Source organism: Lepus europaeus, chromosome 21 (assembly GCF_033115175.1).
Source record: "Lepus europaeus isolate LE1 chromosome 21, mLepTim1.pri, whole genome shotgun sequence".
Taxonomy (NCBI): Eukaryota; Metazoa; Chordata; class Mammalia; order Lagomorpha; family Leporidae; genus Lepus; species Lepus europaeus.
This window is the reverse complement of record NC_084847.1, coordinates 55401433-55627562: the sequence shown is the minus strand read 5'-3', so window position 1 is coordinate 55627562 and position 226130 is coordinate 55401433. Positions and strand designations below refer to the sequence as shown.

The following is a 226130-nucleotide window of genomic DNA, read 5'->3' as shown; positions in this document are numbered from 1 at the left end:
CAGCCCTCCACCTCCTCAAGGTTCTGCCACTCCAACCCCATTACGCCAGGGACCAAACTAACAGCACACGCACCTGTGGGCAACAAACCATATCAGACACCTACAGCATTTCTTTTTCTAAAAAAAAAAAAAAAAAAAGAACTTTTTAATTGTGAGGGAGAGAACACACTCTCATCCATTGGTTCATTCCCCAAAATAAACCAATTTCATTCCCTCAACAGTTGGGACGGGGTCAGGACTGAAGCCACGAGCCAGGAACACCATCCAGGTCTCTCCTGTTGGGGGGCAGGAAACCAAGTATCCAAGCCTCTCCAGGTCTGCATTAGCTGGAAGGGGGAGTCGGGAGCCAGAGCCAGGAGGCCAAACCCTGGACCTCCAACGTGGCATTTTAATCACTACACCATCCACCCCACCTGGAGCATTTCATGAATCACCAAACCCGAGGCCAGCCTGTGTGTGTCTTGCCTAGCTCAGGCCTGGATGGTAGTTAGGTGTTCTGTAGTTACTTGACGAATGAATACATAAAAACAGCAAGAATAACTTGCAAACACTGTCACCAACCAGCATCAACTTGTCCAGTCCTTGAACAGTCCCGGAAAATAAGCCTCAAGAATTCTGAATTTGGGGCCAGCATTGTGGCACAGCAGGTTAAGCTGCCACCTGCAATGCTGCCATCCTATATGGGCACCGGTTCGAGTCTCAGTTGCCCCACTTCCGATCCAGCTCCCTGCTGATGTGCCTGGGAAAGCAGGTGGAAGATGGCCCAAGAAGCTCCTGGCTTTGGCCTGGCCCAGTCCTGGTCAGTGTGGCCTTTTGGGGACTAAAACAGCAGATGGAAGATCACTCTGTGCCTCTCCTTCTCTGTAATTCTGCCTTTCAAATTAAGAAATAAATCTTTTTTTAAAAAAAAAGGAGAATTCTGAATTAGGTTTCTGACATTAAGTTGCCATAGAAACTAGCCGAGCCCTTTCTTTTCATGGATGTGTTTACAACAATCTGTAGAGATTCAAAAAACATTTTTAATTTGCCCAACTAAATAAAAATGGCATATGGGTTAATCCAAGATACTGTCAATGGGCATGCTGTTTTTCTGATAGAAAATAAAGATAACAGAGATCCAGGAAATATGTTTGGATCAACGAGGCACCCAAAATTATACCTTGGAGTCTGCAATGCACAAACTGGGGGTCAAAATGTTGATTCACACAAAAGGACAGATGCTGTGTGATCCACTGATGTGATGGACATAGAATATTGAAATCAACAGAAACAGGAAGGAGGAGGATGGGTAGCAGGGGCTGGAGGAGGCAGTCTGTGTGCAGAGCCATGGTTTAGCAGAGACAGAGTTTCAGTCTGGGAAGACCACATGTCCTGGAGTTGGAGGTGGTGATGGCTGTAAATGTGTTTAATGCCACCGAGCTGTCCCCTTCAGAGTGGCGAAGTCTGGGGCCAGCGTTGTGGTCTAGCGGATTAACCCATCACCCGTGACACTTGCATCTTGTATGCAGCACCAGTTCAAGTCCCGGTTGCATTGCTCCCCACCCAGCTCCCTGCTAATGCACCTGGGAAGGCAGCGGAAGATGGCCCTGGTACCGTAGCTCCTGCCACATGTGTAGGAGAACTGGATGGAGCTCCTGCCTCCTAGCTTTGCCATTGCAGCTGTTTGGGTAGTAAAGCAGCAGATGGGAGCTCTCTCTCTCTCTCTTCCAAATAAATAAATCTTTAAAAAGATGGTTAAGTTCACCTAAAAATGGTACAGTTTGTGTTATGTAATAGACATACACATTGCGTACGTGTTATAGACACAAAATGCTGATTTAATCATCAGGCTTCATTCTTTTGGCCTCTGATGCAGGACTGTTCCCAGCAAAGAGGCGGAGGAAGAGGAGGAAGTAGAAGGTCGAAATCTGAAGCTCAACTACGTCCATCTGTAGCTGTGTGCCACCAGGTCTCATTTCCTCTTTCAGGGGACGGCAAGCGACTGGATTGCAAGCGACTGCTCATTCACCTTCCCAGGGTTCCCAGAGCCAAGGGATCACCTGCAGATCTGCAAACATTCCAAGGTGTCCCAGAGGCCCTGTGGCATCTCAGCCCTGGCCTGAGATGGGAGAGGTCTTCACCTGGGGCATCCACCCCACACTGCAGATACAGGCTCCCTGGGGTAGGAACAGTAGATGCTGGGATCGACTAGCAATGTCTGCAGGGTGGGAGAGTGGCAGCCAGGGTGCGGGGACCCTGGCTGAGCTGTGTATTTGGGTTTTGCTTTCTGCCAATGGTCCCGGACCCTCCAGTGTCTGAGTGTGTTTGCTTTATGAAAATAGAACAAGCACATTTCTGTGTATTTTACATCTATGCAAACTTGACTTTAATTAAAAAAAAAAAAAAAAAGTAGTTTCCTCCAAAGATTGAGCAGTCCCACCCTGTGACTTAGGCCCTGAGGATGGAGGTGGAGGCTCGGGCACCGGCCAGCCACAGCCTCTCTCTGTCCCCTGGCTTCCTTAGGCAGGGCCCGGCCTGTGCTGACAGCAGGGCTGCAAGCTCTTAGGCGGCCATGCTCTGTGGCAGGAAGGCCGTGGGCTGGGAGTCCAGACAGAGGATGTCCCTGGCGCCTCGTCCCCACCACCATCTGCAGCCACCTGGTTCAACTCCTTGTTTGTGGGCCATCTCCTCTCCCGAATAGAAGCTCCCAGAAGGTGGGACAGTGTGTGCCATTCACCCCCAGCCCTCCAGCACCCCGGGTTGCATAGCTCCAGGGGCTCCAGCAGTGGGCACGAGAGAGCCTGGCCCCACAAGGGGCATCTGACAGCTCCTTTAAATGACAGCCTGTATGATGAGGACATCCCCTGTGCTTTGAGTCCCTTCCAATCAGCTCCAAATCGGGCAACTCCTAACACTGACCACAAGTGTAGGTGGTTCCGGAACACTGGCCGTGAGTGGGGGCGGTTCCTCAAAGTGCAACTGGAACAGCAAGGGGGGGCTGATCTGTGTCCTGGTCTCCCTCGTGGGCAGCAGGGGTGTGGCAGGGGCCCAGGCACACAGACCGTCTTTTGCTGCTTTCCCAGGCACGTTAGCAGGGAGCTGGATTGGAAGCTGAGCAGCCGGGACTTGAACCGGCAGTCATATGGGATGCAGGCGTCACAGGCCATAGCTTAACCTGCTGTGCCACAATGCCAAAGGCAGCTTCCAGGAGGATGTTAAGAGCTGAGGTTTTTAAATGCTGGCGACGAGATGGTCAGGCCCACAGGACAACAACTCCTGCCTAAAAAGCAAACAAAATCCAAATTTCAGCCTCTGTCCAGCGTCGTGAGGAGGCGGGGGCTAGAGTCGTGGGAGCAGCTGGTTCACAAACGAGACTCTAACAGGGATTTCCTTTCCCACTCAGACTCAGTGACGATTGGCTGAACACGTCTACACGTCGGGGCTCAGACGAGCCCCTTGGCCAGGTGAAGTGACCGCTGTTTGCCAAAAAGATCGTGAAGGGGCCGGCATTGTGGTGTAGCAGGTTAAGCCACCTCCTGTGATGCCAGCATCCCACATGGGCACGGGTTTGAGTCCTGGCTGCTCCACTTCCAACCAGCTCCCTGCTAATGCACCTGAGAAAGCAGTGGAGGATGGCCCAAGTGTTTGGGTCCCCGTCACTCACACAGGAGATCAGGATAGAACTCCTGACTCCTGGCTTTGGCCTGGCCCAGCTCTGGCCATTGCAGCCATTCGGGGAGCGAACCAGCAGATGGAAGATCTGCCTCTCTTTCTCTGTTGTCACTCTACCTTTCAAATAAATAAATAAATCTTTCAAAGATAATAGTCATAAAAATGCAAAGATGGTACAATGTCTCGGGGCTGATTGACAAGGACAGCTGTGTGCTTGGTGCTGAGTGGGAACAAAGGGAAGGTAGATGTGGAAAGCACAGAGCCCCGTCTCTGGGGGCCGACTCCCTCTGTGCTGTGGTTGGATGCGGTAGGTGCATGTTTATCCCCCAAGGGTTCCTGTGTTGAAGTTTAACCCCAGTGGGAGGGAGTCAGAGGGTGGAACCCCACTGGGAGGGAGTCAGAGGGTGGAGACTTACTCCAATTGTGATGGGCAGAGATGGGGCCTTAGGTCGTGTGGATCCTGGGGGCTCTGTAAGAAGAGGGAAAGATGAAAACAGACACCTACACGGGTACCTGGCTCCTGCTCTGCGACTTCCTCACTGCCGTGGGGCTCCAAGAGTGGCTTCCTCCACCAGATGTGGAGCCAACATCCAGCCTCAGAGGCAGAGAGAGATTTCCATCCACTGGTTCACTCTGCAAATGGCTGCGACAGCTGGGGCTGGGCCAGGTCAAATCCAGGAGTCAGAATCTCCAGCCGGGTCTCCCACGGGGGGTGGCAGGGACCCAAGGACTTGGGCCATCTTCTGCTGCTTTTCCAGGTGCGTGAGCAGGGAGCTGGATTGGAAGTGGAGCATCCGGGACTCGAACCGGCGGCACTCGTGTGGGATGCTGGCATCGCAGGCAGTGGCTTAACCTGCTGTCCCACAGCACTGGCTCCATTCTTAATTTATTCATGTCTGCAGCTCCATATATCCCAAGGGGAGCATGAAATGAGTGGTTTCCCTGGGTACAAAGCCTCCATGCTTATTACATAGTTACAACATGTGTTCATCACCAGCATCATAGCACACACGTCACACAAAACATCTCGCAGCTCAGAGCATTCCAGAAAGACAGGCAGTTCTTGGTGCTCCCGATTCACAGATGAGGATCGGCTAGATGTCAAAGACTGCATGGCCAGAGTCCCCAGCCCCTAGATCCGTACAGAAATATTTCTGGCTCCTTGCTCTTCCTACCCTGCCTGGGCTAACTGCTTATTTTGCAAGACACAGAGTGCAGGGTCCCTGCCCATCTACACAGGCTGTTCCGAGACTGCAGAAGGACTTCTGCAAATGTCAGCTACCCCTCTGCCCCAAATAGAAAAGCCAAAGAAAAGAAAGCAAGAGACACAGTGATGGTTTGCTTGCTAGGAGAATCCTCTCGTCCAGGCGGGAGGCTAGCACGGATGCGCTCCACTTACAATTCATGCGTCCAGCACCCGGACCTCTGTGCCGTCCCCCGGGCACAGCCGATGACGGAGGCAGGAGGGGGGACAACAGTGCTTTGAGAAGACAGGTTGGATGGAGCATGCTCCCAAGAGGCTAGGATGAGGCCTGAGGCTGCCCACGAGGTTTAACATGTGCTGGTGGGGGGTGAACCAGCAGTCTCCAGCTGGAGCAGCAGAAGCTGTTTTGGGGCAGTGCAGGTGGGAGTAGGTATGGACAGTGCAGGTGGTACAGTTGGGAGTTGGTGTGGCCAAGGCAGGTGGTGTAGGTGGGAGTAGGTGTGGGCAGTGCAGGTGGGATTAGGTGTGGTACAAGTGAGAGTAGGTGTGGGCAGTGCAGGTGGTACAGGTGGGATTAGGTATGGGCAATGCAGGTGGTGCAGGGGGGAGTAGGTGTGGCCAAGGCAGGTGGTACAGGTGGGAGTAGGTGTGGTACAGGTAGGAGTAGGTGTGGGCAGTGCAGGCGGTACAGGTGGGAATAGGTGTGGGGCAGGGGAGATTAGGTGTGGTACAGGTGGGAGTAGGTGTGGCCAAGGCAGGTGTTATAAGTGGGAGTAGTGTGGGCAGTGCAGGTAGTACAGGGGGAGTAGGTGTGGGGCAGGTGGGCGGGAAGTCCCCGTGAGTAGCGGGAGGAGCCGCAGAGCTGCAGGAAGACGTCTTCAATGCAAGCCGTCAAGGCCTAGCAGGAAGCGTGGGTTCACAGCAGGGTCTACAGGGCCTCACACCCCACTAGGGAACACTAATGACTCCCGAGTTTTCATTTCTTTTCTTTCTCTGTTCCCCCTCCAGTTTCTGTCAGGATCATATTTAGAGGTCAGCCCCACTGCTTAGAACTTGGGACTCGGCAGCTGTTGGCTTGAGCAAAGGCCCAGTCAAGTCTGGTGACCCCAGGAGCCTTCTGAGTGGCACTCCACGGGAGGTGCGGCCACTTCGTGTCTCACACGAACACCACAGGAGGGGAGCGCTCCTCTCCACCCTCCACCGTAATCCCTGAATCCATCCACGACAGTATGGGATTTACATAGCTTTCTTGTTTCTTAAAGAGGTGCTCTATGGCCGGCACTGTGGCTCAATAGGCTAATCCTCCACTTTGCTGCGCTGGCACACCGGGTTCTAGTCCCAGTCGGGGCGCTGGATTCTGTCCCGGTTGCCCCTCTTCCAGGCCAGCTCTCTGCTGTGGCCAGGGAGTGCAGTGGAAGAGGGCCCAGGTCCTTGGGCCCTGCACCCCATGGGAGACCAGGATAAGCACCTGGCTCCTGCCATCGGATCAGCGTGGTGCGCCGGCCGCAGCGCGCCAACCGCGGCGGCCATTGGAGGGTGAACCAACGGCAAAAGGAAGACCTTTCTCTCTGTCTCTCTCTCTCACTGTCCACTCTGCCTGTCAAAAAAAAAAAAAAAAAAAAAAAAAAAAAAAAAAAAAAAAAAGGTGCTCTAAATTAGCAGATTAGGCCACGCCTGAGACACCAGCATCCCATAAGAGCACAGGTTCAAGTCCCACCTGCTCCATTTCTTTCTTTTTTTCTTTTAAATATTTATGTATTTATTTGAAAGGCAGAGTTACAAAGAGGCAGAGGCAGGGGCGGCGGGGGGAGAGATCTTCCATCTGCTGGTTCACTCCCCAAATGGCTGCAACAGCTGGAGCTGTGCTGATCCGAAGCCAGAATCCAGGACATTCTTCCTGGTCTCCCACGTGGGTGCGGGGGCCCAAGCACGTGGGCCATCTTCTACTGCTTTCCCAGGCCATAGCAGAGAGCTGGATTGGAAGTGGAGCAGCTGGGACTTGAACTGCTGCCCAGTTGGGATGCCGGCGCCGCAGGCAGAGACTTTACCCACTACTCCACAGCTCCAGAAGCCCAGCTGCTCCACTGTGAAGATGGTTGCCGTTAAATCAGTTTCCCAGCCTTGGCATGGCTAATGTTTGGGGCTGAATACCTCTTCGGTACGGGGAGCTGTCCTTTGCGTGGTGGCATGTTGAGGAATATCCACCTGTCAGGTGCAAGTAGACCCCTCCCTCCCAAGCTGAGAACCACACTTCTGGTCCAGCACACATCACACTGTGTCATGACTCTGAGCCTTTGTTTATGCTGTGCCAAGACGCTTGTACTAGAAAGATGATGACCTTGGACAGACCTGTCCTAAGAGATGGTGTCCAGACAGCTAACACTCACGGGTACTCCACCTCGTTAGTCATTAGGAAAATGCAGACCTAAGTCACAGTGAGGTATGAATCCACACATACCCCACAGCAGAACGGCTAAAATTCGACATGCTGAGAATTCCAGGAGCTGGGAAGAATGTAAAGCAAACGGGACTCTCAGATTCTGCCAGAGACGGTGCGGATCAGTACAACCACTTTGGAAAACCACCTGATGCTGCCCACTGAGGCTGAACATATAATCCCATTCCTACATGTATGCCTAACCGAAACATACAGGCAGATGCAACAATAGGCAGGTGTGGGATCTGCACAGAGCTTTATTGGCAATAGCCCTGTCCTAGTACAGTTTGTGTTGCCATCACAGAATACCAGAAACTGGGTTATTTATGTTTTTTTTTTAAATTTGTCATGCAGATTTAGGCAGTGAGAGAGAGAGACAGAGAGAAAGGTCTTCCTTCTGTTGGTTCACCCCTCAAGTGGCCGCTGTGCTGATCCGAAGCCAGGAGCCAGGTGCTTCCTCCTGGTCTCCCAAGCGGGTGTAGGGGCCTAAGCACCTGGGCCATCCTCCACTGCCTTCCCCGGGCTACAGCAGAGAGCTGGACTGGAACAAGAACAATTGGGACTAGAACCCAGCGCCCATATGGGATGCTGGTGCTGCAGGCGAAGGATTAACCAAGTGAGCCACAGTGCTGGCCCGAAACTGGGTTGTTTATGAAGAACAGACTTATTCTTTGTGGTTCTGCGGGCAGGGGCACCCAAGGCCTTGGGGCCCGTACACGGTAAGGGTTTTCTCATCCATGTCATTGTTACAAGGGGTCGAATTCACAGCCACAGCCCATTTATAATTGCATCAAATCACTCATGACCTAAACACCTCCCATCAGGGCCCATCCCCCAACATGGCTGCTGCATTGGGGATTGTGGCTCCAACACAGGCCTTTTGGAGAACACGTTCAAACCACAGCAAGCCTCAGGTAGAAACAACTCAAACAACCAGGAACGATAGAGTGAATAAACGTGTTGTAGAATATTAAGATTGCATGGAAAATAAAGGAGCGGCTGCCACATGTGACAACACGTGTGACTCTCACATGCATACGGCTGAGTGACAGAAACCACACATGTGAACGTACCTGTGCACACAAACACATCCTAGAGTCTCTGTTTACATGAAGCCTGAAAAGTCAGCTAGGACATCAGATCCCGGGACAGGCACTATCTTTGGGATGAGGGAGGCAGCAGTGACCAGGAGAGGGGTGGGAAGCGTTTGGTCATGTCATATAGAAGCGAGTGCTCTGTGCTATTTCTCTTGTTTTTTTTTTTTTTTTAAAGATTTATTTATTTATTTGAAAGTCAGAGTTACACAGAGAGAAGGAGAGGCAGAGAGAGAGAGAGAGAGAGAGAGAGAGAGAGAGAGAGAGAGAGGTCTTTCATCCGCCGGCTCATTCCCCAATTGGCTGCAACGGTCGGAGCTGCACCAATTCAAAGCCAGGAGCCAGGAGCTTCTTCTGGGTCTCCCATGCGGATGCAGGGACCCAAGGACTTGGGCCATCTTCCACTGCTTTCCCAGGCCACATCAGAGAGCTGGATCGGAAGTGGAGCTGCCAGGACTTGCCAGCGCCCATATGGGATGCCAGCACTGCGGGTGGTGGCTTTACCCACCATGCCACAGCGCTGGCCCGTCTGTGCTATTTCATTAAAGTGTACATACGATCTGTGCATTTTATGTATGGATCCATGTGATATCTGAATTTGAAAGCAGCACAGAAAAATAACATAAACAAAGCCCCTGAAAGTTAAATATTTTGAACAAGAGCCTATATTTCAAAAACAGGAAGTTGTCATTCACTCTGCTAATCAAATAAATTAACTTGATTTTGTCTTGACCTTGGTTTTGCTTTGTCGGGAGTTATGAAAACCTGGGGTCAGAGAAACAGGAAAGTTATAAAATGTTAATTTCAGTTCAGAAAGCATTTTATACTCAGTTTCATTGGGGATTGTAATTCTAATCTCAGTGTGGAGGGACAGGCATTTGGCGAAGGCTTGAGTCACCACTTGGGACATCTTCACCCCCATATTGGAGCACCTTTAGTTCTGGCTACTCCACTTCTGACTCAGCCCCCTGCTAATGCGCACCCTGGGAGGCAGCAGGCAATGGCCCAAGAACTCGGGTGCCTGCCACCCATGTGGGAGACCTGGGTGGAGTTCCTGGCTCCTGGCTTCAGCCTGGCCCAGACTCAGCTCTTACAAGCATTTGGTAGAGTGAACCAGAGGATGGAAGATGAAAATAAATAAAAATTTATTAGAAGAGGATCTTATGATATGTTTTAAAACCTTATTTTGCAAAACTGCAAAATTCCAGACATATACAAAAATAGAGAGAATAAAAGACTTCCCTTGGGGTGCCAGTGCTGTGGCGTAGCGGGTAAAGCCGCTGCCTGCAGTGTCGTCATCCCATATGGGCACTGGCTCTAGTCCTGGCTGCTCCACTTCTGATCCAGCTCTCTGCTTCATGCGCCTGGGAAAGCAGTAGAAGATGGCCCAGGTCCTTGGGCTCCTGCACCCACGTGGCAGACCTGGAGGAGGCTCTTGGCTCCCGGCTTTGGATCAGCCCAGCTCCGGCTGCTGTGGCCATTTGGGGAGTGAACCAGTGAATGGAAGACCTTCCTGTCTCTGCCTCTTTGGCACTCTACCTTTCAAATAAATAAAATAACTTAAAAAAAAAAAAAGGCATCCCTTAGTATCCATAGGCGATTGGTACTGGACCCCACCTCCCCCCAGGGATACCAAAATTCATGGATGCTCGAGTCCCTTCTATAAAATGGCATGGCATCTTCACCTGACCTGTGCACAGGAAACCATTCTCAATGACTTAGAACACCTAATACAATGTAACTGTGATGCAAAGTTGTTATCTTGTGTTGTTTTTTGTGTTATTTCTTAGTTACTTAATTTTTAAAAAATTCACCTTCCAGCTAATTGAGACCACAGACGTGGGGCCCACGGGTACGGAGCGCTGACCACATAACCAACCCTGTTTTTCTGGGGCTGGCACTGTGGTGTGGCAGGTTAAGCCACCACCTACAACGCCAGGGCATCCCATGGGGTGCAAAATTGAGTTCCGTCCGGTCCACTTCCAATCCAACTCCCTGCTAAAATGCCTGGGAAAAGCAGCAGAAGATGGCCCAAGTGCTTGGGTCCCTACCACCCACGTGGGAGACCCGGAAGAAGCTCCTGGCTCCTGACTTTGACTTGGTCCAGCTCTAGGCATTGCAACCGTGTGGGAAGTGAACCAACAGACGGAAGCTCTCTCTGTCTCTCCATTCCTTTCTCTCTCTCTCCTCTGCCCTCTCTGTAACTCTGTCTTTTAAATAAAACAAAATATTTAAAAAATGTTTTTCTGGTAAAGTTTCATCTGTTCTTAGCACTCCTGCTTTTTGCTGGATAATGAGGCAAACCCTCGCAGAAGATTATGGCACCTGGCCATGCCGGAGTGTGACTACAATGCACTCTTTCAATAACGCCCAACATCTTTAGAAATTCTTGAATGCGAATTAGGAAAGCCTAGCATTGTGTATACAAAAAAATTTTAGCTCTGGACTTACAGGCAACCACGTCTTCATAAATAGCCTCTACACTGCCCTGCAAATGTGATTAAAATCCGTACCCAGCTGGAGAGAACAGACAGACAATTCCATCTTTGTTAAGAAGACTGGCATGTGGACTTCCCATAGGGCCTTGCATTTTCATCTTGTTTTCTAAGAATGATTAAAAGGACTAGACATTCTAACATCATTTCCACCCATTTGTTAGACACATAAACTCATTTTTCCTGGACACACAGGACGTGTGTTGGATGAGAGCAGACTTCTCTCGGGGCGTCTACACCACTGTTGAGCATATTTCGTGTCCTGGATTTAATTTTCTTCCATTGCTACCAGTGACTAATGTTTAGTTTGCCTGATCAGCCAAGGGAATGGTGAGGCCACCATCAACCTTCAAAGTTCAGTAGGCTCCAGCGTAGGTTGATGGTTTCTCTCTCCCTCTCTCCCTCTCTCCCTCTCTCCCTCCCTCTACCTCTCCCTCCCTCTACTTCTCCCCCTCCCTCCCTCTCTCTCCCTCTCCCTCTCTCCCTCCCTCTCTCTCCCTCTCCTTCCCTCTACCTCTCCCCCTCTCTCTCCCTCTCCCTCTTTCTTCCTATCCCTCTCCTTCTCTCCCTCTCTCCCTCTCCCTCTCCCTCTCTCCCTCTCCTCTCCCTCTCCTTCTCTCTCACTAGTCAGAGTCTCACTTCTCTGTGGTCCACAGCCCACTTGGCATCATCACCTCTCCTCTGAGCAGTTCGGGATCATTACCTTGAAGAGGCAGAACCAGCAAGAAAATTCACAGTGTCCTGGTTTTCTAAAAAAGCATCCTCGAGAGATCACACCCGGGTGCTTAATAATTCAGCTTCTGGGCCGAGTTCTCGCTAGAATGGGTCAAAACTGTGAATAATTCAGGCGTGGACGAATCCTGCTACTCAGCTGAGCTGACCCAGGCCAAGAAACACCTTAAGTGCTTCACAGAGGAGCTCGGGGGGGACTGGATCGGGTGCCGCCAAATTTGGTTAATGGGAACCCCAGGTCATGTTCAGTGGTGTCGGTGCACAGCCACTACCGGTTACATTCTGCAGAACTTCTGAAGCCTGAAAAGCCCCACACAGGTCAAACAGTGCCCTGCCAGGAAGTCAAACCCTTTTCTCTTCTGTCGTCTCTAGGTCACTTTCACTCCTGTCCTCTGTCCTCCAGCCCCAACACATTGCCAGCCTTGCAGGACGAGGACCTTGCTCCCCCTCAACCAAGACAGCAGATGCCATCCCCATGAGAGCCTCGCCATCTCCTGCCACCCCACGTGTCCACCCCCAACCCCTGCGCCCACCTGCACTCCTTCCGGCCTCCTCTAGAGAATGGACAACTACATCCCTACCTCGGTGCCCTGAAAGCCAGCTCCACCTCGTCTCTTCCTCCTCACCCACAAAACTGCACGACTCTCCCCTCTCTCTCTCTCCCATATCATCAATTTTTTTTTTTTTTACTACAAATCTTTTTCATTGGTCTACAAACATGCTGATGCTGGTCATGTCTTTACATTTTTAAAAAGATTTATTCGAACGAGTTACAGAGAGAGGGGGAGAGACAGAGAGAGACAATAGTGGTTAAGCCATTGCCTGCAGTGCCAGCATCCCATGTGGGTGCTGATTCGAATCCTGGCTGCTCTACTTCCAATCGCAATTCCTGCTTATGCACCCAGGAAAGCAGAAGATGATGGCCCAAGAGCTCGGGCCTCTGCCACTCACATCTCCAGGGTTCTGGCTTCAGCCTGGACCAGCCTTGGCCACTGCAGCCCTTTGGGGAGTGAAGCAGCAAATGGAAGATTCTCTCTCTCTCTCTGTAACTCTGTTTTTTGAGATTTAGTTATTTATTTGAAAGGCAAACAAACAAACAAAAAAAGCAGGAAGTGGGTGTGTGTGCTTACATGTTTCTATTTTTCTCTTTCTAAAGCCACAAAATTTCAGTCACAGGGCCTCCCGCCTGATGACTTCATCCAGCCTAATCCGTCCATAAACACCCTCTCTCTAAACACCATAATTGGATTAAGCCTCCACCTTCTTAGTACATAAGACTTTGGGATTTAGATTCCTGAGCTGGGGAGGCGGGGAGGAGAAGGATCGATACATATTCAAACCACAGCCCTTCCTGAATAAAAATGTTCTTTGACAAATAGGTTGGCTGGATCTTCAGATCCATTCCACTCCCAAAGAACAGGGATCTCCAAGGTGTGTCATCCCCGCCACCCCGCTCAACCACTACACCACCGTCACCACCTGCTACGTGCGCATGTGGGGTCTGCAGTGTTCCCAGCACAATCCCCTGGAGTAGTTTTTGTGGGATTTGCTATAGGACTGATTCTGCAGCCTCCAGCCTGTGTTATCCATTTTTGATCAAAGGTAATAATAATAATAATAATAATAATAATAATAATAGGAGAGCTCTAAAGTGCTCCAGCAGGTATGAAGTGTTACAGGAGTACAGAAACAAAATGTTGGTGCTGGCACTGTGGCATAGCGGGTAAAGCCGCCGCCTGCAGTGCCGGCATCCCATATGGGCGCCAGTTCAAATCCCCGCCGCTTGACTTCCAATCCAGCTCTCTGCTATGGCCTGGGAAAGCAGTGGAAGATGGCCCAAGAGTTTGGGCTCCTGCACCCATGTGGGAAAACCCAGAGGACGCTCCTTGCTTCTGGCTTCAGATCGGCCAATTGAGGAGTGAGCCAGCGGATGGAAGACCTCGTGCGCGCACTCTCTCTCTCTCTGCCTCTCCTCTCTCTTGTGTAACTCTGACTTTCAAATAAATAAATAAATCTTAAAAAAAAAAAAAAAGAAACAAAATGCTTCAGGAGGCTGATTTTTTCATGAACGAGAAACGTGAGCATCTCCGGCTCCACTTACAGCTGGGCTGGAGGCAGCACCACGGCCTCGCTGAGCCTTCCGTGAGCTAATTAAGGAGAAATCGCAACTGAACCCAACACGAGGAGAGAGGCTGCCTCTCCCGCTCCAGGCCCCTGTTCTTATCTGTCTGTACGGCACACACGGACGGAGCAGCTATGCCCTTGAGAATCAACCCCTGGAAAAAACAGCCGTTTAGACGAAGTTCAAGGAAGTGGTGATGCCACTGCAAAGTTCCAGGGACCAGGGATGAAGTCTTAGGAAGCTGGTGCATTCTTATCTACGCACGGCCTTGAAGGGCCAGAGGCTGGGGGCCAGAGGATCCCATCTTTGCTCTGACTTTCCCGCTGTCTGGGCTTGGGAATCTCATTTAATTTCTTAGACTATCAGTTTTTTCTTCATGTACTGAATCACTTTTTTTAAAAGATTTATTTATTTGAAAGTCACAGTGAGAGAGAGAGAGAGAGAGAGAGAGAGAGAGAGAGAGAGAGATTGAGTGTCAGAGTTTTCCCATCCACAGCTTTACTCCCCACATGGCTGTAAGGGCCAGGGCTGGGCCAACTCAAAACCAGGAGCCAGCAGCTTCCTCCAGGTCTCCCATGTGGGTGCAGGGGCCCAAGCACTTGAGCCATCTTCCCCTGCTTTCCCAGGCTATTAGCAGGAAGCTGTATCGGAAGTGGGGCATCCAGTACTTGAACTGGAGCCCATTTGGAATGCTAGCTTTGCAGGTGGCGGTTTTACCCACTATGCCACAACACTGGCCCTGTATTCAATCATTTTTTAATAGAGCACTTATTATGTAGTTAACACTAGAAATTGCGTTATTAATTAGTTGGTGACTAATTCACTAAGCAAATATTATTTGCTGGAGCGTGAGCAGAAGTGGTGCTGTCTTAGAGCCACACGGGTATCTCAGGAGTTCAGCCGTTAGCTCAGGCTCTCCTAACCATCTCAGGAGTTCAGCAGAGGCCAGTGTCGTGGTGCAGCAGGTAAAGCTGCCACCTGCGATGCCGGCATCCCGTGTGGGCACCGGTTTGAGTCCCTGCTGTTCCACTTCCCATCCAGCTCCCTGCCAACATACCTGGGAGAGAAGATGACCCAAATGCTTGGACCACTGCCATCCACATGGAAGACCCGGAAGAAGCTCCTGGCTCCAGCCTGGCCCAGCCCCAGCCATTGTGACTATTTGGGGAGTGAACCAGAGGATGGAAGCTCTCTCTCTCTCTTCTCTGTCTCTCCCTCTCTTTCTCTGTAACTCTGCCTCTCAAATACATAAATAAGTCTTTTAGAAAAGGGCTCAGCCGTTAGCCCTTGCTATATAAGCCCTGTTTCTGTAGGAGAACATGCTCTGACCATGCACGTTGTATCCTCCCCGTCGTGCAGCCCTCTCTGGTTTGTCCTGAATAAGCCTGTTCTGGCTGGGGAATTCTGGGTCTCTGTCTTGTCCTTCTACTCTGACCTTATTAGCATAAATGATAAACATGTCCATAAAGGGAGGGTGCGCCACATAGTCCCTGGAGACCCACTGTTGAAGTAGAAAGCGCGGCCTCAGGAATTCAGAAGGGGCTGAAAAGTTTGAGGCAGGTCTTTTGCAAATCTTTCATGCTTCCTCTCGACACGCACCCACTTTCCTCTATCTTTGTGAACAAATGAAATACAGTCGGAGTCCCTGTTCTAATGTCCTGATCGACCTGGGCCATCTTCTACTGCTTTCCCAGGTCATTAGAAGAGAGCTGGATCAGAAGTGGAGCAGCTGGGAATCGAACCAGTGCCCTTGTGGGATGCCGGCTCCACAGGCAGAGGCTTAACCTATTACACCACAGCGCCAGCCCCATGAGCCTCAATTTTGCTGCTGCCTCCTGAGGTGGACAAGTCAGAGGGGACAAAATTCCTAGGGTCAACCCACTGCAGAGCAGCCGAGACCAGGAGAAGGGATCGGAAGCCCAGGGCAGACACAGAAGAACGTTTCGTTCCCGATCAAGACATTCAGCAGAGAACCAAACACTGCAACAAGGGGCGAGCTGAACCCTTGTTAAAGCAAACGCAATCCTAGTGACCAAATCTAGAGTTGCCCAAGGCGGGAGGGAGGGAGGAAAGACCCGGATGTGTTCAGGGAGTCCGGCCAGCTGAACTGAGGTCAAAAATTTTTATCAAATTCTTCTCAAAAGCTGGGTTGTTAGCTGGAGCTCACAAACGGTCTTGTGTGTTTCTGCATTGGTGGGTGGAAATCATGTTTCTCTTTTCGTGGTTGTCACAGAATTTTAACACTGTACAAAGTAACTACATATTTCAGGGGTGCAGTGGGAGGTGTACAATGTGTAATGATCAGATCACTGTAATTAGCGTCTCCCTCACCTCAGTCGCCATTTCTCTCAGGGAAAACATTAATTGAACACAACTGGGGCTGGTGGTGTGGCACAGCTGGTGAAGCCACTGCCCATGATGCCAACATCCCATATGGACGCTGGTTCGAGTCCCGGCTGCTCCACTTCCGATTCAGCTCTCTGCTTTGACCTGGGAAAGCAGAAGATGGCCCAAGTGCTTGGGACCCTGCACCCACATGGGAGACCCAGAAGAAGCTCCTGGCTTCTTTCTGGTCCAGCCTTGGCTATTGTGGTCATTTGGGGAGTGAACTGATGGGTGGCAGGTCTCTCTCTTTCCCTCTCTTCCTCTGTAACTCTGCCTTTCAAATAAAGAAACAAGCAAGCCACAGGCCCCTCTCGGAGCTGACCTTGGACTTTGGAGAGGAGAGCAACAGTTGAGCAGGTAACCACGACACCAGGTGGCGGTGCCAGGAGGACACCTGGTGGTGGGAGGGAGGGAGGCCCCTGCGGCTCTGTTCGCAGCCCACCCCTTGCTGGGAGAGCCCTGTGAAGATTTCCCGTGTCTCAGTCTTCCCCTCCCCTCCCCTCCCCTCCCTTCCCCCTTTTTTTTTTTTTTTTTTGACAGGCAGAGTGGACAGTGAGAGGGAGACAGAGAGAAAGGTCTTCCTTTTTGCCGTTGGTTCACCCTCCAATGGCCACTGCGGTAGGCGCGCCGGCTCCCTTCCCTTCCCTTCCCTCCCCTTCCCTCCCCTCCCCTCCCCTCCCCTCCCCTCCCCTCCCCTCCCCTTCCCTTCCCTTGTTTCAGAGAATGACTTTATTCTCGGCCCCTAATCAACCAACGTTCCATGGGGCAATGGCTGCATCTGAGCGTCTGTGCATCCTGAAAGCAGCCCTGGGGGGGGGGTGGAGTTTGCCTGTGCTCCCACCATGGGAGTCCTTGGGTTGGACTCCCAGCTCTGGCTCCGCCTCCAGCTGCCTGTGAATGCAGTCTGGAGGCAGCAGAGGATGGCTCCAACAATTGGGTTCCCACCACCCACAGGGGGAGACCTGGATGGATTTCCTGGCTCCTGGCTTCACGCTGCTCCCTTCTCCCATTGCAGGCATTTGGGGAGCCAGAGGGTAGATGGAACTCCCTCTCTCTCTCTCTCTCTCTCTCTCTCCTTCCTCCCTCTCCAAGTAGAATAAAATAAACAAAAAGCAAGAAACAACAGCTCTGCACCTAAGGACTGTGGCTCCAGCCTCTCGCTCTGTAATTTAGTCTGGAGCAGGCGCACCTGCCCTGCACAGCCACAAGAGACCTGGGCTCTCGCCCCTGCTCACCTGTGCAACCTCAAAGGAGCCCCAGTGTCCCTCTGACCCCAGGTGGCTTCAGTTATCATGGTCACAACACAGGCTGAGTATTCCTAGCTTGACAATCCAAAATCTGAAATGCTGCAAGGTCTGAAGCACCAGAGAGAAACACAACCAGTGGTGTCTGCCTGTGTGTGCAGCCCCCAGACCCTCCTGGTCCCCAGCGGAGACCCCTCCTCTCACCTGGCCTTGGCAGGAAGACTGTGGATCCCACGACCACTCCCTGCCGCCCCCACCCCCTGCCCCAGTGGCTCCTGCTGTTTGAAGTCATGGCCTCCTTTGCAAATTAACTACAAAGAGAGGAAGGCATTTGCTTCCCTTATCCACTTTCTAAAAATTAATTCTTTAGGGGTGGCGCTGTGGAGTAGTGGGTTAAAGCCCCGGTCTTCAGCGCCGGCATCCCATATGGGTACCAGTTCAAGTCCTAGCTGCTCCTCTTCTGATCCAGCTCCCTACTAATGCACCTGAGAAAGCAGAGCAGGATGGCCCAAGTCTATGAGCTCCTGCACCCACGTGGGAGACCTGGAAGAAGCTCCTGGCTCCTGGCTTCGGATCGACCCAGCTCTGGCTGTTGTAGCCATTTTTGGAGTTAATCAGCAAATTGAAGACCCCCCCTCTTCCTGTAACTGTCTTTCAAATAAATAAATAAATCTTTTTAAAAAATTAATTATTGGCCGGCGCTGTGGCTTAACAGGCTAATCCTCTGCCTTGCGGCGCTGGCACACCGGGTTCTAGTCCTGGTTGGGGCACCGGATTCTATCCTGGTTGCCCCTCTTCCAGGCCAGCTCTCTGCTATGGCCCGGGAAGGCAGTGGAGGATGGCCCAAGTGCTTGGGCCCTGCACCCGCATGGGAGACCAGGAGAAGCACCTGGCTCTTAGCTTCGGATCAGCGAGATGCGCCGGCCGCAGTGGCCATTGGAGAGTGAACCAACGGCAAAAAGGAAGACCTTTCTCTCTGTCTCTCTCTCTCACTATCTACTCTGCCTGTCAAAAAATAAATAAAAAATAAAAATAAAAAATTATTTAATTAAATTTATTTGAAAGAGAGAGAGAGAGACAGACAGACAGACAGAATGAGCAGTATCACCCATCTACTGGTTCATTCTCCAAGTCTCCATGACAGCCAGGGCTGGTGGAGACTGAAGCCGGCAGCCAGGAACTCCACCTGGGTCTGTCATGTGGGTGGCAAGAACCCAACTAGCTGAGCCGTCACCTGCTGCCTCCAGGGTGCGCCCTAGCAGGAAGCTTGAATCAAAGCACAGCCAGGCTGGAACCCAGGCACTCCGATGGGGCGGGCATTCCAAGCGGCGGGAGGCTTAACCATGGCGCCAAGTGCCCGTCTCCCTTATTCATGTTCGTATGCACTGAACGAATGTTCGAACATCTTAGAATCATTCAAAATACCTCGAAATCAGTCGTTTCGGAGATCAGGAAAGACAGCCAACTCTCTCTCTCTTTTTTTTTTAAAGGCAAAATTACAGAGAGGCAGAGGGAGAAAGAGAGAGAGGTCTTCCATCCCCTGGTTCACTCCCTAGAAGGCCGCAACAGCTGGAGCTGTGCCAATATGAAGGCAGGAGCCAGAAGCTTCTTCCAGGTCTCCCATGTGGGTGTAGGGGCCCAAGGACTTGGGCCATCTTCTACTGCTTTCCTAGGCCACAGCCGGGACTCAAACCTGTGCCCATATGAGATGCTGGCACTGGAGGCAGCGGCTTTAACCGCTATACCACAGTGCCAGCCCCAAGACAGCCAACTGCTGCACAGGATGTTTGGCGAGGGCGTGTCTACACTGCTTATTTAAAATTACACGCAGTGTAGGCAGTAAGCACTGCAGGGGTGCGCACCATCTGTGAGTTGTAAAACATTCGTACAGTGCTACGTCCGGTTGCAAATGCGAGTAAGTCACGGACGTGGGTGGGGACGCTTTACCACGCACGCTGGACTCAGGTGATTCCAACAAGAGAACCCTCGTCACAGTCCCCCTGCATCTCACGGCTGCCCCCAGAAGGGCTCCAGGGGAGCTGGATGACGTGAGGGGGGCTTCAGGACTTGCTGTGTGCCATGGAGGGTCCCACGTGTCACTTCTGTCATGGGAACCCGAAGGCCTAGAAGATATGGCTCCTGCTTTAGACACGATGAAAGGGTTTCATGAGAAAGAAAGGAAAACTGTGTACAAAGAAAGTGTGGGGCCAGGGTTGCAGTGTGGCAGGTGACGTTGGCATCCCATAATGCAGTTCCTGGGTTTGAGTCCCAGCTCTGCTTCCAACCCAGCTCCCTGCTAAGGCACACCCTGGGAGGAAGTGGTGATGGCTCAAGTATTTGGATTCCAGCCTCTCATGTGGGACACCCTGGATCCTGGCTTCAGGCTGAACAAGACCTGGCTGTTGTGGGCATTTAGGGAATGAACCAGTGGATGAAAGATCGGTCTCTCTCAAATATATAAATAAATCTTTCTTATAAAAAGGTAACTCACCAATTCTTGCAGACTAGCTCCGTGATGTCTGTGGAGGCTGAGAAAGGTGTTCATAGCTTGTTCTGTTCATGCATGTGTAAAAATAAATTTAAAGATTTATTTGAAAGTTAGAGTTACACACAGAGGAAGTCAGAGAGAGAGAGAGCGAGAGAGAGAGATCTTCCATCTGCTGGTTCACTCCCAAAATGGCTGCAATGGCCAGGGCCGGGCCAGGCCAAAGCCAGGAGCCTGGAGCTTCTTCTGGGTCTCCCACATGGGTGCAGGGGCCCAGAACTCCGTCCCCCTTTCTGTAAGGACGTCTGCCATGTTGGATTCCTGCCCAACCCTGATGACCTCTTAGTGGGAATCTTGATCTACGGGGCCGGCACTGTGGCGTAGCGGGTAGAGCTGCCACCTGCCATGCTGACAGCCCATACGGGGGCCGATTCACGTCCCTGCTGCTCTACTTCTGATCCAGCTCCCTGTAAAGCAGAAGACAGCCCCAAGTGTTTGGGCCCCTGTCCACCCATGTGGGAGAACAAGATGAAGTTCCTGGCTCCTGACTTTGGCTTGGCTCAGAACTGGGCATTGTGGCCATCTGGGGAGTGAACTAGCAGGAGAAAGATCTCTCTCTCTCTCTCTCTCTCTCTCTCTCTCTCTCTCTCCTCTCTCTCTCTCTCCTCTCTCTCTCTCTCTCCCTCTTTCTCTCTTAGACTTTCTAAATAAATAAATATTCAAAGCAAAGGAAGAGAGAAAGAAAGCAAAGTCAATCTCCAAAGGAGCACACGAGGACCGGGGGTTGGAACCAAAGCATACTCGTCTCAACCTGTAAAATCCTGGTGAGGACTCTGCATGGTTGCTGGGGTGGGGGTGGAAGCAGAGGGAAACTAAATGTGAACCGCAGGAGCCAGAGCTGCGGATCGGTGGGTAGAGCTGCCATGTAGGACGTCAGCATCCCTGCATCACCGGTTCTAATCCTGGCTGCTCTGCCTCCAATCCAGCCCCCCGCTCATGTGCCCAGGAAAGCAGCAGACAATGGCCCGAGTGCTTGGGTCCCTCCACTCACGTGGGAGACCCGGGTGGAGCTTCCAGGCTCTTGGCTTCAGCCTGGCCCTGCCCCAGCTGTGGTGGGCATTTGGGGAGTGAACCAGGGGATGGAAGACCTCTGGGTGTGTCTCTCTGAATTCAATAATAAGAATGTGGTCACCCCTTAGTACACCAGGGAGCCAAAATCCATGGTGGCCGAAAGCTTTTCTATGAAATGATACAGTATTTGCACACACCCTGCACATGAGGCACTATTTGCATGTACCCTACACATGAGGCACTATTTGCATGTACCCTACACATGAGACACTATTTGCACACACCCTACACATGAGGCACTATTTGCATACACCCTGCATGCAACGCCCGTATTTTGCATGTACCCTGTCCACAATGCAGCCTCTGCGTGTACCCTGCATAGACCTGTTTGTGTACACTTTAAATGCCCTCCAGGTGACTTACAACACCTGATACAATCTGATACCCTGCAGACAGTTCTGACGCTGTCCTGTTTAGGAGATGAGGACAAGAAGCAAAAAGTCTGGCTGCTCAGGGCTCAGCTCAGATCCAACCTTGCTTTCCTATTTTCATCTGTGATTCGCTGACCCCACAGACATAGAGCCCAGGGGTACTGAGCACCCACCATGTGGATTAACCCTGATTATCAGAGAGCATCCTCCTAAGGAACTCCATGCTGGTGGTCTACACTAATACGTGACGTCTACACTGACTAATCCATGGTTGTACTCATAACCTCCCTTGAGAGATTTACTCCATGTTAGTAAACGGTACAGCTGGGAACTGAGGCTGGTTTGGGAACTGTGATGTTTCACCCTGGGGCCGAGGAAGCACAGAACACAAGACCCTAGGGCCGGGCTCTGGGTGCCGTGGGCTAAGCCGAGCCTTGCGACGCCGGCATCCCCGTGTTGGATGCAGCTTAAGTCCTGGCCGCTCTGCTTCTGCTCCAGTTCCCTGCCCAGGAAGGCAGCAGCTGATGGCCCAAGTACAGGAGACCTTACTACCCAGGTGGGAGACCCAGTTGGAGTCCCTGGCTCCTGACTTCAGGGTGGCCCAGCTCCAGCCATTCGGGGAGTGAACCAGCAGATGGAAGATCTCTCTCTCTCTCTCTCTCTCTCCCTCCCTCCCTCCCTCCCTCCCTCTCTCTCTCTCTCTCTGTAACTCTGCCTTCCAAAGAAATCATTAAAAGAAAATTATTGGAGGTGAGGCCGTGATAGGGTGTGGGTAAACAATGAAGATTTGAGAAATAGAAGTGGGTGCGGCTCTTCCCCACCGCCCAGCCCCCCACCCACACCCTGGCACGCCCTAGCACAGAGCTGATCCTTCTCTCAGCTTCTAGGGTGATTAAGTAGAAGTAACATCAAACTACCTAGTCTGCATTTTTTTTTATTTTTGACAGGCAGAGTGGACAGTAAGAGAGAGAGACAGAGAGAAAGGTCTTCCTTTGCCATTGGTTCACTCTCCAATGGCCGCCGCGGCTGGCGCGCTGCGGCCGGCGCACCGCGCTGATCCGATGGCAGGAGCCAGGTGTTTCTCCTGGTCTCCCATGGGGTGCAGGGCCCAAGCACTTGGACCATCCTCCACTGCACTCCCTGGCCACAGCAGAGAGCTGGCCTGGAAGAGGGGCAACCGGGACAGAATCCAGTGCCCCGACCGGGACTAGAACCCGGTGTGCCGGCGCTGCAAGGCAGAGGATTAGCCTGTTGAGCCACGGCGCCGGCTACCTAGTCTGCATTTTTACGTGTCCACTTCTGCGCCTCCCACACACGGCTGTGCACCTGTCACCTCCCTCCATCCCCAGAGCTCCTTCCCCTTGCCAGATGGAAACTCTGGTCCCCAGGCAAATACTCACTCCTGTTCCCCCGGCCGGGCCCCTGGCACCCCTATTCTGCTGTCTCCATCACTGTGACTGCCGGGGACCTCGTGTGAGTGCAATCATACAGTCCTGCTCCTTTACCAAGACACTCATTTCACTGAGCATAAAATGTCTCGGACTCCATCCACGTTGCAAAATGCATCCCCATTTCTTGCCTTTAAAAAAAATTGTTCATTTATTTATTTGAAAGGCAGAAGGGAGAGGGAGAGAGGAGAGAGGAGAGGGAGAGGGAGGGAGAGAGAGAGGTCTTCTATCTGCTGAGTCAGTCCCTACATGGCAGCAACAGCTAGGTCTGGTCCAGACTGAAGCCAGAAGCCCGGAGCTCCGTGGTAGAGACCCAAGCACTTGGGCCATCCTCTGCTGTTTCCCAGGTGCATCAGCAAGGGGCTGGATCAGAAGCGGAGCAGCTGGGACTTGAACCAGCACTCTGAGTTGGGACGCTGGAGTCTCAGGCGGCTGCTTAACCCGCTGTGCTACAGCTTGGGTCCCTGTCCTTATTTTTCCTTAAATAAGCGGGTGACATTTGTCCTGCAGTCTGCAGGTTGTTCATCCTGCCACAGTGTATTTTTTAAACATATCCGTAGTAACAGTACACATTTATGGTGTTCAGTGTCATGTTTCAAAGCAGGTGCACAATGTGTGAAGCTCACATCAAAGTCATTGGCACGTCAATCACCTAAGACATTTATCCTTTCTCTGTTGGGCACATTCAAAATCCTCTCTCCTACATATTTTGGAATACTCAATTTTCTTTTATTTTTTAAAAAAGATTTATTTGAAAGGCAGAGTTACAGAGAAAGGGGCAGAGACGAAGAGATCCATCTTCCATCCACTGGTTCACTCCCCAAATGGCCACAAGGGCCAGAGCTGGGCTGCTCTGAAGCCAGGAGCCAGGAGCTTCTTCCTGGTCCCCCACGTAGGTGCAGGAGCCCAAGCACTTGGGCCATCTTCCCCTGCTTTCCCAGGCGCATTAGTAAGGAGCTGGATTAGAAGTGGAGCAGCTGGGCCAGTGCCGTGGCTCACTTGGTTAATCCTCCGCCTGCAGCGCCAGCATCCCATATGGGTGCCAGGTTCTAGTCCCAGTTGCTCCTCTTCCACTCCAGCTCTCTGGTGTGGCCCGGGGAAGGCAGTGGAGCATGGCCCAAGTGCTTGGGCCCCTGCACCCGCATGGGAGACCAGGAAGAAGCACCTGGTTCCTGGCTTCGGATTGGCACAGTGCCTGCATAGTCCATATGGGATGCTGGTGTCTCGGGGGAGACCTAGCCTAATACAACAGAGTACTGGCCTCTCAATTAATTTTCGTCTGCCACAGTTACCCTATGTGCCACAGAAGAGCAGCCATTACTCCTCCCGGCGTGGGCATTTGGCCTAGCACTTCTGCCGTCAGTGGGGACTCCCACATCCCGTATCAGAGTGCCTGGGTTTGAGTCCCGGCTCTGCTCCTCATCCCAGCTTCTTGCTAACGTGCACCCTGGGAGGCAGCCGGTGACAGCCGAAGGAGCTGGGGCCCTGCCACCCATGCGGGAGACCCGGGTTGAGTTCCCAGCTCCCGGGTCAGGCCTGTGTCAGCCCTGGCCATTAGGAGCATTTGGGGAGTGAGCCAGCAGATGGCTGCTCTCTCTTTTGGTCTCCCAAATAAAACAAGACACAAACTACTTCTCCCTCCCAGCCGCACCCCTGCACATCTCCTTCTCCGGCTCTCCTCGTGCAGGCTAGGCAACGCTCCCCGGGGTGCCCCCCCAGCTCCTTCACCCACCATTTGTCAGCAGACACGGGGCAGCTCCCAGCTTCCGGCTGCCACGAGCTGCCATGAACGGGGGCGCGCGCGCATCTGTGTCAGTCCCCGCTTTCTGCTCTTCGCAGGACGTTTCTGGATCTACTCATGCCTTAGAAGTGGATCCGGGATGGTCTGGAAGTGGGGGCCGCCTCAGCCCCCATCCCAGCGCAGCACTGGGACGCCGTGGAATCACTTTAATTCCCAGGACCTGGGCCTCCTGCGCGGTGGAAACGGATGGGATCACAGCGATTAACCACGATCATTGCTGCCTGGGGTCCTTGCCTAACCCAGCTCGGAATCATTTTACCTTGATGGCTCAGCGGGGCGCAGGCTTCCTCGTGTCCACCAGGGGTCGCCACAGCCCACGGCTCTGACACCTCCCTCAGGAGCCGCCCTCCAGCTCGATCCTTGAACCCAACAGTCCATCCTTCCTGCCGGGGGTTCGCTGCATTTGCACGGAAGCAAAAAGCCCTCCCTCGACGATCCTGCCTGGGTCTGCTCGTCTGATTCCCTGGGCCTGCCTCCCTCCCAGGGGGTTCAGCCTGCAGGACTTTCAGCGCATGGGATTGGCATGGTTACCCCACCCCAGTGATCTGCTGCAGGTGATGAACTGGTCCTGCGGCCCAAAAGCGAGGTCAGGTGTGGATAGATGTAAGCACCGCCCCCGCTCGGAGGGCCTGGGACTGGGGGCCACGGTCATGGAGTCCTTCCTGCTCCGGGCAATGCTTTGGGCACAGTGGGTTTCCAGCAGTCGTGGCTTCGGGGAGAGAGGTCCGTGGCCGGGGAGAGAGGCCCGTGGCCACCCTTCAGCTCAGCCCACATCCTGGCCAGCTGGGCTGGGTGTGGCCAGAGATTGTGATTTTTCCAGGAGAATCTGAAATATGTATGTATATATATATATATAATTTTTTTTTTTTTTTGCATGAAATCTCCACATGGTTCAATACCGTTAGAACTTTGCAAACCCGTCACGGGCTCGTCCTGTGAGCGCCATTGTGCAGCTCACAGGTGAAGGCTCAGATAAGCTGCTGATGGTGAGCCCCATGGGATGCTGACCATGGCCATGACTTGTGCTTCAAGCCGGCCAGGCTCTCGGGAAAGAGCCAGGACCCACCCCTGACTCCTGCTTCTCCCTCTTGGGCAGCTCCCCTGGGACCTGGCAGATCCAGGCACCTAGAGCTGGGGGGTAGCCCAGCCTGGGCTGGGGCCTGTTTACCTGAGCTGCCCAGCTTCACTCCGTCTTCTGGGAGACCCTGGATGGCCCCCATGCCCGGCCTCAGCGCTCAGCTCTAGGGACAGGAACATCACCTTGTCTGCTCTCTGTCCCCAGGGTGGTGTTTCCAACTGCTCATGGGACACGGGTGGCCGGCATCAGGGTCCTCCCGCGGGGTGGGGAGGAGGGAGGCAGTGACTACATCTGGGGTGGGATGGAAAGTCCCAGATGCTCAGCTCTCCACACCCACGCGGAGAACGCGATGGTGGCTGCGGGATCTAAAATAGCCGTGCTTGGCACGGGGCCACCGAGGGTGTGGAAATGGGCTTTGCACACCCGGCTGAGATCCGAATGCCCACAAGAGGCCAGCCGTCGCCCCTGCCCCTCCTGCCGGCCGCCGTGGGCATGCAGGGAGGGAGGTGGGGGCTTCTTTGGAGGCCCCGGTTGGCTCTGCTGCTGACCCCCAAGCAGGTGTGTGTGACACAGCCCCAGCAAAGCGGGAAAAGCCGCATACGGTAGCTCTTCTGGCTTTGCGTCCACAGAATGAACAAGAGTGACCACAGTCAAGGGGAATAAGATTCTTTGCAGCTGCCTGAGAGCTGACCCCCACCCCCCATGCACACCCACGTGTGCCCACGCACACAGACATCCCAGCCCGGTGCCCGCGACCATGCGCCTTGGTCAGTCACCGCTGGTGAGTTTTGGAAATGGAAATTGCTGAAGTGATGAGACTCATCGTGGGACTATTCCTCACCGTTTGGAAGTTCGACATCCCAGTGTGGATGGGCTACTCCTCTGGCCCATTCCCGGCCTTGGGCGACAAGAAGCAGGTTGCCGGCTGCCTGGGCGGCCACGGCTGACCTCTGGAGGGCCAGCAGCCCCTGTCTCTGGTGCAGGAAAAGACAGCACTTGCCGCTCACGTCTCTTCCTGCTGTTCCGGTGGGAGGCCGACATTGTGGCGTCTCCACTGTCGTGTTCTCATCACAAAATACCCCAGTGTCGTCTTAACTGGCTCAGCAGTTAGGATGCGTCTGGGGCTGCTTGCATCCCATACCAGAGCCTGGCTTTGAGTTCCCAGCTCTGTTTCTGATTCCCTGTTATTATGGAGGTAGCAAGTGAAGGCTCAAATGCTTGGGTCCTGTGACCCACGTGGGAGACCCAGACGGAGTTCTGGGCTCCTTGGCTTTAGCGTAGCCCAGCCATGGTCATTGCGGGTAGTTGAGGAGTGAACCAGCAGGTGGAAGCTCTCTCTTTCTGTCAAATAAGTAATTCTCTGAGAGGCGGACATTCAGAGACAGAGGGAGAGAGCGCGAGCTTTGATCCGTCTTCTGATTTATTCCCCAAATTTATTCTGCAATGGCTGAGGGCTGGGCAGGGCCAAAGCTGGGAGCCAGGAACTCGACCCAGATCTCCCATGTGGGTAGTGGGGACCCGATTACTTGAGCCACTGCTTTTGTAGGGTCTGCATTAGCAGGTGGCTGGAGACAGGAGCCAGAGACAGGGACTGAACCAAGGTACTCCAGTACGGGACATGCGGCACTAACTGGTGTCTCAGCTGCCAGGCTAAACGCTACCCCATAACAATACGTTTATCTGGTTGTTGAGGAAGTGCAGGTGCATTGGGGGCAATGCTGGGGAAGTGTGCAAAGGAGAATCGTCACCCACAATCCCTTTGGTGAGATGCAGCCTCTCCTAAGGTTCGCCTCTCCCCCTCCTGTGTTTCTCTGTGCGCACACCTGCACTCACAGACATGGAAAAAGGAAAGAAAATGCACCTGTTATTTAGAGCCCAGCTCAGAAAACTGCACTGATTTGCACTCTGTGTGTGAGCATTTTCTTCCTGCACTTTTCATCCTTTTTTGCTAAATTAGTCCTCTTGTCTCCCTAGTGCAGGTTCTGTGGCAGCCCCCTGCCGTCTCGTCTCAGCATTGAGTCCAGGCAGTGTCGAAATCGCTGCTGGAGCCCGCGGGTGGTCACGAGGGTCCCCTCGGACACAGACCACGGGAGAGACCGAGAGAGCGCTCTTTGTAACTGCTCCTTGTGAGTTGCCATCGTCACTCGCCTTTAGGCTCTGGCCCTGTTGGAGACCCCAAATTGCCTACTTCTCAAACAGTACTGATCGCGCAGTTGGCCATGCAGGGTCAATTGACAGGTGTCATATGACCAGGAGACAGGGCACAGGGACGGGCCCAGCTCTCCATCGACATCGGAGATGAAACATGGACATCCACACTCACGTACGCTTGGGGCTGCCCCCTCACCCTTCACTAGGGACTGCAAAGCTGGGGAGAAAAGAGACAGGGAAGGAAGCTGACCCAGCCCAGCCAACTGCGGGTGGTGTCACGAGACTCTAGGGGACATCTGGGGACCAGGAAGGGAGGGCCGTGGTCTGGTCACATCATGCCATCGTGTTGATGACAAAGTGTGCCGTGCCTGGAGGGAGGGCCGTGCTCTGGTCAGGACCGGGGCATGCCGCCTCCAGCAGAGCCGAGCTGCCACGTGGTGGTCCTCGCTCCTGGTCCCCGAGGCCGGTGGGCGCTTCCTGCCTCCTTAGCAGGCTGTTCTCTCTGCAGTGTCTGGGGACATCCCAGGTGGACACACGGGCAGCTGGAGGGTCTTTTTTTTTTTTTTTTTTTTTTTTTTTTCGGACAGGCAGAGTGGATAGTGAGAGAGAGAGAGACAGAGAGGAAGGTCTTCCTTTTTTTTTTGCCATTGGTTCACCCTCCAATGGCCGCTGCGGCCGGCGCATCGTGCTGATCCGAAGCCAGGAGCCAGGTGCTTCTCCTGGTCTCCCATGCGGGTGCAGGGCCCAAGCACTTGGGCCATCCTCCACTGCACTCCCGGGCCACAGCAGAGAGCTGGCCTGGAAGAGGGGCAACCGGGATAGAATCCGGCACCCCAAGCGGGACTAGTACCCGGTGTGCCGGCGCCGCAAGGTGGAGGATTAGCCTGTTAAGCCACGGCGCCGGCCTGGAGGGTCTTTTTTATGATGTCAAAATCATGGTACCTCCAAATGGGGAGAGAGTTCATTCCAGAAGGTTCTTCTTTAACGGAAGGCCATGTACATGGGGAAAATCCCGAGTTGCTTTGTCTCTGCCACTCTGCCTTTCAAATAAATATATAAATAACTGCTTTTTTAAAAAAGTGCTTATTCTGGTGGTTTCCCTCTCTGTTCTCCCAATTTCATTATTTTTTCTTTTATTTTTTAGCCAAGAGGCACATGTTGTGATGAGTTTTTTCCTTACAGGGTTTCTCCAGACCAAGGTATACAACGTTTCCATCATCTCCTCTGGCTACCTTCCAGCCTTGCATACAATCATTTCAGCAGCTCAGGCACTCAGCTTTTATTCTAAGGATACTTTGCAATGGATGGCTCATCTCTGAATAGGAGTTTAGGTTCTGAGTGATGGCTTCTCAACCAGGGTTCCTCCTAAAAGTCCATGGGAAAAAAGGATAAAAATGCAAGCTCATTTTGGTGCAAAAAATTTGGGGGACATAGTAGGTTAAGCCTCCACCTGTAGTACTGGCATCCCATTTGGGTGCTGGTTCGAGTCCCAGCTACTCCGCTTCTGATCCAGTCCCTGCTAACGTGCCTGGGAAAGCAGTAGAAGATGACCCAAGTGCTTGGGCCCCTGTACCTGCATGGGAGACCTGGAGGAAGCTCCTGGCTCCTGGCTTCAGAGCTGCCAAACCCAGGCAATTGTGGCTATTTTGGGAATGAACCAGTGGATGAAAGACCTCTCTCTGTCTCTCTCTCTTTCTCCCTCCCTCCGTAACTCTTTCAAATAAATAAAAAATAATTTTTCACTACCCCGAAAGGAAACCCCACACCTCCCACTCCATACCTGCTGACTGTGTCTCCTTGCCTGGCCACCACTAACCTACTGCCCCGGGGTTTGCCTATTCTGTACGCTCCCTACCAATATTTGTCCTTTGGTGTCCGGCTTCTTCCCCTCGGCACGATGTTTCCAAAGTTCATCCACGTTGCAGCCTGTGTCAGTACTTCATCCTTTTGTGGCTTCACGTCATCCACCGCACACACAGACCACATTTTGCCTGTCCATCCACAGTGGACAACTGTGTGGAGTTATTGTGAGTCAGGCTGCCAGGGACATGGGTGGACCAGTATTTGTTTCAATCCTTGCTTTCCGTTCATTGGGGCATAGGTAGGATTGGAATTGCTAAGTTCTGTAGTCATTCTACCTTTAGTTTTAGTTTTTGTTTTTTAAGATTTTACTTATTTATTTGAGAGGTAGTGTTACAGACAGAGGAGAGACAGAGTGAAAGGATACTGGCTCACTCCCCAAATGGCTGCAAAGGCCAGAGCTGGGCTGATCTGAAGCTGGGAGCCAGGAGCTTTTTCTGGGTCTCTCATGTGATAGAGAGGGAAGGAAGGAGAGAGACAGAATCTTTCAGCCCCTGACTCACTCCCTAAATGGTCAAAATAGCCAGGGCTGGGCCAGGCAGAAGGCAGGAGCCAGGAACTCCACCCTGATCTCCCAGTGGGTGGCAGGGGCCCCGAGGACTCGGGCCATCATCTATTTCTTTCCCAGGCTCATTAGCAGGGAGCTGGAGAGGAAACAGAGCAGCCAGGACTTGAACCAGCGCTCCAACATGGGAGGCAGGTGCTGCAAGTGTGGCTTAGCCCTCTGGGCCCCCACGCCAGTCCCCACCCTAACCTTTCTGAAAAATCACCAAGTGGCTTCCCATAGCAGGTGCACTGCTTTACGTCCCAGGGGTCCAATTTCTCTACATCCTCACCAACACTTGTTATTTTCTTTTAAAAAAAATTTTAAAAAGCATAGCTGGAGCCAGGCACAAAGTGTTAAGTCACTACCTACAACTCCAGCGTCCCATATGGGCACCAGTTCAAGTCCCAGCTGCTCCATTTCCAATCCAGCTCTCTGCTATGGCCTGGGAAAGCAGTGGAGGATGGCTCAGGTGCTTGGGCCCCTGCACCCATGTGGGAGACCCAGATGGAGCTCCTGGCTTTGGCCTGGGCCAACCCCGGGCCGTGTAATCGGCATAGATTCATGAAGGAGGAAGTGGTATGAAATACCCCCCTCCAGAGACATCAAATGGCCTGTGTCTAGAAGCAGTGTTCGCACGGACACCTTAGGTCTGTGCAGGATTAGATGCTGATGCGAACGAAGCAACCCTCAGGTCTGCAGACCTGGCCACGGAGAGTAGACACTCTCACTTCCTTCCCCAGTATATCGACTCGCTGCGACTCACAAGCAGAGCCCAGGGAAAGATGTCAAGGTTAATAAAAATAATCTCTGGAATTTATGGAGTGTTTAACCGCATGTCAGATACTGGGCACACACTGTATGAAACAGCTTCGATTCTTATCTCTGCTGTACAAATGGACTCCACGCGGCTAAACAGCTACTAAATAGGAATCAAACGGCTGTTGGAAGTCCTAGGGCTGGTGAGCCGCCAAGCCCAGGACTTGTGCTATCTCCTGGGGCAATCCCCTCTCTTACACCCTGGACGCTGCAGGCTAAGACCAGGACCTGGGAATTTCAAAGTGCACCTGCTGGGAGCCCAGCCCTGCTCCGAGCCTCAGTTTCCTCGCGGGAAAGCACAAGAGCTGGGCTGAGGGATCTTGGGAAGGGAGGGGACCCCCTCCCCTTTGCAGCTGGCCAGATGCAACACCCTTGAGTGAAGACAGTGTGAGTCAGGGCTGTGATTCGGCTCAACAGTCCCGGGCGAGAGGGGGCCTCCTTGCCGGATGGCACCCAGTCTGCTCTGCTGAAATGTAACCCCCAAGCCAAGCTGGAGGGTCTGGGGATCTAGGATGAGGAGTGGGGCAGCTCAGAAACAGGCAAGGGGCCGGGGGGAAGGAGAGCCCCCTCACTACAATTGGGTGGGTTCCTGGGCTGGCCCATCTGTCCCCCCCCCCGGACAGTCTGGGGCCAGGACGTGCCTGCAGGTGCTGACTCCCACAGTCCCTGCCAAGGCTCCCTTCCCCCTCACCCCCGACTCTCAATCCAGCCCAACATCTAATGTGGTATCTGGAACTTCCGGAAGGCAAATACATCCCGTGTCTAATCAAGGAAAGTGGATTCCTGGACCTCGTCACAGCTGCCGCCATTACCGCCACAGCGCGGAGCCAGGGCTTTGGAACTAGGGCTTCGATTCACAGCCCAGCGTGCAGGGGTGTGGGGACAAAGCCCTCCTGTCTCGTCACCATGGTGCTCCAAAGAAGCCAGAGCTGTCCACACTGCAAAGGGGGTCCCGCCTGGGAACGGCAGGGCTGGTCTCGGGGTCAGCACACCTTTGTGTAAGAGCTTAGAAGAAGGCATCTAATGAACAAGTTGGAGAACTTGGAAACCTCCTTGTGCTTCCCACCACGGACGGACTAACCCCCCAGGTCTGGAAGGCGGGCAGCTTGAGGAAAGTGGAGCTGGGGTCCTGGCTCCACGTGCCGGGGAGGCTGCACCCAGGGGAGGCTCACCCCCTCCCTGGGGCTGCTTCGGAGACCCCCACCTGTGGGTTTTCAAACTTTGAGATGGAAGAGGGATCAGGAGTAACACAGGTGTTACCTGCACAAGCACACTTCTTAAAAGGCCACCCAGCCGGGGAACACGGGTTTCCCTCCTAGAATCTTGAGAGATCTGGTATTCTGCGTCTGCTCCATGCTGGAATCTTCCGTTTTGTTTTCTTCTCTGAAATTACCCTACGTATCGGTTTATTTCTGGCAGACGGCGAGACATCGGTGTTCTTCTGTGAGAAGTGTGGCAGTGGACGGAGCGAACGTGGGGCCACCAACCAGTGTAAGAGCTTGGTCTGTTCATTAATTCACAGGTGCGTCCCAGTGAGCCGCTGACCTGAATCTGCGGAGAGAGGGGCTTTGTTACAGAAGCAAGGTCTCTTAGCCTGGGGTTTAGGGTGCCTGTTCCCGTGTCAGGGTGCTGAGTTTGATTCCTGCCACCAGCTCTTGACTCCAGCTTCCTCCTAACGCGTGATGGCTCTAGTACTTGGCTCCCTTCTCTGCACTGAGTTCCTGGTTCTCAGCTTCGGGCCCCGTCCCAGCTGCAACTCCTCACCTTTCACCTTCCCGGGAATCAACTTTCCTTTACATCACCAGCTTTGCAGCATGCAGCTCCGGCAACAAGAAATGGATCTCATTAATATTTCCAACAAACAGACAAGGACGCTGTGGTGATTTGCCTGCGGTTCCGTGGCCAGGAGTTAAACTTGGCCAGATTCTGGAACTGGGCTCTCAGCCTCATGTGGTGCTGTCCCTGGGACCAGCTGCTCACCGTGAGGCAGCACCTGGTGTTGGCGATGCCGCTGGGTTGTTTGTTGGCAGTCCCGAGGTGGGTGCTACAAAGGAGAGACGGGAGCGGCTTCAGCTGAGCATTCGCGTGTTTGTTCTCAGTCATCACTAGGAGCTGGCCTGAAAGAGGGTCTTGAGTCCCCCAAGAAAGGTCCCCATGCAGGTGCCAGGGCCACCCCGGCCTCCTGTCCTTGGATGGAGTCCCAACTCCCTCAAAAACTTCACATCAGAAATCATCGACTCCCTCACCCCCATCTCATTTCAACACACACTTGGGCCCCATGAGTCCCCTTGAGATAAGCTGTGGGCTCCCAGGCTGAGCTCTGGGGTCTGGGTGGGCCCCTGGGTGTGGCCAGGAAGCAGGGGCTGCCTCAGCGGGACCCGCCCACCTTCGTACCCTCTGCAGACCCCAGGCTCAGCAGCTGGATGGGGCTGGCATCAGGGGAACCCATCAAATAATTGTCTCGTGCTATCTTTTGTCTTGAAAGGCTACACCCGGCTCTTTGCAAACGAACCGAGATAAGCGGTTACACCTGGTAAAAGTGCTCAGCCTGATGAAATTTCTTACGATTTAAGCAGAAATCGTCAGCTTCTTCCTCAGCCCAGAGCCACGGCCAGGGGCAAGGCTGGGGCTGAGCTCCAGGACCCAGGAGGAGCCAAACTGACAGGTGGCGACAGTGCAGAGGCATCCCCGTGCCTGCCCAGTGCCTGCCCAGTGCCGCCAGCATCCTGAAGGTTGCTGGCCCGTGCCCCGAGCAGGCTCACGTTGTGTTTGTTGGAATAAAAGGGAAGACGGTGGGAGACAGCTTCAGAGAGACAGACAAGAGGAGGCAGGCACGTAGGCCATTAAAAAATTCTTTTGAAACTTCTCTGGAAGGTGGACAGAGATCTTTCACACACTGGTTCACTCCCTAAATGCCTGCATCAGCAGAGCTGGGCCAAGCCCCAGCCGGCAGCCTGGAGCTCAATCCCGGACTGTCAGGTGGGTGGCGGGGGACCCAACTCTTTGAACTGTCACCTGCTGCCACGCAGGGTGGCCATTAGCAGGAAGCTGGAAGAGAGTAGAGGCAGGACTTGAACCCTGGTACTGTGATGGAGGGGACGCAGGTGGCCCAAGTGGTGTCTTCATTGTTGTGCCCAACGCCTGCTGCTGATGGACAATTTCTTCTTCTTCTTCTTTTTTTTTTTTTTTTTTGACAGAGTGGACAGTAAGAGAGAGAGACAGAGAGAAAGGTCTTCCTTTTTGCCGTTGGTTCACCCTCCAATGGCCGCCGCGGTAGGCGCGCTGCGGCCGGCGCACCGCGCTGATCCGATGGCAGGAGCCAGGGGCTTATCCTGGTCTCCCATGGGGTGCAGGGCCCAAGCACTTGGGCCATCCTCCACTGCACTCCCTGGCCACAGCAGAGAGCTGGCCTGGAAGAGGGGCAACCGGGACAGGATTGGTGCCCCGACTGGGACTAGAACCCGGTGTGCCGGCGCCGCAAGGCGGAGGGTTAGCCTAGTGAGCCGCGGCGCCGGCAGCACTGAGGGTTTTCATTTCACTGCAGGCCAGTGTATTTTTTCTCCTTGTTGTCTATGGCAATGCTTACTTTTGTGAAAAACTGTTTGCATATGAAAGGTAGAGAGGAACAGAGAGACAGACACCCCAGACGCCTGCAATAGCTGAGGCTGGATTGAGGCCAGAGCTGGGATCTCCATCCAGGTCTCCCGTGCAGGTGGCAGAGACCCAAGTCCTCGAGCCGTCACCACTGCTGCCTCCCAGGGTGCGCACCTGCAGGAGGTCGGAGCAGGAGCCTGGTACTAACCCAGCGACTCTGATGTGGGGTGCAGGTGTCTTAGCTGTAGGCTCCACACCTGCCCTGGCGCTTAGTCTTTAAAAAACCTTTACTTGAGGGCCGACACTGTGGCTTTTCTTATGCAGTCCTTAAAAATGCTCTGATAGATACCGGCATGGCGGCACAGTGGATGAACTTGCCACCTGCGACCCACATGAGCGCGAGTTCAAGTCCCAGCTGCTGCACTTCCAATCCAACTTCCTGCTAATGCACCTGGGAAAGCAGTAGAAGATGGCTCGTGTGCTTGGGCTCCTGCGCTCACATGGGAGACCCAGATGGAATTCTTGGCACCAGGCCCAGGCCTAGCCATTGCGGCCGATTGAGGGTGAACCGCTGGCTAGATCTCTCTCCCTCTGTCTGTCTCTCTGTAATTTTGCCTTTCAAATAAATCGAAAGAAAGAAACGCCCTCATGTGCATATCATCTTATTCTGATAAGATCTCTTCCAAATGATCACCAAAGATTCAGGAGCCAGCACTGTGGCATAATGGGTAAAGCTGCTGCCGTCAGTGCTGGCATCCCTCGTGGGTGCTGGTTCGAGTCCTGGCTGCTCCACTTCCAATCCAACTCTGCTGTGGCCTGGGGAAGCAGTGGAAGATGGCCCAAGCCCTTGGGCTCCTGCACCCGCATGGGAGACCTGGAAGAAGTTTCTGGCTCCTGGCTTCGGATCAGCTCAGCTCTGGCTGCTGCAGTCATTTGGGGAGTGAACCAGTGGAATGGAAGACCTCTCTCTCTCTCTTTCTCTCTGCTTCTACCTCTGCCTCTCTGTAACTCTACGTTTCAAATAAATAAATGAATCATTAAAAAAAAATATCCTGCCTGCCTTCAGTTCCCCTCCAGACAAGCATTTCTAGAAAGCTAGGCCATAGAGGTCAGCTTCTCCATCAGGCCAGCTTCTCCATGAAGGCAGCAGTTCCCCCTGCGTACCAGGTGGGCCCCCTGGGACTGGAAATTCCCCCGGTCCCCGCTGCTGTGGACTTAACCTTTGTGTGTTCCCCGGAGGGCTTGAAAATGGCCCACGCGGGCACCGAGTCACTCCCTGCTACAGACACAGCTATTTTGAGCCGCCTTTTTTTGTCTCCTGCTTCATACGCGTGGGTCTCCCGTGGGCATCACATCTGAGAGCTTCCCTCCCCTTGCCGGAGCTCAGAAACAGAGCCAGCCAAGTGGGGAGAGCTGTGCTGAGCCGCAGATGGTCCCTGCGGGGTGGGGGAGATGGGACCGGCAGACTGGGAAGCCAGTTTCTCTGCCATCCTTTGAAAGACAAAGAGCCGACCACCGAGTTCCTCTGAGAGCCGGGCCCTGGGCCTCGTAATGACGTCACACGTTTGCCCTCTGCTCCCTGGGCTGAGATTCTGGATGATTCTTTTTTTTTTTTTTTTTTTTTGACAGGCAGAGTGGATAGTGAGAGAGAGAGAGAAAGGTCTTCCTTTGCCGTTGGTTCACCCTCCAATGGCCACTGTGGCCGGCGCATCTCGCTGATCCAAAGCCAGGAGCCAGGTGCTTCTCCTGGTCTCCCATGCGGGTGCAGGGCCCAAGCACTTGGGCCATCCTCCACTGCACTCCCGGGCCATAGCAGAGAGCTGGCCTGGAAGAGGGGCAACCGGGATAGAATCCGGCACCCCAACCGGGACTAGAACCCGGTGTGCAGGCGCCGCAAGGCGGAGAATTAGCCTGTTGAGCCACGGCGCCGGCCTCTGGCTGACTCTTTGTATTCCGATTTCTGCCTGCGCATGTGCAGTAGCGGGCACTACCACACAGTCTGCTCTGTGCTGTTGTAACCAAGTCCCCGAGTCCACGGCTGGCAGGTCTGAGTAGCCGGGCACTGGCTTCCTGGCGTGGGCCCCCTTGGCTGCCACTGGGAAGGGAACTGGCCACGCGTGGAAGGGGCCAGGCCAGGCACGCTAGTGACCAGTTATTTTGTCACAACCCACGTAGGAGCACTCACGCCAAGAGACCAGCCTGAGGATGGACTCCCCCTGCCCCCCGTGGCCAATCCCCTCCCTCCAGGCCCTGCCTCTTGAAGCCGCTGTCCCCTCCACATGTCACCCTGGGGACCTCGCTTCCAGCACAGGGGTCTTTAGGGGACAAGTCGTGGTCCGTGGATTTGGGGGTGTGGTTTCAGGAGCAAATGTCATTGGCTGTCAGGGGCAGAGTGGGGGAGGGAGGGAGCCACCTCCAACACTGGCATCCCATGTGGGTGCTAGTTCGTGTCCTGGCTGCTCGGCTTCCAATCTAGCTCCTTGCTAATGCACCTGGGAAAACAGCAGAGGCTGGCCCAAGTGCTTGGGCCCCTCCACTCACATGGGAGACCCGGATGAAGCTCCTGGCTTTGGATCAGCCCAGCTCTAGCTGTTGCGACCATCTGAGGCGTGAACCAGTGGATAGAAGACTCTCTCTCTCTTTGCCTTTCAACTAAATACATACATTCATACATCTTTTTTTTTTTTTTTTTTTTGACAGGGAGAGTGGACAGTGAGAGAGAGACAGAGAGAAAGGTCTTCCTTTTGCCGTTGATTCACCCTCCAATGGCCGCCGCGGTAGCGCGCTGCGGCCAGCGCACCGCGCTGTTCCGTTGGCAGGAGCCAGGTGCTTATCCTGGTCTCCCATGGGGTGCAGAGCCCAAACACTTGGGCCATCCTCCACTGCACTCCCTGGCCACAGCAGAGAGCTGGCCTGGAAGAGGGGCAACCGGGACAGGATCGGTGCCCTGACCGGGACTAGAACCCAGTGTGCCGGCGCCGCAAGGCGGAGGATTAGCCTGTTGAGCCACGGCGCCGGCCTTCATACATCTTTTTAAAAGAAGGATTTATTTACTTGAGAAGGCATGAGGACCTAGTGTGCCAGGCCCCGGGTTCTAAGCACAGATTGGCCGAACACAGACCTGCATCCGGTCCTGGGTGGTGAAGGAAAGGGAGTCGCAGGAGAGGCAGGGCTCCTGCCATGCAGGGGCAGGGGAGCTGCGCCAGGCTGGCCTCCCGTTGTCGCTGTGACACTGCTTGTCGGGCAACACTGTCAGCCCCTCCACTAGAAGACGACCAAGACTTCTTTAATAACTCTGCTCTCTCACTCTGCACCCAATCCTGCCTGCTCCACCTGCAAAACCCACCCAGCATCCTCCACTGCTCCCCCACCCCCTCTGCAGCCGGGCGAGGGCATGAACCCTCGCTTCCTCCCTCTGCCAACGCCTACTCACATGCTCTGTCCCCCGCAGCCAGGTGACATTTTAAACGACCGAAGGCTCCCAGTGAGGTCCCAATTCTGGCTGCTCGGCGCATGACCCCAGAAAGGTCACGCTGAGTGAGAACAGCCCGAGACAGAAGCACAAACCTCCTGAGGTTCTGCTTACAGGAACTAGAACAGGCCAACTCACAGAGACGGAGGGGGACAGGAATGGGGTGTTATTGCTTAATGGTACGGAGGTTCTGTTTGGAGTGATTTTTAAAAATGCAGAAATAAATAGTGGTGCTGGTGTGCTGTGTGATCTATGCAATGGATGCTCTGATCTTGTGGGGGCTGGTGTTGTGGCACAGCGGCTCAAGTCACTGCCTGTGACACTGGCATTCCGTATTTGAATGCCAGCTCCAGTCCTGGTGCTCCACTTCAATCCAGCTTGTTGCTGCTGTGCCTGGGAAAGCAGCAGAAGATGGTCCAAGTGCTTGGGCCCCTGCACCCACATGGGAGACCCGGATGGAGCACTGGGCTCCTGGCTTCAGACTGGCCCAGCCCGGCTGTTGTGAAACAGTGGATGGAAGATTTTTGTCTCCCTCTCTTTCTGTCTCTTCTTCTTCCTTTTGGTCACTCTACCTTTCCAATAAATAAAAATCTTTTTTTTAAAGGCATTATATGTTTCTTGCTGGCATACATTTTTTAAAAAAGATTTATTTTATTTGAAAGACAGAGTTACAGAGAGAGATAGAGACAGAGAGAGAGGTCTTCCATCCGCTGGTTCACTTCCTAATTGGCCACAATGGCTTGAGCTACGCTGGTCCGAAGCCAGGAGCCAGGAGCTTCCTCTGTGTCTCCCACGCAGGTGCAGGGGCCCAAGGACTTGGGCCATCTTCTGCTGCTTTCCCAGGACACAGCAGGGAGCTGGATTGGAAGTGGAGCAGCCGGGACTCAACTCAAGCTGGCACCCAAATGCAAGTAGTGGTTCCCAATAAAAATCTTTTTAAAAAGTGGCAAAGTGGAAAATTTTGTTATGTCTATTTTATGACCATTTTTAAAAATGACTAACGTGGTATACCAAAACCCATGCTGGTTGCATTTTATCAGTAAAGTCAATCTTTAAAAAAAAATGGGAGATTTGCCTCAGTGACTCCCAAAGGTGAAACTCGAGTCTGACCAGTACCTTGGTGGTCTGCTGCCATCCTCCAGCCTCCAACACCTGTGCGATCTCCCTCCCCTGTGCCTCACTCACTCCTCAGACCCCTTGGGTCACTGTGCTCTCCCTCACTGTATGGCGAACACCCAGCCTCAGGGCCTTTGTGCAAGCAGTTCCCACTGCCCGGAGGCTTCCCCAGACAAGTGCGTCACTTGTCACTCACTCAGCCGAGACCCCACCCTCGGCCACTGCCCCAGCACCTGTTGAACCCCCACACTTTCTCCTCCTTACCTTGTTTGACTTTTCCTCTAAGCACTTTTTTTTTTTTTTTTTTTGGACAGGCAGAGTGGACAGTAGAGGGAGACAGAGAGAAAGGTCTTCCTTTTTGCCATTGGTTCACCCTCCAATGGCTGCCGCGGTAGGCGCGCTGCGGTTAGCGCACTGCGCTGTTCCGATGGCAGGAGCCAGGTGCTTCTCCTGGTCTCCCATGGGGTGCAGGACCCAAGCACTTGGGCCATCCTCCACTGCACTCCCTGGCCACAGCAGAGAGCTGGCCTGGAAGAGGGGCAACCGGGATAGAATCCGGTGCCCCGACCGGGACTAGAACCCGTGTGCCGGTGCCGCAGACGGAGGATTAGCCTACTGAGCCGTGGCGCCGGCCTCCTCTAAGTACTTTTCAACATTTGACTGTTAAAAACTTTCAGAATAATGTTCTTGTCTCCTGTTAGAATGTTAGCATTCGGCTGGCGCCGCGGCTCACTAGGCTAATCCTCTACCTATGGCGCCAGCACACCAGGTTCTAGTCCTGATCGGGCCGCCGGATTCTGTCCCGGTTGCCCCTCTTCCAGGCCAGCTCTCTGCCGTGGCCCGGGAGTGCAGTGGAGGATGGCCCAAGTCCTTGGGCCCTGCACCCGCATGGGAGACCAGGAGGAAGCACCTGACTCCTGGCTTTGGACTGGCACAGCTCCGGCCGTAGCGGCCATTGGGGGGTGAACCAATGGAAAAAGGAAGACATTTCTCTGTGTCTCTCTCTCACTGTCCACTCTGCCTGTCCCCCAAAAAAAAAAAATGTTAGCATTGGGAGAGCAAAGAATTTCTCTGAGTCCCCTGGAATGTCCTTGGTGATGAGCCTTGAGTCACGTTTGTTGTGAGGAAGAGCTACGAAGTATTCCACCTGCAGTGTCAGATGGGGGATCTAACCACGAACACACGATATCCAGCCAGCCTTTGTCACCTGATGGATTTAACCACGGACACACTGTGTCCAGCCAGCCTTCATCACCTGCTGGATCTAACCACGGACACACTGTGTCCAGCCAGCCTTTGTCACCTGATGGATTTATCCACGGACACACTGTATTCAGCCAGCCTCCACCACTACTGACAATGCTGCAACGAATACCCTTGGATTTGGGCCCCAGAGTTTATGGTAGAGCAGGCCTGTGGCATGAATTCCTTGAGACCACCAGGTCAAAGGTCATATTTAGGCAGATGCTTAGCAGTTAAAAGATCACATTCCACTTCAGAACACCTGAGTTTGATACCTATCTCTGGCTTTGGCTCCTGACTCCAGCTTTTTTTTTTTTTTTTTAAAACATTTGACAGGCAGAGTTACAGCAAGAGAGGGAGAGGGAGAAATATCTTCCATCCACTGGTTCACTCCCCAAATGGCTGTAATGCCCGGGGCTGGGCTGAGTTGAATCCGGGGACCTGGAATATTCCATCCGGAACTCCCACTTGGGTTGCCGTGGCCCAGATATTTGGGCCATCTTCTGCTGCCTCCCCAGGTGCAACAGCAGGGAGCTGGATTGGAAGCAGGACAGCCAGACCACAAACCCATGTTTATATGGGATGCTGGGGTCCCGGGTGGTGGGCTCCCTGACCCCAGCTTCTTGCTAATGCCCACCCTGGGAGACAGCAGCAATGGCTTCAGCAGCTGGGTTCCTGCTACCCACGCGGGAGTCCTGTATTGACTTCCTGGCTCTGGCCGTGACCCAGCCCTGGCTGTTGTGGGCATTTGGGGAGTGAGCTAACAAACAGGAGTTCTCTACCTCTCTGTCTAAAATGAATAAGAATAAAACTTCAAAAACAGAGCGCATATGCACTTCTTGGTTTGATAAATGTTGCCAAGTCGTTCTCCAAACATGGCATCAATCACTTCATGGTTGACCATCCTGTCAATCACACAGACTCCCCCACACCCTAAGCAATAAGGTACCACCTGGAAGATGAAAAACATCTCGACACAAGACAGTGGCAAAATAAATTATGGCCCATCTCCCAGATGGAAAGTTACACAGCTCTTAAAAATAACAACCACGAAGACTCCAGCAACACAGAAAAAATGTCCATGACACAGCTCTAAGTAAAAACAAGCAGAATCCAAAACTGTGTTGGTGCTGACTGGCAGGCATGTAAAAATACACCTGCAGGCAGACAGCGACTGGACAGAGTGTGCACAAATGCAGGGTGCGGTTGCATGGGTTTTCTTGGTTTTGCTGTTTGTCGGCAGTGGTGCGATAACTATAGATAGAGAGAGGGGAGAGCCTAGAGTCCCCCAAGGAGAGTCGTGGGCTGGATAACTCGTGCATCTGTGTTGAAGGTTGTTGGGAGAAATGCAGCCTTCTGCAGGCCAGGGGTGCTGGGCCCTTTGGAGGGGGCATTACCGAGGTGCTCACGGCCACCATCTGGACCTGCACATCCTGCTGTGAGAGGGGGTCCATGGATCCCCAGTCCACTGGGCTTTTTGTGTTTCTTGTTGTATTGATTTTTGGACTTCTAGCCGGCAGTGCTGTGTGCCAACACAGCTCTGTTCTGAGCTGCCGGGTTTGTGGTCGTTTGTTGGCGCATTCGCCTTGTCAGGAGCTAACTGTGTTTTCCCCACAATTCCTATGTGCGAGCCCAGTACCCCAGGGTGTGGCTGTGTTCAGAGATAGGGCTTCTTCTTCTTCTTCTTCTTTTTTTTTTTTTTGACAGGCAGAGTGGACAGTGAGAGAGAGAAGAGAGAAAGGTCTTCCTTTTGCCGTTGGTTCACCCTCCAATGGCCGCTGCGGCCGGTGCACCACGCTGATCCGAAGGCAGGAGTCAGGTGCTTCTCCTGGTCTCCCATGGGGTGCAGGGCCCAAGCACTTGGGCCATCCTCCACTGCACTCCGGGGCCACAGAAGAGAGCTGGCCTGGAAGAGGGGCAACTGTGACAGAATCCGGCGCCCCGACCGGGACTAGAACCCGGTGTGCCGGCGCCTCTAGGCGGAGGATTAGCTTGTTGAACCACGGCGCTGGCCCAGAGATAGGGCTTTTAAAGGGATCCTTAGGAGCTGGCTTTGTGGCACAGTGGGTTAAGCTGCTGCCTGTGACACTAGCATCCTATACGAGTGCCATTTCGAGTTCCAGCTGCTACACTTCTGATCCAGCTCTCTGCTGACTGATGCACCTGGGAAACCAGCGGAAGATGGCCCAAGTGCTTGGGCCCTGCCACCCACGTAGGAGACCTGAATGAAGCTCCTGGCTCTTGGCTTCAGCCTGGCCCAGCCCTGGCTATTGCTGGCATTTGGAGAGAGAACCAGCAAAAGGAAGATCTCGCTCTGTCTCTGCTTTTTCTCTCTGTGTAACTCTGACTTTCAAACAAATAAATAAATATTTTTTAAAAAAGAAAACAACGATCGTATCCGTGAAATCTCTGAACACAGGAGTTGTCTTGGCTCCGGGGGACGCTGGATCAAGCCTCCCCACAGCTTCAACCGGATCCACGTCTCAGCTCTGCATCTTGGGGTTGAGGCCAGAAAGGATTTCACTTTGTGATCACCGGGTGCCATCCAGCTCACTCTTTGGGGCTTCCTGCTAGCAGGAGGGAGGTCACTTTTGCCCACCAAAAGAATCCCGGGCTTTTCTCTGATTGGACCATCACTGCTGGCAGGTCCAATGAGCTTAGGCCGCTGTCACAGGCTCCTCCTCTGAGCTCAGGTCTCCGTCACATGGGCTTTGCTCTGATTGGACCGCCTGAGGATACTGGCCCATCTCTGAACCAATCACTGTCACCAGGGGATGTGGCTGTCCCAATGAGCTTAGGCCTGTGTCTCATGCTCCTCCTATGATTCGAGGGGGCGTGGGAATAAGATTGAAGTTGCTCTCTGGACTGTGTTAAATCCCTGGGCCTGATACCTGCTCGGGGAGTCTCAGCCCATCTGCTGCTGCTGTAACCAAATAGCTGAGACTGGGTCATTTACGCGTGCATCCCCCCATGATAAAGGACAGCCCATGGAGAAGACAGAGCAGGGCTGCCAGCCAGAGTCCAAGTGTGTAACAGAGCCACTGCTGGGGTAACCTGTGAACCCATGGACACACGGGTGGATGAACCCCGCGACCCGATCACCCACCTGCATAAAGTCCACCTCCAAACCCCATCGAGACATGAACTTGGACTCACACTGCCAACACATGAATTTTTTTTTTTTTTAATCTTTGTTTATTGGATGGAGACAGACAAGTCTCCCACTCACTGGTGCGTTTCCCCAATGCCTGCAACAGCCAGTGCTGGGCCAAAGCTGAAGCTGGGAGCCAGGAACTCCCTCTAGATCTTGGATCTGAGAGGCAGGAACTCAAACACTTGAGCTGTCGCCACTGCCCCCCTGGGTCTGCGTTGGCAGCAAGCTGGAGTCAGGAGCTGGAACTGGGACTCGAACCCAGATGCTCTGATGTCCTAAGCTGCATTTTCACAGCCTCACTTCCTCCGCTGGTGGCTGTCTTAAAGAATGTTGGGGTGCAAACTGATCACTGCCCCAGGTTCTACCCTCACAGTGGCCCAACCACACAGGAGCTGTGTCTGTCCCTGAGGAGAGTCTGGGTGTGAACATCTATCTCTTGTTCTTTCCTCAAAGGCTTCTCCCACCACACTTGCCCTCTTCCCTACAGCTGCTGACAGCCCCTCTGCCTCCACTTGCAACTGTTGCTTTTTATACCATGGAAGTTGGCAAATGCTACAAAGCAGAGGGCATCCCCCCAGACAACCCGAGAGCCTCAATAAAGGCTGGCTGTCTGGCCAGCGCCGTGGCTCACTAGGCTAATCCTCCGCCTGTGGCGCCAGTACACCAGGTTCTAGTCCCGGTCGGGGCGCCGGATTCTGTCCCGGTTGCCCCTCTTCCAGGCCAGCTCTCTGCTGTGGCCCGGGAGAGCAGTGGAGGATGGCCCAAGTGCTTGGGCCCTGCACCCGCATGGGAGACCAGGAGAAGCACCTGACTCCTGCCTTCAGATCAGCGCGGTGCCCCGGCCACAGTGCGCCAGCCGCAGCAGCCATTGGAGGGTGAACCAACAGCAAAAGGAAGACCTTTCTCTCTGTCTCTTTCTCTCTCACTGTCCACTCTGTCTGTTAAAAAAAAAAGGGGGGGGGGCTGGCTGTCCTTAGTTCTCCAGCTGGTGTCCACTGCTTGGAGCGCCGGCCTCTGACCTCACAAATGGATCCCTGTGGTTTTAATTTGGTCTTAAGGGAGAGAAACGTAGTGCGAGGTCGGGGACAGCACGTGAGGGTCGGACAGCCGAAGACAGTGTGGAAACAACAGCGATTCCTGGGAGCGAGAGGGCTTCGGGCACCTCTCAGCCGCTGAGCACCAAGGAGACCTGCATTCCCCGCCAGTTCATCACTCGTGGGCCTGGGCAGGCGCTAACAGGGCTCTGCCCCTCCCAGCCAGGCAGGGGCTGCCCTGGCCTGTTGGTTCCCACCCTTGGCAAGTCATCTGTTTGGTAGGTTTTCCTGGGGTTCTTCCACAAGCATCCTGAGCCACACCTGGGTTTGGGCAGGAGCTGAGGGTTAAACCTACTGCTTACAGACACACCCTGGCCCTGGGGGGGGGGGGTCCCTGCAGTCATGGAATGTTCTAGACTTATACTGCTGCACGGTTAATGCTGGCTGGCTGTGGCTATGGCGCACCAGAAATGTGGTAGTGAAACTGAGGAAGTGAATGTTTAATCTTATTTAAATGCACTTCGAGTGAATGGTCCCATGTGGCTCTGGCTGCAGTCTTGGGCCGTGCAGGGCTAGAGACACTGCTGGACACGCTGTCACCCCCAGGGTCCTCGGGGATGGGTTCCAGAGGCTCCCGGCCAAGACCCACACAAGGGATGTTCAAGACCCATATAGAAAAGGCCAGAAAAGGGGCGGGAGTTTGGCCTTGCAGTTAAGATGTCCGTATCCTATACCGGGCACCTGGATTGGATGCCCAGCTCTGGCTCCTGACCGCACTTCTTGTTCATGTAGATTCTGGAAGACAGGGTGGGAGACCTGGGCTGAGTTCCCAGTCAGGGGCCACTGCAGGCATTTGGGGAGTGAACCAGTAGATGGAACCTTGCTCTCTTTGGCTCTCTCTCTCTCTTTCTCTGCCTCTCAATTAAAAAGAAAAAGCATTTAAGAAAATGGTGTAATATTTGCATAGAGCCTACGTACAACCTCCCATATACTTTTTTTAATTATTATTATTTTTTTTATTTTTGACAGGCAGAGTGGACAGTGAGAGAGAGAGAGACAGAGAGAAAGGTCTTCCTTTTGCCGTTGGTTCACCCTCCAATGGCTGCCGCGGTAGCGCGCTGCGGCCAGTGCACCGCGCTGTTCCGATGGCAGGAGCCAGGTGCTTCTCCTGGTCTCCCATGGGGTGTAGAGCCCAAACACTTGGGCTATCCTCCACTGCACTCCCTGGCCACAGCAGAGAGCTGGCCTGGAAGAGGGGCAACCGGGACAGGATCGGTGCCCCGACCGGGACTAGAACCCGGTGTGCCGGCGCTGCAAGGCGGAGGATTAGCCTGTTGAGCCATGGCGCTGGCCCCCATATACTTTTCAATATCTGGATTACTTACAAGAGCTGACACAATATAAATGCTATCTCAGTAGTGGTTTCCTGTTTAGGAGCAATGACAGGAAAGCCCTTCTGTGTGTGTTTGGCACAGTCTCAACTGCTCTTCCAAATAGTTCTGTTAGGTAGGAAGTCACATATGAGCTTATGTGTGTGTGACAAAGGCTTAGTTTATGTCCAGCATATTCATCTGCATCTCAAAGTCATCCCGCTAACGTTTCAGGGGCATCCTGCCCTGCCCCCTCCTACCCCATAACCTGCCAGGTGGGGGTCCCCGCCCCTTCTGTCTGATAACCTTCCAGGTGCAGCCCTCTCTGCCTTTCCTTTAACGGGCCTGGCGCCAGCCAGACTCCCCCCACCAAAAAAAAAAAAAAAAAAAAAAAAAAAAAAACAACCTCAGATTGAACAGCCAGCTCTCTGCTATGGCCCGGGAAGGCAGTGGAGGATGGCCCAAGTCCTTGGGCCCTGCACCCATATGGGAGACCAGGAGAAGCACCTGGCTCCTGGCTTCGGATCAGCGAGATGCGCTGGCCGCAGCGGCCATTGGAGGGTGAACCAACGGCAAAGGAAGAAATTTCTCTCTGTCTCTCTCTCTCACTATCCACTCCGCCTGTCAAAAAAAAAAAAAAGAGTAAGTCTCAAAAGCATGATAGTGGCGAAAAGCACGTTGGAGACAGAACACACACAAAAAAGGAATGCCCCGGAGCAGCTGCTGGGGACGGGAGAATGTGGTCCGAGACGGATGCAAGGGGCTTTCTTAGGACGAGATCGGAGACAGGTAAAGCAGAATAAATGGACTTAGACTCATTCCAGGTGGAGGGTACACCAGCCCCTCCGGCTTTCCATTTGGATGATTTTACCAAAAGCTCTCTTTGTTTTCCAACTCACTCCCCTCACCCCAGTCTCTTGCTTTTTTTAAAGATGAGGCAAGCAGAAGCCCTTGGGGTGTGGGGGTGGGGCGACAGCGTTGGCGTGCACAGGGATGCTGGGATGAGACCAGGCAGGTGCAGGGAGCTGGGGTGTCAGACACCCACCTCCGGGATCCGGCTCGGCCCCGCCCCCCGCCCGGCTGTATCCATGGCAACCAAGTCCCATGGGGTTCGGATAAAGCACTGTCCCAGTATGTGTGGCAGGTCCCCGGGTGTGAGACTGAGACATGCTCCCTAAATATAAGAGACAGCGTTTCGTTCTGCCAGTACTATGTCCTTCTTCCAGAAGCTGTTTGTGTTAAACCTCAGCCATGGCCTTGACCACAACCAGCGAGGTGGCACCTCCTGTGGTCCCAGGACTGCCCTGGGTGTGTGTGACAGGTGTGTGTCTTCATGGGAACCCTGGGAGCTGAGGAGGGCTTTGTCACCTGCCAGTTTGTGTTGCCAGATGCCTGCTCTTTTATAAAATGTTTCTCCAGTTCGTTTTCCTCTATGGCCTGGGAAAGCAGCGGAAGATGTGCTTGGGCCCCTGCACCCACATGGCAGACCTGGAAGAAGCTCCTGGCTGTCGGACCCTCACCAGCGAGGGTCCAACGTAGTCACGACATGGTCACTGTTCATCGATTCTCAAGGAACTTTTACTTGTGGGGGCAGAAGGAAAGCGGGGAGAGGAGGAAAGAGGCGGGGCCGCGGCGGCCGCGCCCCCCGCCCAGATCCCAATGTCCCTTTATGCTGATATCGTCCAATCAGATGAAAGGGCGCGTACAGCCTCAGGTCAAAAGTTCATCTGTTTCACCTGGTTCTTCCTAGTTGTTTATGCAGAGTCCATTCTGTTTCATCTGTTTCACCTGGTTGTTTTCGTAGGAAAACAAAGCTTCAGATCGGCGCAGCGCACCGGCCGAAATGCACCGGGTGTAGCGGTCACTTGGGGGGTGAACCAACAGCAAAAGGAAGACCTTTCTGTCTTCTCTCTCTCACTGTCCACTCTGCCTGTCAAAAAGTAAAAAAAAAAAAAAAAAGAATGTGAAGCCGAGATGGGGGAGGTGCCACCTTACAGGGGGTGCTCAGGGAGGGTGCCTGAGGGAGGCGAGAAGACCCCAAAACCGAAGAGAAAGATCTAGAATTGCAGCTCCTCGGGTGTCTGGGGCAGGATAGCTCTGTGTGTGGCTGTGATGGTCGGGGGGGGCATCCCATGCACTGTGGGACAACAGTCGGCACCCCTGGCCTCAGGCAGCCTCTCTCCCTGCTCCCTGAACCCCAGTGCCCCCCAGACGTTGCCGCATGCCCACCCCCCTGCCAGGGGGCTACACTTGGGACCCGGTGACCCAGAGAAAGAGCATCCAGGGAGAGGGAGCAATTACTCTGGAGCGAGGCTAGAACAAGCTTGGCAGGTGCTCCTGGAACAGAAGTTTCTGGAAACAAAAGCTTCAAAGAGATGATGGTGGATGGAGTTCAGCGTGAGAGGGGAAGGAGAGGTGGGTGGGGGCTGGGCCCCAGGGAGCAGATTTTGTGGAGGGGAGTTTGGGGGGGACAGTGTGGGCTTCCTGTGGCTGCCATGGTCACAAGGCAGTGTGCAGAACACCAGCAAGGCGCCCTGTCATTCTGCAGGCCTCCAGGGTCCTGCTCCCTCCCAAAGCTCCAGGGGAGGAGCCCTCCAGCCTCTTGCAGCCCCCCCGGGGGCTCCCAGCATCGCTGCCATCTCTGTGTGGACTTGCCCCTGGGTCTCTGTGTCCTCTCTTCTTTTGCAAGGACCCCAGCTATTGGCTGTAGGGTGACAACCATGGAGGACTCCAGGCAAGGACTGAGGGGCCCAGGAGACGAAGGAGGGCTGTGGCCAGGCCCAGGCTCAGAACTGGGACTCAGGTTATCTACCACGGGGTGTTGGGGAGCCTCTCAGAATTGACTAGGACTTGGTCCTCGGCTCCTGCCCCTCAGCCAAGATCTCACCTGAGCTTTCTTCAAGACCTGAGTCCAGGGGCCGTTATCTCCGTGCCAAGGGCAAAAGAGGAGAATGTTCCCGGCATTCCGCTCCCCTAAGTGAGGGGCTCAGCCTGTCTGATGGGTTTCGCTTCCACGGAGGACTTTTGGGCTCGGCAGGAACCAAATCAAGGTCCCTGGGTTTCTGGTCCTGTTAGGGGACATCGGCATCGGCATCGCTTACCTGGCAGACACAGGGTCAGCCCATCTTGCAGCCCTCCCTGGGGGGACACAGGTATTCTTAGAGCCCCCTTCCCCCGCCCCCCCACACAGAGCCTCAGAGTCCCTTGGAATGTGGAAACCCCCCTCTCCCCCCGCCAGAACTCCCAGGCAAGCGCCTCCCAAGCAATGTTCCTGATACAGGAAGCCAAGCACCAGCCCCAGGCCACCTAGCGGGGACAATTATGGTGACCCAGGGACCTGCTGCAGGCTGGTGCTAGGGGAGGGGGGTGGAGGGAGGGAAGATGTAGAAAAGGCACTGGGAGTAAAGGGAGCGGGGAAGAAGGACGGGGGAGGCACAGAGCCGCAGGCACTCAGGAAGGGCCGTGCTGTGCTGTGCTGTGCAGTGCCGCCGGCTATAGGTCACGGGCGTCTGCCGGGACTGGCAGGTGCTAAGCAGAGGGCTGTGGGGTTGGCGCTTGGAACCCACGCCCCCGGGCACAGGGGAGCCGCTCCTGTGTGCCACCTGCCCTCGTGGCGCACACAGCACTGGCTGGGGACAGGTGTGTTTACTGCTCCACCCTCCCTTTGTGACACTGTGCAGACAAAGGGACAGTGGCCAGAGCGTTCCCCGGGACTACAAAGAGTTCACGGAAGCATGGGATGAAAGGTGCAAAGCATTTGAAATCCGTGCTATTCTACTTCCATGATACATATTTTCCATGACAAATTTCTGCCCCACAGGACAGTAGGATCCTGGCCTACACCTGCAGCAACCAGCTAGGGCGCCTGACACCAACCTCCACAGCCACTGGCCCCACGTGGCCAGGGTGCGGTCAGTGACGGCCAGCTTCTCTCCTTCGGCCGCCTGCTTCCAACTGGCTTCCAAGAGGGAAAAGTCAGTTAGGCTCCCCCAACCAATCACGTGGGAGCCCCAGCTCCCAGTGAGCTGCCTCAGTTTCCCCAAGCCACAGAGTGCAATCAGGACACGTCTGGCCTTGCCACGGTCGAGCACCGGAGGTGTGTCTCTCTCTGCTCTCCCTCACAGCAGCCCAGGTGGGTTTGTTCTTGTTGGTCACTGAGGTGAACTCCACAAGCCAGGAAACCAGCCATTTGAAAGTGAACAGTTGGCCGGCGCCGCGGCTCACTAGGCTAATCCTCCGCCTTGCAGCGCCGGCACACCGGGTTCTAGTCCCGGTCGGGGTGCTGGATTCTGTCCCGGTTGTCCCTCTTCCAGGCCAGCTCTCTGCTGTGGCCCGGGAGTGCAGTGGAGGATGGCCCAAGTCCTTGAGCCCTGCACCCCCATGGGAGACCAGGATAAGCACCTGGCTCCTGCCATCGGATCAGCGCGGTGTGCCGGCCGCAGCTGAAGGAAGGCAAAAGGAAGACCTTTCTCTTTGTCTCTCTCTCTCACTGTCCACTCTGCCTGTCAAAAAAAAAAAAAAAGTGAACAGTTCCTTGCTGTGCAACCACTACCTCCATCTAGCTTCAAAATATTTTTGTCACTCCAAAATGTCTCTGGGTTCCCTCTCCCCATACCCCCTCCCTTCTCCCCAGTGTGCACCCATCAGCTCATGGTTTTCTTCCCTAGTGGCTTGCACGAACAGCATGGTCCCAGCCCAAAATAAATTTTTCTTAATTCCATTTTCCCATCAACTTTTTTTTTTTTTAAAGAGAGAGACAGGAAGGGCAGAGACAGGGTAGGGGACTCCTAACCACTGGTTCACTCCTCAAATGCCCACAACAGCCAGGGCTGGACCTGGGCTGGAGCTGGGAGCCAGGAACACAATCTGGGACCCCCACATGAGTGGCAGGAACTCATCCACTTGCGCCATCATCGCTGCCTTCCAGGGGCTGCATTAGTAGGAGTGGGGAGTGGGGATCAAGCAAACTCAGGCACTCTGATACACCGGGGCCCTAACTGCTAGGCTAAACACCCACTCTCCACCACCATTTTTTTTTAAAGATTTATTCAGTTATTTGAAAGTCAGAGTTACACAGAGAAGGAGAGGCAGAGAGAGAGAGAGAGAGAGAGAGAGAGAGAGGTCTTCCATCTGCTTGTTCACTCCCCAATTGGCTGCAACAGCCGAAGCTGTACCGATCCGAAGCCAGGAGCCAGGAGCCAGGAGCCAGGAGCTTCCTCCAGGTCTCCCACGTGGGTGCAGGAGCCCAAGGACTTGGGCCATCTTCTTCTGCTTTCCCAGGCCACAGCAGAGAGCTGGATCGGAAGTGGAGCAGCCAGGACTTGAACTGGCGCCCATATGGGATGCCAGCACTGCAGGCAGTGGCTTTACCTGCTACACCACAGCGCCAGCCCCCCCCCCCCCCGGCTTTTTCAAGTACCCTCATATGACGCCAGATGGATTTTTTTTTTCCAGACCTCTTCTCTGTAAGACAAAACAGTTTCCAGTAATACTGATGTCAACATTAGGTGTGTCCTTCGATTTCAAAATACTAATTCAACAGACAATAATGCGTCTCTATCATTAAAACATCTCTACCAGCAAAACATTTCACATACGAGCTGAAAATGACACTGGACCGGAACTCTGAGGATGGTTAGCATCAAGCTATCCTTGGAGACCCTAAGGAGAAGGGGAACTGGAAACACGCGAGGGTCGACACCAAGTGCCCCAGAAACATCTGAGGGTCTGGTGGCAGCCTCACGCAGGGTGTTCCCATTGTCCTGGCATCCATGGGCTCACGGGGCGTCTTAGCCAGGGGAGCTTCCCAGAAGGGAGTCCGTGTGTGGTAATTAGAGAACCAAAGGAAGACAGTTGGGGGAGAGGAGGGAAAACCATCTTTATCCCCAGGAGCTGGACAGAATGACGGAGGCAGACTCGCTGGCACCCTCTCTGGTTCACTCCCGTTTTTCTTTTTTCTTTTTTTTTTTTTTTTTGACAGGCAGAGTGGACAGTGAGAGACAGAGACAGAGAGAAAGGTCTTCCTTTGCTGTTGGTTCACCCTCCAATGGCCGCCGTGGCCAGCGCGCTGTGGCCGGCGCACCGTGCTGATCCAAAGGCAGGAGCCAGGGGCTTCTCCTGGTCTCCCATGGGGTGCAGGGCCCAAGGACTTGGGCCATCCTCCACTGCACTCCCTGGCCACAGCAGAGAGCTGGCCTGGAAGAGGGGCAACCGGGACAGGATCGGTGCCCCAACCGGGACTAGAACCCGGTGTGCCGGCGCCACAAGGCGGAGGATTAGCCTAGTGAGCCGTGGCGCCGGCCTCCTGTTTTTCTTTTAAAGATTTTATTTATTTATTTGAGAAGTAGAGTTTCAGACAGTGAGAGGGAGAAACAGAGAGAAAGGTCTTCCATCCGCTGGTTCACTCCCCAAATGGCCGCAACAACCGGAGCTGGGCCAATCTGAAACCAGGAGCCAGGAGCTTCTTCCTGGTCTCCCACGTGGGTGCAGGGGTCCAAGTGCTTGGGCCATCTTCACTGCTTTCCCGGGCCACAGCAGAGAGCTGTATTGGAAGAGGAGCAACCGGGACTAGAACCGGCACCCATATGGAATGTCGGCGCCACAGGTGGAGGATTAACCTACTGCCCCACGGCGCTGGCCCCTTACTCCGTTTTTGGTTCCAGCTTATCTTTGCTGTAAGTAGGGGTCCTTGGCGGCAACCGTGTTAGTGAGAGCTCTGCTCACCCTAAAAGGCAGAGCTGGGTGGCCAGCCCCGGGGAACTCAAGCTGGTGACACCACCAGCTTCCCCAGCCGGGAAGCCATGGTCTTCTCCAAGCTCAGGCCCTGGGGCTCAGGCTCGTGTCTCTAAGAGACTGACCACACCTGGGTGTTGAAACGTGAGCAACAGAGATCCTGCACCTGTGGTTTCTCCACTTACTGAACGCGAACCGGTGGAAGCATTCACTCATGATCACATTCAGCCCCCTCTGTGATCTGAAGAGATGGTTCCCAACCATCCCTGACCACTGGTGAGGAAGTGGAGTCCTGGAGAAGTCAAGGGACCTACCCAAGTTGCCCAGGGACCTGCCCAAGTGCCCGGCGTGAGGGGGCGGAGCTGGGGTCCACACGGGAAGAAGGCGGTGGTCATTGCAACCCTACGTCTGAAAAGCCAGCATTTCTCTCTTGTGGGTACAGAATGGCCTCTCTCCCGCCCACTTCCAGGCAAGGCGCTGCACCTGCGCGGAGGAGGGTTTTGCCAGCCGGCCCAAAACGAGTTCCAAAACCAGGTGAACTACCAGCGTGCAGCACACGCTCCAGCTCAAAGGCCGTGTGCTGGCGAACACAGCGGTGTCGCAGCGGGTGTGAGATGTGGGAGGCCAGCCGAGCAGGAGAGGCGGCCCCCCAAAACACAGCTGAGGAAAACAGGTGAGGCGGGCTAGGCAGGTGTGGCTTGGCTCTGGGCGCTGTCTCTATTGTCTGGTACCCGGCTCGGGGCTGTGTAGGGCAGGTGGCCAGTGGCCAGCATGTGACAGCTACATCCGGAACATGGCTGGGGTGTGGGCTCTGGACTGGGGCGTTTGCTCCAATGGGCAGGCTGTTTAGGACCCCCTAGGAATCGGCCACACCTGGGAGGAGCTGTCCCTCGGAGAGCCCCCAGAAGTCAGAGCCTCAGAGAACAGAAAAGATCCTGGTAATATGCTGCTTACGGGTTTTCCCAGCCCTTCATCACAATTAAACCCTGGACCAGGAGAGAGGAGGGGGCTTCCCCCGGGTGGAGGAGGGGAGTAGGTAGGCATTGCCAAGCAGAGGAACTCTGAGCCAGGGTTGGGGGCAGGGGGGTGCAGGTGCACCAGCCTTGGCACGCTGGAAAAGTCTGGAACTTCAGAGAAGCCCGGGCATCCTGGGGTTTCTAGTTCACTGTGAGTGTTCTGGGGCCGACTTCATGGCACAGCAGGTTTAGCCACACTGTAGGATGCTGGCATCCCATGTGGGCATGTGTTCGAGTCCCGGCAGCTCCACTTCCGATGCAGCTCCCTGCTAATGAGCCTTTCTGTGCCGAGGCCTCTGCCATCCTGTCTGTTTCCACTGCCTGGGACGGGACTGGGCCTCTCACTGCCCCTCGCACCGCGCCCTCTGGAGGGACACCCCCGCCTCCTCCCCCTGGCCTCCTCCGCTCCCCCTCTGCTGCCGGCTCCAGGAGCAGGCTTCGTCCAGCTGTGTAGCTCTTTTGTGCACCATCCTTAGCAGACCTGGGTGTTGGAAAACAGGAAGGAGCTGTTGATTAATTTGCTGTTGGCAGTATTGGGGCTACTTTAAACATTTTAAGATATTTTCCATTTTTCAGTTCTCTGTCATCGTGGCCTGTCTCGGTTTCTCGCCACTGCAGCTTGAACACCTGGAAGGAGCTGTTTGTGTGTGGTGATGGGTGGGGTGGGTTCTTGTCTTTGTGCAAGAAAGAATTCAGATGTGAGAGAGCAGTGGCCAGCAAGGTAGCAAGACTCATTGGGGTGGGGCATCCGTCAGAATGGATGGGACAGAATCTGAGAGAGAGAGAGCCCGGTCCCTCAGAGCAAGTTCTGTGGTTAAATGGAGAGAGTGCACCTGCAGGCCAGGCGGGCGGCTCAGCAGAGAGCCGAGGGCTGACCTCAGGCTGGGGCTCATAGGGAATGAGGTCCAGTTCCTCCCCGACCCCCTCCAGGACAAAGGGTTTCTGAGTGTGCACTGGTACTGAGCTCCCCAGGGCTCACTACTCAGGGCTGTCAGACTGGGGGCCACCTGGGCCGGACAGAGGAGCCTCCCCTAGGGCGCCCGCCTTGGAGGAAGGAGGCAAAGGTTTTACTGCTCCGCGTTCTCAGGCCAGGTAACCCATTGGGGCTGAGCGGAGAGGGTTGTCGGGGGAGCGTTCCTTGTGGGGAGGCTGAGACCACCTGGAAGGTTATCAGGATATGGGCAGGACGTTGCAGTGTGAAATCGCGGGTTGCTTCTGAGGCTGTTAGAAAACTTGTGTTTTCCTGAGGCCCCTCTCACACGCACAGGCTGATCTCTAACTTCCTACCTAACAGATCGACTTGGGAAGGAGGAAGGTCGGTTTCATCCTGTAGCCTGGGAGGTCCACAGTCCAAGACGGAGTGGCCCCAGTGGGGTGGGAGTCTGACTAGGGCGGTGGATGGCAGAGGGGGGATGGTGTGTGAGCCAGGAAGCAGAGGGAGAGAGGGAGAGAGAGGGGGAGAGGGAGAGGGAGGCAGGGAGAGAGGCAGGGAGAGAGGCAGGGAGAGAGGCAGGGACGGGGGGGAGGGGGAGGGGGGTAATGGGGGGAGAGGGAGAGGGAGGGAGAGAGGGAGGGAGAGGAGGGGGGAGAGAGGGAGGGAGGGAGAGAGAGAGGCTGATTCTGCTAATACAACCACCCTCTCAGGAGAACGCCCTCCCGAGGTCATGCCCCCAGTGGCTCTCGCACCTCCGAAACACCGTGATTGGATGAAATCTCTACCCTTAATCTACTAACCGTTGACAGAAGACTCTGGGGACCGAGCCCCCTACACGTGGGCCTTTGCAGGATCTGCTCTCTGCTGGTTTGCTTCCCCAGTGTTCACAATGGCTGGGCCTGAGCCAAACAAGGTGGCCAGGAGCCTGGAACCCCAGGCAAGCACTTGGGCCACCTTTTTGATGCTTTCCCAGGGGCATCAGCAGGGAACTGGATCAGAAGTGGAGCAGCCGGGACTCAAACCTGCGCCCATATGGGATGCTGGTGTCACAGGTGGTGGCTTTACTGGCTGCGCCATGACACTGGCGGCAGATGGTCCTTTGATCTTTCTGGAAGGCTGTGGGTTTCTACAATCAGTACACACGGATATTCTGGGTGTTTCTCTTTGTCGTAGGTGGATGTTTACTGCACAGAACCAGCATGGTGTGGTTCGTTTGCTGCCAGACCACCTGGGGGTGAATCCCAGCCACTGGTTTGCTGTGTGATGCTGGACAAGACGCTTAATCTCTGTGCCTCGGGCTCCTCCTCTATAGAATCCATTTGTACAGTCCTTTGGTGGCAGGTGCCGGCTCGTGGGATTGATGTGGTGGCTACGTGAGTTCCCACCTGGGTGTCACCTGCGCGGGGTGTGGCAGCGCCTGGGGCAGCCCTCCGTGAGTGCAGGAAGAAACTCACAGGGCCCCTTGGGGTCCCTGCTTGCCCCTGCTCCACGCCCAGCTGATGGCCATGTCCTGTGAGCTCCTTGCTCCTCGTGTCTTGTCCTCGCCACCCTCGCTCCCCCTAGCCTGTCGCTGCCCACGGAAACGACCCCTGTGATCCCTCTCCCGGGGGCCACTGTCACTGGGGGCTGCGGGCTCAGAGCAGCAGAGTCCGTCGTCCCCAGCTCTGCAGGCTTTATTCTGAAAGCCGAGAGCCGGCAGGGTTGCACCTGCCCCGGGAGCTCTCGGGGAACCCATTGCTGCCCTGTCTCCCAGTGTCGGGGGACTGCTAGCCATCCTGGTCCTCCTCCTCTCTGTGTCTCTGTGTCTTCTCCTTTTCTGCCTCTCCTGAGACCTGAGGTCACCTGTCAGCGGATGGAGGGCTCAGCCTGGGCTGGGATGAGCTCATCGTCAGGTCCTCGCCTTAATTCATGCCCAATCAGTGTCTTTGCAGGTGTAATTAGGGCTCTGGGTGGACCTATCCTTAGCAGGTGCAGCACAGTTCAACCCACACCACCGCCAGTCTGTTCTCCAACCCACCACACCCTGTCTAGCCCACAGCACTCCAATGCTCTCTGTGATAAAAGTCTCAGTACCTGCTGTTGCCCCCAGCTCCCCCTCCCACTGGCTGGCTGTGCTCCCACCTCCTCTCGCACCAGCCCTTCCCCAACCCCAGGCTCTGTGCACCTGTCTCACCAGGCATTGGATGTATCAGGGTCCCTTCCCCCAAGAGGCCTCCATTTAAAGCTGCTTGGGCCAGCTCTGCCCTTCTCCTGTCCCTGTAGGGCTTGTCACCGTAGGCGATGTCGCTTTGGTTGGTGTTAGTATTTTATCAGCATCTGTCACCTGCTATTTTGGCGACAGAAAGCTCAAAAGGAGCTAACGTAAGCTAAAAGTGTGGGTCTCGTGGCCAGGCCTGGTGCACAGGCGGTAGTGTCTGGGGACTGCACCTCTCCCAGCTCTGAGTTCCGTCACGTGGGCCTTGGTGACGGCATCTAGGCCGCGGGGTGTGGGGGAGGCAGGGGCTGCTCACCTCGGAGCCGTGTGCACCGCTCTCACCAGCACCCACTGGGCTTGGATCTCAGGATGGCTGGATCTGTCCAGGGCTCAGATGATGTCATCAGCGTTGGACCACACCTGGCCTCTCCGCTCAGCTTCCTGCTGCACGGGCCACGCTCGGACCGGCTGGCCCTGTGGAGTACGAGGCGGAGGGGCCAGTCAGTCTGCAGCTCTCCAGGGCGAACCAAGGGCAAGAGGCAGGTCCTGTGCCATCTATCCAAGCTTCGTGTGTCTGACTCTGCACGGATCGCATGTGTTTTGAAACCGATCACTGTAGCTCCCTATCCATTCATCCATCCATTCATTCATTCAGAAACTATTTGCTGTGAGTGTGCAAGAGTGTGAGTGTGCAAGGCTCCGGTGTTTCCGTGTACAGTGGGTTCCAGAGCGCATGTTCTCACGTAGAGGGAGACAGACCCAAGGGAAGCGAGAAATAAGCTTGTCAGGAGAGCCAAGTGCTACAGAGAAATGCAAAGCCGGAGAATCGGGGAGGTGGTGCGTTGGTGGGGAGGGGCCTCACCGAAACAGGTGGCATTTGAGCAGAGACTTCAAACAAAAGGGGCCTCGCAGGTGTCAGCCGCACGGGCTCCTGGACAGCGAGAACAGCAAGTGCAAAGGCCCTGCGGTGAGATGGGAGAAAGCTCCAAGGAAGAGAGCGAGTGAGGGAGCAAGAGGAGGGGAGGCCTGGATGGGCAGTGGGAGCAGAAGGCAGGAGAGGCCATGCTTAGGCCTTGGCTTTTTTTTTTTTTTTTTTTTTTTTGGACAAGCAGAGTGGATAGTGAGAGAGAGAGAGACAGAGAGAAAGGTCTTCCTTTTTGCCGTTGGTTCACCCTCCAATGGCCGCTGTGGCCAGCGCATCTCACTGATCCGAAGCCAGGAGCCAGGTGCTTCTCCTGGTCTCCCATGCAGGTGCAGGGCCCAAGCACTTGGGCCATCCTCCACTGCCTTCCCGGGCCACAGCAGAGAGCTGGCCTGGAAGAGGGGCAACCAGGACAGAATCCGGCGCCCCAACCAGGACTAGAACCCGGTGTGCCAGCGCCGCAAGGCGGAGGATTAGCCTGTTAAGCCACGGCGCCGGCCAGGCCTTGGCTTTTTTTAAAATAAGATTTATTTATTTCTTTGATAGAGTGAGAGAGGGAGAGAGAGAAAGAGAGAGGCCTTCCATCTGCCGGTTCACTTCCCAAATGGCCACAATGGCCAGAGCTGGGCTAATCCAGAGCCAGAAACCAGGAGCTTCCTCGGGGTCTCCCACGCGGGTGCAGGGGACCCAAGGACTTGGGCCATCCTCCACTGCTTTCCCAGGCCACAGCAGAGAGCTGGGTTGGAAGTGGAGCAGCCAGGACTTGAACCAGTGCCCATATGGGATGCCAGCACGGCAGGTGGCGGCTTTACCTGTATGCCACAGTGCCGCCCCAGATCTTGGCTTGTGCCCTCGGTGAGACCTTGGGGGCTCCTGAGCACAGGCGTAAAGCACGTGCCTTGTGCTGTAACAGGACCCCTCGGGCTGCTGAGTGTGCAATGACAGGGACAAGGGGACAAGCAGGGACCCGGGCGGGGGGGGCTGAGGCAGTGACTCTGGTGTCAGGGGCTGGTGAGCCCTAGCCAGGGGCTGCAGTTGGCGTAGGAGGCGGGGAGCCCCAGCCAGGACTGATGGGAGCTGCCCTGGGCCTGAGCTTCGAGGACAGCCTCCGGGTTGCCTTGGGGGTGCCAGGCCAAGTGCACAGATGGGTGGAGGAGCCACCAGCCAAGGTGCAGCTTTGGGTGTGGAACCCTGAAAGTAGTGGTCTTGTAGGCATTGAGTGTGCAACACTGTTAGGTGCCCAGGTGAGGACGGTACAAAGTAGTCATTACAGGAGCCCGAGGGTCAGGTCGAGGTTGCCAGTGAGGGGTGGAGATGGAAATGTCGGGAGTGCTTCCTGGGTAAATATTTTAAAACTTACAGTTGGGTGAGATCAACTAGATCAGCGGATAGACAAGAGTTCCCGGGACCAAGGCTGCGGGGGTCCTCCTTGGCCAGAATGGGGTGCCTGAGATACTTTCCCCACTGGAGGTGAAGTTAATTTCTTGAACTTGAGCTCGCCTGGGGGATGAGCAGGGAACTTGGGGCTGCCACCCAGAGGAAAAGGGGTGCTAGGAAGTGACAACCAGAGACAGAGGAACTCAGGGGCTGACACACTTGCTCTGGGGAACTCTTACTTGGCTCAGAGCTTCCTGGCAGGCAAAGCGGAAAGGGAAAGACTCTCACAGATGCCAGATAGCTCCCCTTTGCTACTTCAGGTCTCCTCTCCACCTTCCCTCAGGCTGTGGTCCATCCCGGGAAGCTGTGTTGCATGGACTGTATCTACAGGTCCTCTGCCCTCCCTCTGCTGGCTGGGTTGAGCCCTAGGATGAGATCAGAGGCAGAGAGAACTTATCTGCTCCCTATCCTCAGCTTCGTATCCCTTCAAGGTCAAGTTTCCAGAGGCTGTGTGTCTGGACCGAAGGTCGCCCCTCTGTACACCCCTCTGTAAGGGCTTCCTTCCCTCCCAGGCTCTAGTGACCCCTCCCTCCCCCACCGCCCCCAGCCACGGGTGAGAACAGCTTGGCTGCTGTTGGCCACAGCTCTGTAAGCAGCTCCCCGGGGAAGCGAGCCCCCTCCCCCACCTTGCACTTGCCATCAGATCCCTGTGGGACCCCAGCTATCTTCATTCATGGAGGGGAATGTTGGGGACAGGGACACATTGGGGTGGGGCGGGAGACAGGGTGATGAGCAAGGTCCCCACAGGAATGGCAAAAGCACAAATGGATCCTAAGGGCTTTTCTTTTCTTTCTTTTTTTTAAGATTTGTTTACTTATTTGATAGGAAGTTACAGATAGAGAGAGAGAGAGACAGAGAGAGGTCTTCCATCCACTGGTTCACTCCCTACATGGCTGCAATGGGCCCGAATGGAGCCAGGAGCCAGGAGCTTCTTCCTGGTCTCCCACATGGGTGCAGGGGCCCAAGCACTCGGGCCATCCTCCACTGCTTTCCCAGGTGCATTGGCAGGGGGCTGGATTGGAAGTGGAGCAGCCAGACTTGAACCGGTGCCCGCATGAGATGCCAGTGCTGAGCTCTGAGGAGAAATACGAAGAAGAGCACCTGGATCTCATTTACAACATTAATCCAACACTGAACAGTAAAATGGGAAACATCTCTTTGAGGGATCCTGCTTCTTGTTCCACATTCTCACAAAGATTTATGCAACTAAAAAAAAAAAAAAAAATAAAAGGAGGCTTAACCTGCTGCGGCATGGTGCCGGCCCTGGCCTGTTTCTTTGAACGAGAGCCCAGAGCATCTCATTCTTTCCCTGAACAAACAATTGTTGAGAATCTGCTGTGTGCTCGGCCTGTTCTAGTAGTGAACCAAACACTACCTGGCAGAGAGTTCTACCTGCTGCTTCATCCCCTCAAGTGGCTGCAGCAGCCAGGTCTGGACCAGGCTAAAGCCAGGAGCCAGGAACTCTACTGGGTCTCCCACATGGGCAGCAGGGACCCAAGTACTGGAGCCATCACCACTGCCTCCCATGGTGCATTAGCCGGAAGCAGAGTTGGTTTCTGCTGGCCGTGCCGGGCAGCCAGGAAGGGTGGAGCGGCACCTGCCCCAGCCTTGCCCACTGCTGCCGCCTAAGCAGGATCTCAGACAGCTGCGTGTGGAGGGAGCCCCTGTTACGCCTCAGGGCACACGTCCAGCAGCTGGACCCTGGGACCAGGATGGAGCAGTGACTCGCAGGCCACACAGAATCTTCACCCACAAAGCAAGGGCTTTGGGCTCGGTGGATCTGAAGCCGCTCCCAGCTGGGACCCGTGTTCTCCGGGGGTTCGACGCTGCTGTGTTCTCTGCGTTTCCTGGAGCGTAGGCTGCCCACCCTGCAGGCAGGGGCAAACATCAAGCAACAGGAGCCAGAGGACTTTTTCCAATGGCCTAGTTTCTACTTCTATTAAAATGTCTGTGTGCTCAGCAGTTCCACTTCTGGGTAAATACACCCACAGGGAGTGAACGCAGCGGCGCCGGGCTGTGGTGCAACGGGTTCAGCCGCCACCTGGGACACCGGCATCCTATACGGGCACCGGTTTGAGTCCCGGCTGCTCCACTTCCCATCCAGCTCCCTGCTAATGGCCTGGGAAAAGTACTGGGAGATGGTCCAAGTGCTTGAGCTCCTGTACCCGCTGTGGGAGACCTGAGTGGAGTTCCAGGCTCCTGGCTTCTACCTGGCCCACACCTGGCTATTGTTGTTTGAGGAATGAACCAGTGGATAGAAGATGCTGTGTGTGTGTGTGTGTGTGTCTGTAGCTCTGCTTCTCAAATAAATATGTTATAAAAAGGGAATAGTATTGAGCCCTGAAAAGAAGGGAATCCTGGTACCCGTGACAGTGTCCCCACGGGATAAAGGATGCACTTGACGATGGTATGTGCAGTGAAGTCAGCCAGCGTGGTGCCCCTCCGCTGCGGTCCCTGGAGCAGTCAGACTCCCACAGACGGGAAGCAGAGGGGCGGGTGCCCGGGGCTGGGAAAGTGGGGGGAGGGGGCCGCTGTGTCAGGCGTGCAGAGGTTTGTTTGGAATGACGACAGGTACTTTGGGATGGATGCTGGGCAGGATTGCACAACGAGGTGTCTGTGCCGACTGCCCTTGAACTGTGTGCCTTGAAAACCAGGGATGACAGCACATGTTATGTTGTGCATGATTAACCATCTTCGTGACAACAACAAAAAAATTTCTCTGCCGGCTCACAGCCCCGTGTGTTCAAAGCTGCTCTCAGCTGGATCGTGGAGTGAGAGGACAGCCAGGTGCCAGAACCTCCCATCAATGCGCTGGCTTCATTCATAATGGCAATCAATACGGAGGAAAAGACCATCCAGCCCTTTCTCCTCTGTGCTTTTTTTTTTAAATATTTTATATATTTATTTGAAAGGCAGAGTTACAAAGAGAGAGAAGGAGAGGCAGAGAGGGGAGACCTTCCGTCTGCTTGTTCACTCTCCAAATGCTGCAGTGGCTGGGGCTGGGGCAGGGGCTGAGCCAGGCTGAAGCCAGGAGCTCCTTCCGGGTCTCCCGCATGGATACAGGGGCCTAAGTGCTTGGGCCTTCTTCTGCTGCTTTCCCAGGTGCATCAGCAGGGGGCTGGATGGGAAGTGGAGTGGCTGGGACTTGAACCAGTGCCCGTATGGGATGCTGGCACTGCAGGCGGTGGCTTTACCTATTAAGCCACAGTGCTGCCCGCTCCCCTCCCTACCCCGTTCCTCTATGAAAATGACTCACTAACCTGCACCTGCTGATGGCCTGGGGACCCGGACCCCCTGGAGCCATCAACTTGACTTTGGACGGTGAGACACCACTCAGACATTCCAAAATTGTGCAGTTCTTGTCTCTAAACACGCCAGAGCCTGAACCACCGAACTTGGCCTTGAGCGACACTCAGACTGGAGAAAAGACGTGGCGCTCGTCCCCTAGGCTCTACACCTTGCTCAGGAATGATGCAAAGACCAGCGCAGCGGAAAAGCCAAAAGCCGTCAGCAGACAGCAACAATCCTTCAAGTAAAATTTAAAGAGAATACGTGGAATGTAGCCAACCCTCCCCACCAAAAATAAAACACTCCACTTCCCTCAGCCGATTCAATTATCTCTAAAAAGGGGCTTTTTTTAACACCTCCCAGCAGGCAGCAGATTCGGGGAGCTGGTGAGGAGAACACTGAATAATCAGGCAACCAGCACCCGAGGTGTAAAATGAAACATGCCCGGCTCGGCCATGAATACAAATGTTTAAGAATCGAAAATTCTCGCTTTAGTGCCATCTGGAATAATTTCCTCAATTGAGAGCCTGTTTTTAAAGCCCCGAAGGATTTTCTAATTGTGAACCCTTGCTGGAGACAGAACCTTTGTCCTTGACCTTGCACAGTTGCAAGTCTCATCCCTGAACCCTACCAGCTTAAGAACCAAAAGACAAACATGCCAACAGAAAAAAAAAATCTTGCCTTTTGCCTGTATAAGAATTCAGGCTTATTTCAGAAGAATGAGAATTCTTTTTTTTTTAAATGAGAAAGTAAAGAAGCATCCGTGGCCCTAAAATTCAGAGACCACCCCTGTGCTATTCTACTGTTTGATGATTTCCTACCAGTCCTTATGAATATGCATGACATGGCTGTGGATTTGCGTATGCAAACGAGCCCAGGCCGCCTCCCATCATCTTCCCTTGTTAACAGGACCATTCCCAGTCTGGTCGCTTTTGCACAATCTTCCTCTTCGGACTGTTTAAGGCCTGCTGGCATCTGACCTCTGGCTGGAATGGTCTCTCTTGAGGTACGAACTTCCGGTCCTCATCCAGCCCCGCCGGGATCTGAGCCTCTGCTCCTGGAATGAGAGGCATCTCCACATTGTCCAGACACCACCGCCACGCTGGAGTTTCAAAGCTCAGCGTCTGTGCAGGGCACTCGGGCCCTGCTGGAGACTCAGCAGCTGGCTCTGCTGGACCCCCGCCCCACCCTGCCCGGCCCCCCAACCCTCCCTGGCCAGGTCTCTTACCTTCCTGGGCAGCCCCTGCAGACGGGCGCCCCTGCAGGCCACCCGCCGGCTGTGGATAGGAAATGTAGATCAAAGGACACCAACGGGCAGACACTGGGGTGAGCAAGCTTAGGGATCCATCGGACAATGTGAGTGGGACAGTGAGTGTAGGGATTTTTGTTGTAGGGATGTTTGCAGAACGGGGAGATCTGAGATGTCTTTGTCCTCCCTTTCTACACATAACATGCACACAGAAGCAGTCATGGGGCAGGTGTTGGTTGTGGGGGTTGGGATGCTGTTGGGGTGCCTGCACCCCACTTCAGAGTACCTGGGTTCACATCTTGGCTCTGCTCCTCATTCCGGCACCCTGCTGACGTGCCTAGGAAAAGCAGCAGAAGATGGTCCCAGCGCTGGGCCCCTGCCACTCACATGGGCAACCCAGATGGAGTTCCTGGCTCCTGGCTTTAGCCTGGCCCAGCCACAGCCTCCCTGTTTGGAGAGGGAATCTGTTTTCTGCCTCCCTCTCTATTGCTCTGCCTTTCTAAATAAATAATTTTTATTTTAAAAAGAAGCCTCTCTCTTACATAGTGAGCTGCCTTGGGTATTTCACTGTAGCAACACAAAGCTGAGTGACATGGCCCCACACACGCCTTGCCACCTACACCTGCCTGGGTAGGTGAGCCGCCACTCTCCCTTTGAAGAGCTAGTGGAGCTGTTTTGTCTTAGGCGCTGGGCCCCTGGTCCCCTTGGCCCTGTCCTTTCTCAGGGTCTCCTGCAGCCTGCCAGGGCTAGACTGCCCTCCGCCTCCAGCCCTTCAAGGGAGGAGTAGAGCAGGTAGGGGAAGAAGGGTCAGGCACCAGGAGGCAGCCGATGGCCTGGGACCTCAGCGAAGTGATGGAAGCCTCGCTTTCTTCCTGCCCTTCCTTCCTGCTGCCAATCAACTAAGCACCACCCAACGCCACATCACCCTCCAGGAAGACAAAGATGCCCAGATTTCCACATCTGACAGATGGGCACAGCGCCAGCCTCCTAGGGTTCCCCCCTGGGGATGCGGACAGAACTTCCAGGCACTGCCTGCGTGTCACCTGGGCAGAACCTGGACTCCGGGGGAATCCCAGAGAGGGGCACACCCCCACACACTCCCCCACCCCCAGCATTAGAGCTGAGCTGAACCAGTAGCAGTGCTATAACAGTCATTGAAACAGCCACGCAAACAGCCACGCAGACCTGTGCCTTTAAATAATTAACCCATTGAGTGACGCAGAAAGATCTGCACATTCCGGCAGAGCCTGAGAGGCAGAGATGGGAGCCGCCTTGACAAACAGCTCTGGGCACAAACGGGAGGGGCAGGAAGTGACCTGGGTCCTCCCTGTCTCAGCAGCATGGGGAGAGGTCCGCGAATTGCAGCTCCCAGCGGTGCCCTGAACCCAAAAGGGAGCTCCAGGCAGACAAACAGCCGCCCCGGGCTTATCCTTGTGACCTTGGACCTGGGGCTCTGGGCTGTTGTTGTTGGGAGAGTCACTGCCTCACTTCTCCTCCCAGGAATCACAAGAACCATTGCCCCCCACCCCCCACCCCGTGGTTTGATGCTTGCAGGGCTGTGCCCTTTTGACCTTGAGGGAGGGGGGCAGCTTAAGACCAGGCAGATGCTACAGAACAAGACCCCCGTTCTGCTCTCTCCTTCCTGCTCCCCCTCACTGAGATATCATGGACACCTCGTTGGAACAAGGTGGCATTGAAGGAAGAGGAGAGGCCAGGTGCACCCTGCCAGGGGAGTCTCCCCCCCCCCCCCCCCCGCCCCCGGCTCTGTCTGTTTCTGCTTCAAGTTAGGCCTTGCTTCCTGAAACCCACCCCAGGCTCAGCACCCAGGCAGGACCAGGGGCTGACGCCGCGGAGGCTTTTGTGGGCTTGGGACGAGGGTCCTGTGATTGGCAGGGAAACTGAGGCAGGTGGGGATTTCCTGGTGGGCTTGGCTCTCCCAGTCCCGGAAGTAGGGCCCTGAGAGTTAGGGACCCGGTTCACCCTGGTGTCTGGCACACGGTGGGGCGGGCTTGCATTGCACTGCAGGGACTTCCTGTGTGTGGTGAAATAATTGCCCTGTGATTGATAGGGAGCGCATGCGAATAGAACCTGTGTCCTGAGCAGGAGCAGGCTGGGCCCCACGGACACCAGTCATCGTGACTGTAAGAAAAAGGGGCACAGGGGCTGGCGCTGTGGCGTAGCTGGTTAAGCTGCTGCCTGCAGTGCCAACATCCCATACGGGTGCCGGTTCAAGACCCGGCTGCTCCACTTCCAATCCAGCTCTCTGCTATGGCCTGGGAAAGCAGCAGAAGATGGCCCCTGCACCCGTGTGGGAGACCCAGAAGAAGCTCCTGGCTTCAGATTTGTGCAGCTCCGGCTGTTGGGGCCAACTGGGGTGTGAACCAGCAGATGGAAGCCCCCTCTCTCTCTCTGCCTCTGCTCTCTCTGTGTAACTCTTTCAAATAAGTGAAGAAAAAAAAAAGAAAAAGAAAAAGAAAAAGGGGCACAGATTGGTGCCTCCTCACACGAAATACCAAATGTTAGGAAAAGGGCACAGAACAGAGAGGAGACAGAATATGACCGAATGTAGTCAAAGAAAATAAACTCGCTGAGGTCGCCCGGCTGCCGGAGTGCACACAGCCGGAACACGTGGCAGAGGGCCCAGACCCCAGGGGCCAGGCTTTTTTTTGTATCTCAGGTGGGCTGGGGGTGGGGGTGGGGGTGGGGCAGCAGGCTGAGGTGAGCTTCCCCATACAGGTTTTTCAAGTTTGGCCCTCTGATTTCCAAACCTAGGGAAGAATGCAGGAGGTGGGCTGGGAACCCTAGGGTGTGAGACTGAATTGGGATCCAGGAACAAGGGATACATTCCGATTTTATCTGTCTTTCGGGCAATGAACTAGAATGGCTGAGGCTTTTATATCCTTGTTCCATCAGTGACCAGGAGCAAGGAGGTTTGGCACAGCTCCTGGCTGTGGCTGTGGGGAAGACAGGAGAGCGGAGCCCAGGGTAAGGGTCTCTGGCCTCAGGGCACCTTCCTGTCCCCTGGTATCTTCCACCTGAGCTCCCACCCACAGACCACAGCCCGAGGCCCCAGGAGGCTGCTCCTTCGCACAGGAACTGGCCTCACTCCAGGGCCTGGCATTCCTGGGAGGAAAGAAGTGGCTATCACTGAGTGCAGAGCCTGTGATTGCCCTGGTGGGGCCCTGACCCACCCAGGGAGGTGTGAGAGGAGTCAGGACCGGTCCCCACCAGTGCCCCTGGGCACTCCCCCAAGCCCTGCTATGTATACCCCCAAAACTCACAGGTCCTGGGGGCAGGTGTTTGGCCTGCAGATTCCGACCCCTGCAGGGATACCAGTGTCCTACACTGGAATGCTGGGTTCCATGTACCTGCCTATGCACCTGCCTGACTCCAGCTTCCTGCTAAAGTAGACCCTGGGAGGCAGCAGTAATGGCTCAAGCAACTGGGTCCTTGCTGCCCACGTGGGAGACCTGGATGGAGTTCCCAGCTTCTGGCTCCAGCCCAGCCCAGTCCTGGCCATTGTGGGCATTTGGGCAATGAACTGGGGATGGGATCTCTCTCTCTCTCTCTCTCTCTCTCTCTCTCTCTAATAAAAATATAATGAAACACAAAAAAACTTACCTGCCGTGGGTACTTCTACCAGTAATAGCCTCCACTCTGACACATCAGAAACAAAATAGTAAGACCCACGCTCCTTGGGGCCAGCGTTGCGGCACTGCGGGGGTTAAGCTTCTGCCTGTGATACCCACGTGCCATATGAGTGCAGGTTCAAGTCCTGGCTGCTCCCCTTCCAATCCAGCTCCCTGCTAATGCATCTGGGAAGGCAGCATAAGACGGCCCAAGTGCTTGGGCCCCTGGCACCCACGTGGGAGACCCAGAAGGCGTTTCAGGCTCCTGGCTTGAGCCTGGCACAGCCTGGGGGTGTTGCTGCCATCTGGGGAATGAGTCCAGTGGACGGAAGATCTCTCTGTCTCTCCCCCCCACACCCCATACCTCTGCCTTTCAAATGGATAAATAAATAAATCTTAAAAAAAAAAAAAAGTGACAACAGAGCAGAGAATAGCTACAGAGGTACTGGGACCTCAGGGGGGCTGGGCAGTCAGCAGACAGCTGGGCCAGTGCCAGGTGCTCCTGCCCTGGCCTCGGGACTTCCAGAAGGTGTGTCTGGCATTCAGTCTCTGTAATGGGAGGGGACATTCCTAGTGCCCAGGTTACATCATCAGGGGCTTTCCTGGCGTGGGCAGGAATTCGGCTGCCCGGCAGGCCAATGATGCTTCATACTCAGGGGAGGCTCTGTCTTTCTCTACCGGGCAAAGGTTTATGGGGCAACTAGCAGCTTCAGGGGGAGTACTTCTTCCTCCCCTGCTCCCCGCCCCCACCTCTGGCCCACCAGAAGGCAGTGCCCCAGAGGGTCTCTCCCCCATGCAATCGGCCCACGCCTCATATTCACAGGGAGGACTTCTGTGGATGCTTTTGACATGATTTGACTTCTGCTTTGAGACTTAGCAACTGACTCTGGCACCTGAGAGCCGCTAGAGCTGCGTGACCCCCTGGGGCCAAGGGACTTAACCCCTCCATCTCTGTCTCCTTGTCTGTTTCGTGGGAGCAGCAACAGGCGCACCAGCACCTCAGACGATTTCACGTACGGAAAAATGTCTTGCTCCAGGAGAAGCACCAGGAGCGGGAAGTAGCTGCGTGGCTGCCAGGGGCCCGGTGGGACGGATACAGAGCTGCTTCTGTGGGTGAGGGAAGCATTCTAAAATTAGATAAAGCTTAAAGAGTTATGACTTGCAAAGCGCTCGGAGCAGTGTGTGACACACGCGGTAAAACCACCTCCAAGCAAAGGGATACACGCTGAGGAGCTTGGGAAAGATCCGTTCCTAATAGGATTTTCAAGAGATTTTTCCCATTCCTGAGTCTGGCTAAGGTGCACGTGTAATACATTCTGTAATTATCTCGCAGGGAGCATCACTCCAGGCCAGTATAAACTATGTATAGGAAATGTGTTAATTTGTTACATTTTAGCACACCTAACAGTATTGGGTCTCCTCACTCCAAGGTGGGAGGTGGCTCAGGGACCCAAAACTCATCTGGCTGTGTGAAAGGCACAGAGCTGCAGACAGAGCGCCCAGGAGGCGACGGAAGGTAGGCTGTCACACGGAGGTGAGCCAACACGTCCCTGTGCAGGCAAACTTGGCCATCACCCAGGACCAGGCACATGGCCTTCGATTGCCAGGCAAAGAACTAGGGAGAATCAAATGACTTTTAACCTCTTTGGTCCTTTTCTTTTCCCTAGGGCTGGATTAAAGCGGCCAGGCCACAAGAGGGGTTTAGGCAAAGCAAGGATGACTTAAGGACCAAGAGGCTCTCCAGGGAGGCACAGCCCTGACCGGCCGCGCTCACCAAGTTCCATGGGTAAACACTCACTCCACGGCTGGCTGCAAGCCGTGGGCATGATGTCAGTGGACGGGGAGCTGGGAAGTAGCACGGGGTTATGGCCCACGCCATAGAGATGGAAATAACCCCCAGAGCATAGGCGAAAGTGAAACATAGTAAAATGATTGGGGATGGAGGATTTTTAGTGTTTATGGCCTTTAAAAAAAATCACGACTTTCTTACAATTTCATTTACAAACTGAGAAACTGACCCTGAAAGTGGACTTCAGGATAGCCACAGAGCTGTGAAGCTGTTAGGTAGGAAGTCAGTTATGAGCTTATGTGTGTGTGACAGGCCTAAAGAGAAGACATCTATATGCATCTGCATCTCAAAGTCATCCTAACAATGTTCCAGGGGAAGCCCAGATTTTCGCATCCTGCCTGCCCTGCCCCCTTCTACCTGGTAACCTGCCAGGTGGAGGCCCTCACCCCTCCTGCTAAATCTTCCACAATCTCCCAGGTGCAGCTCAGCATCTGCATCTCAAACACCCTGCCCCTTCCTCAGGTCTGATAACATTTGCATCCATAAAGTCCTTTGTTTCAGACCTTCCACAGGAAGAAGCTTCTTAACATTTACATCCATTAAGTCTTTCTTTCCAGGTTGAAGCATGTGAAGACAAAGACCCATCTCCTTAAAACCCCCAGCCTCAACTGGACTGTGCGCGCTCAGCTCTCTGCACTTTTGCTGAGCCGCCCGCCTGGCCTGGCCGGGTGTACTCTCCACTCACCCATGCAGCCCCGCTCTCCCCCAGTCTGAGGGACTGGGCACTCTCTCTCAGGCCCTGTCTGGAGAGGTGCCCATCCGTCCTTACAGATGTTCCTTCTTAATAAACCTTGCTATTTTACCTCCCACTACTCTCTGTCTCACGCCTGAATTCTTTCTTGCGCGAAGACAAGAACCCTGCAATTTCTCCGGTAACATTTTTGGCGAGCCAGCCAGGAGTTTGAGAAGACATCGGAGGTCAGTATTCCTTCCCTCAAGCGGGACCGGATCTGTGGAAGTGACCGTTGAGTGTCCGGCACCCCACAGCTCTCCGAGAACGCGGAGTCCCCCCGGCCACGGCTTAGCTACGGCCGAAACTCCAGAGGGATTGTAAGGAACGGGAGGGCGATTAGGAAGGGCAGTTGCCTGAGAGCGTGGAGACCCCCTGAGCTCGCTTTGGCTTCCCGGCGGCTGGACCGCGACCCGAGAACCAGGTCTCTTTCTTGGAGGGACGCCTGGTCACGCTGCCTACTGCTACGCGAGCAGGGCTTAGCTTCGGTCGAGGCTAATATTGGCCCTCCAGGTAAACTCAGACAACTAGGTAGTGGGCACTCTTGAGCGATAGGAGATTTCGAACCCCACTCAGCCCCCAGACACCAGGGCCTTTTCCCTTTGCTCTCCTCCGGCTGAGATTCGTAGTGGAAGGTGAGGGCAGTCGCTCGCATCTTGTCCTCTGTCACTTTCCACCCTTCCCCCGGGGCTTCCTATACGGCTGGCCAGGAGAAAGTAAGAGGGAATTCCACCTAGGGATAAGCTGTTACCAGTTAACCCTTTCCAACCTGGTAGAAGGTTTTCCGTCTTTGAAGCTTATGGTAGCTTTGGTGCGTCTTGAAGTTTTTCTGAGCTATTACTGTTGCTAAGCTTTGATTGTCTGAGGACTGAATCTGGAAAGGAGCTCAAGTTAACTATCTGTTTTAATTGACTGAGTGTTTGCAGTAGTCCTGATTGATCTGGCTTTGGCTGAATTATAGGAGGTTCCCAGCACTCTTGGTGAAATGGCGCACCTACCCAACCCCACGGCCAGTCCTCCAGGCCCCGGTGTGCGCAGTCTTCCCTGTAAATGGGGGACCACAGCCTTTCTCTGCACTCTATTCCAGTCTACGTGGCCTGCTGCACCCAGGCAGGCATAGCCAGATATCCCCATGGAAAGCGCCCCCCCCAGGGCTGCCTTTTTTTCCTCTCCTGGAGGAATTTCCAATTCAATACTACTGCTGGCCTTACCTAAGGGAGCCAGAACCTTAATCCATTAACCCTTTCCAACCTGATGGGTTTTTCTCTTTGCAGTTAATGGAAACCTAAGCAATGGGCTCATATGCTGATGTCTAGTTCTTTTCTGTGCTGCTGTCCCTGACTTATCTGAGAGTGTTCGTTCATGTGTCTTGAAGGTTTCGCGTTTTTCTATTGCCATTATGAGTCTTGATTGGGAAAACTGCAACGCGAAGTTGTCTATGTTGTTTATCTGTTTCCAGTGTTTGAGTGATTACCCAACTGATCAGAAATGTACTAATTGTTGGCTAAACCGCTTGACTCTGACAGCTTAAATTCTAAACCGAGTCTTCCAACTTTGGGCTTCCAGTCGGATCCCTGGAACTCTCAAAGGATGAGACTCTAAAATTTGTTAAAGTAACAGCTGCTTGAGTCAATTCAGATTATGTGAAATGTATTAAAATGTTGTAAATGGTGTCAGACCTATGCTGTATTCATGTTTTTGCTTTCCAGCTAGAGTGGCCTTACGAAAATGAGTAAATTCTGTGCATACAAGCCTTTATGTTGTTAACTAAAGTAAGCCAATACAGATTGGTTCAGATAATTAAGTCAATGCCAAAGCCCTTCGGTTTGCTTGGTAGCTCACTTGCTCGGTTTTACATGTCTTTGATATGCTTTAAATATGTTTCTCTTAACGATGAAGATCTTTTCAAAGTTGTGTCCATGTTTGCTGTCCAGGAGGAGTTATTCTTATGTTACTTAAAAGCATGGAAATGTAATTTTGACTTTTAATTCAGATAATGGTGTGGTATTCAGTAATAACTCAGTGTCTTAAGCCATCTAGGCATCAATGCTAAGCAAAATGTGGGAAAATGTATTGTGTACTTTTCACATCTTAAATTCGATAAGAGAGACTGAGTTTGTTAGCATGTATTCTCATAGGTTGTCCATACATGACAATTCAAGACTATGTAAAAGTAACTACAGGTATAAAGTTTCAGAAGGTGTGAGCAAGTCATGAAAAGTTTTAAAAGGTTTACAATTTTAAAATTGTTTACAGAGTTTTCTTTAAGTTGAGTGCTAATGCCAAAATTACATTGACCTAAAGTTGAAGTCTGATCTTCTGTTACAACAATGAGGTTTTTAAAAAAAATTGTGCACTAATGTTAGTAAATATCTGGAAATGGTCTAAGTCAATCTTGAAATCTGTTTTTGCAAAAACTGTAATGTCTATTTTAACAGTGTCTGCTTAATCGGTTGCTCTGCCATTTCTAGAGTTAGGTCGTGTAAGCTCTTTTTGACTCTGTTAAATAGTTCTGAACTATGTGAACCCTTATGTTCAAGGTTTTTTATTTCTGGTTTATTCAACAAGAGATATAGAATTCATGTTCTGCCCAAGTAATCTATTGTGTGCTCTACTGTCTTTGTTAAGTTCAGATTGATGAAAAGCATTGTTAAATGTTATGATTAGATCTGGTTTAAAAGTGTTAAAATCACCCTAAATGAATGGCTGTCATTTCAGGATGTTAAGGAATTCTATTTTGACCAGATACTCTAAGTTCTCTTGGCACCTTTAACAGACTTTCTGAAAATCCAAGTTCTAAATTCTCTGGACTTTTGACATCCCCAGAGGGCCCCTGGAGATGTCAAAAGAGATATCTCTCATCTTGCAGAGATAATAACCAATCGGCTGTTTAGATTAAAAGTGGTGCCAAGATGTGAAATGATGCTAAACTTCAGCTATAAACGTATTTCTTTCTAGCTGCTCCAGTCTCTGGCTCAGAAGCCAGATCCTTTAAAGAGGGACTGACGAAGTCTCTGTCCAGCTAATGCTGAACAACCAGGCATTGCTAGTTCAAATGTATTGCTAGTTTAAATGTGGATCAAACGGGAGATCTAGCCAAAAGAGAGAAAGTGTTCCAGAAGAGACTTAGAGACGATGGGAGATGGTTATGCGGCAGGTGCTAGAGAACCAGGTTCCAGGAGCCCAAGAAAACTCTAGTGTCCACAGGCTACACGGTGAAAGCCCGGAAGCCCAAAAACTTATGGGTTACACGGTAAGACTAGTTAAACCCGGAAACCCAGGCCCATAGCCCACTGGCTACACGGTAAATAGTCCGGAAGCCAAAGGGTGGCAGAGACGTCTGCCACAATTTCTCCTCTAAGTCAGGCTACGCAGTAAGCACTGGTTAAACTGCCAGTTAAATCTGAAAGCCCAGGAAGTCAGTCTAGAGACCTGACTCGTTGCCTCACTTCTCCTCTTTTCTCTTCCAGAAGGGAAGTTACTACAGTTCTGCAGGACTCTCCACTGTGATGTACGGTTTGATCCCCAGACCTTATGTAAGGAATGGTTGACCTTCTCTGTAATAATGCCTGGCCACAGTATGGAGGACCAAACAGCATAGCCAAAATAAGAGGTTAAACTATGAAATAATGTGACAGCTAGATCGATTTTTCAGTGTACGCGGTAAATGGGCAGAACTCCCCTTTTAAACCAAATTGAGGGATAAATAGAAAGTTGTACTAATGACCTCAAAGTATGCAAGCAGGTCACCACAGTTGATCTTACCTAAAAGGTCATAGTTCTCCTCATGGGCATGGTCTTAACTCGCAGAAAAATACTAAGTGTCAAAATTTGCCCATGACCATAGTTTTTTTTAGCTCACCCTGATATTAAAGAAATCAGGGTTGGGTTGAGCACCCCCTTGACTGACATAGAGGCTGCCTCCTTGGTCTACTTTATTAGAGACCAGGAGAACGAGGAGCAAGCTAGCAGCAGGAGCGATATGAGGATAGGCAACAGGCCAATCAATGGCTTTCTGCACGGTGATCTGCCGTCAAGGAGACCCAGCAAGGCCAGTGCACCCCAAACAACACCTGTTGCTGATATAAGGAGCCAGGGCATTGGGCAAGCAGCTGTCGTGACAGAAACTGCCTTCTGTCAGCTCTACCAAGAGCATGGCCACTGGACACGGAACTGCCCTGGGTGTCGAAGGACTCCTGGTTCAGAACCGCAGACCCTGTGGCCCCGAGCTAAAAAGCCTTTAGCTCTGCCCAGCCTCTGCCTAGCTTCTAGCTCCAGCCACTGCTATTGAGGGGATGGCCTAGGGTCAGTGAAACGCAAGTTGCCTATTTCTACCAGCCTCCTATTAAAGCTCTCCTCCTAGTCCAGCCAGGTAATGCAAGTCAACAGGGTGCCTCCCTTAAAGGAGATTCGCATCTCTTGCAATTCTCTTCCAGCACCCCCTGGATAGGTCTGGGCCTCACACACCCAGCCAGGCCTTAAACGTCTATCCAATAGTATTAAGCTTAGAGAAAGTCCTCCCTGCCAGTTCCTAAAAACAGGGCTTTCAGTAACAGCTAACTCAGATAGTCCTGCACCTATTTGGACAGGTCCTCACTGAGGACTTAAAGGGACTATCTCTACTCTCACGCCTGAATTCTTTCTTGCGCGAAGACAAGAACCCTGCAATTTCTCCGGTAACAAAGCCAGCACCCTTGTTTGCTTGTAGGGTATGCTCATCACTCCACAAAGAAATCCTAGCCCCTCTAGCGGTCACCCCCGCACTGCTTCCCCATTCAGCCAATGGCAGCCAGCAACCTGCTTCCCGGCTACAGATCGGCCGGCTCTAGGTCTTTCACAGAAAGATCATGTGGTCTTCTATGGTTTCTTCCTTTCACCCAGCACTGGGTTTTTAAGGTTCGTGCCTGCTGTCACATGTAGCAGCACTCTTTTTTTAAAGGTTTATTTATTTGAAAGGCAGAGTGACAGAAGGAGACACACACACACACACACAGATCTTCCACCTTCTGGTTCATTTTTTTTTTTTTTTAAGGTTTTAAAGATTTATTTATTTGAAAGGCAGAGGCAGAGAGAGACAGAGAGGGCCCCCCTCCCCTCCATCCGCTGGTTCACTCTCTGGATGGCCGCAACGGCCAGAGCTCCTGCAGGTCTCCCACGTGGGTGCAGGGTCCCAAAGACTTGGGCCATTCATTCTCCACTGCTTTCCCAGGCCACAGCAGAGAGCTGGATCAGAAGTGGAGCAGCCGGAACCTGAACTGGCGCCTATATGGGATGCCGGCACTGTAGGTGGCGACTTTACCGGCTACACCACAGCATTGGCCCCATCTGGTTCACTCTTCAAATGGCTGCAACAGCCAAGGCTGGGCCAGGAACCTGGAAGCCCAGCTGAGTCTCCCACGTGTGCGGCAAGGGCCCAAGGACTTGGGCCACCATCTGCTGTCTCCCAGGTATGTCAGCAGGGAGCTGGACAGGATGTGCAGCAGTCAGGACTTGAACCTGTGCTCCCACATGGGGCATTGCAAGTGGCGGCTTAGCCCCCTGCCCCACAGCGCTGGACAAGCACTTGGTTTTCCGTTGTGTGGTCACGCTGTGTTTTGTTAATCCATTCATCAGTGGACGGGCATTTGGGTCAGCAGAGCGTGTTGTGCCCTCCAAAGTGAGAAGGAGTCCTGAGACTGAAGAGTGGAGAATAAGTTTGTGTTTTACAATGGAAGCTTACTAGGACAAGTTCCCCGTGGAATTCCAGACTGGGATGTAGAGGCTGAAGGAAGGCTTTTCCACGCAAGGCAGCAGAGAGAGGGAACGGTTTCACAGGTTCAGATTCTAACAGGGAGCCCTGCTGCAGCAGCCAGCCCCATGGGGATCCTATTGATAGTCCTGACCATATCAGAAAGACCTGTTAGGACCCTGACCTTTGATGGCTCAACATTGGCAAGTGGCTGGAGTCTTTCTGAGAGGGGGAGGGGGAGGGGGAAGGGGAGGAGAGGGGGAGGGGGAGGGAGGGGGAAAGGGAGAGGGGGAGGGGGAAGGGGAGGAGAGGGGGAGGGGGAGGGAGGGGGAAAGGGGGAGGGGGAGGGGGAGGGAGGGAGAGAGAGAGAGAAGCGCAAGTTCAGGATGACCACACTGTGGTTGGCTGTCACACGAGGCTGTGTTGGTTTTTCACTTACATGTAGAGCTGCTGTGAACGGCCACGTATGGGTATTTTTGGGTGCCTGCTTCCATTTCTCTTGGGTGTAAACCTAGAAATCACCGGACTCTGTTCAGTATTTCGAGGAATGGCCCGTATTCAAGGCAGCGGCATCATTTTCTGTTCGGAGGGGCACTGAATGAGGGTTCCAGTTACTGCACATTCTTGCTAACGCTTGTTACTGTCTCTCTCTCTCTCTCTGCTACCCATCCTGTCAGTGGGTGTTCAGTGGCACCTCATTGTGGCTTTGCGTGGCAGCTCCCTGATGGCTAACGAGGAGCATCTTTTCACGCACTTATTGCCATTTGTACATCTTCTTTGGAGAAGCAGCTATTCAGAGACGTTGCCCGCTTTTCAGACTGACTAGGTTATCCATCATCTTATTGAGTTACAGGAGTTCTTTATTTATCTGAACACAAATCCCTAATCAGATACGTGATTTGAAAATATTTTCTTCCATTCTGTGGGCTGTCTTTCCACTTGTGTCTCCTGCAACACAAAAGTGTTTAATTTTGATGAAGCCTGATGTTCATGGTGCCCAATCTTTTTTTTTTTTTTTCCCTCCACTTGTGCTTTCTATCTATGAAAACACTGGCTAATCCAATTCCATGAATATTTATGACTATGTTTTCTTCGAAGAGTTTTACAGTTTAAGCTCTTACACTTAGGACAGTTTGAATTAATTTTTTATGCAGTATGAAATAGTGATTTCATCTTTGTTTTTCCCACAGGGATTTGCCCCAGTGCCACTTGCTGGAAGAACTATTGTTGCTATTGGATTGTGTTGACCTCTTTGTTGAAAATGGATTGACTGCAATTGTGTGGGTTTATTTCTGGACTCTCAATTCTATTCCATGAATAGATTCCTCCTGCCAGCACCACACTGTTTTCACTATTACAGCTTTGTAGTAAATTTTGAAATTAGTCAGTGTGGGTCTTCCAACCTGTTTTTTCTCCCCCCAAAAATTATTATTTCGGGCCGGCACCGCGGCTCAATAGGCTAATCCTCCGCCTAGCGGCGCCGGCACACTGGGTTCTAGTCCCGGTCGGGGCACCGGATTCTATCCCGGTTGCCCCTCTTCCAGGCCAGCTCTCTGCTGTGGCCCAGGAGTGCAGTGGAGGATGGCCCAAGTACTTGGGTCCTGCACCCCATAGGAGACCAGAATAGCACCTGGCTCCTGCCATTGGATCAGCGCACTGCGCCGGCCATTGGAGGGTGAACCAACGGCAAAGGAAGACCTTTCTCTCTGTCTCTCTCTCACTGTCCACTCTCCCTGTCAAAAAAAAAAATATATATATTATTTCGGCTATTCTGGATCTTTTGAAATTCCATATGAATTTCACAACCAGGATCTCTGTTTCTACCAAAAAGCGGCTATGATTTTTTTTCCTTAGATTTATTTCTATTTAATTTGAAAGGTAGAGTGATGGGGCGGGGCATTGGGGGGGGAGGGAGACCGAGAGATCTTCCATCTGCTGATCCAGGGCTGGCCTATGCTGAACCCAGGGGCCCAGAATTCCATTTGGGTCTCCCAGGTAGGTGGCTGGGCCCAAGTGCTCGGTCCATCTTCTGCTGTATTCCCAGGCGCATCAGCAGGGAGCTGGATCGGAAGTGGAGCAGCCAGGACTTGAACCAGCTCTCCATATGGGATGCTGGTGAGCACTGGGGTGAGGGGTGAGGGTGGTGCTTAACCCACTGGGTTACAACACCAGCCCCAGCAGCTGTGATTTGTATAAGGATTGTGCTTAATCTGCAGACCAGTTTGGGGGCAGAGTCCACCTTAACAACATGAAGACCTTTTAGTCCATTGGCATGTGATGTTTCCGTCCTTGTTTAGATCCTCTTTAATTTCTTCCAGTAATGTTTTATAATGTTCAGGGTATAAATTATTTCTAAGAACACTGTTAAATTAATTCTTAAGTATTTTGTTCTTTTTGATGTTCTTATAAATTAATTGTTTTGTCAATCTCTTTTCGGATTGCCCACCGCTAGTGTTGGACGGCATTGGTTTCTGTTTGCTGAGCTGTATCTTGCAATCTTGCTGAGTTCACTGGAGTCCTTAGGATTTTTTTTTTTTTTGACAGGCAGAGTGGACAGTGAGAGAGAGAGACAGAGAGAAAGGTCTTCCTTTTGCCGTTGGTTCACCCTCCAATGGCCGCCGCGGTTGGTGCGCTGCAGCCGGCGCACCGCGCTGATCCAATGGCAGGAGCCAGGTGCTTCTCCTGGTCTCCCATGCGGGTGCAGGACCCAAGGACTTGGGCCATCCTCCACTGCACTCCCTGGCCACAGCAGAGAGCTGGCCTGGAAGAGGGGCAACCGGGACAGAATCCGGTGCCCTGACCGGGACTAGAACCCAGTGTGCTGGCGCTGCAAGGCGGAGAATTAGCCTAGTGAGCCGTGGCGCCGGCCTGGATTTTTTACATGCAATAAGATGTTATCTGCACGTAGAGATAGCTTTATGTTTGTCTTTCAAATCTGGATGCCTTTTATTTCTTTCTCCTGACTAACTGCCTGGCTGTAACCTCCAATACAGTTCTAGGCAGAAGTCACCAGGGGCTCGCTCTGTGGTGCGGCGGGTTGATCCCTTGCCTGTAATGCTGGCATCCCATACTGGACCTCCAGTTTGAGTCCTGGCTGTTCCACTTGCGATCCAGCTTCCTGCTCACGCTCCTGGGAAGGTGGAAGATAATCCAAGGGCTTGGGCCCCTGCACCGACATGGAAACCCGGATGGGGTCCTAGCTTTGGCCTGACCCAGACCTGGCTGTTGTGGCCATTTGGGGAGTGAACCAGTGGATGGGTGATTTCTCCCCCTGCACTACATCTTTCAAATAAATAAAATTTTTTTTTGAAAGAGTAGAAGTGTGGCCTTTGTTGTGGTGTGGCAGGTAAAGCCACCACCTGCGATGCTAGCTTCCATGTGGGCACCAGTTCATGTCCCAGCTGCTCCACTTCTGATCCAACACCCTGCTGATGGCAGCAGAAGATGGCCCAGGTGTTTGGGCTCCTGCACCCACCTGGGAGACCCGGAAGAAGCTCCTGGCTCCTGGCTTCAGCCTGGCCCAGCCCTGGCTGTTGCAGCCATTTGGGGGTGAACCAGTGGACAGCAGATTTCTGTCTCCCCCTCTCTCTGCTTCATTTCAAATAAATAAATAAATCTAAAAACAAAGTGACAGAATCCACTGTTCTTATTGAGATTCATCTACTTTTCTTTAAAGAGTCGATTCTCATTGTGGCAAACCCTTGGCTCATGTCTGAGTTCTCCCATCCAAGTGCTATCCCGGCCCGACCCTGCTTAGCTTCCGAGAGCACACGAGCTTGGGCACGCTCAGGGTGGTACGGCTGTTCTGTAGCTCTGAAGAGGCCTGTGTGCTTGAGGCTTTCCCTTCTCGAACTGTTTCTCCTCGTTCCCGTGTTCACACAATTCATTACATTGTAGGTGTATGTAATTTAATCTGCATTTTCAAAAAATATTTATTTATTAGTTTGAAAGGCAGAATGAAAGAGAGACAGAGAGAGGGAGACAGAGAGATCTTCTATCCGCGGGTTCACTCCCCAGATGGCCGCAATGGTCATCGCTGGGCCAGGCTGAAGCCAGGAGCCAGGAGCTTCCTCTGGGTCTCCCACACAGGTGCAGGGGCCCAAGCACTTGGGCCATCCTCCACTGCTTTCCCAGGTCTGTTAGCAGGGAGCTGGATCCGAAGTGGAGCGGCCAAGGCTCACTGGTGCGCAAAAGGGCTGCTGGCCACTGCACCACGACTCTGGCCCCTGTATCACTGAATTCTTTTTAACAGTGGCTGTTTGACAACTGGCCTGCAAAACTCCTAAGATTTAACAAGTGGCTTTCACACCAGCCGCGGTGCCCGGCGTCAGGGACCTCCTGGATGCTGCCGGTCTTCAGAGCACACACAGACCTGCGGGGGTGCGGCTCCTCCCACACTAAGCCCACTCCCTACCCCTGCGGGTCCAGGCCTCAGCCACTGCCAGCAGAGACCAAGCTCTCTGCTACCAGCAGGGACCAAGCCGTCCCCGAGCCGGCGTGGTGTGGAGCAGAACTCGGAAAGGGCCGAGCACGTGTGAGCAGAGCTGTGAGGACGCCGGTGCGTACGGCTTCTTCTCTTTGGGATCTAACGTGGGACAGTGCCCAGGGCTGTTTTCTGAGTCCAGCGGAATCTGGGTTATTTTGTGAACACCCTGACTGGCGGCTGGCGCCCGTGGCTCAACAGGCTAATCCTCTGCCTGCGGCGGGCCAGATTCTGTCCTGGTTGCTCCTCTTCCAGTCCAGCTCTCTGCTGTGGCCCAGGAGTGCAGTGGAGGATGGCCCAAGTGCTTGGGCCCCTGCACCCCATGGGAGACCAGGAGGAAGCCCCTGGCTCCTGGCTTTGGATCAGCGTGGTGTGCCAGCCACAGCGGCCATTGTGGGGTGAACCAACGGCAAAAGGAAGACCTTTCTCTCTGTCTCTCTCTCTCACTGTCCACTCTGCCTGTCAAAAAAAGAAAAGAAAAAAAAAAAAAAAGAAAAAGAAAACCCTGCCTGGGAGCCTTCGAGAGAAGTGCTGGGCAAAGGTACAACCAGCGGCAGCGGGTGGGTGATGGGCTGAGGTTTCTATTAAACACTCACCCAGGAATGTGCACCTTATCCCTTGCTCCGTGAAAGCGGAAAAAAACAAGTCTTGTATTCCAACTTCAGGGCTTGCTCAAATCCTAACAAAACCTGCTTTGTGACTGAGGTCTGACGTGTTGTTGGGGTGCACCTTAATTAGGATTAATCACCCCGTAGATTATGAGGCACCGCGTTGGTTGGACCGGCACTGCTACAGCAGGCAGCCGGGGATCTCCAGTGCACAGCACGAGCGCGCCTCGGCTTCCGTGAGCTCAAAGTCCGGAGGCTGGGGTGGAAGCACAACCAGGCAGCCGCGTGGCTTCTCCTTAGACCTTTGCCTCGCTTCTCTTCCCCACACAGCCGTCAACAGAAAGCTGCAGGCATTGGCTTGCCTCAATTGCTCAACGCATGTCCCCTGGGCGTTGTGGGTTCACCCAGCAGCTGGCAATCAGAATGGGTTCTGGGGGGAGTACAGAGAATTGGGGAGGCCCCTCTGCTACCAGCTGGGAAAGTCACATCAGTTCCTTATGCATACCCTTAGGCTTCTGGCAGAAAAGTCTGGCATTTCCCCCAGCACCCCCCGGGGCATCTGAGCACTTATGTGCCTAGAAAGTGCTTCTTCTGATGCTTCTGCTTGGACCTGGCCTCACCTCACCCTGCGTAGGGGGGAGCTGCTCCACCCCAGCACCCAGCACCAAGAGCAGGCCCCATTTCCCTTGAGAATACCTCCTGCAAGCCAGGCCCTGTGCCAGCTCCTAGCCACTGGGGGCCACCAGGGAGCTTAGGGTCAGGCCACGCCCGTCACTTTTCCTGGGCACTGGGGAGGAGTCTTGTCCATGAAGTCACAACTTCAGGTGACACTTGACAGGTGCAGCCTGCCAGGTAGACAAGAGGGCACAGGAAGGGCTCCCCTGGCAGAAGGAACAGCTTGAGCTCAGCTGACTCAGTGGGGTGACCAGGGAGAGGAATTCTGTGTTTGCTTGCTGTTTGGATGTGCAGGTCAACCTAAGGCTCTAACAAGTAAAAGTGGCACAAGACAAAATAAAAGGCATTTCTTCCATGCTATCGAATATTGAGAAAAAAATCAGGATGGATCACGCATGATCATATTTTCTTGTATTTTTAAATTTAAAATAATACCCCATGTGAAGAGATAGATAGGTCTGGGCCTCTGAATTTACAAGGCCTAAAGCCCACCAGATTATTATCAAGCCCCTTCTATCAGGTTCTATTTGCCTCTCAATCAGAAAACTTAATTGTAGCTTAGACAGCACCTTTCTTAGCTCCTCTAATAATGACTCTGTCCTTTGTTCTAGGCCCTGTCTAGTGCACTTGGGCCTCATTCCTTTGTAATCATAACCTCTACTCTACCACCAATGGCTCTACTCCCAACCTGTGTGTACTGATGGTCCTCTTCCCCACTTAATGCTGTATAATTGTTCAAACCTGGTAAATGCCACTCTTAGGATCATTGGTTACTATCCTCACTCTGTCTTTTATGACCTTGTCTAAATATGATTGGAGTCGGCAAACTTGGAAGGCTTCCATAGCCTTGGCAACTCATGACGACAGCCTAGGATGGTTACTGGCGCCATAAACTAGAGTGTCAATTTGTTGGGTCAACAACAGGAGCCACTGTGCACTTGCTCCTCATGTGGGATCTCTGTCCTTAATGTGCTGTACATTGTGATTTAATGCTATAACTAGTACTCAAACAGTATGTTTCACTTTGTGTTTCTATGTGGGTGCAAACTGTTGAAATCTTTATACTAAATTGATCTTCTGTATATAAAGAGAATTGAAAATGAATCTTGATGCAAATGGAAGGGGAGAGGGAGCGGGAGGGAGGAGGGTTGCGGGTGGGAGGGAAGTTATTGGGGGGGGGGGAAGCCATTGTAATCCATAAGCTGTACACTGGAAATTTATATTCATTAAATAAAAGTAAAAAAAAAAAAAAGATAAAAAAAAAAAAATAGTCATGTGCATTACCTGCTGTCTACGCACGCCTCTGTCTGCAGGGGGCGCACCTGAGACCACCTTGCCGCCTTCAGGATGATGGGCGGGGCCTCCAGGGGGGATACGGACTGACCGTTGGCCGGCCGGGATGCCTATCACGGCGTCCCGCCCCCGCACTACGTCACATGACGCAGCCCATCATGGCGGCGGGATCGCGGCTGCCCGGGCCCGCGGCTCCGCAGGGCTGCTGCCGTTGCTGCTGTTGAGAGGCGGCGGCGGCGGCGCGGGCAGGCGGCGCGGGCGGGAAGGATGTTGTTTCTGCGGCCGGAGCGGCGGGTGCGGACCGGGAGCCGGGCTGAGGTTCGGCCGCAGCAGTGCGTGCTCCGAAGCAGCCGGCGCGGGTGCCGCTGAGGCGGCGTCGGGAGGCAGGACCGGCGGGCGGACCCTCGGAAGGCGACCCGCGCGCCGCGCCCGGGAGGCCGCGCGGTGGGCGAGATGCCGGGGCCGCCGCCGCCGCCGCTGCTGCTCCTCCTGCTGCTCGCCGGCGGTGGCCGAGCCGCGCCACTTCCGCAAACAGGTGCAGGTGAGCGGGCCCGCGGCGGCGGCGGCGGCGGGGACGGAGGCCCCGAGAGCGCGGGACTAGGGCGCTTTTCTGCCGCAGGGGCGTGGGGCCGGGGCCGGGGGGCGGGGGCGGGGACCCAGCCCTGCCCGGGTGGGCTGTGCGGCCGCGGGCCCCGGACCTGTTGCCCCGGAGGTCCTCCCGCCTGGGTCGGTGGGTGGGTGGGTGGCGCGGTCCTGCTTCCCTTCCCAGACCTCACCTGCCTCGGGTGCGTCGCTCACCGGCTGTGGTAAAACCCCGCGGCTTCGCCTGCATCACCCTTGACCGTGCACAGGCCTCGGAGAGCTGTGCCGAGTTCGCTCCCTGCAACTTGTCCTGCAGTTCTGTATATTGATTTTAGAACGCCGTGCTTTTTATTCGGAACGGGTCCCTGGGGAGGAGCGGGGAGCAGCTATAAATATTACTGTTTTATTTTTGACACACCAGCCTAAGGGTGATGGAGGTCCCTCGCCCGCTCCCCCTCCCCCCGTTTTCTCCATATCGTTTTCTTTTGAGGTTTATTTTCCTAAATACAGGTTCAACCCAAGAAAGCTTCCCAAGTTGAGTCTTTTTTTTTTTTTTTAAGGAAAAAAAAATCTAGGCTAACTGGGCATTACGGTTCGCTGCTTATCTTTGAAAATGGGGCAGAGATTGAAATTCCATAAATTCATAGCATTTTGTTGCTGGAAGAGACCTTAAAAAGAATGCATTCCAGGGTCTTCGTTTTGCAAGTTGAAGATACGGGGAACCCTTGGGGTCAGATGACCCACTGGGGGGGACCAGCTAAATTGTAGGTGGAGCTTGCAGTCTCCTGGTTGAGTGATGGTTCGCCTTCAAGTCTCTTAACTGGTTTTGAAATGCTCTTGAGGCCAAGAGTTATTTTAGAGTAGTTTTAATTGGGTGCAGAATGTGGGAGTATCTCCAATACACTTTTTTTTTTTTAAAACAAATCTCCAGTGAGAGCCTGGTGTAATTATTTCCCGAGCTCCGTTGAGTCCCCTTACCTGGCTGCCGAGGCTTGAGATTCAGTTAAGGTGAATTCTGTGTCCTGATGCGGGAGATAAGAAGAGTGGTTGCTGTTAGATGTGCACAGGGAGCCCGGCTAAGAGTCCCAGAGAGACCGGGAGGTTATGAAAGACGGTGTGGAATGATGGGAAGCCCGGCATTTCAGGCTGCTGGTACTGACGTTGAACATCGGCACCGGAGGAGCACAGTGGAGAAAGAGTGTTTCTGTGGAGGGCATCTGAGAAGTTTCTAGATTGACTGCACTTCTTTTGCCGTTTTATGGAGGCCTGGATTATCGACACTGCGTTTTGTTGGGGTGTTGTCAATGAGGAAAATGAGCCGGTCAGTAAAAGATCTTGCGTAAGTCCTGAGCTAATTTGCAGCAACTTCCGCAGATTTCCCTTTCAAATGCTGATCCTCCGGGGGCAGGTGTGTGTGGTTAGACAGGCGGCACGGGAGTCACGGGTACCTGGGGATCGATTCCGGTGGAGAAGGTGCACAGTTCTGGATTCGGGGTTTGTCTTTGCATCCAGATGACATGCTGAGGCCTGGTAACCGAGGTGGATCTCAGATTGATCCAGGTACCTTCGACCAAGAAGAATAAAGAAGCCTTTATTCTAACCTAATTAGTGAGCTCAGTGCCGTCTTTTGTGAACAGATAGGAAATGATGACAACATCACTGGAGCTCTGATGGTCCAGGGACCTGTACTCCACCCCAAGGCAGGGCTGGGCGTCTTCCGTAAGTACGGATCCCTCGCCAGTCTTGCCTCCTTGCCCTTCGTTTGCGTACTGTTCACGCTGTTCAGAGGATGCCTTCTTACCAAAAATGAAAAAAAAAAAAAAACCTTGAATTTTATCCTTTGCCAGCCTATTTGCATGAAGAAACAAGGCAGTTTTGATTAAAGTGCAGCTTTGAAGTGGGAGTCCACTTATCCAGGGTGTCTCCACCACCCAGCGAGTGGAGCGAGGTGTGTACGCGTGGAAGCGTCGTGAAGCCGAGCAGGTGCGGGCTGCCTTCTCCAGGTGGAACTTCACCCGGGGCCCCGTGGGCGCTGTGGGAGCAGAGCCCGTGACCGTCCCTCTCCCGGGGCCGTTCTCCTGGAGAATCTGTGTTTCTGTAAGGGCCCTCGTTGCTATGGAGACGGAGACTTCGCCGGTCCTCCTAAGGGCGCTTATGTAAAAGGAGAAAGTCCATGATTCCCACACACAGTTGGATCACCCCAGCGAGATGACGGCCCAGTCCCTTTCCTGGTCATTCTCGCCTGCCGGGACACCTCGGTGCCTGTTGGGAGAGCCTCCGGTCCGCTCAAATCGGGACGCGGAGTGGAGCCGGGTCTCGTAGGTGCCTCTGTGAACGCGCTCCTTACTGTGGGACAGTGGTTAGACCTGGTCGCCCGCCTCCATTGTTCTGTGATGTACGAGGTCACGGAGCACAGAGAAGGCTTTTAGCAGCTCCAGCTAGAGGCCCCCATGGAAGGCAGGGAGGCCGGTGGGACCCGGCTCCCGATTCAGCGGCAGCCCAGGAGACCCGGGCTCTCCCTTTAGATCAAACATACTTGCATCTCGAAAAGGAAGTGCTTTCCCGAGTGTGAATTTTTGTGGTTGTTTTAACAGCTTCTGAGACGTAAGGATTATTTTCAGCAGGTTCTTTGACGATTTATGGCTGTACGGTTTGATTTGATTTAGTTGAAGGTGGGGATGGCTGTAATGGGCTATTTGCTTGATGCCACTTTTGCCTCCACTAAATACGCTCATTTGCCCGGGAAGAGGAAGTCTGTCCAGTTTTGTAGCCCTCAGCGTTGAAGTTACCAGATGCCTACAGTTTCGCTGATACCAGTATGCGCTTCCCTTGGAATTTAGAGTCCTTGGGTCCTCCTGTCTGTCCCCTGTGGGCTGTGTCATTTAGATAAAGGGCGGGTGCAATTAAGGAAAATAAAAAAAGACACCGTTTTAAGTAAGGAATGCTCAGAGCTCTGGAACAGTCCTTGCAGACGGACATGGAAGCAGAGTCCCAGCTTTTTTGTCTGCTTGAGGGTAAAACTCAAGACTGATCACGGAACCTGGGCTGGGGGGTGAGACCCTCCCCTGCCATGCAGTGGCTTGCAGGCCTGGGCCGGCCGCTGGCCTCTGCTGGCTCCGTAGGCTGTGGCTGTCACCGGGGATGATGAGAGCAGCTGCCTGAAGAGGTGTCGGGAAGATGGGGCCGGGTCGCTGCGCCCCGCCACTCGGCCACGCAGGTTTCTACATTGCCTTAGATTTCACAGTGAGCTTGGCGGGTTACCGTGGAGTTGGCAAACGGTAGGTGGTGTGAGTGGCAGCCGCTTAACAGGTAATGCTTAAGAATTTACTGGGTTTAAGCGAACCTCTGTTGCTCAGAATAGCTTGTGGTGTGATGGGTGGTGTTCTGGCTTGTTTCGACATGATGGGCAAGGGGACACTGATGGCCTGATAGGCTCACATCACTTCTGTGTGATCCATAAGTGGGTTCTCTACCGTGTGGACATTTGTGGGGTTGGGGACTCTGCGAGAGTTTTAGGGCGATCTGGATTAGTCTGCTTTTATGTAACAAACCTGTTTTTAAACTTCAAGATGACTAAAGCTCTTGCGTGTGGAACAATTGCTGGTTTTAATTTATTTAAAGGAACCATGAGCAATCGTAAGCTTCCTGGATTGCAAACACAGTTGCGCATTTGGGTGAAGTGTCCCTGAAGGCAGCACGTTGAGCCCAGCTGCGGGAAGACAAGCCTGGGGCCGGTAGACCCCCGTGGACAGTGGCGACGGCTGGTCTTTCTCCCTGCCCTCTCCCTTTTAAATAAAATCGAGCACCTCTGCAGTCTACTAGCTATGTTTTACTCGTAGATATATTACAGAAAGGAGAAGCTGGACACACATTTCCTGTCTGGAATATAATGCTGCACTTGAGTTAGTTTTTATTTAATTTTAAAAAAGGTTTATTTATTTGAAAGGCAGAGAGAGAGGAGAGCAAGCAAGAACACGAGCCCTTTTATCAGCTGGTTCACTCCCCAAGTGGCTGCAACAGCCAGGGCTGGGCTAGGCTGAAGCCAGCAGCTGGGAAATCCGTCCAGGTCTCCCACGTGGGTGGCAGGGACCCAAGTACGTGGGCCATCATCATCTGCTTTCCCAGGTGCATTAGTAGGAACCTGGGTATCAGAAGCAGAGCAGCTGGGACTGGAACTGGCACTCCGAGAGGGACGCCAGCATCTGCGGTGGGGCTGAACCCACTGGGCCACAAAGCTGGCCCCTTAGCGTGGTTTTTAGATTTGATTTGTACCTTTGCTTTGAGTCTTCATGGGGAAGATACTGTTTCATAAGAAAGCCAGCCCAGATAAGATAAAGTCAGCGTGTGCGCAAAATACTGACGCGTTTCAAAGTGGCGGCAGATGGCTTGTTGGTCAGGCCTTGGCCCTGCAGTTGTTTGCTGTGAAAACCAGGCGTATCAGAAAAATAGCCTCAGCATTTAAGAAACAGTTATTTTTTTTTTAATTGCAAAGCTTATCACGGCACAGCATTTCCAAAGCCCATACGGTTTGAGATGCAGAAGTCCCAGGGGCCTGAAACCACAGCATGAGAAGCGCCCATCCTTCCCTGTCCCTCCTGGTCTCGGCCATTTCTCCTCCCCAGCTGCAGGAGTGACCCATACTCTTGCCCTCCTGAGCGTGCGTGGGCACGGCAGACGTTACCTGTGGTTGGATGATTTGGCAGGTACCGCATTTTAGTGTGTGTGCTTGTTTTTCTGTTTTGAGTTCTTAAGTTACTGTCCCCTCAAGTAGATGTGCCAGAACCCTGTGCTATGGCTAACCTGGTCCCTGGCTCCCTGCATCTGATTCTAGCTCTTCAAAGGAGGGCATGGCCTCCAGGTGTCTGCTCCTGCCGCCACTCCCCACCTTCGTGGCACTTTCTTAAGGACTACATTGATCAGCTTACAGTTTGCAAAACATTGTGTGCAGGCCCCCACCTTTCATCTACAGTCTCCCTGTTACAGCAGCCTCTTTTGGGGGGGTGCGGGAGGTGTGTCTTCCATCTGCTGGTTTACTCCCCAGATGGCTGCAACAGCTGCAGCTGGGCCAATCCGAAGCCAGGAGCCAGGAGCTTCTTCCGGGTCTCCCATGTGGGTGCAGGGGCCCAAGGACTTGGACCGTCTTCCACTGCTTTTCCAGGCCATAGCAGAGAGCTGGATCGGAAGTGGAGCTGCCGGGCCTCAAACCAGCACCCGTATGGGATGCCGGCACTGCAGACGGCAGCTTTACCCATTACGCTACAGTTTTAGCACCTTGTTCTCTCTTTTTAATAAGGTTTATTTGAAAGGCAGAACATGGAGGAGGGGAGGAAGACACGTACCGATTGATCAATCCATCTTCCATTTTCCTGGCTGCAGCAGTGAGGTCTGAGTCAGACCAAAGCTGGGAGTCAGGAACTCCATTCTGGTCTCCCACATGAATAGCAGGGACCCAAGTACTTGCATCATCTTCCGATGCCTTGTTAGGTGCAGTAGCAGGAAGCTGCATCAGAAATAGAGCAGCCAGGACTTGAACTAGCATTCTTTTTTTTTTTTGACAGAGTGGATAGTGAGAGAGACAGAGAGAAAGGTCTTCCTTTTTGCCGTTGGTTCACCCTCCAATGGCCGCCGCGGTAGCGCGCTGCGGCTGGCGCACCGCGCTGATCCGATGGCAGGAGCCAGGTGCTTCTCCTGGTCTCCCATGGGGTGCAGGGCCCAAGGACTTGAGCCATCCTCCACTGCACTCCCTGGCCACAGCAGAGAGCTGGCCTGGAAGAGGGGCAACCGGGACAGGATCGGTGCCCCGACCGGGACTAGAACCCGGTGTGCTGGCGCCGCAAGGCGGAGGATTAGCCTAGTGAGCCGCGGCGCCGGCCTGAACTAGCATTCTAATGTGGGATGTTGACATCACAAGCAGGGGCTTAATCTGTTGTGCTGTAACACTGGCCCCAGTGTGTTTTTAAAAATGGTCACTTATGCCGGCGCCGCGGCTCACTAGGCTAATCCTCCGCCTTGCGGCGCCGGCACACCAAGTTCTAGTCCCAGTCGGGGCACCGATCCTGTCCCGGTTGCCCCTCTTCCAGGCCAGCTCTCTGCTGTGGCCCGGGAGTGCAGTGGAGGATGGCCCAAGTGCTTGGGCCCTGCACCCCATGGGAGACCAGGAGAAGCACCTGGCTCCTGCCATCGGATCAGCGCGGTGCGCCGGCCACAGCACGCCTACCGCGGCGGCCATTGGAGGGTGAACCAATGGCAAAAGGAAGACCTTTCTCTCTGTCTCTCTCTTACTGTCCACTCTGCCTGTCCAAAAAAAAAAAAGTCACTTATTTTTATCTGTTTGAAAGACAGACATATGGACACACACAACACACACACACACACCCCTTCCATCTGCTGGTTTACTCCCTAAATGCCCTCAAGAGCCAGGCCTACACCAGACCCAGAGCCAGGAGCCAGGAACTCCATCCAGATCTCCCACATGGGTGGCAGGGGCCCCAGCACTTGGGCCATCATCTCTGCCTCCCAGGATGCATTAACATGAGCTGGTTCAGAAGCAGAGCTGGCAGGACTGGAACCAGCACCCCGATGTAGGGTGCGGGCATTGGCTGAACCCCTGTGCTGCCACATTGCTTCCCTCCCGCTGAGCTCCCTGTCCTGGCCCAGGCCCTGGAGATGGCCGCCCTTCACGAGCTCTAGAGCACTTACCTGTGGAACAGAGTGTTCCCTGGGGTGTGTAACAGGTTTTCGTTTATTCTCATGTCGTCATTTTGAAAGCATGACTTATGTGACTTTGACGTAAAGAATATGGTGGAACACTAACACATTTTTATGGGTTATAAATAAGTAAATTACAAGAAAATTATGGATAGACTGTGTGTTCCAAAGGTTTGGAGTCATCGTGCCTGACCTCTCATGCGTACTTGGCAAGCAGCACTCCTCACCATTGTTTCTTGACGTCTGCTCTCTCCACCAGGACCACAAGGACTGTGCCTCATGGCTGTGGTATTTTTAGTGTTTGCCTGGTGCCGGTGTGAAAGGTTATAGACGCTCAGCCAGAGCGTGTAAGTGAGGGTGATGGAGATGGTGTGGGAGAGCAAAGTTCAATAAAATGTCACACCTGTGTGTGTGTGTGTGTGTGTGTGGAGGGAGAGGGCATGAGTTTAGAGCCTCTTGTTCTCCTCAGACTCCATTTTCCATCCAGCCACAGGCCTTCCCCCGGAACAAGGCAGTTTGCAGGATTTAAAACCAGATAATAGGGGCCAGCGCCGTGGCATAGCAGCTAGAGCTGCTGCCTGCAGTGCTGGCATCCCATATGGGTGCCGGTTTGAGTCCCGGCTGCTTCACTTCCGATCCAGCTCTCTGCTGTGGCCTGGGAAAGCAGTAGAAGATGGCCCAAGTCCTTGGGCCCCTGCAACAACGTGGGAGACCTGGAAGAAGTTCTTGGCTCCTGGCTTCGGATTGGTACAGCTCTGGCCATTGCAGCTAATTGGGGAGTGAACCAGCGGATGGAAGACCTCTCTCTCTGCCTCTCCTTCTCTCTCTCTCTGTAACTCTGACTTTCAAATAAATAAGTACATCTTTAAAAAAGAAAACCAGATACTCACTTTTTCTTCTGGGCAGATTGTAGACTCACACACAAGTTGCGGAGATGGAGCGGGGAGTTCCTGTGCAGCTGTCTCCAGTTCTCCCTGTTACCATCTCATGTGAGTGCCGGGCGCTGGTCACGCCTGAGAAGCCTGCGTGCGTCCCCAGCTCACGCGCTTGTGTCGTGCAGAGCCCCTCGGCATCTCCAGTGCCGCCGTCCTCTGCCAGGGAGCGCGTGCTGTTAGTTGTCAGCGTCTCCTTCGGTGCCTCCGATCTGCCCGACTTTGATCCCCCTGACGGTTTCGGGGTGCTCAGATCAGGAGTTCGCAGACTGACCCGCAGCGAGGGTTTTCTCACGATTGGACGATGGCATGGGCTTGGGGAGGAAGACCTTGCGGGCATGTTGAGGGGCTTTCTGCTGCCCCTCCATACGGGGCGTTGGCAGGGTCCGCTCCTGGGGGTGCCGAGTGACGCTCCCCTCCTTCAGGGGTGCTGTCTGTCCAGGTCATGTGGAGTTCTTCAGCAGGGGCGATTTCCTCTGCCAGTGACGTCTGAATTGCTGTTGTGTGCATGCGTGGAGGCCTAGGCTGTGGGTCGCAGTCCAACATTATGCTATTTATTTTGTGGTTCAGATTATCCCAGCTTTGGCCATTCCGAGCTCTTCGGTTGGCTCCGTGTGTCCTGATGACATACCCTCCACCCTCACCCCGTCACACTTCCTAACTTTCTGGCATTCTCATCTTGAATGCTCCCTGTCCCAGCCCTAGAATCACGCATTTCTCCTGGGAGCCCTGGTTCTCTTATTGAAGAATGATCCTGGAAACGAAGCTGGAGTTGCTTGGGGCTCCTGGGACGTTTTTGCAACAAGACTTTTAAAATTTTTTATTAAGATTTATTTTATTTATTTGAAAGACAGAGTTACAGAGAGAGGTTGAGACAGAGAGAGAGGTCTTCGATCTGCTGATTCACTCCCCAGGTGGCCGCAATGGCTGGAGCTGCACCGCCGATCCAAAGCCAGGAGCCAGAAGTCTCTTCCGGGTCTCCCATGTGGGTGCAGGGGCCCAAGCACTTGGGCCATCTTCTGCTTTCCCAGTCCATGGCAGAGAGCTGGATTGGAAGAGGAGCAGCCGGGACTAGAACCGGTGCCCATGTGGGATTCTGGCACCCCAGGCCAGGGCGTTAACCCCCTGCACCATAGCACCAACCCCGCGACAAGACTTTTGATCTCCTACCTACACCTGGTATTTGGTGTTGCGGGCTGTGATTTTGGAGAGACGAGGGGCTTCTTTGAGACGGATGAGCTACAAGGACTCTGCCCGTGTTTCCCCCTGCCACCCAGGCCGTGTAACACCTCCACGCATATTCCAGCTGCCATTTCAGTGATGCTGGGAGCGTCTTATTTCTCTTTTTAGAGCTCTGGGTGTCTGGAGGATGGGCTTGATTTGCTGTCTCCGGGAGCAGCCTTGTGAGATGTGAGGATTATTTTAGGAGCTCTTTCCACACTGGAAATGGTTGAAAGGGATTGCAGACAACTCAGATTGGCCGAGGTTCAGATAAAATGTCCTCCGTGGGTCTCTGGGGGAGCTTGGGGACTTGGGACGTGTTCTCGTCTGTCTGCCGATGCCGCCTGCGGAATTTCGTGTATGCACAGGCGTGACTACGACGGCTCCCCTGCCCCAGCAGCAACCATTTTTTAAATTCCTGATCCATCTTGTTTCACCTGCACCCTCCCCACTGTTTTGATGTGAATTCCAGCCGGGGACCAGTTCAGCTGGGAGTGCTTCGGGAGAATGTAAGGATGTCTGTGTAAAGCAGAATTGTAGGCCTCCACAGAAATGCAGGCTCGTCCCCTGTGTGGGTTCTGGAGGTGGCCCTGAAATCTGCATTTGCAGTGCTGTGCGGATGCCATCCCCCTCCCCTCATCACACGTTTCACTTTCTGTTAGATGCAGGCCTGGAAAAGAACATCTTAAAGCAACGTCAACAGCTGAGGCCTGAGGAGAGCCCCGTCCTGAGCACCACCAGTGCTGTGTGCGGGAGGTGCGCTTTAAACCTCAGCTCCTTCTCCGGGACTTGGTATAAGCAGTAGCCTCTTTACCTGTTATAAATAACCCGTGTGAACAGTCAGACTGTGAGCCGGGAGGCTGACACGTGCCAGCGCTGACTGAGAGCCTCGTGGCGTGGATGTGCCAGGCGTCAGCCCACCGCAGCCTGAGTCAGGAACTAGCTGGAGCAGGCGCCGTGCAAGGGTGTTTCCAGGCCCCCTGGGAGACGTGCACCCGATTCCTGACCCGGGCAGCGCCTTGCAGGGTTTTTCCTCCCAGTATGATGTCGTGTCATTAGCTTCTTGCTTTCAAAGAGCATTTATTTTTCTAAGCTTATTCATTGGGCTATTGCCTAGTGTGTGTAGATCAGTTTATATTTTTCAGTAGGTTTTATTTTTTAAGCTTTATTGGGTGTATTAATATATACAAAATATTCTTACAATGAGCAAGAGAAAGAGAACTGTCTTGGAGGCTGCTGCATTATAAAACTTACGTAAGCAATGAGTTTAAGAATATCATAGACTCTTTTCTTTTTTGGTAACCTATGCCTTGGGTAGGAGAAAAAGATTTTTTATAAGCTTCTATGAATTAAAAAAAAAAAAAGATTGGCTAATTTATTTGGAAGGCAGCAGCATTACAGAGACAGAGGAGAGAGAGATCATCTTCCATCCGCTGGTTCTCTCCTTAGATGGCCATAGTGACTGGGGCAAGGCCAGGAGCCAAGAATTTCATCTGGGTCTCCCATGTGGACACAGGGGCCCCAACACTTTGGCCATCTTCTGCTGATTTCTCATTAGCGGGGAGCTGGATAGGAAGTGAAACAGCTGGGATCGAACCCGTGCCCCTGTGGGATGCCATTGTCACAGGTGTTAGCTTAACCTGCTACACACAGCACTTGTCCTGCCATAGTGATTTTTGAAAGAGAAGTTGCCATTATTTAAAAGTGAAACCATTGTAATTGAAAATTTTTTTTAAAAGATTCATTTATTGGGGCTGGCACCGTGGCTCACTTGGTTAATCCTCCGCCTGCAACACCGGCATCCCATATGGGCACCGGGTTCTGGTCCCGGTTGCCCCTCTTCCAGGCCAGCTCTCTGCTGTGGCCCGGGAGTGCAGTGGAGGATGGCCCAGGTGCTTGGGCCCCTGTACCCACATGGGAGACCAGGAGGAAGCTCCTGGCTTTGGATCGGCGCAGCAAGCCGGATGTAGCAGCCATTTGGGGAGTGAACCAACGGAAGGAAGACTTTTCTCTCTCTCTCTGTCTCACTGTCTAACTCTGCCTGTCAAAAAAAAAAAAAAAAAAGATTTATTTATTTGAAAGTCAAAGTTACACAGAGAGAGGAGAGGCAGAAAGAAAGAGAGGTCTTCCTTCCGCTGGTTCACTCCCCAATTGGCTGCAACAGCAGGAACTGCGCTGATCCGAAGCCAGGAGCCAGGAGCTTCTTCCTGGTCTCCCATGCGGGTGCAGGGGCCCAAGGACTTGAACCATCTTCTGCTTTCCCAGGCCACAGCAGAGAGCTGGATCAGAAGTGGAGCAGCTGGGTCTGGAACCACCCATATGGGATGCCGGCGCTTCAGGCCAGGGCGTTAACCCGCTGTGCCACAGTGCTGGCCCCCATTGTAATTTAAATTTAAAAGGGTCATCCTAACCCATGTGTTTGTTGTACCACACAAGAGAAATATGCTGGCCAAGGCTACAGTTGCAACCTTTAATTATAGGAAGTAGCTCTAAGACAGCTCAGACCAGGAGGAGAGGAGGATGCGCTGGCAATCACCATGTGCATTTAAAATCCCCTTTGAACCAGCTAGCAGTTGTGCAATCTTGTAGTTTCAGGTTTTTCTACCAAAACCAAAGTGTAGTGATCTGTTTTGGCCTCTCAGAGTAGCTGCTAAATTTGAAGTATGTTTCACCCTGCAAATTCTTCCAGTACCCTCGGTTCCTTTGAGAAGGGAAAAATTCCGCTTGCTGTTCTGGCCTGGTGGTTGGCATTTGGACTGGGGTTCTCACTGGAGCAGGCCAGGGTGCTGTGGCGCAAAGCCCCTCTTGACTCTCCCCTGGGACTGTTGTTAAAATGCAATGCTCCGACGCCGACTGCCTGTGAGACACCAACAAACAGCACACTTAGCAGAATAGTCCCCCGAGAGCACAGGCACAGGCCCGCGGCAGCTGGCATCTGGACCCTGCGATTCAACTGTGTTTTCTTTAGTCTTTAATAAAAGACCTGATCATTGAGGCTGACCTTGTGGGTGCTAGGAGGAATCCTCCATGGAGCTAGAGAGCCCGGGGAAGTGAAGGCGGGATTCGGTCCTGCAGCGCCAGCCCAAGGCAGATGGAGTCTTGGAGTGGGACCCGGTGCCTGGCTGCCCTGCCCTGCAGGGAGAGGGCCCCTGGGAGTGCCAGGTGTATCCCTTCTCCTCCCTGTATTTGCTTCTCCTTAACTGTTGGAAACCATGTAGCATAAAATGAGTTCCAAGGAAACCGCAGTGTGAACTTGCGTTACAAGGCTAAACCCCCCCCACAAAAAAAAAAAACCCACAAAGCCATTGTTCTTTTTAATTTGTAAGAACAACTGTTGAGTTTCTGAGTCCTGTGAAATAAAGCCACGCCATTGACTTGGAGGTGATAGAAATGTTTCTGACTTTCAAGAAATGTAATCACAACCTCAGGAACGTTCGTTTGTGAACAGAGCAGATGTTGCAACCCCGCTGCGATGGATGTGCCTGTCCGGAAGCGCATGCTGGCTGGTGTGCTCCGGCAGTATCTGCACACGTGTGCCCCCGGTTCACGGGTGTGCCTTTTAAATTTTTTTTTTTTTTTTTGACAGGCAGAGTGGACAGTGAGAGAGAGAGACAGAGAGAAAGGTCTTCCTTTTGCCGTTGGTTCAACCCCAATGGCTGCTGTGGCCAGTGCGCTGCGGCCGGTGCACCACGCTGATCCGAAGCCAGGAGCCAGGTGCTTCTCCTGGTCTCCCATGGGGTGCAGGGCCCAAGCACTTGGGCCATCCTCCACTGCACTCCCTGGCCACAGCAGAGAGCTGGCCTGGAAGAGGGGCAATGGGACAGAATCCGGCGCCCCGACCACCAGGACTAGAACCCAGTGTGCCGGCGCCACAAGGCGGAGGATTAGCCTAGTGAGCCGCAGCGCCGGCTCGGGTGTGCCTTTTAAAAAGCGAGTGGAGCAGTGCACCAGTGCAGATGTCGCTGCCTGCCTGTGTCTGTGCCCCTCGCCCCTCCTCCCTCAGCTCCAGTCCCTTCCTGGCCCCTCTAGCCACCAAACCCCCCCCACCCCCAATGCCACCTCCTGTTTGCTCCTGTGTCCCTTCCCTTGCAGTGTGCAGTAGGTAGCCATTCAACGTATGCGCTTTCCCCACACGGCTTTATCCGGTTCTTGAGTGAGTGTCTTAGTGAATGGTCAGGAGTCGTCCCCAGGGTTCTGGTGACTGTGAATCCGTTTCTCTCCACAGCCCCGTTTAAACCGTGCTCCTCTGCCTGCTCTGCAGAGCCGTCTGCCCTTCCTGCTGGGCTCTGTCGCTTTCGCTCGAGCGTTGTCCCCTGCCTCCTTGGTCCTCTCTTCTTCCTCCTCCCTGCCACCCTCATGTCTGTTTTGTAAATTACAGTATTTGTCACACAGTGTGTAAGTCATTTACAGAGTTGAATAGTTTTTGGGGTCTTATAGTAAAACCAGTGAGCCTAGGACCCATGGGCCCCCCCCCCCCCCATCCATGCAGGCGACGTCCTGTGGCCGTTTCAGTCATGTTGCTACTGACAGATTTCCAGGGGCTTCCCTATCCCCAGTCTTTGACCACTATTAGATATGGAATTTCTATGAGGAAGAGACTTCTCACATCCACACACAGGGCTGGTTTTTTTTGTTTTTTTTTTTTCTGAAAGATTTATTTAATTGTTTGAGAGGCAAAATTACAGACAGAGGTCTTCCATCTCTTGGTTCACTCCCCAAATGGCCACCATGGCTGGAGCTGGGCTAATCTGAAGCCAGGAGCCAGAAACCCCATGGGTTCAGGGGCCCAAGCACTTGGCCCATCTTACACTGCTTTCCCAGGCACAGTAGCGGGGAGCTGGATCAGAAGTAGAGCATCCAGGACTCGAACTGGCACCCATATGTGATGCCGGCACTGCAGGCAGAGAGGCTTAACCCACTGTGCCACAGCGCCAGCCCCATGCAGTCTTCTTAACACAGGTGCTCAGGCTTCTTGAATGAATCTCTTATTTTTTATGGCTGCGGGTAGCGCCGTGGTGTTTGTGATGGTTATGTTTCTGGCTGCTGCTGTGTAGTGCTGGTGTCCGTATCGCTAGCTCGTCCCTGCTCCTCAGTAGGCACTAAATCCCTGTTGGTGTCGGACCGTCTGGCTTGGGACCCTCTGCCCTGACCTGGGCTTGGGAGGGTCTCTGGCTGCTGTTGAGAGGTCTGAAGCCCTGTGAAGTCTTTCCTGGGAAGCCTCTTTCCTCCTGCTTGGGAGGTTTGGAGACTTCCTCGATCTCTGTGTTCTCTGAAGCCGCAAAGCTGTGTGCTGGGGTGGGTCTTTCTAGCAGGCCCTTTGGAGTTCGACAGTCATCTGCCTTAGAGATGGAAAATGTCACACACGTGCACACACTTTTGGGGCAGAACTCCTCCCCTCGCGTTTCCTCTTTCCATCTAACATTTCTGTCTATTGAATATGGATTTCTTGGCCTAAATGTCACTTTTACTTGTGTTGGTCTCCCCTGGGTGACAGTGAGTATTGATCTGTGTGTGTCTGTTCTCCTGGGTGACAGTGAGTATTGGTCCGTGTGTCTCTGTTCTCCTGGGTCTCAGTGTCTCAGTGTTGGTCCGTGTGTGTCTGTTCTCCTGGGTGACAGTGTTGGTCCATGCGTCTCTGTTCTCCTGGGTGACAGTGAGTATTGGTCCGTGTGTCTCTGTTCTCCTGGGTCTCAGTGTCTCAGTGTTGGTCCGTGTGTGTCTGTTCTCCTGAGTGACAGTGTTGGTCTGTGTGTGTCTGTTCTCCTGGGTGACAGTGAGTATTGGTCCGTGTGTCTCTGTTCTCCTGGGTCTCAGTGTTGCTCCGTGTGTGTCTGTTCTCCTGAGTGACAGTGTTGGTCTGTGTGTGTCTGTTCTCCTGGGTGACATTGAGTATTGGTCTGTGTGTCTCTGTTCTCCTGGGTGACAGTGTTGGTCCGTGTGTCTCTGTTCTCCTGGGTGACAGTGAGTATTAGTATTGGTCCGTGTGTCTGTTCTCCTGGATGACAGATTCCCAAGGCTTCCCTGTCTCCTACTTTTTAAATAGTGTCTGTCTTCCCATGAATGTAATATCTCTTATTTCTGAAAATAGTAGTTACGGGTTTTTTCTTTTTAAAAACTCTGCATCATCCTTTCCTTCAAGTTCCTTTTTGTCTGTGTTAGTCACCGTGTATTTTTTTAAGGATTTATTCATTCATTTGAAAGAGTTACATTACAGAGAGGCAGAGGCAGAGAGAGAGGTAAGTCTTCCATTTGCTGGTTCACTCCCCAAATGACTGCAACATCTGGAGCTGGGCTTATCCGAAGCCAGGAGCTTCTTCAGGGTCTCCCACGTGGGTGCAGGGGCCCAAGGAGTTGGGCCACCTTCTGCTGCTTTCCCACGCCATAGCAGAGAGCTGGATGGAAGTGGAGTAGCAGGGACTTGAAATGGCGCCCATGTGGGACGCTGGCACTGCAGGTGGAGGCTTTACCTGCTGTGCCACAATGCTGGCCCCACTGTTTTTAATGTGAATTATTGTAACCTAATAGAATGTGTTCCCTGGTGAGTTCATAATAAAACCAACCATCTCCCCCATCTGTACCCCTGCTTTGTTTCTGCATTGCTTTCGCTGTCTGAGCTGCCATGTACTTTTTTGTACTTGCTTTTCGTCTGTCGTCTTGGGTGACAGTGTTAGTGGTGAATGCAGGGACTTTTCTCATGTCTGGATTCCCAGAACCCACAGCAGTGCCTGTGCCAGAAGAGATGCTTTGTTAGTCTTTGTTGAGTGGGGCTTGCTGATGGGTGGGCTTCCCAGTAGGGTGACTGAGCAGCCGGCTGCTCAGCCGGCTGCCCCATAGTCCTCCTAATACCTGTGAGTGTTTTGTTTCGGACTGGACACCCGAGTATCCGGAAGCACCTAATTACCTCGAAGTCCTTTGTCTTTGGTTTTATTTTTTTGGTGATGCAACGTCGGCATAGGTTGGAGCATTACCAGATGGGAAAGCCCGAGTGATGTTGCCTTAGGTGCCACAGGACCCCGTCGGGGGCAGTGCATTGGCACTTCCTGACCTGCAAAGGTGGCGCTTAAGAAATGGTCGGCGCCGCGGCTCAGTAGGCTAATCCTCTGCCTGCGGCACTGGCACCTCGGGTTCTAGTCCTGGTTGGGGTGCCGGATTCTGTCCCGGTTGCCCCTCTTCCAGGCCAGCTCTCTGCTGTGGCCCGGGAGTGCAGTGGAGGATGGCCCAAGTGCTTGGGCCCTGCACCCCATGGGAGTTCAGGAGAAGTACCTGGCTCCTGCCTTCGGATCAGCGTGGTGTGCCGGCTGCGGCGGTCATTGGAGGGTGAACCAACGGAAAAGGAAGACCTTTCTCTCTGTCTCTCTCTCTCACTGTCCATTCTGCCTGTCAAAAAAAAAAAAAAAAAAAAAAAAAGCAGCTTTGCTGGGGAGGAGTTTGAATGCACACCGAAGGAGACAGAAGAGGTTGAGGAGCGCTCTCCACCCGCCCATCCCCCGTCCCGTCCGACCCTCCCGCCACACCGCCACCTGCTGCTGCCCCCACACCACCGCCTACCTCCTTGCTGAAGACGGAGCTTGGAAGGACACGTTGCCTAACGACACGTCCCAGTTACGTTCCCCAGAATTTAAGTCGGACTTCAGGAGCTGAGAACTTAGACTCTGTCAGGTGTTGGAGGAGAGCTCTAAGGAGAAGACAGCATGCTTCTCGAGGCTCCTGGGTGTCTGCCCCCTTGGGGAGCCTGGGGCCCACATCTCAGGCCTCTGCCACCTCTTGGCTGTACCTCTCCACAGGCACGGGCCGAGGCTTGTGGCTCTCGTGCTGCATGGTAGCCTGCAGGTTTCTGCAGATCGCAGTAGGCAGTTGTGTGGGAAATCAGACTGTCTTTTCCCCAGACATTAGCATCCCCTGAGCGACCAGGTGTGGAGCCAGAAGCCCTGGGAGAATGGACTCTGAGTCTCGCCGGCTGGGACCAGAGGCTGCTGCCCCCGAGCTGGCTTCATGCACTGTGGGGGCGCAGCGGATCTGTGCCATCTGCCTGATTAAGTCTCACAGATACCCATCCCATGGCTTCCTGGAGTGCCCGATGATGTAGGCCGGCTTGACGTGTGCTTGGCCACACTGCCGCCATGAGCTCCTCTGGGTGGTTTCCATTCTGGGTAGCATACTTAAAATTGGAGTGAAATGGGCCAGTGCCATGGTTCACTTGGCTAATCCTCTGGGTTCTAGTCCTGGTTGCTCCTCTTCCAGTCCAGCTCTCTGCTGTGGCCTGGGAGGGCAGAGGAGGATGGCCCAAGTGCTTGGGCCCTGTACCCGCATGGGAGACTGGGAGGAAGTACCCGGCTTCTGGCTTTGGATAGGTGCAGCACTGGCCGAAGCGGCCATTAGGGGAGTGAACCAACGGAAGGAAGACTTTTCTTCCTGTCTCTCTCTCATTGTCTAACTCTGCCTGGCAAAAAATAATAAAATAAATAAATAAATTGGAGTGAAATGGTCCCTTGCTAACAGATTTTAATAGAAAAGGTGAGAGAAACCAGCAGTTTCATATAAAATGATCTCATTCACAAGTATTCAGTCAGCACTCAAATTATGTGACCTTGCTGTAAGTGTGAGGGAGCGCTTGGGTTGGCCGACCTTGGCATCCCTTTGGGCCTGAGGAACGCCGCCCTGGCTGAGATCAGCACACCGGGCGGCTGCTCTCCAGGCTGAGGGGTCTTTGTGGACTCTGGTTCACCAGCTAGGTCCTCAGCAAGCTGCCTGCTGCCCTGTGTGGCTGAGTGTGTTAGTGCTGTGCGTCACTTGCTCTTTCCTGTCTAACACTGGGATACATCAGGGAGACTCTGGATTATTCAGTGTTATTATAAATAGGCGCATGGTTGCATTAGGGCAAGGGACACGTGTAGTGACTTAATGTACAGGATGGCTTTGTAGTTTGGAGGTGTTCCATGGGAATATGTGGTCTGTACTGGCTGGCCGAGTGCCCTCTCCTCCCCTGCCCCCAGTGCAATGACTCATTTTACTAAGCCGCTGGGCTGCAGAGCTGCTTGTCAGGGTGCTGGAAGAAGGAGGTGAGCTTACTGGTCCTAACCTGCTTTAAAAACAAAAACCAAATTGGTGGGCAGTGGGCAGTGTGCAGTGCGTAGGGGTGAAGACCCCACTCGAGCATCTTCACGCACCTGCGTCTGAGTCCTGGCTCTGCTTCTGATGATGCACACCGAGGAGGCAGCAGGTGATGGTGCAGGCAGTTGGGTTTCTGTCAGATGGAGTTCTTGCCTCCTGAGGTGGGCCTGGCCCAGCCCAAGCTGTAGTGGGCATTTGAAGGAGTGAACGAGAGGATGGGAGATCTCCGTCTCTCTGCCTTTCGAGTCGGTGTGTGTCTTAGAGCTTGGCTTGGTATCAGGACCAGATCAGAAGGTTGCTGGTTCTTAGCTTCCCTCAGTCGCCCTGGGTGTCCTTTGTTCGTCTGTCTGGTCTCCGGCAGGCACGTGGTTCACGTGGTTCTCCTGTGACAGACAGGTGAGCTGTGCAGGTGCCACGGCCTCTCATGCTCAATAGTGATCATGGTGGCTCTTCCTCTCCCCCGGCCCTGGTGTCTGTCCTGGGAGGAAGTCTTGGTGTTGTCGTGGCGGACACTGCACCTAAACTAAGGAATTTTCCCGGAACTTCACGAGAGTCATGCTCCCGTCCCCAGCCCAGCTGTGACGTAGGCAGAGGTGGGGCTTTTAGTTAGGTGAGTAAGTAGAAATGAGGCCCGTGTCCTCGTAGGCGGGAACGTTCGGACACACAGGGACACTGGGCTGTGTCTGCACACACAGGAAAGACGTGTGAGGACATAGGAGTGTGCAGGTCAAGGAGGTGGCCTCCGAGAAACCAGGCTTGCTGGCACCTTGATCTCCAGACCGTGAGAAAAGGAATTGTTCTCGCTGAAGCCGCTAGTGTGGAGCTTTGTTTTGGCAGCCCTAGCGAAGGCATACAGTGCTCAGATTAAACAGAGGCGCACCTCAGAAGGCAGCCACTGGGATTCCCCCTTTCTTCCTTTAACTGTCAGGGTGGAAGGAAGCCCAGGGGCTCGGAGCCCATCCCGTGCTGGGCTTTTGCAGGGAAGAGAGCCTAGGAGTCATCCTTTGCCAGTGCTGAGTGGAGCTGCTCCGATGGCCCCCAGCGGCAGGACGTGAAGTTGGGGGAGTCTAAAGAAAACCCAAGGGTTACACTGTGGAACAGGAATTGTCAGAGACCTGGGGAGCAAGTGAGCCTGAGCCTGTGCCGCCGACCTGAGCTGGGGGAGTAGCCGCTGTTCCTGTCCTGGTGGAGCGGATTCTGGAACCAAGTGGATTCGCTCCAGATTTCTCTCTCTCTCGCTCACACCCCTTAGCTGCTGTCTCTGTCACGTTTTTCTCCTTGCTTCCCTCCCTGCACAGCCCCATCCTCACCCCTGTGTATGCTTCTGACTGCAGGCCAGTCCCTGAGCACGCTCAACGGGGAGTCGCTGGTGGGTCGTGCATGCCTGGTCCCTGCCCTGTTAGCTTGTAGACAGGGGGGAAGGCATGTGGGCACTTAAGATGGGCTGATCAGTCCTGCGATGGGGAAATTCGGGGTGACTGGGGTCCAAAGGCAGAGACCAGTGTCCACGTTGGGGTCTGACTGGTGGGGGTGAGGGGTGTGTGTGTGTCAAGAGTTTCCTGATGGGGAGCCCACAGAACAAGGACAGAAGACCTGCGTAGGGCTGAAGGACAGTCATTGTAGCTCCTGGAGGGAGGCAGCTGGGGAGAGTGCGGAGAGCGGAGGTCGGGGCAGGCGATGAAGGCCACCGCCAGCCTTGGTAAGGAGCGCGGGCCCCAGGCCTGAGACAGGGGAGCCCCTGCTGTACAGCTGGGGTCATTTGAGAGGATGCAGCACTTCCCCGTGGTCCCCAGCCACCTGCTTCCCCCCAGTGGTGATAACATTCTGTTCTTCACCCTGGTCCTCTACCCCCTTTGAACATACATCCTGCGGGTAGGTTGAATTGTGTCTCCTCCTCAAAATTCGCATGAAGTCCTAACCCCCAGAGGCTCAGAACTAGAGCTGGCTTGGAGGTAGGACCTCTCTGGAGGTTGTCAGGTTAGAATGAGGTCCTTAGGGTGGTCCCCCATCTGGTGTGGCCGGTGTTCTTACAAGAAGGGGAAATGTGGGTGCGGTGTGGACGTCGAACGGAGGTGACGTGAAGAGACCGGGGGAAAAGTTGGCCATCTCCCAGAAGCACGGAGAGGGGCCTGAGCACACCCTCCTCACAGTCCTGCCAACACCTTCGTCTCGGGTTGCAGCCTCCAGAACTGTGAGAGAGTAGATTGTCCCAGACACCCGGCTGGTGACGCGCTCACTGCAGCCCTGCGAGCCAGTGCCCCATCCGAGGAGGTGAGAGAGAGTGCAGCTGTGCCTGGCTCGGTGGGTTGGAAACTTACTTATTTAACAAACAGAACTCTTGGGCCTGTGCAGGACTAGGTGGATGCTCTGAGGAACCCCACACACCCTTGTCTTCCCGTCCACCCCTCGGATTCCAGACATGGTTACATAGGCCGCTATCTGTCTCTCCGACATAAGGACCACCATACCGTTATCCGGCTATGGAGAAATGGACCATTCTTCCTCAGTGTGGTCACTTATTCACTGTTCACATTTCCACTTGTCTCAGTGATGTCATGCTTTTTAAAAATAGTGTGAATCATGGTTTAAGTAAAACTCATGCATCTTCTCCCTGTCCCTCCCTCCGTCCCTCCCCTCCCCTGTCTGTCTGCTCTCCCCCACCCTGTTTCCTGCCCCAGCGTGTTGCACGGCCTGTGTTTTGTGGTGCTGTTGAAGGCACTGCACTAAGAACGCTGGTTCCTCTGCAGGGTCTGTGTCTGCTCGAGCGGTGCTGGCTCACAGGAGGTGGTGTGGGTTTCTGTCGGGGGGCATGGGGTGTCTTTATTTTCACCTTATCAGCTATTGCTGTAACTTCACGTGGCATGAGATATTCCTCGGGGTTTCTTGTTTTCAAACGGTTATTAGAAAATATCAGTGCTTAGGGGGCCGGCGCCATGGCTCACTTGGTTAATCCTCCGCCTGCGGTGCTGGCATCCCATATGGGCACCGGGTTCTAGTCCTGGTTGCTCCTCTTCCAGTCCAGCTCTCTGCTGTGGCCCAGTAGTGCAGTGGAGGATGGCCCAAGTCCTTGGGTGCCTGCACCCACATGGGAGACCAGGAGGAAGCACCTGGTTCCTGGCTTCTGATTGGTGCAGTGTGCCAGCCGTGATGGCCATTTGGGGAGTGAACCAACAGAGGGAAGACCTTTCTCTCAGTCTCTCTCAGTGTCTATAACTCTACCTGTCAAATAAAATATATATATATATATATATATCAGTGCTTAGCTATTGTTAACCTGCACTGACTGTGGGCAGGGCCTTACCCACAAGCTGCGGTTTCGCCATCCCTAGTGGAGGCCGTGCCCCGGGAGGACGACTGCTCAGACCACAGAGACCAAAGTTCAGTGTTGCAAAACAGCCACTTGTTTTCTCCAGTGAATAAGCAGCCCTCCTGGCCGAGGCTGGGGCCTTCGGTAATCGGCTCCCCCAGGGAAGAGACGGGTGGGGGAGGTAGGAAGGAGAGCCTGTGGTGGTCTGCTGAGGGGCACCCTGGGGAACGGGGGCCCGAGGGCAGCCTCTTCAGAGTCCTGCCGGCCACACGCGGGCCAGCGTGAGCACAGTGGGAACGACGTGAACACACCGAGACACGGCTGGCAGCACACGCCGGAGCTCAGGGTGATTCCACAGGCGCCAACAGCAGCACTCCTGGCTGCCAGCGGCCAGAGAGTGCTTATTTCAAAACGTCAGTAACAAACAGTTTAAACGTGCAGCCAGCCTGCCCTGCCCTGGGCTTGCACCGCCGGATACACCGAGCGGTCGATGTGAGGGAATTCGTCTTTCTGACAGTGCAGCCGGGACTCGCTGGAGCAGGGAGGACAACATGAAATGGTAGTGTGTTGTAATCCCTAATGGCCTCACACTGAGAGCCTTCTCTTCACCTGTGGACCTTCGAGAAACTTCAGTGTAGCCCCCAGATGGAGTCACAGGCAGCTCCTCTGCTGATTACAGAGGTGTGGGAGTGCCGGGTGGGGGTCAGGTCCCTGGGCTGCATTTCTGGTGGTTGGATTAATAGCTGGGGCTCCCTCCTCGCTCTGAGTCATCACCGAGAATCTGCCGGCCCCAAATTACCTGTCTCTGAGACAGATAATACATACCTACCTCTTGGAGTTTCTCAACTCTTCTGCTTATTAAATCAAGTGCTAGATAGCTATTAAAATGCTTTGAAACTGTGAAATGAACGCTCAGTGAGTGTGCTGTAGAGAGGCCAGGTATTTTTTAATCAGTGTCTTGGGCAGCGTGCTGAGTGGCCCCGACTTCTCATTACCCTGTTGTAGGCCTGTAATCGGTGACGCTGCCTGCACGCACGGCGGCACCCCTGGTGTTTTCCTCCGGTGGGTGATCGGAGACCACTGGGCCGAGGATGCTGAAGGGAAGCTGCCCCTCCTCCGCGCGGTTTGTGGAGGGGCCCCTGAGCCCCGGGGGTTTTAGATGTGGTTTCTGGCCTCCAGACTGTGCTTCCTCTCTGTGGTTTGTGCTAGCCCGGCCTCACCTCCCAGCCGAGATCTGCCTTCCTCCTTTTACGCAGTGTTTGCTTCCTTGGTGTAAAGCGTCTTTGGATGCACAGTGCGCTGGATTGTGTACTCGTGGCTGCCCCAGATCGCGCGGGTAGTGGCCTGTGCAGGCGTCTGGGTCGGGCAGGCTGAGTGTGGGTATCTCCTTGTTCCCAGCGTGGGGTGGACTTCCCACGCCGGCCTGCTGACTCACTGAAGACCGGCCCGGGTTGTGAATCGATTGCTGGGCTGGCTCCAGGCCGTCCTGGTCCAGTTTTGCAGTCGATGAGCAGTGTCAGAGGCTGACAGCTAAGGGTGAGGCGAGAGGAGAAAGCCGCTTGATCCCAGCTCTGTGGGTCCGGAGGAGAGCCCCGGAAGTCTGAGCCGCCTCTCCCAGAGTGAGACCTGGCTCAGAGGACCCGTGAGGCCTTTGTCGGTGTTGAGAGTTAGCGATGTTGAGGCAGCAGTGGGGCGATCCAGAAGGGAGTTGGGCTTGTGCTCAGAGCACTGGGCTGGAGCCTGGCCCTGTGACGTCCACGCCGGGGGCGCTTCCGTTTCTGCATCAGTGATGTGGAGCTGGTCCTGTTAGCTCAGCTCATGAGGAGCAACTGGAATGATAGTTATTCATGAAATCTCAGATAAGACTGGCCGCAAGCCGGCCCTTGTCCTCTCTCCATTGAGAAGGAATGTTGCCGGTTAAGCTAACTGGGTCTCAGATGTGGGACGCACCTGGAGTTCAGGGGCGTGAAAATGCAGTGGACACACACTGGTAGAGTCAGCACAGCCGAGTGTGTGAGAGCGCTGTGCTGTCACTGCGTGTTCGGGCAGGGGGAGCACAGGTGGTTTTCACGCGAGTCGGGAGTGGGGCACAGTTACTAGGGATTAAATACCCCTGAGAGCCGCTGGCCTCACTTGGTGAGGTAGAAAAATGTTCCAAGTTTGGGAACTCACATTCAACGTCTGCTCGCTCGCTCTCTATTTTTTTGTCTTTTTAAAAACAGCCTTTTAAATACATGAAAATCGGGGGCTGGCTCTGTGGCACAATGGGTTAAGCTGCTGCCCACAGGGCCGGCATCCCAAATGGGTGAAGGTTTGAGTTCCGGATGCTCCACTTTTGATCCAGCTCCTGCTAATGTGAGTGGGAAAGCAGTGGAAGATGACTCAAATTCTTGGGCCTCTGCACCCACATGGGAGAGCCAGAAGAAGCTCCAGGCTTTAGCCTGGCCCAGCCTCAGCTACTGTGGCCATTTGGGGAGTCAACCAGAAAATGGGAGATCTCTTTCCTTCTCCTTCTCTCTTTAACTGTGTTTCAAATAAATAAATTTTTTTAAGACATTTATTTGAAAGAGTTACAGAGAAGGAGAGGTGGGAGGGAGGGAGGGGGAGAGGGAGGGAGAGGGAGAGGTCTTCCATCCGCTGGTTCAACTCCCTAATTGGCCACAACAGCCCGGAGCTGTGCCAATCCAAAGCCAGGAGCCAGGAGCTTCTTCCAGGTCTCCTATGCAGGTGCAGGGGCCCAAGAACTTGGGCTATCTCCTGCTGCATTTCCAGGCCACTGGATTGGAACCAGTGCCCATATGGGATACTGGTGCCGCAGGCAGAGGCTTAGCCTACTATATACCACAGTGCCGACCCCCAAATAAATATCTCTTCTAAAAATATCTTTGTAAAAAGAGAAAATCTTTTTAAAAAAGATATAAAAATCTTTCTCACCTGGGGTGGGATGAGTCCCTCCGTGCAGCAACAGACCAGGCACTGCTTCTGGAAACCACCGCTTCTGGAGCCAGGGCAGGGAAAATGCAGGAGGCTTCCTGCTGTGCAGGAGAAGCCGAGCGCAGGGCATTTCCAGAGAGCCAGTGGTCAGCTCGAAGGAGCTCCCAGTGGTCCAAACTGGAACAGTCTGAGCCATAAAATGCATCACGATCGCCTGGATTCTAACCCAGAGTGAATACCCATGCAGCCGTAGCTGTCAGGAGTGACTGGGAGGGGGAAAGCAGAATGCTCCCTGTAGCATTCTAAACAGATGTAGAAGGAGGCGCACGTGTGGAAAGTTACCATTGGAAGATGGTGTGCATTGCAGTGGGCATGGTGCTCTGACAGATGTGGAAATTTGTTTGCAAAACTTTAAGGAGATTCGAGGTATTCGCATCACCCTGAGTATTTTATTAATCACTAGTGTTTTCTGCACATTTCTGTGAGCTCTGAATGGTCCTAATAACTCCCTCCCTGGGTGTGCACTGGACTTGGTGAGTTGTATTCAAGGCACAGAGCCTTTGCAGGGAAAAGTGTGGAGGTCAGACATATGATCAGAGTTCACCTGCCCCGGGACAGCCCAGTGCCCCTGCTGGGCTGCAAGAAGAGGGGCTCTTCACCCTGTGGAGTTCTAGATTCTTCCCAGTACGTGTAAGCTCAGTGTAACCCAGAGTGAGGAGCGCCTGACAGACAGTGGGCCAGTACTCTTCGTAAGTGCCAGAGTTGAAAACACAGGGGGGCCTGAGATGCTGTCAGAAGCTGGAGGAGATGAGGGCGTGTGCTGACTAAATGCAGCCTTAGTAGCCTGGGTTGACTCTTGGATTTGTTGGTGAAGATGCGAAGAGCCACAATAAAGCCTGCAGTTACATTAATGGAAGTGTATCAGAGGCGGGCATTGGTGTATTGGGTAGGATGCCACTTGGGACGCCTGCACCGCATCCCATACCGAAGTGCCTGGGGTTCAGTCCTGGCTCTGCTGTCAAGTCCAGCTTTTTTTTTTTTTTCTTCATTTTTTAAAGATTTTATTTATTTATTTATTTGAGAGGTAGAGTTACAGTGAGAGGAAGAGACAGAAAGGTCTTCCTCCCGTTGGTTCACTTGTCAAATGGCTGCAGTGGCTGGAGCTGCACCGATCTGAAGCCGGGGGCCAGGAAGCTTCTTCTTGGTCTCTCATGCGGATGAAGAGGCCCAAGGACTTGGGCCATCTTCACTGCTTTCCCAGGCCATAGCAGGGAGCTGGATTGGAAGAGGAGCAGCTGGGACTAGACCCGGCACCCACATGGGATGCCGGCGCCGCAGGCAGAGGATTAACCTATTGTGCCATGGTGCTGATCCCCCAAGCCCAGCTTCTTGCTGATGTCCACCCTGAGAGGCAGCAGGTGACGACTCAAGTGTTGGGTCCCCACCACCATGTGGGAGACTTGGATTGAGTTCTTGGCCTAGCTCCAACTGTTCTGCACATCTGGGGAGTGAAACAGTGGGTGGGAAAACCTGTGTGTGTGTCTCCTTTCTGCTCAAATAACATAAATAAAAATTTAAAACAGCGTTCTGCCAGTGTCCCTGCTAAGGTTTCGATCTATGCCGTGGTGAGGTGAGGTGGTAGCAGTAGTGGCTGGGTGAGAGTATACAGAAGCTGAGTTCTCTCATGTCTAAGAGAATTTCAGAATAACGACCCTTAGCACCACCTGCCCATCCCGGGCTGGTCATCAGTGTTCTCCTGGGCTCATCCTGCTCCCACTGGCTGGTGGGGAGAGGAAGGTGGTGTTGGTTCACTGAAGTTGACTTGGGGATGGGTGTGTGTTTAATATTATTTCTTTCTCTTCCCAGGGGAGGCCCCTGCTGTGGAAGTCCCCTCGTCTTTTGTGATCCTGTCTCTGTGCAGTGTGATGATCCTGATAGTGTTAATTGCAAACTGCATATCCTGCTGCAAGGACCCAGAAATAGACTTCAAGGTGAGCGCGGTTGGTGGGGGCGCTGGGACTCTCCCTGTGCTGTGTCTCCTAGCCCCTTCCCCGCCCCCCTCCCGGGCGGGGGTGGGGGCCGAGGCAGACGGCTGCAGACTTTGCCGTAGGCCCAGGTAGCCAGAAGTAGTGAATACTGTGGCCCCTGCGGTCTCTGGCACAGCTGCTGAGCTTCCAAGCCTGCTGTTGAGCGCCGCATCGGCGTTCAGTGCTGTGAACAAACGGTCCTGGGCTTGTGCCCGTAACACTTGACTTAAAAAACGGGCAGCTTGGGTTTGGTCCTCCTGCGGCAGCTGCCAGCCCTGCCGAGGAGCGCCATGACCCACAACCGCGAACACCGCGTGGTCGAGAGAGCAGGTGGTTAGCTTTTGCCCTTCAGCCTTTTGTAGGCGGTGAGCTTCTGATGGTTGAGATTCAGGCAGAGGGATCCCCGGTGTGTCGTGTTCGAGGGGAGAACGCTGTGGTTGCAAATCCCCGGCCTGGGGAAGGGTCCGTCCTTGCTGTAGTGGTAGCACACGGTTGGCATCTGCGTCAGCCGGCCGAGAATCCCACCCTGGGGCCTGCAGCAGCAGAACACACAGGGGAACTGGGAGGCTTGTCTCGTAGCTAAAACCTTCTCACTGGACCTGGCTTCCAGAGCCTCGGCGGCCCTGGGGAGTCCAGGAGCTGGATGTCTTCCTGCTGAACCCTGCTCCCCAGTGTGTCACAGACATGAGGGCAGAGCAGACCCCCACCACTGCGGGCACTTCCGTGGGAGCCAGTGACGAGGACACCGCTGGGGGCCACTCGTCCGTCTGGCTGAGGGACTTTGCCCAGAAACTGGCCATTTGGGGACAAAGATAAAGTGTGATGAGCATTGCTGATACTGAATTGCAGCCTGACTCTCAGGTTACCTGATGGCCTACGTCTGGGTCCCAGCTTACCTGATGGCCTACGTCTGGGTCCCAGCTTACCTGATGGCCTACCTCTGGGTCCCAGCTTACCTGATGGCCTACCTCTGGGTGCCAGCTTACCTGATGGCCTACCTCTGGGTCCCAGCTTACCTGATGGCCTACGTCTGGGTCCCAGCTTACCTGATGGCCTACGTCTGGGTCCCAGCTTACCTGATGGCCTACCTCTGGGTGCCAGCTTACCTGATGGCCTACGTCTGGGTCCCAGCTTACCTGATGGCCTACCTCTGGGTGCCAGCTTACCTGATGGCCTACGTCTGGGTCCCAGCTTACCTGATGGCCTACCTCTGGGTGCCAGCTTACCTGATGGCCTACGTCTGGGTCCCAGCTTACCTGATGGCCTACCTCTGGGTGCCAGCTTACCTGATGGCCTACGTCTGGGTCCCAGCTTACCTGATGGCCTACGTCTGGGTCCCAGCTTACCTGATGGCCTACCTCTGGGTCCCAGCTTACCTGATGGCCTACCTCTGGGTGCCAGCTTACCTGATGGCCTACCTCTGGGTCCCAGCTTACCTGATGGCCTACCTCTGGGTCCCAGCGCTGAAGGAGGGAGGGGGTGCGTTGTGATGCAGATTCAGCTGCCAGGGTGGTGCAGAGGCGCCCCCTGGAGTCTGTGCGGCTGGGAGTCCTGGGAGTCCTAGGGCGGCGCACCTGCCTGTGGGATCCAGAAAGGAAGCAACTTGCCTGGCTTTGTCCCAGCAGCCGCTGGCGCAGCTGTAAAAGTGACCCTGTCGTACTCATTTTTAGTGACTGTTCCGTGTGGCCTCCTGAGCCTCTAGAATCATCGCAGGTGCGTCATGCTCTGCCGGGGTTTTGAGCGCCGTTGTTTGCAAGGGCGACGTCTTTTCCATGAGAAGCTCAGGAGTATCCAGAGAGAGAACGGAGCCGTGCTCTGTGGAGAAGTGCCCTCCCAGCCCGCTGTGGGTCCCGCTCCCTGCCCTCACGGCACATAGCAGTGCTGTCCTAGTGAGGCACGTGTCGTGCATGTGAAGACCTGCGTGTTAGAGAGCTGCCGTTGTGCCTTAGCTGCCTGCTCGTGCTAGGTGGGGACGAAGGGGAGGTGGTCGCACGGGGAGTGAGGAGAAGAAAGTTCACAGAGAAGTGGGAGCGGGCGGGCCACTGAGCTGCTCTCCGCTGCGGTAGCCATGCAGGAGAGGCTGCTGCCGGATCTGAGAGAGAACATGGAGGACTGACTCCGTGCTGACCGTGCAGACACGGACGTCCCGGCTCCCCCAGCTCCACAGCCTTCCGGGAGCCTCCTGGGTTTTAGGGTTGTCACCGCCAGGAAGCCAGCGCTTCTTGGGTGTTAAGTGCGCTCCGTGCTACACATCTTTGCTGACCTTTGTGGTTCGGATCCTGACGATTTTCCTACCCAGTTTAGTAGTTCTGCCACTGTTTCTCTTTCCAGAGAAACGGGACTTGACGTAAAGATTGTAGCTGTCTTTGTTCTGATGGGGGTCACATTGCAGTATGAATGCACATGCAGTTGACCAGCGACGTGGACTGGTTTTGGATTCAGTGTGCAGAGACGTTTGTGAAAGTGAAAGGTGCTTGTAAAGGCACTGCTTACCCTTACCAATGTGAACTTTTGGGCCCAGTCCATGGTCGTTTCTGAAAATTTTACATTTGACTTCAAGCTGTCTGTTTAAAAACGTATGTAAAATCTGTGTAATCTGTTATCACATTGGATTCTGCTACTTGGAGCTGGAAAACACCTGTTTTTTTTTAAACTTGAAATAGATTACATGGCAGTGGGGGGGGGGTGGAGGTAGTAACAGCAGCATATTCCAAACTTGTGAATGACTGTTCCCGCGCTACGTGTCAGCCAGTGGGTGTTAATGCTTGCTCTGTTGGTTCTAGGAGTTCGAGGATAACTTTGACGACGAGATAGATTTCACACCACCAGCGGAAGACACCCCCTCCGTCCAGTCCCCAGCAGAAGTCTTCACGGTCTCGGTGCCAAATATCTCCCTGCCTGCTCCGTCACAGTTCCAGCCGTCTGTAGGTAAGGCCTGGCGTCCTGACGCCGTGTTCTCCCGGGCTGTCTCTGAGCGAGCCGTGAGGCTGGGAGGAGCGGGGACCCGTCTGCTGGCGCCCTGTGCTTGGGTGTGTTCATCAGGTTGGCTTGTCACAGGCTGCTTACAGGAGAGGTTTGGTGAGAGGTGAATTGATTTCTTGTTACAAGATTGAGTATGGCGAGCTGATCAAGAAGTGGGTTTGGCAAGCCTGCTGAAAGAAGGCTGTGTGAGTCTTTGTAGGCGCTAAGCCTGTCTCTGCTGGAACTCCACGCTGCGTGGGTGTTAGGGCAGGGTGAACCCAAGGGTTTGTTGTGCCTGAATAAAAGAAAGGGTGAGATGAAACATGAGACACGCCTGGTGCGTTCTGTAGGAAAGACGTGTAAAGTCGTGCGTGTTTACCGTTTGTAGACTTCGCAATGTGTAAAAACATGACGTGCCGTGTTTAGCTTTAATTTCTGTAAATACTGATGCGTTTACTTCAAACTGAAGTACTGAAGCTTGAAAGGATTCTGATGTATCCGCGGAGCAGCGTTCGAGTGCTCATCTCTAAATGGGAATGTTTTCTCCTTTCTCCTTTCGTAACTGGCTTCGCCGCGTACTTAAGGAAAGCCCCGAGAGACCTGCAGCCTGCATGAGTTCATTTCCGGTGGTGGAATCCTGGCTCTGGGCCGTCTGGGCAGAACAGGGGAGTTCCCAGACCGGGGGCAGTCGGGGGGAAGCTGGGCCCTTGAGCCCATGAGCGTTCGTTGTTCACAGCCTGCCTTTTTCAGACAGCATTGCTCCTCTGCAGAGGACGTGGCTGTGGGCAGTGCCAGGTCCGTGTCCGTGTCTGTGTCCATGTCGTTTGATGACCGGAGAGGAAAGAGGTTGCTGTCTCCCCAGCGCAGAGACACCCTGGAGAGGCGTTGTGGACGCACCGCCCGCCTCTCGCTGCAGGCAGAGTGCCGGGCCCACGAGAGACTGCGGATACAGTGGGGTGGCAGGGGCACAGACAGTCAGGGCGGCCTGGGCAGCGTCCTGATTGTGTCCTCCTGACGGGGTGGAATCCCTCAGGTTGCTCTGCGTGGAGTGCTCCCAGGGTTCATTTCCGTCATCTGCCGACAGGAGTCCCTTCCACGCGTGGCACCAGATATGGAAAGAATAATAGGAAATTGCCAGATGTTACTCGTAAAATGAAGCAGTCACCACACACAGATTAGGTTTAGCAGCAAAGATATTTGTAAACTACAGAAAAGACTAAACGCTGTTAAATGTTAAGATCACAAACAAACAGGGGCCGCCATTGCTGGGCAATGGGTTAGGCCATCGCCTCTGTTGCCAGCATCCCATGGGGAGTGCCGGATTAAGTCCTGGCTGCTCCATTTCTGATCCAACTCCCTGCTGATATGCCTGGGAAAGCCTCTGGTGATGGCCTGAATGTTTGGAGACCTGGTAGAGTTCATGACTGGCCTGGCTCAGTCCTTGGCCGTTGGAGCCACTTGGGGAGTGAACGAGTAGATGGAAGGTCTCTCCCCCTCTCTCTCTTCCTTTTCCTCTCCCTCTCCCTCAGTCTGTCTAACTCTGACTTTCAAACAGATTAAAAACAAGCAAACAAGTGAGCTGAGGACATGAAAGAAGAAACTCAAGGGAAGAAATTCAGATGGCCGATAGAGATAAGAACCTCATTATTAACTAAAGAAATACACACTTAAAATGTTAACAGACAGAAATGAAAGGAAGTGGCCCCCAGGTGGTGACTCGTGACCAGTGAGTGTGATGAGCAGGGGTAGGCCCTGCTTGCTCTCACTGTGAGTGGGCATGGTCCTCCCACAGTGCCATCTGAGCATGGGTGGGTGCCAGCATATAACACGTGAGTGGGCAGCTCCCCATGGAGTCATTTGCCTTTAGAAAGTCATTGAGGGGCCAACGCCATGGTATAGCAGGTAAAGCCACCACCTGCAGTGCCAGCATCCCATGTGGGCTCTGGTTTGAGTCCTGGCTGCTCCACTTCCAATCCAGCTCTCTGCTATGGCTTGGGAAAGCAGTGGAAGATGGCTCAGGTGCTTGGACCCCTGCACCCACATGGGAGATCTGGAAGAAGCTCCTGGCTCCTGGCTTCGGATTGGTACAGTTTCGGCTGTTGCAGCCAACTGGGGAGTGAACCAGTGGATGGAAACCCTCACTCTCTTCTCTCTGCCTCTCCTCTCTCTGTGTACCTCTTTCAAAAAAAAAAGAAAAGAAAAGAAAAGTCATTGAGTGAGTGTACAGGCACAGATGCATGCATGCAAAGGAATTGATCTCTGCACTGTTTGGCAGTGTAAAATGGAAGCAGTCCGGTGGAGTATGACGTGTTCCCAAGAAAGGAAGAGGTGAGCTGTAGCTGAAGTGAAGGTGTCGTGTATTATGTGAGGAAGGCAGCCACATAATTACCAGCAAGTCTGGGATTCTACCAGTTTTTCCTTTTCTCTCTTTTTAAATGCATGTCATTTCATTTTTGTGAAATAACATGTTCACATAAGAAACCAAAGTGGGAAAAGGTGTCTTGTGTGAGCATCTCCCTCCAGCGTTTGAACCGGGTACCTCTTTGCAGCCTTCCCTGTGTGAGGTGAGAAGCACTCCTCTTGGTTTCTTGTTCGTGTTGCCAGGCACGCTTAATGCAGAGACCCATCCTCTTTGTTTGAAAATTTATTTTTAGTTTTAAAAGGACTAGTTTTGTAGAGTGGTTTTAGGTTCACTGCAGCATCGAGGGGATGGTTGAGAGGCATCCATGATACCCTTTGCCCCCGCACAGGCACAAAGCCCCACATTTTTACTTGAAGATGACAAAGTAACATAATATACGTTATCCGGCGTCTTGCTTTTTTCACTCCCATATAGCTTAGACAGCCTACCTTGTCGACAAAGTGAGCTGGTTTATTCTTGCTGGTTCGTTCATGCTGTTGCAAATGTGTGGACATCACACAGCTTACTTAACCAGTCTCCTGTTGATGGACATTGGTTGTTTTTAATCTTTTGCTGTTGTCTTGCACACTGTTACACTGGTGTAATGTTAGTTGGGGCTGGCGCTGTGGCACAGCGGGTTAACATCCTGGCCTGAAGCACAGGCATCACATACGGGCACTGTTTCGAGACCCAGCTGCTCCACTTCCAATCCAGCTCTCTGCTGTGGCCTGGGAAAGCAGTAGAAGATGGCCCAAGTCCTTGGGCCCCTGTACCCGCGTGGGAGACTCAGAAGAAGCTCCTGGCTTCAGATTGGCACAGTTCCAGCTGTTGCGGCCATCTGGGGTGTAAACCATCGGATGTAAGACCTCTCTCTCTCTCTACCTCTCTTCTCTCTTTCAAATAAATAAATCTTTTTTAAAAACAAAGAACATGTTCATTTGAGAGAGAGAAAGAGTGAGCAAGTGTGCTCCGATCTGCTGGTTCACTCCCCAGATGCCTACAAGGGCTGGGGCCAAAGCCATGTCTCCCACGTGGGTGGCAAGAACCCAGTTATCTGAGCTAACACCACTGCCTCCCAGGGTCTGCATTAGCAGGAGGCTGGAATCAGGAGCTGGAGCCAGGTATTGAGCCCAGGTACTCTGACAGGGGACCAGGCATCCGAAGCAGCATTTTCACTGCCAGGCCAAAAACCTGCCCCTTGGAGAATAAATTTTTAAGGGAGTCAAGAGTACCTTTGTTTATGACTTTACTAGATAACTGCCAACATACCAGCGAGCAGTACATCCGGGAGTTGCACCAGTTTATGTGCTTGCCAGTTGGGTGTCAAATACTATAGTATTGAAGCTAAGTTGGTATCAGGTTCAAACGATTGTGACAAATTTTGGATATTAACTGTAATCTTCATGGTAACTATTAAAAATGTGTAGAAAAGGAAATGAATTAAAGTGGTACACTAAATGAAAATCAGTCACAACACACAAAAGATTTTTTGGTGAACAGGGTTCCTGATTTTTAATATAATTTATCTAACAATCCTTTTGTTTATTTAAAAAAAAATTTTTAAAGATTTATTTATTTGAAAAAGAGTTAAAGGTCTTTTTTTCTTTTTAAGATTTATTTATTTATTTGAAAGAGTTACACAGAGAGAGAAGGAGAGGCAGAGAGAGAGAGAGAAAGGTCTTCCATCTGCTGGTTCACTCCCCAATTGGCTGCAGTGGCCGGAGCTGAGCCAATCCGGAGCCAGGAGCCAGGAGCTTCTTCCAGGTTTCCCATGTGGGTGCTGGGGCACAAGGACTTGGGCCATCTTCTACTGCTTTCCCAGGCCACAGCAGAGAGCTGGATCGGAAGTGGATCAGCCAGGACTTGAACTGGCACCCATATGGGATGCTGGCACTGCAGGTGGCGGCTTTACCCACTACACCACAACGCTGGTCCCAGAGAGAGAGGTCTTCCATCTGCTAGTTCACTCCCCACATGACTACAACAGCCAGAACTGAGCTGATCTGCCAGTGGCTTCTTCCAGTTCTTCCACACGGGTGCAGGGGCCCAAGGACTTGGGCCATTTTCTACTGCTTTCCCAGGCCATAGCAGAGAGCTGGATCAGAACTGGAGCAGCCGAGACTCAAACTGGCTCTCATATGGCGCCCAGCATTGCAGGCAGGGCTTTAACCCACTATGCCACAGCATTGGTGCCTTTATTTTTTTTAACAAGTCGAAATTTGACAGTTTTTTTAGAGTTCTATATTTGTGTCTTAACAAATCCTTCCTATTCTGTAATAAAAATAGATTATTTTTTAAAAAAATGTTTCAGGGTTTTGCTTTGACGTTAACCCCATCGCCCGTCCTGAGTTGATTTCTGAGTGTGGTGGTGTGGGGTCCAGGTTGCTGACGGTGTGATGGTTGTACTTCTCGGTTCATTCATTCTTCATCCTTCCTTTCTCTTACGCGTTTGTGTGGGTGGATCCATTCTAGGCTTTCTAGTCTGTCTGTCTGGTTTTTATTTTAAACAAGTGTGTCTTTAAAAATGTAAAAATTTTCTTTATTTGAAAGACCGAGAGAGAGACAGACACAGCACAGACAGAGCTCTTCGGTCTACTCGTTCACTCCCTAAGTGCCTGTAATATCCGGGACTGGGCCAGACCGAAGCCAGGAGCTGGACACTCAGTCCAGGTCTCCTGTGTGGGTGGCAGGGACCTTGGTACTTGGGCCATCACGGGCTCTTCCTAGGGTTTGCATTAGCAGGAAGCTGGAATTGGAAGTGGAACCTGGACTCGGACATGGGCACTCTGGTATGTGTTGCAGGCATCCCAGGAAGCATCTTGACTGCCGTGCCAAGCCCCCTCCTGTCTGCTCTCTTTTCCTTAGTTAATTTGTCTGTCTCATTACTGTGGTCTGAACTATAATTGCTTCATAATAAGGTTTGCAAATGTTTGCTCCCAGTTCTGGGGGTTCTCTCTCTACTCCCTTGATATAGTAGTGTCCTTTGGTTCAAAATTTTTAGATATTGATGATGTCCAGTTTATCTGTGGTGTCCTGTTTGAAAAACTCCTCCTAAATCTGGCTCGTGAAGATTCACCCTTGTGCGTTGTGTGGTTCAGCCGCAGCTTAGCTTTTGGACCCCTTGAGTTCCTGTTCCATAGGGAAGGTAGGAGTGTGACTTGACTGCCGTGTGAACACCTGCGAGTCTGGCAGCACAGTGGGAAAGGTGCTGCACTTCCCACTGACTGGCCTCTCGCCTCTTGTGAAAGTCACTTCATGTTTGTGGGGTTTATTTGTGGACTCAATTGCATTCCGCTGATCTATTTGCCCATCTTTAGGCCAGTATCATACATACGATCTCAGTTATTGTAGCTTCAGTTTTATAATACGTTTTGAAATTCAGGAGCTTTGAAATCTAACTTTGGTTTTCTTCTCAAGGCTTCTGGCTGCTTGAGATCCCTTGCGATTCTGTATGAATTTTCAATCTGTTTTTCATTTCTGCAAAATGGGCCTTTGAGATTATATTTAATAGAGATTTTTTGGGAGGGGGTGTGCCATTTTGATTCCCTTCTTATTCCCTTTTCAGTGTATTTTATAGATATTTTCTAGGTGATTAGGATGAAGATTCAGTTAGCCTCCTGTATGTGTGACAGTTGAGCTTGAAGTGATAGCCACTTAGCCTTGGAGGCCTACAAAGTCTGCTCCTGCATAGCTCAGTCCTTCCCTTCTATGTTATTTTCACAGGTTGCATCTTTGCACGTCCTGTGTTTGAGTGATCATGTTTTATTTTTAAAGATTGATTCATTTACTTGAAATGCAGAGTTACAGAGAAAGAGATCTTCCACCTGTTGGTTCACTCCCCAAATGGCCTCAACAGCCAGGGCTGAACCAAGCCAAAGCCAGGAACTCCATCCAGGTCTCCCACGCGGGTGCAGGGACTCAAACACTTGGGCCATCTTCCGCTGCTTTCCCAGGATGGTAGCAGGGAGCTGGATCAGAAGTGGAGCATCTAGGACGTGAACTGGTGCCCACATGGGATTCTGTTCCTTTGACTTCTGCCGAAGGGTCCCCCTAATGGTCACTGCAGGGTAGACCTGCCGGCAGCAGCCCCGAGCCTTGGTTTCCCTGACAGTGTCTGACGCTACCTTCAGTCGTGCCTTATGGAGCGTCTTGGTTCTCAGGTGTTTCCTTTCGGCACCCAGCAGGTGCGTCAGCCCTTCTGCTCTGGCGTCTTGAGGTTTGTGAGGAGCCGTCGCCGTGGTGAGCCCCACTCTGACCACTTTCAGGGTCTCTTACTTGAGTTTGCCGAGCCTCTGTCCGTGTAGATGTGTGTCCTTCAGCAGATCTGGGGGCATTTCTGCTGTTACATCTCCTGGTGTTTTTTTCTGCCTCTTTCTGTCTCTTTTGGGAATTCCGTTGTGTAGACGTTGGCCCACTCGCTGGTGTGCCCACCCTGGAGTAACCGGCTTAGACCGGAAAGCGGGACACGAATCTGAAGAATCAGAGTAGAGTACTCGAGCAGAATGTCGCCAGTTTCAAAACTGCAAACTCGCTGTGGAAGACAGTGGCTTATGTGTTTATTTCTACCTTAAGTAGTGTTTGTGCTTTACAGGTTATGTGTTGTAGCCACATATACTTGATTTTTCATCATGTTCTTTTCTCTACAGAAGGCTTGAAGTCTCAAGTAGCCCGCCACAGTCTCAACTACATCCAGGAGATCGGAAATGGCTGGTTTGGAAAGGTAAAAACCCTCCTAATTATACTGTTGAGTTTAAGGCTGGGTAAGAGCTGTAGCACGGGATGTCGTGCATGCTCCGTGGACGCCATGCTGGGCAGTGCGCCTCCCCACGCCCCCTGCAGCCACAGGGGACCGCGAGGTCCTCGTTCCTGGATGTGTAGCGTCCTGAGATCCTGGTCTTACTCCATGGAGGCTGCAGTGGCAGAATTCCACGGACCAGGTGGAAGGCCAAGGTCACGCGGGTGAAGGCCCACTCAGGTGCATAGGTGGTGCCTTCTAGCTGTGTCCTCACCGGGCGGGGAGGCCAAGCAGCTCCCAGAGCCCCCTTCAGACGGCCCGGAATCCCATCCCTCCCAGCGACCCACCCCCTTTCCATCATACTGGTGCAGGAGTTTGGGGCGGGGCACGAGTGTTTAAACCATGGCAAGGTTCGTTCAGAAAAGTTTTTATCAGAAAATTTTCCCATTGTTGGGCTAAGAACAGCAAGAAGAGAAGAGAGGTCTAGAACTTGAGTACTTTTTACCCTCCTCAAGCTAAATGACTTTCTTCTTTTCCCCCTCTTTCCCTCTCTTCCCGGTCAGAGCTTCTAAACCAGCCAAGAGCTATAGGTGCAGGCAGTCTCCCTGGACTGAAACCACAGCAGATGCCCTCTTTGTCACGGCCCAGTGTTAACAGAGCTCGGTCGGTCTTTCCACCTGGCGTGGTCCAGAAGGCAAGAACTAGCAAGTGGCTAGCCTTGGCACTCGCCTGTGAGAGGTCCCTAACTGAAGTGGCTAGCCAGCACTCGCCTGTGAGAGGTCCCTAACTGAGAGTTGGAGGCGCCGTGAGCATGGTGGTTGCAGTTAAGCCTCCTCGCTCCGCTTGTCTTTGCGTTTTTACTGGCCTGGCAGTTCTTTCCAAGCTCTGTTACTTAGTAGGGCTTCTAAGCCATTTAGCAAAACCTCTTTAAGCGCCCAGTGTTGTTCTTGGTGCTGGGAAGCTGGGTGAGTTCCCAGGCCTTGTGCAGTGCTGGAAGCGTGGCAGCCAGTGATCAGAGTCGGATAGCAGTTTTGTGTTGGGGAAGCGGAATCAGAGGTGTGTAGTGAGCCCGGTGACACAGGACACGACGGACGCAGTGAGACTCGGACCGGGGACGCAGTGCAGAAGTGCTCTCTCTGGTGGCTGAGAAAAGTGACGCGGTCTGAGAACTGCTGTGGCAGTTACGCTGTGGAGGGCCAGGTGAGAGCAAGGAGGTGGGTTAGAAGCCTGCCATGAGCACCCAGGCAGGGGCCCGGGCAGGCGTGCACCTGGGTGGAGGCAGCGGAGGTGGTGTGAGCATGGGTGTGGCATAGGACCAGGTGTGGACTCTGGAGGAAGAGGCTCGAATGACAATTTGCGGTCTTATGAACTGGAAGGGCGGAGTCGCCATCAGCCTAAGTGCGGGAGAGACGGCAGGGAGGCAGGCTTGGAGGAGGAAGCCAGGCGGTCCCATTTGGCTGTGTGAGCGTGAGACAGCTAAGTTCTTAGCCATCTTAGATGTCAGGCAGGCAACAGGAAATACCAGCCGAGTGTTCAAGAGGGATTCCAGGCCAGAGAGCGTGCAGATGGCATTTAAACTACCAGTTTGGAGAGTGTCAAGGTGGAGAACAGGGAGGGGTCTGAGGATCGACCGGAAGCCCTGTGGCCAGCGGCGGTGAGGAGGAGGCGGGGTGGGGGGTGTCAGGGAGGTCAGCTGTAGCAAAGGCTGCTGCTCAGCATGTCAGAGGCAGACTGGAGGGGCGGGGGGGCGGCGTGAGATCTGTGTGCTGTTGGGCTGGGGGGGGTGGTAGCGGCATCTCTGCGTGAAATGGGTTCGAGAGAGAGAGAGAGAGAGAGAGAGAGAGAGATTCCTCACATGCCTGAATTAACTGGGGCTTGACCAGGCTGAAGTCTGGAACCCAGTCTGTTCTCTCACATGGGTGGCAGGGACCCAAGTACTTGAGCCCCAGCGGCTGCTTCTTGGGGTGCGCATTGGCAGGAAGCTGGAATCGGGAGCAGAGCTAAGCAGTGAGCCCAGGCGGTCCCACAGGTATGTGATGGACGAGGAGGCCTGACTGTGTGTGCGGGAGGACACCAGAGGAGCAGGAGGATGGGCTTGATGGCGAGGGTGGCGGAGTTGGTCTTGGGTGCCGCAGCAGTTCTGTCTTGAAATGGGAGCAGAAGCAGGTGCCTCCGCTGGTGTCAGAGGAAGTTGGCGGTGAGTGAGAGGCTGCTTCCTCACTTGAGGGGAAGGCCAGAAGGCCGTGTTGGGAGTTCGCCCGGGAGAAGGGGTAGATGAGTGGTCCGGGAAAGCCCATCAGCAGGGACGTGGCGGGCAGTGCTGAGGCCCCTGCCTGCCTGCCAGGAGGTTCGCCATGCCGAGTCTGTGCTCTTCCCCACCTCCTAGGACTGCTGGTTGCAGTTGGCCAGCCCTCAAGTTTGGCTAAGCTAATCCAAGAGTATTTTAAAAGGTTCATGGGAAAATGAAATTTAGTATAAATTTATTTTGGTGTAAAATTTTTTTTTTGAGATCCACATATAGATTTTCATAGTATATATTTCCCATGGATTTTTTTTTGTAGGTTTCCTCATATGCATGGATTTCAAAGTTTTTTTGTTTGTTTTGTTTTTGGACCAAAGTAAACTTTTATTCCCGTGTAGTGGGGTGAGGTAGGCGGGAGAGTGGTTCCGCCAGCGGTTGGAATGTTGAAGGGGTTGATCTGGAGGAAACAAAGGGCGGCAGGTGAGTCCGAACTCAGGGTTTGGGGCCCCAGGGGATGATCGGCAAGGGTTGGCCCCAGGGCAGTGGTTGCTGAGGTCCCAGGGAAGGTGCCTGGCAGGGAGGCAGGAGGCAGAAGGACTGAGAGGCTGAGGGGCCGAGCACCAGGCCCTGACAGCTGTGGTTGAGACAGGGCCCGGCCCGGCCTCTCCTCCTTGCTGAAGAAGGTGTTCTGTGCTTGCCGTGTTTATTACCACAGGCTGGTTATTTAAAACAAAAAATGAGATTGAGTTAATCACCGCGTTTCTCGCTCTCTGCTTCTCTGCCCTTCCATTCCTGATAACAGCTGGAGTCTGTGAGGTCTTACTGTATTTCCAGGGCACTAAAGTGAGCTGTTTTATGAAACTTTTAAAGGAAAGTTTTTAGTTTTGATCATTCTCTAGTGAAATAAGAACCTTTGGCCGGCACCGCGGCTCACTAGGCTAATCCTCCGCCTTGCGGCGCCGGCACACCGGGTTCTAGTCCCGGTCGGGGCACCGATCCTGTCCCGGTTGCCCCTCTTCCAGGCCAGCTCTCTGCTGTGGCCAGGGAGTGCAGTGGAGGATGGCTCAAGTGCTTGGGCCCTGCACCCCATGGGAGACCAGGAGAAGCACCTGGCTCCTGCCATCGGATCAGCGTGGTGCGCCGGCCACAGTGCACTACCGCGGCGGCCATTGGAGGGTGAACCAACGGCAAAAAAAGGAAGACCTTTCTCTCTGTCTCTCTCTCACTGTCCACTCTGCCTGTCAAAAAAAAAAAAAAAAAAAAAAAAAAAACCTTTACTTCTTGGTTTTCATCTTAAATGTTGGATTTTGAAACGGCTTTGCATTGTCCGAAGCGATTTCATATTTCCCTTATAGCTAATTGGCACGAGGCGGCTCATTTCTCACTTTGTGGTCTGTTCATCTCAGTGGGATGTTTTGGCTGAAGTTTTCATGGAAGATAAAAGGCTTGGTGTCATTGGAATACCATGGATTTTTTCAGAGTCTCAGTGCAGTGGTGATTTGTTTGCACACTGTCAGTTCACTTTCTTCTGTCAGTAACAAAGCTTAGCTCGAGTGTTTCTGAGGACATGAGTTACATTTGAGCTGAACTTAAACAAATCGCTCTTCTGTGGTGTCGTGGATAACTTCCATGAAAGTGAAATATATTTTAGAATAAATGGAAAAGAAATATGTTAAAATAGACGAATGCTGTTACGTATCTAACGAATGGTTTAAAACGGCTGTTTAACTGAGGGACAAGTTGGCGTTTTCCAAGCCTTTTTTTGAGTTTGATATGTGAGGTACTAGAAGGCCACTGGCCTGTTATGTACCTTGTTTACCTCGTGGCATTGCTTGGCAAGTGAGACAGACTTCTTTACTGCTGTTGATGGATGGCATGACAAACTTGTCTTTGGTTTTAGGTGCTCCTTGGAGAGATCTACACGGGCACCAGTGTAGCGAGAGTGATAGTGAAGGAGTTAAAAGCCAGCGCAAGCGCAAAGGAACAAGATACTTTCCTGAAAAGCGGAGAGCCCTACTAGTAAGTACCCCTTGACGTGTGTTCTCCCGGCACAGCCCGGGTCTTTGGAAAGCAGGTGCTTACACCACCTGGGGTCTGTTCCTGGGACACAGGTGAGTAGGTCAGAACCAGAGCCTCCTAAGACTCACAGGACCCAGATTTCCCTGACAGCCACTGCTCCGAGAACCAGGAGAACACGGCTTGATAAGAAGGGGCAGCGTCACCAGCACCGAGGTGACAGAGGGGTTGGCATTCTCTGGCCAGGACTTTAAAATCACCAGCCTGAAAGCAGCTCGGCGAGCAGCACGCTTGCACATGAAAAACATATGAAGTCTCTGAAGAAGTAGCAGACCTGAAGAAAATGTAAGTGCAAGTTTTAAACCAAAAATCTAGTAACTGAGATAGAAACCTCAGTAAACGGGTGCCATAGCAGAATGGAAAGGACCGAGGAAAGGACGTGAAGTTAAAGACAGAACAATCGATATTGTGCAACTTGAGCAGCGAGGAGAAGATGGGCCTGGGAAACACGGAGAGATCCTCAAGAACATGGGGAGCTGTCAGAAGCGAGCTGATGTCCGTGTCCCCCATGTCCTAGAGTGAAAGCAGTCAGAGAAGAGCGCTCAGAGGAGTGGCTGGGAATCTCCCAGAGGTGGAGAGACAGGGCCTACACACTGAAGAAACCGAGCAAACCCACACAGGATGAACCCAGCTTCTGAGAACTAAGGACAAGCAGGAAGATCTGGAGCAGGGAGAGAGTCCCTTACCTGGAGCAGGGAGAGAGTCCCTTACCTGGAGCAGGGAGAGAGTCCCTTACCTGGAGCAGGGAGAGAGTCCCTTACCTGGAGCAGGGAGAGAGTCCCTTACCTGGAGCAGGGAGAGAGTCCCTTACCTGGAGCAGGGAGAGAGTCCCTTACCTGGAGCAGGGAGAGAGTCCCTTACCTGGAGCAGGGAGAGAGTCCCTTACCTGTAGGGGGACTGCAATTTGAATGACAGCAGATTCCTTCCTAGGGACCCTGGAGGCCAGATGGTGGGGCAGGGTAAGATGATAAAGAAGGCCAGCGCCGTGGCTTAACAGGCTAATCCTCCGCCTTGCAGCGCTGGCACACTGGGTTCCAGTCCCGGTCGGGGCACCGGATTCTGTCCCGGTTGCCCCTCTTCCAGGCCAGCTCTCTGCTATGGCCCGGGAGGGCAGTGGAGGATGGCCCAAGTGCTTGGGCCCTGCACCCCATGGGAGACCAGGAGAAGCACCTGGCTCCTGGCTTCGGATCAGCGCAATGCGCCGGCCGCAGCGGCCATTGGAGGGGTGAACCAACGGCAAAAAGGAAGACCTTTCTCTCTGTCTGTCTCTCTCACTATGCACTCTGCCTGTCAAAAAAAAAAAAAAAAAAAAAAAGATGATAAAGAAGAGAACTTCTTTCAGATAAAATATCCTGCAAGGATGAAGACTTGAGAATTCAGCAGATCCATCCTAAAAGAATGCGAAGTTTTCTGAAGAGAAAGGAGGAACAGCAGAGAGAACAGACACATGGCCATACTTCCTCAACTTGATGCCGACACACAGAAAACCGGCATGCAACTGTGACTGCTGCGCTGTTGCTGTGAGCTGTGGTGTGGGACGTTCGGGTTGGCTCCTGAAGGCGAGAAGCAGAAACAAGAAGGCTTCTAGGTCAGGAAGAGAAAACAAGTTGATTTGCAGATTGACACGATGTTTTATGTAGACAGTTCTAAAGAATCTGTGAAATCAGGATATGAAAGTAAATTTTACTCCTGTCTACTGGCAATGAGCACGTGAAAACGAAAATTGAAAATGCAATGTTTACATTTGCTCAAAAACAAAAAGGAAATACTGTACATACAGACAATCTCTGTGCTGACAACAGGAAACTGATGAAGTAAGTCAGAGACGTCATTAAATGGAGAAGCATACTATGTTCATGGATGGAAAGACTCACTATCGTGAGACTGTTGATTCTTTTCAGATTGGTAAACTGGTTACTTCATTTACTATCAGAATTCCAGGAGGATCTGCCTTTTTGTCTGTCTATTTTCATTTTATTTGAAAGGCGAGGAGACAGAGGGATCTTCCATCCAGTGGTTCATTTCCCTAATGCCTGCAGCAGCCAGGGCTGGACCAAGCCAGAGTCAGGAGCTTGGAGCTCAATCTGGGTCTCCCACATAGGTGGCAGGGACCCAAGTACGTGGGTCCTCATCCCCTGCCTCCCATGGTGCACATTAGCAGGAAGCTGGATTGGAAGCAGAGGAACTGGAACGTGAACCACAGGCACTCCAGGGTGGGATGTGGACCTCACAAGTGGTGACTTGGCCAAACGCCTCTCCCCTCAGTAAATCCCGAAACCTATATACAACATTACTATCAAACTATGTGAAAAGGCAAAGCCACTAGGGTGGCTGAAACTATTAGGAAAAATAGCAGTCAAGTTGGAAGAATCACTCTCCTTGATCTAAGACCTCTCACACGGCTACACTGACAAGGACTGTAACTGGCAGCAGAACAGAATAGACGGCGTAGAGCCAGCACCCACGCGCCAGTGTGGCCACCTGATTGTGACGAAGGTACGAAAGCAGCTGGGTAGAGGAAGGCTGGCCTTTGTGATGCCCTGCAGGTGGAGTGGTTTGCGAAGGAACTGGTTGCCATAGTGGTGGAGGCGGGAAGTCCAGTGTGCAGCGTGGGCCAGCGGGCTGGAGGCCCGGAGATGAGCCAGCCGTCTCCATGCACGCCAGGGCTGGCTGCCGCAGGTTCCTTTTTCCTGGCAGAGGCCAGTCTGTTCTTTCAAGTCTTCAGTGGAGGGACCTGCTTCATTGGAAGTTCCCCGAGTTAAAGGATAATCTCATCAGGAAACCTCTCCTACAAACAGGCACTGTATTGTTCCTCTGAGCACGTGGGGACTGTGACCCAGCCAAAGGGCCCGTCCGATGAGCCGTCACGTCCTGTCACCCGGCGGTTGCACCCCTGCTCATTCGTTCCAGAGAAATGACTCTTTGTGTCCTCACGGCAGCCCTGGCGTGACTGTTCAGCATTTGTTTGTGCCCACCAGCAGCAGCTGGAGAACTGGAAATGCCCCTCGGTGGGGGAGTGGTGAGCAGACGGCGGTGTGTCTGTGCCGTGGGATACTGCTCGGCCCAGGAAGGAACAAACCGTTGGGACACGCGGCGGCTAGAAGAGCTCGGGATCGTGCTGAGCGAAAAAACCCATCTCAGAGGACTGCGCATGCGCTGCCTGATCCCACACGCCCACAGCAGTGTTCTCAGATGCAGTAGCAGCGGCAGGCGGGTCCAGGGCTGCCGGGCAGGAGGGAGCTGGAGGCGGTGGCGACCGCACCGTCTGCCTGCGTGTGTGGCACGCGACACCAGACCCCATGCGCCCTCCATGGCAGGACCACACCCTGGTGTGACTGTGGCAGAGGCGACCAGGGCAGGACCCTGGGTGAGGGACACCCCAGGCTTTCAGTTTTGTCTTTCATAATTGTTTCAAAATGAAACTTTATTTAAAAAAAGAGTAAAGCTGTTTGGGGCATATCTTTTATTTAAGTTCATTTTCTTCTGGACAAAATATTTTCCAAAAAGAGTTTGCACATAGTGTGGAGCTGTCTGGGGATCGTGTGTAAGCCAGCTAGCCTGAGGGGAAGCAGTGCTCACTGACTGTGTGTACAGTCAGCCGTCTGTTACATGGTGTCTTGAGATCCCCTCTGTGAACCTGACTTACTACAGGTCAAGATTCCCATGTTTGGTGTTCTTTTTTAATTTGTGAAGCTATTTACCTGATTGGCCCCGAGTTAGGTAATCATCAGATAACCTAGTATGCACCTGTTAAGTGTAATCTTTATGTGCTCTTTGATTTGTCCTGCTGGGCTGCTATGCGTGTTACCGTGTGACTGCTGTGTGACGGCTTTCCTAGCGTGGTTGCTGACACACAGTGCTGTGACTCTTCTCTTCACCAGCATTCTCCAGCATCCCAATGTTCTTCAGTGTGTTGGACAGTGTGTGGAAGCCATTCCCTACCTGCTGGTGTTTGAGTTCTGTGACTTGGTAAGTTCCTGGCAGAAATGTGTGTTGCAGTGATGGAAAGGTTGCCACGCGGCAGGGTGGAGGAGGGACTGCTTTCCTGTCTGTGCCCAGTGAAGAATTCTGCGACCTTCAGCGACGGCGTGAACCGACGCTTAGATAGCGTTTTACTACACTCCAGTCTGCGTGCCGAGCCGTGGACCTGCAGTGCCACGTTTAATCGTGAGAAGCCCCGAGTCAGGGACTAGTCTGTGTGTGTGCTTTACATGGGATGCAGACCCGGGGAGACAGAAGATGCCATGGACCCAGGTACACGGCAGAGCCCGAGCTGGGGCGGGTGCCCCTCCTGAGCGCCGCAGTCTGGGAGGGAGCCCCACAGGTCTCACCCAGGGCACCCACGCTCTGTGCGCAGCATTGGTATTTTTAGAGTTAGACGGTTCACGTTATCACCTTAAAACAAATGGCCTTGGCCGGCGCCACGGCTCAATAGGCTAATCTTCCGCCTGCGGCGCTGGCACACCAGGTTCTAGTCCCGGTCGGGGCGCCGGATTCTGTCCCGGTTGCCCCTCTTCCAGGCCAGCTCTCTGCTGTGGCCCTGGAAGGCAGTGGAGGATGGCCCAAGTGCTTGGGCCCTGCACCCGCGTGGGAGACCAGGAGGAAGCACCTGGCTCCTGGCTTCGGATCGGCGCGATGTGCCAGCCGCAGCGTCCTGGCCACGGGGGCCATTGGAGGGTGAACCAACGGCAAAAAGGAAGACCTTTCTCTCTGTCTCTCTCTCTCACTGTCCACTCTGCCTGTCAAAAAAAAAAAAAAAAAAAAAAAAGGCCTTGTCTCTTCCCAGTGATGATCTTGCTTACAGAGACTTAGATGGCTGGAAAGGGGTTCTCTGGGTGGTTTTGTGACTGATTCTAGTAATTTCTCCCCCTGTCGTCTTTTTAAAGCCCATTTTTAGCACACAGTTCTTCTCCACAAGGAGCAGCAAGATGTTAGTGGAGGTTAATTGATTTCTTTGCATTTCAGAACATGAGGAAAAGTGGGGGTGCCCGGCTGCACCTCCTGTCCCTTCACACCCTGTCTGCTGCTAGTAAGATAGAAAGAGCAGCAGACATTGTAGTTTTTGCTTCATTTCCCAAATGTGATGTGAATACTTCTCTTTGGCAGAGGCGGTTAACTGTAGAAAAAGATTAATTAACACAAACGTCACACATGAGCTCGCAGCGTCTGATGCCCCATGAGCCTTGGTCCCCGCGGCCCAGAGCGGCCAAGGCGCCCGCACTCGCCTTGCAGGTGGCCGTGGCCACTGCAGCTCTGTCTGGGCTGCGTTCGTCCTCCTGTGGGCTGCGCTTGGTGGCTTCTGCGTCCGCGGGTGCTGGCAGAACACGTGTATCCTGGTGTCGTTTCATACGGTGCCCTCTATGCAGCTTCCGGGTCCGGTTGTGACCTTGGTCAAGTCTTCGTCCTGCTCAGTTGAGGGGAGGCAGGGGCGGAGCGTGGAGGGCTGAATCCGTTTTCTTTGAGTTACTGAGGAACATCAGTCTCCCGCTGCAATTAGGGATTTTTCCTTGTGATTCTGAGTGTTTTGGTAGCTTGTATAAGAGGTACAAAATCACAGTTGGTGTAACTTCTAATTTGAACCTTTTATTATTATGAAGGGGCTTTCTTTAAGGTGAAAACTGTTAAGATAAAGTTTTTTTTTTTTTTTTAACTGAAACTAGTTATATCTCTTGGAAATAGCTTGTTGCTAAAATTGTTACTCATCTGATGGTCTTGGTCACCTAAAATGGAATATATAGTCCATTTACATGTATCGTAATTGTTGAGATATTTTGAATTTTTTCTACCTGTTTTGCTGCTGTTTTTCTTCCTTGCTTAATTATTTTTTCTTTTTTACTTTTTTTTTTGGATTCTTGATTCATTTTTCTTGTTTCCATGTCCCCTCATCAGTTTGAATTTTAGATCTTGCCTCCTAGTTCTGTGTATGTTTACAGCACACGTATTTAACCTAACAAAATCTCAAGATTATCCATATTTTAACCCTGCCTCAGAACAGCTGGGACCTCATAGAGCCCTCGCTGTCCATGAGGGAAGCTGGAGTTCAGCCCTTGCTTCTCTGGCCACCCCCACTCTGTCCCGTCTCAGAGGGTGCCCAGCAGGTGCCCGCTGCTGCACAGTGAGACGCGCACCCGTGTGTGCTGCCACGGGACAAGTTCTCGGCGGGGTTTCCCGCAGTTTTGTTGCACATTGTATTTTGATCGTCTCTGTGAGATGGGACTTAGTGATAGTTACAATCCCATATTAGTTATCGTGACTGAAAATAGCTTCCCTTCAGTCCAACTCTGAGCCACACTGGGGTAGGTGATTCCCGAGGTCCGGCCGTGTGCCGGGCAGGTTGCTTGTCAGAGGCCCCGCCTCCGAGCCGTTTAGTGGTTCCTGATGCCCAGCAAACCTGTCCTTGTGTGTGGGCGTGGCAGCCCCGCGGCAGGAAGCAGCGCCTCCCTGAACGCGCACCCTCGTGTGCGTGGGGTTCGCCATTCTCCTTTGCCTGGCAGTTTTATTATGAGACAGTGTTGTTGGGCTCTCCCTGAAATGGCAGAAGACCCTGTGACACAGCTCACTGCTTCCTTCTGCACGGCTTTGGGAGGTGAGTTTGGTTCAGGGCTCTGCTGTCATTCATTCATTCATTTATTTATTTATTTTTTGACAGGCAGAGTGGATAGTGAGAGAGAGAGAAAGGTCTTCCCTTTGCCTTTGGTTCACCCTCCAATGGCCGCTGCAGCCGGCGCACCGCGCTGATCCGAAGGCAGGAACCAGGTGCTTCTCCTGGTCTCCCATGGGGTGCAGGGCCCAAGCACTTGGGCCATCCTCCACTGCCTTCCTGGGCCACAGCAGAGAGCTGGCCTGGAAGAGGGGCAACCGGGACAGAACTTGGCGCCCCAACCGGGACTAGAACCCGGTGTGCCGGCACCGCAAGGCGGAGGATTAGCCTAGTGAGCTGCGGCGCCGGCCTCTGCTTTCATTTATTTTTAAACTGAAGCTGTGCTAAAGAAACACTGAATCCACACAGGACACCTCTGCGTTCCCATAGTTGACCCAGCACTGACGAGATTATAGCTGTTCCTCGGGACTTTGTCATTGTAGACATCACTTTTATGAAAGTAAATAAATGCGTATGTTTGCTAACTTTACAGTTGTGAAAAATCTCCCGCCAGCACTTTAGAGCTCAGCACTTTAGTGCGCTACCTCAGTACTAAGGATATTAACTGGTTGGATTTCATCCTCTGAGTGAGGCAGGTGCAGTGTGTGGTTCACCCACGTCACGCGGGCAGCTGCTCCTGTCTGCAGGCCGAGCCCTAGGAAAGAATTCTGCCCCCGTCAGGAGCATACCGCCCTGGGGACACTGGCTCAGCAGTGACATCTTTGTTCTCAGAAAATTAAGAACGGAAATAACTTAGGATCTGGGAGTTCCACTTGAGGGAATGCGCCCAGCAGAAGTGAGAGTCTTTTTTTTTTTTTCCTTAAAAATTTTTTTTACTTATTTGAAAGACAGAGTTAGAGCCAGAGAGAGGTCCTCCATCTGCTGGTTCACTCCTCAGATGACCACAACAGCCAGGGCTGAGCTGATCCAGAGCCAGGAGCCTCCCCCAGATCCTCCAAGCAGGTGCAGGGACCCAAGGACTTGGGCCATCCTCCACTGCTCTCCCAGGTCACAGCAGAGAGCCTGATCGGAAGTGGAGCAGTGCCCACAAGGGATGGTGGCGCTGCAGGTGGGGGCCCTAACCCACGCGCCTTAGCGCCAGCCCCAAGAGAAGACGCTTGAACAGGCTTGACCACTGGGCGGCAGCAGTGCTGCTCCCCGGTCCCTGTGTCCGTGGTAGGTGAAAGGGTGAACAGGACGTGCTGTGTGCAGACAGAGGCTGAAGAGGGAGGGCATCTGACGCGTGGTGCAGGGTGGGTGCGCAGTGAGTGAGCTCATCACCAGAGGACAAACCCTCCGTGATGCTGGGTTCTGTGCGGGATCAGAGCAGGCCGACTCAGGGCGGTTCCGGGGGCCGGGGCAGGGCGCGCGAGGGGCTCTTTGGTGGGCTCAGAGTTTAGCTTTGCACGGCAGGTGTGGAATGTGAATGTGTAGCAGCACAACACTGTGCACTTAGAAATGGGCAAGTCAGTAAAGCCTGTTACTGTCAATGGTGACCTCCTACGCGTTAAGGTGCTGTTGGCCGGCAACCACCACCAGGAGGAGGCCACCGTGCCCTTTGTCTTGGGCCTTGGCCTGGTGTCACCAGTCTCAAGTCAGAGTAAGGCCACTAACCCAGGGTTCCTCCAGCTGGTGGTCACACTTGAGTGTGGAGCAGTGTCCTGTCCGACAGCGAGGGCTGAGACCTACCACGGCCGCTGGCGGGCACTGAAGCCCAGCTTCTCTGGGCTCAATTTGTGCTCCTGTGTGGCAGGAGCAATCAGGTGACATCGGCCCTGCAGGGCTGTCCCCTGGACACACTGAGCCCTGCCTGCCCCACACCTGCTCAGAAAGACAGAGAAGGCAGCAGTCCTAGGCTTTGTGGTGAGTGGCCGTGGCCTCAGTTGAGAGGCCGCCTTCCCCGGTGGTTAGCTGATCGTCATTGCCGTCTCCTGTCGTGCCCGTGGTGGTCACACCCAGGGATGACGTCTTCCCACTTGTAGAAAGAACAGAATATTTCTCCACTTAAGTAACTCCTTGTAGGTGGGTTTGCCAAGGAGTTTTTAAAAGTACTTCGTCTTGGAATGTTTGTGAGAGTAGCTCAGCTCTGCTGAGCGAGCTGCACTGCCCGTTTGTGGCGTGGTGGTGGCCATGTGTGTGATGACCGCGCTTCTGAAAGAGCAATGAGGCGAGACGTCTTGTGGGTAAGGCGTCAGAGGCAGCAGAGAAAGTACTGCAGGGAGCTTCGGTGCCTCGGTGACCTCAGAAAGATGACAGTGCCGGCCACCCCTTGGGACTACCCGGCCTTTAAATATGGTGATGAGCGACACTGCCGAGCACGGACGTGCTCTGTGAGTGGTAGGTGTTCTCCGCTCCTTGAGCTGAAGGCTGCAGTCTGGGTGCTGTGTGTGGGGACTCAGTGCCAGCTAGGGAGGCTTTGCAGAGGGTGCAGAGTTAGGGTGTCTGGAGCAGGGACCGGGAGGACGGAGGGGTGCTGCGCGAGAGGTGGGTCGGAGCTGCAGGGAGGCCTGGCTGTGGCCGGGCTGACCACGAGTGGAGCCCAGTGACCCCTGCTCAGTCTGAATCTCCAACCGCACAGCAGTTTCTGCAGCCCCATCACCCGGCTCCAGAGCGGGGGGTGCTGAGGCTGTGTCCTGGCGCGCGGGGTGTCCCCCGAGTAGTGCCGTGAGGGGCCGGCTGCTGGCGCTCCCTGGTGGGGGCCTTCTGCAGAATCCAGGAGTGTTCAGGCTCACCAGCGGGAAGGGAAAGGTCTGGGGTGCTGTGCGTTGGCGTTTGTGTGTCTTTGGGACAGCCCTGTGTGGGCGGGGGCAGTGGCTCCATTTTACAGATTAGAAAACTGAGGCCCAGGTCTGTGTGCTCAGGACCAAGCTTTCTGGTTGTCCTCTATCTCGGGTTGTTGACCTGCCTGTGGGCCAGGGGACACGTTTGCCCCGTGGCCTGGTTTCCTTCTGTGTACCTTATACTGGGAGGGTGGGGGTGGGGCTGTGTGCCAGTGCTTCCTCCAGTTTAGAGCAGGTCTTTTGTAGGGACAGTGCCTCCCTCCGTGAGCCCCACGCACCAGGCTCAGCTCAGGCACTGCGTGTCCCTGCCCTGTGGAAGAGCAGGGGCGCACAGGGCATGCTGGGCTGGATGGTGACGCCGGCACCCTCAGGGCGGAGAGGGCGTGAGCCATGGCCCTGGCCGCCAGGGGCCTGGCTGCTGCTAGGGCCGGTGTGGCCTTGGCTCTTGGCTGACGGGCAGCCCTGACCTCCCTGCTGCCTGCCCTGTGGCGAAGGCCATCGCTGCTGGAGGCGTCGTGGCTCGGCCGTGGGGCTGCTGAGCCCTGGGAGCGTGGCTGGGGTGAGCGCTCACTGTGGGGTGGGGGTGGGGGAGGGGCGCTGTGGGCTGAGTACCAAGGAAACACGCAGTGTCAGTGGTTTCTGTATTGTTGATTGCACGCTGAAATGATAACTATATCGGGTGTATCAGGTCCCCTAGTGCAGATTACTAAAGCTACATTTACCTGTTTTTCTTTTTTTATGATTTTGAATTGCTGCTAGGAATTTTAGAAAGGATATTATGTAAATCTCCCTACTTTCTGAAGTCAAAGGCTTTTTAAAGTTTTTAGAATTTATTCTCATTTTGTTTGAAAGAGAGAGACAGATCTTCCCTCTGCTGGTTCACTCCCTTAAAAGCCCACGGCAGCTGGGACCGGGCCAGCGCATACCGAAGCCAGGAACCCAGAACTCGGTGCGAGTCACTGACTTGATGAGCGGGGACTCGATTCCCTGAGCCCTCACTGCTGCTCCGAGCGTGCGTGTTGGCAGAACTGGATCAAAAGTGGAACTGGAACTCAAGCTGAGTTACTCTCATTATGGGATGTGGGTGTCCCAAGCGGCATCCTTTTTTTGTTTGTTTTAAATTTTTTTTACATTTTCTTTTTTTAAAAAGATTTATTTATTTACTCAAAAGAGTTACAGGAGGGAGAGACAGAGGGCTCTTCTACCTGCTGGTCACTCCCCAGATGACCGCAATAGCTGGGACTGGGCCAGGACAAAGCCAGGAGCTTCCTCCAGGTCTCCCACGTGGGTGCAGGGGCCCAAACACTTGGACTGTCTTCTGCTGCTTTTCCCGGGCACTGGATCGGAAGTGAAGCAGTCAGGTCTCAACCCAGCACCCATATGGGATGCCAGCATTGTGGGCGGCGGCTTTCTCTGGACGTCACAGCGTTGGCCTCCCCAGGTGGCATCATAACGACTGCACTAGCCTGCCCCAGAAAAGCTTAGGTGATATCTCTGGCTTGTGTTGTGTCTCTGTTGGCTAGAATTGGCGGGGCTAGCACTGTGGAGTAGCATGTAAAGCCGCCACCTGCAATGCTGGCATCCTATATGGGCACCGGTTCAAGTTCTGGCTGTTCCACTTCCAATCCAGCTCTCTGCTGTGGCCTGGAAAAGCAGTAGAAGATGGCCCAAGTCTTTGGGCCCCTGCACCTGCATAGGAGACCCAGAAGAAGCTACTGGCTCTTGGCTTTGGATCGCCTTAGCTCCGGCCGTTGCAGCCAACTGGGGAGTGAACCAGCAGATGGAAGACACCCCCTCCCCGTCTCTCTCTCTCTCTCTCTCTCTCTCTCTGCCTCTCCTCTCTCTGTGTAACTCTGACTTTCAAGTAAATAAATAAATCTTTAGGGGGGGGGGGGGGAACTGACCTGTTGTCTGTCTCCGGAAAGGTGTGTTCTGAGAACCAGGTAACTGCAAGTGAATTTGAGAGTAGTTCAGACTCCCCTCTCCTGAAGTAGAACCGACTGCACCAGTTAGATTTTTGATACTTGAATAAAATACTGCTTTCCCACATTAACTGTCTTTGGCTACTTTAATAGAGTAATGCAGCAGTAAAATTTATTAAAGCCCAATAAACATTTGAAATTATAGATTTATCCCTAAGTCCCTTGCTATTAGGTGGTTAATTGCAAGGCCAGGGTGGAGCTTCCCTTGGGAAAGTGGTTGCTCCCCACTTTGATTTGGGGGAGGTGTTTAGAATGCTCCCAATGTGTTTGTTTCCTCTCCCACGCATTGAGGAGATGTTCGCGGAGCATGCTGTGTGCTGGGCTCTGGTCTGGGTTTAGGGACACAGATGGGTGGAGTTCAGAGCCCCTGCCCTCCGCCCCTCACTTGTAGTGGCACACAGAGTGCCAGGGAGAAAGCAGGTGCATCCTGACCTATGTGCAAGCTGATCCACAGCCCTGAACGCCTGCCTCCCGTGTCTGAGCGCCAGGGGTCAAGTCACTCTGCTTCTGATCCAGCTTTCTGCTGAAGTATACCCTGGGCGGCGGCAGATATGGCTCTGCCACCCACCTACGTGTGAGACCTGGACTGGACTGACTTTGGCCTGGCGCAGCCTCCACAGTTGTAGAGATTTGGGGGAGTGAACCAGCAGATGGAAGCTCTCGCTCTCTCTCTCTTTCTCCCCCCGCCCCCTTCAGATAAACTTTAAAGAGATTTTGAAACAGACTGACTGGCTGCTCAGGTGGCAGACACAGGCGCTGGGGGCAGTGATGAGTGGTTGATGTGAAGTGCTCTGGCTCTGAGTCCCATCAGGACCAGGTGCTGGGTTGGAGGTGAGGTCCCGGGGATGCCGGCTTCCCTGTTGGTCTGAGCCTCTGGGAACATGGCAGTGAGACCAGGTGGATGGGCAGGTTTTGTGGTGAGCAGCCTTAGATTTGCGATGTCTCCTGGACATGACATACAGGGAGGAAGGCCAAATGAGGAAGGAGGAGGGGCTGGGCCAGAGGGGTCTGTGACTGCCCAGGGGTGGGAACCACCACCTCCCCCAACCCCAGGACAAGGAGAACCAAGGGCCCAGCCCATGTCCCCCCACCCCACCCCCAGCACTTCCAGATCGGAGGTGGGGGGTGGGTGAGGGGAAGGAAGGAGGGGTTTCCAGGAGGGAGGAACAGCGACCTGGTGTGCTGGGCACGCCTGAGAGGTGGAACCAGCCGTAGGGGACTTGATGCCCAAAGGAGGGACACGGGGGAGTCACCGAGGGGCGGGGCTGGAGGGAGACCGAGTTTTGCTGGGTGTATCAGGGGAGGTGTTTGAGAGGAGCCCAGCAGGGCACCGGGGTGGACAGCCCTTGGTAACCGAGGAGATCCAGGTCCACAGTGCTGGAGTGAGGAGCGGCTGTGGCCACGGCCTGGGCCCCAGGCCGGCTCCTGCTGGAAGGGGCGCCCTCCCCCCTCAGTGCGGTGCCTGTGGCTGTATTTTAATCCAGTGCCCTCAGCGCCCCTGGCTTTTTTGTTAGAATTTTTGAGTTCATGTTTGCAAGTCTTCACTCAAACAAACGCCTGCCGGGTTCGGTTCTGCCTTGGCCCCTCGGTGTGGCCTTTGCTGCCCTCTAGCGTCCAGACTTTTCCCTGTGCGTTCTCTTGCAGGGTTGGGGTGGGGGGGGCAGCTGAGACGTCTCCAAAGCCTAGTGAAGGAAACCTGAATGCTGCTCCGTTGTTCCTCCCGGAGGGGTTTCCCCTTTCCACGGTGGCCCCAGTAATAATCATGTCTTCTCACGACTGCCCGCTGAGGATGAGTCTGTTCTGAATAGAGCGAAACAGTTTTATAACTTGCCTCATATGAAAACCAGCAGTTACAATGTTTGTGTTGATTTCCTTATTTTTTTTATTTTTATTTTTTTTATTTTTGACAGGCAGAGTGGACAGTGAGAGAGAGAGACAGAGAGAAAGGTCTTCCTTTTCCGTTGGTTCACCCTCCAATGGCCGCCGCGGTAGCGCGCTGCGGCCGGCGCACCGCGCTGATCCGAAGGCAGGAGCCAGGTGCTTCTCCTGGTCTCCCATGGGGTGCAGGGCCCAAGCACTTGGGCCATCCTCCACTGCACTCCCGGGCCACAGCAGAGAGCTGGCCTGGAAGAGGGGCAACCGGGACAGAATCTGGTGCCCCGACCGGGACTAGAACCCGGTGTGCCAGCGCCGCAAGGCGGAGGATTAGCCTGTTGAGCCATGGCGCCGGCCTGATTTCCTTTTTTTAAAATATTTATTTGAAAAGCAGAGCAACAGCCAGATTTGGGTCAGGCCAAAGTCAGGAGCCAGGAACTCTTACCTGTGTCTCCCGTGTGGGTGACAAGGACCCAAGAGCTTGGGTCATCTCCTGCTTTCACTGGGCCAGTATCAGGGAGCTGGAAGGGAAGTGGAGCAGCAGGGACTCCTCTGGCTCCTGTGGGATGCAGCGCCGCGATGGCGACTTCACCCCTGCTGCACCATGCCTCCCGCCCCCACTTGACTTTGTGGGGAACTGGGAATGAGGCACAGCCGCTGATTAGCTTCACCTCCCCCGGCTCAGTCCTCCCCGTAGAAAGCAGCTCAGCTTGGGAGAAGCACGGCACACGTGGGAAGGCCCCGGTGCAGGGCTGGGCCTGGCGCTCTGAACCCCCACGGCAATGGGAGACGCTGGGCGTGGACGCAGCAGGCATGTTAGGAGGTGCCTAGTGTTGACGTGGTCAAATGTAAAGCAATGCCGTGGTGTTGTTGTTTAAGGTTCATCTGTTTGGGCCAGCGCCGCGGCTCAATAGGCTAATCCTCCGCCTGTGGCACCGGCACTCTGGGTTCTAGTCCCAGTCAGGGCGCCAGATTCTGTTCCAGTTGCTCCTCTTCCAGTCCACTGCTGTGGCCCGGGAGTGCAGTGGAGGATGGCCCAAGTGCTTGGGCCCTGAACCCGCATGTGAGACCAGGAGAGGCACCTGGCTCCTGGCTTCGGATCAGCGTGGTGCGCTGGCCGCAGTGGCCATTGGGGGGTGAACCAATGGCAAAAAGGAAGACCTTTCTGTCTCTGTCTCTCTCACTGTCCACTCTGCCTGTCCAAAAAAAAAAAAAAAAATCATTTATTTGAAAGGTAGGCTTAGAGATCAGGAGAGTGAGTTCTTCCATTCACTCACTCACTCTCCAAATGGCCACAATGGCCGGGGTTGGGCCGGGCTGAAGCCAGGAGCCAGGAGACTCCTCCAGGTCTCCCACATGGGTGCAGGAGCCCACGCACCTGGGCCACCCTCTGCTGCTTTCCCAGGTGCACTAGCAGGGAGCTGGATGGGAAGTGGAGCAGGCAGGGCTCGAACCAGCGCCCACATGGGATGCTGGTGTCGCAGGTGGCATTCTTGTCCACTACACCACAGTGTCAGCCCCAGATGCTGTGTTGTAAAGCTTCCTTTGGGAGGAATCTGGTGGACTTGCTGTCCGCAGTAACAGATCCAAGAAAATACCCTTCCTGGGCATGCCCTTTGCTGGGCCCAGAGTTAAGGAGCTCTGACGGCCCTTGGCTTGCTGTCTGCATTTCACCAGCTGACAACAGGAGGTAAAGGGGAGCCCAGCTTGGAGGTCTGCCTGTGAGTCTGTGGCTTCCCATGCCCAGGCTGCTCTCCTAGAGTATGCTTGTTAACTTGAGGAGCTGCCTGTGGCAGTGGGCTCTGAGCCCCCTGGGGCCTGGGGAAGTTGGCAGAGGCCTGACGCAGGTGTCACCAGCAGGTGCAGGGGCCGCTGGGAAGTCTCAGCGTGGCACTCTCAGCACTAATGCACTGCACTTAAGCTGCGCGTGTCAGTGTAAATCGCGCACCTTTGCCACATTTTCTTCCCGTGTGTTTGCATGGCAACAATCACCTAAATGTTTACTCTGGTTAGAATGGCCCTGAAAGCACCGTGGTCTTCCGTGCTGCTGTAGTACGAGCCTGGGTTGCTGCCTGCGCTTTGGGATGTCTTCAGCCCCGGGTTCTCTACTGAGCAAGCCTGCCTGACTCCTCATACATGGTTGTAGCGGTTCACGTCGACGGCACCTGTGTGCAGGTGCCCGGGGTGTTCAGCTCGTCCGCTCCTGACGCCAGACTCTTTTTCAGGGCGACCTGAAGGCCTACCTGCGCAACGAGCAGGAGCACCTGCGGGGCGACACGCGGACCGTGCTGCTGCAGAGGATGGCGTGCGAGATCGCCGCGGGGCTGGCGGCCATGCACAAGCTGCACTTCCTGCACAGGTGGGTCCGGCCGCCCCGGCGCGCCTCCCGCGTCGCAGCCCAGAGGCTTGATGGGAAGCTCAAGGAGGAGGGGCTGCAGGGGTGCGCTTGGCTTCCACGGGCAGAGCCCAGACCCAGGCTGGGTTAGGCTTCCTTTGGACTCACACCGAGATAAGATACCTTCAGAACAGCCTAAGCTCTAGAAGTTATTTCCAGAATTTCAGAGAATGCAGAATGCAAAAACTCGTACCTGCCCAGAGTTTTGGGTAAACAGGCCCAGGCTGCCTCCTGGCATCTCATTGGTGGCATCCTTGTCATGTCAGCCCTCAGCGTCTGATGCCGTCCGCTGGGCTTCTCGGGGGGGGGGGGGGTGTCCCAGGTCACGTGCTCGAGGGAGGCGGAGGACCCCATAGGCCAGCAGTGTCTTAGCAGGTCACAGCGTTGGTTTCTGGCCAGCTCAAGGGTTGGCTTGAGGAACCTGCCGCAGAGCAGGAGGCATCCTGGGGTCCGAGCTGAGGAGGCCTGCACCTGGGGCTGGCGCCCGGGCTGCGTGTGAGCAGCACAGGGTCCACCTCACGCGTCTCTGTCAGGTTTTGTTCTGATCACTGGTGGGGATTTTCTTACAAAAACAACAGAGGGCGGTTCTGTCCTGTGACCCCGGAAGGAGGTCCCTGGTTCGTGTTTACAGTCTGTTTAAGGTTATTAGAACTCAGGGAAGTAGGCAGCGTTTCTGTGCTTGCCTTTAAGTAAATCATTCGGTGCTTACCAATCCAGAGATCTGAGTAGGGACGCCTGTGTGTCCTGACTTGGGTGTCTGGACGCGCTGTGTCTTGTAGAGAGCGTGTGTGCAGAGCAACACAGGTGCAGCGCGGCCCCACTTGCTGGAAGGAAGGAAGCACGTGGCTGCGGCTGCAGGTGTGTGAGTGGAAAAGTACCACGGGTCTCCCAGCATTCCCTCGGGTCCGGGGGAGGGACGAGTACTAACTCCCCTTGTGCCTCTGTATCCTGCTTGGCTTGCAGTGCCGAGTGAATCGTTCAGGTCACGTGTTTTTAATAGGGCCTACAGGTTAAGGGTTTCTTACTGCCCAAGGAATCGGAATCCCTACGTGAAACTTGAGGGCACCGAAATTAGTCCATTTCATAGTGAATGTACAAGAAATGCTGCTTGTACTTTGAGTGTAGCCGTAATTTGTATTGTTAATCTTTCGTAAAACAGAGAGTGTTGGGATTTTTTTAATTTTGGTGACAGGAAGTTGTGGAAGGTAGCTGGAAGCTGTGTTCGAGGCCCATGTAGCACAAAAATTAACAGAGATATCAGAGTAAATCGTATTTTCATGTGTGTTCAAAATTTGGAATCCTGAAATGATGATGATAGATCAAGTACAGAAACTGGGAATGGAGAAAAATCTTTGAAACCACTGACAGCTGCTTCACTGTGTTCTAAGGTGTTTTATATAAAATTTCCCCTGGGGCATAGGTTGTTGGTGGTGGTAGCTTATCATGTAACACGTTTTAAAGTTGGCATTTCACATGCTTACTGGCTGACTCCAGGGAGTTCTAGGGAGTCACCCAGTTGAATCTGGTTTCCATGGACCACTTACCTGGGGCCTCAGTGTGGGGCCCTGGCCTCCTGTGACCCTGAATTGGCGTGTGTGGCATTCACTGAAGCCCATGTAAACAGGAGCTGGCAGCTTGCTCCTGTTCCACGCCACTCTGTGCCGAGCTGGCCTGCAGCCTGGGACTCGCTGTCCCCTGCCCATGAGTCCTCCTGAGCCGCTGGTCATGTCAGGTCACGGTGATGGGTGGGCAGCGCGTCCTCGTGGTGGCCCTCGCAGATGTGAGTGGCCTGGAGGAGGACCCGGGTGGTGAGTGTGCGCCAGAGAGCCTCATCAGGGTCACCAAACGTCCCAGCTCTCTGGAGGTCGGTAGCCAGGCGTTCTGGAGCGGGCGAGTCGCCCCCTGCATCAGGTGTGGTTGGAGTCCACGCTGGGGATGCTGGGTAAGTGTGTTGCTGCCCACTTGGCCACAGGTCCAGCCTGAGCTCCTTTCAGATGGAGAGCCGTGGTCAGGGCTTTCCCTCACCTGTGCGTGTGTGAGGTCGCCCTTGTGCTGTGTGAAATTCCTTCTGATGCTGACTGTCTTTAAGGGGAAAATGTGCATATGGCAGCGAGTGTTTTGCTCTACTGCCTTTTGTGGTTTGTAAATCAGAGCCACAGACCATGCCTGGCACGTGGCCGTATTAGAGACACAGAAGCACCCTCTGGCGTCATTTGCTGAGAACCTGAGCTCCTCCCTCTGAGCAGCTGTGGAGAACCTGCAGTGCTGCCATGGGGGAAGGGGAGGGAGGAGGGGCAGGCCTGGCCCCACCCATGTGCTTCTGGTGGAATGGCAAGGATGCTGCTGAATTCTTGAGATGAAAGTGAGGAGTCGGCCGGCGCCGTGGCTTAACAGGCTAATCCTCCGCCTTGCGGCGCCGGCACACCGGGTTCTAGTCCCGGTCGGGGCACCGGATTCTGTCCCGGTTGCCCCTCTTCCAGGCCAGCTCTCTGCTGTGGCCCGGGAAGGCAGTGGAGGATGGCCCAGGTCCTTGGGCTCTGTACCCCCATGGGAGACCAGGAGAAGCACCTGGCTCCTGGCTTTGGATCAGTGAGATTCGCTGGCCGCAGCGGCCATTGGAGGGTGAACCAACGGCAAAAAGGAAGACCTTTCTCTCTGTCTCTCTCTCTCTCTCACTATCCACTCTGCCTGTCAAAAAAAAAAAAAAAAAAAAAAAAAAAAGAAAGGAGTCGAGGGGCTGGCGCTGTGGCATAGTGGTTAAAGCTGCTGCCTGCAGTGCTAGCATCACATATGAGCCCCGGTTCGAGTCCCGGCTGCTCTGCTTCCGATCCAGCTCTCTGCTGTGGCCTGGGAAAGCAGTAGAAGATGGCCCCAAGTCCTTGGGCCCCTGCACCCATGTGGGAGACCCAGAAGAGGCTCCTGGCTCTGGATTGGCGCCATTGTGGCCATCTGGGGAGTGACCCAGCAGATGGAAGACCTCTCTTGCTCTCTCTCTCTCTCTCTGCCTCTCTGTAACTCTGCCTTTCAAATAAATAAATACATCTTTAAAGAGAAAAGAGTCGCTGGAATCCTGGAGCTCCGAGCGGAGAGTGGGGCTGGCGATGGCCAGGAGGAAGGAGGAGTGGAGAGGTGATGATGAGGGGGGAGCCTGGGCCCTGCCTTACTTTTGGAGTTTTAATTTTTCTTGCTCTTTTAGATCAGTGTTGCCACGAAGTTGAAGATAATGTGAAATTCAGTGATGCCGCAGTATTCGTTGGACTTCTGCGGTCTTCCGAGTTCATGGTAGATAAAGTGAGAGACAGAAACGATTTAACATCGAAGCAGAACAGGCGGGTCTGGCTGAGGATGCTGGCGGCTGCTCCAGCAGGCAGCTCAGCTGCTCGCCGAGCAGGATGGCCGCTGCGCCAGGCGTTTGCAGAGCGCGCTGTCAGTGCTCGTTTGGGCCTCAGGATGGCCTTGTCTGGAGCCACAGGCAGGTGAGGGTGTGAATGCGCGTCCAGGGCAGAGTCCGGAGGCTCCGAGCAGGGAGCGGCTTGGCAGCCTCAGCCGCTGGACTGAGCGATTCGGACCTGGGCGGGAACCCCATGCGTGGGGGGATCCGGAAGGCGGGTTTTCAGGAGGTGGCGGCATGTTAGTGCACAAAGCAGTGGCTGGGGGAAGGGCAGGCGGTCTGACTGGAGCAGAAGGTGGACAGGGGCCCGAGTGCAAGGTCAGGACTTGGGAGTTGGTCCTGCAGGCAGTGGGATGGCACACGCAGAGCTGTGTGTGTGCACACGCACGTGCTGGGTGCTGGGTCAGCTTTGCGGTAAGGTTTAGGATGGCTTGGCCAGCGAAGGTGCTTCCGACAAGACGTGCTGCAGGAGTTCCTAGCTGGTGGCCGTGCTGCTCCATGGAGAACCTGTCGGAGGCAGAGATTGGCTCCTGTTGACCTTGCTGTCTCCTGTGAGGTTTTCTTCCCTGGAAAGGAGGAAGGGGCCTGAGAAGAGGTGGCAGGCTTGAGTCAGGCAGGAAGCAGGCCGGGAAAGGGGGCTGAAGAGGCCTCGTTAGAACGGCCGCAGGCCCCAGGGGCTCGGGCTGGCTGCTGCCTGGCCACAGGTGAGGGCAGACGGGCCAGTGTGTCTCAGCTGTTCTAGACAGAAGAAGATTTTGCAAGTCCAAAATAACTAAAAAATTACAGCATCCACTGTATGATTTCATTGTAACTTCTAAAAACGTAGCAAAAGATCGTGTGAGATGGGCCAGTACTGTGCAGCGCGTCAAGCTGCCCTCTGGGAGGCTGGCACCCCTCACTGGAGCGCTGGATGAGTCCTGGCTGCTGTACTTCCGATCCGGCTCCCTGCTAATGCACCTGGGAAGACAGCAGAGGATGGCCCAAGTGCCTGGGCCCTGCACCCACGTGGGAGACCAGGATGGAACATCCGGCTCCTGGCTTCCACCTGGTCCAGCCCTGGCTGTTGGGCCATTTGGGGAGCGAACCAGCAGATGGAAGATATCTCTGCCTCTCCCTCTCTGTCACTTTGCCTTCCAAATTGATAAATACGTGTTTTTTAAAAAGGTGATATAAAAAATTGTAGATGAGTCTTGTTAATAAATATAGACATACTAGCACATTACACGCAGCAATGGGGGGGGGGGGGGACCAGGTAAGACTTCTAGGAATAAATATAAGGATAGATTTATATCAGAAATCTGTAATCATGATCACAAGTCTGCATAATTTACATTGACAGATATTACCCAGATTCTCAGTAGGTTGCTGAAGTATCATTTAGTATAATTCAGCCATTCCACATGTAAATCTGCTAGGAAAGAAACAAATATCAAGAGAAATGTTTACCAAAAGTCAGCAGCAAAAATCAGCCTAAATGGCAAAATAAAAAGCCTTTTCAGCGCGTGGCTCACTTGGTTAATCCTCCGCCTGCGGCGCCGGCATCCCATATGGGTGCCAGGTTCTAGTTCCGGTTGCTCCTCTTCCAGTCCAGCTCTCTGCTGTGGCCTGGGAAGGCATTGGAGGATGGCCCAAGTGCTTGGGCACCTGCACCCACATGGGAGACCGGGAGGGAGCACCTGGCTCCTGGCTTCAGATCGGTGCAGCGCTGGCTGTGGCGGCCATTTAGGGGGTGAACCAGTGGAAGGAAGACCTTTCTCTGTCTCTCTCTCTCTCTCACTGTCTAATTCTATCTGTCAAATAAATTAAAAAAAAAAGAAAAGCCTTTTCAGTTAAATCAGAGACCAGGCAGAGGTGCCCCTGTTTCTGTCGGTCGTCAGCGGCAGACGAGGGACTGCTCAGTGAGGATGTGGCCGCCCTGGTGCCTGGCGCACTCCGGTCCCGGATGGGGACAGGACAGGTGGCATGTCCTGCCTCGCACAGGCTGCTGTAGCTGGCAGGCAGAGCTCACGCTCGGGCACTGGGCTGTGCTGTGATGGGGGAAAACCCAAGACACGAGCGCAGAGTGTCCTTAGAAAACCAGAACTCGGGAACCTGTTGCGGTCTCCCATAAGGTAGAGGCACAAGTCAGCAGTTTTCTCTGTATAAATCCCTGGGAACAGGCGTGGGGAAAGCCAGCCCGATGGTGGTAATGCCAGAATCACAAGTCACTGGGGGATAGGTTATGTGGAGAAAGACGAGGGCTGTGTGGGGACAGCGATGCCATCCTGTGGAAGGCGGTGCCGTGCCTGGCGGTGGGAAGATGGCGCAGAAATCTCAGTCAGCGCCATTAGCTTTGGCGAAGGTGTCGGGGCTGGAATTGATGGAGCTTCGTCTGGAAGAGCAGTGTCTAGGGGAGCCATGAAGGGTGACAGACAGTGACTTGTGGGGCAGCCTCCATCGGAGACATCCACGTGGTTTTGACAGAAACAGATGCACATGCCGCACCGAACGTAGAGAACGCACGTGTGACAGACAGAAGTGGTATTTCACATCAGTACAAAAAGGGAGGTATACTTACTAAGCGCTGGCACAGTTACCTGGGGAAACGAACCAGACCGCAGCCTTGTCCTCTGAGTACCAGGAAGTGTTTGAGAGATCAGTGTGCTGATGGGAGACTGCAGAAGACTGTATGTGTGACCCGCTCGTGAGTGAGACCTTGGCTGTGACGTAGAAGGGGGTGTGGTGGATCGTGAGCCCGGTGAACACGTGTGGCGGAGTTAAGAGGATGCACCTGCCATGCCGAGAGCAGTTAAAGGGCTGGTGGTTGGCAGGAAGAGTGAAGGGAAAACGGTGACTCCACGGAGAAATGGGCAGAGACAGAACCAGGGCGGTAAGCAGGAAAGTGTTCAACTCCTAAGTCGATAGGGACCTGCAGGTTACAGCCACCGAAACCCACTTCACCGGGCTCCTGAACTCACAAAGGACAGCTGTGCCTCTTGCCAGAAGGCATGGGGGGGAGGGGGGGGTGTTGTGGTTTTTTTTTTTTCCTTTGAATCTCCCTTGTAGGTGCAGGGACCCAAGCACTTGGGCCATCTTTCGCTGCTTTGCCCAGGCACATTAGCAAAGAGCTGGATCAGAAGTAGAGCAGCCAGGACTGTGGGATGTCACATTGCAGGTGGCCGCTTTACCCGCTACTCTGCAGTGTCGGCCCCAGAGAGGGGAGGGTTTGCCATATATCACACGTGTGTTGTGTGTTGCATGCTAATCATTTCATGGTTTTTTTTTTTAAAGATTTATTTATTTATTTGACAGGTAGAGTTGCAGACAGTGAGAGAGACAGAGAGAAAGGTCTTCCTTCCATTGGTTCAACCCCCAAATGGCTACCACGGCCGGCGCGCTGCGCCGATCCGAAGCCAGGAGCCAGGTGCTTCTTCCTGGTCTCCCATGCGGGTGCAGGGCCCAAGCATTTGGGCCATCCTCCGCTGCACTCCCGGGCCACAGCAGAGAGCTGGATCAGAAGAGGAGCAACCAGGACTAGAACCCGGTGCCCATATGGGATGCCGGCGCCACAGGCAGAGGATTAACCAAATGAGCCCGGCGCTGGGCTGGTATTTCATGTTCTTGAGAAGCCATTGAACAATATCTGTCAGAAACAGATTCCTTTTAATCCCACTCCTAGACTTGGTCCCATAGAAGATACAAGCTCTAGAATTTAAGAATGTGTTTCAGGGATAACTCCTACTGCAGCACAGATGGTGGCGAAAAGGAAAAGAAAGACCAAGCAGACGCGTAGTGGGGGGCCCTGAATGAAAGGGAGAATGAAGACTGCACTGTGGAGCACGGTGTGTGTGCTCCTTAGCCCCCGACCGCATCTCTGTGTGTCTGTGAGCACGCGTGTGTGCACCGTGTGTGAGGATGGAAAAAATACAGAACGCACAGACCCTGGGATGGTGCAGGGGAGGGAGGAAGGCAGTTGAGGCCCGGGGTGGGGAGGGGGAGGTAGGGGCTGTGCTGCAGAATACGCAGAATAGCCCAGCGCCCCTATCGCCGGTTTGTGCAGAAAGTGAGGGGCAGAACGCCAGGACTGAGGGGCTGTCTGTGTTGAGCAGGTGAGCGCCCCACCTCAACTTGGGATCAGAGCCCTCAGTTTAAAACCGTTTGTTGCGAGTGGAGTACTGAACGCCCTGGTTTACTTGGTGAATCCAGTCGGGAAAAGTATTAGCTGGGTTTGTAACCAGCATGATGGCCACTTTTATTTATTTATTCATTCATTCATTCATGAGAGTTACATGGAGAGAGAAGGAGAGGCAGAGAGAGTCTTCCATCCACTGGTTCAAATGGCTGCAATGGCTAGAGCTGCGCTGATCCGAAGGCAGGAGCCAGGAGCTTCTCCCGGGTTTCCCACGCAGGTGCAGGGGCCAAAGGACTTGGGCCATCCTCCACTGCTTTCCCAGGCCACAGCAGAGAGCTGGATCGGAAGTGGAGCAGCCGGGACTCAAACCAGCACCCATATGGGATGCCGGCACTGCGGCTTCACCCACTGTGCCACAGTGCCAGCCCTGTGGGCTACCTCTTAACATGTGCACGCCTGAAACACCCCAGCCCTCTGCTGTCCCGATGAGATGTGGGCTTTGGTCTGGATTTGTGTTGGGGGAGATTGACTGGTAGGTGGTTACCTACCCCCTGTGTTGTAAGGAGCTCTGATGCACGCTCACTGTGTTTGATTCCCACTGTGCTGAATGCTGAGCCATGGTCCTGGAAAGCGTGTCTTGGCTACTCAGCGGGACCTAGGGTTTGGACATTGTTGGGGGACCCCTCGAGGGCAGAGTGGACCTCCAGTCCTTGCCGACACAGCCAGCCTCAGCAGGCTCCAGCTCGGCTCCCTGTGTGCACACCGGGCACTGGTGCTGTGTGGCCCCGTCTCACTGCGCATGGTTCAGCAGTGCTCTCTGGGTGAGCTGGGAGCTCACTTCTAGGACCTCTCTCTCCAGGATCAGAACACTGCACTGTTGACTATCCAGGGTAGTTGTTCACGGTGGGACAGAAGTCAGAGCCAGACGGTGAGACGTGTGTGGGCCTGACTGTCCCCTCCTCGACTCTGGAGACCTGGAACTGGAGGTTTATCCTGATGTGTCTCCAGCCCTCTGAACCCAGGCCACCAGGGCCTTTCCCATGGGGTCTAATCAGATTTTCATGTTGCAAGAATTCTCTGTTTACCCAAAGCCCAGCAGGTGCCTGATACGCAGTGGGCTCTCGTTTGGCCTGCAAGGTCAGACCACACAAGCAAGGCGGAGGCCCTTGGAGCCTCCTGCTGTGATCTCCTGCTTCTGCCTCTGCTTCGCCTCCTTAGTGGGGACGGACATTGTGGGGTTGAAGTGGTTCGTTCATCTCTCATCAGTTTTGCCAATAAAAGCCCCCTTGCCTAATTCTCCTGAGCTTATTTCTTGGATAAAACGGGGATCATCCTGACACTGAGGTGCCTTGTCAAGATTAAATAAGATAATGCAGGCTGAGCTCCTGAACCGTCAGCAGCTTTCTGTTGTTTTCCCCTCAGTGTTACTCTTTTTTTAAGATTTATTTATCGGCCGGCGCCGCGGCTCAACAGGCTAATCCTCCGCCTTGCGGCGCCGGCACACCGGGTTCTAGTCCCGGTCGGGGCACCGATCCTGTCCCGGTTGCCCCTCTTCCAGGCCAGCTCTCTGCTGTGGCCCGGGAGTGCAGTGGAGGATGGCCCAAGTGCTTGGGCCCTGCACCCCATGGGAGACCAGGAGAAGCACCTGGCTCCTGCCATCAGATCAGCGCGGTGCGCCGGCCGCAGCGTGCCTACCGCGGCGGCCATTGGAGGGTGAACCAACGGCAAAAAGGAAGACCTTTCTCTCTGTCTCTCTCTCACTGTCCACTCTGCCTGTCAAAAAATAAAAGAATAAAATAAAATAAAAATAAAAGATTTATTTATCTATTTGAAAGACGGTATGGCCAAGTAGAGGGAGGGGAATTTTCCCTGCCCACATGGCCACAACAGCTGGGGCTGACCCAGGCAGAAGCCAGGAGCCTGGAGCTCCAGCTGCGTCTCCCATGTGGGTGGCGGGTTCCACTGCTTTCCCAGGTGCATTATCAGGAGCTGAATCTGAAGCCTAGTGGAGGGACTGGAACCAGCACTCTGATACGAGATGCTGGCATTGCAAGCAGCAGCTTAACCCGTTGTGCCAAAAACACCGGCCCTGTTTGTCACTCCTTGTGTCACAAATTTCAGTTACTCAGAAACCACTGCTCCATGGATTGGAGAATCCTGGAGGCAGGGCACACCCCACTCCCAGCCATGTCGAGAGCTGTAGTGATGCTGGTGGGTCAGGGTGGGGACGCCGAGTCTAGAACCACAAACTCCCACTTCCTGAGGCCCTGAGGCCCGGGCAGCCTGAGCTCCGGACCGGCTGCTTCTGTTCCCGACAGGAAGCGTCAGCCGCACTGCTGCGCACTCACACTCAACCTCTTCTCTCCTTGGCACGCGGGCGGGCTTCTGAACACTGCTTGCCGGTTGTGAACTGGATTTCCTCGTTGCCTTCAATCTGCACAGCTCTTGATCATCTTCAGAACTGTCATGCTCGTGCCGTTGCCCTCACATCCCTGTGAGTTAACTCTTTCAGGGCTGTCCTGCTGTTCTGTGAGGCTGCGGGATGCCCGCACCTTGCCCGGTGCCGCTCAGTTCTGGGGCAGTGGGGCCAGGGCCAGGCTTCCTGATTGCCCAGCGCCCTTCCCACAGAGCCGCCAGGTCCCTGGGGTCCTGGGGTGGGCGGGGAGCAGGTGTGTAGGAAATCTTGTACCACCCCACTGGTTTCTTCCCCCTGCCCTGTGGGTTCTGGGTACAGGGGAGCCTTTGCCTCCACCCGGGAGTGTGGCTGGATCGCATCAGAATCATAACGTGTCTGACCACGAGAGCCAGAGGCCTGACGCGCATGGTGCTGCCCCTCTGTCTCTCCTTGCCTCTGCTCTGTCTGCAGACCCACGTCGCACGTCCGTGAGGACAAGGAGGGTGGTGCTGCTCGGCTGCTGGGTCCAGATTTGGGTTCTGGTCTCAGCAGGGAGGTGCTGGGGGAGGCGTGGCTGGGTCTCTGTTGAGATCCCGTGAGTACGAGTTCTCGATGCTTGGGAACCGACCCTGGCTTGGCAGAGCATGTGGCTGTGCAGTCGTCTGGTGGTCCAGCTGAGAGCCGCCTGACCGAGCACTTTCTGCCCTCAGAAGGCGTGCTACTCCCTCCTTTCCTTAATTCCCCCAAACAGGGAACAGGGAGTAGGGCTGTCCTAGGGGTTCCCCAGACCCCTTCACAGGCACCATGAGAAACCAGCCCTGCAGACGCGGGACCCATAGAGAGCAACTGAGTAGAACTGGCTGAAGACTCAGGGCAGCTGGGTTCCCGGGGGCCCCGCACCAGCACCGTGCAGCACTGCACGTGTCAGTGTGCTGTCCTTGATGGCTGCAGGTGGTGAAGGTAGGAAACAGGAAATACCATAGTTAGTTACCTTGCTAGCTTTGTATCCAAGCAGTGACTTCAGTTCTGTGTGCCTCAGTTTCCGTGTTTATTAATGGGGAGCTAACAGTACCCACCTCCTGTTCCTTGTGAAGATCAGATGCTTAGAGAAAATGTAAAGGTGCTTAGGGAAATTCTTAGTGAGCTGCCGGCATCCCATATGAGCACCAGTTCCAGTCCCAGCTGTTCCACTTCCAGTCCAGCTCCCTGCTGATGAGCGTGGGAAAGCAGCAAAGGATGGCCCAGGTGCTTGGGCCCCTGCCACTCATGTGGGAGACCTGGGTTCCAGGCTCCTCTGTTCAGCCTGGACCCATTGAGGCCATCTGAGGAGTGAACCAGTGGATAGAAGATAATATCTCTGTTTCTGTCTCTCCCCCCTCTCTCTCTGACTGCCTTCCAAATAAATAAATAAGTAAATAAATAATCTTTTTTAAAAAAGAAAAAAGTGGGGATCAGCGCTGTGGTCTAGTAAGTTAAGCCTCTTCCTGCAGTGCCGGCCGGCATCCCATGTGGGTACCGGTTTGAGTCCCAGCTGCTCTGCTTCTGATCCAGCTCCCTGCTGTGGCCTGGGAAAGCAGTAGAAGATGCCCCAAGTCCTTGGGCCCCTGCACCCACGTAGGAGACCCAGAAGAAACTCCTGCTCCTGGCTTCGGATCAGCCCAGCTCTGGCCCTTGTGGCCGTCTGGGGCGTAACCAGTGGATGGAAGACCTATCTCTCTGTCTCTCGTTCTCTCTGTAACTGCCTCTCAAGTAAATAAATCTTAAAAAAAAAAAAAAAAAACACAGAAGAAATGCTTCAAGTGTAAAGTGAGGGCCTTGTCAGTGTGAGCCATTATTATGTAAGTGAGTGGGTGGGAAGCCCTCAGCCCTGTGGTGCAGGGTGGGCCCTGGTTGCAGTGCCACCATCCCATGTCAGAGTGCAGTTTGTGTCCTGGCTTCGCCTGTGATCCAGCGCCTGCTAGTGCTATGGGAAAGCAGCAGATGTGCTTCAAGTTCAAGTACTTGGCAGACCCAGATGGAGCTCCAGGCCCCTGGCTTCTGCCTGGTCTAGCCGTGGCCATTGCAGCGGTTTGGGGAGTGAACCAGCAGATGGAAGCTCTCTCCTCTGTCTTTCTCATTCTCCCTCCCTCTTCCTCCCCGCCCCCCACTCTGGCTATTGAGTAAATTCTTTTTTTCTTTTTTTTTTGTTTCAAAACTAATTACATCAGTGTTGGCTGCAGCCATCCTTGTCTTCATTGTATTTCAGACCCTGAACTTTAGACTTTGAAAATAAGAATTTAATAGCATCAAGTTTTGATCTGCTACAGTCATACAAAGACACATGTTTAAGTAAGTCTTCTCCCCCTCCCTCCGGGGAGGCAGCGCCCAGAAGAGGCGAGAGTGACTGGGCTAGGGTCTGGTGTCGAGGCTGGCACGCCCTTGGAGAGGTTGGGGAGAGAAGCGTGCTAACGCTGAGGTGCTTGGTGTCTTGACTTTATCCATCTCCACTCACGTAGCTCATTGCTGAAGTAGTCCAGGTTGCTGTGAAGTGGTAGACAGGCGGGCCAATAGTATTCTAGAATTCTCCGTGTCACTGTTGCCGTGCTGGGAAGCAAGGCATCAGTCTGGCGTTGGTGCGGGACATGGTACAGATGGGGTCAGTCTTCACCCTTGGTGTTCATAGCTGCCTGCCCCCACGTGGGATCTTCTCCATTCTGTCAGGACTTGAGGATATGACCTGTCAGCGTTTTTCTGTGGAAGGAGAGGCAGGGCCGCGCGGCCTCGTCCGCCTCCCTGCCGGTCTCAGCAAGGTCTGGCCGCCGGTCCCCCTGGGTGTTCACCTCCGTCTTTCTCTTTGCAGCGACTTAGCTCTGAGGAACTGTTACCTTACCTCCGACTTAAACGTGAAAGTGGGAGACTATGGAATAGGCTTCAGCAGGTACAAGGTAAGCCAGAGGTGTCTGTCCTGTCCCGCGTGGAGCTGGGTCTCCGTCATGCAGGTTCCAGTAGAGCGCGCTGTCCTCCGTGTTTGGTGACGCCGCCCAGGGCGGGTTTTCTGCAGGCGTCTGCTGGCAGCACCGGCTTCCGGGGGCTGCCTGTCCGCTGCGAGGCTTTGTCCCCAAGCTTGTGACCGCCTCTCGATGCTCTGTTTAAAAAGACGTGTACAGAATACGATTGTACACAGTAAATTTCGGAGTGCATTTAAAGCAACAATAAATGTGATCTGTGCAATATGACGACACCTCCTAGCAGTGTTTGTTACCTGGTAAGTAAAACTGTGGCTCAGAATCAGGAACTTTGTCCTAAGTAGATCCCCAGAGAGTGAGTGAGGAGGCAGCTGTGCTTTTCACCTGCGTGTGTGTGTGTGTGTGTGTTGAGGGGGTTGCCCAGCAGAACTGGGTGCCTGATGTGGGGCCCAGTGGGTGCCCCAGCCCCGTGCTGCCCTGGGGTCAGCTGCTCACCCTCCTGTTTGATCTGTTCTGTCCCGTGGGCTGGTGCTTTTTTAATGACACTGTGCAGACGTCCATCATGGCTTCACCACTCTGGGCGCTCCTCGGACCCCACAGTGAAGCACTCGCTGGCATGATGTCACGTGGTGACTGGCAGGCGGGGGCCCTGCGCTCTCCCCCCTCCCTCCCCTGCCCCCGCCCCTCTGGCACTGCAGGGCAGGCCTGGTATGTTCTGAAAGGTGCTTTGCTCGGAGGTTGTGCTCGGTGCCCATGCTCCCCGTTTCTTCCTGTTCCTGGAAGGAAGGGCAGCTCAGGGAGCACCTGTGGCTCCCACAGCAGCCCAGGAAGCCCGGGAGGCTTCAGAGAAACCGCCCGCCCCCGCTTCTGCCCGGAAAGTCACTCTGGAGGCCCGCTCTGTTTCCCGCTGTGCGTTGTGAGTTAGGCGTGCGGCGTGCGTTTTCTGAGAATGCCCTGGCATTGAGTCGTGGAGCTCACTGCAGGTGCGGCTGTGCTCTCCATCCACACAGGAGGACTACATCGAGACAGACGACAAGAGAATGCTGCCCCTGCGCTGGACGGCTCCAGAACTGGTCACCAGCTTTCAAGACAGGGTCCTGACGGCAGACCACACCAAATACAGCAATATCTGGTAGGTGCGGGCTGCGCTGCAGGGGCCTGCCCTCCCCCCCTTGGGTAAGGGACGGTGACCCCCCCAGGGTGCCGGAGCACCAGAGGAGCAGCCGACAGTGTGACGGACGGTGTGCTGCGCATGTGGCCGTCGGTCATGGTCACACCCAATTATACCTCACCCATTTCCCGCGCGGAAGCAGGAGCCTGGTCTGTCTCTTATTCTGTGCCTCCCACTGGGCCTGACACATAAAAGATACTTATTAGACATTGACTGAAGTGAATGGGCAGGGTGTGGGCCGTTATGTAATACTGTGGGTTGTGGGATTCAGTTCCATGGAAGCTAAAAAGATAAGTCTAAATCTTTTGACTAATGGTTTCTGTCACAGCTTTCTTAATTTGTAGCTACATTTTTGGGCAGAGTTCGTTCTTTCTTTGATGTTTTCTTTTTCTGCTCTTCCTTCTTTTGGATTTTTTTTTTTTTTTTTTTTTTTTTTTTTTTTTTTTGTAATATGCTTTTTCCTCTTCGCTTGGGAGCTGTGTGTCCTATTCTTGTACTTGAATTGGTTTCCCTGGAATTCCCAGCATGCCTGGGCCTCCCTCACGCCTAATCTTAGTTTGTGTCTTGACCCTCTTTCTGAGTAGTGCAGGAGACCTCAGCCTGCTGCAGCTCAGCTGTGCACCCCACACGCTCAGGCGCGCACAGCCAGTCGTGCAGTCGTGTGCTGCCCGCGCTCTGAGGTGTTAGTGCTTTCTCACGTTCCCGTGTGACCGGATTCATGCAGAGTGGGACCACCTTGCGCTTCCTGCGTTTTGCTTTGTACATCTCGGCCCTTCCACTCGGGATGCCTCTCCCGATCCTGACCCATGCTGCAGGGCGCCCCGGCTGCCTTCCTAGGCCTGCGCGTGGCTTTGTCCCCTCATCCCAGAAGTCTGCCCTCAGCACAGGGGAGACGCCTTCCTCTCTTTGCTGTGTCCAGGGCTGGTTTTGCCAGGTCGGCTTTCCTTCCACCAGAGCCATTGGAAAGACGTGTGGCTCTTTCCCTCCAGCTGCTTTTCAGATCTTTATTTGTGTTGGGGGGTGCTTTCCTCTGATGTGTGGGTGTGGATCTGTGGTTTCTTTGCTTAGGATTTCAAATCTGTGGTTCTGGAAACTTCCTTGCCCATATCCTTTAAATACTGCCTCTGTCCCATCGTCCCTCCCGTCAGCGTGTGGGGGGACGGGGCTGAAGCTGCATCTTCTGTCTCTAGCTCATCCCTCTCCTTTTTTTTTTTTTTTTTTAAGATTTTATTTATTTGAAAGGCAGAGTTACAGAGAGGCAGAAGCAGAGAGAGTGGTCTTCCATCTGCTGGTTCACTTCCCAGATGGCCCCAATGGCCAGAGTCTGCGCTGATCCGAAGCCAGGAGCCAGGAGCTTCTTCCGGGTCTCCCACGTGGGTTCAGGGACCCAAGGACTTGGGCCATCTTCTACTGCTTTCCCAGGCCATGGCAGAGCACTGGATCGGAAGTGGAGCAGCCTGGTCTCAAACTGGCGCCCATATGCGATGCCAGCACTGCAGGCAGTGGCTTTACCTGCTACGCCACAGCGCCCACCCCTTCCCTCTCCTCTGTGTCGTCTCCGTGCCTCTCCCTGCCACATTCTCCGTGCGGGCGGTGGTGCGGTGCCTCAGCCGCTGATTCTGTCCCAGCTGTAAAAGAACTCTCTTCAGCTGTGTCGATTCTTGTTCAGTCTCTTATTAAGCTTTGTATTTATGGTACTCATTTTTTTCAGTCTTTTATCCTTGGATTATGATCTGTGTTAAATAATTCCCATCACCAACATCTCAGTCCTGCTGGTCCTTGATGGGCCTCGCGTCCTCGGGGACTTTGTTTTGGTGGGAATTCTTGGAGCTGTAGCATGGAGGTGGATTTCTGCAGAGAGGACCTGCCTTGCCCCTTCTGGGCACTGCACTAGGACAGCTTTTCCCCAGCCAGATGGAGGGAGCTGGGGCTGCAGACCCGGTGAGGGCAGCTGTCTGTGGTCCCCTCCTCCCCAACACTCACACGCACACACGGAGCTGGGGCTGCAAACCCGGTGAGGGCAGCTGTCTGTGGTCCTCTCTTCCCCAACACTCACACGCACACACGGAGCTGGGGCTGCAAACCCGGTGAGGGCAGCTGTCTGTGGTCCTCTCTTCCCCAACACTCACACGCACACACGGAGCTGGGGCTGCAAACCCGGTGAGGGCAGCTGTCTGTGGTCCTCTCTTCCCCAACACTCACACGCACACACGGAGCTGGGGCTGCAAACCCGGTGAGGGCAGCTGTCTGTGGTCCCCTCCTCCCCAACACACATGTGCGCACACACACACTCCCCCAACACACACATGCACACACTCCCCAATACACACACATACACATATGAACACACAGAACTGGGGCTGCAAACCTGGTCAGGCAGCTGTGTCTGTGGTCCCCTCCTCTCCAACACACACATGCACACACACACTCCCCAACACATACGCACACACATACACACACTCCATGCCACACACACGGAGCTGAGGCTGCAAACCCAGTGAGGGCAGCTGTGTCTGTGGTCCCCTCTTCCCCAACACGCATGCATGCACACACACACACACATACACATACACTCCCCAACACAACACATACGCACATGCACGCACACACGCACACGAGCACACATACACACACATGGAGCTGAGGCTGCAAACCCAGTGAGGGCAGCTGTCTGTGGTCCTCTCTTCCCCAACACACATGTGTGCACACACACACTCCCCCAACACTCACACGCACACACGGAGCTGGGGCTGCAAACCCGGTGAGGGCAGCTGTGTCTGTGGTCCCCTCTTCCCCAACACGCATGCATGCACACACACACACATACACATACACTCCCCAACACAACACATACGCACATGCACGCACACACACACACGAGCACACATACACACATGGAGCTGAGGCTGCAAACCCGGTGAGGGCAGCTGTGTCTGTGGTCCCCTCCTCCCCAACACGCACGCGCGCACACACACACACACATACACACGCGCACCCTCAGGTGTATGTACACTTGCTCCCTCGCTCCCTAAGGAAGCAGGGGCAAGTTTATTTCCCCCTTGGGCAGGCACAGGGCTTTGTCCTGTCCGACCCCGTCACCTCCCTCAAACCTGGGTAGCCACAGCCACGGAGGCCCAGCCATGCTGGAGCAGACGCCCTAAGGCAGGGGTTTCAGTTCTGCCTGGCTCTGTGAGTTGTGGGTGCAGTCCTGGGGACTCCCCACGCCCATCCACTCTTTCAATGCCTTTGATGCGTCACCTGGAGGCAGGAGGTGGTGCTGCTGGCCTGAAAACGTGGCCTGCGTTCCCAGAGGCAGAGCTGCCCTGGTTTCCAAGGCTGGAGTGGTTGCCACCGCCCTGCCTCATGCCAGGGTCTGGGGGACAGGAGTAACCACTGCAGGACGTCTTTCCTCCTGGGGTGGGGGGGTGTGGGAGATGAGTGACGGGACAAGGTGGAGGGAGACGCTCTGCGGAGATGCCAGAAGGCGGCAGGCCTGGGAGCACGGGAGCTGTGTTTCCTTTTCTCCTGAGGGGTGGTGGCCGGGGGAGGGACTTGGTTGTGAATGGGCTGTGTTGGGAGAGGGAAATTGAAGTGGCTGGAGTTCTTTGCCCAAGGTTGAGCCGGGCGAGGTGGGATTCCACTGGTTTTTGCCGTTGGTCCTGCAGCTTTTACTGTTTGATGTGGATCTCCTGTTTCCCGCACACCGTCCACTGCCCAGGGTCTGAGAGGGCCTTAAGCTCCTGGAGGAGGCCGTCGTCTGCCCGTGCAGGCCCTGTCAGGAGAGAGCGTTCTCACTCTCGGAGCTGGGCAGAGGTTGGGCCAGTCCAGAACCGCACGCAGCCTCCACGCTGACCCTGCTGCTCGCCGACCTCTTGTGAGAGCAGTGGCAGGTGCGCTCTGCTGCGCAGCCACACTCCCTGCTAAGTCCTGCTCAGAGTCGCATCAACCACCAGCGCCCGCCCCTGGGGGGAGCTCCGCCCACCTGGGGTCCTCGGGGCGGACTATGGGTGCCCGTGTGCTGCTTGAGGCTTCCCAGGGGACCGGCTGGTCTGGGAACGTCCCAGGATTCGACGCTGGGAAGGAAGTGCAGAGACCAGAGAGCACCGGCCCGGTGGGCCTGAGCAGCAGAGGTTTCCCCGGAGCTGGAGCGCCGCGGCCGGGCCGCTTCTCGCTGCGGTGGGGCGAAGCCCCAGGACGCCTGGGCGTGGTCAGGGAGCAGATGGTGGGTGTCACAGGGAAGAGATTTTTGTGCGCCTGTGAGATTTATCTTAGATACCATATGGCATTTACTGCTGTTGTCAATGGAAATTTTTTTCTACCACAAAACTCAGATTTTAGGATATTTATTTTGTCACTCTTTTTTTATTTAAGATTTATCTATTTGAAAGGCAGAGTTACAGGGAGAGAGGGAGAAAGGCCCAGAGAATGATGACTCTCCAAGTCACTACAACGGCCAGGGCTGGGCTGAGCGGAAGCCAGGACCAGAAGCCCCATTCGGGTCCCCCACGGGGTGCAGGGGCCCAAGCACTTGGGCCATCTTCTGCTGCTTTCCCAGGTGCATTAGCAGGGAGCTGGATTGGAAGTGGAGCAGCCGGGACTTGAACCAGCATCCGTGCTGGGTCCCAGCCTAGCAGGCAGCAGCTTAACTTGTTACGCCACAATGCCAGCCCCTATTTTGTCAAACTTGAAACATCCTGATGGGGACCAGTGCTGTGGCGCAGTGGGTTAAAGCCCTGGCCTGCAGCCCCCACATCCTAGTCCCGAATGCTCCACTTCTGATGCAGCTCCCTGCTAATGCTCCTGGGAAAGCAGCAGAAGATGGCCCAAGTTCTTGGGCCCTGCACCCACGTGGGAGACCCAGAAGAAGCTCCTGGCTTCTGGCTTCAGATCAGCTCAGCTCCGGACGTTGTGGCCATTTGGAGAGTGAGCCAGCAGATGGAAACCTCCCTGTCTGTCTGTCTGTCTCTCTCTCTCTCTCTACCTCTCACTGTAACTCTGTCTTTCAAATATATAAAAAATAAGTCCTTAAAAAAATATATACCCTGATGGTCTTTCAAATAATTTGAGTCTTAGAAGTTGGCGGTGATAGTACCACGTCCCTGTAAGCGTGCCTGTTGTCTGTTCTGTGTGATCTTGCGCTGGCCAGAACTGTAGCACACAGGGGGCTGGGCCTTCTCGGCTCTCTCATTTAACAGAAACCGCTCTCTTTTTCTTTGCTGTTCACTGGGATCTTAATAATAATGATCTCTCAGTGCACACCTTGTCCTTGAACTGCCAGCGAGAGCTCATGGCTTCCTCTTCTCCACAGGTCCCTGGGCGTGACACTCTGGGAGCTTTTGGATGGCGCCGCCCAGCCCTACGCCAGCCTGTCCAACATGGACGTCCTCCACCAGGTCATCCGGGAGCGGCACGAGAGGCTCCCCAAGCCGCGGCTGGAGCAGCCCCACTCTGACAGATGGTGCGTGGCTGTGCCCCTGCCCCCTTCCCCGACAGGTGTCACTCCGGTGTTTCCTGTTTGTAAACAGAAGTGCTACAAAAGCAATCGTCTGTACATTATTCAGAACAGGTCTTAGAATTAGCACGTGTGGCCGGCGCCGTGGCTTAACAGGCTAATCCTCCGCCTTGCGGCGCCGGCACACCGGGTTCTAGTCCCTGTCGGGGCACCGGATTCTCTCCCGGTTGCCCCTCTTCCAGGCCAGCTCTCTGCTATGGCCTGGGAAGGCAGTGGAGGATGGCCCAAGTCCTTGGTCCCTGCACCTGCATGGGAGACCAGGAGAAGCACCTGGCTCCTGGCTTCGGATCAGCACAATGCGCCGGCTGCAGCGGCCATTGGAGGGTGAACCAACGGCAAAAAGGAAAACCTTTCTCTCTGTCTCTCTCTCTCACTATCCACTCTGCCTGTCAAAAAAAAAAAAAAAAAAAAAAAGAATTAGCACGTGTTACTGGAATTTATTACTGTTTCTAAAGACTCATGTATTTGAAAGGCAGAATTACGTAGAAAAGGGGAGAGAGAGATCTTCCATCTGCTGGCTCACTCCCCAAATGGCCGTAACCACTGGGGCTGGGCCAGGCCAAAGCCAGGAGCCTGGAACTCCATCCAGGTCTCCCACATGACTGCCAGGGGCCCAGGTACTGTGCCATCTGCTGCTTTCCCAGTGCATTGGCAGGCAGCTGAACTGGAAGTGGAGCAGCTGGGACTTCAACCAGCACTCGTACAGGTGCTGTTGTCGTAGGTGGTGGCTTAGTGTGCTGCGGCACAATGCTGGCTCCAGAATTCAGTATTTTTGAAGAATGCTTGGGTGAGCGCTGTGGTGTAGTAGGTTAATCCTCTGCCTGTGGCACCAGCATCCCATATGGGTGCTGGTTCAAGTCCCCACTTCCCCACTTCTAATCCAGCTCCCTGCTAATGGCCTGGGAAAGCAGCTGAAGATGGCCCAGGTGCCTGGGCCCCTGCACCTGCATGGGAGACCTGGAAGAAGCTCCAAGCTTCTGGCTCCTGGCTTTGGATGGACCTAACTCTGGCCATTGCAGCCCCTTGGGGAGTGAACCAGCAGATGGAAGACCTCCCTCCTTGTCTCTCCCTCTCTGTAACTCAGCCTCTCAAATAAATGAATAAACCTTTAAAAAAAGAAAAAAATGCTTACGACCAACAAGATTCATGTACTGCACCCAATCAAGAAGTTTCGGTCTGAGCAGCTAGTTAGAGACGGCAGCATGGTGTTTCCCCGGGGGATTGTTATAAAATGCGGCGGTTTGTGGGCGTGCTGTGTGGTGTGTGAGAAAACACAGGGGCACTGCGCCTTAGAATGACAGCACAGAGTTGCTTTTCCCGAGGGCCTTTAGGCCAGTTCCTACGTCTGCCCACCGTGGCCTACACCACTGTATGTCCAGTGGGCATCGTGTCGGAAGCCTGGTGCCCATGTCGGGACCTTCTCAGTTCCCCAGGGTGCTGCGGCCGTGTGAGCATCCGTGCTGAGAGGCTGTCGGCCGTGGTCAGCTGAGACCCTCTAACTGCTGTCTGCTCCGCGACCCCCACAGGAAGCCTGCAGGGTTGCCTGAGGTCAGGGGACCAGAGTGACCGGCGGCAGATGTGTCCGTGTAAATTCTCACAAAATAAAATGAGTAAATCTTAAAATGTGAGACAGAGTAAACAGAGTACCTGTGGCAGGGTTTTTTTTTTTTTTTTTTTTTAAGGTTTTATTTATTTTATTTGAGAGGTAGAGTTACAGACAGTGAGAGGGAGAGACAGAGAGAGAGGTCGTCTGTCTGATGGTTCACTCCCGAAATGGCCACAGTGGCCGGAGCTACGCTGATCCGAAGCCAGGAACCAGGTGCTTCTTCCCAGTCTTCCTCGTGGGTACAGGGGCCCAAGGACTTGGAGCCCTCTTCAGTGCTTTCCCAGGCCATAGCAGTGAGCTGGATTGAAAGTGGAGCAGCCGGGACTTGAACCGGCACCCATATGGGATGCCGGCGTCGCAGGCGGAGGATTAACCTGCTGTGCCATGGTGCCGGCCCCGCGGCAGTGGTGTTGAGCGGAGAGCGCATTCAGGCTGTTCCCAAGTTCAGTGGGTGAGTCACTGTTCAGACTCCAGAAGACCAAGTGACAGAGCAGACAGATTGCACCCTGGAAGCAAGAAGTAGTGGGCCAGTCGTTTCTTCCTTCCCTCGCCCCGAGATGGAGCTGGAGCACACCGGGCGGGGATGCGGGAGTGGGGGCCCCTGGGGTGCTGTCGCCTCGCCGTTGCTCTCCTAACGGCCTCTCCCGTGCCCGTGCGCAGGTACGAGGTGCTGCAGCTGTGCTGGCTGTCCCCCGACAAGAGGCCGGCGGCCGAGGACGTGCACCGGCTGCTGACGTACCTGCGCATGCAGAGCCAGCGGGACTCCGAGGTGGACTTCGAGCAGCAGTGGAACGCCCTGAAACCCAACGTGCACAGCAGGGACGCGGCCAGCAACGCCGCCTTCCCCATCCTCGACCACTTCGCCCGCGACCGCCTGGGCCGCGAGATGGAGGAGGTCCTCACTGTGACCGAGACGAGCCAGGGCCTGAGCTTCGAGTACGTGTGGGAGGCCGCCAAGCACGACCACTTCGAGGAGCACGGCCGGGGCCACCCCGACGAGGCCCTGTCCTACACGAGCATGTTCTTCCCCGTCGAAGTGTTCGAGAGCTCGCTCGCGGAGCCGGGGCCCGGCCCACAGGACGACAGCGGCCAGGAGGCACCCCTGCGGGCCCCCGGCGTGCTTCCTGTCTTTGACGCCCACAACCTGTCCGTTGGAAGCGACTATTACATCCAGTTAGAGGAGAAGAGCGGCGGCAACGTGGAGCTTGATTATCCGCCCGCCCTGCTCACGACTGAGCTGGAAAACCCCGACGGGCCGGGCGTCGAGGCGCCCCCGTTCCCGGCCCTCCGGGGCCTGGAGTTGGAGGAGTCCAGCACAGACGAGGACTTCTTCCAGAGCGGCGCGGAGCCCAAGGAGCCCAGCTTGGCGGAGGAGCTGCGTGTGGCCGGGGGCCACAACAGCCCCTTCCTCGGCATCTTCAGTGACCTGGACAAACCTGAGGACCTGCCCGGCCACCAGAAGATGTTCAACTTGATGGAGTTAAACGGCACTCAGGTGGACCCGAAGGCGGCCCCTCCGAACTCAGGCTCGGAGCAGCCCCGAGAGCCGGCAGCCGCACCACCCCCTGACCGCGCAGCGGCCCACTCGCTCTTGGACGGGCCTCTCGACCCACTGAGTGCTCAGGAGCTGTCAGAAAACTTTGTGTTTCTCCAGGAGAAGAACCTACTCAGGGGCCCGCTGCCCGGCCCAGAGCACCCACGTGACCCCCAGGCGGAGCGTCCGGACGCGGGTGTCACCGCGTCGTGGGACACCTCGCACGGAAACTCCTCAGACGCCGAGCTGAAGCTCACGGATGGTGAACTGGGGCCGTCCTTGTGCCGGGACAGCAGGAGTAAGGACGCAGGCGGCCACGCACCAAGCCCCTCGGCGCCATCTTCCCCTGACACGCAGGCCCCCGTGGCCTCGCTCCACTCGGAAGGAGCGCCTCCCAGTGAGCCCCCGGCCCCCTCCCTGCAGCCCAGGGAGGTCAGCGTCCCCGGGGACCATCCCTGCCAGGACACACGTCCAGAGCCCGTGACTGTCCCAGCGGACCATCTCCCTGTGGATGCCAGCCCCGCCAGGGCAGGCGATGGGTCCCAGCCTGCGGGGGAGGCCCTGGGACAGAGCGATGTTGTTGGCGGGCGGGCAGGCGCGGGGGCCGGCCTCCTGGACCTGAGCCGGGCTGAGGAGTGCCCGGGAGACCCTGGCAGTAAGAGCCCGGATGTGGTGGTGACCGTGAGTCAGCTGGAGAACACCAAAGGAGCAGGCCTGGCGTCCGTGCTGTCGTCCGACTCCACCAGTCAGGACAGCCTCCTGGAGGACAGCCTGTCCACGCCCATCCCCACCTCCGAGCAGTCTCTGGAGACGCCCGACTCCCTGGATTCCACAGATGTCCAGGAAACGCTGCTGGGTGCCCTTGGCCCCCACACGCCGCAGAAGCTGCCGGCCCCGGAGAAGCCGGCGGACAGCGGCTACGAGACTGAGAACCTGGAGTCTCCGGAGTGGACCCTGCACCCCGCCCCCGAGGGTGCCACAGACTCGGCCGCAGCCGGCGACGGGGCTGCTAGTGCTGAGCCTCCCAACCCGCTCATTGTCGTCTCAGATGCAGGCGATGGCCAGAGAGGCCCGGAAGTGACCGCACAGACGTGTGCGCCGGGCTCCCAGGGCTCCTACCGGGACTCAGCATACTTCTCAGATAACGACTCCGAACCTGACCGGAAGGCCGAGGAGGCCCCAGGCACCTCCGTGCCAGCCGTGGTGTTGGTCGAGGGTCAGCCCCCACCCGAGCCGGGTGTTCCAGAGCAGGAGCAGAGCCCCGGTGTCCTGGGCGGTTGCCTGGAAGCCGGTGCCAGCCAGTCAGACCCAGGCTGCTCGTCCACTTTGCAGGATCCCAGTGGCCTGGAGCCGGGGGCCGAGCTGGAGCCGGGGGCCGAGCTGGAGCCGGCCCGGGCCGATGCTTCTGGAGAGGTGTGTCCTGCGGAAGACGAAGCCGGCAGCCCCTTGAGCCTGTGGCACTCAGAGCTCAGCAGCAGCGACGACTTGGAGGCCCCGGAAGATCAGCCCTGCACCCTTGCCTCCACTGGCACCAACACCAACGAGCTCCTGGCCTACACGCACTCGGCGGCGGCCAAGCCCTTGTCCTGCCACGCCGAGGGCCCCAAGCTCAAGGAGCCAGACGTCGAGGGGAAGTACCTGGGGAAACTCAGCGTGACTGGGGCACTCGACCTGACCGAGGACGGCATGGACGCCGACGAGGAGGACGAGAACAGCGACGACTCGGACGACGACCTGCGGGCCTTCGACCTGCACAGCCTGAGCTCGGAGTCGGAGGACGAGCTGGAGCACCCGGTGCCCGTGGTCCTGAGCGAGGACGACGGCAGGCACCTGCGGAGCTTGCTGAAGCCGGCCGCGGCCGTGCCTGCCGGGCCGCTGCCGGAGGACTGGAAGAGGGAGAAGAAGGCCGTCACCTTCTTCGATGACGTCACGGTCTACCTGTTTGACCAGGTACCCCTGGCGGGGAGGCGGTGTGCGTGTGCGTGAGAGTTGCGGCGTGGTGAGGAAGCTGAGGGCGGCCCGTCTTTCCCCTTGTCCTTCTGAGGCAGACGTGGTGTGGGTGGGGTTTGTTCAGTGAAGCGAGGGAGACCTGATGTGTCCCTGACCGCCCGGCAGGGTCTCCTGACGTGACTCGCCCTTTGGAGGTCTTCGCAGACCGACTGGTTAGGACCTCGCGGTGGGGCCGGTGTCTCTGGGGACGGCCCCCAGCAGCCGCCCTGCGGCCCTTCCGCCCGTCCTCTTTGCCTGCCTCGGAGCAGATGGCTCGGAGGGCAGAGAGAGGACTTGGGCTCATCCTCCTTAGCCTTCTCGGCTTCCTGTCTGTAGCCTTTGAATGCTCTTTGTAAGTGCAGCTGTCCTGGTTGCTGGGCCTGAGGTCCACCGCGCGCCAGAAGATGCGGCTGGCTCAGTGGCGCCCTTCGCCTTCTCCTCCCTCCTGCGTTATGTGCTGCGCACACGTCTGAGCCGGGAAGCTTTGCGCCTTGGGAAATCAGGGGCCATCTTCTGCTGAGAGCAGGAGGGAGAAGGGAGCCTCCTGTGTCACGGGGAGACACCGTGCCGCTGCTCCGGAGCCTGAGGGTCCCGGGAGGTGGACGCGGGGCGGGGCGGGGGGTCGCTCATGCCCACCTCTCGGGCTGCAGTGCGACCTGTGGCTTTGGAAGACGCAACGCGATCGCAGCTTTGGAGGAGTGAACGTTCTCAGGCTCCACCCAGGGCTTTGGGTTTTGGTGCTTTTTTTTTTTCTTTTTTTAAGATTTATTTATTTATTTGAAAGAGTTAACAGAGAGAGGAGAGGCAGAGAGAGAGAGAGAGAGAGAGAGGTCTTCCACTGCTGGTTCACTCCCCAAATGGCCACAATGGCCAGAGCTGTGCCGATCCAAAACCAGGAGCCAGGAGCTTCCTCCAGGTCTCCCACATGTGTGCAGGGGCCCAAGGACCTGGGCCACCTTCTGCTGCTTTCCCAGGAGATAGCAGAGAGCTGGATTGGAAGTGGAGCAGCTGGGGCTCGAACCGGCACCCTTATGGGGTGCCGGCACCGCAGGCAGCCGCTTTCCCAGCAGGTGTTGGTGTCGGGGCTGTGCTGTCTCGTGAGTGGGGAGGTATTTCTCGCCCTTACCCGAGTGGTTCCTGGGACAGATGGCGTGGGCCTGTCCGTCTTCCGAGGAGCTGCTTTTCCGGGATTTTTTCCTTTGTCGTTTCTCTTCTCTCGGTGACTTCTGGCGGTGTCGTTCTTTTCCTTCCGTTTAGTTTGGGTTTCTTGTTCTGCACTCTTGAGGTGTGGCCTCTTCCGGTGTCGGCGTTGTGATGCCGTAACTGCCGTCTGCCGGCCGCCCGTGGGGACGTGTGGCCTTTTCAGTGTCGCTCACCGCCAGTCATTGTGTTTCCTGAGCTGCCTCTTTGAGCCGTGGATTATCTACGAGCGCATAGCCGAACTGCCAAAGGCCACAGGTGTCCTCGCGCCTTTGCTGTCTGACTTCTAGGCTTTCCAGCTGCTTCCATCGTGGGTAGATGACACAGCCTGTCTGGCTTCGTTTGGCTCAGGGGCCTCTCTGGTGAGCGTGCGCGTGCGCCTTCCACTGAGTGGCCTCCCGTTCTCGCCCTGGCAGATTGCGCCGGTTGGCAGCTTTGTCTCCTCCGTGTCAGAGTTGGTTTTTCGCGTTGCTCAGGTAGAGGTGCTGAAGTCTCCCGCCATCGTCCTGCGTTTGTATCTCACTCTCTGTGTTTCCGTCAGCTTTCGCAGCCCTGGTAGGGCCTGTACAGACAGGACGGTGCTGTCTTCCTGGGAGATGGGTCTTCTGGCCATCACGTAATGTCCCTTATCCCTCCCTGTATGATACTCATGTAGCTGCTCCAGGTTTCTGCTGGTTGGCATTTGCCTAGGCTGTATTTTGTCACCCTTGAACTTCGTACACGAATTTCTCCAAGATAGAATATAGCCAGATGAAGGGTGTTTTCTTTTTTTTTTTTTTTAATCTCTTCTGAAAACCTGTCCCTTTTTTAAAGATTTATTTATTTACTTGCAAGAGTTACAGAGAGAGAAGGAAAGACAGAGAGAGAGAGAGATCTTTCATCTGCTGGTTCACTCCCCAGATGGTTGTAACAGCCAGGGTGGGCCAGGCCAAAGCCAGGAGCCAGAAGGTTCATTTGGGTCTCCCCTGTGGTAGTAGGGGCCCCAGCACTTGGGCTATCTGCTGCTGCTTTCCCAGGCCATAGCAGAGAGCTGGGCCGGAAGTGGAGCAGCTGGGACATGAACCAGTACCCATATGGGATATGGGCATTGCAGGCAGCAGCTATACCTGCTGTACCACAACGTTGGCCCCAAAAACCTGTCTTCTAATGTTAATTTACCCATGGTGATTTTTGCTACAGGTCCTCTCTGTCTGTAGTGTGTGTAGTGGGTTGTCGAGGGGTTAAGGAGTAGACATGCCTTTCAGCCAGCTTATCCTAGTATTTCACGTGTAGAAGAGAGGGTAGAGGGGCTCATGATGGCACACAGTGGGTCAGACCGCCTCCAGTGATTCTAGCTTCCCCTATCAGAGCACTGATTTGGGTACCCTCTGCTCTGTCTCCTGTCCAGCTCTCTGCTGATCGCCCAGCAGAGCAGCAGGGGATGCTGTAAATCCTTGGGCCCCTGCACCCATGGGGGAGACCAGGATGGAGTTCCTGGCTCCTGGCTGCAGCTTGGTCCAGCCCTGGCTGTTGTGGCCATTTGGGAAGTGAGCCAGTGAATGGAAGATCCCTGTCTCCCCCTCCCTCCCTCCCTGTCACCCTACCTTTCAAATAAATAAAATCTTTAAAAGAGGTATACGATACAAAACATGTGGGCCTTTCCTTTGATATTGTCCTGGTAGTGCCCACACGGGCCCTGAAGATCAGATCTCTGTGTGTGTGTGTGTGTTTAGATTTGTTTATTAGAAAATCAGGAAGAAACAGGGAAAGAGAGAGAGCTTTCATCTGCTGGTCCATCCCCTGAATGCCCACAGCAGCCGCGGCTGGGCCAGGATGAAGCCAGGAGCCTGGAGCTCCATCTGGGTGCATCCCACGGGTGGCCGGGAGCCGCGTGCTCGAGCCGTCACTGCTGCCTCCCAGGGTGCGCGTGAGCCGGCAGCTGGATCGGAAGCAGAGGAGACTTGAACCAGGCTCTCCGGCACGGGATGCCGAGCCCGCATGGCCATAGAACCTGTGTCACAGTGCCCACCCTGTCTCGTGTGTGTATGTGTGTGTGTGTGTGTGTATCTTAAAAAGTTCTTTATTCATTTGAAAGGTGCAGTTAGAGTGCTTGTTGACTCCCCAAATGCCCGCAACAGCTGGAGTTGGGTCAGTCCGCAACCGGTAGCCTGGAGCTTCTTCCAGGTCTCCCATGTGAGTGCAGGGGCCCAAGCCCCTGGGCCATCTTCCACTGCTTTCCCAGGTGCATTAGCGGAGAGCTGGACTGGAAGTGGAGCAGCCGGGGTCTCTAACCGGCGCCCACATGGGATGCCAGCGCCTCAGGCCAGGGCGGGATTTTCAGCACGTGGGAGGCAAAGTACCCTGTTTGCCTAGATCGATTCTTGCTCCTACTGTGACTGAAGGAGCTTACTTCATGGTCCCCTCTTCTCCATTGTGGTCCTGACAGGGATTCTCCCCGATTCTGTCCGGCGCGCACACACTCGTTCCTGAGCGATGCTCTTGTCTGGTTTTCTCTCTTTATGGCCAGCGCCGCTTTTTTCGCCTTGTGTGTCCTGTGAGACACCTGCCGTCATGTTTCCCCTTGAGCAGGCGCGGCGCTGGTCTCCGGCAGCTTTCGCAGCATCGTCTTGGTCCTTAGCGCTCAGCGGGTTGGCTGTGCGAGCCTCCCATCTGCTGTGGCCCGCCAGTTGGAGACACTTGTGTCTCCCCGCGTCCCCTCCTCCCGTTGGCTGCCGGCCCCACCCTTTCTGTTTTTCTTCGCTCATGGGGGGCTGCTGGGTGTGTGGTCCGGGGAGCTCTGCAGTTTCACTTGCGTTTTTCTGTCCTGAAATCTGCATTACCCTGTTCTGTATGCTCTGTTCTTGCGCCGGGACTACGTTTCTGTTCGCTTTCTGGGAGCTGTCCTTCCCTGTGCGGCAACTGTGTGACGCTGTCTCCAGGGACCCCATGGCGGCGTGGTCTTGGCCTCGGTGGGAGTCCAGCCGTTCCGGGTTCTCTGTGTGCCGAGTGGTTTCAGATCGTGTACCCTCGCATTGCGTTCTGCAGCCTGGCGTCTTGTTCAGATTCTGTGGAGAAGGTCGGCGTTGCCATCTCGGGCCTCGACCCGGCTATGGGTTGTGGTTTCATTCTTGGTTCCCCTTTCAGAGCCTGTGCTGCGCCCCGCCCCGTCCCCTTGTCACAGCTCTGGCGTCGCGGTGGGGTTGGAGCTGAGTGTGGCTGGGGTGAGGGGCAGCTTTGTGGAGGACTCTCTGTGATGTCCCCGACACCTCCCTGGTTGGTGTCCGGTGCCGGGCTGCGCCCTTCCTGCACAGGCAGCGCGGGTCCAGGGTGCACAGGCAGCTGCCCCCTGAGTTAGAGGCACTGGCCAGCCCGTGGCCACGTGGGCTGGGAGCCCCACAGGTGGAGGCCGGAGGCAAGCAGGCACCAGAAGCCCCTGTGCCCTGAGAGCCGGAGGCAGAGGGGCTGAGTGCAGGCGGGGGTGTTTGAGGGGGGCTGAGTGCAGGCGGGGGTGTTTGAGGGGGGCTGAGTGCAGGCGGGGGTGTTTGAGGGGGGCCGAGTGCAGGCGGGGGTGTTTGAGGGGGGCCGAGTGCAGGCGGGGGTGTTTGAGGGGGGCCGAGTGCAGGCGGGGGTGTTTGAGGGGGGCCGAGTGCGGGCGGGGGTGTTTGAGGGGGGCCGAGTGCGGGCGGGGGTGTTTGAGGGGGGCCGAGTGCGGGCGGGGGTGTTGGAGGGGGGCCGAGTGCGGGCGGGGGTGTTTGAGGGGGGCCGAGTGCAGGCGGGGGTGTTTGAGGGGGGGCCGAGTGCAGGCGGGGCTGTTGGAGGCAGAGGGGACCGAATCCTGCGGCAGGAGCCCCACCCCAGCCAGGACGGAGACGGCCCCTGTTTCCAGATGTAGCTGCCAGCCTGCCTGCGCTCACCCAGGCGCCTTCCCACGGACAGACGTCAGCTGATGAGGATTCTGTTTGGCTTTCCAGGAGACCCCGACCAAGGAGCTGGGGCCCTGCGTGGGGGAGGCGCGTGGTCCCGAGCCCAGCAGCCCGGCGCTGCCTGCAGGTCCGCCCTACCTGAGCAGGTGCATAAACTCCGAAAGTTCTACAGATGACGAAGGTGCGTCACCTCACTGGTCGTGTCAGGGCTCTTGGAGCTCTGGACGATGTGAAGGTTTTCAGAGGGGACCTTTGCCTGCTGGCGACACCGGGAACGGGCCCTGCCACCTGTGGGGCCCCTCCGTGTTTACCTGCGAGTGATAAGGGAGGGCTGTGCTTGTCCCTTCCAGGTGGAGGCTTTGAATGGGATGACGACTTCTCCCCGGACCCTTTCATGTCAAAGACGACGAGCAGCCTCCTGGCCTCGAAGCCTTCCCTGCAGACATCAAAGTACTTCTCCCCGCCGCCGCCCGCCCGGAGCACGGAGCAGAGCTGGCCGCCCCCGGCGCCCTGTTCCCGCTTCTCCATCTCCCCCGCCGACATCGCCAGCTTCTCCCTCACGCACCTCACGGACTCGGACATGGAGCAGGGAGGTGAGAGGGGCTCCTGGTGCGGGGGGGAGGGGAGGCTCCCTGCTGCACCTCAGGCTGCCGTCTCCTTGGTGCTTGTTTCATGAACCCACGTGACCTGAACTGTGGCCTTGGCCGCGTTAGGTCTCTGTCTCTCCCAGGCTCGTCCTGCTTGCTCCGGCTGGGCCGTGAGCAGGGCTGGAGTCGGGAGCCTGGTGTCCCGGCTCGGGGTGCCTAGGCATCTGCCCAGGGGGGCGGCACCTGCCTTTCCTCCCCGTGTGTGGTGCGCGCCCTCCTGCCTCTCTCCTTCCCCAGGGTGCGCGCTCTTAGCAGCTGCTGACCTGGGGTTTGGCGTCGGGCCCAGGCTCTTCCCCTGGGAATGTTGACTTTGCCATTAAGTCTTGGTCTCTCATGACCCCAGAGGCTGCTGGGAACCCCTGGCGGGGTCCATTTGAAGTGTCGTGTCTGGACAGAGGGCCCTCCCATGCCTAGGTTGAAAGATAAGTGTTCATAGGCACATTTTTTGACTCAGAGTTTACAGATCAAATAATAAACACAAGACCTAAAGAGCTTTTATCTGTGTTTGCACCGTGCCTCACGTGTGCCGGCTCGGCACGCCCCCTGACCTGGCGCTGGGTGTTGTGCAGGTGTGTGTGTGTGTCGGGGCTATGGGAGCCGAGCAGATGTGCATGGGAGCCTCTGGCAGGTGCCGCCGTGGTGGGGGGGGGGGGGGGGGGCAGCACCCGGCTTGGGTTCCCTTTCTGCCGTGCCGCAGAGATAAACACGCCGCCGCCGGCCGTGCTGGGCGCTTACAGAACCTCACTTTGTCGTGTCGCTGTCTCTGTCCCGAACAGGAAGCAGTGAAGACGGAGACAAGGATTAGGCGGCCATGCTCGGGACGACCAGCCGAGCGGCAGCCACCGCCATGTGCTGACGGGAGCTGGGAAGCAGTCCAGAGGCGCAGAGGGAGGTGGCCCCGACCTCCGTCCCCGCCGGGGCCTGCGGGGAGCCTGCTCAGGCACAGGTGTCCCACAGAGGCCGCGCACACCAGGCCGCGGGTCCGTCCTCCCTGGAGGCGCCCTGTGACCTGCCCGGGAGTCCCAGTCTTGGCACGGGTGCCACGGGTGCCGTGGAGGGCGTGCCAGGGGAGTGGTCACGAGTGAGCCATACTTACACTGCGTCTGCAACTGCACTGTGGACACACGTTCTTGGCGTCCCCAGGATTGTACAGAACCTTGAATTATTCACGGAGAGTGAGGCAGGTCGAGCTGGTGCTGCCCACTGGTGTGATCCTTTTTCTGTTTCACGGTCCGCCTGCTCTGCATGGTGCCTGTAAAGCGTCAGTATTTGAGTGTCCGCTGTGTCTGGAGTTGTCGGGACCGCACGCACGGTACTCCCTCCCCCCAGGCAGCCGTGGTCCTGGTCGTCGGTGCTCACGTTCTCTTAGGAAATGCTTTGACTGAGTCCTGATCCCTGCTCCGTCCCTGCGGCTCTGTCTCGTGGCCCGCGGCCTCTCCGAGGAGCTGAGGGTCCAGCCAGGCCAGCGTGCCCCTGGGTCCCTGTGCTGGAGCCGCTGCCTGGAGGAGGCGTCTGCGAGGGACTCCAGCTGTCGCGGGCCGTTGAGTTCTGTCCATCTGCTTCATGGGTCGGATTTGACCTTGAAAAAACACCTTCAGGGCGAATTTCCTGCACCAAGCCTCGCCACGTGCAGCCAGCCTCTTTGTAACCGGGGGACTCTCCACGTCCGGCAGCTGTGACAGGGACAGGGACCACAGCGGAGCCTCAGCAGCCAGCACGGCTTCCTCCCGCCTACCCCGCCCTGCGCTGAGCCGGGGCGGTGCCTGGGGCGTCAGGAAGGTGGCGCTGGCGTGCGCCGGGCCAGTTCACACGGCGCGTTGCGGCCTCAGGTCAGGCCGGATGGCGTGCGCCGGGCCAGTTCACGTGGCGCGTTGCAGCCTCGGGTCTGGCCGGGTGGTGTGTGCCAGGCCAGTTCACATGGCGCATTGCGGCCTCGGGTCTGGCCGGATGGCGTGCACCGGGCCAGCGCACACAGCACATCGTGGTCTCGGGCCGGCCGGCTCGCTCTGAACGTTGATCTGCAGCAATAAGTTTCCAGAGCAGGGGGCCTCAGGATGGAGTCGGCGCCCCCCCACCCCACTCCAGGACGTGCTCCTGCCACATCTGTCCGAGCCCTGACCGTCGTGCTGGAGGCGTCCGGGGCTCGCCGCCCGTGCGTAGCCGCCGGCCGCTCACGCCATTCGCTGACTGGGGCTTGGGGGCCGTAACTTACCCACCACGATGAAGGAGATTTCAGCAGCGTCATTCCCATTTTTATTTATTTCAAGTCCATACCGCTCTCGTGATTAATTGCCAAAAAAAAAAAAAAACCCTTTTGTACACTGCGGTGGGGGGAGGTCTGTGGTGTGCATGGAGAGGACTGCATTTATGGTAGACAACGTCAGTGAAGCCTCAAGCAATACCCGTGAGACCCAGTGCAGTGGTTCTACCGCTGTGCGCCACGTCTGTGCGCCCAGCGTGTGCTCGGTCATCGACACCGCGGCAGCGCCTTGCAGTGCGGGGTTCCGGGGGGAGCCCTGCGAGGGAGAGCCAGTGCGTCGTCACCCTCACCCTGGTGCAGTTCGTGTATCTGAGACCCCGAGGAAAAACACTGTCACCTCCATTTCACTCCTGCTAGATGCGAATCCCTGTTCTCAGAGGGCCCAGCCCCAGGGCACAGAGCGCTCCCCAGCCCCTGCTCCGTGGTCGGGTCCTGAGGCACAGGCGCGCGTGTTCCCGGGAGGCGGCTCGTCCAGAACAGCCCGCCTGTCGCTCCTCGTCCTCGCCTGTGGAAGGGTCACCCCCCGGAAGTCGCCTTAAACCGTGTGTGCACAGTGCCCTCGGGCCGGGACCTCAGCGGGGATGGGCCTGGGCGGTGGTCTGGGTGGTCAGTCTCGGTCATCCCGGCGGGAGGACGCGGCTTTAGCATCGAAGTGAACTGGCAGGGCACGCGGACAGCGTCGGCTCACCAACAGCCTGTGCGGGGCCTCGGGCACGAGCCCACGGGTGCTGCGTGGGGCGGAGCGGGGTCCCGGGGAGGGGCTGCCCCGCCCCCACCGTGCTCTAACAGTTGAGAGGTTCACGGCAATATAAGTTACCGAACTTCCAGTTTGAATTGTGTACATTTTTAAATTGTAAGATTTTTACTGTATATTGATGCATAGTGTGATTCGATAAATTGCTTGTAATTTAAAAACTATTTAATATTCAAAATAAATATAGTTATATATTTATAAACTCTGTTGCCGCGGTCCTTCCACCGAGCGGAGGCCGGGGTGGGCTCGCCCCGGGGACCGCCCACTTTCGGGGCAGACCCAGCCCCCCCTCAGTCCTGAGATGGGCAGATTTCTCTGGCTGCTGCCCGGCAGTGTGTCCAACCCAGAGCTCTCACAGAAGAATCTAGAAGCACTTTGCTTTCCTGGGCCCAGCCCCAGACAACCTCCAAGCCAGGAGGCACAAAGGCCAGCCCTCTCTGCACCCCCTCTGTGGCCCGAGCCGAACCCCAGAACCGTGGCCCGTGGGGGTGGAGCCTGGCACCTGCCCGGGGAGGTCCCCTTGGGGCCAGGCAGTGGGACCCTGGACAGAGTGGGGGTGGAGCCCCGGCTGGAGAGCTTGCCCAGGGTCTGCCTCGGCGACCCCGAGCAAGGCGCTTCCCGCGCCTCTGAGCCTCCTCCTCCCCCATACGCGGTGAGGAAGTTGAACCTGGGGGCCCGCCAGGTGCGGCCAAGGGAGGCACAGCAGGGTTCGAGCCCAAGCTGGCCTGGCCGGGTCTGTCCCGTGGAGCCCGAGAACCCCCCTGCCGCCAGCACAGGCGCCAGGCGCTTCCCTGCCTGCGTCCCCGGGCCCCCGCCCCCAGGGTTGTCCTCCGTCCGTTTCGCCCGGGACTTCTCTGGCTGTCCCGAGCGCCAGCCCCGCCGCCAGGTGCGGCCCGACTGAGGAACCGGCCCGGGGCGCGGGGAGGAGGCGGCTGGGGCGGTCCCCTGCGCCGAGCCGCTGCCGCAGCCCGCAGGGCCACAGGTGTCGCCGCCGCCCCCACTCCCGACAGCCGGCCCCGCCCAGCTCATTTGCATGCGCGCTGCCCCGCCCGGGGCGGCTAAAGCGACGTGTCCTTGTCCCCCGTGGACAGCTTCGGCGCGTGCAGCCGCGGATCCCCCAGGTAACGAGGGGGCTGGGGGGCGGGCCGAGGGGGCTGCAGGGAGGGGTCGCCGCGGCGGGACGGGGCGGGGGCGGGGGAAAGGCCACGGAGACGCTGCTGGGTCTGGAACCCCCGCGGGGGACCACCCACGTGCTGGGGCCGGGTCGCCTCTGACCTGCCACCGCTGCCCCAGGTCCTCAGCGGACCCGGTCCAGTGCTGTCCCTGCAGGTGTCACGTCCAGCAAGGTGGTGACTGTGGTCGCTGCCCTGCCCATGGGACAGACAGGAGGCTGCTCGAACCCAGGACCTGGGCAGTGTCAGAGGTCACTTAAGCCCAGGGTCAGTGAGGGGCAGGGGACCCGGGAAAGGTCAGGGGTTGCATTTCAAGGCTCCCCCCGCCGGGCGGGGGAGAGACAAGATCAGTGGAGATCAGTGGAAGGATTTGGGGGTGGGGCTTGTGTCAGCTAGGGCCCTGGGGACCCTGTGCACCCAGTGGTCAGCTGCCCAGACTATCCTCGGGGGAACTGATGGGGTCGGCTGTCCCGCCATCCCCCAGCCGAGCCAGTGACCACAGAGGGGCCCGTGTTGTGGATTTCAGTTTCAAGGGCCACCACCTCCTGGGACCACCCGACCGACAGAGCCATGAAGACCAAGAACCGGCCTCCCCGGCGCCAGGCCCGGGACACCGAGGTCACCGCGGGGGAGCGGACGCCGGACGGGCCCCAGGCAGGCACGGGGCCTGAGCTGGCCAAGGCTCTCCGGAGCAGGGCGGCCCGGGCGGCGGGGGCGCGGGCCGAGGGCGGCGGGCGGCGGCGGCCGGGCCCTGGCGGCCGGCGGGAGAGCAGCGTCCAGCGGCGGCTGGAGAGCAACGAGCGGGAGCGGCAGCGCATGCACAAGCTGAACAACGCCTTCCAGGCGCTGCGCGAGGCCATCCCACACGTGCGGGCCGGCAAGAAGCTCTCCAAGATCGAGACGCTCACGCTGGCCAAGAACTACATCAAGTCGCTCACCGCCACCATCCTGACCATGTCCAGCGGCCGCATCCCGGGCCTCGAGGCGCCGGGCCCCGCGCCGGGCCCCAAGCTGTACCAGCACTACCAGCAGCAGGCGGCCGGCGGCCCACCTGGTGCCGCCGAGCACCAGCCCCAGGGCCACCTGCACAGGTACTCCACGCAGATCCACAGCTTCCGGGAGGGCACCTAGCCCAGCGGCGGGCAACGCGCTCACCCCAGCCCTGCCCTCCGCTCCGACAGCCCCAAGCTCCAGCCCCCAGCGCCTCCGCTACCCCCCCCCCCACTCCTCCCACCGAAGGCTCAGACGCTTCCCCGGAGCCACTTCTCCCGCTCTGCGGGACGAGCGAGGGACTTGGCCACGACTCTGGGCAGCGAGAGGCCGACCCTGCAGGTGGGCCTCCGGGTCCTGCTGCTCGTGGAGCGCTGTGGAGCCCCGAGGACCAGGCCTTGGCCTAGGCAGCTAAGCTCTGCCCTGTAGCCCTGAGTGACTCGCTCCCAGACAGGGAGAGGAGTCCAGGAAACACTCCCTCGCTCCCTTGCAAGTTTCCACCGAGGCCTCGACACGGGGGGACCCTTCTCCAACCGGCATCACAGGCTGCACTGGGCCGGAGCTCAGCCTCGTCGCTGGGGCCCGAAGCAAGCCCAGCAAAGCCCGAAGCCCTCCGGGTGATGTGGCCAAGGCAGACTCTCCTCAGACAACCTCAGAATTGTTCCAAACAGGGGGGCAGCAGCACCCCCTAGGCCAAGTGGGGCCTGGGTCTGCAGCCCTGGGGCCGAGGGGCACCAAGGAGATGGGGCTGGAGACAGAACTCGGTTGTCCCCAGGGACCCAAGCGCCCCCAGAGACCCCAGCCCAGCCCCCGCCCCACAGGACCCCAGTGGGCTCGTTCATGACATCTTTTTGTGCCCAGGTGGGACTGTCAGAGCATGGAGGGGGGACGGGGGTGCTGATAGGACCTCAGGATGTTCCCGGCTGCCGGTCTGGGGTGGGTTCTGGGGGTGGTGGGGTGGTGGTGGCCGGAGCTTCCCTCCCCCGCCCAAGGCAGCTTGGCAGGTGCCGCTGCCCGGAGCCAGCTTCCTCCTGTCGGGGCGTTCCTGCCTCACGGGCTCTGGCAGACTTGGCCACTTTGCTGGCAACCGTGCTGGCATTTCCCCTCCCTCGTCCCTCTGCCCAGAGCTGTGCCAGAGGCCCTCGGGGCCCGGCCCCCTCCCCCACCAGGCACCACGGGCAGGGCCAGGTGGCCTCGCCATGCTCAGTGCGGCAGGTGGCTGGCGGCAGCGGCCCTCGGTTCCTGCAAGGTGGCCCAGGGCACAGTGGTCTCCTGTCCGATCGTGTGCCGTTCCCGCTGGCCCCTGGAGGCCTGGACCGGGCCCACTGCCCCCGCCAGTCTTCGCCCCGAGTCAGGTGGGAATCCCGGGCCTTCCGGGTCCGCACCTCAGGGTGGCCGCTGCAGGAGGTCGGCGGTCAGGGCGAGCCAGGACGAGGCACGGCTCTGAGCTGAGGGTGGCTGGGGCCCAGCGTGCCCTGCTGTGGGGGCCTCCCCAGCAGCCGGGGTCAGGCAGGCTGCCACAGCCCGGGGAAGTTCCCGCTTCCTGCTGCGCCCCTGGACTTGCTGAGGACAAGACCCTGGGCTGCAGGCCCCTGGGCCTGGTGCTAGCCACGCCCGGTGGCCCAGCCAGGGGCTGTGGCGTGAAGGGGCCTGAACGTGCCCCGGTGCCCTGGGCCCGCTGCAGGGAACTGGGGCCAGGCTTGTGCCTGGCTGGGGAGGCTGGTGGCTGGGTCTCTCTCAGCCCTGGCCCTGGCCCTGGCCCAGGCTGGACTCCTGTCACGTGGGTTCCTGCTGGGACCTGGCTGTGCCCGCAGGCTGCTCTGAGCCAACACCCTCCCTCCCAGGCCGCCTCCGGAGAGAGAGCCCATCTCTGCCACCACGGGAACCCGACTCGCAAATTCTCTGTGTGGGAGAACCTGTGATTGTGGTGCAAACGGTCCTAAATGACCCAAACTTGTGTTGTTTTTCTAACGACCCCTCCAAAGTGCTGGTGGAATTGGCGCGGGGTGAGAACCAGAGTTTAGAAGGTCACGGGCAGTGTCCACTTCTGGCCTGCGAGCGCAGCTGCCCGGGGGCGCTGTGCGTTGTAACCACGCTGTATCGGTAATAGTAACCACGATTATAATAAAGCAGCAGGCCGTTTGCACTCTGGTGTCAATTTTATTGACTCCAGCAACCCCGCGGTGCTGGGCAGTTGGTGAGAACACAGCCACCGGGGAAGAGGCGGCGATGGCCTCGCGCGGCTCCCGCCAAGGCCACGTCCACAGTCACGGCTGAACGGACACCATCGTGGGGAACAAACACAACGCCCACCGGCCCCGCCCACGACACACCTGGTCCCACCCAAGGCCCTCCCTGGAGTTGGCTCAGGCTGACCCACAGCAGGACGGGCAGCAAGGCGGGGCCGGGCTGACTGCCCCTCCTGACGGCCAGACAGCCAGGACGCGCACACGGGGCACCGGTCACCCCGGAGGACACGCACGCGGGGCGCCCGGTCACCCCAGCGGACGCGCACACGGGGCACCGGTCACCCCAGCGGGGAACCTGCACAGGCGCCGCCCACGAGGCTGGCAGGTGCTCTGCGACCGACGGCCCTGCTCGCACCCAACGACGCCTGCGGGCTCTGGGACGCGGCCCGCGCCCACCGGGCGCCCCCGGCTAGCCCCACGCTGCGGCAGGGGTTCCCGGCCCGGAGGTGGTTGGTGGAGGGCGGGGGCCTTGGCCAAGCCCGCCCCCCACGAGCAGGGCACGTGCCGGGCGCATGCGGACGCGTGGGCGGAGCTTCACGCTGCCGGCGTGGACGCGCCGACCCCAGCACGGCGGGCAGCTCCGCGCGGACCCTCCAGGTGAGCGGCGGCCTCAGCAGCACACGGGGCCCGGGGCTTCCTGCGCGGCGCTCGGCTCCCTGCGCCCGGCTCGCGCCTCGCGCCGCCACTGGTGGCGTTGGCCCGGACGGAGATGTGGTCCCAGCCTCCCTGGGGGCGAGAGCGGGGTCACCGGGGCACCGTGGCGCGGGGCCCCCACCCACCCCTCCGCGGCCCCCAGCTCACCCCGATGCCGTAGTCCCAGCCCTGGCCCCTGGGCTCGTGGGGCTGCACTCCCGTGCGGTGGCACACGGTCCCCCGCTCAGGCTGTGGCTCCCCTGGACCTTGTCGGCGATGACCCAGACCTGGAACGCGCACGCTCTGAACTCCGGCCGCGCCCCGCAGGTCCCCGGCGCCCCGCGCCCCCCACCCCCCCACGTCCCGGCGCCCGCGCCCGACCTGGTCCAGGGGCCCCACGGACACTCTGCGCACGTTGTTGGACACGTGCTCCCAGCTGGAGCCCTGCGGGTAGCTGGGCGTGATCCCCGCGCGGTGCCACAGGTTTCCTGCCGAGAGACCGGGGCTCAGGACCACGGCCCGCTGCCCCGGGCCTGGCGCCCACCTGGCTCTGGGCAGCGGGCGAGGCCTGGCCTGGTGTGGGCGCGGCGCCTGCTGGGCCTCTCCGCGCGCCCGAGGGCCTCCGCACCCGGGCTACTCCACACCCCAGGCTTCTCTAACCCCTGAGAGTCTCCGCGCGCCCGAGAGCCTCCGCACCCCGGGGTACTCCACACCCCGGGCTTCTCTAACCCCTGAGAGTCTCCGCGCCGCCCGAGAGCCTCCGCACCCCGGGCTACTCCTCACCTCTGAGAGTCTCAACACCCCGGGCTTCTCCTCACCCCTGAGAGCCTCCACACCCCTGAGAGTCTCCACACCCTGGGCTTCTCCTCACCCCTGAGAGTCTCCACACCCCCGAGAGTCTTCACACCCCGGGCTTCTCCTCACCCCTGAGAGTCTCCGCGCACCCCGAGGGCCTCCGCACCCCGGGCTACTCCTCACCTCTGAGAGTCTCCACACCCTGGCTTCTCCTCACCTCTGAGAGTCACAACCCCCGAGAGTCTCCCGCACCCCGGGCTTCTCCTCTCCCCTGAGAGTCTCTGCGTGCCCGAGAGCCTCCGCACTCTGGGCTACTCCACACCCCGGGCTTTCTCTAACCCCTGAGAGCCTCCACACCCCGGGCTTCTCCTCACCCCTGAGAGTCCTCCACACCCCCGAGAGTCACCACACCTCGGGCTTCTCCTCACCCCTGAGAGTCTCCACACCGCGGGCTTCTCCTCACACCTGAGAGTCTTCACACCCGGGCTTCTCCTCACCCCTGAGAGTCTCTGCGCGCCTGAGAGCCTCTGCACCCCGGGCTACTCCCACACCCCAGGCTTCTCATCACTCCTGAGAGCCTCCACACCCCGGGCTTTCTCCTCACCTGAGAGTCTCTGCGTGCCCGAGATTCTCCACACCCCAGGCTTCTCCTCACCCTGAGAGTCTCCACACCCCCGGTCTTCTCCTCACCCCTGAGAGTCTCCACACCCCGGGCTTCTCCTCACTTCTGAGAGTCTCCACAACCCCTGCGAGTCTCCTCACCCCTGAGAGTCTCCACACACCTGAGAGTCTCCTCAACTCTGAGAGTCTCCACACCCCCCTGAGAGTCTCCTCACCCCTGAGAGGCCTCCACACCCGAGGCTCCTCCTCACCCCCAAGAGTCTCCACACCGCAGGCTTCTCCTCACCTCTGAGAGTCTCCACACCCCAGACTTCTCCTCACCCCTGAGATTCTCCTCACCCTGGGCTTCTCCTCACTCCTGAGAGTCTCCTCGTACCCAAGAGCCTCCACACCCCGGGCTTCTCCTCACCCCTGAGTCTCCACACCCCGGGCTTCTCCTCACCTCTGAGAGTCTCCTCACCCCTGAGAGTCTCCACACCCCTGGCTTCTCCTCACCCCTGAAATTCTTCTCACCCCTGAAGTTCTCCACACCCCGGGCTTCTCCTCACCTCTGAGAGTCTCCTCACCCCTGAGATTCTCCACACACCTGAGAGTCTCCTCACCCCTGAGAGTCTCCACACCCCTGAGAGTCTCCACAGCCCGGGCTTCTCCCTCACCCTGAAATTCTCACGCCCTGAGATTCCTCCACACCCCGGAGAGCCTCCACACCCCGGAGAGTCTCCACAGCCCGGCTCTCACTGGCCCACAGCAGAAGCCTGGGCGGCAGCCATCTCTGCCTCATAATTGCCCCATTGTGCTGGGCGGGCTGCGTCCTTGTCCTGCGAGGTGGAAGCTGAGGACAAAGCGTGTTTTGAAGGCAGGGGAGCCAGGGGAGCCAGGGGAGCCAGGGGACGCCGGAGCTGGAGTGAGCGGCTGGGTCTCGGCCTGCTGCTGCCCTCTCGTCGCTGGGCACAGGGTCTGGGAGGGAGCTGGCCAGAGCCCTGCTTGGGGGACAGCGGGGTCCAGGGGTGCTCCAGCGCCAGTCTGCACGGCCCTGAGGGCTCCGGCATCACAGGCCTGCACAGAACCTTCTAGAAGACTCCTCGTGGGTCACCCCGGCCTGATGCTCGCTGAGCCCAAGGCAGTGCGAGTGATCAGCACTCTGCTCTCTGCCCAGGCTGGACTCAGCTGCTTGGGCCCAGTGCCCTCCAGCCTGGGTGGCCCTGGCTGGCATCTGGTTACGAGGGGTCCCCTGCTGGGGATGCACGGGTAGTGCTGCTCCGCCCTGGCCCGGGCCCTGGGTGCCTCCTGAGGGCCAGGCCCGGCTGCAGCTCAGGGTCCTGCCCCTGCGGTGAGCTAGACGGCGGTGCGTCACACTGACACCTGGGGCCCTCGCGACCAGCCCTCCGTCCCGTCAGAGCCCCCGGGCACAGCCACGGGCCGCGGCAGGTCCACTTGCCGTTTTCATCCAAGGCGAACACCGATGTTTGCCCGACAGACACCTGGAGCAGCCTCTGCTTGGCGGGAGGCGGGATGTGGTACCAGCAGTCGCCTGCCGTGGGAGAGCTGGGTGAGGGTGCCGCCAGGCACCCACGACACCGCGGCCTCACCGCCACCCAGCACCCCGGCCTGGCCTAGGCCACCCCAGGGCCCAGATGGGCCAATCTCACCAAGGTGGCAAAGGGACTGCCCTCAGAGCCGCTGTGCAGAGGGAGCCGCGTGCGGCCAGCACCCGAGCCTCTGCCAGGGCACCTGTGGGCCTGGCCTGGGCTGACAGCTGTCAAGACACTCAGTGGCTCCGAGCCACATGGCCACCCTGTCCCCGGGGATGACCATCCCACAGCCTGGCCCCGTGGACAGGACCTTGGCTACAGCCAGCAGGCGCTGGGGGCGCAGGGAGGAAAGCACTCACCGGCAGGCTTGGCGGGGGACACGGAGCCCCGGTAGAAGGCCGAGCCGTCTCTGGCCACGGCCCACACCTGGTAGCAGGCCCCGATGGAGATGGAGGTGAAGGGCTGGTCGGTGCCGACGTGCAGCCAGGAAGAGCCCTGGGGGTGGGTGAGGTGGGCACTGTGGGAGCCACCGGGGACACCAAGCAGGCCTCCCCCTGCAAGCCCAGGGTCCTGCACCTGAGCTTGTGCCCCTGGTGGGCAGTGCAGGGTGGGGGTGGCGGGGCACGGGCTGCACAGGCCCAACCTGATGTCACTCCCTAGTCAGGCCCCGGACCCCTCCCGCAGGGAAGGTGACAGCTGTGCACCACACGGGGCCCTCCCTCTGGCGGCAGCCTCGCCTTCTGCACTGCCACCTGTGGTGCCTAGCGACCCGTGGGATCTTTCCTGGGCAGGCCCAGGGAGCCCTGAACACAGCCTGATGCCGGGAGGAGCCCGCTAGGCCCACGGGGCTCACCGCGGGGTTGAGCTGGGACACGCCCAGGCGGCACAGCACGTCCCCTTTGTCGCTGACCGCCCAGAGTGCGATGCTGTGCCTGCGCCTGTCATCTGGTGTGCTCTCCGGGATGATGGACACGTCCCCGAGGGCGATGGGGGCCACCTCCAGCCAGGGCCCGCTGGTCACCAGCTTGCACTTCCTGTGCCGGGAGAGACCCAGAGCTGAGCGGTGGGAGCTCCCCGACGTGGGAGCTTGGGGGTGCAGGGCCTGGTAGGGCAGGACGGTGGCCTCCTCCGCACCCAGCCCCCCGCTGGGCCGCGGCCCTGTCCCCGAGCGGAACACGCCAGTGACATTTCTGTTCTTTGTTCTACAGAAAGCCGAGCGCGCTGGCAGCCTGCGGGCATTTCCTGGGCTGACATTTACTCTGCCCCCTGCCCCCCTTCCCGTTCCCTCCCTGGGAACCCAGGCTGGGGGAGGGGGACCCACCTGGCCCAGCACCTTCTCCTGACGAAGTCCTTCATGGTTTTGTACCCGTGGTAGGATCTGCAAGAGGAAGACGTGAAGCCATGACCACCTCCTGGAAGTTTCTGGAAGAGAGACACTGGAGCCGTTCCGAGGCGAGGTCAGCAGAGCACCCAGTCCCCATGGAGATAGGGGCGTGGCCCCTGGCCTGGCAGCAAGCCCCCCCCCCCCAATGGCCTGTAGCCTCCTGGAGATGGGGTCTCTGTGGGGTGAGGGTTTTTGCTTTGTGCAGTAAGTGGTCAGAGCCCTTCTGAGGCCGAAGGCGAGGGCCACCTGGAGGCCTGGCTTGGGTGGAGGGGTGGGCCTTGGGTTAGCCCAGCCCCAGAGACCTGCCCCCCCTCCCCCAAGGTGTGCTCAGAGGCCAGGAGGCCCGGGCCTGTCTCAGGCTCTTCTGTGTCCGTCGTGTTCCGACAGGGCAAGACTCCAGTACTGGGAGGCCTCGGACACTACGCACTGGCCGTGTGGCTGTCACTGCTTCTCTGTTCACCACCTGCCAGAGCACACGGGCCCCCATCGGAGGGGCTTGCGCACCCCCGGCCCAGGGCACCGCGCCCCGCCGTCCAGCCCTCCCAACTTGGGGTGGCAGGGGTGAGGCCAGGTGTGCAGATGGAGCTCCCCTGCCACCCCCACCCTGCAGCAGCGGAGGGGCCAGGGGGCCTGGAGCTCCCTGTGGATGAGGGGTGGGGCTGAGCCGGCAAAGTGGGGGGGGCCCCGGGGGCCACGTGCCCAGGGAGCTGGCCCAAGAGAGATGCTCACGCAGGGAAGTCGCTGGCGTACTGCCACCCCTCGGGGTCGGTGCCACCAGCAATGCTGAAGTCCACGGCCCAGTCTGAGACCTGGGGAGGAGGGGTCTGTGAGGCCTGAGCCCACAAGTCCAAGACCAGCCAGAGGCCTGGGGAAGGGCTGCGTCCGTGGGGACAGGGCACAGGGCTCACCCAGGTCCACTGCGGGGACGGGAGCTTCGTGTTGGCCTTGGTGCACTCCTGCAGCCCCGAGGCGTCACTCCACATGTAGCGGTCAGTGGGCAGGCCCCTGGGCAGGACGACAGGGGCAGGTGACGAGAGAAGACTGGGAACGGGTCCCTGGTGGGCCCCCTCCAGCCACAGGACAAGCGACCTCCGGTTACACTCACTCCTGGGAGGAGGGCGAAACCAGGACGGCCCCTGGCGGGAGACAGTGGGGCGCCGCACATCACCCTGTGTCCCCGCCAGCTGCAGCCCGGCCTGGGAGCCGCCCCCAGATGCTGACGCCCTGAGCCCCTGCTGTGGGGTCCCTGCAGACAGGAGTGGCTGAGCTGGTCAGGGCAGGCCATCCTCCAGTGCCCTGGTGTCCTCCCAGAGGGCAGGGATGTGGACTCCAGGAACCAGCCCTGGCCACACCTGGGTCTTGGAATTCAGCCTCCCAAGCTGAGACGGGACATCTGTTTGTGGGTGCTCAGTGGTAGGCACCAGGGGACACCATGGTGGCAGCGAGCATGGGGTCAGGTCTGGGGTTGAGCTTGGGCTTGTGGCTTCCAGTGTGGCCCTTGGGTTGTCCCTTACGGGGGCACTGCCCTGCCCCGTGCTTCCAGGCGTAGGGGTGGCCGTGGGCATGGACGGGACACCTGGTGGTGGGGCAGACCCTAGGGGAGATTTTGGAAGTGTTTCTGCCCCGCCTTGGTGCAGCGCCAACCCCAACCCTCTGCGTGAGTGCCGTCAACAGAGAGACAGACAAATGTTTACACACTGGGAAATCCTGAGAATTGTTCCCTGTGACGGCGAAAGGTCGCAGACGGCCAGTGCCCATGAGCCTGGGCCCGCGGACGGGGGCCTTCCGTGCCTGTCCCCCTCTCGCAGGCCTGCAGGCGCCCCCGGGACGCCCCCTGGACCCCACCCTTGGCTGGCGAGGCCGAGGAGTTTGCCTTTCATGGCATTTAGCGTTTGTTCCGCCGGTTGGGAAAGGCATCGGCTCTCTTCCTGCATATGAGGGTCAGGTTCTAGAAGTTCACGGGCAGTGAGAGTGAAAGTCTCGCGTGTTTGGGTGAGAAGACATTCTGGAATCCATGCATGGGAGTTTCTTCCCAAAGTTCATGAAAAATGCGGACGGGGAGACAATTACGCATGGGTTTCAGAATCTGCATCAGAATGAAGTTAATTTTAAAATCTCTCTCTCCGTGAACTTTCAAAGGTAGCCTTGTAGAGTCTTGAATGCTTACAAAAAGAAATTTAAAATTTCGTGCCATTTGTAATAGTTCACAGAAATATGAAATACCATCTAATAAAAGATATCTAGAAAATTACAGCAGCTTATTAACAAGAATTTACAGAAGGGCGGTGCTCACCCTAGGGGCCCACAGCGGGTGCCTGGGTTCAGTGCCCACCTCTGGCTCCTGACTCCAGCTCCCTGCTAATGCAGACCCGGGGAGGCAGCAGGCGACAGCTCAAGTACTTGGGTCCCTGCCGCCCCGGGAGACCCGGACTGAGTTCTTGCCCTCTGCCTTGGGCCCAGTCCTGGCTATTGCCTTTCTCTGTCTCTCTCCCAATCCTTCTCTCAAATAAGTAAAAGTGTTTAAAAAGCAGAAACTAGGTAAACGGAGGCGTACTCTATGCTAAGAGAGCATTGCTGCCCAGATCCATCGACAGACCCCACGTCACCCAGCTAAGACCCCAGTGGGTTCTGAAGACCCTACCGGGCTGCTGCTAGCACTCATCTGGAGGTGTTCAGGGAGCGGACAGACCACCGTGGAGAAGCCGAGAGGATCTGTCCGCCCGGGCTGGAACCGTTCAGGGACGCTGACCAGACCGGGAGGAAATGTACAGCCTTGTGGATCGGAATGAGGCCTTGGGTCTCAACAACAAAAGCTGACGCCTCGGCGAGGCTGCAAGTGGAGGCTTCCAGACGCCACGCAAGGAGACCAGAAGACGGCAGACGACAGGAAGGCAGCCAAGAGGGACAAGGACCCAGTGGACAAAGCTGGGGACAGGGCCAGCAAGAAGCTAGTCCAGGGCAGAGTTTGGGCTGATGGGTGAGTGAGTCTGGCGCAGCTGTGTGGGACCGCTCTGTGAGGAGGGCCCAGCTGGGGGCTTGGAGGCCCTGCAGATGCATGGTTCCCCCAGCCAGCACAGAGCACAAGCCATCGGCACCAGCAGCGCCCAGGGCACAGATGCCCCAGCTGCTGGCCAGGATGCAGCCTGGGGCCCAGCGACCTCACGCACACACAGAACTGTATTAAACAGAACAACCCAGAAACAGTGCGCTGTCCGCCCCACAGTCCTGTCCGTCATAGACCTGGCTACAGCAGGTAGAAGGATCAAGCACGGTGAACAGGGGCAGGGTCCACAGGCTGTGACCACAGGCCCGGCCAGGCCTCCGGTTAAGGGTAGGTGGTCTCTACAGCTTTAGGGGGCTCAAGAAGATTAAAAGACAGACAGCACTTTGCGACGTGTGAGAATCCTCTGCAGCCCGACTTGCTGTTTCTGTGTGCTACGGTTTGAATACAGCTTGGCCCCAAAACCCAGGCAGGCTTTGAAACTCCAAAGCTGATGGCAGTAAGAGAGGGAAACGGACTCTAATTACGGGGTTGGGGTGGGGCTTTGGGAGGTGGTGGGACTGGATTAGCTCGTTAGGGGGTCTGGGGGCAGACACGGACACAGCCGCCTCCAGAGACCGGGCCGGCGGGCCGGCCTGCCCTCGGCCTGAGCCTGCAGGAAGGTGCCGGAAGCAGACCTGTCCTATGCACTCGGTGCCTCCAGGCACCGGTGGAAAGCTGGTGGTGACAGGGACCGCAGGGCCCACGACAGGAGACAGGAGAGCTCACTCGTTCCCGCGGGGAGGACTTTGTAAAGCCCCCACTTAGGTCAGGAGAGGGACTCAGCAACTGGACCCCATTTAAAAATCAAGACAGCTGGGCCTTTGTCGCACGGCGGTTAAGGCGCTGGTGTCCCACTTCCAGGTACCTGGGTTCGGGTGCAGGTTCTGGCTCCCTGTCCCAGCTCCCCGCTCATGCAGGCCCTGGGGCAGCAGGGATGGCTCAAGTACTTGGGTCCCTGCCACCCACATCGGAGACCTGGGTGAAGCACCTGGCTCCTGGCCACTGAGGGCATTTGGGGAGGGAACCGGGGGACGGAGCGTGCGCTGTCTGATAATGAAAACTCACCGCCAGGCGTGAAAAGGGAGGGGACAGAATGGGCCACGTTGCCAGCAGCTTCTGTGGGGTTAACAGGTGGTGTCTGGGAGAGGGAGCAGGTGATGAAGGGGCAGGCGGGGGGCGGGGGAGTGGCCTGGCCGTGTGCTGCCTCGGTGCTGCTGGGCCTGGTGCTTCACTGGCACCAACTCCAAGATGTGACGTGGTGTGTTGTGCACGGCACGTGTTGCACATGTGAGTGAGTGCGGGTGTGTGTTCCACTTAGGGATGGAAGGACAGCAGGGCGGCCCAGGGCGCTCACCTGCTGGTGTAGCCCGTGACAGGGTTCCAGCGCTGGTTCTCGTAGATGTGGACGCTCTTCACGTCGGACTGCGTGTAGATGTTACTGGTGCTACTGGCCAGGCCTGGGGACAGAGGACGCCGTGGGGCCTGAGCATGGCGGGGTGGGGGCTCTGGCTCTCCCTGCAGTGGTGAAGGTCACCTGTCGGCCAGGACGGGCAGGGGGCCTCACCTTGGAAGCAGCCTCCGCCGTAGCCGCCTGTGTACACCCAGGCCGTGTGGTCGTAGCCGATGCCCCACACCACACCCTGGCTGTTGGCTTCCACCAGCCGCAGGTGGCCTCCCATCTGCCGCCAGAACCTGGGGGTGTGGAGAGAGGGGTCGCCGTCCATCCCAGCCCAGCTCCGGCCTCTGGCCCTCTGTGAGCCCCTCGCACCTCTGGCTCCCACAGTCACGGTGTCTGACGTGTCCCCCACCCCTGGGTGGAGGGAAGTGAGAACACTCACAAATCTCCCTCCCTGGGGGCCAAGGTCACAACGCCTGTCGGAGGCAGGGTCTCGGCCCTGGGACAGGATGGGTGGGCGGCAGCAGGAGCCTGCCCACCTGACCCCCAGAGCTACCAGATCGGACTGGGGTCACTGCACCTTGGCAACCAGCTGGGGGCCTGGGGGTCACCAGCAGGACTCCAGCATGGTCTCAGGCCCCTGTGTCCCTGCCCGGCCTCCTCCTGGGGACTCTGCTCACCCTGTTTCCCCAGGTGACCTCGGCCCCTCCACGGCCTGGCTGCCTGCTCCCGTCCACGGGGCCGCTGGGCCCCGGGACCTCCCTGGCACCCGACACCCTTCCCAAGCCCCACCCATGCCCAGGTTCCCCGCTGTGCCTCCCTCTCCTCTCTGCTGCCAGGACCCCATGCAGCAGGGCCTCAGCAGGGACTGGGAGCCACAGTGCGGGGGTGGGGGTGGGCAGCTACAGCTTCTCCACCCTGGGGCTGGGGCTCTGGGCCCGGCCTCCAACAGGCCCAGGAAGCAGCTGGGCATGCCTCTGGCCAGTCGGCGAGAAGTCAGGCCCTGGGTGGGCTCTCGTGCCACTGGGGCTCTCTTTTCTGGGACCACAAGCCCTGGGTGCTCAGGGGTCGGGGGAGGTCAGGCACTCACATTTGGTCGCAAGGCAGCAGGTGCTCGCCCGCCTCCAGGTCCGGGCTGGGCTCACTCACAAAGATGTCCCCCTTGCAGGTGACGGACCAGAGGGCCTGTGGGGATGGGCGGCCCTGGACCCTCCGGCTCTCGCAGCAGGACAGGCTGAGCAGGGCAAGCTGGCAAGGGCACACGGCCGGTCACTACTTGGCAGGCTGAGGCCAGGCTGTCCCTTGCCCCCGGCCCTCGGGGACCCCCCGGCTGCTCACCCAGTCATTCATGTCCTGTTCGGTGGCAGCTGCCAAGCGCACCGGCCACCTCTGCCGCGTCCTCTCCGGGGTGTACAGTGCAAAGGAGTGCTTGGCCTCGTTCAGCACCGGGACCAGCGCCGTCACCTCATTCAGGAACACGTGCAGGTACTGTTCGGGGAGGGGGGCACGGAGGGGCTGTCACGCACTGTGGAGCAGCTCGGCCGCACCGGGGCTCCTAGCCCGTGGTGAGCCCCCGCCCTGACAGAAGACAGGGAGTGGGTGCTGCTGAGGGCCCTGGGGCCCTGTGGCCGAGCGTGGCCAGTGGCACAGCCACGCTTGGTGGACATGCGCCTTTACGATATTTTGGGGGCTGGCTGACTGGCACCTGCCACCTGTTGGGAGCGGTGAGGTTTCGTTTTCCAAACCTGACCTCCCACCATTTGAAAAATGAGAACTGTGGAGGCTGTGGCTTGGGGCTGACCCACACGCGCCCACCCCTGGCGGAGACCAGGAGCCGGTGCTTTGTGACCTGGAGCTGTGGATGCTGGATTGGGCACCTTGGGGCCTCCTGTCCCGGGGCACCCCCAGCCCTGGGCAGCCCCCAGCCCCACGCCCTGCCCCTCCAGGTACCTTCTTCTCCTCGTGGACCACGTAGTAGATGAAGAGGATGCTGTCGCGGGCCCCGTCGTGCCCCGTGAACTGCTCCAGGGCCACGCGGACGTCCACCCACTTGTGGGGCTTCCAGTCGCACCACCACTGCAGGGCCCCGGTCTTCACCCACACCGACTGTGGCACACAGGCACACGCTGCACTCAGCCCCTGCCCAGCACCCCAGAAACCCCTGTCCCCGCCCCATGGCTCCCCCGGTGTGGCAGGGTCAGCTGGGCGCTCGCAGCCCCCCACGCATGCTGGCGACAACTGTCAGCCCCCAGCCAGGGTCCCCACCCTCATCTCCTTCCCAGACAGCCCGGGGAAGGGCACAGTTAGCTCATGTTCTCCACGGGGAAACTGAGGCTCGAGGAGGGTCCTTGGCTGCTCCAGCAGCAGTCACAGAGTGAGTCAAAGCTGGGCCCCCCACCCCTGGCCGGCAGAGAATGAAGTTGGACGCATGAATGAGGCTGACCTGTGACTCCCCTGCTCCTATGTGCGCCTGGAGGCCGCTGAGGAAGGCGAGAAGCCTGGCGCCATGCCAGGTATGACGGAAAGGAGTTCACGGTCCTCCCTTGGGCAAGGGGCGGGCGGGATGCCCCACCTCCCTCTCCCCTCCAGCCCCCCCCAGGACAGAGGCCTGCACGCCCCAGGGCCGGCGCGCACCTGCTCCACAGCCTGCTCGTAGTGCCGGAAGTTCTCTAGCTCCCGCTTGGTCCTCTCTGTGAGCTGCTGGAAGATCTGCTTCCTCCAGGCGGCCGTCTGTGCCGGCGTGATGGACAGGGACAGCGTCTGCACCGAGGGGGACAGGCCTGTGGGCAGCCAGAGCCTCAGGCCAGGGCGTGCTGTTTCTCCCCACCCTTGTCCCCCCCCAATCGGCCCTCTCCTGCTAGCACATTCCGTCTCTGTGAAACGTCCCGTGTGTCCCCTCCCATTCCCGGCGACTGGCAATGGCCAGGGCAAGGCCGCGGGCCCCTCTCCCCACAGCTCCTACTGGCCACAGACGGGCCCCATGTCTGGGTCAGACCAGCTCAGCACCCAGGGACGCGCCCTACCCAGGCCTCACCATACACCCACCCCCTCCCCCTGGCAGCCTCTGGGGCCCCTGAGGACACTCACCCGACTGGACAGAGAACCACTTGAGCACAGAGCCCGCCTCCACCGCACAGCCGCCTCCAGACACCCAGGCCCACAGCGGGTGGTCGGCCGCCCCACACGGCTCCTCCACGCCCAGGAGCCCCAGTGAGCAGAGGCCAGTGGGCTGGGGAAAACTGGCTGCTGGGCAGCTGGGCCCTTTCGGGGGCTCCTTCAGGTCAATGTTGGTCCAGGGCAACTCAGCCGGGCCAGGCTGCCTGTGCAGCCCTGAGACCTGTGTGGCCTCCCCGCTGCCCTGGGCTGGGCAGGTGTTCTGCACGGCACCTGCTTCCGTCCTGCTGGGCCCTGGGCCTGCGCTCTCGGATGTGTCCCCTGGCTCCACGGACAGAGGATGCTCGGGTCCCAGCCTTTCCACCTCCGAGGAGGCATCACTGTCGCTGGGTGCAGAATCGCCGCCGCCCCTCACCTCGTCGCCGAAGAAGCAGCCGGCGCTGGGGATGAAACAGGTGGCCGTCACTCTGTGTGGGCGATGTGCTGCCACCGTGACAGCCACACGACCCAGGCAAGTCCCAGCCTCCCGAGTGCACCTGGCCCTTCACCTGTGGCCCAGGGGATGGCTTAGTACCTGGGTCCTGGCCACCCATGTGGGAGACCCAACTGAGTTACTGTCCCCTGGCCTTGGCCCCAGCCCGGGGAGTGAACCAGCTGATGGGAAGCTCTGTCGTTCCAATGAGTGAAAACTGGTGATCTTAATGTTAAAGCATATGGCTGTGTGGCACATAGGACAGTCACAGTGTCCCACTCCAGGACCTACACCCCCACACCCCAGATGGCAAGCCCCGCCCCCTTCACTCGCTCCTGCCCCCCCCCCCCCCCCATCATTGGCTCTCCATCCCCATGGATTGGCACGTTCTGGACACTTCCTATAAAGGGAACCCTGGGTCAGAGTGTGGCCTGGCTTCCTCCACTCGCGGTGTTCAAGGCCGTCCCCATGCAGCACGTGGGCCCTTCCGTGGCCAGAGCCGGCTCCTGTGCGTGGGCCCTGCGCTGGTGGCCATGGTGCGTGGTGCTGGCTTGCGTGTCTGATTCCGCTTCCCTTGGCTGTGCACGTGCAGGTCGGGCGCCGACACAGAACCACCGGACTGTTTTCCACAGCGGCCACACCCGCTTACTTCTACCGCCGTGGACGAGGGCTCCAGTCTCCAGGAACCCCAGGGTCCGTGTGGCGGTCTTTCTTGTGAGTGACAGCTGCCCTGGGGGTGTGCGGGTGTCTCCGTGACCAGCCCGAGGAGCTTCCTGCCCGTGACTGGCGCCGTGGCCTCTGGAGAAAGGCCTGTCCAGGCCTAGGCCGACCCTCGTTCCGCTGGGAGACACTGCAGATTCAAGGTCCTGGGCCCTCCCTAACCCAGGATTCCCCCCATTCTGGGGGTGGTCTTTGCTCTCTCCCAAGAGGGTCCTCTGACTACTACAGTGTTCCCTGTTGGGGAAGCCCAGGGCGTCTGGGTGCCTCCGAGAAGCCACGGCTGAGGCCGAGGGCGTGGGGTTTTCTTAGCTGGTTCTGATGGCCGCTCCGAGAACCACCAGCTGAGGGGACTGAAGCGCAGGTGAAACCTGCACGAGTGCCCACTCGGCGGCCCTGGCCCTGGGGGTCACGGTGCATGGGGAGCAGAGGGGTCGTCTCACTAATGCCTGTGACAGTGGGACAGCTGAGGCGTCCCCAGCCGGGTCCCGGGTCACTGCCTACACCGTCAGACCGGCCATAGGCATAGCTGGAACCTGCCCATGCTCCTCGGACCCACAGATCCCTAGGTGTGGCCCCCAGACCTGCATAGCAGCGTCACCTGGGACCCCGTGAGAAATGCCAAATCCCAGTGGCACTGTGCCAATGTGGCCCGGGTGCACGGCCCTCCGAGACACCTTCCTGAGCCAGAGACCTCCACCTTGTCCTGCTGCCCCTCGGATGGGACGGGGCTGGGGCTGAGCCCCCCACCCCCAAAAGAAGCCTTCTCCCTCGACCTTGAGGCCTTAGAACCAAACGGCCAGCACCCGACTCCATCAGAGCCTCCCAGCCGCACCCACTCCGACAGCCCTGGGCAGCCACAACCAGGTAGGAGCTGAGGCCCGGGGACTGCAGCTCTCACACACTTCCTCCTGCCAGGCCACAGAGAGCCCAGGCGGGGCCCCTCTGCCCTCCGGGCCCTGATCACCTGAGGAGGCTGGACGAGCTGCCCGAGTAGGACCGGTCACACTCTCGGCCCGCGACGATGGCCGTCCACGTCTTCCCGCTGAGCTCACTGGGGGTGACGCCCTGGCGGAAGTACAAGGCTCGGTCCTCACAGCTGATGCCCCAGACCTGCAACCGAGGGGAGCCTTGTGGAGGAGGCTGGGTGCAGAGCTGCGGTGGGGAGGGGGCGGGGAGAGCAGAGCAGGGAGGGGGGAGCGCCCACGAGCGCCTGTGTTGGAGCTGGGGTGTTCACGGAGCAGGTGCCCCAGCCCAGTGCAGGAGGAGTGTGTGGTGGGCTCAGCCCCCAGGCCAGGCTCAGCAGGGCCTCTTGGGGAGGGGCTGGCAGACGCTGGGCTGGACTGCGAGCTCCGCTCCGCCTGTGTCCCTGTCTTGAGCATGGCCCGAGCTAGAAGCTGGTCCCCACGTGAGGCGGGTGGTCCTAGTCTTTATTAAGATGCAAAAGAACCTCCTGGGTTCTGGCCTCGCTTTCCAGGGAGAGGGGGTGTGCAGGAAGGAGGCTCTGCTCAGGGCCCTGGGGAAGTGGGCCTAGAACAACGCTGGCCTGGGACGGGACGACACGGCCCCAGCCTCCCCAGGGCCCAGCAGAGCCGGGGCGGGCCGGGGCGCTTCCTGGGCAGGCTGTGCCCCCTGTGCCCCCGGCTGCTTGGTGCTGTGTCATCAGGGGTAGGGGTGGAGAGGGTGTCAGGGGCAGAGAGAGCCCTGTCCCTCCAGCCCTGCCCCCCAGAGCGTCCAGCACAGGGCACCAGGCCGATGTCACCTGCTCTGCAGGGGCGGCATCCTTGGGACCCTAAAAGTCCTCAGACCTCATGATGTGCGAGGAGGCGGCCACGTTGGGGTATGCAGGGTGTAAGAAAAGCTGTGTCCACACAAAGTCGGGGGGGTCAGTTCCATAGGTCACCAGCCCACCCAGCTTCACCCAGACTCTACTCAGGGAAGCCTTTGGTCTCCAGGAGGCGCGGCCCCCTGCACACCCCTAGCCCCACGGGTTGTCTCATGGCTCTGAGGGGGGTGGGCAGGGGGCCCCTGGATCCTGGCCGAAGCAGCACCCCGGGCAATTGGGAGTACACTCAGGGGACACACTTGGGCCGGCGGGAGGGGGTGGTGGCAGAGCGACGCTGGTGGCCGCCGTGCGCGTACCTGGTCGTTGAGCCCCACGTTCACCATGGTCATCTCGCCAACCATCTCAATCCAGCCAGTGCCGCAGGGATTGTGGGAGTTGACGCCTCTCCGGAACCACACCTGGGAGGGCAGAGAGAAACGCGCCTACCTGGCGGGTGGCAGAAATAGGCGTGGGTGTTTTTTTTTTCCCCCCTAGGGTTCCCGTCACAGAAGGAAAGGAAACGTGGCTCCAGGTCCTCTCCCACACCCCTGCCTCGTCTCCCCCTGTGCTCCGAAGCCCAGGTCCCTGGAGTGGGGGGCCCAGGGTGAACAGCCGTGTCCGTACTTTCTCTGGCTAGGGTGGCCTGAGGATCTGGGACGTTCTGCTGGCCGGGGAACCCCTGACCTGTGGTTAGAAGGACGTGACACCTGCCTGACCCCCTGGAGGTGCTGAGGGGAGGCGGGCCCTGTGACTGTGCTGCCTGGACTCGCTGTGGCCTCGGACGCCATAACGGGGGCTTGGGGGCCCCGTGAGGGGCTGTGGGGTGAGGGGAGATTGTGCGGCTCCAGGGCTGCGTTCAGCAGCACAGCTGGGGGTCTCTCGGGAGGAGTTGAGGTCTCCCCTGGGTGTTGAGTGGCGCCCGCATCCCTGCCTTACTTTCTGGTCCTTGGTGACGGCCCAGACCACGCTGACGCCCACGGAGACATGCAGGATCCCGCTGTCGGGCCCCGGAGGCTCCACAATGGACCAGGCACTTCCTAGTGGGCCCCAGAGAAAGACCAGGGGCCTCCGTCAGCCCTGACGCCAAGGCGCGCGCCCCTCCCTCTGCGGTCCCGGCTGGGGCCCACCCAGGGGTGCCCCATCAGCCCTGACGCCAAGGTGCGCGCCCCTCCCTCTGTGGTCCCGGCTGGGGACCACCCAGGGGTGCCCACCTTGGGGGTTGTTCCTGTTGATTCCTTCCCGGACCAGGGCCGGCCCCTCCCAGAGGACGGCCCATAGGAGGTCGTGGGGACCACAGCTGATCTGGGCTACCTCCCCTGGGCAGTCCACCAGGCTCCACAGCGAGCCCTCAGGGTTGGCGTGGCTGACGTCCTCTCTGTACCACACCTGGGAGGTGAGAGCAGGGCGTGGCCCTGGCATGAGTGCGCCTGCACAGGTAAGCATGGGGTCTGTGGGGGAGGTGGGAGGGGATGGGGGACCCTACTCTTCCATCCAGGGCTCGTTCCCTAAGTCCCTCTCTGGTCTGTTAGTTGTCCCCTGCCCCATGAGAAAATGCAAACCCTGGACATTGGTGGTCCTGGGAAAGACCCCCCACACACCCCTTTACCTACATACACACCCCAAACCCCTACACACACAGACACACCCACCACCACCCCACCCCAGGCTCCTTGGCTGCCCCCTGCCAGCTCAGGTTTCTGGCGCCCTCTAGTGGTGATATGCTCTCAGGACACCGTCTCTAGGGGAAGCCCCAAGCCCCTGGCCACAAGCATTGAACAGGTCCCCTTCTTTGCTCCTTAGCCTGGCGAGTGAAGACTGAGAGACGCTATCCTGTCGATGAAGGCATTCGGCTGCGCGTGGCTGTGCGGTCTCCAGAGGGCTGGCGCCTCCCTCGGGCAGCAGGCTTCAGACTGAGCTGCCTGGCCCCCTGCTCCTACCACTGCCCTTACGGCCAGCCCTGTGGAACCAGGCCCAGGCAGTCTCCGTCTTGCTGCCAGGCGGTCTCAGAGGCTGGACCCCCTGCACCTGCATCGCAGGGTATGCGGGCCGCACTGGCTCAGACAGCACCGCCCCGTGGCCTGTTCCTCCCTGTTTGCGTTCAGGTGGGCCTGCCCCCTCCACTCCACACTTGAGCACGGTTCAGAGGAAGCTGGTTCCCCGGCACCCGGACCAAGCACGACCCCGGAGGACAGCCGGCTTCAGCATGAGCTCTGACCAGTGCAGGGGCAACTGCGGACTTGTGGTCAGTTGTGGCGAGCGTCAGTGAACAGGCATCAGGTTCGGGTCTCCAGAGCCACGAGGACCATCCGTGTGGCTGCTGCTGTCGGGGGCTGGTTTTATGTCTCTGCTGAACTTACACGTGCCCTCCTGTTTCTAAACATCCACACACCCACCATCTGTTCAGCCATGATCCACCGTCTACCCACATAGCCATCCATCCATCTGTCCATCTACCAACAAGTCCATCCATCCATGCGTCTATCCATTCATCCATCCATGTCCCTACCATCTGTTCAGTCACCATTCATCCATCTACCCACATGGCTATGCATCCATCCACCCACCCATCTACCCACATACCCATCCATCCATCCACTCTCCCACATAGCTATGCATCCATCCACCCACCCATCTACCCACATATCCACCCATCCATGTGTCTATCCATTCATCCATCCATCTACCCACATATCAATCTACCATCCATCCATGTCCCTACCGTCTGTTCAGTCACCATTCATCCATCTACCCACATACCCATCCATCCATCCACCCACCCACTCTCCCACATAGCTATGCATCCATCCACCCATCCATCTACCCACATATCCACCCATCCATGTGTCTATCCATTCATCCATCCATCTACCCACATATCCACCCATCCATGTGTCTATCCATTCATCCATCCATCTACCCACATATCAATCTACCATCCATCCATGTCCCTACCATCTGTTCAGTCACCATTCATCCATCTACCCACATACCCATCCATCCATCCACCCACCCACTCTCCCACATACCCGTCCATCCACCCATCCATCCACCCACCCATCTACCCACATATCCATCCGTCCATCTGTCCATCCATCCATCCATCCATCCATCTCCCCACCATCTAGCCATCCATTCAGCCACACATTATCCACGCACCCCCTATGCACAGTACCCCTTGGGAGTGTGAGAAGCAGCACAGGGACTGTGTCTGAGGAGGTAGCACTGCTGGTCTCTGAGCGCAGTACTATGGGGGCCCTGGAGGAGGGACAGCCAGATCTGGTGTAGGCTGAGGGGTCAGAGGCTGCCGTTGGGAGTGAGCCCCAGGGGCACCGACAGGACGCAGAGGAGGGGGACCGTGGGGGGGCCCAGCGTGTGCTGCCTGCTCGGGAAGCTCCAGGTGTCAGGACAGGAGGCGAGGAGTGGGCTCAGGGGCGGCCTCCTACCTACCGCACCTTGGGGAGGACCCGCGGACAGCGGCTCCACCCCCTTCCCATCAGGGCACGGGGACGCGGGGCCTTACCTTCCCCTGCAGGGACACAGCCCACACCGACAGGCGGCCCACGGGCTCCTCGGTGATCTCCCACCCCCCCACTGAGAGGTCGTTGAAGGGGTCCGGCAGTTGCTTGGGGTCGTCCTTTGAGGGGATCTGAAACGATGGGACAGGGAGGGGTGGCACTTGTACCTCGTCCGTCCCTCCCTTGCGAGTCCCCGGCTCAAGGCTCTACATTCTGCAACATGGCTGTCAGACGTCACAGAGCAGGCAGCACTGGGACTGTGGGCTTCTGGCCCTGGGGCCCACGGCCCTGCTTCTCTGTCAGGCACCAGGCCTGGACCGCCGTCCCTGAGTGGTCACTGCTGCTCCCGCCCGGAGGCAGGTGCTCTGCAGGGCCTCGGCTCTGAGCTGCGCAGAGGCCTGGCCGCTGTGACAGTTCCTCACTGTAGGAGGGGCTGAGGACAGGGCGTGGCCCTTGATGGACAGCAGGCAGTGTCCCGCCCTCAGCTCCTGTGGTCCAGTAGGCGGGGGGGGGGGCGGGGGGGGCGGCTGGGCCAGCTGCCCTTCTTTCTGGCTGTCAATGCTGCAGGCCCCCACCCCACCCGGGCCCCGCCTCCCTGGGTGGCCAGTTCTTCTGGGTGGGGGAAGGAAGAAGTGCCACCCTGAGCCTCCGCCTGGGACACAGCGGCTTGGAGACCTGGGTCAGGAGGCATTCAGTGCTACCCTGGGCGACCAACAAAGAGCCACCCAGGCCCCACCACCCTGCACTGGTGTGTGTGTTGGGGGAGGGTGCGGCTCCTTGGGACCTGCCCACCAGGGGCTGCTGTGGCTGCCCCGCCCCAAGCCACACTGGACCTTGGCCCAGGCGTCCCGGGACTTGTATCTCCTGTACCGGATCCACTTGCGCCGCCGCACGCAAGAATTCCACTTCTTGTCTCTCGTGTAGGTGGCAGGAAAGTCGATGGCATACGTCCACCCCTGAAACGGCAAGGTAGGGGCTCCCTTAGGCCCTGGGGGGCGGGGAGGGACGTGAAGGGCTGGGGCACAGATCAGACACCGTGGGGCCTGGGGATGGCAGCGCTGGGGTCAGACTGGGCTCAAGTGCCCCTCCCCCGAGGCAGCCGCGGCGGGTCCCACATTCACCTACCCCCTTCTCGGTGGGTTCCCCGCCAAAATTCTCGTCCACGTACCAGTCCGACTCCCACTCCCAGTGAGGCGAGGGCAGCGCCACCCCGTCCAGCGGCCGGGGCTGGAGCCCACTCACATCGCTCCACGGCCAGCGGTCACTCGGCAGGAGCTTCTCACAGAAGCCACTCATGGGGTTCCAGCGCTGAGGGCCAGGACACAGGGGAGGCCTTAGGGGGTCTCGGGCATCAGGGAGCCCACACACCATCCCTCACAAGCCAGTGCTGGCCATGGTGCCCCGAGGGAGGGCGCGCCTGGTCCTGGGCTCCTGGAAACTGCCCACAGCCCACGCTTGGGCAGACCCGGCCAGGCTATTTTTGTCAGAGACAAATTAGGGGCTCCTGCGCAGCAGCGAAGGGAGGGAAGCTGGGGCCGGGCGGAGGACGAGCAGGCCACCTGGTTCTCGTAGGCCTCCTCCCGGCGGCGGATGGGGACCTCGCTGGCGCACACGAACACGTAGACCTGGTTGTCGCAGGCGATGCCCCAGCAGCATTGCGTGGTGGCGCTGACGCGCTTGAACTCCAGCTGCGCATCCCTGCACGGCTCCCAGTACTGGCCCGTGGTGGACAGCGTGTGCACCCTCCCGAACAGGTCCACGGCCCACAGCGCCGAGCTGGGCATGGCGGCGGCGGCTGCAGGAGAGTGGGTGGTGGGAGAGCGAGGGTCAGCCGCAGGAGCGGGAACCTGGGGACCCTCCGGCGACAGAGGCCAAGTGAGGCCCAGGCAGGACCGGAGTGGGGAGCAAGTGGGACCTGGTTCCCAGCGTGGGTTCCTTTTTATTTCTTGGCCTTTGCTACCCTCTGACTAGGGGGCTTTTTCCCTCGTAGTGGGAGAGACAGGGCAGCCGAGTGCTCACCTCAGCCCGGATGGATGCTCTTACTCTGTCACAGGAGAGGCCTTCGAAAAGTTCCTGGACAAGGGGTGTTGTGGAAAAGCCCGCGTGGAGCTCAGGACTTCTTTGTACCAGATACACTAGCAGCTCTTTTTCAGGATAAATGAAAGCTGCCCTTTGCATTTAGTAGGATCTCATCCTGCTGCCTCCCAGGCCTGGCAGCCCAGCCGCAGCCTGGTGTGGCCTGCAGGACATCGGGTCTGTGCGCCTCCCCTACTGCCCGTCTCCAGGCCTCTCCTTCTCCCCGCCTGTGTTTGCCTGCTCTGTAACAAGCAGCCAGGCTCTGTGTTGACCGGGGCTGCTGGGCGCCCTGGCTTCTGGAAGGAGCAAGCACACATTCTCACAGTGGTCGGTCAGGGCACAAGGCCAGACCCAAGGCAGCCAGACAAACCCAGGGCTGCTGGATGAGGACAGCGGGGAAAAGCCCACGAAAGGCTCTGTCCAGATTCACCCAGGGAACAGGACCCCAGGGCCAGGGGCAGCAGAGAGCAGGTGTTCGGGGTGGAACCGGAGCTCCCTGGAGGCAGGCAGGCTGTTCAGGTGCCTGGAGGCCAAGGCCGGGCTGGTTTGCTCCCACATGCCGGAAGCACGCGGGCGCTCCAAGCAGTGACTGGAGGAGGTGTGTGTGCCGCAGGCTGTCAGGGAGCGAGGCGTGTCTCACCAACACCAAGGAGAGGCGGCGTGTGGGTTGAGAAGCGGGAGACTAGGGCTGGGGACCAGGAAGACGGGAAGCAGAACAGGAGCCGTGCTTTGGGAAACACCCATGTAGAGATGAAGAGGGAGAGGGCGCCCCGGCTGGCTGGGGCATCTGCACGCCAGCGTTGGCACCCAGTGCCCGGATCAAGGCCCCTGGGGTCCAGCTTTCCTGTCTGCTCAGGCCAGAGCGTCCCTTCACCTTCCTAGTGACTGGGGGTGTTCAGAGCTGCCCAGAGCCTCCAGACCAGATGCCAGCTGCCAGCCCCGGCCCTTTCTAGCGCCCACCAAGGCTAAGCTAACCGCATTCTCTGTGCCTTCGTTTCCTAACCTAACACTGACCGACAAGCCTTGTGGCACAGAGCTTAAAATAGCGGCCAGAGCCCAGCAGGAACTCGGTGTCGCTGACGTCACTTTACTACCTGGCACCTGCTACCACAAACTGCCACTTAGCTCTCATCTTCTGAAAACAACATTTTGAAAGGCAGAGAGAGACTTTCTACCCACTAGCTCACTCCCCAAATGCCCAACGCAGCCAAGGCTGGGCCAGGCCAAAGCCAGGAGCCCAGAACTCCATCCACGTCTCCCACGTGAGTGGCGGGGACCCACACACTTGAGCCATCATGTGCTGCCTCCCAGGGTGCATTAGCCGGAAACTGGGTCAGAAGCAGAGCCTGGGTGTGAGTCCAGGGGGTGCAGGCATCCCCTGAGGCACTAGAACCGCTGATGGTTCTCCCAGAAAACAAAGCAGGGTCCTTTGTGGTCAGCAGTCCTCTGCACACTTCTCCCAGCTTGGCTGAGTGTGTGGAAGTCTTCCTCGTAAAAGGCCGGCCCACAAGTAAGGTGTTTCATTCCCAAGTCACACTCTATCGGGTTCTTTTAATATGGATCAGCCAGGGCTGGTACCATGGTGCACTATGCACCCCGGGTTCTAGTCCCGGTTGGGGCAACAGATTCTGTCCCAGTTGCTCCTCTTCCAGGCCAGCTCTCTGCTGTGGCCAGGGAGTGCAGTGGAGGATGGCCCAAGTGCTTGGGCCCTGCACCCGCATGGGAGACCAGGAGGAAGCACCTGGCTCCTGGCTTAGGATTGGTGTGGCTCTGGCCGTTGTGGCCATTTGGGGAGTGAACCAGTGGACGGAAGACCTCTCTCTCTGTCTCTCTCACTGCCTGTAACTCTGTCAAATAAATCAGCCTTCGGGCTGGATGGAGACTCCGACTTCCGTTGGATGCACTGTCCGCCAAGGAAATGACTCAGCAGTAATTGCCATTAGACAGCACTGAACCCCAGAAGGGCCGGGCTCCTGTTCACCAGCTCCTCCCAGAAGGGAGGCCCAGCCGCCGCTCACCGCCCAGCGAAAAGCTTTTAGCGACACCTCCTTGCTGCGCCTGTGGGGGTGCAGCCCCCAGCCCCACACTCGCCACTCCCAGGCCACCTGTCCAGGGTTCCCCTGGCCACTGGCTCAGAGGACTGGCGAAAGGGGCGTTGGAGCCCCGTGATTCTGGGACCCCCTCCCCCAACACACCAGGGGTTTCTATGTAGGGTGGAGCAATCTCTAACTCCCCCAAGAACCCCTCGGAGTCCACCCCCAGAGAGCAGGCGAGCGAGCACCCAGCCCTAGGGAGCCCTAGGGAGCGGTGCGTCGGCCCCCGTGGCGCGCAGGTGGGCGACAGGTGGACCCCCGGCACTGCCCTGTCCAGCTGCCTGCGCTCATCCCACAGCGGAGCCCCCCAGACCCTCGCCCCAAGCCCGGGAGCGCCGGCAGGTGTCAGCGGGCGCCGAGGGACAAGTGGGCGTTCTTGGGTGGGGGCGCGCAGGAGTACAGGGGAGAGCGCAAGGACGCCCCCCCCAGCCTGGCCTGCCTCCCCCACTCCGGGCGAGCGTAGGGGCGAAATCGGGGCTGAGGGGGAGCAGAGGCGCCGCTGCCCGCCCCCCGCCCGGCCCCGACCTCCCCCGAGGGGCCGCCCCGCCGCGGCGGAGGGGGCGCCGCACGTCGCTCACCTGGGCCGGGGCCCCGAGGGGCGGGGTCGCGGCGGCAGCTCCTCAGCGGCGAATCCAGCGGGCCCGGCCCTCCCCGGCCGCAGGTGAGAGGGCGGGCCGGAAGCGGCCGTGACGCCGGCGCCCATTGGCCAGCCCGGCCGTGACGCGGCGGCCTGGGACGCGCGATTGGTTGGTGCGCGGGAGCTCAGCGCCGGCTGGGGGGGGCGGGTCGCGGCGAGGTCACGTGCCCCGCCCACTTCCGGCAGCGCGCCAGGGCGGCGCGTCGCGAGTCCCGGCGAGCTAGCGGGGCTGAAGCCGCCGCGGACCGTCTGTTCCCCGACGACGCGGCCTGGGACCCGGCCCGCAGGAGGACAACAGGTGGTGTGGACGGCGGGGCGGGCTGCGGTGACCGGAGGGGCCTGGCCTGCGGGTGGGCGCCGGGCTGGGGGCACAGGAAGGGGGCGTGAGGCAGTGGCGTCTCGCCGGTGCCTTGAGATCTTGGGTGCGTGGGGAGAGTGCTGGAGACGCGGTGTTTGCCTGCGCCTTGCAGTGGTGTCCGTCACGGGTCACCGTGTTGCCGGTGACCGGAAACCTCACGCAAGCTGGATACCCGGGATACCCGGGTTCGAGTCCCGGCGCCGGCTCCCGCCGCTGCACACCCTGCGAGGCGGCGGGCGATGGCTCTGGTGTCTGGGTTCCTGCCATTCACATGGGAGACTTGGATTGACTTCCTGTGTCCTGGTGCCCGGCCCGGCCATCGTGGGCATTTGGGAAGTGAATGAGTGGACGGGGCCGTCCCTTGTCTATAAGTCCCATTTGCATCTCATTTTTTTTTTTTTTTAATTATCTATCCTGCGCTGCGTGGCCGGAGGAGCCTCGGATAGGCTTGCCTCCTCATTCTCAGCTCTGTTGTTTTAACCTCTCCCCGGCCAGACACAGCCGTCTGTGATGCACCCAGTCTAAGCCAGTCTAAGCCTGCGTCCTCGCCTGGCTCTCACAGCCTCGCACGCTCTCCTGCCTGTTTGGCTTGGGGGTGGGGTGGGGACTGGGTGCCCAGGTGCAGGTGAAGCACCGACAAGCCCGGCCTGGCCTGTTAGAAGCTCTCGGTGGGTGTGTCTGGGGTTAGGGCACTCTGGAGTCAGCACTGGGTTCACGCCATTCCGCGTGCTTGAGACAGGACTCCTTTGCACATGTTACTGCGTGTCCTTGTGTCTGGTGTTTGGGGTGGGCCTGGGGGCTGGGCTGACCGGACCTCCTCAGCAGTTGCCCATGGCCACAGGAGAGAGCTTAGGATCTTCCCCACTCACCTCCTCCCTGGGCAGCCACAGCTCCCGTGAGCCTTTGAGCTCCAGCCGGGGCCCCTCCTCCACTCCTGCTGCAGGCGTTCCTCACTGTCCCCTGTGTCCCCCTGTCATTCTTCCAGTCTCAGGGTGAGGGCCAGCTCCTGCTGCGCCCCGGGGAACCGAGCCTGGGTTTTGTTGGCCTCGTCCTCTGTGCAGTCCCCATTCTGACCCCTCACTTGTACGAGAATTGTTCTGTTTCCCATCTCTCTCCCTGCCCGTCCCGTGAGATCTTCCAGGAAGTGACTTTTTGTACTCTTACTGGTAACGATCGCCTGATATGCAGTGATCAGTTTGTGTTAGAGTTGTGAACACCCCCCCTCCCCCCCGCATACCTGGCAGCTCCTGGGCGAGCCTCAGCACAGAGGGCCGAGGGTGGCAGAACTGGCCCGTCCGTGTCCGTCATCCCCGACAAGGTGTGTGGCCGCCTTGGCCGGCTCCCAACACTTCTTTGCTCGCTTCCCCAGCCAAAAGTGTGGCCTCTCCCCCGCCCGCCCCCCATCCCTGGCGGAGGACAGCTCACGGGAAAGTGCTCGTCCAGGTAGCCTGCAGTGAAGAAGTCGCGTTTTGTTTCTAAAAACGAAGACTGAGGTCACAGAACGTGCAGACCTGGAGGCCAGGGAGAGTCGCTGGACCTGAGAAGACCCAGGGCTCCCCGGCTCTGCCGGCAGGCACACACGGCCAGATCCAGCGTGCGGGGCCGACTGCACGGCCCGGCGCCTCGCGCGGGTTCTGTTCTGGGCTGGCGCTGCCAGGGGCTGGAGTTGGTCAGAAGACCTTTCCACCCGCAGCCGCGAAGGCGCAGTGTGGGGAGAAATGCAGAACGCGAGAGGGCCCGAGGGACTGCGGACGCCAGGGGTCTGTCTGAGCTGGGCGTGGGAAGGCAGGCAGCTCGGCTTGATTGAAGGCTGTAAACCCATGAGGTCAGTGGTGGAGTGCCAGGGGCAGGAGTAGACAAAGCCAAGTCCAAGTTAGCCTGCTAACAAGGAAACGATAGAGCTGGCGCCCGCACCTCTCGTTGGGGCCCTGCGTTGAGGGAGCAGCGGGCCTGTGGTCTTGGGGTTTGTGGGCGGCCTGTGCTTGCTGTGGGCCCCGCGCCGCACTGTGCCACGCGCCTGCTACTGGGTGGCAGTAGCTGGAGGAGTTCCTGGTGACGGTTAACTTGCACACTGTGTTCAAAACCAAGCCATCATCTGTGTTGCACCTGTATGTCAAAGGAACATACGTGTGTGTTTTGACCCCTGCAATAAAATTTGTCCAACCAGTTACTGTGGCTAAACCGCCTTTCGGTGTGGCCTCTAAGCATCCATACAGGTGAGTTTCATTTACTGTCTAAGCCACTGCACGATGACCTTCCCCAGCCCAGACCCGTTCTAAGCCGTCTCCAGCACAGGAGTGGAGTCCGCCCTCCGCCCTCGGGAGGACGAAGCACTCGCCGGTCCTTGGTCCTCGCACAGCCAGCTGGGGCCTGGGCCAGCGCTAGCACCAGCAGGCGAACACGTCCGCGCCGTTCCATTGTGCCTCTCTCTGCACCACCCCAAAACCCAGTCATGCACAGTGGCCCGAATTAAAACCAGCAAAGAAGCTCCGTTACCCGTTTCCCAAGAAGAGAAGCGTAGGGAGATGTTTACAGACCCTCTAGGGAGTGCGGGGGATGCTGGGACAAGGGGCGGGACCCTGGACATACAGCCCCTCTGGTGACAGGTCTCGGTGTGAAAGACGAAGCTAAACCTCTGGAAGAGATGATAAAGAAAATACTGCCAAAGAGCTTGAGATAAGCAAGCATTCATTAAAAAAATAAAAAGGCGTGAGAAGAGTTGGAACCACAGGCCACAGAGTGGGAGAAGCCTCACGTCGCGCATAACCGACGGAGGGCGAGAATCTAGAACGTAGAAAGAAGCGCAAACCAGTGAGAAGAGGCACAAATCGGAAGAGGGAGAAAGGGAAACCAGATGGCTCATAAACCCAACAGGAGGCGGTAAGCTGAGGATGTGAGTTAACCCAGCACGGGGTGCTGGGGCAATGCTGGTGCTGTCGGCAGGGAGGCCCGTGGCACCTTCCAGGAAGGCCACAGGCAGGCCGGCCTTGCCGTCTAGCAGGCCTGGGGCGGTGCACGTGGCAGGAGCCTGCGAGGGGAGCTCTTGGTGGCGCTGTCTGCCCCCTGCAGTGTGATAGGTAGATAAATGTGTCAATCACACAGTAGAGTGCTGCTGGGGCACACAGTGAACAGTCAAGTGCAGCAAACACGCGTCAGCCTTCAGCAGGCTCCCAGTGACAAAATCTAAACCCCAAAGAGGCTGGGGTCGGGGGACTTTGGGTACAGTGGTTAGGGTGCTGCCCGGACGCCCACATCCCACGTCAGGGCGCCTGGGTTGGAGTCCCAGCTCCGCTGTCGTTCCAGCTTCCTGCGCGGCACGCCCAGGAGGCAGCAGGCAATGGCTGAAGAACCTGGGTCTCTGTCGCCAACACTGGAGACCCAGATGGTGCCCTGGGCTCCCGGCTTTGGCCTGGCCCAGCTCGCGCTATGGTGGGTGGATGCTTGCTCTCTGTCTCTTTGAAACAAAGAAATAAAATTTTTTAAAAATCTATTGTTTGATTTAAAATACACATGAAAGAGTTGTATGATCCCATTTCTCACCAATGTCCGAGGAAGTGTTCTGTGGTAAAAGTATAAAGAGGAAGTGATGGCTGTCGTGTGACCATAAGAACCAGGATGTGGGTGCCTTGGGGGCCCCAGAGGGACGTGGTGAGGCTTGGGGGTGGCTCGCAGTGTCCCTCTGGGCCCGTGCAGCAATGTACAGTTCGCTTTCTGATCCACAGCATGTACGACACGCGCACTTTTCCGTGTGTTGGTGTGTCCAAAGGACACATGCTAAAAGCAGGTGTCGTAGTTTTACATAAACAGGGTAGCTGATGCCATGTCAGCATCACGCATGATCTTTGGTTTCATCCTTGCAACATGTGGGCAAGCGTACATACCAGTGTGAGGGCTGGGGGGGGGGGTCTGTCCTTTGGGACATCCCATCGTGGATACCGGGGACCCCCCCAGAAACAGTCCCCGAGAGCAGCCTCGTCCCGGTGGGTGCCAGTTAGGGCTGCCCTCTGTGTCCTAAGGTCCCCGATGGTGTCATCAGTGTTGCTCTAAGGAGTCTTCCTCCCCCAGATTGTTGAGAGCAGCCTTGATCACCCTGGCCGGGGCCTGGACCACCTTGAACCTGCCGCGCTGCCCGGGGTGCACACACAGCGCTGGGCTGCCGGAGCCGCGAGTGCTGAGGGTGAACTGACGCGGGGTGAGGTCAGTCCCAGGAGCGAGAAATGCTTTCTAGAGAATGAGCACAAAGATGGGGCTTAAATCCCGTCACGGAGCCGGGCTGATGGATTTAATCCCAAGGGAGGAACTTCTAGGCTGCCCTGGATTTAATCCCGGGCCACAGGGGCAAAACAGCTGAAGGTCAGTTCCTGTCCCTGAGTGTCCGTTAAAACCCCAGCTCCCGTCCCATCACAACCCCAGTGCCACCACAGCCTGCTGGTGACCCCACCCCGGCCAGCTGGGAGCGGGAACTCCTCCTGGGCCTCTCTCCCGTCACCTCGTCCCACCCTGCTTCTCTGGCCAGGGAAGGCGCAAGGCAGGCAACTTCGGCCTTCCTTCTCCACGTTTCGCTCAGAAGATTCCTCCTGGCTCTGGGCCCTGTGGGCATTTTCCCAGCTGCTTTGTAGCCTTGCTGCTGGAGCTGCAGCGACTTGTCCCAGGACCTGGTCCTTTCTGGCTGGCACCTGTCACGGCTCAACAAACCCTTCCATTTCAGAGGTCAAGAGTCCTGGCTTACCATGATGAGCACTGCAATAAATAAACGCCGATTTCATTGTCATTTTCAGAAGTTGGGCCGGAGTTGACTCGGGTTAGAGAAGCATTACCCCGTGTGTGGGCGGAGCCAGGGGCTGTCGGCAGCCCCGGGGACTTCACCTACAGAGAGAGGAGGTCGTCTGGCTGAGTTCACAGAGCGAGGTGGGATTCTGGGGTTGCAAACCAGCGCTCAAACCCAGGGTAAGGGGTATTGCATCGCTCACAGAATCGACAGAACCCTGAAGCCAAGTTCAGAGACAGGAGCCGAGGGCAGCTGAGAGGCGAGACCCCAGCTCGAGGCTTGCCCAGCAACAGTGTGACGAGGAGGTGGTGCTGGTGCCATTGGGCAGTCACCCCACGGCTACCGCTGCTCCGTTCTGGCCCCTGGATGCTGGGTGCTGCTGCCGCAGGTGGAATGAGTTCCAAAAGGTTTGTCTTTTTAAAAAAGATTTGTTTATTTATTTATTTTGAAAGTCAGAGTTAAAGGCGAGAGAAAAAGGCCTTCCATCTGCTGGTTCAATGTCCAAATGACCACAACAGCCAGGGCTGGGCCAGGCTGAAGCCAGGAGCAAGAGCTCCATCCAGGTCTCCCACATGGGTGCAGGGGCCTAAACACTTGGGCCATCTTCCACTGCTTTCCCAGGCCATTAGCAGAGAGCTGGATCGGAAGTGGAGCAGCTGGGACACGAACCAGCGCCCATATGGGATGCCAGCATCGCAGGCTTAACCTGCTGTGCCACAGCACCAGCCCCAGGTGTTGTTTTTAAAGAAAATCTTGGGGGCCTGCGTCACGGCTCACTAGGCTAATCCTCCGCCCTGCGGCGTCGGCACACCGGGTTCTAGTCCCAGTTGGGGCGCTGGATTCTGTCCCGGTTGCCCCTCTTCCAGACCAGCTCTCTGCTATGGCCTGGGAGTGCAGTGGAGGATGGCCCAAGTGCTTGGGCCCTGCACCCCATGGGAGACCAGGATAAGCACCTGGCTCCTGCCATTGGATCAGCGCGGTGCGCCGGCCACAATGCGCCGGCTGCGGCAGCCATTGGAGGGTGAACCAACGGCAAAGGAAGACCTTTCTCCCTGTCTCTCTCTCACACTGTCCACTCTGCCTGTCAAAAAAAAAAAAAGAAAAGAAAAGAAAATTCCTGGGGCCAGCATTGTGGCATATCAGGAAAAGCAGCAGAAGATGGCCCGTGCCACCCACGTGGAAGACCTCGATGAAGCTCCTGGCTTCTGCCTGGCCCGGCACTGGTTGTTGCAGCCACCTGGGGAGTGATCCAGTGGATGGAAGATCTGTGTGTATGTGTGTGTGTGTTCCTCTTTCTGTAACTCACTTCCAACATAAATAAATAAATCTTTTTTAAAAAGTTGAAGAACATTCCTAGTCCCCAGTTTAACTGGGTTTGGCCCAGTTAGTCACTGAATAAATTTGCCTTGCAGGTGCGTCATCATTGCATAGCAACAGTGACAGCGACAGCAGACTAGTGTTTTTACATCTCATGTAAACCAGAAGGCTTAGCAGTGTCTGCCCCCTGAGACGTCCAGTCCCAAACCAGCAGTAGAGCGACTGATTAAGGCTTGGTGTGGGGTCCGGCACAGCCTTGATGTGGGGGTGCGTGCCCTGGAGAGACAGGGAGACACTCCCAGGGCTACTGGGGGCTGCGCGTGTCTCCTGCTGTGTTCACGAGGGCGCACATCCGCCCTCTCGGGCAGCCGCGAGAACATCACAGCACTCATGTCAGCACATCTTCCTGTGCCACAAACAGCCAACGAGTCCTGAGCAAATGGAAGAGAAGCGATCTCTGCCGGGGGCTGTGGGAGAAATCTGACGGTATTAACACCGGCGGCGCAGGCAGCGCTGGCGTGTACGTCACTTGGTCATTTACAGACGGCAGCCGTCACACAGGGCGAGGAACTCGGGGGTGTCTGCCCGGCGGTTTTGTTGCTAGTGGTTGCAGCTCTGCAGCCTGTTGCAGTGGACAGGCTGTAAAGCGTGCCTTGGCTTCCGTCCATTCTGGCACTAGCCATGGCACTGCCAAGCGCCGTGTCTGCGTGGCATCTCTGTTGTGTGCAGGGAGGCCCGGTGCTGGCAGTCTTGTGATGGTTGCTGGCAGGTAGCCACGTGTGAGAACCCTTCGTTAGCCCTTGGAGTCAGCTGTTCGGGTGTAGGGGTGAGGCCTGTGCCTCCCTGGCCGTTGAAGCCCTTGTCTGAGAAGACTGCCGATGAACGAGGCTGCGGCTGGCCTCCGTGTCCCTCGCCGTCCTCGTTGCTGGTCGGATCTGGTCCCACCTGGCAAGGGAGGTGATTGGTGCTCAGAAGTCGGTGTCCAAAACAACCTTCCAGCCACATTGGAGCACCAGAGAGGTTCTGGCAGGAGTGGTCCTCGGCCGGGTTTACCGGGAGTGCGCCGTACAGTTTAACTGGACTGTTCTGCGGGCGAGCGTCATCAGCTCAAGGTGTCAGGTCGGCACTGTCCAGGGAGGAGCTGTAGATGGAGAACTTTGACAGGCGGCAGGCAGAGAAGCCCAAAGAGGACAGCACAAAAGCAACCCGACAGCAGCAGAACCAAGCGAGCCGGCCCCCCGAGAGCAGTGTGCAGAGTTGTGATCCAGTAGCGGCTCGTTTATAGCTTCGGGTTCACTTAGTTACATAAGTGCAGTGGGCGAAGTTGACATACCAGACAGTAATCCCAGACTGGGAGAGCACCAGGCCCGGGAGGCGAGACCGTGACCCCAGACCGAGAGAACGCCAGGCCCGGGAGGCGAGACCGTAACCCCAGACAGAGAACGCCAGGCCCGGGAGGCGAGACCGTAACCCCAGACAGAGAACGCCAGGCCCGGGAGGTGAGACCGTAACCCCAGACAGAGAACGCCAGGCCCAGGAGGCGAGACCGTAACCCCAGACCGAGAGAACGCCAGGCCCGGGAGGCGAGACCGTAACCCCAGAGAGACAGAACGCCAGGCCCGGGAGGTGAGACCGTAACCCCAGACCGAGAACGCCAGGCCTGGGAGGCGAGACCGTAACCCCAGACCGAGAGAACGCCAGGCCCGGGAGGCGAGACCGTAACCCCAGAGAGACAGAACGCCAGGCCTGGGAGGCGAGACCGTAACCCCAGAGAGACAGAACGCCAGGCCCGGGAGGTGAGACCGTAACCCCAGACCGAGAACGCCAGGCCTGGGAGGCGAGACCGTAACCCCAGACCGAGAGAACGCCAGGCCCGGGAGGCGAGACCGTAACCCCAGAGAGACAGAACGCCAGGCCTGGGAGGCGAGACCGTAACCCCAGGCCGAGAGAACGCCAGGCCTGGGAGGCGAGACCAAGGCTGACTTCAGGTTTTGCTCACCATTTGTAGTGCTGACTCTGAAGTTTCATATTCTGCTTACAAGTGACAGATGTATTTACTCACTGTAAGGCTGGGAACCCTTGCAGCCAGGCGTTCTGTGTACATTCCTATATATGCCAATGTTCTCTCTCTCTTTTAGTAGTTTATTTATTCATTTTTTAAAAAAGATTTTACTTGTTTACTTGAGAAGTAGAGACATAGAGTCTTCCATCCACTTGGTTTGCTTCCCAGATGGTCATAATGGCCAGAGCTGTGCTGATCCAAAGCCAGGAGCGAGGAGCCTCCTCCGGGTCTCCCACGCAGGTGCAGGGACCCAAGGACTTGGGCCATCTTCTACTGCTTTCTCAGGCCACAGCAGAGAGCTGGATCGGAAGTGGAGCAGCCGAGACTTGAACTGGCGCCCATAGGGGATGCTGGCACTGCAGGCGGCAGCTTTACCTGCTACACACAGCACCAGCCACAGTAGTTTGTTTTTTGAGAAAACTTTTTTTAAAAGATTTATTTTGTTTATTTGAAAGGCAGAATTAGAGAGAGAGAGAGTTTCTACCCGCTGGTTTACTCCCCAGATGGCCGCAACAGCCAGGGCTGGGCCAGACCGAAGCCAGCAGCCGGGAGTTTCTTTCAGGTCTCCCATGTGGGTGCAGCCCAAGGACCTGGGCCATCTTCCACTGCTTTCCCAGGTGCATCAGCAGAGAGCTGGATCGGAAGTGGAGCAGCTGGGACTCGAACCAGTGCCCATACAGGATGCGGGCACTGCAGGTGGTAGCTTTGCCCTCCACTCAACAATGTGGGTCCCTATGCCAGTTTTCCAATTGTATCTTGTTATTAAGAAAAATAGATTCTTGAGGCTGACACTGTGGTACAGTGGGTTAAGCCACTGCCTGTGATGCTGGCATCCATATGAGTGCCAGTTCGAGTCCCAGCTGCTCCGCTTCCAACCCAGCTCCCTGCTCATGCACCGGGAAAGCAGCAGAAGGCGGCACAGTTACTTCAGCCAGTGCTGCTGGCGTTCCGGGCCCCTGGCTTTGGCCTGGCCCAGTCCCGGCCACTGCAGCCATCTGGGGAGGGAACCAGGGGATGGAAGCTCTCTTGTCTGTCTGTCTCTCTGTAACTCTGCCTTTCAAATAAAGAAATAAATAAAACTTAAAAAGAGGAGAATAGGTTCTTACTGAACATACGCGAATAACCACGTTGCCATAAGAAACAAAAATACTCAGTTTTTGAATATATATGTTAAAGATTTATTTATTTATTTGAAAGGCAGAGTTACAGCGACAGAGATCGTCCATCCATTGGTTTACTCCCCAGATGGCCTCAAGGCTGGAGCTGGGCTGGTCCTGTGGCCGGGCTCCCAGTTCCAGCTTCCCGGGAGCGTCAGGAGCTGGACCCCTGTCACTTAGGTAGGGGACCTGGACTGAGTTTCTTCTTGCTTCACGCGGGTAGGCATTTGGGAAGTGAACAGCAGATGAAAGATTTCTCTATCACACCATACCCTCCCTCCCCCTCCAAACACACACACACACAACAAAACTAAACACATAATTTTTCCGAAGTTACTTTTGGTTCTACACTTAAATACCTTCGTCTGGGGCCGGCACTTGGTGTGGTGGGTAAAGCTACCTCTTGTAATGCCGGCACCCTCTGTGGGGCCCAGTATGAATCCCGGCTGCTCCACTCTGATCCAGCTCCCTGCTGATGGCCTGGGGAAAGCAGCAGCGGATGGCCCAAGTGCTTGGACCTCTGCTACTATGTGGGAAAACCAGACAAAGCTCCTGACTTCTGGCTTCAGCCTAGCCCAACCCTAGCCTTTACAGCCATCTGGGGAGTGAGCCAGCGGATGGAAGATCTCCCTCTCTGTCTGTGTCTCTGTCTGTGTCTCTGTCTCTCTGTCTCTCCTTCTTTTTCTGTAACTTGGAATTTCAAAATAAATAGATAATTTTTTAAAAAGTAAAGTTTAGCGTTTCGCAAATTGGCAGTGTTTTCCGCATAGCCGCGTGAGCCTCCTTGGTTACCGTCTCGACAGGTGAGAGACCTCTGAGGAGGTGCAGGGCTCCCGCTGAGAGTCTGAGTCACAGGGGGACCCCGGGGGAGCCTGCCAGTGAGGTCGGGGAAACAGGATCTCAGGTCATTGTAAGCAGTAGCCATCTATTTAATCACGACGATTTTGTTTGTTTTTAAAGATTTATTTATCCACCCGGGCTGGGGCTGTGGTTAAGTGAAGCATCGGCCTGCAGCACCGGCATCCCATATGGGCTCCGGTTCAAGTCTCGGCTGCTCTACTTCTGATCCAGCTCCTTGCTGATGGCCCAGGTGCTTGGGTCCCAGCACCCACGTGGGAGACCTGGAAGAGGCTCCTGGCTTCATATTGGACAAGCTCCAGCTGTTGTGGCCACTTGAGGAGCGAACCAGCGAATGTTAAGACCTCTCTCTTTCTGTCTCTCCCTCTGTAGCTCTGCCACTCGAACAAATAAATAAATCTTAAAAATATATATGTTTATTTGGAAGACAGAGTGAGAGAGAGAAAGACAGCATGAGATTCTTCCATCCACTAGTTCACTCCCCAAATGGCTGCAACAACTGGACTGGACCAGGCTGAAGTGGAGCCCAGGACTCCATGAAGGTCTCCCGTGTGGGTGGTAGGGACCCAGGCACTTGGGCCTTCTTCCACTGCCTCCCAGGAGCCCGGGACTCCATGAAGGTCTCCCGTGTGGGTGGTAGGGACCCAGGCACTTGGGCCTTCTTCCATTGCCTCCCAGGAGCCCGGGACTCCATGAAGGTCTCCCGTGTGGGTGGTAGGGACCCAGGCACTTGGGCCTTCTTCCACTGCCTCCCAGGAGCCCGGGACTCCATGAAGGTCTCCCGTGTGGGTGGTAGGGACCCAGGCACTTGGGCCGTCTTCCACTGCCTCCCAGGGTGCACATTAGCGGGAGCTGGATCGGAAGTGGAACAGTCGGGACTTGAACCAGTGCTCATTTGGGACTCTGGCATTGCAGGTGGCGGCTTAACCTGCTGCACCACAACCCCAGCCCCTCATTTCTATTTTATTTACCATATACAGGTTAGAATTATTTTTTGTTCTTAGTAACTCTAGTTCCTAGCGAAAACCGATGAAGCACTCTCCAACTGTCAGCTAACATTTCATGAAAACATTTATTTATAGACTCACACATGTTCACTTTATAGAATTTAAGAAGTCAAAAAGTACTTGAATTTATATTTACAACATTTATCTCTTATATTTACTCAATTTACTTAAGAAACAGATAATAGGGGCCAGTGCCGTGGCACAGTAGGTTAATCCTCCACCTGCGGCGCCGGCATCCCATATGGGCACCTGGTCTAGTCCCGGCTGCTCCTCTTCCAGTCCAGCTCTCTGCTATGGCCTGGGAAAGCAGTAGAAGATGGCCCAAGTCCTTGAGCCCCTGCACCCATGTGGGAGACCCGGAAGAAGCTCCTGACTCCTGGTTTCGGATCTGCGCTCCAGCCATTGCGGCCATTTGGACGGTGGACCAAGGGACGGAAGACCTTTCTCTCTGTCTCTCTCTCTCTCTCACTGTCTGTAACTCTACCTCTCAAATTAATAAATAAAATCTTTTAAAAAAGAAAAAAACACAGATATTAGACAGTCTTGGGCATATTTTAATTTCTTATCAAAGAAAAAACTCGACAAGCTTCAGTGTTGTACGTAGTCCCCAGAAGCCATGGACACCGTATCCTAGTCCCTTCATGGGCATCATGTGTTCTTAGGTCAAAATTACACTTTTCCGTTTTCCATATTAACAAAGGTAGCTATTCCTGGCCAGCAAGCCTGGCTGCAAAGGTGAATTAATACTAACGGGAACATCTTTACTTCTTACCCCCAGCAAACGTAAAGCAACTTTTCAATAAAAAATGTGCTTATGTCACGACCCAAAGGCATTTGGGTTAATCCAGTCCTTTCCGAGCCACCTTCCCCGTGTTTCATCTTCTCCGTGTCGGCTCACTCTGGCGGGGCAGCGTAAGAGCTTGTACGTGCGGCATTTTGTCTCTCTCAACAGCGCTACCTGGGGAAGAGTGATGGAACTCAGAACCCGAGCGGCCGCGTCCCCTTCGATCCCAGGGAGTATTGTGGCCAAGAGGTAGTGTCACAGTAAAAACATCATCCTTTTCTCTCTCTGATTCATAACTAAGATTTCTCCATCTTGCAGAAAAAAAGAACAGAGCTCTGATTACCCATTGCTATTTAAGGCCAGACCTGTTTTTTTTTAAAAAGACAAAAACAAGTTCATCAAGTTACAAAGCAACCTGTCCGTGATCCTGCTGGCTCCTAAAAGAGGAAGTCTCTTTAAAAAAAAAAAAAAAAAAAAAAAAAACAATGCCCAGTCACGGCTGAGCCAAATCAGCGCTGAGATCCGACCTTGGCATTGTCAGGCCTGACCCTGACACCAAATCCGGAGCTAATCCCAACCTGGTCTCTTGTGCTCCAAAGTACTTTGGGCCAGAGGTGCCTGGTCAGTAGTCAGCCACTAGGGGGCGTCCCTGAGGCTAGCATTCTGCAGGATGGCTCCCAAAGGTGACAGTCAGGGACCAGGGTGCCATGGGCAAGCTGTCCGCCTGGGATGAGTCCCTTCATGGTTACCACCTAGCTGTAGAGCCGGTAGACCTGAGTCCACTCACCCAAGGCACACTAAGCCAGTCGCTGAGCTGGAGTCGGCCGAAGGACGTGGGCTTCTGTTTGCAAGGTGCAGAGCGAGGAAGTGGGAGGCCGCTCTCGATTCTGCACTCCTCAGGGTGTTAGGGTCAGGGATCTTGCAGAGTGGAGTTGGGGTCGACAGGGGTGTGTCCAGAGCGCGTGCGAGTCTGGTGGGACCGCAGTGCCTGTGGCCTCCTCTGATTGGTCAGCGAAGCCGTGTTCTGGAAATTCTGATGATGGCAAAGGGGCTTTGGTCAGTGTGGGGGCCACACGCAGGTGCTTGGTCCCTTTTCTTCAGGCAGGACTGCACACCTGGATTTCAGAGATGCCCGACCTCGGGAGCCTGGACCTGGACCCCAGGAGGCTGACTGGCAGTCCTGGAAGCAGGGCAAACCGCTTCGAGCTGAGGGAGGGAGGCTGGGGGCCCGGGGCCTGGCAGTGTGTGGCACCCACACGGGGACTCAGAGTCCGTCTGAGGGGGTCTTCAAGATCTGAAAAAGTATGATGAAAAAACAGATCTCAGTCTTTGTTTTCACGCTACAATGACGTTAGGCTACTGTTAATCCCATTTCTCCACAGACTCTGTGAGGTGCCCTCGTCCTTAGAGCTGGGACGTGGGGGAGCCGGACTGGGGCCTGGAACCACGTGAGGTTCAGCGGCCCCTTCTGTCTGGCTTTGGACCTGGGGCTGAGACCCGTCACCGGGGGTGGTGCCCACGCACACATGGACACGTACATACACGTGCACACGCACCCACACACATGTAGATACGCATGCACATGCACCCACACACAGACACGTACATACACGTGCACACGCACCCACACACAGACACGTACATACACGTGCACACACACCAACACACACAGACACGTACATACACGTGCACATGCACCCACACACAGACACGTACATACACGTGCACCCGCACCCACACACAGACACGTACATACACGTGCACCCGCACCCACACACAGACACGTACATACACGTGCACATGCACCCACACACAGACACGTACATACACGTGCACACCCCCCACATACATACACGTGCACACACACCCACACACATGTAGATACACGTGCACATGCACCCACACACAGACACGTACATACACGTGCACACACCCACACACAGACACATACATACACGTGCACACACCCACACACAGACACGTACATACACGTGCACACACACCCACACACAGACACGTACATACACGTGCACACACACCCACACACATGTAGATACACGTGCACATGCACCCACACACAGACACATACATACACGTGCACACGCACCCATACACATACATACACGTGCACACACACATACATACACGTGCACACACACCCACACACATGTACATACACGTGCACACCCACACAGACACGTACATACACGTGCACACGCACCCACACACAGACACGTACATACACGTGCACACACACCCACACACATGTACATACATGTGCACACACCCACACAGACATGTACATACACGTGCACACGCACCCATACACATACATACACGTGCACACACATACATACACATGCACACGCACCCACACACATGTACACACACGTGCACACACACCCACATACAGACACGGATAGTTGCTGGCATCCTAGCCCTCAAGAACAGAGAGTGCACCTGCTGTGCTGGCCCGGGCACTATAGACAGGAGCTGCTGGGCCACCTGTCACAGAGTGGACACCAAAACCAAGCACGTGGAGCATGCCAGGGTCGGCCTGGTGCCCGGAGCACAGAGGGGGACCCTCCTGGGAGGCCTGAGCTCTGGCACGCCAGCCCTCTGTCGTGTGATGGTTCCTGGAGCCCTCTTGCCGAGCCCTCACTGTGCCCCTGAGCGTAGGGGTGCGGTGTCCTGAGCAAGGTACCGTCCCCCTGGTTAGCTTGTACACTGCGTGTCTCTCTGTCTCCCTCTGCAAGGAAAACCATCAGTTAGAGGAAGCCCGGGAATGTGCCTTGCAGATTGGGTGACAGGCGCTCCCCTGCCCGGCACACTTCCATAAACTGCTGGCGGTGGCAAGCGTGTCGCCAGGGGCGAGGGCACTGCGTGGGACAGCCGTGTCCAGATGAGAGCGCCTGGGCTCAGGTCCCAGCTCTGCTTCAACCCTGTGTTCCCGCTAGCGTGCAGCCTGGGAGGCCGCAGGTGACGGCGCCAGTCTGTGAGTCCCTGCCGTCCACCTGGGGACCCGCATTGAGTTCTGGGCTGCTGGCTTTGGCCTGGCCCAGCTCTGGCTGATGTGGGCATTTGGGGAGCGAACCAGCGGATGGAAGAGCCCTGTCTCTCTCTGGCTTTCAGATAAAATCATCCATGCTCCGTCAAAGGACAACGTTACAACCAATCGAAAGATCTTACTCGGCTTACTCTGTGGTTCTAGAATCGGGCGGCTCTTTGTCCCATACCCAGGGTACGTGTTCTCATGGGCGGGCTCGAAGAGGTGGGTTTCACAGGCAGAGAGCTGACAAAAGCAGAAACGGGCCCAGAACAGACGAGTACGGTGGGACGGGAAGGCAGCAGTCAGGCTGGGGGGCCCTGTGAGTTGTAGCCGCGGGGAGGGCGCCAGCCCTCCGCCTGGCCGCTTGGGAAGTCTGGCTTCCCTCTCTCGCTCTGTGGTCTCGGGACAGCGCGTGACAGCTTCGCTTCTGTGCGGTGACCTGGGACTTTAACACAGGCAGCTCCGTTCCCATGTGTCTTTTAAAGATTTATTTATTTATTTATTTGAAAGTCAGAGTTACAAAGCGAGAGGGATAGAGAGAGAGAGAATCTTCCATCTACTGGTTCACTCCCCAAGTGGCCGCAACAGCCAGAGCTGGACCAAGCAGAAGCCAGGAGCCTGGAGCTCCATCTGGGTCTCCCATGTGGGCCATCCTCTGCTGTTTTCCTAGATGCATTAGCAGGGAGCTGGATTGGAAATGGAGCAGCCAGGACTTGAACGGGCACCCACGTGGGATGCCAGCGCCGCAGGCAGAGGCTTAATCCACTATGCCATAGCGCCAGCCCCTTCCATTTCAATTTGTAGTCTGATCTGTTGGGGTCTGGCGCAGGTACTCAATCCAAAACAGGCCTCATGGAACAGCCCAGTGAGTGCTAGGGTTGGTCAGAGGTGGTGCGGGTGGAGGAGGTGACCTGGACGGGAGAGGAGAAGGGGAGAGGAGAGGAGAGAGAGACGAGAAGTAGATGGGGAAGAGGGAGAGATTTGGGTGTGGAGAGGTTCCCATAGGCAGCTAAAGACAGCCATGTCTGCTGATCTAAAGGAAACCAAATTAAGGAAAGCAAAGCAAAGTTCTCCGGATAGCGCAAAGGGGGCAGGGATGGGGGACAGAGCAGTGTGGTGAGAGAGCAGACAGAGCAGGGCTCGCCCCGCCCACCAGAGGGCGCACCTCACATCCAGTAGGAAGGAGGAGTTGGCGGGCCGCGTTCCTGGGAGCCCAGGATGCTGTCCTCAGGTGACCGGGGAGCACAGGCCTGGGGGACCCACGGCAGGTACTGGTGCAGCTGACCTCAGGGGGCGCTGCAGCCCTCTGTCTGCTGCCTCTCGGAGGGCATCCCAGCTGAGGTGAGACCCGAACGTTGGGGCGAATCCATTGGGGTCTTCCAGAAGAGTGAAGCAGTCGGAGGGGACCTCAGGGGCAAAGGCCGGGGACCAGCCAGGCGGCCAGTGGGCTGGCGTGTGGGTCCCTGGGGATGGGGAAGGCCCTGGGCTGACCCGGAAGCTCCTGGGAGGTGGCTACCTCAGGTGTGCACACAGGGGGCTGCAAATGTGTGGTTCTCCCTGATGTGCTCAAGGCTGGGGGCACACAGGCCCCACCCACCCGCCCATTCCCTCCCCCGGAGGCCGGCCGGACCTGGATTTCTCCAGCTAACGGAATGTGGCAAGGGGAGGGGACAGGAGCTGGCGCCTGCCCAGGGCTCACCAAGGACAGGGCGCCTCTCGCTGTGTCCCGCCTCTTCCCACGCTGGAGGTGCTGAGCAGCTCCCCCAGAACTCTTCGTTCTTGTTTAAATATGTGAAAATGCATTGGAGAAGGATCTCATCTGCTGAGGACCCAAAGCCACAGCTGCCAGTCTGCTGACCCAGGCGCTGGGAACGCAGCCAGTCTCCCAGAGGGCGGCAGGACCCCGCGTCTCAACGGCACTGCTGCCTCCCAGGTGCACAGGAGCAGGAGGCTGGAGCCAGAGCGGGGTCGGACTGCTCAGAGCCAGGTGTGTGTGCGTGTGAGCACAGGGCAGGTGTGTGTGTGTGCACAGGGCAGGTGTGTGTGTGAGCACAGGGCAGGTGTGTGTGTGAGCACAGTCAGGTGTGTGTGTGTCTGTGTGTGTGCACAGTGCAGGTGTGTGTGTGAGCACAGTGCAGGTGTGTGTGTGCACAGTCAGGTGTGTGTGTGAGCACAGGGCAGGTGTGTGTGTGTGTAGTGCAGGTGTGTGCACAGTGCAGGTGTGTGTGTGCAGAGTCAGGTGTGTGTGAGCACAGTGCAGGTGTGTGTGTGAGCACAGTGCAGGTGTGTGTGTGTGCACAGTCAAGTTTGTGTGTGAGCACAGGGCAGGTGTGTGTGTGTGTGAGCACAGGGCAGGTGTGTGTGTGAGCACAGGGCAGGTGTGTGTGTGTGTACAGGGCAGGTGTGTGTGAGCACAGGGCAGGGGTGTGTGTACAGGGCAGGTGTGTGTGTGAGCACAGTGCAGGTGTGTGTGTGTGCACAGTCAAGTGTGTGTGTGAGCACAGGGCAGGTGTGTGTGTCTGTGTGTGTGTACAGGGCAGGTGTGTGTGAGCACAGTGCAGGTGTGTGTGCACAGTGCAGGTGTGAGCACAGTGCAGGTGTGTGTGTGAGCACAGTGCAGATGTGTGTGAGCACAGTGCAGGTGTGTGTGTGAGCACAGTGCAGGTGTCTGTGTGTATAGGGCAGGTGTGTGTGTGCACAGTGCAGGTGTGTGTGTGTGCACAGTGCAGGTGTGTGTGTGAGCACAGGGCAGGTGTGTGTGTGCACAGTGCAGGTGTGTGTGTCTGTGTGTGTGAGCACAGGGCAGGTGTGTGTGTGAACACAGTGCAGGTGTGTGTGAGCACAGTGCAGGTGTGTGCACAGTGCAGGTGTGTGTGTGTACAGGGCAGGTGTGTGCACAGTGCAGGTGTGTGTGTGTATAGGGCAGGTGTGTGTGTGCACAGGGCAGGTGTGTGTGTGTTTGTGTCTCTCTGTGTCAGCTCAGGGAGACACAGCCCCCGGGGAGCTACCCCCAGGCCAGGAGCAGGCCCTCCGGGGCTCCAGGTCACGCCTCCACTAGGCCACGCCTCCACCAGGCGTCCAGGGAGGACCTGGCCTTAGGGGAAGGCCCTGCCCTGGGCCTCCTGGTTCTGCTGCAATACTCAAGCTAGCGCCCCCCCCCCCCCCCTGTTTCCATAACGCTGTCGAATCAGGTCCCTCTCACAGACGGAACTGGGTTAGTCAATCATAAATCCAACGTCGGGTTATGTAATGCTGTGAGTGATACCAGGGCGTGACGAGGCTGCCAAAAACCAGAACCCACCTAGAGGGCGGGCGTTGTGGAGGCAGTGGGTGACATGTACGTCCCTGGCCCACCAGCGGCCCAGGAGGAGCCGTCTTGATGCGGGCCTGTCCCCGAGTCAGTCTACCCCAGCGCCTGGGCTCAGCTGGTCAGAGGCGCCGGTCGGCTGCTCTAATGAAGATGCTGGTCAATCCCAGGATGTGGCTCAGAGGGAGAAACTGGTTTTAGCGTCCCAAGAGTGCTTCCAAAGTTTCTGGAGAAGTGGAATTAAAAGCAAAGTTAATTTTTGGTGCAGAAAAAAAAATGAAATCCATGCACATGAGAGTTCTTGAAAAAATTCCTGGAAAATATATATTATGAAAAACCTGTGGATACATTTCAGGTTTTTTGCAGCAAAATTAGCCTTTTTCTTCCCTAACATTTTATTTATTTATTCAAAGGGCTGAGTGTTAGGATGAGAGTGAGTGAGAGAGAGCTCTTACATCTGCTGGCGCCCACAACAGCCATGGCTGGACTGGACCAGGCTGAAGCCGGGAGCCTGGAACTCCATCTGGGTCTCCTTTGTGGGTGACAGAAACCAAATACCTGGACCATCGCCTGCTGCCTCCCAGGGGCATTAGCGGGAAGCCGGACCAGAAGCGGAGCTGGGACTCAAACTGGCACTTTGAGATGGGACGCAGGTGCCCCAAGCATTGTCTTAGCGTTGAAGCCCCTGCCCCCGCCCGCGGCCCCTCTCTGAGATTACTGACCTGTTGGCCCTTCCTCCCGTCGAGTCTGTCCCTGGTCAGTCCGTTTCTCTGAGTCTTCAGAGGGAAAGCGTGGCCTCCCCATGCGAGGCAGGTGATTGTGACTGCCGGGCGCACCCTACGCCGCTGACTGCGCTGTCTGGCGGGGGAGCAGCAGGGCCTCATGGGGTCCTCGTGGGCAGGTGCTGTGTGTCCAGGGCAAGCACCACAGAGTGGGGATGGGCACAAAATCGGTGCCCAGCGCCACCTCCATTGCTTCTCTCAAAAATCCCACGAAGCAAGTGCAGTTATTACCCCATTCCCCAGATGTGGAAACCGAGTCACAAGGGGGCCCCCTACTTAGTAGGTCAAGGAAATGGGGGATTTGAACTCAGCGCAGCCTGCCCTGGAGCCTGAGTGCCTTCATCAGAACGCTGTGCGCCCCCACCTTGCTGACTGTGGCTGGGGGAGGGCGGGCTCTGTGGCACAGCACGCTGCTGCCTTCAAGGCTGGCATCCCATGTGGGTGCAGGTTCAAGTTCTGGCTGCCCTACTTCTGATCCAGCTCTCTGCTGTGGCCTGGGAAAGCAGCAGAAGATGGCCCAGGTGCTTGGGCCCCTGCAGCCACGTGGGAGACCCGGAAGAAGCTCCTGGCTCCTGGCTTCAGTCTGTCCCAGCCCTCGTCATTGTGGCCATTTGGGGAGTGAACCAACAGGTAGACGATTCCTCTCTCTCTCTCTCTCTCTCTCTCTCTCTCTCTCTCTCTCTCCCTGCCCTTCAAATAAATAAATATCTCCAGTCATCTTTAAAAAAAGAACAGAGTAGGGATTGTGGGAGGAGATGCGCTGATTGAGCGATGCTGGGGTTCGGAGGCGGAAGGGGGGACGGCTTCTGTGGGGGTGCTTCCATCGGGGGTACAGGCCCTGAAGGGCTCCAAGCAGGGCAAGCAGAAGCCCCGCTGAGCACTGGCCCCCTCCAGGAGGACGCCTGGGTGGGGCTTACAGGTGCTGGGGGCAGGACTGGCGGTCGGGAGATGGAAAAGAAAGTTGTGTAGCCTTTGAGGGAAAGACTACCCCGCTACCCCTCAAGTAGGCTGCTGTTCACATTTGTTCATTTCAAAGGTAGAGAAGTGGGCAGCTGGAGAAAGCGCTTCCAGGCACCGGCTCACTCCCCAGATGCCCCCAACAGCCAGGCCAGACCAAAGCCAGGAGCCCGCAGCTCCATCCAGGCCTCTCCCATGGGTGGCAGGGACCCCGGCACTTGAGGGTGCACCCTGGCAGGAAGCTGGACCAGAAGCCGAGTTGCCAGGACCTGAGCCAGGCCCCCTGGATGGGGACGCGGGAGTCCCAGGCAGGGACTTGGCTGTCGCGCGTTTGTTCCTGTCCGAAGCCCCACAGGGGAGGATGTGCCTCGCTGACAATCATCGGCAGCTAAGCAGGACTTGGAGATGTGTTCTGGTTACCATTTTGGCACGAAGACCAAGGGTTGTTCCACAAGGTCCAGCTTAGCCTGCCGTGATGTCAGCTACGCTGTCCCAGACAGTGTGGGGTGCGGTACAGAGGCGGAGACTGCCGGGCCGCCCGACGCACCTGCTACAGGTGCCCCTGCGGGAGCCAGGCTGAAAGACCTGCCGCCTCAGACCCGGGACGTGGCCTGGGCCTCCCTGCATCCCACCACTGGCCTCACACACAGCCCTGGGGCAGCCTTGTCCTAGGGGAAAGGCTGGCACGGGCGTCCCCCTTCTGAGAGCCGCGATGGGGATGCAGGAAGGGCCCTGGCCCTTGGGGCTCCCTCCCACTTCGTCTTCCTGTGGCCGGCAGCGCAGCCCCCGCCCCCCCCCCCCAAATCCACCACTTAACCAGGGGTCCCCTTGGCGATGTCTGCCCGGAACGTCCCCCTGGCGGGGGCACCAGGGCCTCCAGCTGTTGGCGGACTCCAGGCTCAGAACCCGAGAACCCTGGCGGCCGGGTGGGATTGTGAGGCTGCGTTCTGTGGCCCTGGAGGCCCAGCCCTGCCCACTCATGGGACGGCCCCTGCCCGCCCGCCTTCTCCTCTCTCCTTCCTTCATGCTGCTCGCTGCCCATCTATTGCCGCAGTGTAAGGGGGCTTTCCCCGGCCCACCCCAGACCCCTCCCCGCCGCCACGCCTGGGCACCACTGTGAGGCTGGCCATGGCTTCCACAGTGCAGGAAGCAGGTAAGACCCCTCACCATCCCCTCCAAGGACATGGCCAGGGAGGCGGGGCAGGCCCAGCCAGGGGAGGGGAGACAGGCAGAGGGGCTGCTACCTCTGTCCTCCTGGAGGACCCCTCCCCATTGTCCCCCAGCCATGAGTTTCACAAAGCCAGGGACGCACGACGCTGTCACAAAGCCTCCGCACCTGCACTCTGGTCTGCAGGGGAACCAGGCCCCGGGCAGGGCTGGGGGCTCAGGTGAGACCTGCCAGGCGCCTTGAGGGTCCCATATCTGTCCCCATTTGAGGTTTTGGGTCCCCGGAGTGCCTTGCGGGCTGCAGGCGGTGCCTTCTCGGTCCCAAGGTCGTTGCCTAGTTGTCACCAAACCCAGTGCTCCAGCGGCTGACTGCATGGCCACTGCAGGTTCAGGTTCTTTTCTGTGTACGATGGCTGACAGATGTGCACGGGCCAGGCTGCGGGACAGCTGGGTGTCACCGTCATTGGGCGGGGTGGAAGGTGGCATGGCCCAGCGTGCCCCTGCACCACGCTCCCCTCATAGGCACCTGGGGGGCTTCCCAAAGAGCGTCCACCACCCCTGCTTCTGGAACGATCCAGACACATTTCTAACCTGAAGGGGGATGCACTTCCGGCCCAAGGCCCAGGGCTTGGTGCTGGAGGCCGGAGGACCCAGGTGCCAGTGGTCACTTAGCTCCAAGCCCGATGACCCTGGCCAGCCAAACTTGAGTTCAACAGTTTTCTTTCTTTTCTTTCTCCCTGCCTTCCTTTCTAGATTTATTCGTTTATTTGAAAGTCAGAGTTACAGAGAGAGAGAATGAAACAGAGGGAGGAGAGAGATCATCCATCCACTTGTTCACTCACCAAATGGCTACCAATGGCCAGGGCTGGGCCAGGCCAAAGCCAGAGCCAGGAACTTCTTCCAGGTCTCCCATGTGGGTGCAGGGGCCCAAGCACTTTTGCTGTTTTCCCGGGCACATTAGCAGGCAGCTGGATTGGAGTGGAGCAGCTAGGATTCGAACAGGTGCTCTTAGGGGATGCCGGCATTGTGGGCAGAGGCTCAACCTGCTATGCCACAGCGCTGCCCCACCTCCCCAATTCTATTTGCACCAACATAAACTTATCTTTTCAATTCCAATTTCCACAAATTTTTCAAAAGGTTTATTTGAAAGGCAGAGTGACACAGGGAGAAATCTTTTATCACTGGTTCATTTTCCAAATGGCCACAATGGCTGGGGCTGGGCCAGGCTGAAACCAGGAGCCCAGAGCTCCATCTAGGGTCTCCCATGTGGGTGCAGGAACCCAAGCACTTGGGCCATCTGCTGCTGCTCTCCCAGGTGCACTGGCAGGGAGCTGGATGGAAAGTGGAGCAGCCAGGGCTTGAACTTGCGCCCATATGGGATGTTAGCATCGCAGGGGGCAGCTTAGTCCCCTGCGCCACAATGCTGGCCCCTCCGTAAACTTTTTGGGGTAGCATTGTATATGTATCTTGTGCTAGAATTCACCATGCAACTTGGCAACCCAGAAATTTTTGCATGATGTGTGGAAACATATATGCTTAGTTTATAGAACATTTAGAAATCACTGCCTAGTCGCATTGTAAGGTTTACCACAGTCTTACCATTAAAACCTTAAAAAAGCTCATCTGAAATAAACAGTTAGCAAATAGGCAGCAATGTCTGGCGAGGGCCCTTCCCCGAGCCAGGCACAGGCGGTAATTGGTTACAGCCCTGGCTCCTGAAATGATATTTGCTTCCTTTTCTTGGTCACCATCCCAATCATGTGAGATACCAGCCTCTCGCGTGTGCCAAGAGGCGCATGTGACGGGCTGTCACAGCTCACGCAGATGGGCACAGTGCTCACTCTGGTTTCCCAGTGACTGCCGAGGCCTGGGGACAGCAGCATGGGAGCCGGCACACCCCCTGTGCAGCCCCATCCCCTGCAGGGGGGCCCTGGTGAAAATGCAGCCCTGTTCACTGGTTCCTCCTGGGAGTGGCCACACCGGACACATTTGCAGGTGTCCACCTGATACCAGCAAGGGGTCTTCAAAAAGTTCGTGGAAAATGTGTTTTATGAGAAAACTATGCATGCTTTATTTTTTTTTTAAAGATTTATTTATCTGAAAGGCAGAGTTGCAGAGAGAGAGAGAGGTCTTCCATCTGCTGGTTCACTCCCCAAGTGGCTGCAACAGCCAGAGCTGAGCCAATCCAAAGCCAGGAGCCAGAGCTTCTTCTGGGTCTCCCACGCGAGTGCAGGGGCTCAAGCACTTGGGCCATCTTGGGCTCTCCCAGGCCACAGCAGAGAGCTGGCTTAGAAGTGGAGCAGCCGGGACTTGAACCAGAGCCCATATGGGATGCCAGCACTGCAGGTGGCAGCTTTACCCACTTCGTCATAGCACCAGCCCCTGCGTAGATTTAAAAAAGTTTTTGCACCAAGATAGTTATCTTGCAATTACATTTTCCATGAACTTTGTGAGTTGTTCCTGTAGGTAGGTAAAGAGATTTCAATGTTCAGCATTGGGGTGCAGTGGGTTAAGCCACAGCCTACGTCGGCTTCCCATATGGATGCTGGTCCGTGTCCCGGCTGCTCCCGTTCCAATGCAGCTCCCTGCTAATGGGCCTGGGAAAACAGCAGAAGATGGCCCAGGTGCTTGGGCCTCTGCACTGACGTGGGAGACCAGGAAGAAGCTCTGGCTCCTGGCCGTTGTGGCCATTTGAGGAGTGAACCAGCAGATGGAAGACCTCTAGCTTTGTCTCTCCCTCTCTGTTAACTCTGCCTTTTACATAAATGAATCTTAAAAAAAAAAAAAATAGGAATTTCAGCAGCCTGCAAAAGCCACAGAAAGCTGTTCACAGTGCCCAGTATCCTTCGACAGGCACGTGCTCCTGTTGAGACCCGCCACGGGGCGGCCGCTCAGCATGCGTGGTCTCTGGGGAGCCCCCTCCCTGGCTGGGCGGCCTTGGACAGCGGCAGAAGCTCTCCGTGCCTTGGTTTCCCCCTGAAGCCCCTGGGGATGTGGATGCCTGCTTCCCGGGGACGGCCCAGGGGCGGGCCGAGAGGGCGGCACCAGCGCACAGCGCACTAAGCCTGGTGGATCCCAGGAGACCGGAAACGGTGGCCTAGGGGATCGCGGGCCTCCCTTTGGATCCGGCGTGGTTGGCAGAGATGGGGGGAGCACGGAGCTTCTC

General features: G+C 56.2%; 3 protein-coding genes across 5 annotated transcripts; 2 read left to right on the top strand and 1 right to left on the bottom strand.

Moving 5' to 3' along the window:
- The first annotated feature begins 83063 nt into the window (after nt 1–83063).
- LMTK2 (lemur tyrosine kinase 2) lies at nt 83064–172517 on the top strand. 3 transcript variants are annotated; one of them, XM_062179689.1, is made up of 14 exons: nt 83064–83336; nt 109463–109587; nt 112407–112551; nt 119632–119705; nt 123863–123981; nt 127920–128007; nt 139541–139674; nt 152447–152531; nt 153563–153684; nt 159032–159181; nt 161502–164325; nt 169515–169647; nt 169817–170059; nt 170890–172517. In XM_062179689.1, the coding sequence occupies exons 1-14, from the start codon at nt 83255–83257 to the stop codon at nt 170916–170918; spliced, it is 4353 nt and encodes a 1450-aa protein (XP_062035673.1). In that variant the 5' UTR covers nt 83064–83254; the 3' UTR covers nt 170919–172517. The 3 variants fall into 3 exon arrangements, with proteins under 3 accessions (XP_062035673.1, XP_062035672.1, XP_062035674.1); XM_062179688.1 differs by having other exon boundaries at nt 83064–83342; XM_062179690.1 differs by lacking the exons at nt 83064–83336; nt 109463–109587; nt 112407–112551; nt 119632–119705; nt 139541–139674 and having other exon boundaries at nt 123892–123981.
- A 1660-nt stretch (nt 172518–174177) lies between these two features.
- Nucleotides 174178–175692, top strand: BHLHA15 (basic helix-loop-helix family member a15). The gene is made up of 2 exons (XM_062180501.1): nt 174178–174248; nt 174826–175692. Exon 2 carries the CDS (start codon nt 174870–174872, stop codon nt 175428–175430), a length of 561 nt encoding a protein of 186 aa, XP_062036485.1. The 5' UTR covers nt 174178–174248; nt 174826–174869; the 3' UTR covers nt 175431–175692.
- Nucleotides 175693–178073: 2381 nt separating this feature from the next.
- On the bottom strand, nt 178074–201409 carry TECPR1 (tectonin beta-propeller repeat containing 1). Its single transcript, XM_062179840.1, is given in 27 exon segments — nt 178074–178217; nt 178220–178264; nt 178340–178416; nt 178419–178458; nt 178553–178659; nt 181026–181118; nt 181479–181614; nt 181973–182153; nt 182441–182497; nt 183233–183312; nt 183412–183508; nt 186901–187003; nt 187111–187238; nt 188033–188190; nt 188281–188430; nt 188893–189048; nt 189577–189722; nt 190030–190496; nt 192213–192358; nt 193388–193489; nt 194007–194107; nt 194282–194456; nt 196591–196716; nt 197419–197541; nt 197711–197893; nt 198145–198380; nt 201333–201409. Coding segments are annotated over 26 exon segments (3471 nt in total). The 5' UTR covers nt 198370–198380; nt 201333–201409; the 3' UTR covers nt 178074–178148.
- Nucleotides 201410–226130: the final 24721 nt, after the last annotated feature.

Bases quoted from the DNA above. Each gene is read 5' to 3' on its own strand.
- LMTK2 (XM_062179688.1), top strand. From the start codon at position 83,255: ATGCCGGGGCCGCCGCCGCCGCCGCTGCTGCTCCTCCTGCTGCTCGCC. The intron at 83,343-109,462 runs GTGAGCGGGCCC...TTCTCTTCCCAG, and splicing joins ACTTCCGCAAACAGGTGCAG to GGGAGGCCCCTGCTGTGGAA. The intron at 159,182-161,501 runs GTGCGTGGCTGT...GCCCGTGCGCAG, and splicing joins CAGCCCCACTCTGACAGATG to GTACGAGGTGCTGCAGCTGT.
- BHLHA15 (XM_062180501.1), top strand. From the start codon at position 174,870: ATGAAGACCAAGAACCGGCCTCCCCGGCGCCAGGCCCGGGACACCGAG.